The sequence below is a fragment of the Onychomys torridus genome, chromosome 3 (genome assembly GCF_903995425.1).
Source record: "Onychomys torridus chromosome 3, mOncTor1.1, whole genome shotgun sequence".
Taxonomy (NCBI): domain Eukaryota; kingdom Metazoa; phylum Chordata; class Mammalia; order Rodentia; family Cricetidae; genus Onychomys; species Onychomys torridus.
In genome coordinates, this window is record NC_050445.1 from 553,218 (window position 1) to 818,382 (window position 265,165).

Genomic DNA, 265,165 nt, shown 5'->3' on the forward strand with positions numbered 1-265,165 from the left:
AGTATCCAGCCACACAAAGGTCCCTTGCCAGATGACAATGAATGGGTCAAATGACTTTCCTTTCTCTTTTCATAATCTGTGTCTTCTTACGGGAGAGTCCATGGTGTCCCAGTAGAGAATGATTAGAAAACAAGACAGAGACCATGGAGACCTGAGCCTTTTCTCCTGTCATTGAACAACCTCAGTAGGACCAGAGGGAAAGTCACCAAGCTGGCGAGACAGGGGAAGCCTTATGTTATATAAGATTGAACTTTGCAATAGCTGAAGGGGAACTACTCAAGCACCCAAGCTCTGTTGGGATCCACCTGACACGTGTTCCAGTAGTTCCTGTCAACAAAGATGGCTGATAACTTGATCTATGCAAGAGGAAATGGCAGAAATGACATTGCATGAGATCTGGAGTCAAGGCTGCTCCCACTCTTTGATTGAGGCTATCTTGTTGGGAAACACAGACCACACTCTTGGAAGAAGAGAGAAGCCAACCCAAGAACCAACCACCAGACTGACCATGGGGACATCTCCGACCACCCAGGTCTGGAGTCCCAAGAACCCTAATGTGATTATAGCTGTATGATATATTCTAAATAAGGCAGCCAAAGCCACTCAGCAGAGCCCTCCCCTAATGGCTAGCCCATGTGCGGTAATCACTATTCATCGTTAACTTGGCTGGGTTTAGAATCACCTTGGAGACACATCTTTGGGTACCGCTGTATATTCAGAGTGATGTTTAACTGAGGAGGAAGGCCTAACTTGAATACAGGCATCCCAAGAATTGGAGTCCTGGATGAATTTTAAGAGGGACAGGAAGAAAGCTGGAGCATCAGCATTCAAGTCTCTGCTTCTTGACTGAAGATACAATGTCACCAGCTGCCTGGTGCTACCATTATTGTGACTTGCCCACCAAGATGGATTGTTATACTGGCTGGCTTTGTGTCAACTTGACACAAGCTAGAGTCATCCGAGAGGAAGGAGCCTCAGCTGAAGAAATGCCTCCATGAGATGCAGCTGTAAAGCATTTTCTCATTTAGTGATTAATGGAGGAGGGCCCTGCCCATGGTGGGTGGTGCCATTCCTGGGCTGGTGGTCATGGATTCTATAAGAAGATGGGCTGAGCAAGACACCGGGAGCAAACTAGTATGAAGCATTCCTCCATAGCCTCGGCATCAGCTCCCTCCTCCGGGTCCTGCCCTGTCTGAGTTCCTGTCCTGATTTCCTTCAATGATGAACAGCAATGCTGAAGTGTAAAGCAAATAAACCCTTTCCTCCCCAGCCTGGCTTTTTGCTCATGGTGTTTTCTCGCAGCAATAGAGACCCTGACTAAGACACAGTGTCTCCTTAAACCATGAGCCAAAGGAGCCTTTCCTTCCTTAAGTTGCTTTTGTCATAGTGAAGGGGATGCCCGCACAGTGGGGGCTCCCTTCCAGACCCCACCTTAGGCACAAATCACACCCATCACCTGTTTACACAGAGAGATCCTTTATTAAGTGGAGAAGAAAAAAAGTGGCCACTCTCTGACTCAGGCAGAAAAACAGCAGCAAATGACCTTAAGATGTCTTTTTTTGTGTGGGGGGGAGGGGAGGTCGAGACAGGGTTTCTCTGTGTAGTTTTGGTGCCTGTCCTGGATCTTGGATCTGTAGACCAGGCTAGCCTCAAACTCACAGAGATCCGCCTGCCTCTGCCTCCCGAGTAATGGGATTAAAGGCGTGTGTGTGTGTACCTGCCCCCCGGCTGAAGTGTCATTCTTAAGAAGAAAAAAGGGGAGGTCTGTGATAGAATGGACCAGGATGTGGTGGTAAAGGAGATGGAGGATGAGGGAGAAGGGAAAGGAGACAGGGGAGAGGGACAGGGATATTTGTCCCAGAGGGACAAAGGACCACCTCTGGATAGGGAGGAGACAGATGTGGCACATGGGCAAATGCTGGTTTATAAAGGTAAAGGGGAAACCCCATGTTAGGATGAGATGTATAATTTTAATTGGGCATGTTAATTAGGTGAGCCAAAGTGGGCTTCCGATTGCTAGGCTTTGGTAGTCAGTCTCAGTGGTCAAAAAAGGGAATAGACCTTGGTGGCTAGCCTTAGGAATGTAATCTAACAGTTTTTAGCCAGGCAGAGGGCCTGGTGAGAAGGGCAAGGGCTGCCATAGCCACATGTTCAAGTGGGCTAGTGTCCCTTGTAGAAAAGTAACTATATGTTATGAAATCAAAACAAATAAAGGCTTGTTGTTTCCCACTTGATTCGGGACTGGTTTGCCACCTGCTAAGTACAATTCATTTAACTAGCTATATGACCAAAAGGTAGATAATGTAGTGGTGCCACATAGAGTCTAGATGCACCCCTCCCCCATATTCTCTGATGCCCAAGTACCTACCTGGTTGTTCCCATGAGTATCCTTAGCAGTGCTTCCTTTGGGACATCACCTACAGAACCTGTACAGCTCCCAACTGTGACCTTGGCTAGGAATAGAAGTGGGAGTGAGGATGAGATCTCTGCTTTGCTTCCTTCCTGAAACAAGCCACACACAGCAGGAGAGGCACAAGGTGTGCCCAGGACACACTGTTGCAGCTGTTGGAGAGAAGGGTGCTGCATAGCTGTTTTGTTGTCTCTGGAAAGGAGGTTCATTGAGACTTAGGAAGTAAATAAAACTTAAAAGGCTCAGGAAGGACCTGAAACTTACAAGATTTACAAGCCTCCCTTCCCAAGGCTATATCAAAAGTAACAATCGCTGGGGAGAAGAGATGGAACTGCTGAATTGTCTGCTAGGAGTGTAGAGCTCATGGAGCGCACCTTTCCTAAGTTGTTACTCCTTGTGGGTAGGCTTTTCAGTGACACAGGGCCTTTGAGTCACGTGTGCGCCTTGTGAGTAGCCCCTCACACATTCTCTTGTCGTGGTGTCAGTGTGGAGATCAATGGACAACTCATGCTTCTCTCCTTCCAGCATGAGGGTTCCAGGGATCCAGTCATTGGGCTTGGCAGCAAACACCTTTACCCACCAAGCCATCTCCCTGGTTTGTAGCAGGCTTCTTCCTGTGAGCTCAGTTCAGCTCTGGCCCCTCAGCCTGTGTTTTGTACCCTACCCCACCCTGCCTCCTGAAGAGGAAGGGGGATGCAGAGGCCTGACTGTTCCTTGTGCATACCCACCTGTTGAAGAATTTCTTTTAGTCTCTGTTGTGGTAGGCACAGGCACAGGGCACAAGGAGCCAGAAACCTGCCAGCAAGACCTGCCCGACCATACCATGGGCTCATTACAACCTCCCTCCCACCTGCAGCCCTCTGGAATCATCTCTCCTTCTCTAGGCCCAAATTGTCTTGTATGTAGGATGAGAACAGAGAGTCTTTTGACAGCCCTGAGGGCCGGCCCATGGATAAGATTAAGAGTGGATCATAGACTCTGAATTTATATACAAACTTATTTAAACGCACATTCTTTGAGAGAGGCATCCATGTTTATCATGGCATGATTCACAATAGCCTAGGTGCCTTTTGACTGAATAATGGGGAAAAATACAGTCTATGTACACAGGAAGTATTATTCAGCCCTAAGGAGGAGTGGCATGCTCCCATTTGGGACTGGAAGGCTTTGAGTGAAATGAACAGACACAGAAGGGCAATGCATATTCTCTCTCATGTGAGGAAGCTGAGTGAGATGGACCTGAATGCAGAGCAGTGAACAAAAAAAAAACCTGGAGAGGGCATGGGTGTGTGTGGATCAAAGGTGCACACTGCGCTTGTGTGAAAATCTCACACCAACACCAACAATATGTACAATTAATATGTGTTAACAAAACATTTTAAAGTATTTAATGGTCCATAAAAGTTTACAGAGCCATGTTCGAGAATGTTCTGAGGCCTCTCCAACACAAGCCTGACTGAGGTGCCAGCATCAGGAGTACAAGTGTAGGTGGAGGAGAGGCCTTTGAATGGACCTGAAGATTGTTCTGTCTGGAGAAAAAAAGACGCCAGGGGTACCCAGGGTGGCGTTGGCTTCATCTGTCTAAAAATCCAGATCCTGTGGGGAGACCCTAAAGATCACAGGGAATGGCCCCTGAGTCCTGGGAGAAATCCTGGTAGAGAAAGAGGGCTCTGACCCCTGGGGGCTGTCTTGCAGGGTTGGAAGGGATCCCTGGTCTGGCTTCTGCAGAACCTCAAGTAGAATCCAATTTGTGATGATGCTTCTAATGATATTACATAACAATATTACGTAAGCCCATTACATAAATCGGTGTCCTGTTGTTGACGAGGAAGGTCTCCTGCCCCTAGGGCGGCCTAATCCCAAACCTGAAGGCTCTGTCTTCAGTTGGGCAGTTGGTTTAATCTGCTCCCCTTATCTCCCCTATGGTCTAGCACCCTGAATCTTTAGCACGTTGGGACCCCCAGCCTCCCGCAGCAGGCCACTCTTCAGCCTTTCTAGCTCTTGTCATCCATTCCCACCCCTCCCCAGGAGTGTCCCACCCCTCCCCAGAGCCTCCCTTTCAGCCCCTCCCACAATGGCTGCCCTGGAAGGCTGCTCCTTCCCAGAAGGGTGTGAGTGGTCTCCAAACCTGCTTTGTCTCCGTAAGTCCTAAGGATCAATAAGTAGACGAACTGTGAGTTCCCCTGAAGAACAGGGCAAGAATCTGTCTGAGGCCTTGGAGTTTATAAAAATGTGAGCAAAGGCTGGATACGGTGGCACTCACCTTTAATTCCATCCAACTCTTGGGAGGCAGAGGCCCGTGGTTCTTTCTGAGATGGAAGACAGCCTGACTACACAGTAAATTCCAGACCAGCCAGGCCTACATAATGAGAACCTTTCTCAAAGACAAAACAACCAATCGCCTGCATAAGCAAAACTATAGTTCTGTCTTGCACCTGTTTCGAGTGATACGCCCTCCAGAGCCGGCTCCCAGCCTCCAGGCACCTGGAGCCTTCATTTCAGGACCTCCCACAGCTCTGAGGCCATGTATCTGGAAATAGTGTCTTTACAAAGGTAATCAAATTAAGATGCAGTCATTAGATTGGGTCTAATCTGATAGGACCTGTGTCCTTAAGAAGAGAAGACACAGATGCCCACAGAATGATGGCTCGGGAAGTGTTGGAGGTCAGAAGGGGAGATGGAGAAGCATCCACCAGGAAGGGCAGATAGGGGAGAAGTGTAGAGAAGCAGAGGGCTGGAGTCCAGCCAGCACAGGGCCTCAGTCTTCCACTGCAGTGCAGTGACAGGGCGGGGGCTGTTTTTGTCATTTTGAGCCTCCCAGACCCTGGAAAAGGAATGTGACACCTAGGTGAGGGCACTAGGTGCAGGCCATCCCCCTCTGTGTGTGAAGGCAGCCATGGGTGGTAGGCAGTATTAGGAGACAGGGAAACTCCCAGGCCATTCTCAGACACCCAGGCTGGGTGTTGGGCCTGTGGTGTCACCTGTGTCTGATACAAAGTGTCTCTTCCTGGTGTCTCCACTACCTGTTCTGGGAGCACATTTCAAGATCCTGCAACCTTCCTGTCCCCTACCCTCACGTGCTCTCAGAATCTTGCCTGTGCACAGTTGGCCTTCCCTTTGCGTCACCTGCTGGGACACTTGTTTCCCATCTCAAGTGCCTTTATTCAGCATGCTGCAGTATGCATTTTCCATGAAAACTGGTCTTTACCCAGCCTGTTCATTTCTAATTCTTTAAATTGTGTCTGTCACTCACACCTTGTCACAGACTCCAGGCCTGTGTCTTAGCATGTCTCAGAAACTGACAGTCGCTCCTGGAAAGGGGGCGTTTGTAACTGAGAAATGCTTTATGCTTTACTTGCTACAGCAGTGTTTTCACGGTCACGGGCATGGTGGAGGATGCTCTCCTTTTCCAAGAGACGGACCGAATGCCCTGGGTGCATGGAACCATGCTGCCTGGATGGCCAGGAGCCCAGACCACAACATTAATATTCCTGCCAATTTGTTTCATCTCAGAGATGCCTCCTGACCATCCAGGCAGAATCCATCTATTGTATATACTTATTGGATATAGTTTTTCTTGTATTAGTTCTGAACTTTTTTTAATTTTAGACAAAAAAGGGGGAAATGTGGTGGTATTATGTTTTCCAAAATATTTTGCACCCTAATAAACTTATCTGGGGTCAGAGACAGAACAGCCACAATATTAAACATAGAGGACAGGCAGTGGTAGCACACGCCTTTAATCCTAGCATTCCAGAGGCAGAAATCCATCTGTTCAAGGATAGAGCCAGGCATTGGTGACTCACGCCTTTAATCCCAGGGAGTGATGGTAGAAAGCAGAAAGGTATATAAGGAGTGAGGACCAGAAACTAGAAGCATTTAGCTGCTTAAGCTTTTAGGCTTTGGAGCAGCAGTTCAGCTGAGATCCATTTGGATGAGGACTCAGAGGCTTCCAGTCTGAGGAAACAGGATCAGCTGAGGAACTGGCAAGGTGAGGAAGCTGTGGCTTGTTCTGCTTCTCTGATCTTCCAGCATTCACCCCAATACCTGGCTCCAGGTGTGATTTTGTTAATAAGACAATTTAAGATTCTTGCTACATCATCTCTTATTCTTCTCCTCAGACACCTTGAACATGCTTGTCTTACATGTGCACCTGCTAGGTCCATCTGTGAATCTGAGTTTAGAGTGCAGGAATGTGAGGGTGCCCTCTGCAAGGGGGTTCAACATCATTCACAACAGCCACGAGGCAAAAGCAACCTGTATCGTTGAGATGAGCAGAGAAACAACAACTGCAGACACACGGTGGGAAACCATTCCACCTTTGAAAGGAGGAAAACTGGGTCCAAACCCATACCCAAAACTACAATAAAAAACAAAGGAATGCTGTGTCTGAAAGATGGCCCAGTGGGTTAAGGCACTTGCTATATGATATGCAAGAGCCACATGGTGGAAGGAAAGAACAGTCTCCCTCAAATTGTCCTCTGACTTCCACGTGTGTATTGTGGGACACACACACACACACACACACACACACACACACACACACACTGCATTCATTTTTTTTTTTAAGAAAATGAATGAAAGGAAATTCTGGTGTGTGCTACCATGTGGATGGACCTTGAAGATTTTTTACTAAGTGAAATAAGCCCAAATATTATACAATCCAGCTTACAGGAGAGGGCTAATGGTCAAATAACTAGAAAAAGCAGAATGTAGGTTGGCAGAGACCGCAAGATGGGAAGACTAGAGAGTCATTGTTCCCTGGACAGTTTCTGTTTTCTGAATGGACACCAGTGACTGCATGTGTGTGGGGATGGTATGGTGTTTATATAGTGAGGAACTGTTAGTAGTTTCTACCATCTCTGTACTGTCTAGTTTGATCAACTTGATGCAAACTAGAGTCATCAGAGAGAAAATGCCTTATAGCCAGATCTTATGGAGACATTTTCTTAATTAGTGATCAATAGAGGAGAGTCCAGCCCACTGTGGGTCATCCCATCCCTAAGCAGGTGGTTCTGGGTTTTGTAAGAAAGCAGGCTGAGGGGCTTGGTGAAATGGCTCAGTGTTTAAGAGCACTGGCTGCTCTCCAAAGGTCCTGAGTTTAATTCCCAGCAACTACATGGAGACTCACAATCATCTATAATGGGATCTGATGCCCTCTTCTAGCATGCAGGTATACATGAAGACAGAGCACCCACATAAAAAAACAGATACTTTTGAGAGACGGGGGGAGAGCGAGCAGGCTGAGTAAGCTATGTATGAGGAGCAAAGTAGTAAGCAGCACTCTTCCATGGCCTCTGCATCAGCTCCTGCCTCGCCTGGAGGATCCTGCCTTATTTGAGTTCCTGTCCTGACTTCCTTTGATAATGAACAGTGCTGTGGAAGTGCAAGCCAAATAAACCCTTTCTTCCCCAACTTGCTTTGGTCACGGTGTTTCGTCATAGCAAAAGAAACCCTAACTAAGACAATACCCATTAGCTTGAACATCAATCATTGCAGAAGGAGGATTTCTCTGAACTGACCCTGAGAAGGATAACCAGTTCTCATCACTGCCTAGAGTTACATGAAGCTGGCCTCCTATGGCCCAAGGCCCTATACAATGGCCTTGGGGTTGATACCAAGTCCTCTGTCTCCTGCTTTGTAGTTCTAGCCATCTTCTTAACCCACCCAGGGCAGGGCACGCTTCCCTCCAGAAACACCCCAGACTGCTCCAGCCTACACCCTGCCCTTTTTCTGCCCTTTGGTCTTGAATAGGACGCGATACCCGTGCCTGCCCAGCCACAGATGATGGGCATGTTGTGAAGCTTTAGCTTTCTCTTTCTGCTCAGGTTCAGGTTTGTTGAGTCTGGGGCCATGACTCTTACTTCTTTACTGTTTCCCAGAGCACTCAGCATTAAGGGCCATCCACAGGACATAGCTTGTCTTACATCTGAAGAATCAATGCCACGAGATCAGGGGCTTGTGCTCCTATAATGTTTGCACAGGGCTGGGTGGATTTACAAGTTCAGAGGATTAAAATGCCAGCGGTGCTCTACCTGCTTGTCTGAGCTGGTCAGAGACACACCTAGACTCTCTCTCTCTGACTTGAGATTGGCAGGCATGTTTGGCAGATCCCTCTGACCAGCAGCTCTCTGTGTCTGTCCCTGCAGACAGAGGGAGGAGACAGCAGAGGCTTGGCTAAAGCTAGATTCCTGTGTCCTACGGGTCATATGATTGGCAGATTTCACTAGAACCTGGAGTAGGTGCTGCTAAAGTCCACTGGCTTTGCTCTGCCCCTGCCAATCGCGGTCACTGATTGGCTCCCCAAGCACGGAGACACGTGGGAAAGAACGAGAAAAGAAGAGAGCGAGCGGCAGGCAGCCTTCCGGGCAAGTGGACAGCTGCCAGGGCGAAGCGGTGCGAGGGCGGCATGTTTTGTGGAAAACAACTCCCTGGCTCTTCCCCTGGCTCCTCCTCCGGGGACGACGAAGAAAAGGCAACAGCCGAGCAGACAGAGCCTCTGCTTGTGGGATGCTGAGGTTTCCTCCCAGCCAGACTGTAAGTTCCTCACAGGCAGGTGGTATGAGCTATTCATGTCCGTAGTACATACTGGGACGACAGACTTCCTGCTTCACACCTCTTTACCACAGACAATCTTTCTGTGGAACAAGATTTGGAGGAGACTAGAAATTTCCAAAGAATCAATAAAGAATTATGTTTTGTTTCGTTAAAAAAAAAAAAAAAAAAAAGATTTGGAGGAGACTAAATGCATTTTGGCTAATTAATGTAATGTTCCATTATAGATGAAACATTCACACATAAATACATACATATAATTTGTGTTTTACTTCTTATTTTTGAATACCCAGTACCAAGGATGGCTCGCACCCAGGGTCCCACCTGGAGAAACGCAAGAGTGTGTATTGATTTTAGTAAGAACACCTCTGACTGAGTCTACAGCTTCTCCTTGCAGCAAAGCCAAAAACCCCCGCCTTTCACTCAGATCTTGGGCAGAGGAGGGATTGAGAGGGAATTGAACACAGAGCTTTGCAAACGTCAGATAAATGCTCCACCACCAAGCTCCAAACCCAGAACCCTTTCAAATTCTTTTTATTTATTTAGTATGCACACACACATACACACACCATAACACATGTGTGGAGGTCAGTGGATAACTTGCAGTTCACTCCTTACCCTGTGTGTCCCTGGGATCAAATGCAGGTGTGGCAGTAGGCATCTTTACCTGCTGAGTCTTCTTGCCAGTCCCCCATTTCCCCCCTCATGTCCTGCTAGGTTCTTCAGGCTGACCTTGAACTCCCTCTGCAGCCCAGGGAAGCTTTGCCCTTCGGATTTTCCTGCCGTAGCCTCCACAGTGGCTGGGATGGAAACCGCTCAGTTTCGAGCACATGTCCCTCGTTTTGATCGCCAGACTTGACACTAAATGACTTTCAACTATTTGCAAACAAGTTCAGAGGACAAAGATTTGATTTGCTGGATGGAGAATCTTGAAGAGAATGTGAAATCCCAGAAATGGCTGGCACATGGTAGTGCTCACCAAACACGCTGAAGGGTCAAAAGGCTGTTGTTACACAAGAACTCCAAATGTTTGGAGAAAGGGAAGCAGTGGTCTAACTGTGTGTGTGTGTGTGTGTGTGTGTGTGTGTGTGTGTGTGTGTGTGTGTCCCCAACAGTCTGTGCAGTCACCTTTCAGCAAATCCTACAGGCTTAGTACCCCAGAGGCCAGGTGGGCAGCTTCGGAGAGCAGCTGAGCTGGGTTTTGAATGGGGGAAGTGGCGGGGATCCCAACAGCTAGAAGTACTGTTTGATAGTCACGCCCACATGAATCAACAGCCACCCACCCATTCTTAGCCAGGAAACAAAAGCTTGCACATATTCTTGCCCTCGGCCTTATAGCAAAAGAGGCTGCCCATTGATACTCCTTCCTCACCCATGTCCAGGTCTCCTTCTCTTATGCCTGCTCTGGGACCTTCCTTCTGGAACTCACCTTTGCAACTGGAACTCACTCAACCACTGGGATGCTGCACACCACTGCCTAGGTGCAGGACCCTGGGTTCATGCACTCTGCTCCCCCAGCCTTTAGCTGCTTCCTCCTTCCTGCATTGTTGTCCATGCATCCCTGCTACCTCCTCTCAGGGTCCTCCTTTCCATGTTGGGTGCTCCCCGACCCAGTCTTTACAGGTTCTCAACGTCTTTCTCTCGTTGTTTGTGCTCCACACCAGCGTTTAGTCCAAGGTCTCTTTTTTTGAACCAGTCTCACTTCCTCAGGAGGTGAGCATCTAATACCTAAATGCTCTGAAACACTGATGGTTTCCAGACCACCTGCCTCCAGCTCACCTTATCCCAAGCTCTGTATCAATACGGCCTCCTTCCTACAAGCCACACTCAGCAGGTAGAAGACTGCTCTCCCAGCATAAATCTGCTTCCCTATCTGATGGACACTTCTCAGGGAAAGGCTGCTGTCAGCTAGGCGGCTAAGCAGAAGTCAGGCCCACTGGTTCCACTATCCCTCTTAGCAAGTATGTACCATCTGCCTAGTGTTTCTTGAATTCAACACATCTCCTGACATGTCCATGGTCCAAGGTCCCTGCCTTGTGACAGATGGGGATGACTGATATACAAATATCCAGCCATGCCCTCTCCAGCTAACATATTTCTACAGTGCAGGGATGTAAACATGGCCATGCCTAAAACCTGGTGTCCCCCTTCCCTTAGATACAGTGCAAACCCCTGTACAATGGATGGCCTTTCCAGTTCTCAGACCACCTCTAGCTCCTCTTCCCTCGTGCTGAGCTCTGCAGCTCTCTGGATCTTGGATTGGACCTAATCTGGCTCTTCCTAGTCCTACCCACACTTCCTGTGCTCTTTCCTCAGGCATGACTTTAGAAGTGCATCCTGCCAGCCTCCCTTGACTATTCTTGGACTTTTGGGTCCTTACTCTGCCTTCAAGCAGCCCACTGTGCTGGTTAGGTTTTGCCCCATCAGACTGGCCTGTGGGGCATCTTCTTGATTAATGATTGATGTGGGAGGACCTCCTGTGGGCAGTGCTACCTCCAGGCATGTAGTCCTGGGTTTTTTAAGAAAGCAAACTGAAGGGCTGGAGAGATGGCTCAGAGGTTAAGAGCACTGGCTGTCCTTCCAGAGGTCCTGAGTTCAATTCCCAGCGACCACATGGTGGCTCACAACCATTTGTAATGAGATCTGGCGCCCTCTTCTGGCCTGAAGGGATATATGCAAGCAGAACACTGTATACATAATAAATAAATCTTAGAAAAAAGAAAGAAAAGAAAGCAAACTGAACAAGTCAATAAGAACTGGCCAATAAGCAGCATTCCTCCTTGGTCTCTGCTTCAGTTCCTGCCTTGAGTTCCTGCCCTGACTTCCCTGAATGATGGACTGTGGCTTGAAAGTGTAAAACGAATAACCCTTTGCTGCCCAAGGTGCTTTTTGGTCAGTGTTTTATCACAGCAACAGTAATGCAGACCGGGAAGCCTGATTAAGCTGTGATGGAAGGATCCTTAGCGCCCAGGCCAGTTGCCTAGGGGATGTTCGTGATCTCTTAATAGGATAGGATGGGGTCTCAGCCTGTGTCAATACCAACTCTCATTTTAATGAGAAACTGAAGTTCTGGGAGAGTAATCGATTCATTCCAAGTCCCCCATGAGGCAGAGGAGAGGTCAAATCCAAAATAGTTCTCTCCAAACTTATGGCCCACCCCTCACTCCCCTCACTATCCCAGTGCTTCTGTCTGTCCTTCCCCGTTGGGTTTGTGCAGTGGCATTCCCTCCAGGCTCAGCAGTGCCTCCAGGCTCAGGCACTCCTCACCAGGAGAAAGGGTGGATGGAGAGTGTGATAGAGAAACAACCCTTATGATCTGTTTCAAGTGCTGCTTCCTTTTGTACCTCCTGGGCAGGTGCAGGAGAGGGTACTTCTGGGAAGCCTCTTGCAGAGCTGCAGACGGGTAGGTGGTACACGGTCCCAGCACCTACAGTGACAATGCTGGGTCCATAGGAGCAGGCAAAAGGCAGCCAGCGCCCTCTGCCTTCTCTAGTCCACACTCCCTCCTACCATGCCAAATTTCTGAAACACACACACACACACACACACACACGGACCAGGGTGGTTGTTTGGCATCTGGGCATATTACACATTGATTGGGAACAGCAAACCAGCTAGCTAAGTTTAACTTCCCTGGACTGACGGTCTTTTTCTGTGGCTGGAAGTGGCAGTAACTGGACTAATCAGGCATTCCACCCCTGCCTGGCTCAATTAGTCCCAGAACTTCAGATTTGAACTTTAATGAACTTCAAGTACATAAATAACTATTCCTTCCCTTTAGGTGGAGGTTTCCAGCTCAGTCTCCCCTTGACCTAGTTGATCCCCAGAAATGCCCGATTTCCAAAGCAAGGGTCCTCTCTGCATGTTCTTTGTCATGGCTGTCAAGAGCTAAGTATGCTTTTCAGACTTCTCAACTTTGTGGAAAGGACAATGACATGTGTCCTGGTACTTCAGCAGCAACCTAAGTCTGAGTGTTACAAGCCCACGAAGTCTCCAGGCATGCGTTTTCCAAATCTGTTAGGAAAGGAAGGATGCGGGTCAGAACTTCCGCTTAAAAGAAGATTGGAGGAGGCACAACCTCGGAGGAATTGGGCCAGGCTGGAGTCGAGAGGTTCGAGGCTGAGGCTGGGAGGGTCGCTTCACCGTGGATGCGTTGGTGCCGCACAAGGTGGGTCTTGCGGCTGAAGCTCTTGGCGCACTGCGGGCAGGAGAAGGGCCGGGAGCCGGTATGGATTGCCTGGTGGCGGACCAGGTTGGTTTTGGAGCTGAAGCAGCGGGCGCAGACCGCACAAGCGTGGGGGCGGCTGCCCGTGTGCACCGCCTGATGGCGGCCTAAGTGAGATTTACGACTGAAGCGGCGGCCACACTGCGCACAGGCAAAAGGTCTGGCGCCGCTGTGAGCCCGAGAGTGGGCGACCAGATTGGGCCTCGAGCCGAAGCGGCGGCCACACTGCGCGCAGGCGTAGGGTCTTTCGCCCGTGTGCACGCGCCGGTGCCGGGCCAGGTGCTGCCCGTGAGCGAAGCCGCGCCCGCAGTCGGGGCAGAAGAAAGAGCGCTCACCCGAGCTGGTGCGCGGGGGCGCCGCGGGCCCCGAACCCGGGCCACAGTCAGGAGCGTGGGGAGCGCAGGCTGAGGGCTCGGTGGCGGCGGGGTCTACGGTGGCGCCCAGTGCACACTCATCGCACCCAAAAGGGCGACCCTCGGTGAGATGCAGACTCTGGTGCGTAGCGAGGTTCTTTTTCCAGCCAAAGCTCAGGCCACAGTGGGAACAAGCGAAAGGCTTGGGCCCGGGAGGGGACGGGGCGGGAGAATGGGGAGAAGCAGGAGCGTCCGGAGAGGACCGGGTACGGCTAGCAGCATCGTGCACCCTCTGGTGCCTCACCAGGTGTTGCTTATGTGTGAAGCTGCGTGTGCACTGGGAACACTGGTAAGGCCTCTCGCCCGTATGGATGCGCTGGTGGCGGATCAGGTGTGTCTTCTTGCGGAAACGCTTCTCGCATTCAGTGCAGGGAAAGGGCCGCTCTCCGGTGTGGGTCTTCTGGTGCGAGCCCAGGTGGATCTTCTGGCTGAAGCGTTTGCCGCACTCGGCGCACGGGTAGGGCCGCTCGCCGGTGTGCGTGCGCAGGTGGCGGGTCAGGTGGGCCTTCTTGCTGAACCGCTTGTCGCACTCAGAGCACGGGAAGGGACGCTCTCCGCGGTGGCTGCGTTGGTGGAGCAGCATATGGGCGCGCTGCGTGAAACTGCGGCCACAATCTGGGCAGGCACAGGGACCCTCGCCCCGGTGCAACCTCTGGTGCAGCCGCAGAGTTAGCTGATCCCGGAAACGCCGCTCACACTCCTCGCAGCCATAAGGCTTCTCAGGGATCGGGGCCCAACCCGACAAAGAGAGCCCACCTAGAGCCCCCGGAGTCCCTGGCTCCAGTTTGTATGCAACAGCCAGGTGGCCCAAGTCAGGAGCGGGAAAAGGACTGGGAAGGAAAGAGAGATGCTGGGGCCATTCCACCTCCTCCTCCGCCTCCTGATCCTCATCCTCTACCTTCACCTTGCGAATCATCCACTCCTCCCCTGAACAGCCAAAAAGGAAAAAAAGAATGGTTTCAAAGCCCATCCATGGGCACACTCATTTCCCAACAGGCTCCCCACTTCAGTATCCCTGCAGTCTGGTCCTCTGCACCCCACACAAAGTTTCCTGGGAATCAGTAAACCCCGAAGTCCTCTTTCATCCACTCTGGGTTCCCTCTGCAGCCAAACTGCTGGCCAGCAGGGCCCCTCCTGGGGCCTTTCTCTCAGGCTCGCCAGCTCCTCCACTCAGGAACTTTCCCTTGAATCCTTAGTAGACACCCTTCCCCTCCCCCCTCCAGAAAAGGATTGCTGCCCATTTGTGTTCTCCAGCTTTCTCTGAGTTTCCATCATCCTGAGGCTGCCCCCAGCATCCCGGCCAGCAGGTTTTCTGGAAGCAGTTTCTCATCTCCAGCTCAGCAGCTCTTCTGGAGTGTCCTTCCCACAGGCTATAGTTTGGTGGTAACCAAACACCTGACCTTCACAGGCCTCCCCCCCAGCTAACCTTAACCTTAGGAGGCAGGACGGCCTTGGAACCTTGTGCCTCTCCCTGAGCACCAGGGCACCCCTGTGCTCCCGTCTGCCTCTCAAATGCTCCCTGAGGTTCCATTCCCTTTGGTGCCCACTACTCAGCTCCACTACCACTGCTCTGGGGGACCGGGAAGTCCCATTGTGAAAAAGGCTGGAGCTTACAGGATCAAGGCACTAGTTAAGGATGAGGACACAGACTGGCGCTTGATGGCTGGGGGGGACTGGTGAGTGTTCCTCTCCTGGGAGAAGTCCTCAAGGAGCGCTTCAGCCCAAAGGCAGATTTAAGTTCCTAGGGAACTCTCACAAAATGCATCCATGCATGCAGAGGAATCTGTCCTCTTCCTTTAAAGCCCCCCCCCCCCACTTCCCCTGTGAATCTTGCCTGAGAACTGTTGAGCCACATGATCTGAGCGCTGTCTGGCCCTGAAAGCCTGTCATAGGCTGAGCCTTGATCATATTACACACAGATTACATCCACTCCCAGTTTCTAACTCACTGGTTCCAAATCACTGCTTATCCTCTTATGTCTCCTCTCCTCTCCTCTCCTCTGCTCAGGATGCAGCAGTGGCGTCTAGTCTAGCTGCACCAAGCTCCCACACCTACCTACTCCAGCCTCCTTCATCCAGGCATGCAGCTTTGTCTTTCGCTCTGCAGCTCTTCAGCCTCTCACCTATCACCTTTCCGGTTGGAGCCTGGAAGTCCTTTCTCAACCAAGAAGGTCTTCCCCTCCCCCGCCCGACTTGCAACCCCAGAAATCTATGCTTCTCTCACAATGCAGTACACAAAGCAACACTTGGACACATCCAGCAGATAGGGTCCTTTACCATAATTCCTATAGCAATTACCGTTAATATTAGCTTCTGTGCTTAATTAAAAACCTGTGGCTATGTATTGTTGATTTAATTATTTGTTCTGTCTCATAGTAACAGCATCCCAGCTACATTTTAGCTTCTGGATGGCAGACATCTTGAATTCTAATGTTGTGTCCAATAACAAAGTGTCTTTATGCGTTGACAAAAAAAAAATCAGCTCCATGACCATTTATTTGAGGCCACCTATGGATGAGGCAGTGTGCATGCAGTGACATAAAGCTTCGTACCAGCAATGAAGTTACTGTCACCCTGATGATAGGTGAACAAATCACCCTGGAAGGAGCACAGTACCCCCCAACCCCCAAGAGCATTCAGCAGGTCAGCGCAGAACAAGGGTGCAACCCAGGTCTGTGCAGCTGGACGCCCTGTCTTTTCCTGCTACACTTTGTGCAGCAGGCACTAGATAATAAACCCTTGTTGGGTGAGTGATGCCATTCAAGCGAGTGGTGATGAATGGAAGAAGGGATGGGTGGGGCCATGGAGTGATTGCCTGGAGAATGGGAGAGATGAGCTAATGACTACAGATGGGGAGGGGGGGGGGGGTGAGGTGGGAGGGCTACAGACTGGGGACCCTTGGTACCGTAAAGATCAGCAGAGGTTAGAGAAAAGGAGAACACATGGTAGAGGCAGCGGACCAGCTAGCTGATGAACACCCTGTATCTTTGTGGTGATTGTAATTCAAGAGGGCAACAGCATGTATGAACTGGGGGAGATGATGAGGGAAGTTGGGGCTTCTAGAAGTGGATTAAAGTGGGTTACTTATCTTTGGGACCTTCCTCTCCCATTCTACCGTCCACAGATGTGAAACTCCTTTGGAGTTCTAAAGTTCTACAGAGTAAAGGAGACAGGACCTGGAACACAGCCATCTCAGAGAGAAGCCCTGGAACTTGCTCGGTCCTTGTTCCCTTTGCTTGATTCGAGAACATCAGAAGACTCACCTGGCCCAGAGCCCGCAGGCTCAGCCTTCTGTGGGGCACAGGCCTGGCTGCCCATGCACGGAGCTTCGGCTTGGTCTGTGTGGATGCCTTCTTTCTGGCCTGGGGTCTCATGCCCTGGAAAAGAAGAGGATGTCCCCAAGGACTCCCAAAACATCACAGACAGAAGACAGTCCCCACTGGTACTAGGAAGCAAGCCTGAACCGCTCCCCACCTCCCACCCACCCAAAGAACTCTATCCTATGCCATTCCTGCAAAGGCAAAGTCCCAGTGAAAAGCAGGTGCTGAGGGTGGATAAGAGCCACAACTGTGAGGAATTTCTGGACTATATGTTTATGAGGAGGTGGAAGTAAAGAATGACCTTCGATCCAAGCAGTCAGACCTCCCAGTTCCAAGGCAAAGCATGTGTGGAGGACAGAGTAAGAAGCCGGGTCAGATCTTGCAGTAGGAACTCCTCTCCCATCTGGAGCCATCTAGGCCCCCTCACTGCTTTATCCCTCCTACAGCACTTCCCATTCTCTAAACTGTTACTGTGTTTATATTTCTTGTTGGCTGACTGCTGGCCCCTCTAAGATTAAGCTCCTCAAAGGGAGGGACCTGGTCTGTTTGTGCCTAAGGTGTTCCAAATGTCCAGAATAGCATGCAACAGAGTGGGTGCTTAATGGATGGCGTGTGGAAGAAGGAATATTCTTCCCTGAGACCTCCATTGTCCCCACTTACCTGAGCATGAGTGCAGTGTGCTCTCTTCCCTAGATGACATCTTCCCCTGGGCATTATTGAACCCATCCCTGGGCTCACTTTGGGGAGCCATCTCTGGCTGTCCCACTGAGAATCCTGTTATAGGCAGAGGGATGAGTTCAAATGAAGCTTCTAGTATTGAACTGGTATCAGAGATGGGGCATTTCCCCAGGTGGCTTGTGGAAAGAGGGTATCTCCTGTCTGCATTGACAAAGGGCTGCCCAAACTCTCCAGCAGCCTGGCCAGTTACTAACCTCAGCCCCTTTCATTGAAGTGGGGGGAAGAAAGAAAGAAAAAAATAACATTTGAAATAGAAAAAAAAATTAACTTCCAGTGCTGGGCTGGGTAAAGGTAATTGCCACCAAGCCTAATGATCTGCATTTGGCTTCCAAAACCCACATGCAGGAGAAAACAGACTCAGAAAATTGGCCTCACCTCCATACATGTACATGTGCACGTAATAAAGATAATCATGATAAACAAACACATAAATGTAGTAAGTGTTTTGTTGTTTCTAGCTTCCAGTTCTTTGTGAATCCCATGCATACAGAAAGTCTAATATAACCATCCTGGTCTGGTCAGAGACACATGACAGTTACCTAAAAGGATGTCTGCCTCTCCAGGGCTCAGGGTTGTCAATTCCTGAGGATGGCATTTACACCATGTATGCCTAGCAACTCCCACCCTCCTGGTTCCTTTGTCCCCACTCACCCAAGGAGTTCAGGGCCTCCAGGGTCTCTCTCATGGCCACCAGGAGTGGCTCTCCTAGGTGATCAGGCCACAGACCCTAAAAAGACAGCCCTGCTCAGAATCCTCCTGTCAGCCTCCACCTAGGTCACAGCTGTCCCCAAGAGCACGAGTGATGTCTCAGGCACAGGTGAGGGAACTCAGGGGAAACTGCATTTGGAGCAGAGACTTCTGAGATGGGTACCCAGAGACATGGAGTCTTCTGCAGACTCTGGCTGGCTATAGACATCAGCCCTGCCCCCACCTGTCAAGTCTCTAGAACCAACCCAAGGCCATCAGCTGGCACTCACTTCTCTGGATAGAGGGTGGGAGACCAAGATGGGGAGTGGGAAACTTCTCGTGGAACCTCCAGCCATCACGGCAGGAGCTAGAGAAACAGAAGCCGGCCTTGGGGGAGTAGCGTCATTTTAGGGATACTGGGGTGGGGGTGGGGGCGTTGCAGTGGCAGTAACTGACTAACTTCTCCCTAAACCCCTACCTCAAAGCCACACAGCCCCCATAGGACTAACTAGGCTAGGACACCCCCACACCAGGCCAGGACACTCCCCGATTTTTGTACTTCCCTGCTCCTCCTCCAACCAGTTCTCTGCCCCTCCTTCAGCAGACTCCCCTCCCCCCTCCCTGGCAGCCTTCCCTCTGCCCCTCCCCTCACCCTCAGTCTTCCGCCCTCTCTCCCCACCAAATCTGGCAGCCTTTTGGGGCTCCTCCTACTGCCCCGCCCCCTTGGCCCCTCCCCTGCGCGCACCCGCCGGGTCAACCCCTTGGGGCCCCCTTGGAATCGGCCCTCGGCAGCTACCGCCTTCCCTGACCCTCGGCTCCCAGCAGTCTTGGGCAGCGCTCCCCTCCCCCTTCCTCCAGTGCCCGCCCGCCTAGTTCTCCGCGCGCCACCCCCTTCCCGGGCTGCGTACTCTCTCCCTTCCTTCCCCCTCCTCTTTTCCTTCCTCCCCCAGCTCCCGCCCTCCCCGTCTCAGCTGCTCTCCCCCACCCGCTTGCCCCTCCCCTCTCCTCCCCCACTCGGGTTTCTTTTCCTTCTTTCCTCTCCTCGGTTCCCTCCCCCTCCCCCACACCATCCTCCCCTCCGCTTCCCTCCCTCCTGCAGCTCTCCTTCCCCTCAGCGGCCCCCGCCTCCCTTCCCCCTCTGCCTACCCCGCAAGCTCCGGATCCGCTTCCCTCCCCTCCCGGTCCCCAGCCTTGTTCTTCCCCTCCCCCTCCCGGTCTGCTCCTTAGCCTCTAGGTCTCACGCCCCCCACTCCAGGGGAATCCAAGCTCACCTCTCGGTCCCGGAACCTACTCCCTGGCTCGGCCCATCCCCATCCCCCTTTCTTCCCAACACACCTCCCTCTCGCTGGCCCCGGTGCCCATATCTGCTCCCCATTGACTTCTCACCCTCTCTGGAGTTTCCCTCCTGACCAGACTCCCCCCCAACCCCCGCCCCCGTTAGACCTCCGGGAGTCACTCCGGGTCCCGGCCCCTGCCTGCTCTGGGCTCACCTGTCAGCGTCCTTCGCTCCCGAGCGGTCCCATCCCCTGGTTTCCTGCCCTTGTGCGCTGGACCCTCCTACACTCTATCCCAAGGAACCCTACTCCTTCTTCTCGGGATCCTCCTCGCAGGCCCCTCCCTCCCTCTTCCCACCTGCTCCCACCGGGCCTCTCCCCGAGTCCTCGCCCTCCCCGCCAGTTCTCTAGTCTCTCCCTCCGCTCCTGGACCCTCCCTCCTCCCTCCCCTCCCTCCCTCCTCGGACCCCCGCCCCTCCCCCACACTCTCGCCCGCGCGCCCCTTCCCTCGGGGCTGTCACCTGCCGCGAGCCGGCCGCGTCTGCCAAGCTCCTTGTGGGTGGCAGGCGGAGACGCCTGCTCAGGAACCTGCCCTGTCCTTACCTGGCGGTCTCCTGCGGCTATGTGCCGCGGCCCGCTTCGGGGACCCAGGCGCTCGGGCCTCCGGTCCCGGGCGGCGGTGTGCACAATGGCGCCCGCTGCCTGCAGCTTGGGTGCGGGCTGCCCGAAAGACTCCGGGACTGACAGCCTTGAAACTTCGCGGGGAGGGGAAGGAAAGACGCGGAGGGAGAGGGTGTGGGGCAGCGTTGCGGGTGGTGGGGGAGGGACCGGGGAAGCTGGAGTACTGCCCCGGGGCACCAGGCAAAGGAGGTAGGGGCCAGGGGTCTTCGAGAGACCGGTCACGGAAGGGCGCACTAATAGGCTCGAGTGCAGGTGACGGTCTGAAGGCAAGATGCCCGGAGGGGTGAGATGGAAAGTGGGAGCTTAGGACTGGGGAAGGGAAGAGGGGAGGGAAGGGGAAGAGGAGGTTAGGGAGGAAGGGCACTCGGGCTAGGAGGGAGGGTGCTCTCAGCCTAGGAGGGAGGAGCTGGGGAAAGGTGGAGCGCGGAACCGGGTGGTGGTGGTGAAGAGTTGGGGGGGAGCAGGGAGAGGAGGGGGCGTGTTTGGGGAGGAGAGCAGTGTGTGCTCTGCTGTCTTCAAAATCGCCCGTGCCAGCTGAGTATGTAGTATCGCCGCGGTCCCACGGGAGACTGTCTAGCCAGTGGAGATTGGGAGAATCGGTTAGGGAACTCTCCACCAGGATCCACCTAGACTCGAAGGACGGGATCCGACACCCGCTGCGGGGGTTGAGGAGTAGGGACCAGGCTGAGAGTGAGGGATCACAATGTTGAAAATGGGGAGAAGTTGAGCCAAGTCCCCTACAGAAAGGACTGGGCGGGCATGGAGGTTGCAGGGGGCTGAGGCTGGGCGGGGCTCGGCGGAGGCTCAGGAGGGGGTTCGGTCCGTGGGCAAGAAAACCTCCTGGCCTTATGTATGGACCTCTCTCTCCCAGACTTCTCCCACCCACGTCTGTCTTTGCTCATGGGTGCATGTACTCCTGGGCCTTACCCACCCACTCTGCTTCTGAGACCCCCTCCTCCTTCAGTCCTGAAGCTAAAATCCAGGAGGTTATTCCATGCCCGTGGGATCTTTCTGCAAACTCCCATGGGCTCCCACTTCCGCCTGCTTGCCCCTGTAGGGGAAAGGGCAGATCCAAGTTATATTTCTCTGCAGTCCAAGTTTTCTTTGTCAGCCAAGTTGCAGAACAGAGTTGAGAAGAGGAGGGCAATGAATGGCCCTTGTGGACAGGTCAAGGTCCCTGGCTATGACACCCTGTCACAAGGATGATACCTGTTGAATCAGGATACAGTGACCCCAGGCTGATCTTAACAGGATGCAGCAAGGGTGTCCTCAACTTTTGCAGATGCCTGGAGTGAGGTCTGGAGCAATGAAGACAGGAAGGATCAGGAGGTCTTGTGACTCAGGATGCAAAAGGTTTTTCTAATACCTGCATGCTCACTGACAGCAGGTGGCTTAGGAGCAGAGTGTGTGTCCCTCATGTGTGTTCAAGACTGGGCTTGGAGAACTGCAATCCACATGTATAGGATATGAAGGAGCAGTGGCAAGGTGAGCGTATGAGAGAAGTTATAGGGACATTTTGCCATGACTGACCCTGACCCTTTCCCAGGACTCAACTCAACTCCCAGGCACCAACACTAGCTATCTGGAAGCAACTGGAGGGACTGTACTGGGCCCTCTTTTGGTTCCAGGCCCAATAGAAGAAGGAATACCCAAGCCAGCTGTGAAGCATCAGGTGGGGTGACCATGCAGGATGCCCAATGGGACCTCATTTCATTATAAAATGAAAGGGTTCAGAGTTTCAGGTCCGCTGCATTCCAGCCCCAGTGGCCTTGGAGGACTACTGGTAACCAGGATGTAACCAGGATTTGCCTGTGGAGCCTGCAGTTGCCTCCTCTGAACCGGACACTGGGATTATTCCATCCGGCTCAGCTCAGCTCCAGCCTGGAGCAGGGGGAGCAGGTTCTCAGACTTATCCCACCCCTCCTCCCCATTTCCTAGATCCTTTCAGTCTTCTGGATGCCTTGGGACCCTTGGAAACCCCACAGGTGACCAAATAGCCCCAAACGCCTTGTACAAATACCCCAAAGACAAACAAACAAACAAAAAATCAAACAAATAAAAATCAGAAACCTGACCCCACTGAGGAAAGGCTTTGCTTTGTCAGGTTGTCGCCACACATTTGGGTGCTCCAGCCATTCAGCTCCTCTTCCTGTGCAGCTGCCCTGAGAGGGAACAGGGAAAGGAAAGAGCATTGAGAAGGACACAATAATAAAGACAATGCTTTATGTGTGTTTGCTGCATGTGTGCCTATTGATGCTGAGATCAGGAAGAGGCTTTGGGTCCCCTGGAACTAGAGCCGTGCATGGATGGTTGTGAGCCACTGTGTGGGTGCTGGGAACCAAACCTGGGTCCTCTGAAAGAATAGCAAGTGTTCTAAACCCCTGAGCCACCCCTCCTGCCCTGCCTGCAGTTTTTGAAGGCTGGGAAGACTATCCCTCAGAAAAATCTTCACACCTGTAAGTTCAAAGAGCTTATCGAGCCCCATCTCTGCATCCCTGGGAAGTCCCTGAAGTTTTCACTTGTAAGGACGCAGATGCCCAGAAAGGGAACATGTCTTGACCACACTCATACATTAATTTGTGGTAGTGCTTGAAAGTGTAGAGAACCAGGGCTTAAAATGTCTGGCTGTAGTCCCATCACATACACACTGGGAGGGGTGTGATGGGCCTGTTTCCAGGAAGAGTTGGCATTTGAAGGGATGCTCTAGGTAGGTCCAATCTGGTTCTGGGCAGCTGCTACCCAGGGGCAAGAAGCTGGGATAAAAATCTCCCCTTGTGAAGAGCCCTGGACAGACCAACCTCCAGGTTGCATCAAACCTCAGTGTGGGGCAAGGGACCAGTGCTGTTCTCTCTGGCCTCTCGCAGTAGCACTGCCCAAATCAAGCCTCAGGTCCTCCCAAAGGTGGCTTGGGGTGGGGCAGCATGCTGCTCCCTGCCCTTCTCTTCGGGATGCTATGGGTTCTGACTAACGGGTAAGCAGCTCATGGGGCTCTCCCAATACGATTCTCCTTTGTGCCTATGCCTAGGCACCCTCTGGGATGCCTCTTCTTTCAGCACTTCAATCCACTCTTAACTTCCTCCTTGCTTCAAGAACCTCTCCTAGCTGGTAGCTGTGCTCTCCTATCCCTGGACAGGCGGTGGTGTGAGCAGACAGAGACCATCCATGTGGAAGAGGAAGTAACTCCCCGTCAGGAGGACCTGGTACCCTGCACCAGTTTGTACCATTATATCCGCCTAGGCTGGCAGCTGGACCTGTCCTGGAGTGGCCATGTGGGGCTCACCAGGCCCCCAGCACTTGAGCTCTGTGCCATCTACAAGTGAGTGAGGGTCAGAACCTGGGCTGTCTGCCGGGCAGGAAAGGAAAAAGTGACAGCGGGATATCCTGAGAGTGGGGGAGGACCTGGGAGGACCTGGTGCAGCAGCCATTTGGGAAACAGGTTTTACTTTGGGTTCCAGAAAGGGTGGAGGGAGATGGTATGGGTGGAGGAGAGGGCACCATGGTGGGCACCATATGGCAGGGAGAGGTATGACACTTATTCCTTCTGCCCCAAGCTGCTTCCCAGCATTCATTCTTGCTTTACACTTGAAGAAGTTAAGGTGAGGAGGGGAGAGTTACTTGATAGGACCCCTTGGAGTAGTTGAGCAGACCTAAGGTCTTAGGTCTTGCCTTGTGGCGGGACTTTGCTAAATATTAACCTCTCTCCCCTGTATGGTGGGGGCAGACCCCCAGAAACCCGGCCTGCTACTTGGAACCGGACAGTGAGGGCTTGCTGTCCAGGATGGGGGGGTCCTCACTGTACTGACGGTAAGTACCCAAGCAGGATGGGTGAATGGTACCTTCTGGGGTAGTGGCTGTGCAGGGGAGCCCGTCTGTGATGTAGCAGAGCTGACAGACTGCCTGAGGACACAGCAGGTCTGGTTGGGCTCTCCAGGCCATCCATATAATGACAGGCTGGATGTGCCCCATTCTCCTCTGCCACAGCCCTTGCTGAAGCCAGCCCTGCAGGCCACTGCTTTGCCACATGGCAGTGCCAACCTCCAGCAGGCTCAGCTAATTCTTCGGCAGGAAGCCTGGAAGAATGCTGCGCCCAACCCTGGGGACACAGCTGGTGGGACAGCAGCTCCCAGATGTGCCTCCGCTGTTTGGGTCAGCACCGCCCAGGTGGGTCTGTAGCTTCCAATCTTAGAGACAGGCATATCCAGACCCTCACCCTTACCCTCACACTTAAGAGTTCTGGGCCTTTCCGCCAGGCCCTGGCTACTTCTACTGTCTCTCTGGAGGGACCATGCCCTGCTGTCATACCTCCTGCTGTGCCAGGAACTGTCCCTTCACCTCTGTCCCTGCATTTAGAGGCTCACAGCTGATGTATCTTGTTCAGGCAATGCTTCTTCCTCTGAAGCCCTCCGGCAGCCTCTGGCAGGAGCTGTAGGCCAGCTCTGGAGCTGGCGCCAGCGTCTCTCAGCTACCTGTTCCACCTGGTCCGGCTTCCACTACCAAACCTTTGACGGGCGTCACTACCACTTCCTGGGCCAATGTGCCTACTTGCTAGCTGGTGCTGTGGATTCCACCTGGGCTATCCACCTCAGGCCTAGGGTCCACTGTCCCCAGCCTGGGCACTGTTGGCTGGTGAGGAAGGGAGAGAGGTGAACCCCAGGGAAGGTCTGGACATGGTGGAGAGAAGAGTTACACATCTGATCCACTGCTGGCTCTCAGGTTCGAGTGATGATGGGCCCTGAGGAGGTGTTGATCCAAGATGGAGAGGTCTCTGTGAAGGGCCAGCCAGTGCCTGTTGGGGAGCCTCGGCTGCTCCATGGTGAGGACGCCTTCTCTCCTCTGGGATGGTCTACCCACTCCTAAGGGTAGGGTGGCAGGCTGGGGCAGAGCTGCTGCGTACCCCTGAGTACTGTTGGGAAGCTTTTGAAAATTAAGGATCAGGAAGGCATAAGCCTGGCTCACCCACTCCCTACTGCCTTTAACTACGACTTGGGCAAGTCACTCTGTTTAACTGTCTTGAGCCTCAGTTTCCCCACCTGCCTCAAGAGAATTTCATCATGGCTGAGATAGGAGGTTGGGGTTAAGTGTGAATGTATCTGTGTGGTGTGGGTGGGTGGGTGGAGTGTATGTGTACTGTCCATGTATTGTCTGTGTAGAAGTGTGGTATGTGTGTATGTATGCTGTGAGGTATGTGGTATATCTTGTATGTTGTGGTGCATGGACTGTGTGTAAGGCATGTGTACTGTATGTGTATATGTGCTGTGAGTGGAATGTGTATGTAGTATATGTGTGGTGTGGATAGTGTGTGTGTGTATGTGTATTTGTGTGTATGTGTATATGGTGTGTGTGTGTGTGTGTGTGTGTATATGTGTGTATGTGTATATGGTGTGTGTGTGTGTGTGTGTGTGTGTGTGTGTGTATTGTAGTTTACTCTCTCAAGATAGCAGCCACATCAGGAAAACCATGGCAGAACTTGTAAATTTGTGTGAATTCTTTCCCTAGGCAGTTTAGGGCATGCTGTGATGAGATGGGAGCGTGATCCTTAAGACTGAATTTCTTCTTCCCAGGGATGAGCCTGCAGTGGCAGGGGGACTGGCTGGTGCTCTCTGGGGGCCTAGGGGTTGTTGTGAGACTGGACAGGTCCAGTTCCATCTCCATTTCCGTGGACCATGAGTTTTGGGGACGGACACAGGGCCTCTGTGGGCTTTACAATGGCCGGCCAGAGGGTATGTGAGATGTGACTTGGTGTGGCTGGTGGACAGAGGGAGGGAGGGAGGGAGGGAGGGAAGGAGGGAGGGAGGGAGGGAAAAGACATAGGACTCCAGGTCTAGCACTGACCTCAAATGTCCTCAGATGACTTTGTGGAGCCAGAAGGGGCACTGGCCATGGTAGCAGCCACCTTTGGGAATTCATGGAGGCTCCCTGGCTATGAGGTGAGACTGCCTCCTGCCTGCCCACTATTTTCCTGGGGTCCTCAGAATGAGCACACAGGTTCCAGGTTCCATAGGGAGCCTGGCAACTGCTGTGTAATGACTACCCCAGGGTCCTCCTTGATGTGGCTACTGACCAGCTCTGTCTGCGCTGACTGACCCTGGCTCCTCTTTCTATGGGCTGGGCCTGTCACTTTGCCTCCATCTGCAGCCCAGAACGAGGTCTGGTGGGCATTGACAGTTGAGCATCTATGAGGGCAGGAGTCACGTTCTTGTTTTCCTGGCTAATGTCCCTTGTCACTCCTTCCTGGCCTGGTTCTGTCCTCAGCCTGGGTGTCTGGATGCCGTAGAGGTGGTCCAGGGCTGTGACGGTGTCCTGCAAGGCACCCAAGCAGGCTTGGAAGCTGGCAAGCTCCAAGCTCAAGCCCAGGATATATGCCACCAACTGCTGGAGGATCCATTCTGGCAATGTCATGCCCAGGTATGGGTGGGATGGAGCGCAGGGTTCTGTAGGGGGACAGTGGATGCTAGAGAGGTACCAATTGGGTGATCTGATCCCACCTTTAGGTTCATTGGGTCGAGACATCCTTTCCTTGTCTTTGGTTTTACCTCTGAGAACAAGATGGCTATTCTTGGAGTCCCCTTCCAGCACTTATTATTGGTTTCAAGTTGGGATGTAAAGGAAGAGGAGGCAGATGTTGGTGAGAAAGGACATTTGCTGGCTGAAGATTTCCCTTCCCTACAGGTTTCCCCAGATGAGTACCATGAGACCTGCCTCTTTGCCTACTGTGTTGGAGCCAGAACAGGCAGTGGCCCAGAGGGGCAGCAGGAAGCTGTGTGTGCCACCTTAGCCAACTATGCCCAGGCCTGTGCTAGACAGAACATCCACGTGCGCTGGAGAAAGCCTGGCTTCTGTGGTATGCTGGGTCTGCCCACCTCAAACTAACCAAGATCCTTGAGTGACCTGTTTCCTGAGGGCCCCTTGGCTGTCTCTTGTAGCCTCTTGGATTTCCAAGGCCAGCCCTTCACAGAACGTTTTTGTTCCCACAGAACGCCTGTGTCCAGGGGGGCAGCTCTACTCTGATTGTGTCTCATCCTGCCCACCCAGCTGCTCAGCAGTAGCCCAGGAAGAGGAGGGGTCTTGTGGGAAAGAGTGTCTGAGTGGCTGTGAGTGCCCGGCTGGCCTCTTTTGGGATGGTGCCCACTGTGTGCCTGCTGCCCATTGCCCCTGCTACCACCGGCGCCAGCGCTACGCCCCTGGTGACACTGTGAACCAGCAGTGCAACCCTTGGTGGGTCTTTGGGCTCTACTAGGCCATGTAGCTCTCTCTGCTGCTTTTCTTTATGCTGTCTCTGAGGTTTGATCCTCCAAATAACTAGTGCATTCTGGGGCTTCCCACCCAGTGACCTGTGACATTTTCTGGCATGATTAATGACTATGGTGATGGGTGTGCCAAGGGGAGAGAAAGAACCAATGGGCTGGGAGTGGGTCATGTCCAGCTCCTTGCTCTGGGATGGGTCTGGTGCCACAGCGCACTGTCCCACCCCCTCTGCCCTTAGTGTATGCCAGGATGGCCGCTGGCACTGTGCCCAGGCCCTGTGCCCTGCTGAATGTGCAGTGGGCGGTGACGGGCATTACTTCACTTTTGATGGGCGGAGCTTCTCCTTCAGGGGCAGTCCAGGCTGCCACTACAGCTTGGTGCAGGTGAGCAGAGAGCCTATTTCAGAAAGAGGATTTTTTTCAGAGTGGAGCTCTCCCAGGAGAGCTCTGAGGGGACATAACTGTAAGCAAGCCACTAAAGAAAGAGGTGGAACATACAGCCTCTTTTGAGGAAAGATGGACAGCAGTGGTGGCAGGAGAATGGCTGCCTGCATACTCCCACACATACAGTTGAGATGCATGCACACACATGTATACACACACACATGCACACACGCGTGCACACACGCACGGGCACATGCACATGCGCACGCACACATGCACACACAAGCACACACACACATACACATACACACACACACACTCATGCATGCGCACACACGCACATTGTCCTTTCTAGTCCCCATTTCTCTTAACTGGCTGTTCCAATCTAGGGTCACAGAACCAAACCCATCTTCATAGTTCCTTTTACAGATGTAAAACCCTGGGCTTGTCACAGGCAGGAGGGAGAAGGGACCCTCCCCAATAGAGCTGGGGCTTCTCCAGTTCGTCACACACCATGCTGTTTTTCAGTCCTTCCAAGGGCTGACCAGTGATCTCTCAATTTCAGTGTTCGATTACTGCAACCCTCGTACTTGTCCCTCCTTGACGGTGGGGTGGACATGGGGGAGGGCAGGGTCAACAAGCAGATCCAGGGAGCTGTTTCCCAGTCACCTGGCCAAACATGGATGATATATACACACAGAGATGGAGGCTGCGTGCCAGCACACGGACCACACACATACACACAGTCATGTATGTGTATGTAGTAGATTCAACAAATCTACACATATATGTATACAAATAAGGAACACCCATGGGGCGGAAAGATGGGGATCTTACCATTCCAAACTACACACACACACACACACACACACACACACGCACACACACACACGCACACACACACATGCACGCGCACACACATACAGACATGCAGTCACACAAAATCTCTTCCCCACATGCTCTCACATCCATTCACCCATATCAGTCCCTGGTGAGGTTAAGCCCCTTGCCTCACAGAATCTGTCTGGCTAGAAGCTGGTTAGCGCCTGTGTGGGGTGGGAGCTGAAGTCATCACTCTACTGAGGCTTCCTCATGGCTTCTCCACACACCCCTGCCACCTTGTCTACCCCAGGACTCTGTGAAAGGCCAGCCGCTGGTTGCATTGGAGCATGGGGCCTGTGACACGGGCAGCTGCCTCCATGCCCTCTCTGTCTTCCTGGGGAGCACCCACATTCAGCTCAGATACTCAGGTACTGTCAGCTCTGCCTCCTTGTCTAGTGTGGGGCCTTTGTTCTCAGGGGAGTCAACGGCTCTGCAGTCTACTTCTTCAGGGTGCCAACTGGGCCTGTTGTCCACTGCTCTTACCCTGCCAACTCAGGCCTACTCCATGCCTGCCCTCCACACGCCCTCTTTGGATTTCAATAACCATCCCTTCTAGATTCCTACAGATGAACCAAATGCCTACATTGCCTCATGCTCCCCTCCCAGGGGCAGACACACTATCCCAAGAATATTTCCCAAGACACCTTCTGCTGGTTTTCAGTGGTAAATACAAGTCACACCGTTATGTGAGTTGGACAGGCCTTGCGCATGAGCAGCTGAGGCTGGCCCCTCTCAGCCACTGTCCCTCTAACTCTGTCATGCCCAGGCCTGGTGCTGGCTCCCCCCCACACTGACCACACAAACAAAGGGATATGCAAACATGATGATGTGGGTTCTTGAGCTATGGAAGGGTGGTCTCTGGTAGGAGCAGTGGCCTCCAGGGATCACTCTAGCTGCTCCCACATCCCACCCTGACACATACACTCCCATCTTGCCAAGTATTTCCCGTCTTGCTGCCCCATCCTCCCACAGGTTCCCTATCACATGGTCAGGCCTCTCTTCCAGGAGCTGTGCTGGTAGATGGGCAGGATGTAGGCTTGCCCTGGATTGGTGCTGAGGACATCAATGTTTCCCGTGCCTCCTCCACTTTCTTGCTGTTGCGCTGGCCTGGGGCCTGGGTTCTCTGGGGTGTGGCTGACCCTGCAGCCTACATCACCCTGGACCCCCGTCATGCCTATCAGGTATGCTAGGGGGCTAGTGAGTGTCTGGGCTAGGCTAAGTAAGACTGGATTTCACTTTTATGTCTTCCATGGCTCAGGTGCAGGGTCTATGTGGTACCTTTACCTGGAAACAGCAGGATGACTTCCTGACACCAGCTGGGGACATAGAGACCAGTGTCACCGCCTTTGCTAGCAAGTTCCAAGTGTCAGGTGATGGACGATGCCCTTTGATGGATAGTACTCCACTGTCCTCCTGCAGCACTTACTCCCAGCGCCTCCCTTTTGCAGAGGAAGCCTGTGCCATCTTGCATGGCCCCATCTTTCAGGTACTAGGGTGTCCCCATCCTCTGCTCATGAGATCAAGGATACAAAATGCAAGCAAGAGTCAAGGGCACAGGGAGACATCAATGGGCTCTCAAGGAAAGGGACTCCATGAGGAATGAACTGCCCCTTTTCTTTTTTCCCAAAGGAGTGTCATGGGCTAGTAGACAGAGAACCATTCCGATTGCGCTGCTTGGAGGCTGTGTGTGGCTGTGCCCCTGGCAGGAACTGTCTGTGCCCCGTGCTCTCTGCCTATGCACGCCGCTGTGCCCAGGAGGGTGTCCTACTGCAATGGAGGAATGAGACGCTGTGCCGTGAGTATCCCCACCAAGCCAACCCTACCCTGGGCTCCTCACCTCCCTTTCCTCGTGCCCTCCACTTGGGGGATTTGGAGGGGCAGGAACTCGTTCCTTACCAGACTGTTTCTAGGCACTTTCTCCTGTAGAGGCACAGGAACTTGAAGTCCAGACAGGGTGGCTAGGCTTCTGATTTGCACGTATCCCTGTGTCCAGCTGTCCTGTGTCCTGGTGGCCAGGAATACCAGGAGTGTGCCCCAGTGTGTGGTCATCACTGTGGGGAGCCCGAAGAGTGTAAAGAGCTTGGCAGCTGTGTGGCCGGTTGTAATTGTCCTCCCGGACTGCTGTGGGGCCTTGAGGGCCAATGTGTGCCTTCCAGCATGTGCCCCTGTCAGCTTGAAGGCCATCTTTACACCTTTGGCACTATCACCACCACAAAAGACTGCAGCCACTGGTAAGAACTGCCACCCTCAGACAAAAAGAAGAAGGGCTTTCGAGAGAATGGCTGGTGGTGCTGCTGCATGGTCACCGTGGATTGCCAAGGAGGGATGGCAGGGTGCTGATACTTCCTCAGTGCCGGGGTGCTGTCAGCTTCAAGAGCTTCATGTCCAGTACCTATTGTATTGATTTGACTTCCTAACTATAGTCTAAGAAAGTGTGGGGGGGGGGTATGAAAAACCATTCCTGATGGTCCATGAGGAAATGAGACTCAGATACGCAGAGTTTGTTCAAGCAAAGGAAAGATGCGGTCTATACCACAGAGGAAAGATGCGGTCTATACCACAGAGGAAAGATGCGGTCTATACCACAGAGGAAAGATGAGGTCTATACCACAGAGGAAAGATGAGGTCTATACCACAGAGGAAAGATGCGGTCTATACCACAGAGGAAAGATGCGGTCTATACCACAGAGGAAAGATGAGGTCTATACCACAGAGGAAAGATGAGGTCTATACCACAGAGGAAAGATGAGGTCTATACCACAGAGGAAAGATGAGGTCTATACCACAGAGGAAAGATGAGGTCTATACCACAGAGGAAAGATGCGGTCTATACCACAGAGGAAAGATGAGGTCTATACCACAGAGGAAAGATGCGGTCTATACCACAGAGGAAAGATGAGGTCTATACCACAGAGGAAAGATGCGGTCTATACCACAGAGGAAAGATGCGGTCTATACCACAGAGGAAAGATGAGGTCTATACCACAGAGGAAAGATGCGGTCTATACCACAGAGGAAAGATGCGGTCTATACCACAGAGGAAAGATGCGGTCTATACCACAGAGGAAAGATGCGGTCTATACCACAGAGGAAAGATGAGGTCTATACCACAGAGGAAAGATGCGGTCTATACCACAGAGGAAAGATGAGGTCTATACCACAGAGGAAAGATGAGGTCTATACCACAGAGGAAAGATGAGGTCTATACCACAGAGGAAAGATGAGGTCTATACCACAGAGGAAAGATGCGGTCTATACCACAGAGGAAAGATGCGGTCTATACCACAGAGGAAAGATGAGGTCTATACCACAGAGGAAAGATGAGGTCTATACCACAGAGGAAAGATGCGGTCTATACCACAGAGGAAAGATGAGGTCTATACCACAGAGGAAAGATGAGGTCTATACCACAGAGGAAAGATGAGGTCTATACCACAGAGGAAAGATGAGGTCTATACCACAAAGGAAAGATGCGGTCTATACCACAGAGGAAAGATGAGGTCTATACCTGAGGATGCAGAGGTAGGCTCCAGGGCACTTCCATGGATCCCCTCTGCTGCTTGGACAAGTGGTAAATGTCTTAATTACTTTCCTTGTTTCTGTGACCAAACACCAGACAAGAAGCAGCTTAAGAGGGCACATGATAATCCCTGCTCACTGTGCAAAGAAATACAGTCCATCATGGTGGGCAAGTCATGGTGGCAGCAGGTAACTGGTCACATTGCATCCTTAGTCAGGAAGCAAGGAGAGAGATGGGTGCTGGGGCTTGGCTCGCTTTCTCCTTTTGATTTAGCCCAGAACCTCAGCCTGTGGAATGGTACTGCCCAGTCAGGGTGGGTCTTCACACTTCAATGAACCCAGTCTAGAAAATCATTCATGGACAGGCCCAGGGATCGTATCTGGGTGATTCTCAATCTCATCAAATTGACAGTCAAGATTAGTCATCACATTAGGCGAGTCAGTATCTCCGCCCCATTCATGAGTTCTAAGACTAGCCCCATGGGAGCCAGACAGAAGGCGGACTGTGAATCCCAGGCATGTGGGCTTCCTGAACAGCCTGTCTTCCTGTGCTGGAGGCTAGGGTGTTGGAAGTTGAGCTTTTCTGGTCTCTAGAATTGGGGCTGGGTTCCTACCAGGCATTAGGGGATCCAGATGCCTGCAGGGGTCTAGGTTCCTGAGATTCACTATGGCAGACTAGGGCCTAGGATAGCCAGATGAGCTCATGCTGGGCCTGGCTCTTCCATTTTCCCTCCTCCACAGCATCTGCCAGGAAAGGGGCCTCTGGAACTGCACAGCCCCCCACTGCCCCCCACAGCGGGCACTCTGCCCTCAGGAGCTCATCTATGCCCCTGGTGCCTGCCTTCTCACCTGTGACAGCCCCGGCACCAATCATTCCTGTCTGTCTGGAAGCTCTGATGGCTGTGTCTGTCCCCCTGGTACTGTGCTGCTGGTGAGACTGGGAAGGAGACCCATGGGGCTCCAAGATGCTCTCCCTATACAAGGATCCTGCCCTGCTCCCTAGCTGTCCAAACCAGTGTTTTCACCCTCCACCCAGGACAAGCGCTGTGTGACTCCTGATCTTTGTCCCTGTCGTCACAATGGGCGATGGTACCCACCCAATGCCACCATCCAGGAAGATTGCAACATTTGGTATGCACAGTCCCTGTCACCTGTTACCATGTGACCTTGTGACCCTTGAATCCCCAGCCATCATACCTCTTTTCACTAAAAGGGATTGGAATAGTAGATGGGACGGAATTTTTAGAGTGGTCTGAACACTGGGAACCTTCTAGAATTCTTCACACTCGGTCTGTCTGGGCTGTCACTGTTGTTAATGGCCCTGTCCTGTCTCTTGCCCACAGTGTGTGCCAGGGCCAGCGGTGGCACTGCACAGGGCAGCGGTGCAGTGGATGGTGCCAGGCATCTGGTGCTCCCCACTATGTGACATTTGATGGGCTGGTCCTTACCTTTCTTGGGGCCTGCGAGTACCTGCTTGTGAGAGAGGCTAGTGGCCGCTTCAGCATCTCCGTCCAGAACCTGCCTTGTGGGACCAGTGGCCTCACTTGTACCAAGGCACTGGCCGTGCGTCTGGACAGCACTGTTGTGCACATGCTTAGAGGTGGCTGTGATTCTATCAAGGATAGCTGGCATCTTGCCAGACGGTAGGGGGTATCACAGTGTAGCATCACAGCTCCTCAGCATTGCCAGGGCCCAGGTTCCCTCTCAGCTCCTCCTTGGGTTTGGTTGTCCTTATGGTGGGGTTTGTTGGAGCCAGAACTCTGGAAAATCAAGGCCCAAAGAAATCTTAGGACCCACCCAAGGTCACCTAGAGAAATAAGCAAAGGAAAGTTTGGAAGAGTGGCTGGGAGGATCTTTTGGGAGCCAGGCTACATTTAACACCCCCTTTCTTCTCCAGGCCAGGCAGTAACAGTGAATGGGGTGAGCATAAAGCTCCCCAAAGTCTATACAGGCCCTGGACTGAGCTTGCGCCATGCTGGCCTCTTCCTACTGTTGACAACACGCCTAGGTCTCACTCTGCTCTGGGATGGAGGTCAGGCTCTGCCCTCTTGCCCTTGCCCCACATGAGGCCTTCACAATGGTGGCTGGTTTCCCCCAAAACCTCTTCCCAGTGCCTGTCAAGCTCTGAGGTTGAGACTGACCCCTGACTGCCCACTTGGGGCAGATTTCCAGTATGACAGACAGGCCAAGATCTTTGCTGTGTCCTGCCCTCTGCCCAGTGCCCCCAGGCCAGTGGCCACCCCTAACTCACAGCCCTTGGAAGTGGTTGGAGTTTCAATATTGTACTTTCTTTTTTAAAAACAAACCACTATTTATTTTTATTTTATGTGCATTCGTGTTTTGCCTGTGTGAATGTCTGTGAGGGCACTGGATCCCCTGGAACTGGAGTTACAGACAGTTGTGAATTGCCGTGTGGGTGCTGGGAATTGAACCCTGGTCCTCTGGAAGAGCAGCCAGTGCTCTTACCTACTGACCCATCTCTCCAGTCCCCATATTATATTTTCATAACTGTGTTTTTCTTCATTTTTACAAACATGACAGCCCCAGCGAAGAAACATTTAGAAAACACCAAGTTTTAGGAAGAAATGAAACAGACCTGCTGACATCTCACTACCCAAACATAAGCAGCTGGTGTTTTAGAAATATAACTGTTAGTGAGGCCTTGAAGGAAACCAAAATAATCCTGTATGGACTTGGTCCTCTCAGCTGGGCTAGCCTGGAGCTTCTGGGCTAGCCTGGAGCTTCTCAGCCCACCCTGAAGCCACCCGAATCTGGCCTGGTTGGGGGGTTTTGCTGTCTCTCACCTAGCATTAGTTAGGAAGCTAGGTTCCTAGTTGACTCCCAGATGTTGATCTTTGCAGTTATCCGCAGAAGAGGGAATCAGCACCCCCTGTTGGGTACAGGCACCTGTGCAAGGAGGCTGTTGTACCCATGTGTCTTTCCGCCCCAGCCCAGCTGAGGGTCACTTTTTATAATGCCACCAGGTACCCGGGTGCTGGTACAGCTGTCCCCCCACTTCCAAGGTCGTGTGGCTGGACTGTGTGGAGACTTCGATGGTGATGCCAGTAATGATCTGCGGAGCCGCCAAGGAGTCCTGGAGCCCACAGCAGAGCTTGCTGCCCATTCCTGGCGTCTCAATCCCCTGTGCCCCGAGCCAGGAGACCTTCCACATCCCTGTGCAGTGAGCAGGGCATGGCAGCCAGAGGGAGGTAGGGGTGTGATAGCTGGGAGAGGGGGCGGGGAGGGTTGCTCACAGAAGCACCCTGTGTTGCAGGTGAACACCCATCGGGTGAACTGGGCCCAGGCCCGCTGTGGGGTGATATTGCAGTCCATCTTTGCCTCGTGCCACACAGAGGTGCCCCCGCAGCAGCACTATGAGTGGTGTGTGTACGATGCCTGCAGGTAAGGAGGGCTGGGGGGTGGGTGCAGTGGGCATGCTGAGGTGTGTTTAGGGAGTGGGGTGTATGATAGGGTGATGGCTCCACCCCACAGCTGTGACACAGGGGGAGACTGTGAGTGCCTCTGCTCAGCCATTGCCGCTTATGCTGATGAGTGTGCCCGGCACAGACACCATGTGCGTTGGCGCAGCCAGGAACTCTGCCGTGAGTGTGCCCTACTCTCTCAATCCTTGAAAGGTGCTTTTCCTGTCCCACCAGCTAGCCATTTAATTACTTAGGTTCAAATGTGAACTGGATGCTCATTTTGTTGCTAGATACTTTTCTTAATGGACCAAACATGAGAATGGCTGATGCACAGGGCTAGCTAGCATCCTTCATCTTGGTTTTGTTTTTGTTTTTGTTTTTGTTTTTGTTTGGGGGGGGGCGTCTTGGCAAAGGTCTACAGTGTGCATCCCGTGCTGTCCTTGGGTGTCAACTGAAGCTGTCTATCCTGCGCCATTGCTTCTTGGTGCCCTTGGACCTCAGTGAGCAGAGCCTCTTTTCCCTATCCAGCCCTACAGTGTGAAGGAGGTCAGGTGTATGAAGCCTGTGGCTCTACCTGTCCCCCCACCTGCCATGATCGCCATCCTGAGACCAGATGGCACTGCCAGACCATCAGTTGTGTGGAGGGCTGCTTCTGCCCTGAGGGGACACTGCTGCATGGTGTGTTCCTGGGGAGAGGACACTGAGGCTGGGTAGCAGCCACAAGTGTTGGCTGGGCATCCTTTGTTCTGAATCCCATGCTCTGTGCTCTCAGGAGGAGCCTGTGTGCAGCTGGCTGCCTGTCCCTGTGAGTGGGGTGGCAGTTTCTTCCCACCAGGGACTGTTTTGCAAAAGGACTGTGGAAACTGGTGAGTGGGAGACCCGGGAGAAACCTGTGCCCTTGGGCTGAACAAGCTGACGTGTGGCTAATGCCAGGCCTCCATTGTGCTCAGCACCTGTCAGGAAAGTCAGTGGAATTGTGGAGTTGATGGTGTCCCCTGTGAGGAGATGGAACCTGGCTGTGCAGAAGGAGAGGCTCCGTGCAGAGAGAGGGGGCACTGTGTGCCACTTGAGTGGCTTTGTGACAACCAGGATGACTGTGGTGATGGCTCAGATGAGGAGGGTGAGTGTGTTTACCTGTGTGTGGCACTCACAGGCACAGATAACTGGGTTTACCGAAGCTGCAGATTCTGACCCCAGGGTGGCTTCCTAAGCTGCTGCTTCTCCTGCCAGGAGCTATGACTTAGGTGATGGGTGAGGACTGAGGGACGGTGTGTGTGTGTGTGTGTGTGTGTGTGTGTGTGTGTGTGTGTGTGTGTGTGTGTGTGTTCTGATCCTTCTTAGGCCAGGATCTTTGGCAACACTGTATCCTGAACCTGCCTGCTTTCCCCATGCTAGGCTGTGCCACCTCAGGCTGTGGGGAGGGACAGATGTCTTGCCAGTCTGGCCACTGCCTGCCCCTGGCTCTGCTCTGTGATGGGCAGGATGACTGTGGAGATGGCACAGATGAGCAGGGGTGCCTGTGTCCCCACGGCTCGCTGGCCTGTGCTGACGGTCGCTGCCTGCCACCTGCCCTGCTGTGTAATGGCCATCCCGATTGTCTGGATGCTGCGGATGAAGAGTCCTGCCTGGGTGAGGAGTCTTTGCCCTGTCTCCAGCCCACTAGGCACCCCCTCTCAGGGTCCAGATCCTGGAAGGCCCCTGTGTATTCATCCCCTTCGATGCCAAGTCTCCACTCGGGAAGGTGGTACCCGTCAGTGACCGAATGGAGATATCCCAAAGAGATCGCATAAGTGTTAATCCTAGGGGCTGGATTGCTCAATGGTTAATATTATTTGTTGCTCTTCCAGAAGATCTGAAATCAATTTCCAGTACCCACATTGGGCCACTTACAACCACCTGTAACTCCAGCTCCAGGGGTTCTGACATCCTCTTCTGGCGTCCACAGGCACCTGCACACATGTGGCTTACATTTAGAGACACAGAGACACATACATTTTTATAAGTCTTAGAAGGGGCTAAGTCCCAGGATCACCTCCTCTCCTCTGGCTTCAGGACAGGTGAGCTGCACATCTGGAGAAGTATCTTGTGGCGACGGCACTTGCGTTAGGACCATGCAGCTGTGTGATGGAGTTTGGGACTGCCCAGATGGAGCTGATGAGGGGCCTGCTCACTGCTCTCTGCCTTCTCTGCCTACACCCCCTGCTGGCACCTGGCAGAGCCCTGCTACCAGCTCTCTGGTTACAGCATCAAGTCCTATGGGCAGTGCCAGCCCTGGTGAGTCTCTGGGAATAGATAGAGTGAGAAAACTTGAAGCCTGAGCTGCCCAGGAAGGGGATGGGCGAGTATCCCAGAGGAAGCATTTGGACCAAACTCTAGAGCTGGGGGCTCTGGAATGATGTGTTCAGTGTTTGGGAGGATGGAAAGTCCAGATTTATTTCCTGGTGTTCAGAGCCTCCCTCTGAACAGGGAAGGAGAAGCTAGAGGACATTTAGGGACTAGGGGAAAGCCTGCAGAAAACAAAACAGCAGCCAAACACGAGACGGGGTGGGCTAGACTGGGAAGGGGTGTGCTCAGGTAAGAGTCGGGGATGCTGAAATTAGAGGGCATTCCCAGAGATGTGAGGGCGAGGTGGACCTGGAGAGCCGAGAGTCCACTCCTGCTGGCCTAACCAACACACCCACTGCAGCGTCCTCCTGCAGCCTCTTCGAGTTCCGGTGCAGCAGTGGAGAATGCACTCCTCAGGGCTGGCGCTGTGACCAGGAGGAGGACTGTACAGATGGAAGTGACGAGCTTGGCTGTGGTGGGCCCTGCATGCTGTACCAGGTGCCCTGTGCCCACAGCCCGCACTGTGTGTTCCCGGGACAGCTGTGTGATGGTGTGCCACAGTGCCCGGATGGTTCAGATGAGGATCCCAGGGCCTGCGGTGAGAGTCACAAGCCTCACTCTATACATCTCCCTCCTGCTGGTGGCCTCTTCCACTGGGGCCTGGAGCTCCCAAGTGCCACCGTTGTCCCTGGCTGTGGCAGATTGGTGCACAGCTGGAGAGAGGCTGCGTGATTGTCTCCCTGTTTCTTTGATCTTTACCTTGAAACCTTCCATAAAAGTTTTTGCTTTTCCCTGTAGACCCGTGGGAGAGTAGAAAGGTGTCTTTTATCTGCTCACATTTGGGGAAGAAGGAACAAGAGTGGGTGATGGCTGAGGGCATGGGGGGATAGTTCTGTTTGGAGGCTCCCCTGTCCGCAGCTTCTCCCCTACTTCACCTGAGTGGAACTCTTTGTGCCCTTACAAATCAGCCCTTCATGCCCTGGATACCTCACCAGAGAGGGTGTCAGGCTATCCACAGTCCCTTACTTTTCTCCAAGACCATTCTTCAACGCCTTCTAAAGGTTCCTCTGATCCAGGACAGGACTCTGCCTCCCACCCGTGTCCTCTTCTAATGCCCTGGCTTTCCCTGCTGGTCTCTGTGCAGGCATAGGATGGGGCTGGGGGAGCAGCGGTGTGGTAGGTCACTTCTGATCCCTAGGGTCCACCCAGCTGTCCCCATGCCATGGCCTCTTATCCTCTGGTTTAGCTCCATGGCTGTGCCTGGACCCCAAGCAGCTCTGTGATGGCATCCATGACCGTCTACAGGGCGAGGATGAGCTAGACTGTGGTGTGGATACTGTTTTCTTGCTGGGGACACTCCTGTAGTCTACGAGATGATTTTCATTCCTAGTTAACTATTCTTTCCTCCCCAGAGGGGCTGTCAGTCCCAGGAGGCCCCAACAGGACAGAGGTTCCCTGCCCAGAATTCTCCTGCCCGAATGGCACCTGCATTGATTTCCTGCTGGTGAGAGTCTCAAGCAGGAATGGGTGGGCTCAGATTTTGCACGCCTAGACGGAAGCCTGAACCTGTTGCTTCCCCAGGTTTGTGATGGGAACTCAGACTGTGAGTCGGCAGATGAAGCAGAGCCCTCCCTGGAAGAGCAGGGTTGTGGGGCCTGGAGCTCCTGGGGTCCATGGGAGCCATGCAGTCAGACCTGCGGGCCTGGCATACAGGCTCGGAGTCGACACTGCTCCCCATCCAGTCTCCCGGTGCTACAGAACTGCCCAGGCCCGCAGCAGCAGTCACAGGCCTGCTTCACAGAGGCCTGCCCAGGTGAGGGAAGGGACATCTGTGAGGGGGAGGGAGGAGGGGAGGGGAGGAGGAGGGGAAGGGGAGGGGAGGGGGCAGTAGGTCCTGGAGACAGAGGGGTAAATAGAGGCTGTTGGTCCCTAGCTCTGCCTCACAGCCCTCTCCTCCCCAACACACACACCGTCCTGGCCCTCCCTTGCAGTGGATGGCGAATGGAGTTCTTGGTCTCCCTGGTCTCCGTGTTCTGAACCCTGTGGGGGCACCATGACACGCCACCGGCAGTGCCATCCACCCCAGAATGGGGGCCAGGACTGTGCCCTGCTGCCTGGGAGCCCCCGTAGTGCTCGCCAGGCCCGTGAGTAAAGGGGAAGAGAGGGCACAAGTAAGGGCGCAAGGAGGTTGGTGATGGGGTACTGAGGGGGCACTCGGGGAGGAGGTCCTCTATTTGGATACGGGGGATTGGGAGAACACAGCAGGAGTAGAGGGTTGCTGGGGGTACTGTGGGTATAGGAGTCACCAGTTGAGACACTGAGGACTGTGATGGACAGTGGTAGACACTGGTCTCTGCTGCAGATGCCTCTCTATAAGCTCTGACCCTGTCCTTGCCTACTTTCAGATCCCTGCCCTCAGGAGGGCTGCCCCAATGCCACTTGCTTCGGGGAATTGGTATTCCAGCTCTGTGCCCCCTGCCCTCTGACTTGTGATGATGTTTCTGGTCAGACCATGTGCTCGCCTGATAGGCCCTGCAGCAGCCCAGGTGAGGGGGTACTGAACCAGGTCCGTGGAGGCCTTGCTTTATATGATATCTAATGCTGGGCTTTACCTAGGTTGCTGGTGCCCAGAAGGGCAGGTGCTGGGCACCGAGGGGCGGTGTGTGGAGCCCGGGCAGTGCCCCTGCCTGGTGGATGGTACCCGTTACTGGCCTGGGCAACGCATCAAAATGGACTGCCAGCTCTGCTTCTGCCAGGATGGGCAACCACATCGCTGCCAGCCCAATCCAGAATGTTCTGGTAAGCCTCTACCAGGCCCATCCCTGGGGGGCCTTGTCCCTCCCCAGACCACCCAACCTTGACTCCAGTCTTCTCTCAGTGGACTGTGGCTGGTCCTCCTGGTCCCCCTGGGCGGAGTGCCTGGGGCCTTGCAGCAGCCAGAGCCTCCAGTGGTCCTTCCGGAGCCCCAACAACCCGCGCCTCTCTGGTAGGGGTCGCCAGTGCCGTGGCATCCACCGCAAGGCCCGCAGGTACAGGATAGGGGACCTGACCTACCCTCTACCTCTGCTTAGGAGGTCAACTCTGAGATAGGCATTTCACATCTGACAGAGACCCCACTAGCAAGCTGTTCTGTGAGGCCCAATTGACATCTCAGCTGCCTTTTCCTACTTCTGTTTTGTACCTGCTAGATCCAGGAGCCAGCAGACAGGACCTACAAGATAGAGCTTGACCATTCCAGTGGCAATAATGGGTCTCTGTCTCTGCCGGGGTGGAGGGGGTTTGCCTCTGGTGAGCCTTGTAGGGGCATAGTCATTCCAGCCCTTCTGGGGCCGGCTGTGTTAACCTGCAGTGTTGGCACAGATCACTTCCTTTCCCATTCTTGTGTGCCTGTTGTGGCTGCTCTCTTAGGAGCAAGTGTAGAGTGGGGTTATGGCGTGACCAGACATTTACACAGGACTCTCCCAGTTTTCTTATTGACAGTGTCAAGTCTAAGAACGCCCTTAGCCCGGCAAGTTGGGGATAGCTTTGAGTGAGCCCCCTCCTCCAGGAGGCCGTAACCATGTCTCCTTCCCAGGTGCCAGACAGAGCCTTGTGAGGGCTGTGAGCAGTGGGGCCTCCTGCACCATGTTGGGGAACGCTGGCGTGGAGGCCCCTGCACGGTGTGCGAGTGTCTGCACAGGGGAATCACACGCTGCTCCCCGTATTGCCCGCTGGGCAACTGCCCCCAGGTAAGGGGTCTGAGAACGTGGAGAGGGCTGAGCCTGGAGAGGTGATCTAGACCAGCCAGGCCTGGGGAAGCTGACGGGTTAGAGACGGACAAGCAGCTTGACTTCCATGTTCCCACAGGGCTGGGTCCTGGTGGAGGGAATGGGAGAATCGTGTTGCCGCTGCGCACTGCCTGGTGAGTGGGTCTGAGGAGCAGCGCAAGAGCCTCAGGAGGAGAAGAACCCAGTGCAAACCATGACAGGAAGCAATGGTTCAGCTTCCTTATCCTAAAAGCATGCCTACAAATCGGTGAAGTTAGAGCTCACCCAGCATGCACAGTTACCTAGGCTGTTCACGGCTCGAGTCTCCTTCTAATGCCCACAGAGGCTTAGAAACTGCACCTGTCCCACACTCATCCATTTGGGCCTGGCGGTTTTATTCTGTGTTCTAAATAGTCTGTGGGGGTGAAAATCCCCCCTTCACTCAAAGGGAAAGAGGGGCGCTTCCCAGCTGGAATTTATTCTTGAGAAGTTGTGAGGGGGACCGTGTTCCAGGAAGTGTGGAGGGCCTAAGTGCTGGGTTGGTGGCTGGTGGCAGCCTCTTCTACTCTCTCTCCTGACCACTGGGTCTCTACACAGGAAAGAACCAGACAGTGGTCCCCAGGACCACCCCTGCCCCTACCTCCAGCCCTCAGATGGGAGCCCCCCTGCTCACCTATGTTCTGCCTCCTCTGGGGGGTAAGTCGTGTGCTGTTTGGATGTTGAAAGGGACTGTCCTAGCACTTCCCAGACTGCTAGGGAAACAGGACCTGGGGTGCAGTTCCCAGCCTCCTACACACTGCAGGTGGTGAAGTCACCCATCCCAAGTTGCATTCCCCAGCTCTGCCCTCCTTGTTGCATTTCCTGTCTTCCATACCCCAGCTCCCCTTGTTGCCCCCTAATTGCCCCTGCCACCCTCTGTTCTGCCCTGCTCCAGCAACCTCTCTCTCCTGAATCCAGATGCCTGCTATTCTCCCCTGGGTCTGGCCCAACTGCCCATGTGGGCATCATCCCAGGACATGGAACACCCCACCTTTGCTGCTGCAGAGGCGCCCACCATAGGGCCTGGCCCTGGAGAGGGTGCTCATGCTGAGTGGCACACCCAGCCACTCTACCTGCAGCTTGACCTGCTGCAGCCTCGGAACCTAACTGGTCAGTGAGGAGGAGGGCATGGGATAGAGATGGGAGATGAGGTGGCTGCCTCAGTGCTGACCTTTGCCTTGCCCTGGTCCCTCCTCAGGTATCATGGTGCAGGGGGTTGGCTCTTCTCCTGCTTATGTTACCAGCTTGTCGCTCCAGTTCAGCAGTGATGGTCTACAGTGGTACGACTCTCTCAACTCCCTGCCGCCGCCCACGGTACTGAGCACTCCAATCCCCTGGGGCAGGTGGCCCAAGAAACCCATTTGTGGATACCACAGCCATTGTCCCCAAGGGACTTTCATCCCCCTGAGGGACAGTCCTTGCATTAGACATCTGTGAAACACCTGCTAACTAGCCAGGACTGTGCTCTGTGGAGCTAAGAGTCCAGGGATACTTGAAAACATGGAAGTGGCTTAGAAATCTGCACACATGACCTTCTAACAGCTTGTGAAGGAGCAGGATGGTAACACACCCAGTTCACAGAGGCCCTTGGAAGTGCAGGTCTCTATGGAGCAGCCCTGGGCACAGTGCATTTCCTTGAGGAATTGGCATCCTGTCCAAGGAGACAGACCCCTTGCAGCCATAGGACTCAGTTCACATAGGTGTTCAATGCTTACCTTCTTAAAGAGCACCTTCTCTGTGCAGGAGTAGCATCTACATTATGAGGGTTGGAGGAAGCAGGAGGAGAAACAGGGTTACAGTGGCAGCCTGAGCAAGAGGTGGGACTTGGGCAACAGATAATGTCTCCCACAGCTTTCCTCCGGGAGCCCAAGCCATACGGCCCCTGAGGTGTGGACATTCGACCAGATGGTACAGGCGCGATACGTCAGGGTGTGGCCACATGATGGGCACAACAACAACCTTCTGCGCAATATCTTCCTGTGGGTGGAGCTGCTGGGCTGTGAGCCAGGTACAGGCCAGCTTGAGAGCCAGAGGGACAAGAGTGGGCAGTGTGACGTCAGGAGTCCTTAGTAACATGTCCTCCACAGTGTCCCCATTGGCACCCCCATGTCCAGGGGCCAGGCACCGCTGTGCCAGTGGTGAATGTGTCCCAAAAGGAGGGTCATGTGATGGTGCTGTGGACTGCAAGGAGGGCTCTGATGAGGAGGGCTGTGGGCCCCTTCCTGCAGGCACCACGAGCAGGTATGGCCTGGCTTTGGGTGGAACCTGGATGGGAGGAGTCCTGCTTTGCCTTCACAAACCTTGCATGCTGAGGAGTCACAGCTGGGTGCTCCAGAGCCCTTACCACCCTGAGAGTCTTGGGTTCTGTGCATTCTCCTGGTATCCGGAGTTTAGCCCCTGAGCTAAGAGGACCACCACTACCCAGCATGATAGTTGGGAGACTCTCAGTTTCTATCTGATCCTATAGGATGGCCAACGGGAGAGCTTTACCTGCCCTCCTGTGATCATGACGTGATCAAGCTGAGAGCTCACCTTTGTCCACCCTCAGTGGACAGTACCCCTCCTGAATGCCCTGATCTGATCTCGTCAGGGTGGTTGGGCTCCAGGGCTGGGAGATTCCCTGGAACCCTCCTGGTGGTTTTTCTTCTCAGAGTTCATTCCACAGTCAGGACCCCAGCCCTCTCCTCCTCCACTCAGCCTGGAAAGTTTCCAGCCCAGCCCAGGGAGGTGAGTGAGAATCTGTGCTTCACTGCCTCCCTGATGCACGGTCTGCATCTGTATTGTCCTTCTCCTCACATTCAGTGGCCTTCCCCCAACTGTGTCTCCTGATGCTACCCTGCCAGGCCTTCAGTTCTGAGCTAAGTAAGATCCAGCTTAGGTGGGTACTGAGTGCTAGAGGGACAGGGCAGGGCACTGACATCGTGCAGTCAGGGTGGCAAGAGCTCTGTGTCATGGGTGAGGAGGCACCAAGGTACCTGCTTTGGGAATCTATGCCTGGGGTCCCCAAAGGCATCTGGGACAAAGCTTGAAGGATGGGGATATCTGTGACGTAAGAAGGGACAGGACACTTTCCATTGACAAGCAACCTGCTCAGGGTATTGAGGAGGCCTCGGACCTTGGGGGAAGAGCTGAAGTGATTGCACAGGTGGGCCAGTGAGGGTATGGGCCAGTGCCCGAGTATGCCCAGCTCATCCACCTTGCAGGGGAGGGTAGCTTGGTCATGAGTTCTGTGGGCCAGTCCCTTGGGATATCCAGCCTACTTACCTTTCGGGAGAGACACCTCTGTCCTCAGCTCTAAGTTTCTGTAAAGATATATAGGTGGGAAGGGGGCAGCTGTGGCTTGCTGGAAAAGGGATAGATGTGTAGCTGCCCTGGAGGCCTGAGTGGGGTCACTGAGCTCTCTCCCTCTGTAGGGTCTGGCAGACATGGAGAACCAGCAGCCCAAGCAGAAATCATCCATGCCTACTGGAGGTGTGTGCACAGACCCCAATCCCCTTCCACATCCCTGCCCTTGCCATTACCTGCCCTTCTAGAGCAAAGGGCAGTGGCATCCCAGAGGCTGAAACCCTGTGTCCTCTGACTTCCTCCAAGAGAGCTATGGGGTCAGGAGATACTGGTCACCAGGTGCATGGCCAGGTCCCAACCTTCTCAGCCTACTAGACTCAGGATATGAGGTCTAAGTGGACAAAGACAGTTCCTAGGGCCATGCAGTTGTCCTGCAAGGTGGCTGCAGCCCCCATACCCTGGATAAGTCTTCTTGAGGGAGTTGAGAAACCACCTGGCCCCATCTTTGTCTTTCTGCTCACCTAGATATGATGCTAGGCATTTTTCTAAAGTGTTTATTGGCAGCAGGTTCCCTAAGTGGACGTGAAAGTGGGCAGAGTGCCCAGCTTAGGGTGCTCCTAAGCAGGAAAAGGGACTCCCTGGTAGGCATGTACCAGTGTCCCCAAGATCAGCCACCTATACCACGGTTCCCAAGAGAGCTGACTCAGTGTAGGATGGGATGGGTGTGGACCACCGGAGCAGCAGACCTGTACTGACTCTAACATGGGAGATATTGGACACATCATGCTGGCCAGTGCCTCAGGTTCCTCACCTATGAACCTAGGAGGCTCTTCCCCTTGAACTCCAGTGGAAGCTGTTCAGCAGCCTGGCTGAACCATGTCTTTGTGTCTTTTGTAAAAAATAGTACATCTGCAACATGTGGGCTCATGGGATGAATCCTAGTCCTAGTCTAAATCTGGTTCCAAAAACAGCTGTCTTTGAAGATGAATGTTTTGGCAGAAAATGCGTGTCTGCTTCTCCTTTTCACAGCAGCTGTCAAGAAGCTCAGAAATCAGTGTCTTTCACATCGGTAGCAATGTCCTCATCCCAAGTCTCAGCTACACTTGCTCCTTCTGCTGTTATGTTTAAACGACTCCAGTTCTCTCCTCTAAACACCTTATTTTACAGTGGCCTTGTATTAGAAAGTTGCTATGTCTTTTTGCAACTAGAGAAGAGTGCTAGATCAAACTAGATTTTGTCTCCTTTCTCTTAACCCTTTTCTCAGGCTCCTTGGGGGTAGAGACCAACCCTTTTTAAAAAAAAAAAAAAAAATCTGAGGGTCCCTCCAAGGTGGGATGTTGTCTATGATAGCTGTCTATGGTTATCCTGTACCACATGGGACCTCTTCAGGGTCTGTCACCACCTCTCACAGGCCAGTGAGCTTAGCCAGTGCAGTGTCATCTCACTCCCTCCTCCATCCTCAGGGAAGACAGCAGGTCCCATTCGCATTCCTGAGACTCCTCTGCCTGCTTCAGGGCAATCCATGCAGACGGTGACCACCATCTCCACATTCCCTCCTGGCGCCAGGAGCCTGCACCCAGGATTGGCAGCTGTGACGGTGCTTCCCCCCCACTCAGTCACTCCTGCATCTCCTGTTGGTAAGACTCTTCTGCCTGAAAGGCCTGTGTGAGCCCAGCTTCTCTGGGAGGAGCAGCAGCCGCAGGAGGCTCATCACTTGGATCTTGGTCACATGGTTCCCTGTCATTTTTAGCAGAGTTGGCCTAGGCACCAAGCTTCCTAACCCCACTCACTCCTTTTTCATTACCTCAAGAGAGGCAAAAAGTGGGGTATCCTAGATGCTAAGTAGAGGGAAGTTGGGGTCTAAGTGACCAAGGAAGAAGGGTAAGGGTGATTGGTTTCCAAGTCAGCTGGCTGTGGTGGTGTCCTGCCTGCAGGCCAAAGTGTCACCCCCAGGCCCTTTCCACGCGCATGGTGTGGCCCTGGGCAGATGCCCTGTGATGTGCTGGGCTGTGTGGAGCAGAAGCAGCTGTGTGATGGAAGGGAGGACTGTCTTGATGGCTCCGATGAGCAGCACTGTGGTGAGCTGGGGGATTGCATCATCTGGAGATGGCAAGATGGTTGCGGGTCTGGATAGTTCATATGGTAGGGACATGGGAGGGGTTGGGACAGCAGGGAATAGAGAGGAATTGTAAAAGCCACTGGAAGCACCAGTGTCTGAAGGTGATGGAGAGAATGGGATAGACATTGGGTCCCAGGCTGTTTTATTAAACCTATCTGGCTGTTGAGGTAACTCATCTATCCACCAATCCATCTGCCCACTTATCTATTGATACATCCACTCATCCATCCATCCACTCACCCGTCCACATATCCAACGATCCATTCACCTCTTTATGTATCTGTCATCTACCTGCTCTTTTTAAAAATATTTATTTTTGTTGTTTTTATTTACATATGTGTGCATGAATGTATGCCACATGAGTGTGCTCACAGAGACCATTGAGGACATTGGATCTCTTCAAACTGGAATTAGAGATGGTTGTAAACCACCATGTGGTTGCTGGGAATCAAATCTGGGACTTCTGGTGCTCCAACTAGTGCTCTTAACCACTAAGGCATCTCTCTATCCCCCACCAACCTACTCTTAAATCTACCTATCCATACATACACCGTCTTTTCATCCATCTTTCCATCCACATACCCATGCATCTGATCATTTATTCAATCTGTCCATCACTCTCTCAATTTGTATATCCATTAGTCTATTGACCCATCTATCGATCCATATATCTGCATATCCATTTACTATCTATCCATCCATCCATCCATCCATCCATCCATCCATCCATCCATCTTTCCACTTACCTACCCACCTACCTGTCTGCCTGTTTACTCATCTATTTACCTATCCCATTCACACACTCACTTTTCTGTCTGTCCATCTGTCCATGTAGCCACATATCCATCTATCTATCCATATGGTCTCTACCTATCTGTCCATCCATCCATCTGGGGTAGATCATTTTGATCAAAGCTTGGTTTGCCAATCAGAAGAGAAAGTGTTAGCCAGTCACAGAAACGGGGACCCCAGGGAGAATGCATTCAGAAAGAGGGTAACCAAGGGGAAGGACTGTTCTACATGCACTGACTGCTCTCTGGACACTCACAAGTAGAGAAACTATGGGAACCGTGTAGAACAAAGGCCTTGTGTGGGCCTCATCCTGGAAGAAGCTGCCAGAGGCGCCGGGAGGGTGGAGAGGCCAGAGCTTCTGCTCAGCAAACTGTCCTTATCTTGGCCTAAAGTTCAAAGGACTCGGTTTCTCATCCAGCCGGAAATCATTTATGTAGCTCCCTTCTCTCTCCTCATATTATGGACTGGCAGCCAGTGCTGGTCCCTTCACTGTGCCTACCACTGCCCTCCCTGGGTTGCCAGCCCCAGTGGCCCTCTGCTCCCCAAGTCAGCTGAGCTGTGGCAGTGGGGAGTGTCTCCCTCGTGAGCAGCGCTGTGACCTTCAGCTGAACTGCCAGGATGGCTCTGATGAAGATGACTGTGGTAAGTGCTGGCTGGAAGTACAGTCCTGAGGGTCCTGTTCCTGCATGAGCCCCCTTCCAAGCTCTGATGTACTTCCCTGGCAGTGGACTGTGTGTTGGCACCATGGTCAGGCTGGAGTCACTGCAGCCACAGCTGTGGCCTGGGCCTCATCTTCCAGCGCCGGGAGCTGCTGAGACCTCCCCTGCCCGGAGGCAGCTGTCTGTTGGACCAGCTCCGCAGCCAGCCCTGTTTCGTGCAAGCCTGCCCAGGTAGCCTAGCACCCCAGAAAGACATAGAGATAGACCACTTGCTGTGGGAGACCTGGGTTGGTTCACATCAGAGACCCTCACCAAATGCCCTGCTCTCCTTGGAAACTCTTGTGTCCAGTCTTGTGGGGACTCTAGTATAATGATCTCCACGCCATTACAGCCTTCAAAGAGTGGACAGGACACTCACTGTCCTGGCCCTACCCCTCCTTGCCTACCTAGGTGGCTCGGGGATCCCTTTACGCAGGGTTCTCCTGCTGTAAACTGGCAGCAGTCATTCCTACCTCTTCCCACCCGTGTCTCTGTGGGTGAGGATGAAGGGGACAACAGAGGAGGGTATTTTAAGGGGCAGCTGACTGTACCACTTACTTGTCCCTGGCTCCATACCTGAAGGCCTTGTAGGCCTTTTGTTCAGTGACTCCAACACAGTGGCTTTCCAGCCTGCACTGTGTGCTGCTGAGAGGGTACCCCTACACACGCACACACACGCACACACGCACACGCACACACGCATGCGCGCACACACACACACACACACACACACACACACACACACGCGCGCGCGCGAACACACACACACACACGCACGCGCGCGCACACACACGCACGCGCGCGCACACACACGCACGCACACGCACACACACGCACACGTGCGAGCACATGCGCGCACACACACACACACACACACACACCCCAGGCTCCCCACGGTTCCTACATCAGATTCCCAACGCTGGCTTTGGTACTTCCTTGTCTCACTGCTGCCAGCTGTGCCCCACTTCAGGCTCCTGCCATTGTAACCTTGCCAGGGGCCCAAAGTCTGTCCTTGGGGTCACTGGGTGTCTTTCCCTGGTTCACTCACCTATGGGCAGTTTCCCAGAATCCAGGGAGTTGTAGAACCACTAGGGTGCTGCTCTTGCCTGCCAGACCACTGGCTCCCAAGGAGTGGGGAGAGGCTCCCTGGGTTGGCCTTCCCCTTTCTACACAGCCTGTCTCCTTGGAGTCTTTCTGGTGGACCCCCTTCTTCCTCTACAGTGGCTGGCGCATGGTCAGAGTGGGGGCCCTGGGAGCCCTGCAGTGTGTCCTGTGGAGGGGGCCACCAGAGTCGCCAGAGGAGCTGTGTGGATCCCCCACCCAAGAATGGTGGTGCCCCCTGCCCTGGACCTTCCCACGAGAGGACACCCTGCAGCTTGCAGCTCTGCCCGGGTGACACAGGTAAAGGGAAGCTGGCCGGGAGGGACCTCCACCCGTGGAGCCCCAGGTTTGTCTCTGGGCCTTCTGGCGTCCACACTACGTGTGCTCTTCTCTCCTGAGACTGTGAGCCAGGCCGTGTTCACGTGAGTGCTGAACTGTGCCGGAAGGGTCTGGTACCCCCATGTCCACCCTCCTGCCTGGACCCTGAAGCCAACAGAAGCTGCAGTGGGCATTGTATGGAAGGTGAGGCAGAGACAGAAAGTGCAAGTAAGAGTTGCCCACCCCAGCCCAGTGCTGCCCCTAAGTGACTTCCTCTGCTTGCACCCAGGATGCCGCTGCCCTCCTGGGCTTTTCCTCCAGGACTCTCACTGCCTGCCCCTCTCTGAATGCCCCTGCCTGGTGGGCCAAGACCTGAGACAGCCCGGGCTGGCCTTCTTGCTGGACAACTGCAGCCAATGGTGACCACGATGGGCTGAGGGGTGGTGCTAGTCCAGGGGCCAGTACTGGTGTGAGAGAAGGAGCTGGGTCATAGGAGGGGCCGGATGAAGGGCGGTATCGAAGGGAGGCCGATACTGGCCAGAGCCTCCTGGTGCTGATGGGTCCTCCACCCCTTCTGTCCTCTGCAGCGCGTGTGAGAAGGGGGTACTGCTGTGTAAGCCAGGAGGCTGCTCCCAGTCCTGTGGCTGGTCTGCCTGGTCCCCCTGGACACCTTGTGATCGCTCCTGTGGCTCTGGAGTAAAGGCCAGGTTCAGGTGTGGAGGTGGGCCAAAAATGGAAGAGATGTGGAGAAAGGATGAGAACAGGTCACCCTGGTGGGGGGAGGGCAGTGGACAGGGTGACAGAAGGACAAGGAAGGCAAGTCTCTCTTCAGGTCCCCCTCCAACCCTCCCGCGGCATTTGGAGGTGCCCCGTGTGAAGGTGACGGGCAGGAACTGCAGGCCTGCTACACAGAATGTGGGACAGGTACGGTATGGCAGGACACTGCCTTCCTCTTCCCAATTCCCTGTCCTGGCTGGTACCTGGGATGGATAGTGAATAAGCTGTGCCAGAGGATGCTGGTTTCCCCATGTCCCCTTTCCTGCCTGGACCCCAAATGCTAACAGAAACTGTGGTGGGCACCGTGGAAGGTGAGGCATCGCCAGAAAGTGGCAGTGAGAGTGTGAGAGTCATGCCCACCCATCTGGTTATGGTCTTGGAACCAGATTAGGTTAGTGGGCTTTGGGGTGGGAGAGACACTCTCATGAAGACATCCTGGGTCCCTGGGCAGGCTGGCTAGGGTGGGACAATTGCCTGCAGAGGCCAGAAGGAGGAGGCTGCTGGCCTGGCTGTGTGTGCTTCAGGTGACCAGGGCAGACAGAAACACTCAGAGGCAAGATAAAGGTTCCAATTTGTCCCTTTGCCTCAGGCTGTGTGGTGTCAAGGGAGGAGGTCACTGCAGGGCAAGCTAATCCCTGTTGGTGTGTGAGGTGGGATGAGGGATGGGTACAGGGAATGAGAGGAGGGGGCTGAGGAGTGGGTCCTGGGGGCAGTGGAGAGTGAATGGCGACCTCAGACAGGTGGTCTCAGATCACAGGAAACTGAGGCTGAGGGACATATATTATGGGCTGTTGGCTGAACCTCGGGGAAGCAGGGCATGAGCTTGGCCAGGTTCCATGGAGGGCTCTGCCTTAGGGAAGGGTGAGAAACAGCTGCAGAACAGGGTCCTAAGAACAGAGTGAGTCAGAGGAGCAACCCTTACCCTTTGTGGGCCCTCGGCTTTTCAGACGCACCCCGGCCCCCCAACCTTTGCCAGCACTGCCAGAGCCTCTATACGGCAGACCTGCACTGTCTTTTCCTTCCAGAGATGCCAGGCTGGACACACTGGACATCCTGGTCTTCCTGCTCCCAGAGCTGCCTTGTCCCTGGGGGGGACCCTGGCTGGCGGCAGCGTTCTCGGCTCTGCCCCAGCTCCAGGGACACATTCTGCCCTGGAGAGGCCACCCAGGAGGAGCCCTGCAGCCCCCCTGTGTGCCCAGGTATAGCCCCGCCTTCCTGGTGTGGCTGGGAACCTGAGTGGGAAAAGGAATAGAAGAGAATGACCTCTTGACCTGGTCCATCCCCCACGAAGGAGGGAAAGAGCAAACCTGGCGGTGTCCTTAAGCCACCCCCACCCAAAGTCTCCCTAAAAAACCAACACATGATTGACATTATTTGGGATCATCCTAAATCCCCCCTCCCTCTGCCCATGTCTTGCCACCAATGACCATAGCCTCTGTTCTTCCTGCCAGTGCCAAGTGCCTGGGGCTTCTGGGCTTCCTGGACCACCTGCACAGCCTCCTGTAACGGTGGCATCCAGACTCGTGGGCGCAGCTGCTCTAGCTTGGCTCCTGGGAATCCTGCGTGCCCAGGACCCCACACTCAGACCCGAGACTGCAACATGCATCCCTGCACAGGTGCCAGAGCCCTCCACACTCTCCAAGTGGCCTTGTCCACCCCGGGCTTTTGACCTTTCCAGCCTTCTCTTCTCGCTTAGCTGACCTCTGACTCCAGAACAGGGCACACTTAGGGAACATTAAGGATTTTCAGCATCTCCTCCTCCCATTTGCTGGGAACCAGATACTGGGCAGGCACTTTCCTTGTCCCTGGCAAGGGCACATGACTCTGAAGGCAGAGCCCACTCACAGGCAAAAGCAAGGGGAGCAGGGCCAGCCGAGGAGAGTCTAACTCCTTAGCGCCTTGATCTGTTGGGCATTCCTCCTGCCCAGACGCTGGTGTTCTGTTCTCAAGAGCATTCATATCCCAGGGAGCCAAGCTATGGGGCGAGGGGAGGGAATGGGAAAGGAATGGAGGGGAGGGGCTTCCTCATCTCTGCCTTGTCAATCACTACACCCAGGCTTTCCTCCTTGTCAGCATCCCTTCTCTCCTTTCCTGACTCAGACCTTTCTGTCTTCCCACCTAGCCCCGTGCCCAGGGAACATGGTGTTCCGCTCAGCAGAGCAGTGTCACGAGGAGGGGGGTCCGTGCCCTCAGCTGTGCCTGGCACAGGACCCTGGGGTAGAGTGCACTGGTTCCTGTGCCCCTAGCTGCACCTGCCCCCCTGGCCTCTTTCTGCATAATGCCAGCTGCCTGCCCCGCAGCCAGTGCCCCTGTCAGCTGCACGGGCAGCTCTATGCACCAGGAGCAGTAGCTCACCTGGACTGCAACAACTGGTAGGCTCCCAGTGGAGGCCAGGGCCGGGGCCGGGGCCGGGGGAGGGACTATGCTGCAGAGTCGCATCCGAGTGGACTCACAGGTATTCACTCATTGGTGTGGGGTTTGGGGGGGCAGAGGGTAGGGGGCCGAATATGCTGACAAACACACCGGGCACGGCTCCTGAGAAGACTGCAGGCGGTGATTCACTGCCTGGCTACAACACAGGTGTCTACAAGAAATATTCACCCCATCTGACGGTGGGAAGGCTGGGTTTCAAATAGGTGGGGGGGTGCCATGCAGAATAGCCTGGAGAGAGGCTTCTTTGTAAAAATATATTTTCATCCTTTCACCAATTCCTGCATGGATATAATATGTTTTGATCCTATTCATCCTCACTCCTCCCTCTAACTCCTTCCAGATCCACCCCAGCCCCTTCCAACTTAATGTGTTCTTGTTGTCTAGATGCTCATGGGTCCGCTGGAGAATGGTCCAGCCACCAGGGGCTGTGTCCTTAAAGAGAATGGTCTTTCCTTTTCCCAGAACCCATCAGTTGTCATAGCTCCTCAACTCTGGAAGGAGTTTTCTCCTTCCTGAACGTAATTCTCTACACGGGATCCCTTCGATTCTGCTCTTTGAAGTATCCAGGTCTCAAAACTAACACGAGGTTTTGCCAGCAGAGGGCGCTCTAACACATTCCTCACCGCCCCCCCCCCCACCCCGCCCCTCCCTTTCCTCAGATTTCTTCATTCTCCTCTTCCTTTTTATCTCCTGGTACCTCCCCCAGTCCCCTTATTTATTGTCCCCCCCCCTTTCTCTGCTAGATTATTTTTCTGGAATCTCCAGTGTTTAACCAATAAGCATGTACTAGAGAAAAATGGAAGGGCACAAAATATAACCACTTCTAGAATTCTAGCTTTTTCTAAATTGCCCCTACCTAGCCCGGTCACTTAAAGTCATGTACATTAAATAAGTGCACATGAAATAAAAAGTATAAAAAGGCACTCTTGATGAAACTGTGTGTCAAAGAGACAGCACCCTACCTGGGGACCAAGGGGCCCAGGGAAGGCAGATTTGGGAGGGAGTTAACGAGGGTGAAAGTCCAGGTCACATCCTGCATGCCACGTTGTGTATTTGGTGTCTTGGCTCCCTGTCCTTTGAGGCAGGAACCCAGTGCTTCAATGGCAAGGGCTGGGTGGGCTGATTGGGGCTCCCTGGACCCTCTCTTGGCAGCACCTGCGTCTCTGGAGAAATGGTGTGCACCTCAGAACTCTGTCCAGGTACTCCCTCCTTGTGGTGGTTGGCGCTCAGAGACTATGGGGGACCTTGGACCCTCCTGGGAGTGTTGGTGGTGTCCTAAGAAAGTCAGGGTCCAGGACAACTTGACATGGTTTCAGACATCTGCCCTCCCTCATCCTGGCAGTTGCCTGTGGCTGGAGCCCCTGGACTCCATGGGGTGCCTGCAGCCAAAGCTGTAATGTGGGCATTCGACGGCGCTTCAGAGCAGGCACAGCACCACCAGCTGCCTTTGGGGGTGCCAAGTGCCAAGGTCCCAATATAGATGCTGAATTCTGCAGTCTGAGGCCATGCCGAGGTAAGAGTGGGAACCTGGGCCAGAGAGCTCCTTAAAGAACCTTCTTTAAGAGAGAAGCCAAGATAACCCCCAGGACCCCATGAGAGACATAAGCAACTTCCCTAAGGGATGCCACTAAGAGATGGTTCCAGAGGCCTTGCTAGTCCATTCCCCAAGAGAGTCCCTCCCTAGAGGCCAGCCCACTTCCTCTCTGAAGGCGCCATGTCTCCTAAGGTGGAGATAAATCTGCAGGTGAAGAGAGACAGTATGAGAAGGAAGGGGCATCTTCGGGTATCTGGGTTGGGGAAAGAGGTGTGCTGGGTATGGAATGTGAGCTCTTTAGTGGCCTTGATGCTCCCCACAGGTCCTGGTGCAGAGTGGGGTTCCTGGACTGCATGCTCAGTGCCCTGTGGTGGTGGCTACAGAAACCGCTCTCAAGGCAGTGGCCCACACAGCCCCACTGAGTTCTCTACCTGCAGCCTGCAGCCTTGTGCAGGTGAGGGATGCCTTGGGGGCACTGTAATTCCATTTCCACCACACCAGGACTCTTGCAACACCCCACCCCTGCAGCCCTGTCCTTTACAACGGTATAGCCTCCATGGAAACCTCAGCCTCTCCCATGAGGGCGAAAGCTGAGTAGGTAGGCACTGTGCTGCCCCTTTGTCACGTGTGTCTACAGGACCAGTGCCAGGTGTGTGTCCCAAGGGCCAGCAATGGTTAGACTGTGCCCAGGGCCCAGCTTTCTGTGCCCATCTCAGCACCCCTAGAGAGACCAATCAGACTTGCCAACCTGGCTGCTACTGCCTTTCTGGAATGCTCCTGCTGGTAAGATCCTGCTGCCTGGCCACAGCTGGGACTGCCTCATGGCTTGGGACCCTGGTTTGGCAGGGAAGAGATAGCCAGGGGCCTGGGCAAGGGCAACGCCAAAGGTTTGGGGCTGGAGACAAACACTGCTGAGTGAAAGACACCGTAGATAGTTGTTCCCTTGTTTATGAAGGTGGAGGTGAGTCAAAGGGGTTTTACGCACGTCACGCCTTCAAATGCACGTCCTCCAATCTATCCATCAGCAGCTATGTGCTGAGTACCTACTGTGTGCTCAGTCTTAGACTGGGTAATCAGGAGAGTGGGATGAATAAGGAAAACACACCCAGGTTGCCTACTGGTTCTGGCTGGAGACACAGCTTCACTCCTTAAAGAAAATGGTTGCAAGGTGAAGGGTCGGGGGCTGGAGGGTGTCATGCTGTGAACCACATGGGTTCATATGAAAAATATGGATCACACACAGTTGATTTCATTGAACAATTCAGCCTTGCAATGGAAGCAGGTCTTTTTCTTCCTGAAGGAGAGCACCCATGTTCCCATGTGACCCTCAGCTAAGGGTCTGCTCTTGCCATTGAGAGAGGGACCTGGGTTAGGCCCCGTGGAAGGCTTCTGGGTGGCCCTTGAGATGGATTAGGAAATTGCGTGCTAGCTGTGACTGGAGTAGGCAGGAGCCAGGATGCCCAATGGTTTTCTATTTCAGAACAATGTGTGTGTGCCTGCCCAGGACTGCCCCTGTACCCACAGGGGGCGCCTTCATCCCCCGGGGAGTGCGCTGGTTCATCCCTGTGAGAATTGGTAAGCCCCACCCACCCCCAGTTCTGAGGACCCAACTGTACAGCAGTCTTCCCTCAGCAGTAGGAGAGATTGGCTCCAGTTAGTCAGAGATGCCTACCCCCTCCCCTCCCCCAGCCACAACCAACCAGCCCTGCCATCTAAACCTGCCTGCAGCCCCCTACCTCACCCCCACTGCCCATCCTTGTCTGTCTTCTCTCAGAGCCTGGGGACATACTCAGTGGCAGAGGGTTTGCCTGGCAAGACCCTGAATTAAGTTTCCAGTAATGGGGAAAAAAGGATCACCTGTCTTTTTCCCCCCAACTTGAGTTAATTTGTATGATTGTTGTAATAAAGAATATCATACCTGTACTCACACATACACACATCACACACACACACACACATGCATTCATACACATGCACACAAACACACACATGTTCTGGAGGTAGGGTCTTGAATAACAGCTGTCAGTGGCCACACATGTCCTAAATCAAGGTTGGCAGACCTGGTGCGTCTGAGGCACTGAGGGAGCATTTGTCCCAACTCTCCTTTTTGGCACCAATCTGACATTTTCTAGCTTGCCGACGGCTGTCTTCTCCCTCTTCCCATCATCCTCCCCTGTGTATGTCAGCATCCAAACACCCCTTTCTTACAAGAACACATGTCACACCAGATTGGCCTCGCCCCCTCCAACAGCCTTATTGACTTGGTTACCTCTGGAAGGATCCCATCTCCAACTAAGGTCACACTTGCAGGTCCTGGGGGCTAGAGTTGGAGCAAAGGCTCTGTGGGTACCCTGTAGCCTGGGGAGCACCCATGCCTCTGTTTCCCCTCCAGCTCCTGTATCTCTGGGCTCATCACCAACTGCAGCTCCTGGCCTTGTGAGGAAGGTAGGAAAGGCTTCTCACTCCTCTGTCCTTGCTTCTCATCCGGCAGCCTCGGGCCTGCACTGGGGCAGGAAACAGGCTTCGGGAGAGCTGAGGCGTAAGGTGATATGGTGCCTCACTGGTTCATTCTCTTCTCCCATTCTCGCTCCCCCACGCACCCCAAGGTCAGCCTGCATGGTCACCCTGGACCCCATGGAGTATGTGTTCAGCCTCCTGCGGTCCTGCCCGACGCCACCGGCACCGCTTCTGTACCAGGCCCTCCAGTATGGCACACTTCAGCCTAGCTCCCCTGCCCACAGTGGCCCCCACAACCCTCTGCCCAGGCTCCGAGGCTGAGGAAGAACCATGCCTCCTGCCAGGATGTGACCGTAAGTGGCTCTTCAGGCTGATGCTTGCCCTGAAGCCCTGGGTGGAGCCATCTTTGGAATACTTCATCCTTGTACCAGCTGGCTCCAGCACCCCCAAACCCTTTCACACTCCTTCCTCTGCTGTTCTCTCAGAAGCAGGGAGCTGGAGTCCTTGGGGACCCTGGTCTGGCTGTAGTCGGAGCTGTGGGGGAGGCCTGCGGAGCCGGACCCGAGCCTGTGACCAGCCACCACCCCAGGGCCTAGGGGATTTCTGTGAAGGACCTCAGGCCCAGGGGGAGGCCTGCCAGGCTCAACCATGCCCAGGTACCTGCTGAGGATGGGGTGGGCCCAGGAGCAAAGAGTAAGAAGCTAGGAAGCAGCCTTGGGAGGTAGGCCAAGGGCTCCAACCAACCTCAGCCCATCCTGTCCTCCAGTGAGCAACTGTAGCACCATTGAAGGGGCAGAGTACAGCCCCTGTGGCCCTCCCTGTCCCCGCTCCTGTGATGACCTTGTGGTGAGTCTGGACCCCCTTGGTACCCCTTATCTGACCTTTGGCTCTGACCAGAGAATCCTCTTGTGGGAAGCATGGGTATGGTTTTGGGCCCATGGCCTCTTGCCTGGTTCTGGGCAGAAAGCCTGATAGGGATGGGCGAGGTTCTGGATTTTAGTTTTCCACAATGCAGGCTTGCTCCCTCTTGGTGACAAGGGAGCCAGCCTTATCTAGGAGCACTTGGCATCAGTACAGCCAATGTTTCTAAATTAGAGTGCTATTGAAAACACAGTACACATGAGGGAGGGAAGTCAGCCCACTGAATCATCTTAAGTGTCATAAACATTTTGGTATACAGAGTGTGTGTGTGTGTGTGTGTGTGTGTGTGTGTGTGTATGTGTGTGTGTGTTCCAAACACCTACACAGACACTGTAGACACAGATGGAGGCAGACACAGACAAGGTTTCTGGATCCATGATTCCACATTCTGGGAAGACAGACATGAATTAAAGATGGACATGGTAAGGGCTCTGAAGATGAAGACGGTGCTTTGAGGCCTGAGTGAGGAGAGTCGGGTCTGGACAGGAGGCCAGGGATGGCTCCAGACATCTGAGGGAGGAGGATGAAGGAGCGCTAGAATGGGACGGTCACTGCAGGTCATCGTAGACAAGGCCTGTCCCCAGCTCTTGCCCACACAGCCTCTCCTCCCAGCCAGCTTCTCTCAGTACTAGGGAGGTCTGGGCATGCCTCAGTTCCCAGGCCATCTGTGCAAGCCCACACTGACTCTGCAATCCCCAAGACTTGGGGCTTCACATTTGCAGAGCCGCAGCTTCCAGATACATGCCTTAGGAGCTGAGGGGTTCCTCTATAAGCCTGTTTCCACCTTCCCTTCTCAGTGGCCTGCTGGTTCTCTTCCTGCCTTTCACCAGTTCTTTAAAGAGAAAGTAATTGTAAGGTCACAGTGTTCTCTCTCAGGGCACCCTTCCTTCTCACTGTGATCCTTACTCACTGCAGGGACAGAATTCCTGACAAATGTCCCTTAAGAAAGGAGGGGCTTTTTCAGGCTCATGGTTAGACGTCCATGGCTTTTAGGGGGAGGCATGGCAGCAAGGAGGCAGCTGGTCACATCACATCCACAGTCAGAAAGCAGAGTAATGAGGCTGTTCCTCCTTCACTCAGCCCAGGACCCCCAGCCATGGAATGCTACCACTCACATTTAGGGTGTGTCTTCTTGTTTCCATGGTGATTCTAAATCCCATCAAGTTAGCAATCAAGATTAACCCCCACACCTATGCACTACCCTTCCAACTTGGTCTGGGATTCTTCCTAACTCTCCACCTCAGGCCGTTTCCTAATGACTAAAACCCCTGCTTGCTCTGTGCCTCTCCCTCAGCACTGTGTGTGGCACTGCCAGCCGGGCTGTTACTGTCCCCTGGGCAAGGTACTGAGTGCTGATGGGGCCATCTGCGTGCAGCCCAGTCACTGCAGCTGCCTGGACCTACTGACAGGGAAGCGCCACCATCCGGGCACTCAGCTGCCTAGGCCTGATGGCTGTAACCACTGGTGAGAGGTTGTGCTGTATTGCTGGGGCAGGAGGCAGCAGGTTGACCAGAGTGGCTGGTGTCTGTACATCTGAGCTCTGGGGGCTCAGACCGTGTACACTAGATACCCCCCTGTCCTGGAGAAGATGCAGAGCAGGCCCCATGACACCTGTCTAGCAGGAAGGGAAACTGAGGCAGCTAACTCGATGTGTCAGCTGAGAGCTGAGTATGTGTTGCTGGGAGAAGAGAAGTTGGGCTGGACAAGGAACAGATAGAGTGTTTGTTCCTAGTGCCTGCCCTCACTTACCTATGGGTTACCTACAGTCATTTCCCAGTATAGCACACCAGTTGTGCCATCCCAGAAGAGCAGCTGACGGGGCAGGCGGGCTTCTGAAGCATATGAGAGTAGGTAGAAGGGTGTAGACTACACCACGAAAGTGTGAAGATGAGGAAGAAAAGAGGAAGGAAGAGGCAGGCAGATGAGTTGGGGGAGACGTAGACCATTCTGAACTGCCATCTTTTCCCCTGGCTCTGCTCTGACCCAGCACCTGCATGGAGGGGAGACTTAACTGCACAGACCTGCCCTGCCAAGGTATGTGCTAGCTTACAGGGCGGGGAGGAGAGTAGGGGTGCAAGGAGAGTGGCCTCAGGATTGCGTCAACGACATCCAGTGCCTACCCTCCTCTTCACAGTGCCTGGAGGCTGGTGCCCATGGTCAGAGTGGACAGCGTGCTCCCAGCCCTGCAGGGGCCAAGCAAGGACCCGCTCCAGGGCCTGTGTCTGCCCTTCTCCCCAGCATGGGGGTGCCCCATGCTCTGAGGAGGCAGGGCAGGCAGGGGTGCAGCATCAAAGGGAGGCCTGCCCTAACTCCACCGCATGCCCAGGTGTGACATTCCTATGAGGCCTGTGTCTCTGTTCCAGAACCCAAATACATGTTCTGACCCCATGACCTAGGGCCTCCCGGGTCTCCCGCGACCGATGATTCTGTCTCCTCGGTGCAGTGGATGGAGCTTGGAGCCCTTGGGGGCCATGGTCTCCCTGTGATGCATGCCTGGGGCGGTCCCTTCGGAGCCGAGTGTGCGGTCAGCCTCCCACCTCTGATGGAGGCAGGCCTTGTCCTGGGGGCCACCAGCAGAGTCGTCCTTGTCAAGACACTTCCACCCTGTGCACAGGTGAAGGCTTTGCGGGGTAGGGTGGGGGGAGTCCTCTGTAGGTCTAGAGAAATGCTGACACTGACTGCCCCATGTTTCCACACAGAGCTGCTCAAAGGGCAGCCTCAAGCTGCCCGCCCACGGTTCCGGGTGAGGTGTCGGGTCACAGCCAATGTCGGCACCACAAGAGGCTTTTCCCTGTGGGATAACGGCTGAACACTAACCCTCTCACTTTCTTCCCAGACTGTGGAGGGGGCCAGGATCTCTTACCCTGTGGGCATCCCTGTCCTCACTCCTGCCAGGATCTGTCCTTTGGCAGTACATGCCTGCCAGGCACAGCCGGATGCCAGTCTGGCTGCGGGTGTCCCCCAGGCCAGCTCTCCCAGGATGGGATCTGTGTGCTCCCAGCTGACTGTCCCTGCCACTTCCAGCCTAGAGCCATGGGTCAGTGGTGCCCCCCTTGCCCTGGTGCTTGCCCTCTTGCCCCTGGGAGAGCTGCAGTGCCACTCTGCCTGGTTCTGCATCTCTACCCGTGGGGCCCAGTCTCAGGCTACAGGTTGGGAGCTGGAAGCCCTGCATTTCCCACATCCTGGGCTAGTGCAGATTAGAGAGAGCTTCCAGCACCTTCCTCCAGGACATGGGTGCTGTTGGGCGGGGTGCTAGAATTCAGGAGTGTAGGATGTGGGGTGAGGTGAAGGCTGCTGTGCTGTCTAGAGTCCCCACCCTTACTCCTGTGGCCTTCAGGGGTCCCTGAGAACCAGAGCCGGTCAGTAGGGTCCACACTCAGCTCCTGGGAGAGCCTGGAACCTGGAGAGGTGGTGACTGGGCCCTGTGACAACTGGTAAGCGGATTGGGGGTGAGCTGTGGAACTGGGCATTGGCGCCTTCAGAGACATGGACCAGGCCCTGTCACTGAAACCCCTTTCCTTGTCCCCAGCACCTGTGTGGCAGGCATCCTGCAGTGCCATGAGGTGCCCAGCTGCCCTGGACCTGGCATGTGGAGCTCCTGGGGGCCCTGGGAGAAATGCAGTGTCTCCTGTGGGGGAGGGGAGCAGCTACGCTCTAGATACTGTGCCCGACCCCCCTGCCCTGGGCTGGCTCGACAGAGCCGAACTTGTCACATCCAGGTCTGCAGAGGTGAGCCCAGCCAGCTTCTACCTAATAATCCCTTAGCATTAAGTCCCGTCAGGTTCTTGACCCTGACTCTGAGTACCTGCAGACTCCTCCCTTCCTGTCCTCATCACACTCTTCCCTTGCTAGTGATGAGCAAGTAAAGTTGGAAATAGCCTGATTATGGGGGAGCCTTTGGGGACGGGACACTGCCGAGGGGTTGGACACTATGACTTCCAGGCCATAGACGAGGTGGGCACAGAGGTAGGCAGTGAGGGCAGTGACGGGGCACTGACTCCACTGCTGTCTCAGAGACAGGCTGCCCAGTGGGCCGACCCTACCGCGAATGCCAGCCCAGCGAGGGGTGCCCCTTCTCTTGTGCTCACATCATGGGACAGGTGGCCTGCTTCTCTGAGAGCTGTGAGGAGGGGTGCCACTGTCCTGAGGGTACCTTTCAGCATCGCTTGGCCTGTGTCCGGGTAAGAAGGCGCCTGAGGCAGTGCCCTCTGTCCCTGCGTCTGACAGCTCATTGCCCCCAAGGAGTCAGTGACCTCTTAGACTGTCCCCTTTGTCATGTGACTTTAAGTAGCTCTCAAACCTGAGAGGCCTTTGCTGCTGATATTCCAGGGTGGCAGATTAGGGGCCCAGAAAGGGAAGTGGAGGTGAGGCAGCTTCCCAGGGTGTCCCTAGTTTCCGAGGGGCCATCTGCTCCCTAGGGACAGTGCCTGGCTTTGTGTCCATTACCAGCTGATCTCCCAGCTCAAGGACACCTACAAGACTTTTGAGGCCACTGTAATGGCATGCTGCTCTGTGTCCCTCTGGCTGTGGCATTCAGTCTTCCCGGCAGGAAAGGGCCGTAACTGCCCATGGCATGTGGCCCAGCAGCCCCATCCTCCATCTCACGGGCTGTGAGTCTTCATTACCGCTCTCTTCCCTGCCTTGCCCTTGTGAGGAAAGGACCCCCACACCTGCACCCTACCTGGCCCCACATCCCTGTCTCCAGCTGTGGGGACAGATGGCAGGCAGGTACTCCCTCTGCTCTGTGGAGCCCAACAGATGCTCAGGATTCCATTCCTAATCCTGGTGGCTTCCGCCAGCCAGAACCTGAGATGTTTCCTAGCCCCATTTTCTCCACTAAGAGGTGAGGACACCAAGCCTGAGGGAGGAGGGGCTCCTCCAGGGTCAGGAGGACATTGAACGCCAGCCTGGACTAACCCCGAGGCTCCCAGACTCCTCTGATTCCCTACCAGGACTCTCTCTGCCTCCCCGAGCCCTGTCCTCTTGCAGCCTCTGCCAATGCCTGCTTGTGTTCCTCCAGCTCTTCTGTGCCAACATCTGGCTGACTCTCTGCCCAGGTTCACAGCCTACAGGCTCTCAGTCCTGTGTGTGCCGGGAAATGCCTCCTGAGGCCCAGGTCCTCCCTCCTGCTCCCATTCCCTCTCTTTCCCCAAGTCTCACCAGAGGCTCCACACAGGTGCCCAGTAGGAACTTCCTGGGAGAGTTCACTGTCTCCTTCTGTCCACCCAGGAATGCCCCTGTGTGCTAACAGCCTCGCTGCTGCAGGAGCTGGGGGTGGCCAGCACTGCCCCCAGAACCTACCTAGCCCTTCTGGGAGATGAGGGCCAGCCCCTTGGACTTGGAGATGAGCTGCACCCAGGCCAGATGCTTCAAACAGTCTGTGGAAATTGGTAAGGGACCCTCCAAGGTGGGGACTGGCCTAGAAGGTGGGGGAGAGGCCAAAGGAGGGACTATGAGGTGAGGGTGGGGACCTTGGGCTCTGTCCTCTCCCTTGGCCTGGCTGTGCCTCCTTGGCCACTTTGCCCCGCCCCTCATGCTTGTCATTTCTCCAGCTCCTGTGTTCATGGGAAGCTGTCTTGCTCAAGGGAGGAATGCTCCAGGGCCCATGGCAGCTTTGGTCCCTGGAGCGTGTGGAGTCCATGCTCCCGCTCCTGTGGTGGGCTGGGTACCCGCACCCGGACCCGCCAATGTGTGCAACCCACACTTGTTCCTGGTGGACTGAGTTGCCACGGGCCCCTTCAGGACCTAGAGTACTGCTTCAGCCCGGAATGCCCTGGTAAGGGAAATGGAAGGAAGCCAGGCCGACAACTGCCTGGCCAAGTACGGCTCAGCCTGCCTTTGTCCTCTTCTGTACCTGTTTATCCCTGCTGGTATTCCTGGATTCTCCTTCCTCTTAGCTCTAGACTCTTGTTTAGGCCTCCAACCAGCACTTTTGGAGATCTTGCAAGATGCTCTACACTGTGTGTGTGCTGCTGGTAGGGCACATTGCAGGCACCGAAACACTTGTGAACAGGGTCTCCTTTCACAGGGTCTGCAGGGTCCACGGTGGAGCCAGTGACAGGCCTTGCAGGTACCCCGAGACTCTCAGCACCTCTCCAGTATGGCCTTTCTGGGAAGGAGCAAGCCCTGTGCCTCTTTCCTCCCCACCCCTACTTCCTGGAGGGGCTGGAACCCTGGCTGACTCCTTGGGAAGTATGCCCACTCTTTCTTCTACTCCTCCTTCCCACAGGTGGCTGGGGCCCATGGTCGTTGTGGTCTCCATGTTCCCACAGCTGCACAGACCCTGTTCACCCAACATGGCGCAGCCGTACACGCCTGTGCGTGGGCAACTGTACAATGGGGGACTCCTCACAAGAGCGTCCATGTAACCTACCTTCGTGTACAAGTATGTTTCTGAGGCTCAACCAGCTCATCCAAACCCAAACCTGGACCTCAATATCCAGTTTCCCTAGAACAATCGAATAATCTAATCTAATCTCTGATCAGTGTCTAGGCTTTCTGTTCATTTTACTGAGCTCTGCCAAGCTCTATCGGGCTCCATGGTCCTTATGCATGTGTGTGGGGAAAACACTCTCTGTGGGGTTGTTCCCCAATCCCTCAACAGCCCCATGAGACAGGGATTTCTGTCCCCTATGGGAACAAGACACATAGGCTCAGTTGTCAAAACCATAACCCATCAGTATCAGATCTAGAACAGGAGCCCTGGGGTGTGGATGAGGTCACAGAGGCCCAGGTGAGGAAGTCTGAACTTGAGCTGGGTCAGGAAGGAGAGTCTGGGGCAGGTGCTGCTGGTTCCAGATCTTTTTCATCCTACAGCTCTGCCCCTGTGCCCTGGCCCTGGGTGTGGGTCAGAGAACTGTTCCTGGACATCTTGGGCCCCATGGGAGCCGTGCTCCCGCAGCTGTGGGGTGGGCCAACAGCGCCGCCTACGAGCATACCATCCCCCTGGGCCTGGTGGACATTGGTGCTCTGACATCCTGACCGCATACCAGGAGCGTCGCTTCTGCAACCTTCGAGCCTGTCCAGGTGAGGGGAGCTGGAGACAAAGGGTAGCTTCAGGCTCCTCCCTGACCCTGGCCCAGAGAAACTCTGCTGCCTTGCATTTCCTGATCATGCCACAGTCTCGCTGCTGGAGCCAAACCCTGACGGAGCTATTTTCTTAACAGTGCCTGGGGGCTGGTCCCGCTGGAGTCCCTGGTCCTGGTGTGATCGCAGCTGTGGAGGGGGCCGATCCCTGAGGAGCAGAAGCTGCTCAAGCCCACCACCCAAGAATGGGGGAGCACCCTGTGTCGGGGAGAGGCACCACATCCGGTCCTGCAATCCCATGGCGTGTGGTACTGCAGTGGTGACAACCACTTCCTGCCTACTGAGCTGAATTCTGCAAAGCTCCTCTCCAGCCCCATCTCTAACTTCATTCCCACTATACCCATGGGATGTAGGAGACTGGCTGCTACTCTGCTGGCTAGTTAGGGAAACCAAGATGTTCAGGGAAGGGATGGCTGGATCTGGGTACTAGGCTGGGACATCCTATGTGGATCTGGGTCCTTTGTGGCTGGAGCTGAACCCCAAGATTTGCCACCTACCTGGCTTATCCCTGGGACATCTTCCCAGCCTGTCTGCCCTCTTAATTTCTAGAGAACCATCTAGCCCAGGCCAAGTTTCTGGAGAGCTTGCAGTGTGACGTCAAGGGTGTGTGTAGGTGATTCTCCCAGATGTAAACTGAACCAGAGACTATAATTGAGCCCTTCCCCCTTCAGAGACTATAATTGAGCCCTTCCCCCTTCCTTTCTTAGCTTCAGCCCTTCCTCCAAATGCTCCCAGCCCTAAGGGTCTTGGCTACTCCAGGACTCATCTATCAGGAAATCCCCATTCACCTGCACACTGCCTCACACTTCAGACCAGGGCTGGAAGCCACTAAGTGAGAATGTTAGCTTCTGAGACGGACAGATTAATCTAGCTTCATGAACACTTACTGGATGAGCAGCTAGGTTCTGAGAACTTGCTGGAGAGGAGAGGAACTCCCTGTGCACTTAGACTAACCTAACCCCAGGGCTCTGCCAAACCCCTAATGTTTCAGTTCATACCAATATGGGGGAAAGGAGGGACCCTGGAGCCTCTAGGAGTCACTGATAAGAAAGAGAAGGATCTTGGGGTACCCAACGTTTCTTAACATTGGGCTTCCCCACTTTAGAGGAAGGCTGCCCAGCAGACATGGAGATAGTGAGCTGTGCCAACCGCTGCCCCCACAGCTGCTCAGACCTGCAGGAGGGAGTCATGTGTCAGGAGGACCAGACCTGCCAGCTGGGCTGTCGCTGCTCTGAAGGTACATGCTAGAGATCCTTCTGGCTCCTCGGGGTAGCTCAGTGGGAAGGCAGGTGTGGTCTAGATACCAGCACCGACCTGCTGACTGCCCACAGGGTTTCTGGAGCAGGATGGTGGCTGTGTGCCAGTTGAGCACTGTGAATGCACAGATGCCCAGGGCCGCAGCTGGGCCCCAGGGAGTCAGCATCAGGATGCCTGCAACAACTGCTCCTGTCAGGCTGGGCAACTCTCGTGCACTGCTCAGCCCTGCCCACCTCCTGCCCACTGTGCCTGGAGCCATTGGTCTGCCTGGAGTCCCTGCAGTCACTCATGTGGACCTCAAGGGCAGCAGAGTCGCTTCAGGTATGGGGCTGGGTGACTGGGGTCTCCTGCCTGGCGTGTCCCTCTCTCTGACAGAATTCCTGGGAACGTGCCGCTTTCATCAGTGACTGCTCCATCCTGTGTCCTGGCCCAGTGTGTGCTGGTCACCTAGGCCTTTCCTTCGCCACCTTCAGGCTTTCTCTGGACTTTCCCCTTGAAGCCAGAAGGATTATGTAGGGCATGACCTGTCTGTCCCTCCTCTGCCCCTGGCCCTGCCCAGGTCCTCCACATCAGGCTCATGGGCCCTGGAGTGTCAGAAGGAGCAGTCACAGAACCGGTCTTGCCCTGAGACCCCCTGCCCACCCCTGTGCCTACATGAAGCCCACCCTCGTGCCCTGGGGGACAGCTGGCTGCAGGGAGAGTGCCAGCAATGGTAAGTGCAGGCCAGGGAAGGGTGACCCACTGCCCTGCTGCAGAGCAGGACCCTGAATCCAGGCTCTTTTCCAGTTCCTGCACCCCAGAGGGAGTGATCTGCAAAGACACTGAGTGTGCAGGTTTGGGCTCCACCCTGCCCCTCACCTCAGCACCCCATTACTGGCCTGTGTCTTGCAGGCCATCTCTTCTATATCCTGTGTTCCCCATCTCTCTCTCTCTCTCTCTCTCTCACACACACACACACACACACACACACACACACACACACACACACACACACAATGCCACCCTCTGTGCCACAAGGATCCCGACCTCTGGGTCTTCACCACCCCCCACTAGTTACTCTAACCTCACCTGTGCCCTCCTACAGTGCCCGGGGGCTGGACGCTGTGGTCCTCCTGGTCCCACTGCTCTGTCTCCTGTGGAGGTGGAAGCCAGGTTCGTACTCGATCCTGCATCGTGTCAGCTCCTCAGCCTGGGAGCCTACTTTGCCAGGGCCCAGACACCCAGACCCAGCGTTGTGGGCAGCGGCTGTGCCTGCAGCTGCCAGAGACCTGCTCCTGGGGACCGTGGGGACCCTGTTCCCGCAGCTGTGGCACAGGCCTAGCCTCCCGCTCTGGATCCTGCCCCTGCCTACTGACCAAAGAGGACTCCACGTGTAATGACACATTCTCACACCTGGACACTCAGGCCTGCTACCCAGGGCCCTGCCAGGGTGAGTTGCAAATTCAGGGAATACGTGTGTGCCTATGCAAAGCTATCTCTATGAAATGTCTCTACATCTACCCCACAACACCTTGCTTTGTGCCCTTCAGAGCCTTTTCCATATGCTTTTTTTTACCTACTTTGAGGGAATCCACCCAGTAGGGTCTTTCGGAACCCATGGCTCCCTCTTGCCCTTTTCCGGCTAGGGTAAGGAGGGGTGTGGGCACAGGGGATGCTATGGGAGCCACCAGCCGACATCCCTGCCCGTCTCTAGAGGACTGCATATGGAGTGACTGGAGCAGTTGGACACGCTGCTCCTGTAAGGTCCTGGTGCAGCAGCGTTACCGACACCAGGGGCCAGCGCCTGGCCGGGCTGTGGGGGGCGCTCCTTGCACACGTCTGGATGGCCACTTCCGGCCATGCACCATTGGCAACTGCTCAGGTAAGGCCTAGGGATGAAAGGTCAAGGAGCAGAGTGTGGGTGGTACTAGGTACCCTCAGGTAGACCCACTGCCCACAAGATCATAGTGCAAGTGCCCAGGGTTTGCACTGACCCCTGCCCATTTTTATCCTCTTGTAGCTGCCTCTAAGGTGGGGTATCTAGCCTAGCTTCTGTTGAACGCTGTCCCCCATCTTGTACCTTTGTGCCCCACCTGCCAATCCCTAGAGCACCCTCCATGATTCTGACGCCCACAGTCCCTCCTCCATCCAGCTTCTTGGATCTTGAGGTCCAGCCATCCTAATCCTTCCTGGGGGCACATGAGCTGAGCAGGAGCCAGGTGGAAGGGTGGGGGAGTTAGTCCTCCTTGGCAGGCTGCAGAAGGGCAGTCTGGTACTATCACCAAGTGACCTCTTAAAGGCGTCACTGGGACTGTGTAGCATGCACTTCGTTTTGTGGTGAGATGGTGTCTTGGGCTGTTCCTCAACCAGCATTCTTCCTTCTCCCCCCAGAGGACAGCTGCCCACCCCCCTTTGAGTTCCAGTCTTGTGGCTCCCCCTGTGCGGGGCTCTGTGCCACACGTCTGAGCCATCAGCTCTGCCAGGACTTGCCGCCTTGCCAGCCTGGCTGCTACTGCCCCAAGGTGAGCTCTGGAAGTTGGGGAGACCCTCAAGAAGGGGATGCTCTGCCCAGCTCCCCCGGCTCCCCTCTCCAGGACGCCCAGAGGGACCACATCACTTCCGTGCTGGGAACCCTACTTTGTCACCACTCCACACACGGGCTCAGCCACACATGCGTACTGTTGGAAACCACCATGGTGCAAGGCGCACAGGTGAACATGGTCCCTCCACAGTCCCAAACTCTCCTCACTTTTCTTCTGTATAGGGCCTGCTGGAGCAGGCTGGGGACTGCATTCTCCCAGAGCAGTGTAGCTGCTGGCATACCTCAGAAGAGGGAGCTAGGGTGAGCCTGGCCCCTGGGGACCGCCTGCAGCTAGGTTGTAAAGCATGGTGAGTATTAGAAGTCAGAAGTGGAGTGGGCAAGGGCATCCTGACTCAGCAGAGGCCACACTGAGCCTGTTTGGACCATTCCAACCTGAGATCAAGTGACCCCAAGGTGCCTAACTTTACAACTCGCCCATCTTGCCCCAGAGCACCCAGCTCTCAGGCTGATGAGCCATACATGGCTCAGCAGATTCCTATTCCCCAAAGCCCACCCTGATGTGCTTCTCCCACAGCGAATGCCAGAGTGGAGAGCTGCAGTGTTCCAGCCAAGGGTGTGAAGGTAATCATGGCCTTGGGAGAACTGTCCTGTTAGCCCAAGGCTGGAATGCTTCAGGACACGGAGCTCGCATTATTAAAGCCAGGACAGTCCTAGACAAATAGTACCCTGACAACATCTTCCTTAGTCTTTCCTATTTACTCCCCCTTCTGGTCATGACCCTGAACTCTTCCAGCCTGCCCATTGGGTTCTCTGGGTTGAAAAGTCCCTGAGACCAGCACAAACCCTTTGCCCTTCTAGGTCTTCTGCCACTGACTGGATGGTCTGAGTGGTCACCTTGTGGGCCCTGCCTGCCCCCAAGTGCCCTGGCCCCTGCCTCCAAGACTGCTCTGGAGGGGCACTGGCCTCTGAACACATCAGGCCTACCTGCAAACTCAGTCACTCTGTTGGCTTCTGAGCAGTACCGGCACCGCCTCTGCTTGGACCCTGAGACAGGGAGGGCCTGGGCAGGAGACCCTGCACTTTGTACTGTGCCCCTCAGCCAGCAACGCCTCTGCCCTGACCCCGGAGCCTGCAACGGTAAAGGAGGGATACTGGCCAGCAGGCAGCACGTGTCTGGCATGCTAGCAGCAGGGAGCTGTCCAGGTGGGGCTATCCATAGGCTCATTTCTGTTGTCAGGAGTGAGGCAACCTGCTAAGCCTTCTGCTTGCCTCCGGATTTGAGACAGGGTAGAATCGCAGTAGCAGTTAGGAGAGAAAAAAGGAACTGGAAGGGTCTCAGGTCATGTTTCCAGGTGGGGAGGAGACAAGTCCTGGGGTGGATGCCTGAGGCAGGTGGTCTGAGTCACTGAGTTCTGTTTTTATTTTTCCTTCCTGAGACACGTGCCAATGGGGTCCTTGGGGACCTTGGAGCCCCTGCCAAGTGCCCTGCAGTGGAGGATTCAAGCTGCGCTGGAGAGAGGCAAGGCATACCTCTGGAAGAGACTGCCGTGGACCGTGGGCTCAAACACAAAGCTGCAATATGGGATCTTGCCCAGGTAACCAGTATCCCAGCATCCGAAGGGGGCCGAGACTGGGACACTGGAAATGGCCCCTGAAGGGGATTGGTGCCTCTGCCCAGGTGGTCAATAGTGGAAACGAGCGTCCGCTGGGGAGTGGGCTGGGCAAGAATGATTCCAACACAGACTTTTACTTCTGGACCCCAGGGGAGAGCTGTGAGACCCGGGACACCGTGTTTACCCTTGACTGTGCCAACCAATGCCCTCGAAGTTGTACTGACCTCTGGGATGGTGTTCAGTGTCTGCAGGGGCCCTGCAGCCCAGGTATCTGGCCACACCACAGCCTGACCTGGGGAATCTAGGTTGTCCAGGCGCTCTTCACCACAGGCGCAGGGGTAAAGTGGGGGAAGGGTCAGACCATTGATCATGACGGGGAAGAAAGGACATTGTCGGAGTCACTTTCAGCAACCACTTTGAGTCCCTCCTAGTGGCTCTATCAAAACCTGCTGGGCTACCAGCTGTGGTGGCATACATTGGTAAACCCCAGCATTTAAGAGCCTAAGGCATGAGATTGCCATGGGTTCAGGGCTAGCCTGGGATACACTACAAGTTCAAGGACAGCCTAGGTTACACAGCAAGACCCTATCTCAAAACAAACTGCTGTGTAGAAGAGCATAGAGGTGTCTCCCATGCATGGCCTGGGGGTGAGACCAGGCTTTGAACACAGTCTGGCTGCTGGAGGGACTCATTATGTAAACCTTGTCCTAAGCACTGAATTTTATAATCCTTTTGTTAGCAAGTATCAATTGTACAGATAATGGGTCACATGTTCATACATGTGTGTGTATATTATACTTTCACCCTTTCTCCCTCTTCCCTTCCTTCCTCCTCCTCCCTAACAGTAACCACCCTTCTACTTAAGTCTTTTTAAAGCACCGAATCTTGCTTGCCCCTCTCAGGCTGCCGATGCCCGCCTGGTCAGCTGGTGCAGGATGGACACTGTGTGCCCATCTCCTCTTGCCACTGTGGCCTGCCCAGTGCCAATGGTTCACGGGAGCTGGCCCCCACGCAGGTGGTCCAGCTGGACTGCCATAACTGGTATGCTGCCATTCTGCCAAACCAGGCCAAGGGCTTTGGGTGGGTGACATGAGGCAGGTCCAGGCTCTGGGCACTGCTGGGGGACGAAAGCTGTTTGTCATGACTTGGGGCCTGAGTTCTTGGTGTGCACCCTGTCCACAGCACATGCACCAATGGGTCCCTGGTGTGTCCATCCCTCGAGTGTCCGGTCCTAGGACCTTGGTCATCCTGGAGTGAGTGCTCAGCTGTTTGTGGTGGGGGCACCATGGTGCGCCACAGGAGTTGTGAGGAGCGTCCTGAGGGTGCACCATGCCAGGCCCTGGACACACAGCAGTGGCAAGAGTGTAACCTACAGACCTGCCCTGGTGAGTACCCTGGGCCTGGAGTTGTGCAGCCCTCCATCTTTGTTGGCCCATGCAGTGGGTAGCACAGGCTGTCTGTAACACAAGTGCCGCCTTACTGTGTATGTTTCCCAGAGTGTCCACCTGGGCAGGCGCTCAGTACCTGCGCCACTTTGTGCCCGAGCCTCTGCTCACACTTGCAGCCTGGCACCGTCTGTGTGCAGGAAGCCTGCCAGCTTGGCTGTAGCTGTCCTGGGGGACAGGTGAGGCAGGCAACTGGATTCTGGCTTCGAGGCGGGAGGGAGGGCAGGGAGAGGAGAGGCAGTTGGGGAGTCATGGGTTGGATCCAAGTGTAACTGCGCCTGTCCACCTCAGCTGCTACACAATGGCACGTGCATTTCCCCTGCTGCCTGCCCCTGCTCCCAGCGTTCCTTGCCCTGGGGCCTCACCCTACCCCTGGAAGAACAGGCCCGGGAGCTGCCCCCAGGGACTGTGCTCACCTGGAACTGTACACACTGGTAAGGGCCCAGAGCCTGACTGGAGAGCAGGGTTGTTGAGATTGGGGTGGGGAGGAGGGCTGGGGGGCCTCTGAGCAGTTGCTTCTGTCTTCCTAGCACCTGTCAAGGTGGAGCCTTCATGTGCACCCTCACCGACTGTCAGGGTGAGACATGGCTGTTCTTGTCCCTCCGAAGCCAGACTGCACTCAGGGGAAGAGGGCCCTGCCTACAACCCAGGCTAAGCTACTTGCTTCAGGAAATTATTCCTGCTTCTTGCCCACCTGGACCACTTCCCCACCCTGAGACCCAGCATTCCCCACTCTGCAATCCTCAAGCACCCTGTGTGTCTTTTCCACTCACAGCGGTATTCGCCAATATAGTATGTGTGCACTGAGCCAGGCTATAAGAGTGAGGCCAGGAAGTGAAAGGGTGCTTCCTGCTGATGAAGAAGTTGAGGTCCAGAGGGGTGAATGGAAAAGTGGAATCTGACTTGGGAAACCCAAGACCCTTAAGCTGCCCACCTTTGACACACTGGGATCTGTGGATCAGACACAGGCCTGGCACGTTCCAAAGCACCCGGCCTAGGTGCTGGATGAAGGTGGGCCAGCCCTCAGAACAAATAAAAGCAGAGCCTGTCTCTGAGTTTCTGGCAAGCAGGCAACACCCTTAGGATGTGATGGGGTACTGGAAATGCAGAGGTGAGGTGGACGGGATTGGTTATAGAGTAAGCTGTCTGGGCCAGTGTTTGAGGAATGGGTCAGAGGGAGAGGCGTAGCTGATGGGTGGCCACTGGAGCCAGGAGGCAGTGTAGGAAGGGGACAGGTAACATGCCTGAGGGGTGTCTAGCGGGGTGGGCAATCTAGGCTGGATCCAGAGCTGACAAAGACAACGGGTAGATGGTCTTCCTGCAGGGTGCCCTCCCGGGGAAATATGGCAGCATGTGGCCCCAGGGGAGCCAGGACCTTGCGAAAAGACATGCCCAGAAATGAACATGACACTGGCTTCGAACAACTGTCCCGAGGCACAGGCTCCAGGCTGTGTGTGTCAGCCGGGGCACTTCCGCAGCCGGGCAGGCGTCTGTGTTCCTGAAGAGCACTGTGAATGCTGGCACCATGGGAGTCTCCACTTGGTGAGACACCAGCTGCTTTTCCTGTCCACCCACTGACCTGTAGCTGTACTTCTTTTGGCTGCCTACCCTCAGCCCTGCAGTAGCACACAGGCTCTGAACTGTCAGGACCCAGCTGGCCCTGGGTTCAAAACCCCCTGGCTCTAGTGTATTGAGTTTTCCCAGCCAGACTCCAGTCCTGGGCCAGTGCACTGGCTGGAACTCCCTGGCTGGGTTTAGAATTGAGGTGTTACCATGGAAACACAGTGGGCCAGAGAGACCTCTCAAAGAATAAGGGCACGTAGTGCTCTTTCAGAGGACCTGAGTCTAGTTCCAGAACCCACATCTGGTGACTCACAACCACCTGTAACTCTGGCTCCAGGGGGTCCAATGCCCTCTTCTGGTCTCTACAAGCACACACACACACACACACACACACACACACACACACACACACACAGAGAGAGAGAGAGACAGAGACAGAGACAGAGACAGAGACAGAGAGACAGACAGAGAGAGACAGAGAGAGAGAGATTAACAATAAAAATAAAATCTTACAAAAGAAAAAAGAGCAAATCCAGGAGAGAGCAACCAGAGCTTTTCCCCGCCTGCAGCCTGGATCTGAATGGCAGGAGCCCTGTGAGAGCTGCCACTGCCTCCTCGGGAAGAGCGTCTGCACTCGACACTGCCCAGGCCTCACCTGTGCTCAGGTACCCTGTGGCCCTGTAGCCTTCTTGACAGCCCTCTAATGCCTTCCCTCCATGGCTGGTCTTCTGGACAGGCAGTGTGGGGTGATGGGATGTCCCCCAAGTGGATCATGGATGGCTCTCTGTAGGGTGAAGTGATGGTACAGGAGCCAGGGAGCTGTTGTCCCGTTTGTCGACAGGACACTCTGGGTATGCAGGGTATGGGTACCTGTATAATGCCCTTCTCTGTCTAGACCTTTCTGCCTTACACTCTCACACCCAGCCTGCTGTTCCCATCTTCTCCAGGCTTGCCTGCATGGGGATCAGAGTGGCTCCCTCATCCCAGGCTCTGCCCTACATGTCTTTGCCTAAAGTTCCCCCAGGCATAGCTTCTTCCTCTGTCTTGATGTTACCCTTTCACCCCCAGAGGAACCAGCCTCCTGCCGGCACCTCACAGAACTCAGAAACCTCACCAAGGGTCCCTGCCGCCTGGATCACGTAGAAGTGAGCTACTGCAGTGGGCATTGCAGGTCCAGTACCACTGTCATGACTGAGGTGAGCTGGGGCTGCCCTGCAGATCCATTGGGCAGGTCAGCCAGTGCCCTTGAGGGCTTGACACTAGCTGAGGACCTTGGAAGAACCCAGATGAACACAGTCCATTCTCACAGAGCAGAAAGAACTGGGACTGTGGGGTGTCAGAGCCCTTCTCCAAGGTGGTGATATTCACACATGCCCAGAGCATGCCTCTCAGACCACTGTGTCCCTCTGAGCCTCTAGCCGAGATGCCCATAGAGAAAGGCTTGGGGATGGAAAGTGGCTGAGGCTAGATTCATCATTCTCACATCAGGAGGGGGGGGGCGGAGTTGGCTTTTTACAGATAAGCCCTCCCAGGCTTTCCCTGTAAGGTCTACACCTGAGCAAGCCCAGAATCAAGTTCTCTCTGCTTGTTCTCCTTGGAGCCTGCTTCACCCCAACTCTCTTAGCTTCCAACCTGGAGAGTTGTAACTCAGACCACTGACATTCCCTTTGAATGGAGACCTGGCTCCTGGCCCCCAGCACCTCACATCTAATCTTGAGGCCATTCCCTTCTGCTCCCGCTCAACTGGGTTAGCTAATGCTGGGGGACAATAATGCTTTCTCTCTGGTTCCCAAAATGCTCCGTCTCAATCCTGTGTTGTGGTATTGCTGTCACGAGTGCTCCTGCCCCATCTAGGAATGTTTTCCCCAAACACATTTGGAACTTAAAAAACACAGAGTAAAGAAAATAAACAGGAACAGAGTTCAGAGATAACAACCTTTGCCATTTTTGAACTTGATACTGTGTGAATTTCTAAAAGACTTATAAACTATTCAAAGGTTACAGGTAAAATGAAGTCACTGTTCTGTGGGGCAGGAGGGTCTGGAAGGGCAGCCCACAGTGCTTAGGGCCCCAACTGTCCCTTAGAGTTGTTGGCTGTTTCATGTATGACTAGCCCATTTCCGTCTAGGCTTGCAGCCCCTCCGAGTGGAAGCCTCATCCTCACCCTGATGCATTCATTCATTGGATGTTCAGAAATGCTGGGGGTAGGGTGAAGAAAGTGGGCTTCTTGAGGAAGGGGGCTCGGTGCTGATGCTCCTCGCTGCCCAGGCTACCTTGGGAGTTCAGAACAATTGGAACTTGGCCCTTCCCCGCTCGGCTCCCATCCACTCAACCAGCCTCTCTCGCCCAGGAACCCTACCTGCAGAGCCAGTGTGACTGCTGTAGCTACCACCTGGATCCCGACAGCCCCGTGCGGCTCCTGAACCTTCGCTGCCCTGACGGCCACACAGAGCCAGTGGTGTTGCCGGTGATTCACAGCTGCCAGTGCAGTGCCTGCCAGGGTGGGTCTGGCTGAGGAGGGAGAGGGGCTCTGTGGGACCATCCTGGGCAAGGTCTGAATTCCCCTTCAGGAGGCCTTAGGAACATGCACGCAGGGCACACGTTCCCCTTCTTCCCTAGCTTCCCCAGTCTATTCTGATCCTCCCCCCTCCCCAGCATTCTGTTTATTTCCTTTCCAATTACACATAAACTTGGGTGTAGGCAGTAATTGTACCTGGTTCAAATCTCAGTCTTCTGCTGAGGTCAGTACTCACGACTCCGTCCCTTGAATGGGCCTGCCAGGTACACAGGCTTGCCGGGGGGACTCTGAAGGGCATGCGTGTGAAGTAGCAGGCAGGTTAAGTTACATACATGATGTGTGTAACTGAGGTCAAATGGTAAGTGTGGGGGAGGACAGGAAGGACAACACAACCTAGGTAGAGGGCATGGAGGGACTGGCTGCACCCTGCACATCTTCAGACACCTTCGTCCTCTAGCTCACCCTGTGCTTCCCCTGGCTCATCGTCCTCTGCCCTGCCCCATTTTGTCCCACCTGACCATGCTGCTTCTCACTAGCCCATCTCAAAATTCTGTCCGCAGATGGTGATTTCTCAAAGCACTGACAGGCTCCGCTGGATGCATCTGTCTCTCGTGACCACGGAGCTCTGCGGCACTCCCCACTTCCTTCAGTGCCCATTTGCCCGCCTCTGGCTCTAGACCTGTGGCATTAGCATATTCTGAATAAAGTCATGCTGGCAACTAATGCTGACAGACTACTGTGTGGTCTCTGTTCCTGGGCCCAACAGGGGGTTGGAGGGAGAGCTCAGCCTGGACCTGAGCAGCAGCTCTGGTGGGTGCACCATGCATCATCATGGCACTCTTGAATCAGTCACTCCCCATCACTGCCTGAGTTTCCTCAGCTGTTGTAGGACAGGGTTGAAGTCTGAAGAGCTCCTGTATTAGACATGAGTGTCCTATCCTTCAACCCAGTGTGATTCCATCACAGCACAGAGAATTCTGGAATTCTGGAGTATTCAGGCTGCTGTCCTATTGATCTGCATGTATGCCTTTGTTAGGGTCGGCATCCAAAACAGAGAGCTTCACTTGGATATCGGGTCACAAAAGAAGCTTTATTAGCACGAGCTCGTGGGCCACCAGTGCAAGAAGTAGCCGGTGACCCCGAGTCTAAGGCTCGCAGGCCTTTTATGAGGCGGTTCTATCAGGGCAGGGGAGCGGGGTCATCCAGAGTGCAGACATCTGGAGACCAGATGTCTCCGCGGTCTTTCTCAGAGTCTGGGTAGGTAAACGAATTCCAAGCTTATCTAGCAAGGGGTTATTCTGCAAGCATTCTTCTCAAGCAATTTATCTTGCAAGCACAACCGCAGGCGGTCATCCTGCAAGCATCCTGTTAGCACAGCATGATGGGCTAACTTTTCTGGTATGGGGCGTGGGGGCAGAGTGCAGTATTTTCCACTGAATCTACAATTAGCAGAGCTAGTGGGGGGAGGCCCTTGTTTCCCTTACAATGGCCTTTCACTTTTATTCCAGAAGAGGGTATCAGATCCCACTGTATATGGTTGTGAGCCACCATGTGGGTGCTGGGAATTGAATTCAGGACCTCTGGAAGAGCAGCCAGGGCTCTTGACTGCTGAGTCATCTCTCCAGCTTGTGTGTGTGTGTGTGGTTTTCAAGACATGGTCTCACTGAGTGAGACCTGGCTGGCCTGGAACTCACTATAGACCAGGATGGCCCTAAACTCAACAAAAATCCACCTCCTCTGCCTCCTGCATACTGAGATTACCCATGTGAGGTGCCACACTCAACCTGAAATTATTCTTTTTTACCTTTAAACTATAATGACTTGATTAGAAAATTAATAAAGTTGCACAAACATCATTGTCGTCCAGTTTTAGAACTTTTCCATGCTCCCTTCCCGCTGACAACTAACCTCCCCTGATTCTAGCCCCTGGCAAGCACTAAACTGATTTTCATCTCAATAGAATTGCCCTTTCTGGACATTTCATGCAAACGTCTGGCTTCTTTCAGTTAACCTGCCGATTCTGAGGCTCACTGATATTATAACATGTAACAGTAGTTCATTCCCTTTACTGATAAATAGTAGCTATTGCGTGGGTCTCCTACAAAATGCCCATTGCCTGCCAGCTGATGGACATTCCTTGTGGCCTGCCTATCTATCTACCAGTTGATAGAGATTCCTGTTGCTGCTGGATTTTCTATTATGTGAACATTTTTGTACAAGTCTTTGTGAGGGGATAATTTTATATCCCAGCACCCACATGGAAGGTAGGTTGGGCAGCGCTCACCTATAACTCTAGCACTGGGAGTGTGGAGGCTGGCCAATCAGTCTTACACACACACACACACACACACACACACACACACACACACACACACACACACACACACACACACACACACACACACACACACACACACACACACACACACACACACACCATAAATCCAGCATGATGGACCAGCCTGTAATCATGAGGCAAAGGCAGGAGAATGAGGCGTTTGAGGCCATCTTGGGCTATAAGGTGACATGCCATTTTGTTTTTGTTTTTATTTTTTAAGAAACAAAAATAGAAATGTAAAGGAAAAGTATTACCTTCTTGATTAATCTTGTTGACCTACGTGTGCTAGTAGGAGTTGCTCACACCAAGAGGAGCCGGTCCAGTCTGCACTCTCCAGGCTGGACTACACCTCCCGTGAGCCTCTCCGCCTGGGCGAGGTGGCAGCCGTAAAGCGTTGCGCTTGTACCGCACTGGTCCCAGCTCATCACTACCTCTGCCAGCGAGCGCTACCGCCTCCCGCTGTGGGAGAGCGAAGTTTGCTGCCTCTTGGATCCCCTGCCCCTGTGACTCGGCTTGGGGAGCCCAAGTCCCGAGCTGGTCTGGTCGCAGCAGCCTCGGAACAGGCCTGGAGGGAGGCGGTCTGCACGGCCGCTAAAACCTGGCCATGGAGCCCCAGGAGACCGGGAAGGTAGGGCTGGAAGGGCACCGGGCTGCTTTCTGTCGCTCATCCCAGTCTGGGCTAGCAGATGAGCTAGCCTTGCAGGAAAGTGTTCGCCCGCCTGCCTCATCTTCCTCAGGTGGGAGATACTTACTCATCCTGGCCCCAGCGTACCCTACTCCCTGACCCCCCTTCTGGTCTGCCATTCCTCTGCTTGTGGCCACTCTGCCTGTGGTCTTGGGGTGGGGGACTGGGCAAGCATAGTGATGCCAAAGTGCTTCTGGTCCCCTTTCCTCACTTTGGCTTTTGGAGGAGGCCTTGCTTTTAAGACATAGAGGCTGGATAGGACGCCAGGGGAGTCAAAGGGTGGGGAACTGAGAAGTGGAGAAAGAGCCTGGTTTTTCCTTGTTCCTCCTTCCCAAGAAAGAGGGAAAAGGCTCCTGGCATTTTCTTGCATACTTCAGCTTCTAGTTTATCTACTTCATGAAGAATGTGGGCATGGCTTAGAAACACACTCCACAATCTTACTTCAAGGCTTTGGGCAAGAAGAGGCTTTGGAGATGGGAGATGAGGTAGGGTAGAAAGTGGAGCAGAGGAGCGTTGACAGGATTGCTGTGTTGTGGGCACACTGCCTGAGAGACAGGCAACCTCTTAAGAGTAAGGTCTTTTCTGGCGTTCTTGGCATCCAGTTCTTTTGTGCAGGCTTTCAGTGCTGAGCATCAGATTCAGGACCTTGGACTGAGAAGACAAGGGTTCTAACCACTGTGCTACATCCTCAACTCTTGCAGCCCTTCTTGAGGATTTGCGGGTGGGGCAGGGAAGGAATTTTCTCAACAAAGGTTTTCAAATGCTTATATGACTTCTCTCCCCTCTTTCCCTCTCCATCTCCTTTGTATCCATTTAATAAACACGTGTTCTGTGAGGTTTGCATTGAATAAGATGTTGGAAGTACAACAATACATAGAAAGGAATCTTATTCCACCGAGAGCTCTTCTGTGGTTTCCACTTGAGTAACTTGGATGCGCCTGGGAAAGTTGGCCCATGAGAGAGGAAAGATGAGGAGGATATTTTGGTGCCATAATTTTATCTGGAAAGGCTCCTGTCTCAGAAAAGCAGTTGTTCTTTGTTTAGGTATCTCTTCCATACTCCCTTTCCCCAGTCCACTAGCTACAGAGATTTTCCAGATCTAGCAGTCTACAGAATATCTGGGTGAGGGCAAGGTCAACTGGATCTGTACGAATGAAAGCTGTTTGGCCAGTGAGTGTTAGAAACTATGGGAAACACACAGATGCACACACTAAAAGGAAGGGCCCTTTCTCTTGAGTAGTATCTTCAGATTGGTTTAGATTGAACTTGAATTCAGATGAGGAAATGGGGCTGTGGGTATTTAAAAAGGCATCAAGATTAGAGTTAGTGGCTTAAGGTCAATTTCCAAGCTCTTCTCTTAGCAGTAGCCTTCTTTAACCTTTAACAAAAGAAGAAAGGAATATAGATCTTTTGGAGGAAGCAAAGGAATTTGATTTTTTTTTTTTTCTTCAAATCCAACCACTAATTGGAAATCTCAGGTCTCAGAAATCTCCCCTTGATTCTAGTCTGGATTGCCGGGTGTCTTCAAAAGGCTTAGCCCTCCCCGAGTGCATATGTTTCCTTAGAGATGAAAACATTATCCAAACAGTGGGAGAAGCCTTGTGAAAGGAACTGACAGTGAAGCCACATTGCAAACCAGTGAAAAGCAAAGGCCTGGGTAGAGTGTGAACGCAGATTCTGAGCAGAAAGCTGTGAAATCGGGGAGTCCTTTTGGGATGGCTCCATCTCTGCCAGAATACCACTTAGTGGATATTTTGTGACAGTTATTAACTAAAAGCAATCTTGGGCTGTTGGATTGTAGGTAGGATACGTTGCCTGTCATTGATAGACTATGGAAAGGGGTCAAAGACTTGTCATCTTGCATCCAGTTTTCCTGTTTTGTGTTTGTCTCAGCCCTGGTCTCTATACATTCCTCTTACTGGTATATATATATATATATATATATATATACTGGCTTTACTTGTAGTATCCCCAGTTAGAACTGAGGAACAACCCCTGGTATGTAAGAGACTCTGAGCAAGTATTTTCTAAAAGGATGACTCATAAAGGAGGTTGGTCGCACAAGTCTAGCCCACCATGCTGTCCTGGGGGGTTGTGTGGTATGTGTAGGAGTCCGCACCTGTACTTTGTGGATGTGTCTGTTGCTTCCTGGCCATCTCTGTCTTTTCTTATGGAAATGATCAATCCTTTATCATTTTTGTCCCAATCCAGTTCTGTTATTGCACTTGGCGTATCTTTCCACATCTACAGATCCCTGTTTGGCAAGCACATAAGAGCACTTAATAAATGTATGTTGAGTGAAAAAAATGAAGTAATTGACTATGAAATTCCTTTTGTGTGATGTTGTGGTGGAGAGGGAATGGTGCCTGTGAGGCGTCTTATAAAATCAGCAGCCAAGCACAGGTTTCCTGCTCCAGTGTAGGGGAGAATTGAGGCATTCCTAGGTTGGGGTAGGAACCACACTGGGACTAGCAAGGAAGCCCCCCCCCCCCCTAAGAGACAGAATGTGGACAAGACCTTGATGGGGAGGCGGACTATAAGTAGTGGGAGAAAAGGGCAGTAGAGAGAGGGACCGTCAAGGCAGGATGAGTGACGGGAGGAAGAGAGGCTCCTGTGGGTGAGCCGCAGTGAGGACCGGCTTTGTGTTGGGGGTTGGGTGCCTGACAGAGGAATCGGCTAAAACAGAGTATTCAGATACACTTTGCATCCGACACGGGTCAGACATTTCTCGGGTTGGGGATTTAGCTCAGTGGTAGAGCACAAGTGCAAGGCCCTGGGTTCAAGCCTCAGCTCAAAAAAAAAAAAAAAAAAAAGAAAAAAGAAAGAAATTTCTCTTATTAAAGCAGATTTGAGGTTTTATACTATAGTCACCCAGGAGCAGAAAGGTGTTTGCCACAATGTAGCTTAAAAGAGGGATGTATTTGTGCATCTCCCTGGGTAAAAAGACACGTCTTCTTTCCATATTCAGTTTCTGCCTCATTGTGCTGCTCAAGATACGGGACCATCAGCCTTCACTATGGCGTCTTCTCAACCCGGGGAAGCAGCGTGAATAAGAAGCCGTGTGTCCCTGCTCACAAGAGTTTGAGTTTTTATTTGCCTAGTTGGTTTGTTTTTAGAGATAGGGTCCCATTATATATACCAGGCTGACCTTCAACTCTTGGTTGCTCTTTGGCAGCCTCCAACTGATGGGCAGGTGAGCTCTACCATATCCTGTGGGTGACAGATGTTTTTAAACCTGCATCTATAGGGATAGACTGCCCTCTGGTCCTGATGTCCAGCATTCATCCTGGGATCAGATACAGACACACACACACACACACACACACACACACACACACACACACACACTTCTCCACACTAATCCCCTTAGACTGTCTTTGCATGTGCCTCTTTCCTGTCTTCCTGTCTGGCTGCTTCCTTTTAGTGGAGTCCACTTTGCAGTAGCATTTGGAAGACTCTGTAAGCACAAATGCTTGTTATAAGTGAATGTTTTGCAATATCATTTCACCGTTGTTTTTTCTTTATCATGTTGTATGTGTGTATGTGTGTAAGTCAGGGGTCAGCACTTGCAGAAGTCAGTACTCTCCTTCTACCAAGTGGGTCCTGAAGACTTAACTCAGGTCATTAGGCTTGGCTGCAAGTGCCTTTTCCAGCTAAGTCATTTGCCTGGCCTCTACTACTACTTTTAAAAATGTTCCATTTTTGTATATTCGTAGATAAAACATTTGGAGGTCATATACCAATTAATAGTAATTCTGTTTCAATGATGGGAATGAACACAAAACATTTTTTTTTTAATTTCTGGGGCCTGGAGAGATGGCTCTGCTGTTAAGGACACTTGTTGCTCTTGAAGAGGATTCAAGTTCAGTTCCCAGCACCTATATGATGGATCACAACCATCTGTAACTTGAGTTCCAGGGGATCTGACTCCCTCTTTGGACTTTCCCAGGACCAGGCATGAGTGTGAGACACGTACATACATGCAAGCAAAACACTCATACACATAAATATTATAACATTTTTATTTTTTAAATGAGGAGAAGCAATTGAGAAAGACACCTGACATTGATCTCTACTCTACATATTCACACATGTACACACACACACACACACACACACACACACACACACACACACAATGTAAAAATAGAGGCTTCTTAGGTCGGCCTCATAAAGAAGGCTTTGATTGAGTTCAGTGGCTGCGACTTCCTAATTTTATTCCACTGTGATTTGCACTCACATAGCAAGAAAGATTGGTTGCAGGTTGTGTATGTACATCAATAATGCTTCCTACTCTGACCCACACACTGGTAAATTCGTAGAGTAGGAGCTCTGACTGCCAGTGTGGAAGATGTGTCTCAGGAACTTGATACATAAGCAGGGATCATTTTTTCCTCTCAGGTTCCTGTGACCTTTGATGACATCACACTGTACTTGCTACAGGAGGAATGGATGATGCTGAATCAGCCCCAGAAGGACTTGTTTGCTTCCAACAAGCTGACGACACCTCTAGGTAAGGATTCCTGCATCTACCACGGCCAGTCTAAATCCTCGTCCCCGGCCTCATGTGGGTCAGGACATACTGGGGAATTTTCTGCAATTCTTTGGTTTCTCTGGGTATCTTTACCCATCTGCTCAACCCCAGTCCTTTTCTCCTCTTTGTAAGTTGGCCAGGACAAATAGAGAATGCCAGGCGGTCTGATGCTTTGGGCAGCTGTTTCCACAGTGCAGAGTAGGAAACAGTCTGTGGGTCTGTGGAGCCCCCGGGATCCTGGAGGGAGTCTATAGTGGTGGCCAGAGCATTGGTTTTGCGGATCTCTTCTCTCCCCAGCTCTACACACCAATGCTCAGGTGCTTTTGACCTCATAGGACTTGATTTTCTTCTGAAGGCAGTTTCATGAAATGAACCGAGAAACTTTGTACAAATGTGGGTGGTTTTCATTGCTTCTGTTTAATTTTTAAATGCACTTTTCTCTGTTTTTGTCTTACCTTCCGAACAGAGGACAGAAGTGATTGTGTTCCACATGTTTGTGCATACACATGTTCTATTCTAGACTGAGTACCCATAATTCCAAAGTCTGCTGTCGGAAATCCCACAAACTCTGAGACTTTGAGAGTCATAGGTTCTTGGTTTTTGGAGTGCTTTAGACTAGGAGTACTCTACTAGTAAAGTGCAAATACTTGAAAGTCTGAAAAATCCCAAAATCTGATAGTCTCATGTAGCTCAGGCTGGCCCTCAAATTCCCTAAAAAGCCATGAACGACCTTGAATTTCTGATCTTCCTGCCTCCCCAAATGCTGGGATTAAACTCAGAGCCTTGAGCTTTCTAGGCGAGCACTGTGTCAGCTCAACTACATCCCTAGTCCCCATGGCCCTGAGCTTCTCGGATGAGGGGGATGAGGGCGTGGGAGCTGTGGCCTCAGTGTTCTGTGGGTGGTGGGGTTGTGGCAAGGCTGGGTCCTATCGCTGTGCCTGCTTATAAAGTTGAAAACCACCAAGACTCCGAAGCTTCAAGTTGCAAAGCTCACAGCCAGCTTTGACTCTCAGTGGGAGCTCTGTTCCATTTTGCTTTGCTGTTTCGGCTTTTGCTATTTTAGTTTGGGGCGTCTACAAAGTGTTTAAATTGCCAATGTTGAGCTACAGGGAGTTTCCATGTGCAAGTATAGCTCTCTGGCATCTCTTGGCAAGTGGGACTGTGTGCCAGGGCTGGATCTATGTCCAACGTGGTTGCCTTCGATTTACTTTTACTATTATGGGTATGAGTGTTTTGCCTGCATGTATGTCTGTATACCCTGTGTATGCCAGGTGCCCATGGAGGCCAGAAGAGGGTGTTAGATCCTCTGGAACTGGAGTTATGGATGGTTGTGAACTGCCACGTGGGTGCTAGGAACTGAACCAGGGTCCTCTGGCTCAGCCAGTGATCTTAAGCACTGAGCCTCCTCTCCATCCCTGTAGCCTGACAATTTAATGTCATTTTAGCTTTGCCCGAGCACGCCCTTGGTTTTGCTGGCTACCCCATTCTCTTAGCGGTCTAACAGATAGCAGAGTTTCTAAACCACTAAGCCAGACCACCTGCTTCTCACTCTCTTACACCACCCCACGGTCTTACTACATGAGGCTGTTCCAGGTAGAGTCCTCCCTTGGTGTTCGGACCTGGAGCCAGGCACCATGGCTTTTCCGTGTTCCCAACTCAGGACCAACTGCTGTCAATCCTGAGCTGTTCCATGAGTTTGGGCAAGGGGCTGAGCCATGGCTAGGCAACATCCAGGGCCAGAGGCGTCTCCTGAACCACCATCCTGGTGAGTGTGGTCTGTTCATGAAGGCGGTACTTACTGACAAGGAGCAGAGTGGGCACTAGGGGCCAACCGCACCCTGTCTGCCTGTTCCCACAGTGCACAAGAGGACCACTGTCCCCCCCACAGATGTCACCTTGTCTGAATGTGCACCCCTGCCCGCCCTTGAAGTACTTGGCCCTCTCAACCCCTCCTGTGATTCCTGCAGCCAGTGTTTATACTGAGAACTCCAGGCTGTGTGACTGTCTTACTTCCTGCCGTATTTTCAGTGTCCGCGGGGGCAGTGCCGGGCACACAGTAGGTCTAAAGTTGTTACTGAGTGAACGGAACAGTGAATGGACAGCTAAGTCCTAAGGGTGGCATCTCTGCTTTAGGAAGTAACAGAGTTAACCCAGTTCTCCTGCGGGAACACAGGAAGCGGGGCTTGCTCTCCCGCGTGAGTCAGACCCACAGCATTTGCTCTCTTGTGGTTTCCTCAGCTAGACCACAGGCATCTCTGGACTGCTGTGATTGCAACGAAACACAGAGGCCCGTTTGTTTTCTTTGGTCTCCCCTTGCGGGGCTCTTCATTTGTGGCCCACTGGCTGTTGGTAACTCCATGCTCAGTTCTTTAGACTGAATTCCAAAGAGCCCTTGGCCACTGAGCACTGAAACTTAGCTTGACGGTAAGAAGTGGTTCCAGGGAATTAGAGTTTCGTTTCTGTAAAGAAAGAAACTTCTGGTTTAGATTGAAGAAGAAAAGGCTTCATGAGGCCATGAGCATTTTGAACTCTGAACGGTTAGGGTGTAGTAGAGGGACACTGAGTCCTGAGGGCCTCATCTGCATCCCCAGCTAGAACTACAGTAGCCCCATTTGTCTGCGGTGTGCACTCCCTTTATCCGTGGTCTCCCTGTGGTGTTAGATAGCTGACTGTCAACCACAGTTAATGTAAGGCAGTAGGTGTAAGAAGAGAAACCTCCTTTCCATAACTTCAATATTATCATGTTCCATTGTTATTACTACTTGCTTACTATTTATAGTAACTTATATTTTAATATAATGCCTAATAAAATAATAAATATAAATATAAATGATAAAATAAATACCTAATTTATAAATGAAATGTTATCACTTTTATGTATAGATGGGAAAAAATATAGTACATAGCCTAGGACCCTCCATTGCCCAGGCGTCTGCCAGGGGCCTAGAGCACAGTCCCTGCAGATGAAGAGGACTGTTGTACACGGAGGTGGATTGCAGCTTACCTGCTGCTGTCTGTCTGGGAACTGCAGCTGTGCCCAGCACATAGGTGGCTGCCTTGCCTTAGGGACTTAAGGAGAACGCAGGGGCCTCTCTGCCAGGCCCACCCTGAAAGAAGTTCCTACCAGTGCGGGTTGCGGTCTGGCTCCTCATCTCCTCAAACCCTGTGTTGCCATGTGCTCAGTGTTTTACCCTAAGTAAGCTCTGAACCTGGCAGAAGGCCACTGTCTGAGGTGGTCAAAGTGCAGCCATGTCCATTTGATCCAATGTATCTATCTACCCTTTAATTTATTTGAAAGGAAACATTTGCTTAAAGCACACCTGTTTGATTTCCTCTGGAGAAGCAAGATGGGTATGAGGAGTCAGGCAAGTGAAAGTCGAGAATTCTATTATGATATTCTTTAGAGCAAGTAGAGAGGAAGGGGTGTCATTTTGGACTGAGTGTGCCTTACCATTTGTATATTGATGGCTCTTACACCATAGAATTTCAAATTTCAATGATCTCTTTCTTTGAAAGGAAAAACCCACATGAATTACATGGAAGAAATATATACGCAGGGGTCCACCAGAGAGCAAGGACCATACCTACCACCTCAGAAGAAAGCCTGCCTTGCCCACTTCAGCACAGAGAACAACACCATCGAGGGAGACTGGACAGGAAGAAACAGCCCCCAAGACAAGAACCCCCGTTCTATTCAGAAGTCGTGGTTCACACAGTTTCCATGGTTGATCATGAATGAAGAACAGACAGCTCTGTTTTGTGCTGTCTGCCGAGAATACCCATCTGGCAGGGATAGACGGTCAAGATTAATAGAAGGCTACACAGGACCATTCAAGGTGGAAACTCTCAAATACCACGCCAAGAGCAAGGCCCACATGTTCTGTGTCAACACCCTGGCCACCAAGGATCCTGTCTGGGCAGCCCACCTCCAGAGTCTCAGGGAGAGTTCTGCAGATATCCTGGCCAGCTCTGACCACCTCTTCACTGCAGACTATCCCACGTTCTACCCTCCGGGCCCGCTGGGAGACTTTAATGGCATGGCCGAGCTCCTGTCAAGCCCGAGAGCTGAACTAGAGGACCCTCCAGGGAGTGGAGCCATCCCTGCTTTGCAGCTAGACTGCATGTCAGATTTGAGGCAAAAAGAAATTGGCAGTGACATCCTCAACTCCTCAAGTAGCAATACTTTGTGTAAGGACACTACTGAATTCTGCAGCCAGGTAATGTGTTTATTGATGGCTGTGCCTTAGAGGGGACTCATATTGGAAGTGACATTAGAAAAAAAGAACAGTAGTGATATTCATCACTGACATCATAGGGTCACCAGAACACACATGCTTCTCTCTTTTTTGATGTTTCTTTTATTTATTTTTTTATCTGGATAAGTGTCTGTCTGCACAGGTGTTTGTGCATCACATGTGTGCGATACCTGTGGAAGCCAGAAGAGGGCATCAGATCTCCTGAAACTGGAGCCATAAATGTTGGGAGCTGCCATGTGGGTGCTGAGAATTGAACCCAGGTCCTCTGGAAGAGCAGCAAGTACTCTTAAGCACTGAGCCATCTCTCCAGCCCCAGCTCACATTATTTTAATGCACTAGATATTGCTTTAAATGCTTTATAGGTATTAACTCATTTAACAGGGACAACTGCTGGATTATCTTCTGTTTTATAGACAGCAAAGCCTAATTCATGGTACAGAGCATCTTGACTTTCCATAGAAGGAATGGCGATCTTTATCCAGCATTCAGAACAGCCACAGAACTCAAGAATTAGTCCATCACAAACTGAGCATAGACCATATTGTGATATTTAATATCTGTAATTTTTTTAAGATTTATTTACTTATTATGTATACAGAAGAGGGCACCAGATCTCATTACAGATGGTTGTGAGCCACCATGTGGGTGCTGGGAATTGAACTCAGGACCTCTGGAAGAGCAGTTGGTGCTCTTAACCTCTGAGCCATCTCTCCAGTCCCATCTTTAATGTTTTAACATCAGAGTTTTCACAGATGCTATGTGATGAGCTGTGTCTAAGGTTACTCTGAGGTGGTAGAGCAAGAGTTGCTAAATTCACCATATTGGGAGAAAACTGAGACTCAGGAAGAAGTGATCTCATGGAGTCCAGAGTCCACAAGCTGCTGTGGCCAGTGCTGGCCTTTGCCCAGAGCTCTGCTGGACCACACTAGATGATAATGATTAACTTGTGTTTATTTCATGGTTACCTAATTTCCTGGAGAGTTGGTAGCTAAGGAAACTGTTCACTGAGATCTTTGAGTGACTTGAATTTCCCCCAGCTCTCAACTAACAAGCAAGTAGAATTTAACAGTAAACCATTAGTGGTCAGGGTCAGTGGGTAACTCAGATGTTCCTCACAGATAACATCGTAGGAGCCTTCCACAGGGTGGTCAGGTTTCTCCAGAATCCAGAGAAAGAGCAAAGCTTCTCTTCATGTTTTTGTTATTTTTCAGTGTTAGGAGGTAATGACAGGCCTGCCCTCCGAGCCTCAGGATTCTGGCAGTGTGGTGTGCATAAGTCCCTCCCTAGTTCTAAGCCCCTTTAGTTCTTTTTAACTGCTGCTTCTTCCTTCACATCCTGTTGGTAGACCCTGGGGGCAGACAGTCCTCTCTACAGCCACAGTGGGTTTAGAGTGACCATGGGACTCGAGGTGACAGTGGACAGTCAGAGGTCCTGTTCTGTGAGTCTTTCTCTTTCGTGAAGACATTTGGATCTGACTGAGCCAGTTTGGTTTCTGTACTATCCGAGGCTCATGGATTTGATGACTTTCAGCAGGGAATTCATTCCTGGGCTGCTGGGTGGGATTCCAAGGAGAAAGGTGTCTTCAGAAGGCTGCAGTCATGCCTCGTGCCTCACTCTAACAGTGGGCTGAGTAGTGCTGCTGTGTGTTGCAGGGGCCTCCTGACAGTGAGCAGCTGAAGGATCCCAGGGTGTTCCGGGAGCTCCCTGCAACGTTTGAGGATGTGGCGGTGTACTTCACTCGGGAGGAGTGGGGCCTGCTGGACAAGAGGCAGAAGGAGCTCTACAGAGAGGTGATGCAGATGAACTACGAGCTGCTGGCTTCCCTGGGTAAAGCTTTTACACACCACTGTCGTTGGCTCAGGGACCTCAGAGCAGCTGTGGCCTTCTCCCAGTTTGCCCTTTCCTTTTGGGCAGAGAGTGAGCCTGTCTTCTGTCCCTCTGAACACTGCCTGCTTTGGGTCACTGTACTGTGTCGTCTCTTCAATCATCTTTCTGTCCATCCATGCACCCCTCCCCCACTCACACTCACTGAATACCTGATACTTGCTGGGTGCTACGGGGTGTTTAGGGACTCGTGGACTTGTGGCAGCAGCAGGCCTTTGAAGGAAACTGTGAGGCATCTGAGTTCATAAGAAGGTTCTGGAAGAGTATCCTGGGGTGACTGAAGTGGGGTAGGGAAGTCTGGGTGTGGGAGGGAGGAGTCAAGACATCTTCAGAGAAGTATTATGGGGGACACAAAACCAGGTCCCCCGGATGGAGGAAGGGTACCTAGACAAGACAGGGGATGGGAGCAGCATGAGCAGAGCCTGAAGACGAATGAATGGGTCTCTCAGGGTTCCCACTCCATCTGAACAGCCTGAGGCTCTTCCATCTTTTCCAGGTGCCAGCACAATGCCCTGGGCATCAATGTCACCAGGCCTGGGCCTTGGAGAGTTATAGGGTAGCAGAGGCTGGCCCCTCCTGCATTTGTTTCTCATTGCGTCTTTGTGGCAGACACCCCAGCGTGCCATGCTGCCTCAGATGGGGAGACAGCTATTGTGTTTGGAGCTGGTGTTTCCTAGTTTCACTAGTGTGCACTGTAGCAGGAGCTGGCAGAGCAGGCCACCGTGCACACACGGGAACTGTAGCAGCACCTGTCATAACTTCTGCTTAGGGAATGACTTCACTAGAATGAAAAGCACTGAGCCTCATGGCTCTGTTGATGGGCACGTCCCTTTGTTTACACTACAACCGCAGTCTGGATTGCATTCTAACAGGTCTTTTGTGTTTCTTTGTTTTTGAGTGTGCGTGAGTGTTTTGTCTGCGTTGTGTGTCTGTGCACCGTGTGTGTGCAGTGCTGGTGGAGACCAGAGGAGGGCATCAGATGCAGTGGAACTGGAGTAGCAGATGGTTGTGAGCTGCCATGTGAGTGCTGGGAACGAACCTGGGTTCTCTGAAGAGGAGACAGTGCTCCTAACCACTGAGCCATCTCTCTAGCTCTGCTTTCCAACATTCTTCTTCTGTATACTTGTTTTTGTCATTATTCGTAATTCCACAGTTATTCTTACGTGTGTGGTGCAGAAGTTTAAACCCGGCCTTGAATGTGCTGGGTAAACGCTCTGCCACTGCAACAGCTGTTTGCTGTCTTACATGGCTCTCCAGACATTTCAGAGGTTACTTAAGTAATCACTGTCTTGCAGTGACAGAGGACTTGTCTTTGTCCCCTAGATCTGGCGCCTATGATTGTGACGTGCTTCCAGAACATCCATGCCATTACTGTACAGCTAGGAAGCGAGTAACAGGGGAAATTCATTTGTAAAAATTGCATGCCAGCTGGGCAGGAAACTGAGGCAGGAGGCTCACTGTGAGTTTGAGGCCATGCTGGATACAGAGAATTCCAGATCAGCCAGGATTATAGAGTGAGACCTTATATCAGACTAACAAAGTAATTACACACTGACTTTAAAAAGTTGAGTTTTTTTTTTTTCAAAGTAGCCTTTTTCAAAGTAGCAAGGAAGTTTACTTCCAGATATTTTTACATTATCTTTTAATTTTTTAAACCTGTTCCTTGTATCTTAGCTCAAAATACTATGATCTGCATACATAGGAATGCTTCATGGTTTTCTTTTGGAAAGGTTGTTTTTGTTGTTGTTCGTTTTTATTCTTATGTCTGGAAATGGCAGCAGTGACTTTGCTGTGGCCTGAATGTCTGCCAAGGGCTGGTCCTGTGTTAAAAAGCCTTCTGTGTGTTTGATGTGATACTTAAACCAATTCTGAAAGTAGGCAGTGATATTTTCCATATGAGAGAACAGTACCCAGACCGCAGTCATTTATCTGGTAGATGTCCAAAGTGAATCCTACTGTCCTGTCTACTGAATGTGCAGTGGACTCAGATAAAATCCTTATCTTGTATGTCTGTTCCTAGCTGGACTCCCTTTCTTTGAGTTGAGACATTCATGTTCATCGTGTTGGTATTAAAATGATGGCGCCGTGCCTAAGATAAGGTCATTTAAAAGTTCACGCAGCAGCAGAAGATGCCAGTCTTTTGGTTTGTTGTACCGTCCCCTTTGCGGGTAGCTAACAGTTGGTCTTCCACACTGTCCCTGTGGATCACTGCTGGTTCTGTCACCCACTTCCCCACACACTTCCTTTTGTTCTTTCTTTAGTTTATCTACTCACTGCTTCTTCTCAGAGTTTATAGTGGGGAAGACAATTACAGAGTTCCAATGTTATTTCAGAGTTTGTTACCCCCCCTCACCCCCCCCCCCCGCCGCCCCCAGCTGAGGACCGAACCCAGGGCCTTGCGCTTGCTAGGCAAGCGCCCTACCACTGAGCTAGATCCCCAACCCCAGAGTTTGTTATTCTTGAGTCTGGCTTTTATTTTGGTTTGTAGCTCATGATGGAATAGAGGGCCTTGCTCGTTCTAGGCAGTTGCTTCGCCACGCTGGCGGTCTGAATGAAAATGGCCCCCATGGCTCACAGGGAGTGGCGCTGTTAGGAGGCGTGGGCCTTGTTGGAGGAAGCGTGTCACTGGGGGTGGGCTTTGAGGTTTCAAATGCTCAAGCCAGGCCCAGTGTCTCTCTCTGCCTGTTCCCTGCCTCTCTGGATGTAGAACTCCCAGCTGCCTCTCCAGCACCATGTCTGCCTGCATGCCACCATGCTTCCAGTCATGATGATAATGGACTAAGCCTCTGAACTGTAAGCCAGCCCTTTATAAGAGCTGCTGTGATCGTGGTTTCTCATCACAGTAATAGAAACCCACACTAAGACAACCACTGTCTTAGGGTTACTACTGCTGTAATGAAACACCGTGACCAAAGCAACTTGGGGAGGAAGAGGTTTATTCAGTGTATGCTTCCTCATCACAGTTCATCAGCAAAGGAAATGGAGACAGGAACTGAAGCAGCAGGCAGGAACCTTGAGGCAGGAGCTGATGCAGAGCCCATGGAGGGGTGCTGCTTAATGGCTTGCTCCTCATGCTTATTCTGCCTGCGTTCTTATAGAACCCTGGGACCACCTACCAGTCCACCCACAATCACTAATTAAGAAAATGCCCTACAGGCTTGCCTACAGCCCTATCCAATGGAGTCATCTTCTCAGTTGAAGCTCCCTCCTCTGATGGCTCTAGCCTGTGTCACGTTGACATAAAACCAGCCAGCACAACCACCGAGTTACATCCCCAGCCCTTGACCTGTTCTCAAACAGAAATTTTAGTTTGGTGCAATCAAGTTTAACATTAATTTCCATTCATTTAGCAGTTGGATGGCTCACGGCTTCTCAGCTCTGTAGACTTGTGGTTATAACCACTCAGCTTTCACGGGTACCTGGCTCTTCCAACAGTGCTGAACCTACAGAGGACCATCATCTTCTTGATGGGCTTGGTTCTGTTTGATTTTTTTTGTGGCTTTGGGGGCAGAATGCAGGGCCCCTGCACACTAGGCCAGTGCTCTCCTCCGGTTCTGTCTACAGCCTGTCTCTCTCTGAGTGTTTCCTGTTAGTCTCTGTTTGGGGTTCACTCATTTAGAACTATCTTGTCTGTCACTTCACAGATTGTCCAACTGTTCTTTTATTTCTGTGTTTTACATTTTCTGCTTTCTGTTTTCACACTCTGATCATGTTTGGTGAGGTCTCTTGCTTCCTGCCAAAAAACATCTAGGAATCTAGTTTACATTTAACCATTAAGAAACTAAAACTTGTCATTGGGCATGGTGGTACATGCCTGTAATCCCAGGACACAGGAGGCTGAGGCAGAAGAGTCAAGGGTTTGGAAGGCCAGCCCGAGACTCTGAGAGAAAAGAAAAGAGACAGAGAGAAGGAAGGGGGACAGGCATTGTCGGTATTAGAAACACCAGGCTGACCTGAGTCTTTGGTTTCGTTTGGTTTGGCTTGGTTCTTTTGGTTGTTTGGTTATTTTGGTTTGGTCTGGTTAGTTTGGTTGTTTGATACCTCAGGGGTCTGGTGTATTTCAGGCTGGCCTCAAACTCACTGTGTAGTTGAAGAGGACATTGAATGTCTAGTCCTCCTGCCTCACCTCCCAGGTGCTAAGACTATCGGCATGCACCCCACCAAGTTTATATTGTGCTGGGGATTGAGTCCAGTGCTTTGTGCATACAGGGCAAGCCCTCTACCAGCATCCACAGCCCCTAAACCTAGGATTTTTATTAGTAAAAAAGGCATCTTGCAGGTGGTGGTGGTGCACACCTTTAATCTCAGTGCTCAGGAGGCAGAGGCAGGGGGATCTCTGTGAGTTCAAGGCCAGCCTGGTCTAAAGAGTAAGATCCAGGATAAGCACCAAACTACTACACAGAGAAACCCCGTCTCAAAAAAAAAAAAAAAAAGAAGGCACCATGTGCTAAGCAGTTAGGTCATTTACTTCAGATGAGCAGTGCCTGCCTCTGAGAAAGATTCTTAACTATAGCCTGGCCCCGTGATGTTGGGGAGAAGTTGTATCACCTAATGGAAACCAAATCTTAGAGGGAAGATCTGCCCGGGAGACAAGCAGAAATGTTAGAATGACCAAGGGGAAGCCAGAGGGCCAACTTCTCCAGAGCTGCACACAGGACTGTGCCTCCAGGTTAGGGCAGCCTGGAGCAAGGGAGTGAAGAACAAGCCAGACCACAATAATACTTTTAGATCTGATTTTTGGGGTGACCCCTGTCACCCTGGGGATGAGAGTAGCCAAGACGGATCAGAAATCTTTATTGTCTTGAAGTTCTCCAGGTCAGAAGACCCAGTAAGCTCAGCTGGGCTCCCTACTTGGGTTCTCATAAACCCAGAATCAAAATACTGACCCAGAGACTCTGCCTGAGAGGACCTGGGGAGGAAGGCTGCAAGCTCATTCCTGCTAGTGCCTCATCCTTCATTTGGGTGTGGAACTGGGGCTTGGCTTTCTTGTAGTTCATTAACAAAGGAGCACCCTCAGCTGTTCCTATGACAACCCCCACAGCTGCAGGGAGAGGGGTGGTGCATCCCCACCTTCCCTGTGGTAGCCGCGGGGGGGTCACAATCCATTTGACAGCTTTCCCCCAAACATCTCCAGCATCTGCGTCCTGACCTCTTCAGGGTCCTCTCTTTGCCTCCTCACAGGTCAGGGGCAGCACTGTCTGCCTTCTGTGTTTGTGCCGTGACCCCACTTGAACGATAGATGGCAGGTGCCTCATTTTTAAAAATCCATTATTTGATGACTTTGTCTTTATTGTATTCACCCCTCTCCAACTCCTCCCAGATCCACACCCTCTTTCTTACTCACACAAATTTGTATCATTTAAAAGAAAAAACTCATTGAGTCCAATTTGTGCTTTTGAGCATGGTCAACCTACCAGGGACTACACCCTTACAGAGCTGATTCTCCCTTTCCTAGCAGCCATCAGTTGCCAAAAGGGGGAGAATTTCATGCCTGCCTCCCCTCCCAGTGCTTGGACTCAAGTCTGACTTGAGCTTGCAAAGGTCTTGTGCATGATGTCTCAACTGCTCTTAGTCCATGTATGCAGCTGCCCTGTCCAGAGAACACTGGCTCCTACACTCTTTCTGCCCCCTCTTCCGCAATGATCCCTGGGCTTGGGAAGGGGGAGTATAATATAGAGGTCCTACTTAAGGCTGAGCATCCCACCATCTCTTATTCTCTGCACCCTTACCAGTTGTGGGTCTCCAGTAATTGCCATCTCCTTAAGGGGGAAGCTTCTCTGAGGAGGGTCAAGAGGTGCTCTAATGTATGGGTGTGAAGATAAGTCATTAGCAGTTTGTTAAATACTGTGTGCATTTAGAATGATGGTAGGTTCTCCCCTCGGGCCTATGACCTGTCTAACCACAGGTTCTTGACCTCGGTGATGGAGTCAGGTATAGTTCCTATCTTACGAAACTAGTGTTAAATCTAGTCAAGGTGGTTGGTTACTCCCATGACATTTATCTTACTATTGTACCAGTGGGCATGTCTTGCAGGGTTCACAAGTGGGTAAGATTACTTTACTCCTTTGGTAGCATGCATAACACCTGCCAGCTCTGTGAGTGCTAACCAATAGGGCCAAAGCTTCTAGGTCAGTACCAGTTTGATTTCTCCAGGTTCTATCTAGGACTCAATTCAAGTAGTGTCTTCAGCTATAGGGTCTCACCATCAAGTTCTGGAGGGTAACCATTATTGGCAATGGCCTGTAATGTTGGGGGCGGGTCTATGGAACCTCACTGGCCAACTCCAAAAGAAGTAACCCATTTCTAGCACTGGGTTTTTTTTATTAGCCTGTGGTATCTTGTAGGTTTCCATTGAAACTCTTTTATAATTGTCTTTATTTTTTGCAGGTGTGTGCTTGTATGTGGGTGCGTGCCTGCCAGTCAGAGGACATCTTGTGGGAGGAGTTTGTCTCCCTCCGTCCACTCTATAGGTCCTGGGAATTGAGCCCAGGTGGCCATGCCTGGCGGCAGGTGCTCTTACCTGCCGAGCCATCTGCCTGGCCCTGGTGCCTCATATGTGACGCCCTCAGCCCAAACAGGCAGACAGAGTCATACCTTAGTACCATGTTGCATGTGTTTATTGCTCTTCCTGGTTTAATTTTAGATGTTACCTAGTGGTTCCTACTGTGGAGGATGAAGACATGGCCTCTTACGCCACGCAGGTCCACTTCTCTCCCCTCCATCCTCTCAGAACAGGTATAGCACACTTTTATGGTTCCATCAATGTGAGTTATTTGCCTAACTGTGTTTGTGTGTTATTTACTGCTGAGTGCTGTATTGTGCTGTTTCCTTCATTATAGAGTTTTTTTTCACCATGGAAGTGGAATTTTTTCATATTTTTTTATTTGGTTAATTTTTTTTGTACTCCCTCTGATTCTGTCTGAACTCTCCAGTGGAGTTAAGAAACACATCTGATGTCTTTCCTGTGGTCAAACATCCTGAGGTCTGTTGCCGTCATTCTTTTTCTGGGCGCTCTCCTCTTGGACCTTCCTCTCCCCTGCTCAGATTAGTTCCTAGGCCTGTCACACAGCTGAGGCTTGGAGTCCCCTTTGTCACTTTCCCACTTCCTGCGTCTTTCCCTTTTGTGGACGTTTTAGTGGACACGTCTTCTGGTAGCTTCCTAGCAAATGGTAGATCCCAGAGCTTCTTTTTAAGACACTGCAGGTGTCTTTAGGATTTGCAGGGGCCTTCATGGTACCCACATGATTGAGTGATGACTTGATGGACATGGAGTCCAGATGGAAACCACTTCCTCAGCATGGTCCGGAAGCATTGTTCTGTTGGGTGTTTACTGGTGCTGCTGAGAAATTGAATTACCCTTCTAATTCCTAAGTCTTTGAACACAAGGTATTATTTCTCCTCTGAGAACTTTTAGAATCCCAGTGGGGGCTGGAAAGATGGCTCAGCAGTTACCATGAACTGCTCTTGCAGAGAACTCATGTTTAGTTTCCGGCACCCACATCTTGCAGCTCACAATTGCCTGTAACTCCAGACTGGGGGCACCTGACACCTCTGGTCACTCATGTACACACACTCCTACATACAGACATGTGCATAGATAAAACTAATAATGACCTTTTGAAAATCTCTTCTAGTGTGCTTCACCATATATGTGCTCCAGTGCGTGTTACAGTAGCTCTGGGCCCCCTCCCCTCCCCTCCCCTCCCCTCCCCTCCCCTCCCCTCCCTTCCCCTCCCCAACTTCGTACCTAGGAAAAATGGCCTCCTGTGATGACCTCAATCTCTTCTTTTTCTTTTTTCTCAGAACTCTTGTGTTAGCAGATGCTTGCCAGACTTAGACTCTGTTTTATTTCTTTTTCTCTATTTTCTGCCTTTTATTTTTTTTTACAACTTTTAGATAGGTGTATTTATATTATTTCCCAGAAATTCAGGGTTTTTTAAATTCCCAGTTTGCTGTTGTTTCTGAGTGCTCTTTCTTCTTTCCTGCAGTCCCATCGTGACTTTTCTTATTGTTGATATTAATTCTTTTTCTTGAAGCCCCCCTCTTTTTTTTGTTTTTCGAGATAGGGTTTTTCTGTGTAGCTTTATGCCTGTCCTGGAACTTACTTTGTAGCCCAGGTTGGCCTCGAACTCACAGAGATCCGCTGGCTCTGCATCCTGAGTGCTGGGATTAAAGGTGTGCGTCACCACCACCCCACAAAGTCCTTTATTTTTAAAAATATTAATTTGGGGGCTGAAGAGAGGGCTCAGGGTTGAGAACACTGGCTGCTCTTCCAGAGGACATGGGTTTGATTCCCAGCATCCACATGGTGGCTCACACTTCTCTAACTCCAGCCCTAAGGCCTCTGAGGACACCAGGTACACACGTGGTGCACAGACATACATGCAGACCAAACAACCATACATAAAAATAAACTTTCTAAAAGGTTGTTTTTATTGATGTGTATGTTTGTGTGTGTCTGCCATGTGTGTGGCGGTGCTCACAGAGATCAGAAGAGAGTCATGTGTCCTGGAGCTGGACTTAGGGGCAGTTGTGGGCCACCAGTGTGGGTACTGGAAAATGAACTTGGTCCTCTGGAAGATCAGGGAGCTGAGCCTGTCACAACCCCTCAGCATTAATTCTTGGTTCCTGTCTTAAGGTTCCATGTTGCTCCCTGCAGTCCTGGGTCTAGTGCCTTCCCTGCTTGTTGTTAATCTCTCGTCTTCACATAGGAAGCGTTTCTGAAACTGTTATTTTCTAAGTTCATTCCTATTTAAAAACAAAACCTTGCTGGGTGTGGTGGCGCACGCCTTTAATCTGAGCACTCGGGAGGCAGAGGCAGGTGGGTCTCTGTGAGTGTGGGGCCAGCCTGGTCTACAGAGTGAGTTCCAGGACAACCAGGGCTACACACACACAGGAGACAGAAGATGCACAGCCTATACCACAGGGGAGGCTGGTGGTCTGCAGCATAGACATAATAATAATAATAATAATAATAATAATAATAATAATAATAATAAATAAAATAAGCTTTAAAAGCCAACAGGAAGCTCTGTACAGTCATTTAAGAATAGGTGACACTGTGAGGATCAGCTATAATTTGAGTGTGTCATAGAAGAGATTACAAAAGTTATTTGTTGGCATTTGGAGGGAAAGAGAGGACAGTTCCAGTTCTCTCTCTCACAGACACACAGACACGCACACGCACACTGCACACACACACCCTTTCTGTCACTGGTAAAGAAGGTACAGGCAGCAGCCAGAGTGCTTGTCATCCAGCAGTGTACCCCTGAGCCTATGAACTAAAACTTGTCTGTTTTAGATACCACTCTCCTTCCCTTTTCCGTGTCCTGGGTCTGGAGTGTGCTCAGCCTCTGTTCTCCTTTCCCTGCCTGGTGCTATTTCCTGGTTTCCCTGGATAGCTGTACGGGCCTCCTAGGTCTCTGAACAAGTGTTGGGCCTGTGTCAGCTCTGTTCATTCCTCACCCACTGGTGACTCCCAACACCCCACCCCAGTCCTGCCACCAGAGCCTACATCTGGATCGGTCTGTGCTGCAGACCACCACCAGCCTCCCCTGTGGTATAGGCTGTGCATCTTCTGTCTCCTGTGTGTGCAGCACAGTGTTTCTCTGGGCCTGCGCATCTTCTGTCTCCTGTGTGTGCAGCACAGTGTTTCTCTGGGCCTGCACATCTTCTGTCTCCTGGTGTATGGAGCACAGTGTTTCTCTGGGCCTGTGCATCTTCTGTCTCCTGGTGTATGGAGCACAGTGTTTCTCTGGGCCTGCGCATCTTCTGTCTCCTGGTGTATGGAGCACAGTGTTTCTCTGGGCCTGCACATCTTCTGTCTCCTGTGTGTGCAGCACAGTGTTTCTCTGGGCCTGCGCATCTTCTGTCTCCTGGTGTATGGAGCACAGTGTTTCTCTGGGCCTGCACATCTTCTGTCTCCTGTGTGTGCAGCACAGTGTTTCTCTGGGCCTGTGCTTCTGGTTATTCCTTCACTCTCTTTTAAAGCCATTTCAAGAAGGATAGCTATTCAGTCTGCCACACCATAGTCATTTACCTCCTTCATTTTTATTAAGAGTAGACATGTGGATACACGGATACCCATGTCATGTATGTGAATATCCAAGTGGTCCAAAGGATAAACACTCCTTCAGTTCCTCCCAGAAGCACTCAAGATGCTACTTCTACGTGTTTTAAATAGTGTGTGTGTGTGTGTGTGTGTGTGTGTGTGTGTGTGCACATGCGCGTGCGTGCGCCATGGCATCTATGTACAGGTCAGAGGACAACTTGTGGGAGTAATTTCTCTCTTATCACTATGTGATTCCTGGAGGATTTGAACTCAGGCCATCAGGCTTAGTGACCAGCACCTTTACCCACTGAGCCACCTTTCTGACCCTTTATTGCACACCTTTACAGACATACAAAAGCATGAAAGGAGACAGTAAAGATGTCACATTAAATAAGGCAGCAGTTTTTTGCATACCCTGAGCTAAGAGTAGTGTGTAACTCTCCTACTCCTCTTTCAGGTGGTAGGTATCTTTAAAGGTCCTTCACTCAAATATGTGCAGCTGGCTAATCACCCGCACAAAAGCCCACTGAGGTTACGTGGGGTGGGGCTCAAGCCCAGGCCATTGATGGCAACTTCAGCCTCTTGTATGGGCTTTGCACTGCATGCCTGCATGCCTGCGTCTTTCTCCTTCTCTTTTATTCTCTGTCTCTTTTCCCCGCTTCCCTTCTGGACGCATCTTACTGGCTCTTGGTTCTCATGGCTGGCCATTGAAGTCATCCATCCTGGCTAGGAATTAAGTCTTCCCTGGCCGCTACCTAGGCATTCAAGTGAGTATCTTCTAAGTCTGTCCCACGAGCTGGTCCTTATCCGGGACAGATCTCAGTCATCTCTGCATTACAGGGCCAGGTCTAGCGTGTGGTGGGCTATGTGCTCTGCCAGCCCAGTGATATTATGAATCTTCAATTCTGCAACAGAGCCACCTGCTGCCAAGCCAGACTTGATCACAAGATTGAGACGGAGAGCCACCCCCTGGATCAAGGATGGGCTAAAACCAGGGAAAAGCCATTCCGTAGGTGAGTCTAGCCTCATCAAGTTCTAAAAGGCACAAGTCTGGACACATATGGGAGGCCACACAACATGAGTTTAGCCATGGACTATCCTGGACTGATTATGTTACTAGGCCACAGGTCGGCAAAGATGAATGAGGAACTAGCCCTACCTGAGACTGTAGAACAGTCTCGGCTGCTGGGCTGTAGAGAAGAGCTAAGGTCCTCTGACAAGCAGAAGTGCTGATAGCTGTGGCTGAGCTGGCGGAAGGTAAACGAGAGACAGTGGACAGAGCAGTGGGTGGGGCCTGCCTCCGAGCGCTCTCCTCTCCTCCTGGGGAGCAGTGGCAGCTCTGTGGCCTGTGAGAACTATGTGTTTTACACTCCCCATCCATAACTCACGGGCCAGTAGCCGCTCTGTGTGGATCTTAACCTCCTTCCGAGATTCATGAGAAGATGAAGGCGCTCAGATTTAACCTCGCTTGCTCGTGGAGCCTCACAAGAAGATTAAAGTTGCCTGTTTAATAATGTGTATGGCCAAGGGTGGCTGATTAAGCTCATCAGCAGCTGGTGTCTCATAATCCTGGGGTATTGGGGGAGTAGATGGGGAGCCAACAGAAGAACAAACAACCTGTCAGGGAACCAGGTTGGCCTTCACTCGTAACGCTGGGAAGGCCTCGTAGAGGCTGGCATTGATCTCTAGAAGGAGGGACATGTTCGGCTTCTCTGCTTTAGTGTCTTACTCAGTGTCAGTGTCTTAGCTGGTAGATCCCTGAGCTCGGAACAGCAAAACCAAGCACAGTTTCATGTCTTCAAAGGGAAGGAGAAGACGATGGCAGTGAGAGAAGCCAACATCCAAACCCAGGCCTCAGCTGCAGCATCCTTCGCGCTTCCAGCCTCCATGGAGACGTGTACCTCTCACTGTCCTCCCAGCATGTGTGAAGGGGAAGTGGACGGACCTCAGAAAGTCAAGAGGACATACAGACCCCGTTCCATTCAGAGGTCGTGGTTTGGGCAGTTCCCCTGGTTAGTAATGGACTCCAAGGAGACCAAGCTGTTCTGCTCTGTTTGCAGAGAAAGACCGACTCTCCACGACAAGTCATCCCGCTTAGTCCAAGGTTACGCTGGGCCTTTTAAAGTGGAGACTTTAAAATACCATGAAGTCAGTAAGGCGCACACACTGTGTGTCAACACCGTGGAGTCCAGAGGTGGCAGCCCTCAGCCCACCCTCACTCCAGAGATCTCCAGCGACCTCATGGCCAACATGGAGCACTTCTTCAATGCTGCCTACTCCATTGCCTACCACTCCAAGCCCCTGAATGACTTTGAGAAGGTCCTGCAGCTCCTCCAGAACACGGGCACCTCGCTATTAGGCAAGTACCGGAATCGCACTGCGTGCACCCAGTTCATCAAGTATATCTCTGAGACTCTGCAGAAGGAGATCCTGAGAGACATTCAGAACTCCCCGTGTGTGAGCCTGATACTGGACAGCTGCACAGACTCCTCCAGCCAGGCCTGCGTGGGGGTATACATGCGCTACTTGAAGCAGATGGAGGTGAAGGAATCGTACATCACCCTGGCCCCTCTCTCCAGTGAGACAGTAGAGGGGTACTTTGAGACCGTCATTGCGGCCCTGGATGAGCTGGATATCCCTTTCCGGAAGCCTGGCTGGGTGGTGGGTCTGGGGACTGATGGGTCTGCCATGCTGAGCTGCAAGGGAGGCCTCGTGGAAAAGTTCCGGGAGATCATCCCTCAGCTCCTGCCTGTGCACAGTGTGGCCCACCAGCTGCATGTGGCTGTGATGGATGCCTGTGGGAGCATTGATCTGGTGAGGAAGTGCGATCGGCACATCCGGACTGTCTTCAAGTTTTATCAGTCCTCGAATAAGAGGCTCAGTGAGCTGCAGGGTGGTGCAGCTCTCCTGGAGCAAGAAATCATCCGTCTGAAGGACTTGAATGCGGTCAGGTGGGTGGCCAGCCAAAGGCGCACTCTGAACGCACTCATCATGAGCTGGCCTGCCCTGGCTAGGCACCTTCAGAGTGTGGTGGAGGCTGGAGGCCCGGTTGGTCAGAGAGCCAGGGGCATGCTGAAGCTGACGAAGGGCTTCCATTTCATCAAGTTCTGTTACTTCCTTTTGGATTTCCTGAACATCTACAGACCTCTGTCAGAGGTATGCCAGAAGGAGCTTGTGCTGGTCACAGAAGTGAATTCTACCCTGGGGCACGCCTATGTGGCACTGGAGAGTCTCCGCCAACAGGCAGGGCCTAAAGAAGAGGAGTTCAATGCCAGTTTCCAGGACGGGCAGCTCCATGGCATCTTCCTGGACAGAGCGGAGAATGCAGAGCAGTGGTTCCAGGCAGACAGGGAGAGAACAATCCTGACTGGGGTCAAGTACCTCCGAAAGAGGTTTGATGCAGACCGCCCCACACAGCTCAAGAGCATGGAGGTGTTAGACACCATGGCCTGGCCTAGCGGGATTGAACTGGCCTGCTTCGGGAACAGTGACCTTCTCAGCCTGGCCAGGTCTTTTGAGCTTTCCCTCCCCGTGGGGTACAGTGAGGAAGCGCTGCTGCAGGAGTGGCTGAGCTTGAAAGCAGTAAACCAGAACCTCCCCTTCTCCATGCTGTGCAAGAGCGCCCTGACTCAGCACGGCCGATTCCCTCTGCTGAGCAAGCTCCTGGCTGTGGTGGTCAGTGTGCCCCTCTCTACTTCCTGCTGTGAACGGGGATTCAAGGCCATGAACAGGATCAGGACTGATGAGAGGACCAAGCTCTCCAATGAGGTGCTCAACACACTCATGATGACAGCCCTGAACGGCGTGGCAGTCACGGAGTATGACCCCCAGCCAGCCATCCAGCACTGGTACCTGACCTCTTCAGGACGACGCTTCAGCCACATGCATGCCTGTGCCCAGGTGCCTACCCGCTCCCATGCCAGTAAGTACCCCAAATCATTAGAATGGGAACCAAAGGGAGCCCCTTATGTTCCCAGTCCCACACTGAGCCAGAGTCTGAGCAAGTAGTCCCTCACGAGGGACCCATGGAGTGCTGCAGGGGGGTGGGGCTGGAGCCAGGAGAGCTATCCTGGAGGAGTATGTGACCCAGTAGAGAGCCCTGGTGCTCCAGATCCTGACGGCGGGCATACTGTGGCATGCAGTTTGAGGTCACCTGCCCCGGCCGTAGGTCTCACCCCTCTGTAAGCCAGTGTCCTGGTGCTGGGGTTTTCATCCAGGAGTGAGTGAGCAGATGGCAGCCTGGCCACTTGAGCATCATGGCACTGAGATGAAGCTCACTGCTGGAAATTTAAGGGCTGGAGATGTCAGGCGGCGGCGCTATCCCGTTCTGAGCTGCGTTGGTTTGACTTTGGGCCTGGCAGTGGGGTTCTGGAGAGAAGAGAGCAGGGAGGGTCAGGGTGTCTGTGGAGGAAGTGGTGTGGAGAGGCATTCCATCTGGGGCTGTGGGAATCTCTGGAGCAGGGGAGCCTGAAAACAGATGAGGGGCCTCCGTTAGCCACCAGCCAAAGGGTGGGGTTGTAGTCTATCATACGGCAAAGTACTGGGAGCTGATTGGAAAGCACCCCTCTCCTCCAGTCCTGGAGACCAAAGCCCTCCACCAGTGAGGGTTCTTCACACTGATGCTCAGCAGGGAGAGAGGCATGTCTCTTGCCGCCTTTCCAGCCGCTCACCTTCTACTGCTCCCACAGTTTTTTGTTTTTTACCCCTGAGTCTGTGGTCATTGACAGTGGACTTGAATATCAGGGGTGACAGAGGCTTGGCGAGAAGACTGATGGCCCTGGCACCCCAAATGGGCAGGAAGTAGGAGGTGTGTCTCTTTCCATGTGATAGCAAAGAGTGACCTCATTGAGTCTGTCCCCTGCACCGCAATAAGGAGGAAAAGCTGTCCTCTCGATGGGATTAGTGAAAGAAGCAAATGGGACACTAGGAAGCTGTGTGTGATGTTGTCACCCCCCAGCAGGCCTTGTGAACATCCAGGGCCTGGTAACTCCTTACAGTGGATCCCAATGCACTGGGTAGGACCATTAATTCTCCTTTGGAATACCAGTATCTGCATCTCAGTTGTGACAACCAAAAGGACCTCCAGACATTTGCAGATGTCCCCTGAGGACAAAGCCCCAACCCAGTCCTTTGCCCCGGGAAGAAAAAGAACAAACAGAGCAGGCAGGTGAGTGGTGTGGGATGCAGTGCTGGCCTGTCTGGTCTGTACTGGATGCCGCCTTTACCACAGGCAGGTGAGTGGTGTGGGATGCAGTGCTGGCCTGTCTGGTCTGTACTGGATGCCGCCTTTACCACACTTAGACATAGGGAAGGGAAGGTGCCCACCCATTGCTCAGTGACCTTACCATTGTCTCCTCCACAGATACAGGACTCAGGAAGGAGGGGATGGAAGATCTCTGTAAGGAGGAATCCATGGTCCAGAAGACATCCATCTCATCATCTGGGAAGCCATGAGGTTCAGAAGGATCACCTGGTGAAGGTTCCTGGGCCCCATACTTTCTCAAAGGCCCTGTGGTTCTGAAGCGTGGAGAGAGGCTCTCTGAAGATTCTAGGCTGTCCTGGTAGGATACCTCATGGGCCCAGGATGTGGGCTTGACAAAGGGTTGAAGCAAACATCCTCAAGGGACAAGGTCCTCAAGGCACAGCAGTGCAAAAGCATACCAGAGAGACACTTAGCCCAAGTCTGTTTTCCCCAAGAAAGAATCCTGCCATGAGAGGTCATCCCCCACGCTAGGGTGGCAAAGGAATTTCCTGAGGTAGGAGTGTGGAGTAGCAGGTGAATACCCCAGCTCTCTGCATCCCTGGCACAGCTAGGAGGTGGCCTCTGAGGAAGACCACTTTGATGGTGGAGATGACCATGGTCCAGAGACCTTGGCCTGCTGCAGAAGCCCCCCAGGATTGGCCGTTCTGGACCACTGCAGAAACTCACGCAGTAGAATCAAGGAGAAGCTTCCCCTCAAGACCTGCCTTTAACACGAAACAGACCAGAATCCTTTGCACAGAGCACCTGAGGAAGGTGGCCTCACCACAGCTCCTACACAGTGAGACATGCTTCCTCTCAAGGGAGCCTGGTGTTCCCTCCCGACCCTGAACCCTGGGCTTGGCTGCTATGGTACCAGGCAGTTTCCTGAGGAGTGCAGGAGTTGGGGAGGTGTGGAATCCCGGCCAGCTCTTCTACAGACAGTGTGCCTATGATCGGTCTCTCCCTCTCTTCTGTGCCTCAGTTTCACTCCTCACGTGGTGGTTGCCACAGAGAACCCAAGTGCCTATTGGCTCCCTGTAGCTGTGGCAGTAATGGGAGTCTCAAAGTCCTGGAGAGAGGAGCCTGTCTAGAGCACTTAGCTGCTCCTACCCTGCCATGTCCTTAGTGGTAAAGGCATCAGCTTTGCCACTAGAGTCCTATTGGAGGTGGAAGTGATGCTGTCCACACATGCTGTCCACAGGACAGGTGCACCTGTCCTTCTGCAGAATGCACCAGGGCTTGTCAAACGTGCCCCACCCTGGACGAGTAGAATCTTGCTCCCCAACCCAGCTCAGCAGCTATAGTTTCTCACAAGCTTCCCCAGGACCGTCACTGGTATTCTCTGGCTTAAAAGCCACTTCCCCTCTCACAAAGGGCTGCAGGTAGAACTTTGCCCTTGGGCCCTTTCACTGTGAATCCCAGGGCAGACTGGCCTTGTGGGCTCAGTGGTTGTCTGTTTGGTTAGGATGATCTGTCTAGGTTCTGCCTTTAGCTCCAGTTTGGAGAATTGCCTACTGGAAGAGCTCCTGCTCATTTTAAGTGGGCAGGAGCCTTGCTTGCTGCCTGTCTGCCCCCTGTTCTGTGTCATAAGCACAGAGCCTCTGACCATGCCACCGCCCACTCCTTCCAGCAGGTGCTGAACACCCCAGCAGTGCTGCACCCAGGTGCCTTAGCGCTATGCAGACCCCTGGCTCTCAGCCTCAGCACTTAGCCTGAGTGTGCAGTGTACGGTTTTCCCACTCAGGAAAATCTCCCATCTAGCCTGGGGCTTGGGGAAAGGCGGCAGGCAGGCCTTTGGCCCCAGGTCTAGGAGATAGCCCAGGCAGTCTTTTTAGAGTCCAGGGATTTGCCAGGTCAGGGTTGAGGTGTAGGTCTCCATCCACGTGGCTCACCTTTTCCATTGCATCTTTTCTTTAAAAAATCCCCTCAGCACCGTGTGGAATTGGCTCAAACCTTTAATTCCAGCACTTGGGAAGCAGAGGTAGGCAGAGCTCAGTGAGTTCGAGGCCAGCTTGGTCTACAAAGCGCGTTCCAGGAACAGCCAGAACTGTTACACAGAGAAACGCTATCTTAAACAAACAAACAAAAAAATCCCCTCAGCAAGACACCAGTCCTGTGAGTAATGTAGGCATGGTTTCTGGAATGAAGTTTGGGGAGCTGAGGTGGTTACCAAGGGGAGAAGCACTCTGTCCTCTTCACACCAGCACCCTGAGGTCACCTCCTGGTATCTTCTTCAGATAGAAAAGGGGCTCCTTGGAGCAGGGTGTTTCTGGGCTGTCTCCCCAGAAGCACTGGGTGGCCGTCACGCATAGAGCAGGCTATTCGCCTAAGTGTTTGCCTTACTCAAGGTTTTGACCAGAGAAGGTCCTCCCCAGTGCCCCTTTGCCAGCTCAAGACAAAGAAGCAATATTCTTGTGCAGTCAGTCCCTCAAGGTGATGTGCTCACCTTGCAGCCTTTGTGCTCAGGCTGGTCCTGTGTTGCTCTTAGGGATGGCTGCATTGCCCTGGGAGCATCCTGGCTTTGCCTCAGGAGAAAACAAGTCAAAGGCATTGTGATGAAGAGGAGGCACTGCCCCTTTGGCCTCCCCCTCCTCTCTTGCCTTCTCACATGCTCAGCAACCCCCAGCCCACCCCAGCTGTCTGTCTCTATGTAGATGAGGCTGGCCTTGAACTCATAGAGATCTGTGCCTCTGGCTCCTGCCTGTTCTCTTGACAGCATCTCCTGTGTTTCCTGGCACCCCCTGTCCCCTGATATCTGGTGCCCACTGGGACTGCTGTTCCAAGTAACCAGCGTTGTACTCGGCACTTGGTATCAGTAGCCATGGAGACTCAGGGAGTAAGGAAGCTCAGCCCTGGCCGGCTGAACACAGTAGATTGTAACCACCTCCAGACCTTGTACCACCAAGGGCAAGTCCCTAGAGTGCTAAGTGTGGTCAGGACTGTGGTGGTCACAGGTTCCCTCGGACTGGCATCTGTGTAGCCAGGAACAAGGATGACCGGTCTGGGATGCTCTGGGCTCCTGCTTTCAAGGATGTGAAAATTAGGTTAAAAGAACCATGTTCAAGTCTTAACTTTTTTTATTTGAATAAAGCAGAATTTGACGTTTTTTGCGGGGGGGGGGGGGGTTTGAATTGACTTTATTATTCTGTAAACGTGAATTTTACAAAGTGCTTTACAATTAATGATGACATGCTTTTGTTTGTCATGGACTTCCACCTCTGAAACAGCTCTGAGCACAGGCTCACAGCTCTGGGCTTTCCCTGGTCAGCTTGCCCACATTGCGGTGGTTTTGGTTATTGATACAATGTTGTCAGCCATGGCTACAAAGTAACAGTCTTGTCACTGCGGGTCACAGCACAGAAAGAGCCAGGAGGGCGCTGGAGGGACAGAATAAAGGCCTCCTCCTCCCCCAAACAAAAGAAAGCCAAGGTGTGGCGTCTGCTCCAGCTCAGTGGTTCCGTGAAGCCCCTCTTAGAGGTAGGGGGCAACTGATTTTTATTAACTTAGTTTCTAACAGTCATGTGTTATGACACTACTTTAACCCCTAGACAGTGCCTTCAAAACAACCTTCTCTCTTGGGTCCTTCTCTAAACATCCCACCGAAGGGACAGATGTTCTCCTTGCACCCAGAGCCACCCAGAACGTTCAAGGCAAAAATATTTATACATTTTATACTTTTTCTTTTTGTCTGCTAAAAATAGTATTGCAAATTTTGGCTTCTTTTGACATAAAAATCACAATCGTGTGGAAAATGCTTGCAACAAGGCGACTGTTGGGACGCAAGCGGAGGCTACTCGATCAGAATGCTTTAGATGGCGCATCCTTTTCCATTTCTCGAAAAACAAAACAAACAAAAGCAAACACCTTTGCCATTCTTGAAACACTCTGTACCAAGACCCTCTTCCAGCAGCACAGGCTGGGCTGGCTGACATCATGCAGAACCACAGAGCAGCAGCGCCATTTGAAGCAGTGGTTAAAGCTGAGATGTCACATGCTCACCATTCCGATTCGGGGTCCATAGCAAGCAGATTCTAACAGGGGCTTTTCAGCTGGCTGGTGGGCCACCTGCTCTTTCCACTTGAGCTACAAATCACCACCTTGGGGGAACCCAAGTAGGGCACAATGGGGCAGGGCGGGTGGGGCATGACAGGGGTAGCACTGGGCTTGGGAGGTTCCTGCTGTTGGATCAGGTAGCGCCAGGCACCCCACAGTTCCCTGGAGGGGACAGGCCCTGCCAGCTTGCCAGTCCCTCAGAGGCCCTTCCTTCCACCTTCCCCTCGGTTCTAAACAAATGCCACACGGCCAGTGTTCCTGGAGGCCCAGACCTGCAGTCACACCGTGCAGGACCCTCACTCAGGGTCTCGCCTCGATTGCCTTTCACACACCGCTGCATCCACATTCAAGGGCAAAGTAAGACAGCAAATCAGACACTAGCTGAAGCAACTGGTATAGAAAACAAGGCAGAATTCAAGTACTGAGACAGACAGGCAGGCAGGCAGCCCCTCCAAGCTCACAGTATCAGCCCTGTCTCTGGTCCCTTGCCCTGGACCTATTGTACTCATCCGTCCGTCCGTCTGTCCGCCTCAGGGACGGTTGTTTGCTCTGAGAGGGCAGAAAAGCGGTAGTGGCTGGATCCAGCCCTGCCCCGGCAGCTCCAGCACAATCCAGTCCCAACTGTCCTCATGCAAAGATGCTGATGTAGCAATAGTTTCTACAGTAGACTCTACATAGTACATGCATATTGCTAGTAGTCGACCTAGGAACAGGGGTGCAGACATCGGACGAATACTGAGAGGGTCTCATCTACAGGGTCTGGACAAGTCAGGGTCACGTGGCAGGACGAGACAGCCCCAGTTCTGGAATCAGTCATTTTGTAAACAAAGGAGGGGGAGTCCGGTTTTTTAAATTGGTTTTCCTCGGAAAAAAATAATCAAAAGATGCTAAGGCACTCCAGAAGGCCCCTCGGAGCCCAGGCCTGCCACCCACCTGCCTAGCAGTACATTCAGATGCAGAGGGAGTGCCTCCCCCAAGCAAGTACAGTCATTGGCCGTGCATGTCTGCAAACGCTCCCCACCAAGTCCACCACGGGACACATTAGTGCAAAACGCTCTGCCTGGCCCACCTGGGGCGCAGGGAGAGCTCAGAATCCATTCTCATTTAATTAATATTATTGAAGTTTTACCTACAGCTCTTGCCTTCCTTACCCAGAACAAAGCAGGTGGCAATTATACACATTAAGGGACAGAGGTTGAGGACATTGTGCTAGCCCGAGCAGTGGTCAGGCATTCTGTGCGGCCACCGTCTCCTCCAGTGACCAGCGGCACACTCCCTATGCTGGCCCAGCGGGGGACCATGCCCATCTTGGAGTGGAGGGATGAGAGAGAGCCCTTTTGCCACCAGCCAAGACAGGTGGGTCTGTCTCCCAAAGGTCCCCAGAGATGGTCAAATTAAAGTGCAAATTTGGGTTGGGGAAGCAGATGAAGGAATATTCCAGAGGGGAAGGGCGCAGTGCCCCGCCCGCCAGTCCTGCCATACCCTCCACAGTTCTATGGTCTTCTCCCAGCACCAGGAGGGTTTGGTCCAAGTCACTGAACAGCTAGCTGGGGCTGTAACCTACCTAAGATGGGAATGGGAGAGGTGAGAGATCCATCTCTGGGTGGATATTAGCTAGCCTCTGTACTTACCCCAGGAATGCAGGCCTTGGGTTACCAAGGAGCAGGGAGAGGGGCTCAGGTCAGTTCCCACAGTGCCTGCCATGATGCCCCTTCCCCTTTCCCAAACCACAGGTCTTTCAGAAGAGGGGGAAGACACGAACTTAGAGTCACACAGTATGAGGGCTCCCGTGAGGCCACTCCAAGGCAAGGAAGTGCCAGCAAAAATAAAGGGGGGGGGGGCTAGGGGACAACACAGAAGGAGTCTAAATTGTACCTCAGGCTCTCCCTCCTACCATGGCCCTCCAGATGGGGAGAGACTACCCAGCCTGTTGGTACACAGGGGTGGGGTGGGGGTGGATCATAGGGCAGCAAAGATGTATAGAGGGATAGGGAACATTAGACCTTTCCAGTTTGGAATCCTGGGAGTCCTTGGGCACTTCAGGAGCTGCTAGGCTTTGCAGGTGAGCAGGCAGTCCCTGGACAGGAGTCCAAGAAGAGAGACTCAGGTAAGTGGTCTCAGGAGCATGCCCACACTTAAAACTGATTAAACACCAGCTGAAAGCCAGCCAGCTGTCCTCGAAGGCCCTCCTTCAGGCACCCCCTTCACGATGTTCTAACTTTCTGGTCCCCAATGAGATCTATACCTGCCTATTACCCCAGTCCAGGCCTGTGCTTGCGGCCAACTTCACAGGTCTTCAGAGTGAGTGATAAGGTGCTGAGCCTGACTGTACATGGTTAGCTGTTCTTTCCTGGGCCCCCTCTGCCTCCTGGGAGGCCAAGAGGGGGGGTCCATGGGCATGTATTCGCCCAAATCTGTAGTAGGCTAGGGACAGGGACATTAGTCCCTCACTGATTTTTTTGCTCTGTTGGGTCTGAAAGTTTCCAAACAACAAACAAAATAGATCTGAACTAAACAAAAACAGCAAAAAAGCAAAATCCCGGAGTGGCTGGGGAGGCAGAAGGTAGTGAGGCCAGCCATGGCCAGGGGCATGGAGACCCTGGGGCGGGGGGTGTCAGCAGGCCAGCCGCTGGGGGTCTGGGTGGAGCAGAGTGAGGACATGGGTATGGGGGGAGAACACTTCGTCCTTCCCCTAACCCTGGGTGACCAGCCACAGCCACTGCTGAGGGCCATCACTGGTCTCTGTGCACACACATGCATATGCATGCACACACTCTAATTCTCTCTCTTACACACACACACGCACACGCACATGGGTGGCTTCTTGGGAGGAAGGAATACAAGAGAAATCTGGCCTCCGGGGGCCCAGCACTGCCCCGCTGGGGTCCTTATGGGTAAGAAATGGAGTGTCATATCTGCCCTGCCACCCACGGGCCATTGCTGCCCCAGCTTCCACTTTCAGAGCAGGAGGAATAGAAGGATAGATGAGTCAGGGTCAGGGCCGGACAACAGGGACCTGGTGGCCTCTTCTACCTCCCCAAGAAGGGGAGGGGAGCACTACCATGGCAGACAGAGCTGAGGAATATCAAAAAGTTGCCCTGGAACCTTCCTCCCAGAGCGTGGCCGGTGGCCTAAATGTTTACAGTATAATGAATGTATTTGTTTCCTTCATCCATTTTAAATAAGGCAGAATAAAAATCACATTTCTGTCAGGCAGCGGTAGCGGTTCAGTAGGTAAGTGGCTTGATCACATTTGTTTGTATTAGTAACGCATGCAAGCAGCTTTAGTACTTGGTCCCTTGTGAGGCGGCCCTGCTGGCCCCTTACAAGGTCCCTGCATAGGTGTCCTCTGGCCTTCTTGCTGCTGTGGCCACTGGTGTCTGAGGCCTGCTGGAGCTGGTGTTGTGTAGTTAGAGTTTTCCTGCCTGGCCCAGTCAGGACAAATCTCTCTTACCTGCCAGTCCCACAGTCGCTCAGACCCAACCAAGAAAGCACACAAAAACTTACATTGTTTAGAAACTGTATGGCCGTGGCAGGCTTCTTGTTATCTACTTCTTTTATCTTAAATTAACCCATTTCTGTTAATCTATACTTTGCCACATGGCTTGTGGCTTACCAGTGTCTTTACATGTTGCTTTTCATGGCGGCGGCTGGCGGTGTCTCTCTTCAGCCTTCTACTTCCCAGAATCCTCTTCTCTCTTGTCCTGCCTATACCTCCTACCTAGCCACTGGCCAAACAGCATTTTATTTGTACAGAGCGATATCCACAGCAGGTGTTGCCCTGCTCAAAGGCCTGAGGGGGGCTCTGGCCATCAGCAGGCAGCGGCTCAGGAGCAGCCACCTCCTGGATAACCGAGCCTGCCCCATCCACCTCCTCACTAGCCTCGAAGGCAGGGTTGGCCGAGGTGCTCAGATCGACATTCACAGCATCAGTTCTCAGAGTCACAATGGTGGCCACGTCACTTCGCTGCTCAGCATAGATGCGCTGCTCGAACACCTGTGAAGCAGCAGGTGGGAACTCGGGGTCCAGGGGCAGGCTGGCAGCCCAGGTGCCCATGACGGTACGGGACATCTCCACACCCTCTGACAGCGTGGACTTGATCTTGGGCAGCCAGTGCTTGCGGACACCGGCAAGCATTGGTACACAAGTCTGCAGCAATCACGTTCATCTCACTCTCCTTGAAGCTGGGGGCGAAGTTCTGACAGTACAGTTTCACAGCATTCAGGACTCGGCTGTCCAGTGGCTTTTGGCTTGGGTCACTGGTAGATGAGCATATGCCAGTGCCACAGCTATTGGCCAGTGTGTTCCTGTCAAAGAAGGTGGCCAGGAGCCTCCGCAGCAGGACCTTGTGCTTTACCCCTGCACACAGGTGGCAGTTCATGAGCTGGCCACGTGTGATGTAGACCCCGGAGCCTGCTACAAGCTCCAGTTTCTCTCCAGGATCACCCTCCGAATAGAGCTTTGGGTGGCAGCGGTACCCAATCTGGCTGATGAGGCTGGCAGGCAGTGCCACCAGGTCTCGACGGATGAGAACACAGGAGCAGCTCTCCAGGGGCACCGGCTCTGGCTTCTCTTGCACTGCATAGTTTCCTGTGGCCTTAATGTACATCTGGCCATACTGCTCCTCCACCATGGTATCATAGGCCTCCTCATCTTCCTCATCCTCCTCGTTGTGGTAGGAGGTGGGGCTGTCTGTGGTGGGCAGGCTGCTGGCCCCAGACTGGTCTGCTCCCCCTGGCAATAGGGTACCTGCTGGATGCTGGGGATGAGAGTGGCCAGGCTTGGCACTCCATAGTAGGAGACTCGAGGCAGCTTCAGAGGGGCTGTGCCAGGTGTCCCCGCAATACCTGTAGCTACTGCCACACCATCTCGAGGGCCCGTCTCCAGGGGGGCGCTTAGAAGCCAGGCCTGGGCCAGTGGCAGGTGGCAACTCCATAGCTTCATGCTTTACATGGGTCAGAAGTGGGATGGGCACAAAAGGGGATGCGACATAGGCAGCAGTGGCCGGTTGCAACTGGTTGCAGGGACTTTGGGGCTCTGAGCTGGCATCCTCGATCATGGCGGTCTGTGAGTCACAGAAGGGTGAGCTCACCTTGAACGTGAGGTCTGTGCCCTGCTCAACGATGTGTTGGATCTGCAGGAAGCCTGCTGTGTACATGACCACGAGCTGCTCACTGGCCGCCATGGTGAGCATGCCTGTGTAGCAGAAGGACAGAATCTGCTGGAAGCAGGCAAGCAGCACAGAGCCCGGCAGCTCAAATGCACTCTTGCTATTACCACTAAAGAGGTCTCGGAAATACAGGCTGCTGGCAGCCAGGACTGCACGGGGGGCCTTGAAGGCCTGGCCCTTGACCACAATGGACACATCACCGTAGAGGCCCAGCAGGCGCTGTTCATTCAGACAGCCAAGCACTGTGTTCCCAAAGCTGGGGATCTCGATGTGCAGCATCTGAGACATGGCGGGTGCCATGGTGGGTGGGCTTCAGACTTAGCGTGGGACACACTGGAAGAGGCACATCTGCGGGCACCCGGCCCAGTCTGGCCTGGGCAGCTGCGGCGATGCCCGCGGACTTTCTGTAACACATCTTTTTTTTTTTTTTAGCTGAGGATCGAACCCAGGGCTTTGTGCTTGCTAGGCAAGCGCTCTACCACTGAGCTAAATCCCCAACCCGACTTTTTTTTTTTTTTTTTTTTCTGTCCTTGTATTTCCTTCCTCTGAATCCTGAGTGAGCTGAGAGCTTCTACCCGTGAGTATGAGAAGACAGAGATGAGAGTGAAGCACCCTGGGTTAGAATCAAGTGTTCACTGATGCTCAGCACATCAGAGCTATCAGAGGGCTTTCATCCGGAAGCTTGGCTTTCACGGGAAAATCACCCATTTCACAGCAGTGCCAAAGCCCTGACACCACCCAACAGAATTTCTAAAGAACCGTTTCAGGATGCCCTCTGCAGCTCTGCTCGGTGGTCAGATGTCCTCCGCTAGCCCTCCTGGCAGGACAGAGCAAAGTGGCACAGAGGCTAGATACTAGTGAATCCCTGGCCAGGAGACTCAGTCATATCGTGTCTGCGTGTGTGTGGTTTTCAGTGGTACTAGAGAGCCACGGGAAGCTACAGGCTGGGTGGTGGTTTCTGGTCTAGAGCTCTGCAGCTGCAAGTTAGGAGAGGTAGCCCACAGCGGTGCTGGCGACTCCTCCCTGGCCTTCCATGGAGGTGGGAGAGTGTAGCCTAGAAACAGGCTGCCATGGGCAGTCTCCGCTGGCATGAGCCTTGCGTTGTCTTTGCAGGAAAGCTCCCAAGGGAAGGCAGCACCCGCCAGCTAGCAAGGTGGCCTCTTAAGGAACATGCTGGAAGGTGAGGGGATGAGCTGAGACCTGGGGCCTGCTGTGCCTCGGCTTTCTCCAAGTGTGAGGGGAACCCATGGTGCAGCTACCTGCTACATGGTGCCTTCCGAGTTTCATAGCCCCTGTTTCTGGGGACTTCAGGGCAGAGCCTCTTCAGTGTAAGTCCTCAGACTCAGAAGGCTTTCCCGTGACAGTACCGTGGCTGGACCTTTCACTCAGCACTTTGGATGCTGTCTCTGTCCATAACTCTTACCACCCTCAGCACCCAAAGGTACGTTCACCTCTTCACCAAGAATGGATGCCTGACATGACTCTTATTTTATAGCTTTTTCCACAGACAAGACAGCTCCCAGAGGCCCCTGTGCAGTTGTGCATCTGACTGGAGCCCTTCATCTGCCCCTAGTATGGCAGAAAGAGCCAGGCATAACGACAGACCTGTAATTACAGATATGGAATACTGAGTGAGTCAAGAGAGAGAACTCAAGGCCAGCTTGGGCTGTGTAGACTCTCAAAACCAGGAGAAATACTACAGCAGAGGTGCTCTGTGGTTCGGAGCTCTGCATGGGGACTAGGCATCTGCCACTGGTAGAATGTGGGCCACATTTGGGGCACAAAGATCTCCCAGTAGCAGTTTGCTAGTGTTTCTTGTGGTCCTGGTCCACATGCAGGCTCCCTGGGGCTAGTTGGAGAGGAGCTACTGCCTGTGTTTTAGGTGTGCACACACTGCATTTATAGGGTCCTCCTGTGCTTTCAGAGGTCCCCTTGGATTAGGTGGAAGGTCTCTGCCACATGGAAACACATAAGATCCTCTCTCCTGGGATGTGTCACAGTGGCCATGTCTGTGTAGCTCTTGAAGTTCTTTTCACAGTGCCTCAGGCTGGCCAGCTTTTCTCATGACATAAAGAACCCAGGGTCAAGTTTGGCCTTGGGATTTTTCAACCCACAGAATCATTAGGGATACCAGATGCCTCTCTGATTATCTAGACTCTTCTCTGGTATGGCTATCAAGCTCTGTGAGAGGACAATGCATAGCCGGGCGGTGGTGGCGCACGCCTTTAATCCCAGTACTCGGGAGGCAGAGGCAGGCAGATCTCTGTGAGTTCGAGGCCAGCCTGGTCTCCAAAGCGAATTCCAGAAAAGGCGCGAAGCTACACAGAGAAACCCTGTCTCAGAAAAAAAAAAAAAAAAAGAGGACAATGCAGCTGTAATCTAATAACCATGGCAAAACAGAAACTCTCCCTCAGCATCTTCTTCATTTTATAGTCACAGCAAGACCTCTGGGCAGCAGTGACATCCTGAAGATGGCACACAGCTGGGCCTAAGTGTGACTCAGCATCCTAACTAACAGACCCATGGAGCTAAGAACACCAAAGTTAGGGCTGGAGAGATGGCCTAGAGATGAAAAGCACTGGATGTTCTCCGAGGTCCTGAGCTCAATTCCCAGCAACCACCTGGTGGCTCACAACCATCTGTAATGAGATCTGGTGCCCTCTTCTGGCGTGCAGGCAGACTACTGTATGTGTGATTAATACAAGTTTTTAAAAATTAAAACTGAGCAGAAACTGAGCTACTACCCACTGAGGAGTTAGTGAAAATAAGCTCCTAATCAAGAGCTTAGAACAGGGACGTCTTTAATCCCAGCACCTGGGGAAGGAGCCATTTCTGTGGGACGAGACCAGAATGGATCTGAACACTCTGTCTGAGGCCAACCCAGGGCCCAGCTGCCGATGCAGCGAAACCCAACAACTTGGAGGTGTTAGTGAGACTACCCTGCTCAGCTGAAATCCATCCGAGAGAAGATTCAGAATCCTACAGTCTGCAGTCTGAGGAAACAAGATCAGCTGAGGAGTTCACGAATGAGCAAAACGTGACCTGAGAACACAATGACTGCTGCCCAGTCATTGAACCAGATCACCAGAATCGTAAGTATACACTTCACTGACTGAGAACAGAGCTGCCAGCTTAAGTCATGCTGGGATCAAGAAAAATGGGCCTTGGCGGTTTGTGTTCCTGGAGTTGTGTCCATGCCAGTGGATGCCCACACGCTCCAGAAGAAAATTTGACATTGCTGCTGCCATTGTTGCTGTTATAACAGTGACAACCACCACTACTACTATTTCTGGGATTGCCATTTCATAATTGGTTACTACAGCTAGCACAGTGGAGACCCTGGCAGCAAAAGTAGCTACCACTGTTAATTAATCTTTCATTCTATTGGGCATGACAAATTTAAATCAGTAGTTATATACATTTCGATTGGCTTTGAAAGTTATAAATTTACAAACTCAAGTTCCATTTGCTCTTGGGATACCATCTTACAAGGACTCCAATTTGCAGTAAGGCTCGTTAAGGAAGGGAATAGCTCAGTTGCCTTTAGCCTACCATCTATGGGTGGGTTAAGACTCCTGTTGGTCTTTTCTGTGTCGAACACACAGATTGCAAGCCCAGTGCCACTTAGAGATCTTGGCAACAGTTAATTTTGCAGCTCACACATGATTGAGCCTTTATGAGAATGAGTATTCAGAGACAGGTAATATCTAGGGGGCACTCACCAACCTAAGACAGAATGCCTGTGTGGCCTGGGCAGGCATCTCTATGACAGGTAAGGTGACTTGCTGACACCCACTCAACCTAAGTCAGAAGCTCATTTTTTAGTAAATGTGTGTGGGGGGGAACCTGTAGGGCCCTGGCCCCCATTTTGGGTAACTTGTTGCCTTGCTTGCTGACCTTGACCTTGATCCCCTCCCTATGCTAATTCCCTTTGAGATTCCACCCTCCTGAATGCTTAAGGGAAGTTCCTTGTCTGTGTATCCTGCATATTGGGCGTTAACAGCTTAGTTTCAAGATTGTAAAACATTGGAAGTGAACTTCTGCCCTCCAGGGTTCTGTAAGCCTGTATTTAAGACCTCCTCCCTCCTTCAATAAATGGCATTCGGCATTCAAAAAAAATTAAAATTGAAAAACAAAACAAACCACCAAAGTCCTGGGGGCAGTGGGCTAATGCTTCCTGCTGTCATTGCACCATCTTGCAGAGTGTGATACATAATTCTGTCCACTTGGTCTAGAGTCACCTAGGAAACAAAGCTCTATATTTGGGCACGTCTATATTGGGTTAACTGAGGTGGAAGACCCATCTTTAATATGGGTAGCACCATCCATGGGCTGGGATCCCAAAATGAATTAAACAAAAAGCAAGCTGAACACCAGCGTTCATTTCTCTGCTTCCTGCCTATGGATGCAGTGACCAGCTGCCAGTGGATGCAGTGACCAGCTGCCTATGGATGCAGTGACCAGCTGCCAGGGGATGCAATGACCAGCTGCCCATGCTCCTGCCGCTGTCTTCCCCACTATGGTGAGATGTGAGCCAAAATGAACCCTTCCTTCCTCAAGTTTCTTTTGTCACAGTGATGAGAAAATGAACTGCTCTGTAGGAGGTGACTTGCTCAGGGAGTCTGTGTTCCTGCCGCCACTTTAATTTCTCCCTGCTGCAACCACTACTAGACCACAGCTTGGGGACTTGCTACAGAAAATTCAGGAAGCATATCTGTGAAAAATGTCACAGAGTCTCTTGTGAAGATGGATGGACAGAGTAGCAACAGAGTGTTGGCTCTTGGCTGCCTAGTTCTATGAGCAAGACTAAACACCTGCCTAGGCCACCCTGTCCTGGAATATTCCTGAAAGGCCTTCCACACTCTATTTCCTATCTGAACTTACAGTAAGATAAGCCTTCCTCTTCCTTCTTCATACAGATAACCAGAAAGGCAGCAGTGAACTTTGCAGAAGACAGGCTGCATGTTCAGGGGCTTGGCTATGGCTCCCACTGAAATGAGAGCTCTGTCCCTAGCTGCTGCATACCTGCTCCATACAATGATTGCTGTGATGACTTGGCTCTCCCTCCTGTCCACCCAGATGGTGGCCCTTCAGGAGTGGCTGGCCTTGAGAGTCCAGAGTCTTGCTGTGTTCCACAGATCCCCTGAACTACCACATAGAGGGAGAATAGTCTGTCAGTGGCCTGATCAGAGGCTGGGCATCCACAGGCTTCAGTGGAGCAGTGAGCTCTACACAGGAGTTCTGGGGGTGCAAGGTTCATGACACTGAGGGCAGGCTCCAGCTCAGTCTGAGTCCTTTGCTCAGAGCTTATCTTCTGTATCAAATCTGTAGACCACCTCTGCTTTGCAGTAGCATGCACCACTGAGGAAACAGCCAAGCTTGATTCAAACTCATGTGTGCACACGATCTGCATCAATCCTGAAGCCTGACTCATGGCCCCAATTGAAAGGTATGGGGCTCACATCAATCAGTAGGGAAAGTTAAGAGGGCTCCAGGGATGCTCAAGGTCTTTGCAACAAGGGATGAGGTTTATTTTAGGGCAACATCAGGCATGCCAGAAGCTGAATAAAACAGTGTCACACTTCTCCATTTCCAGAGACTTCTGCACATTCGGGGTTGTGGTAGGTGTGTGTGTTGGGGTGGGGGGCTCGGTTTGTGAAAAAGACACTTGCTCTGATCCAGGCCTTCATATCCCTGCTGGGGAGCAAGAACGAGAACAAAAAAGCAGCAGACCACTGCCCTCGCCCTCTTCCTCTCAGTCACTAAGTTTCCCAGCTCCTAAGCCTTGGCTGAGGAGCACACGGCCATATGTTTGAGTACCACAAGGCCTTACTGAAAACATAGACACTCAAAATTGTTGCTCACCCCCACTACCACCACCTATATCTACAAAGAGGTGTTGCGACAAGTCTATGGCACTGAGGCTTGGTTTCCTATCTCTTCCCAGGGAGGATTTGGAAACATTAAAAAATCGTTATTTTTGTGTGTATGATGTCTGTGTTTGTATGAGGCACACATTCCATGGTGCATGTAGGGAGGTCAGAGGACAACTCGATGGGAATCAAAGCCAGATACCCAGTATAGCCAATGTCAACCAAAACCCTCCATGGGAGATGGTAGACAAGATAGTGGCTTCACTTTGCTGCGGTTACAGGCATGTGCCATCACCCTGGGCAAGTAAGGCTTTTAAACAAATCTGAGCTGTAGTATTTTTGTTTTGTTTTGCTTTGTTTTGTTTTTCGAGACAGGGTTTCTCTGTGTAGCTTTGCACCTGTCCTGGAACTCACTTGGTAGCCCAGGCTGGCCTCGAACTCACAGAGATCCGCCTGACTCTGCCTCCTGAGTGCTGGGATTAAAGGCGTGCACCAACCACCGCCCCTGGCTGAAGTATTTTATCATGTGACTCCTCAACTAGCTTATTTGTGCCCGAGATCTTTGAATACCACCCTCTCTTCACCTCCAACTTGCATGAAGTTTGACAGACGAATAAAACAGTCTTAATTAGGGGGAAGTGGATGTGACCTGTCCCTGTTCTAGATAGCTAGGAGCACATCACTGGTAGAGGCAAGTGCGAGGACAGGCACTTCCCGTCTGCATCCAACGTGTGTGTGTGTGTATGGGTGCCCCGTTTCCCATGCTGTGCAACCACTAGCTTCCGGGGTGTATGCAGCCCTCCTGCAAGGGGCAGGACCTACTGCCAAGGACGTTTCCTGGAGCCACTGTTCTCTATAGAAAGGATCTCTACAGAGGGTGGAGATCAACAGATCCCACGGCTCTCCACAAAAGAGGGAGATATGGGACCAAAGAGCCCAAGGAAGACCCTTCCTGTCCTGCTGGAGAAACTGTTGAGTTTTAAGCTGCTAGATGCTTCCCGCGAACTTGGGACCGCCAAGTCTGTGGACTCCCAGCTACCTGAACTCCCATAATCGAAGTCCCTGTGGCCCCCTCGAAGTCCCCCGCTCGGGTTCGGGTCTCCTCCTATCCTGTCCCCCTGTCCTGGGCAGCCCAGACACCTGCACAGCTAGAGCACAACGTCCTGGTGGGAATAAGAAAGGAAAGTGCAAACCCGAGGCTGGAATCATTTGCGATGGAGCAAACCCTACTCAGCCAATCAAGGAAAGGATTCCTAAGAAGCCCCGCCCTTGGCCCCGAGTGACTGCTGGTGTTGAGGCTGCGTTCCCAGCGGGCGGGGTTCAGAGATGCGCGCGAGCGCAGAATCGCTTGGTCCAGGGCCTGAGCCACTTGGATCCCGTTGCGCATGCTCACCGCCCTCTTCCAGGACGTGCACCTGCTTGGAGAGTCCGCCGTTCGACCTAGCATCCCACCTGAGCATCGCGCACCCAGCCATGACAGCACACTCCTTTGCCCTCCCAGTCATCATCTTCACCACGTTCTGGGGCCTCATCGGCATCGCTGGGCCCTGGTTCGTGCCCAAAGGACCCAATCGCGGGTAAGAAAGCCAAGCAGGCCTCGATTCCCTGCGGACCCCACCCCCACCCCCGTCCCCTGGCTAGGCTCACCTCTTCACCTTGGGGCTCCCGCTTGCTACCCTTCAGCTCCTGACCACACCGGAACGCCTCTCCGTGACTTTCAGATCTGCACCTGGGCCACGGCTGCCAGGAGACAGGCAGGAGGGCCTGGTGAAATTCAGAAGTCAGGGACGTTTGAATGTGGTTAAATGCAACACCACCACTACCGACACACCCGTGCAGTCGGTAAAGGCCACCCATGGGCACTGATGGGCCATCCTTGCCAGCTGTGTGACTTTGGGCACATGCCAGGCCTCATTTTCCTTACCTAGCAAAAGAGGGACGATGGCAGTACCTGCTTTGTAAGGCTGTTGTGAGGGTTGTCCTAAGCAACGTCCTGGGCACGTTGTGTGTGCGGGATGATTTTAGCTCCCTTCATGTTTGGAAGGTTCCTAGCAGATTTCTGCACCGTTTACCAGTCCCTCCTCCTGTTGGCCTCTCAGTCATGAAGCCCTCACACTTGGCCACCTGTGCATTGTCTCAGCACTGACTGTCCCATGCAGAACCAGGATTGGTCACTAATGTTAAAGGAAGATGGAGTACTAATCTCTTCTTCAGCACCGCCTTGAAGTTCTTGGGCTCTCTGCCTGGGATTAGGTTTAGCCTAAGGTTTAGCTGGAGCTGTAGATGAGCGTTGCCTTTATTCCTGCACATATGAAGGCAGCTGGAGAGACCCTCCTCTTCTAGGGGACCAAAGTTTGGCGCTCACACAGGGCAACTCACAACTGTTTTACCTACAGCTCCAGGAGACCTGAGGTCCTCTCTGGCCTTTGGGCACACAAGTTCACGTGTGTGTGTGTGTGTGTGTGTGTGTGTGTGTGTGTGTAAAAATAAAAATAAGTCTTTAAAAAAAGATTTTAACTGGGCTCTTTCCTCTGTAGCCACTCCAGGGTCTTCTCTCCTGAAAGTCTTGGTGAGCTCCTTCTCATCTAACACATCTCCAGCTATGTTGGAAGCCTCTATTTTTGGTCTTCCCTGAGTGGGCACAAAGCCCCTGTTTTCTTTACAACACCCCCTGTTAACATTGGCTCTGCCTCCTTGCTTCCTACCCCATCTTGTGTGTGTGTGTGTGTGTGTGTGTGTGTGTGTGTGTGTGTGTGTGATGAATTTTGAGGCCATCCTATGATAGGCTGCCACAAATGGAGCTTGGGCAAAGCCTTCTCCAGCGTTAAGATAGGGAAGTGTTTGCTGATGGAGAGGAGAAAGGGAGAGATTTACAACATACCTTGGATGTAGATGCCCTTTGATGTTCTTATGCTTTGTCTTGTAATTCTTACTCGGAAGGGACCTCGGCCTCCTGCCCAGGTGACACCAGCAGACACAGGGAGCTCTTTCTCTGGCCCTGTGTGCCAAAGCTGCCTTTCCCTTTCTGCTGTTGCAGGGTGATCATCACCATGCTGGTGGCCACTGCTGTCTGCTGTTACCTCTTGTGAGTACCACCTTCCCCCGGAGCTGGGGCTGTGGTCATCACCACTGCTGGGTCTGGTTCTGCCTCCCAGGTGACAGTTGCATGAGCTTTGTGTTGCCCCCAGCTGTGAGATACACGAGTTGGGCCAGCTCAGTAGTGTCCACTCCCATCTGGGCATCAGAATCTTTCAGATTGGATTGGCTGTTTAAACACAACTTTGGTGCTCCACTCTAGACTCATCTAATCACGTAGAAATCAGGGCATCATCATATTGCTAAGGAACACCGGGGTGATTGGACTAAAGCCAGTGTAGAACCACTAGGGGGCAGCAGAGGTGTGTGTGTGGCAGTGCAGGTTGGCTCCCTAAGGCCCCTAAGGAACCCTCACCCTGGGTCCAGCCCGAGCTCAGGGACCTTATATACTAACAGAAAATCACATCAAAACCCACAAATCCTAAATCCAATCCCTGTGCCATCCAGGCACAGAGCCTGCCACCTGCTAGATTAGCTGCATGCTCTTTGGAAGAAAGAGTAGCCGAGTTCTCCCTTGATATGTGGGATGGGTCCCATCTGTGCCCAGTCCCCTCATTCCACTGTTCTTGGCAGCTGGCTCATCGCCATCTTGGCTCAGCTGAACCCCCTGTTTGGTCCACAACTGAAGAATGAGACCATCTGGTATGTGCGCTTCCTATGGGAGTGACCACTGAGAGTGATCAGCCTGCTTCTGGCCCCAGGTACTGAGGGGAGACTCACTTGAGGATGACCTGAGGGGCCTGTGGTGGGGAGGGAGGGGATCAGGACCATCACAGGGTTTCCTCTGGACTCAGGAATTAGTTTGTTTAGCAAGAGAAATAAAGACCATGTTCGCTGCTAAGATGGATGGAGACTAGGGTCCCGAGTCCCTGTCTTCAGTAAGCTTCTTCTTGAGGCTCAAACACATAGCCTCAGCTGTAGACTGCCAGACCACAGGTGGGGACAGGGGTGTGGGTGAGACCCATCTGTAAGCTGGTCATGGTAAGGTGAGGCTGGCCATAGGTAGTAAGAGACAAGCTTGGACAGAGGTGGGTGAGGGTCAACTGGTCCAGGTAGGGAAAGGAGGCTGGGAGAGCTTTCCAAGCAGAGGGGAGGTGAAGGGATGTCTAGATGGTGACCCTTAATGTGATGTGCTTTTCAGGTACCCTGCTGTGGACGGCCCAGCCTTGACGTCCCTGGAGACCCTGCATTCACACTGGCCCCACCCATCAGTCCATCCTCCTTTGGCTCCGTGCCGGCGCTGTGGGACCCACACCCTCGGAACCAACCTGGTTCCCAGCCATTAGGAGGACTCCATTTGGGAAAGCCCTGTGCTCAGTCTGGCCCCAGCCGGAGCAACCCATGCTTAAATCCCTTAAAGTCAGTTTTCACTCTCTTCCCAGTAGATCCTGGGTAAGGCTCTGAACTTGCTGGGGTCTGTTTTCATCCTGAGAGCAGATGCCAGGACTCAACCCAGTCCCAGAAAGGACATGGGTCTTGGTGGAGAAGGGACATATGGCCCAGGATACTTCAAGCTTTTCTGCCTCCACCTTGTGAAATAGTGGGTCAGGGTCACAGCTTGGTGTGGATTATTCTTTAAGTTTCAAACACTTGTGGATGTGACAACACTTGAGATGTTGATGTCCTTAAGAAACAGTCACACCAGTCCCCCACCCCACCCCACGCCACCCCACACTGTCCTTTGGGTCAAGATAGAAACTTTCATGTCTGGTCTTCTGCAGCAGTGAAGTCACTCAGCAAGGGAGGGAGGCAGTGTGTGTATCTTTGGAATGTTCTAGTCACATTGCTCTCCCTCTGTAGATAAGCTTACCCACTTCCCAGAACCTGTTAGTTGAGGTGCAGCTATTCCTGCCAGGAGGCTACACTCTTCCTTGGGTTGTGGTGGCATGGACCCCACAGCTGACCTCAGCATTGAGAAGATCTGGAGTTGGGATTGGGGACAGACAAAGGTAACAGTTATGAGGTACTACTGGCACTACGCCTCCCTGGCTTCTGAGACCCTCTGTTCTCAAGCTCATGTGGCCCTGTGCCAGGCCCAATAGAAGACAGAGAATGCAGACCACAGGGGTCAGCCTAGGGGACCCCTCCAGCCCATGCCCTCACCCCTCTGAGAGGGCGAGTACACTCTTGTCTGAGTTGCCAGAGCTAGCTAGGACAGAGCCCTGCACAATCCCTGGTTCTCAGCCAGTGGCTGAGTTCCCAGGGGAAGAAAAACTGGCCTTGATTATTTATTGACTATTTATTTGGTCTTCCTCCCCCTTCCGGGGTCATTTGGGAGGGCAGTGGAACACACTGTAACTCAGATTGCTGGTTGCTCAGAGCTTAGACGGGGGCCTCCATGGGCAACCTCTCCCTTCCTACCCTAACCCCCGAAGCCTCCCTGTGGGGTGGGGTGGTGAGCATGACTCGTGATGAAAAGCTGATTCCTGTCTAATAAATAGTGGTGATGCAAAGTTGTGATTTAGGAGCCAGATTCTGGCCTCTGCTCGGTTTGCCAGCTGCCACATGTCTTCTGTTTGTCTCTCTCTGTCCCCTCTACTCAGATGTCTTCTGTTTGTGTACTGGTGGCTCTGGGGACAGGGACTGTACTTCTGGAACTTGGGTGCAGGGGACCCTCCCAGGTTTTTGAGATCTGGAGGAGAGGCTGGATCTACCAACTGTCCTGCACTTGGCCCAGTACCTGCCCAGTAGGAGAAAGATCAAGACCCATTCAAGTGGCTCTTCAACCTCTGGCCTTTACCCCTGAAGACAGAGGACACAGCGCCTGTGTATAAAGCAGGCTCCATTTCTGAGCATGACCTTCCTTGTTGCTGGGTGTCTGAGCTTGGGGTCCATTTGTTGGGTTGCTGGCCTTGGGTGAGGAGGGCAGCAGAGGGATCGGGTACTCCAGGGCCAGGGCCTGTAGCTTCAGGGAGGCTAAAATCTCGATTCTGTGGAGGTCAGGGGAGGCAAAGAACTGGGGCATATTAAGGTGGACTCACCTTTGGCATCCTGGAGCCAGTGGAGGGGTTTGGATTGATCCTCAGGGCAACGAGGAGTGAGCTTGGCAGGGTTTTCTGGAGGTACAGAACCAACGGAATTGTGTGTGCGTGTGTGTGTGTGTGTGTGTGTGTGTGTGTGTGTGTGTGTGTGTGTGTGAAGGGAGTTTATTAGACTGCCTTACACAGTGGGCTGGCTCATCACAACAGCTGTCTACATGCTGAAGTGACAGAGAGGCCATAGCTGCTCAATCCACAAAGCTGGATGGGTGGGTGAGTGCTTGGAGGGTCCAGAGGAAAGAGGAGAAGCAAATAATCCAGAGGCAGAGGGCTGAAGGGGCGAGAATGGCCCAGGGTATCACATGCCCCCAGTGCCCTCCACCCTGAAAATTCAAAGCCAGCTGGGAGCTTTGCTGGCAGGCAACATCAGGCTGCTGGGAGCTGAGAGTGGGTAGGTAGGTGAGAAACTCAAGAGACAGCTGGCAGGGAAGGGCCTGTGGGCCTTCTGGAGCTGGGAGTAGAGTGATAAAAGGGAGCTACAGATGGAAGGAACCTCTGGGTAACACGCCAGGCCCTTGTTGTGAGCCCTGGGTGTAGGGGACCATTCCTTCATCTCCTCATACTGGATCCCACCGGGCCCAGCCTGCTGCATTCCCGCTGCCAGGGATTCCAGTCTAGGGTACCTGGGATCCTCTTTGGCCTGGGGGGGGGGGGGAAGGAGGGCTTCTCTGCAAATAACTGCTCCCTCTCCAAGCTGTTGTCTAGACTCTGGGCTTCTTGGTGCTGGTTTGATGGCATTCCTTTGGATGCTGCCAGATATGTGTGTCTGGGACTGGAAGTCACTGAGCTCCATGGCTGCAGCCTCTGTTCCTGGAGGATGGAGATATGGAGAGATGCTCCGTAGGCATCCTTTGGCCTGCCCTGGGCCTAGCAGCTCCTTGAGCCTGTGGCTTTATCCTGTCTAGTTTCCTTTGCAGCCATTGGTTTCATTCAGAACTGTGGAGATGGAGAATGCCCTGCTGTGGGTCCCCATGGTGTACAACACACCCAAACCATGTGCACAAAGGTCAGTGGGCTGTGGAGATGGAGGTCTGGACCCAGGCGCTTGCTTTTACAGAGGTCTAGGATAAAGAACTTAAGTGTCAGGCACAGGACAACCCGTTTAAAGCAAGTAGTTATGGAAAGACCTTCTCAAAGCCATTTCCCCAGAGCATGGGTGATCATGGTATCCCTCTGGCCTCTAGCTGTGTATGAGCTTAGAGAGAGCCATGAGGCTTCAAGCAGAGAATATATCTAAGCTAGATAGCTACACACTAGAGGGAATCCAGGCCCCATATTAGCCAGAGACTCTTTTACAGTAGGGCAAGGAGAGGGGAGGGCTGAGAGTACTTGTCTCCTCACCCTTTGGTAAGATTAGGTCTCCCACCCCTTTGCCAAGAATTATGTGCTATCAAGGGGCTTTCCCCCCATGCTCAAGGTGGGAATATGCAGGGATAGTGGGGCTTCATCAAAACCACACAGAACTCGCCCTGTGAGATGACTTAGTGAGTAAAGGTGCTCATTGTCAAGTCTGATGACTGGAATTTGATCCCCAGAACTACACAGTGGAAGGAGAACCAAGTCCTGCAAGTTGTCCTCTGATGCTCCACATGTTCACTATGGCATGCATGTGTGCATGTGCACACACATACGCACACAATTAAAAAAGATATACAAAACTGGGCATTAAAGCTACAAAATGTATTTCACTTAACAACTTCTCTAGAGAAGGCTCTGAACTCTAATCAGATCTTGCAGTGGGGACAGAACATGAGAGAGAGAGAGAGAGAGAGAGAGAGAGAATAAGGGAGTCAAGAGGGGTGTGATCAGGGGCTCAAGTTAAATTAGGAAAAGGGAAGTTCAGGACTATAAGATAGAGTTGGTTAAGCCAGATGTGGTGGTACATGCCTATAACTCCAGCACTCAGGAGACAGAGTCAGAAAGGTAGAGACTGCACCAGCTTGGACTACGCACTGACACCCTGTCTCACAAAACAGGGCCTGGGGATGCGTTCAGTGGCAGAGTGTTTGCCAAGTGTGCACAAGAAGCCTGGGTTTTATGCCCAGCACCACGCACACAAATGGTCAGTGTGAATGAAATGAGGCTGACTGTTTTGTTAGTGGTCCATGATGAGAGTTAGGTCTTTGCTCTCCCAGAGGTTGAGAGAGGTCATGTCCTCCCTGATGAGTGCATTTCAGATGAAAGGTATTCAGGTCCTTGTAGGTGACATTTCTGGGTTGCTGGAGAAGCACTCATGGGGATAATGGGTGTGTCAGGGACACTGACACAGAAGCCCAGCAGGAGAATAAAGATTATGGCTTCCTCACATGGACTTTGGCTACCTTACTTATGTCCTAAAATACAAATCACACATCTCCTGATTTGTGAAGAAAAGCAGGCTCCATGTCTGGAATATAACCCTCCTCATACTGAAGCCCTGAGGCTGAGATCTGCCTATCCAGCACCTGCCTGAGGGTGGAGGGGATCAGAGGGAGCCAGGTCATCCCAGGCCTGAGGACAGGACATTTCAAAGGAGTGGTCCACGGGATTTGGCCTTGGTCTTTGAGGTAGGGTTGCTCCTGTTTCTGGGAGCATTCTGTACCAAGGCAACTTTTATAGTTCTGTTTCAAACAGGACTCCCCCCACCCCTTAAGAGGCAAATCAGTGTCAGTCAGCACAGAGGCTCACAGAATGTCCCTGGAACAGAGATATTTACAAAAGAGCAGTGGTGTAGGATACGGTACTCCTGAGCCATGGCAAGGGCCAAAATGGGAAGCTGGAGCAGAGACCATCCCACCCAGTAACAAGTCCATTGAGAAAAGAAAAGACAGCCAGCACAAATTTAAGCCACATGGGGCCCACACATGACCAACAGTGGGCAGAGTATGCAGGGTGCAAGGCTCCAGAAAGACAGTCCAGTTTATGCAATACTTGGTGGGGATGCTGATATCAAGATCATGGCCTTAGCAATGGCTTTGAGCAGGAGCAGTGATGGTTCCTTAGCCTATGTTACACCAGTATGAAATATCCTTCCAGGGTGTATAATAACAATGATGGCTAGTGAGTCTTGAGAAGTCCCTGTGGTCACTACTGCTTGGGAGACCAAAAGACAGAAAGCTAAGAGGCTGCAGCATTATTGCCCTGGTTCCAGGCCTCCTTACACTGTGAAATTGTCGTACCTCAGCATCACAGAGAGACCTGGTACAGTCCAACTGATGTCAGGGACACCCATGGGCCCAGATTCTCACTAGAAATAGGTAGGGGCTATTTTTGTCCCCACAGAAACTGTAACATGTGACCTGCAAGTGATTTTGTTTTCTTCACCCAAAAGGAATTGCGAAGGGATGACTGTAAGCCCATGTGGAGTTGGCTGCCTCTGAAAGCCCTGTGCCTGAGTGATTTGATTGGATAAAACTCTGGGTTTCTGGGAACATAGTCAGTTGGCCGCCATTCCAGCTCTGTTCATCTTTTAACATCTTGTAAGTGAGAGCAGATGACCATAGTCCTGTGTGAATCCAGGCCACACTCCTGTTAACAAGTCTGTCCCTGGGGAGATGTTGGGCACCAGATGCAACACTCCAGCAAGACAAAAGAAACGCAGTCAAGAGGTCTGTGTACAATATGGCAACTGTAGTCATTAACAATCTGGGTTACTAGAAAATTGGTGGTTGTAGATCTGAAGCATTCTCACCTCAAGAAAATGTTTGAGTGATTGAACCAGCCTTTTTCTTTTAGGCCACCAGCCAGCTTCCAAACCACGACACAGAGACTTACTATTAGTTATAAATGCTCAGCCTAGCTTAGGCACGTTTCTGGCTAGTTCTTGTAACTTAAATTAACCCATTTCTCTTTACCTTTCGCCTCAGAGCTTATTACTTCTCTCACTTCTGTATATCTTACTTTAACTGCTTTTCTATGTCTGGCTGGGTGGTGTTTGTCTGGTTTCTTGCCCCAGGCATGTCCCCCATTCTCTCCTCCTTCTTCTCTCTCATTCTTCCTTCCTCTTTTCTCTAGCCTAGATTTCTCCTCCTATTTATTCTCTTTGCCTGCCAGCCTCTCCTATCCCTCCCTGCCTAGCTATTGACCATTCAGCTTTTTATTAGATCAGTCAGGTACCTTAGGCAGGCAAGGTGAAATAAATACAACATATCTTTACATAATTAAAATGCACCTCATTGGCCAGGCAGTGGTGGCGCACGCCTTTAATCCCAGCACTCAGGAGGCAGAGTCAGGCGGATCTCTGTGAGGACAAGGCCAGCCTGGTCTACAGAGCGAGATCCAGGACAGGCTCCAAAACTACACAGAGAAATCTTGTCTGGAAAAAAAATGCACATCCTTACATCATTAAACAAAAGCAGCATAAACAAAAGTAACACACTTTTACATATATCACATTTTAGTGTATGTGTTTGCATGCACATGCATGCATGTTTGCCCTTGAATGCAATGGTGTTCATGTGGAGGTCAGCAGGTAAGTTTCAGGAAAGGACTCCTTTATATCATGCAGGTCCTGAGACTCATGCTCAGGTCATAAGGCTTGGCAGCAAGTGTCTTTACCCACTAAGTTATCTTGCTATCCCAGACTCTGAATTTTAAACTACAACAAATCCTAAGATTTCTGGTGCCAAATGAGGCCCTCAAGGACCTCAGCTGGGTTTCCTAGAATTGAAGAAATGGCAGTTTATACTAGGTAATTAAATGGACATTAAGGGCTTAGGGGGTGAGTAGCCCGTGAATTCTAGATATTTAACAGCACCCCTGACTCTACCCACCAGATGCCATCAGACTACTTTTCCCTGCTTCCAATTAGGACAGCTATAAATGTCTCTAGTCATTCTGAAATATTCCTGAGGAAGTCTTCTCCTGCCTCACCTCTGCTTCTCACACACACAGTGAGAAGCAGAACTCTAGAATGTTGGTTCATCAGCAGTCTCTAAATTGGGCCATTTCTCTAGAGTTCTGTCAAAGGAGGCTGTGAAACCTGAGGGAAGCAGACACCCTGGGGTGCCCATCACCTTTCATCTGGCCATTCTGGGGGAAAGGAAACAATCAAGCTTTGGGGGACTACAGGTCAGTGGGCCCCAATGCCAGTGCAAAGTACCTCCACATTGACCCCTAAATTCAAAATAAAAGGCCACAGAAGCAGCACCGGTCTTCTTATCTGGAAAGTGCTGTGGGATAATGCTCTTGTACACTGGTTTAATAGAATGCTCGTTGGCCAGTAGCCAGGCAGGAAGTATAGGCAGGGTGAGCAGACTAAAAGAATTCTGGGAAGAGGAAGGGCAGATTCAGGGATCACCAGCCACACACAGAGGAAGCAAGATGACAAGACAGACTGAGAAAAGGTACCAAGCCACATGGCTAAATATAGATAAGAATTATGAGTTAATTTAAGTGTAAGAGCTAGTCAGTAATAATCCTGAGCTAATGGCCCAGCAGTTATAAATAATATTAAGCCTCTGAGTGATTATTTTATAAGCAGCTACGGGTCTGAGGTGGGGTGGGGTGGGGTGGGTGGGAAGGTGGGACCCGAGAAAACTTCTCTCTACAGGAAAGCTTGGCATTCTGCTCCCAACAAAGGTGTGGTGCACTTTGGGATGCAAACTCTTCACTTCCCCATCTGTGTCTCCTCAACCAGGAACTCAGGTCACTGTACATTCTCAGATGTAGCTCCACCCAATCTACTCAGAACCCTGGAGCTCCAGCTCCAGGACTCTTTCTGCCCTCAAGCCTCAATGATGAATCAATATAGTAACAGTAGCTCATGCTTCACAGAAGTGTGACCAGGAACTGGGAAAGTGGATCAAAGTGCCTGGCCAGTCAAACATTGGCAGCTACCCATCACATTATTTTAGCATTTCAGCTCTTTAAGTTCTGCTCTAGGTGGAGTTTTCTGTGTCTCAGCAGCTGGTCAAACACACACACACACACACACACACACACACACACACACACACACAAAGAGGCTTAATATTAATTATAAATGTTCTGCCAATAGCTCAGGCTTGTTACTAGCTAACTCTTACGTTTTAAATTAACCCATTTTTCTTATCTAAGTTCTGTCACATGGCTCAATACCTTTTCTCAGTATGACAAGTTCATCTCCTCCTTTATCTCTTCCCAATTCTGCAAGATTCCTCTTCTTCTTTGCCCTCTCCTTTTTCTGCAAGTCCCACCTAACCTCTACCTGTCCAGCTATTGGAGAGTCAGTTTCTTCATTGATCAAATCACAGTGACACATATTCACTGTGGGGGAATATTCCACATTTCCCCATTTTTGTCTTTGGTGTCAAAAGTGGGATTATTTCAGTCCTGAAAAAAAAAAAAAAAAAAAACTCTGCCTATATATGGATCAGGTTTGATCAGGGAAGATCCCCTGAAATCCTGGCTACAGACATAAAGAAATAAACCTATAAAAACTACAAAACACATAACATATATTTTACCTGCTCAAACATAAAACAAAAATCATCTTTAACTGACTTGTATACACCACATATTCCATAATTGTAATGTATGTTACCTTTAAAGTTTATGTATTTTCAGAACAAGGGGACCAGACACCAATGAAAATGGATGGCTCAGATGACCCAGCCTTTCAAAATGCCTCTGTTGCAGTTTCCTCAGAATTCTGCATCCAGAACAGCTTAAAGTCTGCTGGCTAAGATAATCCAGCCTCACAGAACACTCCAGCCAGACTTAACAATTACCCTGATTTTCTCAAAGTTCCCTCAAAGACACCAGTGCGCCCAGACAACAGGAAGCAGTCTAGAAAAAACAATGCCCACATCCCAAAAAGATGGGTTATGGAGGTTATAAACATTTAAGGGGGGTTAGTTACAAGTTGTTATTGGTCATAGTCAGAAAAAAAGCTGGACAAAAGAGTTAAATTCAAAGATCTTTTTCTAAAGGAAAAAAGGGAGATGTGATATAGAAATAATGAGATAAAAGGGTAGATTACTTAATCTACTTTAATCTAAAAATAACTATTAATCTCAAAATACTTTACATTGGTATAAATTTTGGTTTGTTGATACAAATTTATAGTTAATTTTGTTATACTGTATGTATGTTTCTACTCTTGTTTGGGGTATTGTGTTTATGTAGCTCATTAAAAATATAATGTATAATTAAGAAATACAGATTAATAGTCATCTATAATAGTCAAACTTATAGTCATGTTAGGTATGTTTTCAAGGTCATATACAGATATATTTAGATAGATAGACGGTCTTCACACACTTCAGACATCTACAGAATATGGTATTTAATATGTTTAATAATCTAAGGCTTTTCATGACAGTGAGACATGTCTTCTCCTGGCAGCACCAATGTACTTCAGAGAAGATTATGGGCATCGAAGAAACTCTGTATGGAGTTTGTTTTCCTTATGACAAAAGCTAGCCATTTAGACAAAAAACTGCCCTTTCTCAATTGCTGACAGTATATTGTCCAAACTGGACTAGCAGGATGTAAAATAAAGTGACTGCCAAACTTTTCCGAGACAAGATAGGACAGTCCTTCAAGATTCCCTGCTTCTCAAAAATGTCTATCAGATATACTAGGCCCGTATGTCAAAGTTGGATATCCCAATGTTACAGAAGAACTTTGGGTGACTGTCCAGGCAGCCAGATATCCCTGTCATTGGGTAACATTGCAACCTTCTGGGGTCTGTGATGGAGTTAAAGACTAAATAATCAGACTTAAAGTTTTCCTTAGTTACAATGAGAGGTAAATTAGGTATAAAACTTTAGACTCACAAAGATAATAGAGTATTTTGTCTAATTTTGCCAAATACAAATGAACTGGATATTGATTTTAGCTGTAATTCTTACTTGACAACTGTTTTGTGGTAAATAGTTTTACTATGTTAAACTTAAAACCTTCCTTTTAGTTAGACAAAAAGGAGGAAATGCTGTGGAACAATCTTTGTACACTGTAAATATGTATTGTTCTCATTATTAATAAAAAGCTGATTAGCCGATGGCTAGACAGGACTTTCAGAGCAGAGAGATGCTGGGAAGGAGGATGGAATCAGAGGATTCTCAAGCCAAATACAAAAGAAGCAACATGGGAAGTTCATAGATGAGGTAAATGACCTTGGGGCAGCACACAGATTAATAGAAATGGGTTAATTTAAGTTGTAAGAACTGGCTGGAGACAAGCCTAAGGTAGCAGCCAAGCATTTATAATTAATAATAAGTCTCTGAGTGGTTATTTGGGAGCCACTGCTGAGACACAGAGAAACTCTGCCTACACTGTGCCATACTAGATTCTGCCAGGGTCTCAGCCCATTGCACTTGCTGATGCACCTAACACAGGAAACACCAACAGCTCAAGTGCTTTCCAAAGTGTGACCTAAGAGCCTGTTCATAGTCTGTATTTCTGTGTCTGTGGTAAGTGTCTTTAATTTCTAAATGTGTAGATATATTACTTTTCTGTTGCTATGATAAAATACCAACACCAAAAGTAGCTTAGGGGAGAAAAAAGTTTATTTTGGCTTATAGTTCCAGAGGGATGAGTCCATCATGGTGGGGAAGCCATGGGGGCAGGAGCAGAAAGCTGGTTGATCACATTTGTCATCTACACACAGGAAGCGGGGGGGGGGGGGGGAGAGGGAAGGAGGGAGGGAGACAGAGACAGAGAACAGGAAGTGGGACCAGGCTATAAAATCTTCAAGCCCACCTCCAGTGATGTATTTCCTCCAGCAAGTCTCCACCTCCTTTAAGGCTTAGGGAACAGCATGGAAGGGGGGATAAAACATGGAAGAGCTGAAGGATGGGTAGGAACAATGCATAACACTGACTTCTAGAGACATGACATAGCTGATGTGTCCATGAAATCAAAGCACCTATGGTTACCTACAGAAGACCTGAACGCGCTGTCAGTACCCATCAACATTGCATCATGCATGGGGGAGGGGGTCGTGAAGGTCCATGAGTATTGATGCAGAAACCCTAGAGAATATGAGAAGAGGTAAACACAACTCCTGTAGGGCAAAGTACCCCTGATATTTGGAGCAAGGAACAACTCCAAGATTCTATAGGAATGAATGCAAGAGAAACAGAAAAGGATGGGACAGGCACCCAGGCCCCGTGGCTACAATGTGAGGTGAGAAAGACAAAACAGATCTCACAGACATGAGCAGACTGGTTCTCATTGCAAGAAGGATGGATGCCACCGCCTGAACCAAAGGCAGGGTCTAGGAGTGTGAGGGAAGGAGAAGAGCACAGCAGAGGGAGGAGCTGGCCTTGTTCAGATGGTGAGTGAAGAGGCCCAAGAACTCCCTGACCTTGTAGTGCCAATTACAACTTTCCCACAGAAGCTCTGGGAAACTGACAGTCAGAATCATATTGTGGCATTCCTCTTAGATACAGTCCTGTTAGTTTTGTTCACAACACTCACATCACCAAAACCAAAACCAAACAACAAACCCTTTCCCTTAGGGCAGTGGAGGAGGACTAGTGATTAAGAGTATCTGTTGCTCTTACAGAGGACCAGGGTTTGATTCCAAGCACCCACATGATGGCTCATGACTGTCTGTAACTCTGGCTCCAAGAGGTCTGACACTCTCTTCTGACATTGCAGGCACCAGGTATGTATATAGTGTACAGACATATATGCAGGCAAAGCCATCATACACATAAATAAACTTAAAAATAGTCTTTTAAAAACTTCTCTTCCAGCCTCAGTCTCCTCAGAGGTGAGGGTGGATCTAGGAGTTGGGGGAGAAGGGATGGATATGATCAAAATACATCATATGAAATTCTCAAAGAATTAATAAAAATTTTTAAAAAGAGAAGGCAGTCTCTGTGGAGAGGGAGCGAAGGCTCAGTGCTTCAGCGAGCATATGGTTCTTCATATGCAAGAGGACACAAGTTTTCAACTCTAACACTTAGGTCAGGTGGCTTACAACAACCCATGACACCCATGACTCCAGCTCCAGGGGATCTGACGTCTCTGGCCTCTGCAGACACAGCACCCACATGCATAGACCCACCCACATACATATAACTAAAACTTTAAGAAGTTCATTGAACAAAACAATGTGCCAACATGGTGAGTTTTATTATCAGAACAAGATTTGTTATGCAACCCGATTGCTCAAATAACATGACCTCCAAAGGACAGCAGCTTTATGTAACAAATCCGGCAAGAACAAGCCTTGAGGTCACAAGGGCTGACTCCTCCCCAAGAGGACACAGTCCAAGAATCCCCACCCTTATCCCTAATCCAAGATGTATAAGACAGCAAAAGCATTTGGGTGGGTGGTACTCTGGGTTAACCACTAAATGTTCAACCTGTGAAGTTAAATTAAAAGGCAGATATTATGGGATAAGTTTTTGTCAACATAATGTAAACTAGAGTAATGTGGCAAGAGGAACCTCAACTGAGAAAATGCCCCCATCAGACTGGCCTGTAGACGAGTCTATGGGCATTTTCTTGATTAATAATTGATGTGGGAGAGCCTAGTCTACTGGGGAAAGTGCCATTAATGGGCTGGTGGGCCTGAGTTGTATAAAAAAGCAAGCTGAGTAAGCCATGAGGAACAAGCCAACAAGCAGAATCCCTCCATGGCCCCTGCATCAGTTCCTGCCTCCAGGTTCCTGCCCTGACTTCCTTCATGATGGACAATAAACTGTAAGATGAAATAAACCTTCCTCCCTAACTGCTTTTGGTCACGATGTTTATCACCGCTGCAGAAAGCAAGCTAGCACCATGGAGCTGGAGAGCTGGCTCAACAGTTAAGAGCACAGGCTGCTCTTCCAGAGGACACAAGTCTAGTTCTAAGCACCCAGATGGCAGCTCACTACCGTCTGTGACTCCAGTTCCAATACATTGGACACCCTCCTGTGACCTCTGCAGGCTATCAGGCCCATGCTCACACACATAAAATTTAAAAATCTTTTAAGGGGGAGGACTAGCATTGTATCTCAGAAGAAATAGCATTTCCTCAAGAAAAAGGCTTTAGAAAGAATTCAGCCAGTGTTAAGGGAGCTGCTGAAATGTGGACTTATTTGGCCTGGTTAACTTTTGCCAATTCTGCCTGTTAAGAAACTCATACAAGGGGATATGGATTTGTTCTGGAATATTTGGTCTTCTGTGCCAAACTTTATTGAGTATTCCCAGCTAAGGATATGGTGTTCAGCACTGGTCCTCAAAGGCACTTTCTGTTTGTACCCAACTTGAAGACAATGCTCAATTATTATTTGGTTTTGAATGAAATGAGGCCATGACAGCTCCTAGGTGCGGTTGAGGAGAAGGTTTTTATTGTAGATATGTGTAGCTGGAGTTTTCCTGTGTCCACCCAGCTCCTGCAGCCGCTCAGACCCAAGCAGCATAGAGAGCAATATCCACAGCAGATATGGGGAGAGAACAGGCAGAGGTATCTGCAGGGGAGAGAAAATGACAGACTGAACACGGCCAGCAGACTGAACCGGGACATGAGAGGAGAGGTTGGGGGAGCCAAGGGAGAGCAAAGAGAGAGCCAAGCAGGCAAAAAGAACCGGGAGAGCAAAAAGTACATCACTAGATGGCAGGTTTTTACAGGAATCAGAAGCTGGGGGGGGGGGGGGACGGAATAAAAGCCCTTGGGCGATTTGGTTTGCCAATAGGCACCACAGTCAGCCATTCGTCCTGGGACCTGTCAAAGACACCTAAGCTCACCTTCCAATACTGCAGGGCTGTGGAGAAATCTCACTAGAGATTTTCTGAGAGTTCAGCTGATGACTTAAGAACCCTGTAATTAGAAGGGGCTGCAATCCACTGATAATTTTACTCACAGCAACTCCTGGTGATGAGAAGTGTCTCACACCAGTTGTGAGTGTTAAATCAGGTGGTTTTCTGGATACAGTCATCCCACAAATACAGATTTGCAAGCAGAGAGTATCCACCTTTGGTTTCAATTAGGAAAAAGAAAATAGAGCTTACTGAAAGAGATAATCACCAACATGCAAGGCCTTGTAAAGGAGGCAACTGGAGGCAACTCCAGCTCCAGGCAGAGTCCTGGAAAGGCAAGACTCAGTTATACTGAACTGCAGAATGGGAGTGGTTAGTTGACTGATTAAACTTAAATTAACATTATGCTGGATGTGGTGGTCCACCCTTTAATCCTAACACTGGGGAGGCAGAAGCAAGTGGATCTCTGTAAGTTCCAGACAGGACTGGTTCGTAGAGAGCCCAGCAAGGGGATAGTAACAGCCTATCTCAAAATAAATATAAACAAATAAAATAATAAAAAATTAACATTGGCAACAGCCTTGGGGCCACTTAGCTCCTGAAATCCTTTCATAATGTGTCCCCTTGAGAAATAGGACATAGGTTTAGGGGTTTGTTAAGATGCTTGGAGAGTCTCCTCAACATTCAGAGCCACTAAACCAAGATGGCAAGTAGGAGCATCTGCAGAGCTTGGGTACCTGACTTGCACTGAGTTCAAAGCTGGTCACACAGAGTAGGATGGGGCAGGAGCTCAAGAGTGTCACCAATATGAACTCTGTATGGAAACTTAACACTCTGGGACAGTTAGACGTCCTAAAGCCTGGGACACGATCTCAGCAATAATGCTCTCATGGATGACCCTACATGAAAAAGATACACTTTTAAAATACTGTCCAAATGACTACACAGTGATTCATGAGTGTGCTAAAAATAAAACTAAATGAACTACAAGCCACCTTAGAAAAGAATGTAGTCTCAGAGGATGCAACAACTGCGACCCTTTGAAGACTGGGAAATAATCCAGGGGATTCAACACCCTATTCTAAGCTTCAAGAGCACCAGGTAGGAATGTGGTACATATACATACATACACATAGGAAAAACACTCATACACATAAATAAATCTAAAAATATACTGGGCTGAGCAACATAAACCAGATACACTTTCAAGCACACACTTCTCTTAGTCCATTTTGACTGCTGTCTTAGTTTGGGTTTCTATTGCTATAATGAAGCACCATGACCGAAGGCAAGTCAGGGAGGAAAGGGTTTATCTGGCTTACACTTCCACATCATAGTCCATCAGTGAAGGAAGTCAGGACAGGAATTCAAACAGGGCAGCTGGAGGCAGGAGCTGATGCAGAGCCCATGGAGGACTGCTGCTTACTGGTTTGCTCAGCCTGCTTTCTTACAGCAGCCCAGGGGGAGCACTGCTCACAATGGGCTCACATCAGTAACCAGTTAAGAAAATGCTGTGGTGGGGGCTGGGGTGGGGTAGCACACGCCTTTAATCCCAGCACTTGGGAGGCAGAGGCAAGAGGATCTCTGTGAGTGCGAGGCCAGCTGGTCTACAGAGCAAGTTCCAGGACAGGCTCCAAAGCCACAGAGAGACCCTGTTGTTGTGGATATCGCTCTGTATAAATAAAATGCTATTTGGCCGGTGGCCAGGCAGGAAGTATAGGCGGGACAAGAGAGAAGAGAATTCGGGGAAGTGGAAGGCTGGGGGAGAGAGACGCGGCCAGCCACCCCCATGACAGAAAGAGACATAAGGTACTGGTAAACCACGAGCCACGTGGCAAAGTATAGATTAATAGAAATGGGTTAATTTAAGATAGAAGAAGTAGATAACAAGAAGCCTGCCACAGCCATACAGTTTGTAAGCAATATAAGTCTCTGTATGCTTACTTGGTTGGGTCTGAGCGACTGTGGGACTGGCGGGTGAGAGAAATTTGTCCTGACTATGGGCCAGGCAGGAAAACTCCAACTACACCCTGTCTTGAAAAACAAACAAACAAACAAAACAAAAACACACACACACACAAAAAAGAGAAGAAATGCTCTACAGCTGGATCTTATGGAGGCATTTTCTCACTTGAAGCTCCCTCCTCTCAGATGACTTCAGCTAGTGTCAGGTTGACATAAAGTGATCCAGCACAGCTGCTTTAATAAAATACTGTGGCTTATAAACAAAAGATGTTTATTTCTCACAGTTTCAGAATCTAGAAAGTGCCGGGGATAGCATGTAAAATGGCTGACATGCTGTCAGAAGATTGGAGAAAAGGGGACCCGAGATTGTGGACCATCAACTCTCCATGTGTTCCACTCCGGATCTTCTGCTTAGCATGCCTCTAGAAGGCCAAGGCAAAAATGCCAACGTGTCCCAAGGTCATGCTTTATGGTGTGCACATGTCATGCCCTCCTCCATATAAATATTTCTTATAATACTAGTCTTTTTCTTCTATCTGATCCTCATGTTCTATGTTCCTAGACCAGTGGTGATTTCTGGGATACAGGAAAGGAATGAAGTACATTTCACAGGAAACTATACAGAGATGATCACCCAGGCTGGGGCTGAGGCAGTTATGTAGTTCATGGAAAAGAACATGCAGCCCGGGGAAGCTTTTTAGGCTTGGATAAAATGTACCGAATGTGTAGTCAGCTATAGCACATGGTATGATGTGTATCAACACACTGGACTTAAATTGGCCATGATGAATAATTCAGTTTCTGGGGATATTCCAAGGACATTGTGTAAAACTTGAGACCCTAAGGGGTGTTGGCTGAAGACTGTGGATGGAGTAACGCATAGATGGGATGACAAACTAAAAGTGTGGGAACCTAGAACAGGAGGAAAAGAGTGGCCTCCACCAAGAAAGGGAGATGGCAACTTTAATTCAGATACTTTTTATTCCTCCTGAAGGAGTGTGGAGACAATGTGACAATTGATGGAGTGATTGCTACAAGCTTTACTGGGTTCCTAGATTGAAAAGAGCTGAGAAAGGTGAGCTTCCTTTCACAGAAGCTCTATAAATTAGGTTAGGTCCTCCATGGAATTGTTGGATATAGAAGGACAGAAGTTGCTGACTTGCAGGGACAGATTTCTTGTCTGAGGTCATTGTAGCCTACCAGTCATGGGGCTTGGTGTTTGCAGAGGGCTGAGGAGGAACTTACAGGGGTCTTGAGGTTGGAGCAGGCTGTGTGAGAAGGAAATGACTGTCTGGTACATTGACCACTGTTCTTATTTTTACCTTTTTTGCGAAATTGCATGTTGCTAGCCTTTAGGTTAAGTGCTCAAAAGATTGTATAATCATTAATAAAAAAAAATAGATTATGCTTGCTTTGGTGTTAAGTCTGGGATAGTTCCTGTGTTTAGTAAAAAATGATGAAGAATATATTGGTGATTTTCTAAGAATAATTTTTGGAATCATGAGAATACTTTGTATTGGGTGATTTCCCCTTTCCTTTCTGTTCCCACTTTACTTATGATAATAAAAGACTGAGGTCACCAGGGCAAAAGCAGAAGCCAAAGTGAGAGAAGTTAGAGAAGCTATGAGAAATTAAGAGATGCTAAGAGAAGCTAAGAGAAGCTAAGAGAAGCCAGGGAAGCAAAAGAAACTTAGCTACTACAGAAGCCCAAAGTGACCTGTCAGCTTGCACGAACATTGTCTCTGAGTCATTATTGTGCCTTCCAGGTATCCCATCCTTCAGACCCCCGAAACTGCTGAGGCTGGTCCCTGGCAAGAAAGTCCAAGACCAAAGAGCTAGCAGATTTGGTGTCCAAGGACAGGCTGTTTTCTCCTTCATAAACAGTGATTTCTAACATGTTTTCACATGATGAAGAACAAGTTAGCTCTCCAGATCTCTTTAATTAGGGCACTAAATCCATTCAAAGGTTTCACTTTCAAGACAATCACCTTCCAAAGGCCTCATCATATAATGGTAACAATTTCAAAATAAGAATGGGGGTTTCAGGGAGGCACAAGCATCTAGGCCTGCAATACCATATCGTTCCGGCTCCATAAGAGACTAGAAGCTGGGCATAATGGTACACATCTCTAATCTCAGCACACTGGAGGCAGAGGCAGGTGGAGCTCTGTGAATTCCAGGACAGCCAGGGCTACATAGAGAGACTCTGTCTCAAAACAAAACAAACAAACAAACAAAAATTAAAGAAACCCATGGGGGGGGGGAGATTAGAAAATTTTAGTCTAGTCCTTAGTAGCAAGATTACCAGTTACTCGGGGGGCTAGGGTGGGAGGGAGGGTGGGGGTTAGCTGGGAAATGGCAAAGTCCATATCTTGACTGTAGTGGTTATACAGATAGTATTGTCAAAGCCTGCTGACATGCACACTTGAGAAGTTGAAGCATTTCTCAGATCTAGATCTTGCTGTAAAAAGAAGTATGGTAGGTATTCCTGTGGGGACAGCCAACTAGAACAGAACGGAACAGAACAGAAAGTTGTAAGAACAGACCATAGAAATCAGGAATAGATCCGATATGCTACACAGAAGGGGCCAGAACAAACCAGCAGGGAAAGAGAGACTTCGGAAGAATTGGGCTTCTAAATGGAAAAAGGACAAACCACAAACAAAAGTAGTTTGTTTAGGGGGGCAGGGCTAGAATTAACTCCCAAAAGCAAAATGTCAAAATGTTCAAAGTAAAGCATGAGAGAATGGGTTGGTGTTGCCAGGAAACAAAAATGTCTAAGTATGTTTGAGAGCGTATTTTTGTACTTGGTTATTTTCTACGCACAGACTCCACTCCTTCTTCTGGGCTATAACTCTCCCATTGTCCTAGCTGTGTTAGGAGCCGAGTATGGCCACCCAGTCTCCCCTACTGCAATACCAACTGTCATAGTGGTGTGAGGCTGGAAGCCAGGGACTCACACATAAGTACTTCACCGGTGAAATCTTTATTTTCAACAGTAATTTCTTCTTGAATAGTTTTCTTCATGTCATAAGGGGTTTTGTGTGTGTGTGTGTGTGTGTGTGTGTGTGTGTGTGTGTGTCTGTCTGTCGGGGGTGGTGGTGGTGGTGGTGGTGGTGGTGGTGGTGGTAGTGGTGGTGGTGGTGGTATTATTTCTCTGTGTAACCACCCTGCCTATTCTGGAACTTGCTCTGTAGTCCAGGCCAGCCTTGAACTCACAGAGATCCTCCTGTCTCTACCTCCCGAGTGCTGGGATTAAAGGTGTGCCACCACCACCCAGCTTAAGAGGTATTTTTGACAATTTTTCCTTAGCACCCTTAACGTTTCTTACTCTAACATGCCATGTGATGTATAATGGAGAAATAAGCACTCCCATTTCTGAAGCATGTGTTACTCCCACTGAACAAGACTATAAAGACCCAAATTTTCTGGTCGAATTATGCAAGCTTTATTTCTGTCGGACAGGGCTAGCTCCCAAAGCAGGGTTTGAGAGAACAGCCCTGAACACAGGAAAAACGAGTTTTTTCTATAGCCCCCAAACTGCAAAGCTAGTGGGTTTCCGAGGATTTTGGTTCCGCAGGAACTTGGCAGAACATCTCCAGAAAATAGGTCAAGACACTGTCAAACTTGAGTTTTACAGAAAACAAGAGCGAACTTATTTTGACCTTTTAACAAGATGGCTTCTAATCTTAAAATGGAATTAGGCTGGTCTATCACACATAGAGGTTCAAATGGGATCAAAACAAAAATGTCTATTCTTTGCCAGTCGAGGCTCGAGGGGTGACCTGGAATTGCTTTGTCTGAGGGCGGGGGTGGGGGGAGGGAGCATCAAGAGATGGAAAATCCTAGCTCCCGACCAATGTAGAAATCTCCAAGTGGCCTGTGAATCAAAAAGTGAAAGATTCTCCCCTGCATCCAGTTAGGGTGAGTTCTTTATCCCTTGGACAATGTAATTTGCGAAGGTGGCAGTTTGCGCTGGTGACGTCCCCGGGTGCAAGGCCTCTGGGAGCATCACCAGGCAGTGCACATTTGTCTCAGGAAACATTCTGCGGTAGGCTTCTGAAAGTATGGGTAAGGCTTCCAGGAGGGGGTCTTTCTCGTCGTCATTGTGGCGCCTTTTGTCTGCAGTGCAGAGCGGTGAGCGCGACCGCACCACCAGGGGCGGGCTGGGGAGCACACGCCGGGCACCACTTAACGGATTAGAAAATCTAGGTCACCACCGGCCTGAGTTGGGGACACTGAACGTCACCGAACACGTATCCGTTAAGGAACTGGAATTTTCTCTGGCCGACTGCGTAACCAGTACCCTAAGCCAGACACAGCCCTTCGCTCGGACGGACGCAGCCCCGTCTGCCCATCACGGATCCCCGCCCCTTCCGGTCACTCGCAGGTTCCGGAGTAGGCTGGGCCTGCGCCGGAAGTGCAGTAGCGCCGCGCTCTGTGTGCCCCGGGAGGCCGGAGCCTTCCGGAACCGCCGGCTATAAGTGGTCACTCCCTCCACGCCCGGAACTGCTCTGAGTAGTTACAGACAGAACCGCCTTAACCGGTAACGGTCCCGTGAGGTGGGTGCAGCCGTGGTCGCCCTAGCCCACGATCACAGCATCTGGGTATACACAGCCACAAGGGTTCTGCTAGTGTCATAGATTATTTAACAAGAGCAGCTGTAGAGAGAGCAAGGCGGAAAGGCTTGGTCTGACTTTACGGGGGCCACGTTTATTCACGGCGAGGGAGCATTTTGTCACCCACATATGCAGATAGCAAAAATGCCTGCAGAGGAACATGGGATGCAGCCTCTTAGAGGGACAGAAATGGGTGGAAATGACTTTGGTAGCCCACTAGGGAAGCTGGGAAGTGTAGTCTTCCAGCAGGAAACTATCCATGGTTTTTTGGGTTTTTTTTTTGTTGTTGTTGTTTGTTTGGTTTTGGTTTTGTTTGTTTGTTTGTTTTTTGTTTGTTTGTTTTGCTAATATGAGCTCAAAGGATGGTTGAGTGTTATTTAAAACATCTCTCAGCAAATGCTTAAAACCTCGGTTGGGGTGAGAAACCATAGCACACCCTTCTTCTAGTAGAAAGGTGAGAGAGAGGAGGCTGGCAAGTTTGTATGTAGTGGAACTCTGGAATGCCCAGGCTGAGTTGACCTGAACACTGCTGATGGGATGCAATGGGGTAGAATTAGGAGGCAAGGTCCTTTCCGAGCATGCTCCTGGGAGCGATTGGCAAAATAATAAAGAGGATGTCATAATCTAATCAGACAATACATGGTATGAGCAGAGGCATCTCCTAGTCCAGGTGAACAGATACCAGAAGATTGTTCATCTGTAGGTTGCAGGTTTTACAATTATGTGGCTTCGCTGGGGAATTGATAGGCTTTGGACAATACACTGTTTCAGTTCCTCATCCGCCATCCCCTCATTGATTTGCCTGCCTGCAGACCCATCCTGCTTCCTTGACTGTCAGAAATAAGAGTCCTTGCTGTTTCCATGCACCCCAAACCTTTCCCAAGTGACTCACCTTTGATTTCACCTCTTTCTGGTATATTTGACTTCAGTTTTCCCAGGTACCTGTTTTCCACGTGAGAAACACGGCCAAGCCTTCCGCCTCCTGCTGCCTCTCCAGCATTCTGAGTACACTCAGCACTCAGAGGACCTGCCAAAGGTTTTTCATCCATAAGTTCTGTAACCATTGGGGCTGAATTGTTCAGAAACAACAACAGCAGACTAGAAACAAGTATGCCAAACATATACAGACTTTTTTCTTGTTCTGAGTCCCGAAGCAATACAACTTCTCAACTTCGTCGGTGATACAGAGATGGTTTAAAGTGTAGAGGAGGATGTGTGGGTTCTGTACAGTGTCCTTTGACTTTGGTGTCTGAGGAGGTCCTGGAGTAGCCCCCCCCCCTAAAACGGCAGACGGCTGTCCTTGCCTCCCCCACACTTCTCACTGCAGTGCCCAGGCTCCGTCATCAGTTCCCGAGGCTGTCTCTCTGGAAATTCTCTCCCCTTGTCCCCCTAGAATTGCTTTTTAAAGCTTTCTCAAGTTTCCCGCTTTGTGTTTCAGTCACCGTTGGTGTCTGTTCATCCTCCTCCATCCCCCATATTGTCAGTCCTATCCAGGCAGCGCCCCCACTCCTGGGACTTCTCATCTTCTGTGAAAGTATGCCTGAAGGTTTGTTCAAAAGATCCTCAAGCTCAGTTGGTCTGGACAGACCTTTGTGAGTAAATAGGATTTCTATGGGGTCTCTTTGTCCCATCTCCTCTGCTTCCCAGCCCTGGATAATCTACCCCGAATGACTTTTCAATGGTCCTCACTCCCAGATCTACTGTGGTGAATCTAAGTTGTTTTTTTTTTTTTTTTCTTTCTTTCTTTTCTCTTTCCTTTCTTTCTTTCTTTTTTCTCTTCTTTTTCTTTCTTTCTTTCTTTGTGTGTGTGTGTGTGTGTGTGTGTGTGTGTGTGTGTGTGTGTGTGTGTGTGTGTGTGTGTATGTATGTATGTGTGTGTGTGTGTGTGTGTGTGTGTGTGTGTGTTGCTGATGATTGAACCCAAGGCCTTGTACGTGCTAGGTGAGTGAGGTTTGCTGTTAATATCTCCAGGTCATCATTTCTAAGTTTTCTTGAGCTTGTCAGCCAGACAGTCAGTCACTCTTCTACTTATATTTTTGGTGCTGGAGATTGACCTCAGGGCATTGCATATACCAGGGAAGCACTCTGCCCTGAGGTGTACCATCTCCCCCTTCCATTACTTAAAAAGAAATACTTAGTCCAGGCTAGCCTATAACTGAGCTCCTTCTGCCTCTGCCTCACAAGCGTTCCAGTTACAGGCATGTTGTGATTTCAAGCATGAAAAAGTGAAGCAAGGCACTGAGGCAAGGAGGCTTCCCAGGAGGTGCTTCAGACTAAAGATATGGTATGGAGTCTCTCACTCAGACAGCAGGGGTTCTGTCTTGTAAAGTTGTCAACTTTGAATCATTGTATCAGGAGCTTTAATCCTTAACAGCTACAGTTACAGGCATGTGTTACCATTCCTGCTGCCCATATGTGTGTCTTGAGGGTCATATTGGGTCATGGTATTTCATGCATATTTTGTTAAACAAGTGAATGGATCCAAGAGCACCTACATAGGACCAGGAATTAGAAGCAGAACAGGGTTTGTGCCCAGTGGCTCCTAGGCCTGTGCTTAGTGGTTTTGTGATGAGCCCTATGCTGCAGCTCCGATAGGCAGATTTCCCCTTTCTAGACTACTGTTGCCTAGCTTTAGTGCCTGTGCTGTCTTCAGTGACAGTTTTTAGAGGCTTGGACTAGTGGTCTTGGTCTCAGGTTCTTCGGTCATAAAGTGAGATCTGAGGTAAATTTCCTCACTTCTGGCATTTCAGAATAGTTCTGGGCCAAGGACGGTCTTTCGCACTCACTCACTCACAGCTCTGCAAGTGTCACCTTTCATGGACCTTCATTCATTGTGGTGGCTGGTTGAGTCCTGTGAGACAGGCTCAAAGCCAGTGACTCTTAATCCTCTGCCTTCTCCCAGGAGTGTGCAAGAGCTGTCTCAGTTGGCTTATCTGTTTCCTCTTCGAGACTGTCCTGCCATCTCCAATCATCTGCCGTGTTTGACACCCCTGTCAGTGTGCAGGCTTTGGATTTTTATCTTCCTGTGCAGTACCGTCTTCTGCCATGAAGAGCAAGCTCACCAGCTGCCGGGTGCTCACCGTGTGTTGTCTTCCTCTGAGTCTTTTCTCTTCCGGGCTAACATATCCAGGCTCACTAGCTTCTTTCTGTCCTTTTCTTCCATCCTGTGCCCTGACTTCTTGACCTGAGGTCCAGGGAAGTGATCGAAGGTGGTGGAGTTGAAGACCACACCCAGGTGTTAGGCTTGAGCATCGGGGAGGCAGGGTATCCCTGTACCAAGATGGAGCTGACACAGAAGGAGTGACAGCCACTGCAGAGAGAGTTGTGAACCCCGGTCTGATGGTGGGGATGAGCGGAGCAGCCTGGAGACTGTCCAGCAATAGGCCCATGGAGGCACCCTAAGGAATGGCACTTAAGGGGCCTTAGAGGGAGAGGAGACCAGATAGGGACTGAGGGGTCAGAATTGGGAGGAAGTGGAAGCCGGCCAGCACTCCTGGTGGGTGTTGCAGAAAAGCCCATGAAGTTGGGGCCAAGGTGGTCACTGCAGGCCTGGGCAAGAGCCATGGAGGAGGGTTGACGGGTGTGGGAAATAAAGGATAAGCAGCCCGCGGGAAATGTGTGACACAGAAAGCAACACGAGAAAGGATACCTGTAGCACAAATTTTAATTGGTCTTAGTAATAAAAATCTGGAGACAGATATCAGGGTGAAAGCTGAAAGATCAGAGAAGCAGAGCAGCCAGCCACTAGAAAGACTTCTTACCTCTATCAAATCTGTACACTGAAAAGGGGGCCAGCTCCCGACTCCACCCCGCCTTATCACTTCCTGTTTCCTCCTCCCAAATGCTAGGATTAAAGGCCTGTGCTTCCCGAGTACTATGATCAAAGGCATGAGATCCCAAGAGCTGGGATTAAAGGTGTGTGCCACCGCTGCCTGGCCTCTAGTGGCTAGCTCCATGATCTCCAGGCAAGCTTAATTGATTAGAGCACAAACAATCACCACAGATACCTCTGGTCCAGCTGCTGGAGAACATACCTGTCCTGTGACTTTTCACAGCTGGCTTCCAGAGAAGGAACTGCAGAGTACATGAGCAAAGCTTCTAGCCTAGGACTCTGTGTGCTAGCTGCTAATTTAACAGGTAGTGAGTCGCGTAGCACATTGTCTCTGGTCTCTTGGTACCAAGAGCAGCCCAGGTGCTCAGGATCCAGAGATCTGGAGCTCTGCGGCCCCAGAAGCATTGCTCACTCCCAAGGTCAGTCCGCATCAGCATGGCTCTGTCAGCTAGTGAGTGACCACAGGACCTTTGCATGCTTTGTCCACAGAACAAAAACGGTCAAGTGCCTCTGACTTCAGACACTGAAGGAAAAAGAAGCACACTTAGTTGGCAAAAATGATGAACACAGGTCCAGTGTGCAGGGGACCATGAGACCCAGCTGGAAGAATAGAGTCACACTTCGCCAAGGAGTTGTGTCCTGAGGTTGCGTCTCACAGTCGTTTGTGTATTTCACTGCCTCATGCTCTTTGGTTCTCTCTTGTCTGGCCTCTGGCCTTGAAGTCCCCAGAATTACAGAGGGTGACTGAGAGGCAGTGTTTTCATATTGCCTTGCTGCCTGGGCTCATCTTCTCATTCCCCCAGTTCCCAAGCATATTGAAAATGGGAAAAGATAAATCACCCTAGAGAAGACACTCCCAGGACCAGTGCGACAGGAAGACCCTGCTGCGAGCACCAACTCTCCTGTGACCAGGCTCAAGAACCCAGCTGCCACCCTAGCTTATCCCAGGCCTGACTTCAACACCAGAGCTACCAAGGCCCCCCCTTAGACTTAGCTGGGCTGAGGGAGGACCTGTCAAAGACAGGGTAAATTGATTTCTGGGCATACAGATGACCTTGTGAATACAAGGGGGGAAAATCAGGACCTCTGGCTCCTGGAAAAAAGCATGAGAAAGGCTTGTCCTTATAAAAAAGCAGCCCTTGCTCCCTACCAAGTGGCACATTGGTCCTGTAGCTGACCAAGTTTTCCTGGAGAAGCAGGGAGAAGGTTCCTTTGACCCAACTGCCTATGTTGGGAAGAGAAAAACATGTTCTTGGGAGAAATCTGGTCTTTGCCCCACTGCTTCCCAGGTGAAGTGCTGGCCATCTGGGCAGAGTAAGCCAGAAGGAGGCTCAGAACCCATGGCTGCCAACTTGTGCCTGTGCACCTGAGAAGAAGGGGTCCAGGCAGAGGTGAGAATGGAGAGAGGGAGGGGGGAGGGCAGTGAAGAAGACAAGCCTTGGCTGCTCACTGTTGGCCAGGCCTCCTCTAACCTAACTGTCCAGCCCTTCAGCTTTCCCAAGTGACTAGTCATGACTGGTTGAAGGTAAACCATTCTAAGAAAGATGCGGAGACAGGGCAAGCTGACATCCTCATGGTCCCTGTCTTAGTCGTGGTTATTATTGCTGAGAGACTCCAGGACCATCACAACTCTTACAGTGGAAAGCATTTCACTGGGGCTGGCTTACAGGTGCAGAGGTCTAGTCCATTATCATCGTGGTGGGAATCGTAGTGTTGTGCAGGCAGACATGGGGCTGGAAAAGGAGCTGGGAGTCCTACATCTGGATCCATAGACCGCAGGAAGAGAGAGAGGGACACTGGGCCTGGCTTAAGCATCTCAAACCTCAAAGCCCACCCCCAGTGACACACTTCCCCTCAACAAGGCCACGCCTCCTGATAGTGCCACTCCCCATAAGCCTATGGGGGCCATTTTCATTCAAACCACCACAGTCCATCTGGCACCTTAAGAAGTATATGAAAGTCTGGGTGGTGGTGATAATGCACGCCTTTCATCCCAGCACTCAGGAGACAGAGGCAGACAGATCTCTGTGAGTTTCAGGCCACCCTGATCTACAAAGTGAGTTCCAAGACAACCAGGGCTGTTACACAGAGAAACCCTGTCTCAAAAAAAAAAAAAAAAAAAAGTGTGTATGAAAAAGCTCTTGTGTCCTGGCATGAGGAAGAAGTCAGGGCCTGGGCCAAGCCTTTAGGAGCTCCCTGGCTTAAAATGTCTTTTCAGAAAGGAAGGAACTCAAAGAGGTTGCTTATTCCCCCATTCCCCAGACTGAGCCCATTCCGGACATCAGAGAGGTTTTGTTTGTTTCATTGACTTAATACCAGCTGCATCTCCTGTGTTGGGTGTCAGACTGTTGTCAGGCAGTGTAAATCTCAGGGTGGTCGCACATCCTAGTCCTGGCCTGTCAGTAAGCAAGGGCTTGAGTGGGAAAGGGGTCCAGCTGTGGGCAGCCCAGGTGCTGGCGGGGGTGGGGGAGTAGGGGGGTTGACAGGAACAGTACATGCAGCAGGAGGGCTTGTCTACCAGTGCTGCTGGCCCTGCTGTGGTGGGTTACCTAATACCCAGATGCCCCACCCCTGGAGGGGACAGGAGACACTGACAGTTGGTACTGGGTACAGCTGAGCAGATTTCTCCTGGCTTTGACCCTGCCTTCCCCCACGGCAGCCAGGGACAGCAGGATGGCATATGTAGCCCTAGTTAGCTGCATGCACAGTCCTGGGCATACAGCAGGATGGCATATGTAGCCCTAGTTAGCTGCATGCACAGTCCTGGACATACAGCAGGATGGCATATGTAGCCCTAGTTAGCTGCATGCACAGTCCTGCCTGGACATACAGCAGGATGGCATATGTAGCCCTAGTTAGCTGCATGCACAGTCCTGGGCATACAGCAGCATCACAGAACTGCCGTGTAGCCCCGTCTTGAACTCTTTGTCTCCTCCAAGTTCTTCAGAGTCCAGGGCCCAGAGGACTGGAATGTTACAGGCTAATGAGCTGACAGAGGAATGAATATCATCAAGACAAGAATACCCTCCTCAGATGCACTGTTGAGAGAGTGTGCAAGATCCATGCCTAGCCCCGTCAAATCATTGGTGGGGAGCTCTTTGAAGTGCCAATGAGTGGCCATCACTGATGGATGGTGCTCTGAGCCTGCTTTCCTTGGAGGAGAGGACACTAAGTGGTATTGCTCGTGTGAACTTAGTCTTGGGAGTCCCCAGAACCTCACCCCTACGGGCTCTGAGCAGCATTGGCATTGGCAGTGTCCTAATGGTCTTTGTAGGTGTAACTACCCATCTAGCTCAGACTCCTGAGTCTGGGCCCGGCCAAAGTCTGCAGTTTGGGAATGGTATTTGGAATGAAGCCTGCTTTTGTTTTTCTATCTGAGTGAACTTTTATCCTCTGTGGGCAGCATCAACATTGCCCCTCCCCCACAGGCAGACTCCTCACAGTGATGTCACACACACACATGGGCTCACTGTCCCACAGCCACCGATGACATGCTTGCCCTCCCCACATTTCAGAACTGTATTAGGCACTCCTGCTCCTTGCTCCAAAATGGCTTCCTGGACTTCTTCACCTCCCCTAGCCTGCCCTTTTGTGATGCCATACCTTCAGCTGCACTATGCTATCCAGCAGATCATTGCCTTCATGCTGACCCGAGAAGTGATGCGGAAGCAGAGGAGCCGGTTGGGGAGCTAGGGGAGTGGGACAGTGGTTGCCTGGAGTTGGAGCAACAGTGTGAGACCAGCTCACCGCACCGTCCTACCTCCCTTGACCTCAGTTTCCTCTGTGCCTAGGACTAAATGCCTACCTACCCCTCAGGCCTTACAGCTCCAGCCAGAGGTATAAGTTGCTCTGCATACTCCTGATACCATTTTAAGTTTAGTGATAACGTTGGGAAGATGGAAATAACATTTTTGAGTGAATGAAAGAAGTTACAGCACGTTCTCATTGGGTCTGCATGCCTGGAAGGTGGTAATTACCTGTTGTCTATTTAAAAATAAATCTAAGCCAGGAGTGGTGGTATAAGCCTGTAATCTTGGTTCTCAGGGGTAGGGTACCATGGAGGAGAGCAGGGGGATTAAGAAATTCAAAGCCAGTTTAGGTTACACGAGATCCTGTCTCAAAAATATCAATAAAGCAGCCAGTCAATAAAAAATAGAACTTTTCCAAAAGGAACCTCTTAGGGTTAATAAAAGTGTATCATAATAGTTACTAGAAAAGTCAAGTATCAATGTTGTTTGAAGTCCAGATTCGAGCCAAACTTTTAATACTAAGCTTCTAAGTCCTAAGCTTCATATAGTTTGGATGTGACCATTGGAGTGAGCCAGAGCCACTTCCCTTAGGCGGGGGCTGTGTCCTGCCCTGTTGCTTAGATGGTCCCAGGCCTTGCCTGGCTCTTGGCCATTCGCTCCGAGAATCAAGGCTGGTGGGTCTGCCATTGTGGGGCCTCTGCAAACACCATGGCCAGAAAGTAACCATGTGAGGCAAGAAGAAAGTCCAGTTTAACATGAGTCAGTACCGCTGTTGGTTCAGACCTCTAGAGTCCAGCACCAGGCAGTTTATTTTAGGCATTTTAAAATACAGTATAATTTGGAAAGTAGTTTTCTGGTGTAACAATCCCATTTGCACAATAAAGTTTAGGGCATAATTACATTGAAACTCCTTTCAAAGTATGTGTCACCTCTTCCCTAAAGATGGGTTCTGTAGATAGAATACATGCGTCATCTTAAGGTCCTAAGGGAGGATCTGGTGTGATCTTGGTCATACAGATAGCGCAGAGGTCGCCTAGGCTGTTAACCACTTCCATTCCCAGCCCTCTGAGCAGAAAACAGGCATACATATCTCTCTCTCTCTCTCTCTCTCTCTCTCTCTCTCTCTCTCTCTCTCTCTCTCTCTCTCTCTCAGTGTTTAACATTTTCTGGTTTCTGTGAGCACAAGGATTTCATGCTCTCTGCATGGCATCCTGCTGTTCCCTGTAGCACAGGACACAGATGCTCAGGAGAGGCTGGCCTGACTGTCTCTCTCTTTTTAGGGCCCCAGCAGAGATGAGGAAGAGCAGCTGGCTGATCCCCAGAGATACCACATCCCTGTGACTCTAAGCACTGCCAGGGCCAGGCCATCTGACTAGTCAGTATCATGGAGCCCCCTGGAGAGAAGCCAGGAGAGACCGAGGTGCCGAGCATCACACCCCAGCTGCTGAAGTCCCGCTCTGGAGAGTTTGCCCTTGATTCCATCCTGTTGCTGAAACTTCAGGGTCTAGGGCTGATGGACCTGGGCTGTTTGGGGGAGTGCCTGAGCCTTGAGTGGCTTGACCTATCAGGCAATGCACTTACCCACCTGGGCCCACTGGCATCCCTGCGCCAGCTGGCTGTGCTCAATGTCTCCAATAATCGACTCACAGGGCTGGAGCCACTGGCAGCCTGTGAAAACCTGCAGAGCCTCAATGTTGCTGGTAACCTGCTGGCTACTCCTGGCCAGCTGCAGTGCCTGGCTGGGCTGCAGGGCTTGGAGCACCTGAGGCTCCGGGACCCTTTGGCCCGGCTCAGCAACCCGCTGTGTGCCAGTCCCTCCTACTGGCCTGCGGTTCGAGAGCTGTTACCTGGTCTCAAAGTTATAGATGGGGAACGTGTGAGTGGGCAGGGCAGTGAGCTGTACCAGTTATGCCGAGACCTGGACAGTTCCTTGCGCCCCAGCTCCAGCCCTGGCCCCAGAGCAATCGAGGCCCAGCCATGGGTGGATCCTGACTACTGGGAATCCTGGCCAGTGCAGAACAGCTCCATTTTGGAAGAGGCCTGCAGGCAGTTCCAGGACATACTGCAGGAATGCCTTGACCTGGACCGCCAGGCCGGTGACTGCTTGGCCCAGGCCCAGCAGGCCCTGAGCCCTGCAGAAAGCACCTCTTCCTTCGTCTTCTGAGTGTGCCTCACAGCCCGAGTGTTCTCGTCGTAGTGAGGTTGCTTACATTGCTTCCCCACCCCGTGCCCTTGCCTCTCTGGTCACTGACCTTGCAAGTAGGCTGTTCATTTATCCCTTTCTTGAGAGCATCCTAACTCCTGCATCTCCCCAAGGACACTTCCTGCCCTCCTTCCACACCAGCAGGGGCATGCTTTCTGGGTGGCCTCTAGCGGGTAGAGGAGCTTCCCCTCACTATCTGGCAAATGCTGCAGCCAGGCCCAGGGGCATGCTGAGCCCAGGTTCTCCCAAGTGCCAAGCCTGAGGCTTTGTGGGTAAGGTGACTTGCCACCTGCTAACTCTTATTAAATAGTTCTCTGCTGGTTTGTATCATTTCTTGTCTCTTCCTCAGCAGAAGTACAGGCTTCCATACCTCTGTTTTGGTCCTGTAGGAGATTCTACGCTCACCGTACGTGCTCCCTCCAGTACTAGGCAGGAAGCGTGGGGACTCACATACATACCCAACCTTTGAACTTTTATATGTGCAGGTCGAGCTGCAGGAAGAACAACACAAGGTTGGAAATGAACAGGCTCGGCAATTTTATTAGCTTGGAGTATGTCATCTTTGGGAGCCGGGGTGCTTCCACTGGGCACTGCCACCACTATACAGGAAGATGGAGTTCTAGAGAAGAAGGGAACACCAGATTGAGTATGAGCAGGGTTGTTTTGGTCTAATCTTAGCTTTCAGCCAAGTTTTGCACACCCCTTCACTGCCTCCCTCAGTCCAGTTTTCATGCCAAGGGCTCGCTCTCCCCTCCAATAACCTACCTGTGCAGGGCTTACTTGGGGTGCAGGGACCTGGAGAAGGCAAACTGTCCAGGGAAGAAGTAGCTTCGGGGGTCCTCGCCAGCCTGTGCTACCTTACTGCACTGGGCCTCCTGAGGCTCCTGCCAGAACCAGTGTGTTGCAGCAGTGCCTGGGAGGAGAGGCATCACCACAGCCCCCAGGGGAGTGTCTCAGCCTCCCCCACTCCCCCCGTCCCACTCTCCTTCCAGCTTCCGTCACTTACCCCACAGACCCAGGTGTGGTCTATCTCCCGCCCCCTCCCTAACCTCTGTTCCTCCTTACCTGAGGCCCTTGCCTCAATATCGGGCAGTGGACCATCCGGGCCAGAACTTTACCCTTAGGGTCCAATTTGATGCAGGCCAGGCATTTCCGCTTTCTCTGGGGTGGAGAGTATGAGAAAAGGAAAAAGGAGTGAGGGAACCATGAGGGTCAGGTGGGGACTGGCCTTGGCCTTCTCTAGAGTGGAGGGAGACCGTGGTTGGGGTAAGGATGTACCCCTAGGTTCTGATATTTGAACACTTGGTCTCTGGTTGGTGGCTGTTTCGGGACTTTGACTTTGATGGAGGAAATGTGTCACTGGGGTAGGCTTTGAGAGTTTAAAGCCTTATACCACTCCCAATCCACTCTTTCTGCTTCCTGCTTGCTTTTGAGGATGCGAGCTCTCAGGTTCTTGCTCTGGCTGCCATGCCTGCTGGTAGACACATCTCCCTGCCTCCCTGCCATGATGGACTTTTATCCCTCTGGAACTGTAAGGCAAAATAAAGCTTTCCTACTAGTTGGTTGTGTCAATGTGTTTTATCACAGCAACAGAAACGTAACTAATCCAGGGGTAAGGGAACAGGCAAGCCGGACGGACATGCAGTCCGCCCTGGGGTAGGAGAGTTTTAGAAGTTCTCTTCTTTGGACATGGTCCTAAGAAGCAGCCCGGGCTGATCTAGAACCTGTGGTTCACCACTTTAACTTCCCCAATGCTGGAATTTCCAGTGTATACTATCCTGCCTGGCCTGCAGACTGTAGTACTTGTGTAGGAATCATTCCTGTGTGAGCATGTGTATGTTTACTGCTCATATGCCATATTCTGCATGGGTGTATTCACAAGTGACTGTGTGAATGTGCAAACATGTATAAAGGCAAGAATCCTCCCCAGATGGTGTCTGTCTCTGTTTTTCTCTGGTGTGTGTGTGTGTGTGTGTGTGTGTGTGTGTGTGTGTGTGTGTGTGTGTGTGTGTGCACATGTCAGACAAGGACATCTGGGTGTCTGCTATATCACTCTTTTTCATTCCCTTGAGACAAAATCTCTCACCGAACCCGGAATTAGGCTGGCAGCCAGCAAGCCTTGAGTATCCTCTGCACACTACTGGGCAGGAGTACTGGGCATGTGCAGCCACGCCCAGCTGTTTTCATAAGGGTACTGGGGATTCAAACTTAGGTCCTCATGCTAGCAAATCAAGGACCCTTACCTCCTTGTCCTAATATTTACATTCCCCCTAAGATTTAATTTGGACAAAAGGTCCTGGAACCAAGATCTTGTAAATCACCAGTATAACCCAGTCCCTTCCCTTCCCTAATGGAGGGAACCAAGACCTTCAGTGAACCACAAAGCTGTTAGAGAGAAAGGACCTTAACCCAAAGTGCTGAACCTTCAGCCCAGAGGTCACACCATAGCAGCAGTATCCCTTAGGGAGGCTGGTTACTGTGAAACCCTGCAGTGAACCGGCCACAGTCTGGTACAGGATAAACTCCCTGGAGAAGCTCTTTAGGAGGAGCTTAGACAGTGGGCCCACTCTGATGGAGAAATTTCCCTCTTCCTTGCAGACAGCCCCCAGTGATGAGGGCTTCTCTGGGCTCCAGTTCATACCCAGGCGGCCGCCGCTCTCATCAAAAGAGCCCTTCACTCACCCCGTTTGGTTTGATTTTGCACTCGGGTTTTTTCCAGTCCTTCTTGAGGCAGCTCGTCTGCTGGAGCCTAAATTCCAACTTCACAAAGGTGCCGGCTGAGTAGAGCTACAGATAGATAGACAGACAAGAAGGCCAGCAGGAAATTCCTCTCCTCCCCCAAACACCGTAACTTAGAGTTGGCACAGCCTGCGAGGATGGCTGCCTGGAGGCCTCTCCCAGGAAAGCTTTCTGGGAATTCCCTGGTCTTCAGGGCTGCAGCCCTCCGGCCCCTACCCAGTCACAGCACTAACCATGTCGTCAGCGCTGTCCACCCCGATCTCCTGGAAGGCCCACTGCACGGGTGGGTGTTTGTGGAACTCCTCCAGGGCCACCTGTAAGCCCCTGCGCTGGGTCTCGCTGAGCTCCAGCTCTGTCCCATGGGTGCCCACCATGGCCAGCCATAGGGCCAGGGAGATCAGCAGGCACTTCATGGCTTCACCGCAGTCCTTCTGGTCCTGCAAAGATGGTGTCTGGTCTTCAGCTCTTAGAGCTGTCATGGGAGTGAGGGCCACCTTCTCCCCTGACCTACTCCTGGGGCCAGGAGAAGTGGCCCTTTCTGGATCTCCACTGGGACTCCAACTAGCCCTTCCCACTCTGCAAGGCCTTGTTTCCTGGTGCCAGCAAAGTTTCAGAGTTCCCTGCCAACAGCCCCAGGAAGTAGTCCGGCTGGCTATGGCCACTATAGCCCCTTTCTGAACCATTTTTCTCTTCCCTCTGTGTCTTCCCTTCATCTCCCAAATCCCCAGCCCCTCTCTGGTACCTTGAAAAATACCAGGTTTGTTGCTCTACCAAGGCCTTTCCCTGTGTGGTCCCTGGAGCAGCTCCCTGGAAACTGTTCGCTCTCTACTTCTCATCTCCCTTTTCTCTCTCTTGGTCCCCACAGCCCCGCCTTTCCCACTGACCCTTCTCCCAGAGTCCGGAGTTTTGGAGTTTCCCGTTTCCCAAAGTCCCCTGACCTTCCTCTTGGATTGGGCCAAAGGAGGGGGAGGGGAGGGCCTGGAGCACCAAATGAGACAGGCTACAGGCTGAATACTTTTCAGAAGACGTAAATGTGGGAGGACATGCCAGCCCAGGGCAGATGGGAACTGCAAAATGCTTAACCCTCCCTGCACCAGGGCTGCAGTTGCCATCAAGACAACTGTCCCCGGGGTGGGTGTTCCTCCACTCCTGCCCCAACCTGGCTCTGGGTTCTCTAATATCAGACAGATCTTACCCCCATTGCCTCCTTCTCCAGCCTCTGTCTCTGTCATCTTTTGGCACATGACTAAGGTCACTTGAGGGAATGACTTTTGGAAGAACCCGGTTTGAACAGGTGATCTTCCACTAGAAAGCCACAGATGGGAAACTGAGGCTCCTTCACTACCAAGGTAGCAGGCTTGTTGCTTCGGCTTGTCTTGTGTGTCCAGTGAGAGAACTCCTGTGTCGTTGGCTAGCTGCCTTCATCTGCCTTCTAGGCATCCATCTTCTCCTGTCACCTGATGTCTCTCACTCACATGGGCCTAACTTGGGCTGGCGTTAGTTTCTTCCTTGCAGAGGCTCTAAGCACACCCTCCTTCCTGCAGTCCTGCCTCCAGCTCCACTCTTCAGATCTACCACCCCCACCTCCTGGGTCTCCTCCACATGTAGACCTGCTAGGCTGGATGTGTTTCCCTACCTACTGCCTCGCCCTGGATTGGCACCTGTTCCTTGACCCTGACTCATTTCTCCAGCTAGACGGCCAAAGACTTGAACATGTGCAGATATCTTATGTTACTGCTTCCTGTCTGAGGATCTGACAGGTCTCTGCTTTCTGGGTCTCTGCTGGCCAGGTAGATCATTCCCCTGAGGGTTGAAGGACTGATGTGCTCTCCGAAGAACTTTCTTTTACAGTCACAGTTACCCAGGGCTGCCCTTTCTTTCCAGGGTGATGGAAATCCCTAGTTGAGACTTTACTGTCAGTAAACTCCTTCCAGGAATGCACCCTGAGAAGGGAGGGTGCTCCTGCAGGGTTGCCATCCTTGTTGGCTCCACATGCTGCTTTTCCTGCGGTCCCATCCTAAATGAAATGACTTAAGGTCTTAAATGAGCGTACGGGTGTTAGGGGCCTCCAGGTAGGACAGAATCTCTTCTGAAACTCATAAGGGAAGGAGAGACAGGTGTCCAAATACTGGTTCAGCTTCTGGGTTCTTTGAGCAAATGGGAAAAGCCTGGGACGGTGTATCATTAATAGTCTCCATCTTTCCCTAAGGTTTGTTATCTGAGACCTTAGGGCCCGAGTGTGGTCCCTGACAGGCCCGTTAAGCTGGGCTCTGCTGTCAGTCCCCAATTGCACAGACAAATAATAGTGAACACAGAAAAAGATTTATTAATGTGGCCATATTGGGAAGATGACAAAGAGCTGCAGTGACCCCAGAGTCTGTCTTCCAGGCATGGACATAAAGTTTGGATTAAACTTTAGGAAAGTATTTTGTAATTTTTGCGTATGAATTTTTTGCTTGTGTGTATGTCTCTATACTACATGTACATGCCTATTGTCCACAGAGTCCAGAGAAGGGCATCAGATCACCTGGAACTAGAGTTACAGAAGATTGGCCACCATGTGGATGCTGGGAACCAATCCTTGGTCCTCTGGAAGAGTATCCAATATGTTTAACCACTGAGCATCTCTCCAGCCCCCGAAATTCAGTTTTAAAAGGACTGCAAGGGGTGTGCATGTTTAGCAGTCTTGGTCAGATGTTGTGGTCCCACTCAGGCCACACTGGTCACCGTGCCATCAATGCCTCTTCTAGTCACACTTGTAAGGTGGTTGACAAGTTACCAGTGCGGTATTGAGATCTCTCTGAGAGAGAAGCTCCTCCTGGCTGGCACCAGGTTCCAGCCTTTTCATTATTTCAACGTCAGATTCTTTAGCACTGCAGTCTTCTCTCTTCCCAAGACTGTTACAGTCCTAAGTCCTAACAAAGCCAGGCCCCTGAAACGGTCTCACACAAGCTTCCCAGTGTGGCAGACTGTCCCTGTGTCTGAAAGGTGGGGCTTGCTCCCTTTGCTCCAGTTGTTGAGCAGGGAATGGGAAACAGGGAAAGTGGCTGGCTGGTAGAGCTGGGCATAAAGTTCTCTCCATGTGCTGTTCACACCCTGCCAGATTCTTCATATAGAGCTAAGGGATTCTTTACCATGTGCCCTGAGGGTCCCAGCAAGATCTTCAGCCCCAAGAACCCCTCACTGGCATTTCAGTCCACAGCTATCACTGAGCAGAGATAAGAGATGGTGGTCCAGTTCTGCTTCCGTTGCTGTGAAAAAATACCTTGAGAAAAGCAACTTTGAGGGAGAGAGGGCTTAGCCTGTTCGCAGGTTATAGTCCATCATTATGGGGTAGTGGGGGGGGGGGGGACTCAAGCGGCGAGTCCCAGCCATAGTCAAGAACACAAGGGGGACGGATGGATGCATGCCCACTGCTCAACAGCTCTCTCTGCCCATCCTTATGTAATCCAGGGCCTAAACCCAGCTGATGCCCACTTTCAGGCTGTGTTGTCTCACATCAATTCCTAATCAAGACAATCCCTCAGATAATGCCCACAGGCCCACCTGATATATTCAATCCCCACTGAGACTCTTCCCAGGTGACTGCAGATTCTGTCATATTGACAACTAAAACTAACCACCACCAATGGCAACTATGGTTCCCAAGAGCTTTCTGATCCAGGGTCAATAGGCACACGTGTGGCAAGTGTTTCCCAGCCCAAGGCCCCATGCTGGGAATATCCTGGGAAGAAGACTTCCGGTATGGAAGACTTGAGCTGAGAAAAATGGCAGCCGTGTCCTGCATGTGGAGGACACGAGAAGAAGGGACACCAATCCTAGGAAGAGAGAGGGAGGCTGGGAGCAGGTGGTGGGAGCGGCTGCTGGGAAAGCTCTTGTGACTGTAGGTAATGGCCACACAAATTCCCTTTAGTGATTCTTGTGCTTCTATTCCTGTGGTCTCTGTTCTTCCAGCCAGAAGGGATTTGAGTCGATGCGAAGGTGACTGGTTTGAAAATTACCTGTCCATGTCAAGTCACTGATTTTTAAAAATCTCAACTCAATATAACATACATTCAAAACATTACAGTTTTGGCACTGGAGAGAGGGTTCAGTGGGTAAGAGTGCCAGGAGGTCTTCCAGAGGACCTATGTTTAGCTCTCAAGCACCCATTTCAGGCAGCTCATAACCACTTGTAACACTGGCTCCAGGTTCTGGGGCTTCTGACCTTCAAGGGCACTTCCACTCACAAACCCAGACACACAATTGTAATCGTTAGAAGGTAAACTATTAACATCTTGGTCACATTAGCCACATGTCAAGCTGGCCAACTCATATGTGCATTCTGGCTGCCTTACTGGATGGTAGATAATACAGGAAGAGTTATCAATCATGTGTGTTAAAACTAAGAATGAATCCTATGTCTACTGTACATATAAATACATGGGATCTTTCTCTAAAGAAAAGAAACTTATAATAGTGGTTGCCTGTGAGGGGAGGAAACTGTACCTTATTTTTAAAACTTTCTCAGCCTGTGGATAATTTGTCTATTAAACTTCAACAGTGATTCTAAAAGCTTTAAAAAGTTTCACATAGGTGCTGGCACACACATGTGCATGCACACACACTCACAAGTGCATGTGCAAACACAGTGCCATTGGGGCGGTTGTCTGTTGAATAGCGTGGAGGAGGATATTTCTTTATAGGACTCAATTGCAGTTGTCTGCATGAGAGAGGAGTGTAATATGGCCAGGATAAACATGAAGGCTAAGACGAAGGAAAAAATAGACACTGGACATCCCCTGTGAATAGAGAGAGCATCAGGGTTGGGAAAAGATAAATCATATCTCTGCACACCTAGGACTCCACTGTAACCCACCATGGTTGAACGGATTGTTGGAACAAGTCCAAGGACTCTGTGGCTGGAGCTGGTGGCTGTGGCTTCTCTGAAATGCTTTATATGCAGTGGCAATTGCTATTCTAGCGCTGTGTATGGAGTGGCTGCCCCTTTTCAGGACTGAGACCCAAACCCTATTGGAATCATTCACTCAGCTTGCTATTGCTATTGTCCCCAGCTATAGCCCACTGAGCTTCTAGTGACTTCTAACACAGTGGTTCTCACCCTCCCTAATGCTGCGCCATTAATACAGTTCCTCATGTTGTGGTGACCCTCAACCACCAACCACAGCATTATTTAGTTGCTACTTCATAACTTCAGTTTTGCTGCTGCTATGAATTGTAATATATGCAGGATATCTGATATGGGATCCCCAAAGGGGTTGCGACCCACAGGTTGAGAGCAATGTGAAAGGGACACAGCCATTTAGCCCATCCTGCGGGGGTACCTCAGCCTGTTCAAAAGCTTCTTGAGCCTTTCTATCCCAGCCCCACATGGTCTCCTTCTTTATCAAGTGTTTCCTAAACCTGTAAAGTGCTCAGAGGTTAGTATTAGGTCATAGGTTATAGGGTGTGTGTTAGATTTCTGAGACAGCTCACAGGGACAGGAGGCAGAAAAAAGGCAGGAGTCTGACAGACAGACAGGACTACGTGTGTTAGCACGTACGGTGAAGAGGAGCTTTTCTCCTGCTGAGGTGATCTGCCTGGGGGAAAAGCTGGTGCAGCCCTTTATAGGACAGGGTGAAGGGCTTGAGAGTGGGGAGATTGTTGCAGCCATGGGAGCTACGTGCAGTTCTGCAGTCTGTCTTTCCTGAATTGTATGGCTCTCTGTAAACATTATCTCTGTAAACATTCTTTCTGGGCTGACTGAGCAAGATCATCTCTAAGGTTGTAGGAATCCTGTTTCACCATCAAGACATTCTATTATTCTAAACTCATAAAAGGTATAAAACCTGGGTAGGGGTAGGGGTAGGGGTAGGGGTGTTGATCCTTTTTTAGCTGCTTCCTGCTGAGGAGGGTCATCTTCAGGAGGAGATAGTTTAGTGTCCATTGAAGAGGGGTCCTCTGGTCACTTAGCAGGAGGAGCATTTTAAGTTGAATTGACTTTGAAGGATCATACAGTTGCCATCATGCATTCCTGGGGAAACTTTGGAAAAATAAATAGAAAGGGCTGTAAATAGATGGTTTGGTTATAGAGCAAAACTGAGTGATTTCCCAGAAGGTGAATAGAGTGTGTGTGTGTGTGTGTGTGTGTGTGTGTGTGTGTGTGTGTGTGTGTGTGTGTTGGGGGGATAGGGGTGGGAGACAGTGAGCTGGTGAGAGGAAGTGAGTGTAAGTCCATTCAGGGTGACAGTGACAAGTCCCTCTGTCAGGAATGCTGCCCCCTAGTGAGCTAGCAGAAGCAGCAAGGAGCCACAGAGCGCTGGGGGAAGGACCCCGAGAAAATGGGGGACTGATGCAAGGAGCTGACCTGGGGTGAATGGGGTGGAAGTCCCTTCCAGCCAGAGTCGCTCTGCAGCATTTAGAGGTCTTTTTGCAGATGTAGCAGCAAACAGTGTTGTAGGGTGAGAGCCATTGGGAGAGCTGACGTGGAACATTTTGTTCAGGTGTAATGGGGAAGGAGAGATCCGAGGGAGGAGCCAAAGTTGGAGGGGACCAGAAGTCAGGCGTGTCTTTAGCCCCATCTCAGACCGGTTAGAATTTGTAGGTGCAGAAGTAGCAGCATTTGTGGAGGAGGGCACAAATCCCATTCTTACCAACTGTCAGATCTAGTCTTGGAGTACCGCAGCAGCCAAAGGATTGAGTTGGTGCTCAAGGATGTTAAACTGATCTGAAATGTAAGGGTTTTTAGTTGTGAGCTGGTGAGTCAGAAAGGTTAATTGATGTGAAGAAGGCTTCAGTCCAGCTGTTTTAGTTCCGAGTCCTGAAAAGAAGGGCAAGAAGAGGCGTGAGTTGGATGGCCCATGGCCCATGAGTCCTCCTTTTAGGGGTCACTGGAACTGCTTTCATGGGTTTGGGGGTACTGCTCTGTCTTTAACTGCTTCACACTGACAGAATGGGTGATGTAGAAGGGGCAGAAGTTAGAGCATCTTAGAGGAGGGTCCATCCATGGGGCCACAATAAAACTCAACAGATGACCAAGATCCATAATGTCCAATATATATTGAGGAAAGTTTTGGACCAAAAACTGAACAAGTGTGGCTGGTCTGAGGTTTCCCAAATGGAGCTCTTTTAAATTGGCCTACAGACAGGCTAAGGAAGTATCTTTTGGTGCGGACAATTTAGAACCCATGGTGGGTGCAAAACTGAGGTAAAATGGGTCAAATCAGGCCACCTGGAGGTGGCCCTCAAGTTTCAAATTGACCAAACAGATCTGAAATGTAGGAGGGACATCCCATTCTTGTATGTTTCCAGGAGTTGAGAGGCTGTGGCCAGTGGAGGAGAGTCCCGGAACTCTCATCCAAACAATTCTCAAAGCCAGTGGAAGCTCCAGAACCTTTGACTAAAAGAGTCTCAAGACAGACAGAGTGGATTCCTGGAGCCCCTGAGACCTAACTAGAGCCACTCTGAGTTAGGACCCATGAGTTAGTTACCTTGTCCTGACATTTTGCTGGGTTGGATTCCTAGTCTGATCAAATGGAGAATTAGCCTTCCCCCTGGAGGTCGGACTAAGTCAGAGCAAGACAGAGAAGTGAGAGAAGGGTGGAGACTGAGAGGGGAGGGAATGGCTGCCTGCGGGAGATGAGTGGGCCCTGGGACAATCAGATGAGAGCAAGGGAGATCCCTGGGGAGGGTCCGGTTGCTAGTGAACCTTGGATACCCTTCCCAGGTTTTGGCACCAAATGTTAGATTATTCGGCAGTGTAAAGAGACAGAAGGCAGAAAAGAGGTAGAGTCTGACTTTCAACGGATGAGACTGTCTTTGTTAGCACACAGTGAGGGCAGCCTCTCTCCTGCAGGAAACTGAGGGTCTGCCAAGGAAAAAAGCTGACTGTGACCCTGTGAAGGGCTTGAGAATTGGGAAGTGGTTGCATCCAGGGAGACTGCTGCGTGCAGTTCTACAGTCTGTCTTTCCTGAAATTGTCTGCTTCAAGCAAGTCTTGGGAGATGGGTTATCTCTGCAAACGTTCTTTTCTGGGCTGACTGAGCAAGATCATTGGTAACCTTGTAGGAATCCTGTTTTAGTAACAAGGCAGTCAGTGGGCAAGATACGAAGCTAGCCATGGGCCACTGCTTCATGACAAATAGTGGGCTTGTGACAGCAAACTTGGGAAAGTACCCAAAGATCTGTTGTTGCCCTTTCCAAGTGAATTCAAGTTGGTCTTAAAATCCAACAATGACTTTATTTACCCTTCAAGGGTGTGAGGCAGGGTATCCCCTGAATGTCCTCTGGAGGTGGGGAAATGCACCCTTTACATATATCTTCCATAGTGCTGGTCTGCTCCTGCATTTGTATATATGGACTTGTCCTATGCTCTGTCTCACAGAGGTGGTCCCTAGTCCTGAGGTTTTTTAGTCTTTCTCTCTGCCAACAGACTCATTCCATATGCTATTCTCATAGCTCTCATGTGCCAATTTTTCTGCCCTATGTGCCTTCTTCAATGAGAAATAAATTTTAATGTAAGTGGGTCCATTTTGACAATGCAATATATGTATATATAACAGCATTAAAAACTTTGTAGTTACTCTTTTAGGAAAGTTTAACAACTAAGAAAAAGAACTTGCATCATTATAAAATAGGTATTTCATGCTCGCTTCATGAGTGAGAAATGTTTTAAAAGTCGAAGTAGTCAGAATGCAAATACTAATCTGGATAGTGAAGATACCCAATTCGGAGACCATGAAATGCACTCAAGGACCTACCACTAGATGGAGCTGCTGAGCAGGAACGATGCCTATTATTCTTCAGTTGGGGCTGGTCCAAAGGTTTTCAAATCATAGGGCTGTAGAATTTCTTCCAAACTTACCAGCCTTCCTCACCTATTGGTTGTGACTTAACCCTAAGAATGCCTTCCAACTCCACTCTGACCCAAACTCATGTCGGTTTATGGTATTGGTTTTCTATCCCACACGTGTTTGCTTAGAACTGCTGTCCAGCATGGCATAGACAAGGGGTCGGAGATCTGGGCGAGACGCTTTGGTGATTTATTTTTGTCAGTCTGTATGTGTTCACACACAGAGGGAGGGGTACACATGTACCTGTGTGCATGTGTGTGGAAGCCAGAGGAGAAACTTGGTATTTTGGGTATTGTTCTTCAGAAGCTACACACCTTGTTTTTGAGGCAGGGTCTCTCACTGGCCTAGAGCTCACAAGTAGGCTAGCTAGGCTGGCCTTTTTTTTTTTTTCCCAAGAAAAACCTTTAAAATATTTTATTATGTTATTAAATATACTACATATTATGATACAACATACCATTCATAAACTATAAATGTGATATGTTAAAATTCTAGTATTGTGTCAGGTTGTCATGATAATGGGATGTTATTATGTAGTGGTTAAATACATCATATTGTTGAAGTATTTTCTAATTTCAAATAACATTAAAAAAAGCTTTCTTAACTGGTGCTGAGATGTGTCTTCTGGTGTCCTAAGAAAGCCAAGGCAGAGGCCGGGCAGTGGTGGTGCATGCCTTTAATCCCAGCACTCGGGAGGCAGAGGCAGGTGGATCTCTGTGGGTTCGAGGCCAGCCTAGTCTACAGAGCGAGGTCCAGGACAGGCTCCAAAACTACACAGAGAAACCCTGTCTTGGAAAAAAGAAGAAGGAAGAGGAGGAGGAGGAGGAAAGCAAGCCAAGGCAGACTGCTGATGTGACACCCGAGATTTCTGGCTAACTGAAGATGCATGCAGGTTTGGTCTTGGGAGCATACCAGAGGGTATGGACTGAGGTCAGGCGACTGTATTAGTCTCCTTTCTGTTGCCATTGTGACACACCACATCGTATAGAAGGATGAGTTTATTTGGGTAAGTAAGAGTCCATAATGGTGGGGCGGGGAGACATGGTAGCAGGTGGCCCTGTCAGGAAGCTGGGAGCTCACATCATAAACCAGAAACACAAAGTAGAGAGAGTGAATTGGAAGTGAGGCAAGGCTATAAACTCTCAAATCTTGCCTCAAGAGGCATACTTCCTTCAGCAAGGCTGCACCTCCCCATAACTTCCCTAAACAGTGCCACCAATGAGAGACCAAGTGTTCAAATACTTAGTCCTATGGGGGACGTTCATTGAAACCACCACACTGATGCTGACAATTCTTTCAAGTCGCCTGAGTGGTTGTACTGAAAGGGAGTTTGGGCAGGCAGGAGCCACAGCTGACGGTTTTGGTTGTTTGGTAAGCAAGTACAGATGGCCTGCAAACAGCAGCACCTGCCACCACAGAAAACAAAATACCCGTGATGCATCTGTTCTGCTGAACCACAAAGCCTTTGCAGTGACGGGATAGAGTTTCCGTGCATTTCCAGGCCAGACCTGGCTTTTAGGAGACATTAAAGCAAGGGCAGGTAGATACACACTGGCTTCTAAATCTATTTTCTGAATTAAATTGAAGGTGTTGCTGAATCCCAGCTAGGCGTTAACAGGGGTGTGATGTTGCAAAAATAGACAGGGTCTGTCCTTGAAAGACTAACAAGGACTTTTCAACCAAGCGAAGCACTTTCTGTCTACTGAAGCACATGATGACTATAGTGTTTTCCGACAACATCCAAGACTGTCACAAAAAGGTATGAAAGCAAATTGTAGAGTATCTTCTTCCACCAAGTGTGTCTCTGGGTCATGTCAAGTCCTCTTCAGAATAAGGCTCCCCAGAGAGTCTTGCACCCAGTTAAAGGCCTGCTGCAGAGTCTGTCTGGGTGACCTATAGACCTAAGATTTCTGTTTCTGGTTGTGGCTGCTCCTGTGTACTGACTGAATCTTTCTCCATGAAGAGGTGGTACTTTTTCTTCACTGCCCATGCTCTCAGGCTTCCATGTCCTGCTTAACAAGAGCAGCCAAGGGAGAAGCTTGGACACGTCTGTGTGGCTTCATTAGACTGCCTCAGCCATGCGATGGAGCTGACACTGACGCATTCCTTTGTCCACAGCACTTAGTGAGTAGGTACCTTGGGCCAGACACCTTCCAAGATGCTGGCTGTACATTGGTAAAAACAATAAACCAAATATCTGTCTTCCTGTGGATTATTTTGTGGTGGGGAGCAAGAAAAGAGCCATGTAAACGTCTGACTACATCAACAGGTGCTATGAAGAACAATAAAACTGAGCACTGGGCTAGAGCACATGGGAATGGTGTGATGGGCCAAATAACAGACCCCAAAGGTGAGCTGTCTCTAATCCCTTCAATGTGGGAGTGTTCCCTTACATGACAAAAATCACTTGGCAGATGCAAACTATGAATTGTGATGTTGGAGAGGACCTGAGTTTAGTTCCCAGCATCCACATTGGGCAACTCATATCTGACCTCTTCTGGTCTCATCAGGCACCTGAATGCATATGTGCACGCAAACACACACACACACACACACACACACACACACACACACACACACACCAAAGCATAAATATTAAAATACTTTTGAAGTGAAGAGATTAGATTGGTGAAATAGTTAAAAACAAAATATGATAACCCAGAAAACTTCAGGATAAAGACAGAAGAGAAAGAAAACAGCTTCAATTTTTAATGTGAAACCAGAGAGTCACAACACATGTGATCTGCTGAGAGTGCAGACATGAAAAAAAAAAACCACCTTTTTACACAGCCTGGGAGATGCACCTGCTACAGTGCTGTTGCACACTGCTGCATGCTGCTGCATACTGCTGCACGCTGCTACATACTGCTGCACACTACTGCACACTGCTACATACTGCTGCATACTGCTACATACTACTGCATGCTGCTGCATGCTGCTGCATACTGCTACATACTGCTGCATGCTGCTGCATACTGCTGCACACTGCTACATACTGCCGCACGCTGCTGCATGCTGCTGCACACTGCTACATACTGCTGCATGCTGCTGCATACTGCTACATACTGCTGCATATTGCTGCATGCTGTTGCATACTGCTGCACTCTGCTGCATGCTGCTACATACTGCTGCATGCTGCTGTATACTGCTACCGTGCTGCTGCACACTGCTGCATTATGCTGCATACTGCTGAATACTGCTGCACACTGCTGGATGCTGCTACACGCTGCTGCATACTGCTGAATACTGCTGCACACTACTGAATACTGCTGGATGCTGCTGCACACAGCTGCATGCTGCTTCACACTGCTGCATACTGCTGCATGCTGCTTCACACTGCTGCTACAGTGCTGCTGCACACTGCTGTATACTGCTGCATATTGCTGCACACTGCTGCACACTGCTGCATACTGCTGCATGCTGCTACATACTGCTACAGTTCTGCTGAATACTGCTGTACACTGCTGCATACTGCTGCATGTTGCTGCATACTGCTACATACTGCTGTATACTGCTGCATACTGCCACTGTGAAGGTTTATCTTCACTGTCACCTTGACAGGACTTGGAACTGCCTAGAAGACACAGCTCTGGGCATGCCTCTAAGAGAGTCTCCAGAGATGTTTAGCTGAGGAAAACCCACTCTGAATGTGAGCAGCATCACGGTGAGGGTCTTAGACTGGATAAAAGGAGAAAACAAGTTGCGCACCAGCAATAATCTCTCTGCTTCCTGACTGCAGAGGCAACGTGATCAGCTGCCTCAGGTTCCTGCTGCCACAGCTAGCTCTGCTGCCCGCCATGATGGGCCATTTCCTCAAACCATGAGGCAAGATAAACTCTCAAGGAGCAGTTGTTGGGTGTTCCATCACAGTAAGAGAACAGTGCCTCCTACACCCCAAAGTACACACCAGAAACTTAGTTGGCAATGCACAGTGTTAGAGGTGGGGCCCTTAGAAGGTGATTGGGCAGACTGAGAGCACAGATTGCTGCTGTTACTGAATGCATGGGCCATCATCATGGGAGTGGGTTCCTGAGAAGAGGCTGTGAGGGCCCCGCTTGCTTCCTCTCTCCCTCTCATTGCCTTTGTTATGTCGTGTTCGCTCTTCCACTATTCATCATGAAGATTCTCATCAGCTCTGAGCCCTTGGACTCCGACTTCTCAGCTTCCAGAACTGTAAGAAGTAAATCTCTGTTCTAAGTTCCCAGATCCATGCTGGGCATGGCAGTGCCAGCCTGTAATCCCAGGAGTGGTGGAGCCGCGCTAACAAAGTCCAAGTCAGCCATGACCGCACAGCAAGGCCCTGTCTCAAAACCAAACCAAATCCAAACCAACGCCAAATAAAGAATGACTCACTCTCAGGAGAGCTGTTCTAACAGTACAACACAGGGGACGGTACAAACTGTCCCACGGCTGAAAGTGGTCCCCAGGCAGAGGACTCGATCACACCGTCTGTCAGTGGTGGTTCATCCTAAATTTCACCTCGTGATTAGAGAAAGCCACCTTCATTTCTGTTGTGTACATCCAAAGGGAACCATGTGTGTATCTTTGTTTTGAGACAAGTCTGGAATTCGCTATATAGTCAAGGGTGGCCTTGAACTCCTGATCCTCCTGTGTCTATTTCCTCAGTGCTGAGATCACAGGCATTCACCACCCGTCTTTATGACGGGCAGTAGGCCTGCCATTTGGAAACTTTAGAAGTTTCCCACCACCTGGAGTCTGGATGATCAGTTCAACTTCCTTTGATGATTACAATTCCACGATGTGACTCCTGTCCTGGTGTTAGACAGTGAACTTGGAAAAAGGTACTGGAGCTTTAAGAAAGAATTAAACAAGCCTCAAATAGACAGAAGTTCTTAATTACAAGTTTTCTGGGGTGAATGCCTTCACCAAGGGGGAACCTGGGATAGGGAGTCTTTTCCTTTTTTCCCCAGAAATAATCAAAACAGTGTTTCTGATTTTTAGCTTGTATTTGCTGGCACAGTGATCCTGGATTATCTATCTGGGCACACTCACCTGTGCCTTTGTATGTTGATTCAGGGAAAGTCTACACAGTGAAGTGACACCAAGGCTGGACACTGCTTTGCAGATGTTGGAAGGGGCTATGAGCCAAGGACCCGAGGCTACAGCTCCAGATGGGACAAGGTAGGGAAACAGGATCTCCCTGGAGGAAGACGGCCGGCCCATCAGACACCCTGATTTCATCTCTTTGAAGTTTTGGACTTTTGAAAGGGTAAGTGGAGTTGGTAAGCCTGCAAGCTGGTGATACTTTGTTACAACAGCTCTGGGAAATGTGGTGTGAGGATGGGAGAGGCGAATCAAAATTTGAACCCAGGCAAAGAGGGAGGCTGAGAGGAACCTCAGGGCATCATCTGGGCAGATAGGACAGCAACTCCAAAGGCCTGTTTGGAAGCAATTTGTGACTGGCCAGACTGAGTCCAGCAGGTGGGTATTCATGATGCCTGAAAGTGGCCGGTGAAGTCAGTTCATGCTGTGGCATTGATTTGGATGCTACTAAAAATTGCAAGGGAGGGATGGGAATAGGGTGAATATTCACAGAGTCTCCAGCATCCTATAAACTGGGTGTGGTAGCATATACCTGAAATCCTATCATTAGGAGGTAAGGCAGAAGGATCAGAAGTTCAAGGCCATCCTTGGCTCCATAATGAATTTGCGGCCAGTTTAGGTGATATGGAACCTCATTTGCCATCAGAAACACACACACACACACACACACACACACACACACACACACACACAGAGAGAGAGAGAGAGAGAGAGAGAGAGAGAGAGAGAGAGAGAGAGAGAGAGAGAGACAAGGGTGCCATTTGCTGCCCTGCCCCCAGGCAGGGGTGCAATCTGGCCTGATTGACCTTTAAAAATGTCACACTGACTAAGGGCTGGGGCTGGGGAGTCAGACAGCTGCTGCTCTGGGTGGGCAGCAGCTCCTCATGGCTTCGAGGCGCCAACACAGACTCTTCCTCTGCAGGAAACTTGAGGTACCTGCTGGCTTCCTTCCGATCAACTGTATTCTGCTTCTTTTAGCAAAAATTAGACTCTGGGAACTGGGTATGCAATAGAAAGTGTCTCCTGTAGCAGAGCTGACACCCAATCCCCACCCAAGGCTGGAGGCCTCTGGGAGCCGTGCCCTTCCTATGCAGTATTCATGTCTTTGTGCAGCTACAGCTATTTTTAGAACACCATAGCTGAAGCACTCTGATCTCTTCCACAGAAGCCATTAAGATCCTTTTCACCTAAGATGCTCACCCCAGGAATGACTTCGAAATGCTTTTGTTCCTTGTTTGTTAGTGCTGGGGATGGAACTTAGGGCCTGTGTGTGCTCAGAAAGCACCCTGCCACCGAGCTAGATCCTCAGCCTTTCTTTTTCTTCCTTCCTTCCTTCCTTCCTTCCTTCCTTCCTTCCTTCCTCTCTCCTTTCTTTCTCTCTCTCTCCTTTCTCTCTCTCTGTCTCTCTCTGTCTCTCTCTCTGTCTCTCTGTCTCTCTCTCTCTCTCTCTGTCTCTCTCTCTCTCTCTCTCTGTCTCTCTCTCTCTCTCTCTCTCTCTCTCTCTCTCTCTCTCTCTCTCTTTTGGACAGCTGACTTCAAATCTAAGGTCCTCCTGCCTCAGACTCTTGAGTGCCACCATCCCTAGGCTCTCCGTCTGGTTTCTATTGTAATGAGATACCTGAGATTGAGAAACTTATAAGGGGAGAGCTTGATTTGGGCTCACCATCCTGGAGGCTGGGGAGTTCAAAACATCACTTCTGGTGAGGGCCTTATAGTATTTCATAGTGTGGTGGGCTTCAAGAGGAAGTGCAGGCGTGTATGGGAGAGCAAACGAGAGAGGCATCCTTCCTCCACCTGCTTTCATGAGAACCAGCCCTTCCTGTAAGAAAGGCCTTAGCCTTTCTCTTAACACCCCATCGCCCTTAGAGCCTCCCATCACAAGGCTTCTGCATCTCCCTCCCTCCACGGCTCTCCACGTAGGAATTGGAACTGGCGGTCAATGTGTCCTTTGGAGGGATAAGCCATCGTCACTGACACCTGCTGTGGGGTGGTTCTGTCAGGGCTTCTGTGGAGGAATTCCTTTCCTCAGCCTCAACAGATTCTTAGTTGGGTCCGACTCCTGTAACAAAAGCTGGATTAACCAGAGGAAAACAGATAGCTTTTATTTTTACTTTCTATTTCACATACAGGTGGGAGATACCCAGGGATAAGTAGTTTTCAACAAGGTAGCTTTGAATTCCAGCCCATTCAGTATCTTCAATAAACAACAGTGATTTTTTAGGTTTTTTTTTTTTATCATTAGTTTTCCACTGTGTTGGAGACCTAACCCAGGACTCCCTGGGCAATCACACTACCGCGAGCCATACCCTCAGCACAAAGGGACAAGGCCAGGGGAAGGACTTTGAGCCTCTAGGGGTGGCACCTTGTAAAGGGCAGCTAGTGACGCTTGTTGATGGTTTAATTTGCTGCTATCTCCAGGCCTCCCAGGGCCTCAAGCTGTCCTCAGTGCCTTTGCTCTCCCTGGTGGTGGGTGGGCATCTTCTGTCTTGTAAATACTTCTCCTGCTTGGAGGTCAAGCAGGACAGAGGGCCTTTCTGCACCTACTCCTTAATTGTCCTCAGCCAAGCAACCCTTTGTATTTGAAAGTGACCTATTCAGTGGGTCTCTCCCACTGCTTTCTCTTGTTCAGCAGCTGGGAGAGCCCAGGAGACAGGGTTGTGTAGGGTGTTACACCCAGTGGCTGTCCTTTATCCAGGTCTGGGTGGGATGTGCCTTCTGTGTGCTCTCCTGGAACAGTTCTGGGGGTCTTGTAATCTGCCTCAGACATACTGTTAGAATTACTATGGAATAGTTACAGGAAATCCACCAAGGTGAATTCTCCCTTCTCCTCTCCCATTCCTCCATCTCCAGCTTTTCAACAGCCAGTCATTCAGACATCATTAACAAGGACTTTAAAATTTTGTGTTAACTAACCCAAGAGGTATTTCCAATGGCACACACCGTTAAAAGCCTCTTGTCATCCTTTCTCATTCTGGAAAACCAGCATGGACCACTTCTGCTGGGTCATGAAGAGACTCAGTGCCTGCACAATGGAAGATTTTTCACACTGATTAAATAGTTGTGAGATTTATGGACTGCCGGGGCAGTCTTGGGGCTGCTGCTAAGCAGTATGTGGGCATCTTCAGAAGACCGGCTCTCTAGAGACATGGTTCCATCCTCCAGCTGCTTGCTCATTTAACCATGTAACTCAAAACAAAGAGCCGGCTCTTCAGGAAGAGAAAAGGAATCTCCCAGGGCTCTCCAGGGGGCCCTTGGCCCAGTCTGGCTCTATACTGCTCCAGTAACGATGTCAAAAGCTGGAGCATTCTACATTAGGCTAGATCACTTGGCCATTTGGCTGGTTGCTGGACCATGTCTTCCTACCTCTGACACGGTACAGGTTGAAGCCCCCAATTCTAAGGCTTTACATTTCTGACCAGTACAAAGGCTCAGGAATCTTTGCCCAAGTCCCTGACATTTTTTCCCCTTGCAGAGTCAAGGCTGGGCACTCTGTTTCTTTCATTGAGAAAAAAAGCACAGGTAGCATCTACTGAATGGGGATGGGAGGGGGAACAAGTACTTCCTTCCGGGGTCAGGAGAAAAGGAATGCTTTGGAGCTGTGGTTCTTTCTAGTGCTCCATCCTTCAGTACACTTCCTCATGTGTGGTGACCCCCAGTTATACAATTATTTCATTGCTACTTCATAACTTTAATTTTGCTACTGGTACGAGCCATAATGTAAATATCTGATATGTAGGATATCTGATATGTGATCCTCAAAGGGGTTGAGATCCACAGGTTGAGAGCTGATAAAGGGCCTTGTTTAAGAAAGGAGAGGGGCTGATCACAGATGTGATGAAGGGGTCTCTTTGAGTGTATGAAATCTGCTTGCGGGGCTCTTGGGAAATGCAGTAATCAACTCTAGTGATCTCGAGGCATCAGATCTGCACACTCGTTAACCACAAGCATTTTACATTTCACATTTACTCTGCTGGGCCCAGCATATAGTGCTCCCCCCAACCCCCTCTTCCCTGCCCCCCTCCACCTCTGCACACAACTGCAGTGGGTAAGGGTGAGGCTGGGTAGTGCTGCCCCTGTTTCCATCACCAACCATGCAGCAGTCTGGCCTCCCAGTTAGCCCTCTAACATCTCCAAGGCCCAGCTGTGTCATTTGTAAAGTGAAGACCAGAGAGTCTGTTTCACAGGGCTGTTGAGGGGATGAAATGAGATGTGTAGGAGAGGGTCTTTGTTTTGTTTTTAGAGACAGGGTTTCTCTGTGTATCCCTGGTCTTGGAACTCACTATGTAGATCAGGCTGGCCTAGAACTCACAGAGATCTGCCTGCCTCTGTCTTCAGAGTGCTGGAATTAAAGGTGTGCACCATCACTGCCCAGCAGTGAGAGGGGTTTATCACCACACCCCACACAAAATTAAGTCCCCCTGAGAGGTTACACATTCCTATAAAACATGCAGGTGGAACTGGAGGGTCTTGCTGCATTTTCTTTTGCAACCACTGTGCTTGCTGGACATGTGCTCCACAGATGCTCCATCCATGCTTGCTGAACGGGAAGCTCTACGATCTGAGGTGTACTCTACAGGAAGAGGGAAAGGTCTGCATGCAGCCCACATGTCAGCGACTCCACAGTGAGAGGCAAAATGTGACCCCAACAGTGCATCTATTCCATGAGTGCACACATCTCTGTTCTCTCCCTAGAACATAAACAGGGTCCAAATATTGACAAGTTCTAAAGTTCACGTTGAAAGACAGAGGAGTGATTCTAGACACGTTTTGAAAATCAAATTAAAACACGACAGACTCGCTGTAGGGAATGCTGAAACTGAAGTGTTAAAACTCACTTTCTGCAACGAAACTGTAAACAAAGAGTAACTGGGGATGGAGGAGGTAATGTTCTAAACACAAATCTAAAGGCAAACACCAGAAAGAAAAGGATGGGCAAGTTTCAGCACATAAAACCAAAATTTTCTCACTTCAAAAATTAAAGTTGCTGAGTGTGGTAGACATGCCTGTAATCCCAGGTTTGGGTTCGAGGCCAGTGTGGGCTATATAGTGAGACCTTGCTTCCCATATCCCCACAAAAGTACAGTCCAAGGGAAAACATTTTCCACATACACGACAGATTAGCACCTTCAAACATGAACCCCAAACAACAAAACCAACTTCCCAACCTTGAAACTGGACAAACAAAGGATAAATTCTCAAAAGTCATAGCATAAACTGGTTAAAAAAAAAATCACGTAAAAGTAACAGTTCAGCAAACCAGCAATCCAAGAAACAAAAACCCAAACAAGCGGAGCGGTGGTGGCGCATGCCTGTAATCCCAGCACTCTGGAGGCAGAGGCAGGCGGATCTCTGTGAGTTTGAGGTCAGCCTGGTCTACAAAGCAAGTTCCAGGAAAGGCGCAAAGCTGCACAGAGAAACTCTGTCTCGAAAAAACAAAACAAAACAAAACCCAAAAAACAAACAAAAAACCAAAAACAAACCCCAAAACAAAAACAAACAAACAAAAAACAAAAACAAACAAACAAACAAAAACAAAGCCATTTTAATTAATTTTGGGAAAATAGCCCATGTTGTCAAGGAAATGGGAAAATGGTAATTTCTCAGGGATAACTAATACGTTTTGGATGATCATTTAAAAATACATACCTCGTCTTTGACCATCTGTTTCCACCTCCAAAAGTCTGATACTGGGCATGTACAATGAAACATTAATCTATAAGGATACTGGGCATGTACAATGAAACATTAATCTATAAGGATACTGGGCATGTACAATGTCTGATACTGGGCATGTACAATGAAACATTAATCTATAAGGATATAGAAATTTGTAATCTATTTGTATATTCATGCAGCCATTTAAATACATGAAAAAATATAAAAGAACAATTAAATGGGAGAAAATTTACAATATCTTAAGTAACGAGCCAGCATATACAGTTGCAAGGGATTACCTCAGGCAACCCCAGCATAAAATGCTATTCAGAGCATCAGAGTATGTCAAAACCCCGAATGTAATTGACTCCAGGAGGCTAATATATGAAAGGGCTAGATGGCCCTCTATTTCCTACGCATAGGAGAGATTTTAAAAGTGTTTTTAAAATAATCGTACAATTCAAAACTTGTCTTTGTTGAAAGCATGAAAGGACACGAAATTGCACTGGTCTGGAAGCTCCAAGATGGGGTTCCTTTGGAAAGCCAAGGCCACCTGCTAGTGGGTGAGTCATCACCACAGGCTTGCACCTGCCCCCGCAGACGCCACACTGGCTGCTGTGCGTTTCCAAGCATAAATGACCCACTTGTGCCAAGAGCCACCTGGGCCTGGCCTGCGGCTCCAGAGAGCGGGCAACTCGGGATCTTAGTTGTGGGAATACAGGGCCCTGCAGAGTTCACAGTCGCGGGCCATTCATTCTCCGTCCGGGTGCGTGCAGGGTGCACTGGGTTGCCATGGGATCTGTGGCCCTGGTGAGCGGCTGCCCCGCAGCAGCCCCAACCTGGAGCGGCCTGGGCAAAGCCCCGGGCTCGACGCCAGGGGAACCGTGGGTGGTGCCGTCCAGTTCTCTCGGCCTGAGTCTTTAAAAAGGCAGAGCAGGTGGACCAGACGCAGTGACCACAGCCTGGCCACGGGATGGCCCAGGGGCGAGCGTCCTTCGCAGGGACAGAGGGGTGAGAAACTTGGAGTTCCGGCCAGTGGCCAAAACTCGAGCTGGTGGCTGCCATGGTAACGGAGCCGGGCCCTCCCCCGGCCGTGCGCTTAGGCGGGCGAGAAGCGGGGGTGACCTGGCCCGCCCCGCCCCCAGGCCGCGGCCGCCTAGCCGAGACTGACCCTCTGCAGCTCCTGTAGTCACGTGGCGCTGGGAACCCGGAGGGGGGAGGTTGGGGACGGGCCTGGCAGTTGTGAACTCGAACCTGCCGCTGTCGCGGCGGCGGGGTGGGGAGCGGGCCGCAGAGGCCGGCCTGGGGCTTCATGGATGGGCGCCGCGTCCTCGCAGGGCACGCGGGAGAGGTATGGCCCGAGCAGGGGCGCAGGGGCCACCGAGGGCGCGCGGGGGCAGCTCCACCTGCGGGGCGCGTGACCGTGAGTGTGTGCGGCCGGAGGGGGGGGGGCGCGCGCGGCGGGGAGGGGGGGGCACCGAGTGCTGCGGCGCAGGGCGAGCGCACCTGCGCACAGGCTCCGCTGGGCATGGGACCCAAGATGGCCCGCTCCCTTGTAGGAGCCGGTCCAGCGTGCCGGCGAACGTGGACAGAGGACACTCACCAATACAAAAGGGGGGTGTGGGCCTGCAGCCACCCGGGGCTGTCCTAGATACCGAAGGGGATCCCGGCTGAGTCCTGGGCACACTGGCGCGCCCTGCGCAGACCCTCGGGAAACAGGCCTGGAATTTCTGTTGCGAGGAGAGTGGGGGAAGGGGAGCCAGCAGGGATTCCTGAGTTACTGCTTAGGTCGGCCTTTGGCCACAGAGAAAGATCTTTGCCACAGATCAAGAATTCTTCTGTGACCCTACCAGGCTAGGAGGTGGCCCCCAAAGGCAGCACTGTGCTTCCTGGTGAAGGGCCATGTTCATGCTTCAGTCCAGTGGCCGTTAGATCATTCTGCCAAACTGGGCTGTAGGACTCAAGGCAGAAGCTTGTGGCTTTGCATGGGGGAGGGACTAGGTGAGGACACAAAGCTGCCTGGCAGGGCGCGGAGCCTCACATAGGTTTTCTCTCCCTTCCCCAGGTAAGGCTGACCTCTCTGCAGTTAGAGGTCTGAGCTCTGCCATGGGGATAGGGATGTCTTTATTGCTACAGTTTTCTCTGACATCCGGGAGCCGAAGCAGGCGCTGCAGCAGAAGTTTCCCCAGGAACATCCTCACAAGGAGCTGGAAAAAGCCTCATCCCCAGCTCTGCACTCTCCAGGGTAGAGTCTGGCCTTTCCCGTGTCCTCAAACAAACCCAAGCTCCAGTGTTCAGGTCTCTCTTACCAGCAGGACAGTGGGGGCAGGGGTGAGTCATGTTGGTAGTCCCCCAGAAGAGAGCTGGTTGTAAAGGAGTTGGGGAGGTTGTGCCTGGACTGAGCTCCCGAGCAGACATGAAAGGTCTCGGGGGGAGTCTCCCTGCCACCCCAGAATTCACTCTGTGTAGGAGACTCTCCGGAATCTGGGCTCCACTGCTGCCGTATAGCTGAATATGGGACAGTCCTTGGCCAGGTTTGGGCAGCACCAGGCAAGGAAAACGGAGATGACAGTCTCTTCTCCCCTCCCCTTCCTTACCCCAACAGTCCCTCGTACCCATGAGAGATGCTGAACCAGGGATTGTCCCCTCCCTCCCACAGCAGAGTGTGGGTGTTTCTTGGATTGGGAAGCACTTTCCTTCCTCAATGTCCTAATCGCAATCACTTGGGTGTGGGTGACATGGGCTGGTAGGCAGAATGTGGGCAGTCTGGGCAGGTGGTGGCTTGGCATTAGTCTGTGCTGGGAGAGGCACCTTGCTCCCCCTCCTGAAGAAAGGTGGTTCCCACTTCCCTCCAGGCTTAGAGCTGAGGTCGGGGAGGCTGAAAGTACTGTCCGCAAGGCTTTAGCCAGATGGTTTTCAAGATCTCTGCACACCTCAGTGTTAAGAGGAACACATACTGGCCTGGGGGTTCACAAGACCTGTCCCCCCAGCTTTGGTCTGCTGGGGGTTCACAGTGTCACCCCAGGCAAGTACTGCCACCATTTGAAGCCCCACACTTGCTTCCTGTGTCAAGTGGAGAGCTCTCATGTGGTAGAAAAAGGTGGTTGCCACGGGGAAAGGCATCAAGCGGGTTTGCAATAGGTCAGGCATGGTAGGGAGATGCCAGAGTATTTTCTGTAAGCCCTCCTGACACTAGGGTAAATGCCCTGTGAGAATCTCAAGGAGTGACAGCATGTCTCCCTTCTGGAAGTTTCCAGGGCAGTAAAGATCTAAAGATCCTTGAAATGTTATTTAGAAACTCAAGACCAGCGTGTAGAATAGAACGGTGCTAGCGGTTCCAGAGGGCAGCCTCCTTTGGGGTGGGAGGGAGAACCCGGGGTTAGCTGCGCAGTGACTGTGCCTTTCCACCCTCAGCAGAGGAAGACCCCATGCTGGACCGGCGCTGCAGGGGCACCGTGGCCATGGGCCCAGCCCAGCCCAGGCTCCTTTCCGGGCCCTCCCAGGAGTCCCCCCAGCCTGAAAGAGGGTTGAGGCACCAACAGTCAGTAGCTCAGCCAGGAGACCAAGCACCAGGCAAGGCCCATCGCTGTGCCCACTGTCGGAGGCGCTTCCCGGGCTGGGTGGCCCTGTGGCTTCACACTCGTCGGTGCCAGGCCAGGCTGCCACTGCCCTGCCACCAGTGCAGCCAGCGTTTTCGCCACGCCCCCTTCCTAGCGCTGCACCTTCAGGTTCATGCCTCTGCCATCCCTGATCTGGGTTTCACCTGCCACCTCTGTGGGCATAGCTTCCGAGGCTGGGTAGCCCTGGTACTACACCTCCGGGCTCACTCAGCTGCAAAGCGGCCCATCACGTGTCCCGAATGTGACAGGCGCTTCTGGCGACAAAAGCAGCTTCGAGCTCACCTGCAGAGGTGCCATCCCCCTGTCCCTGAGGCTAGGCCCTTCATATGTGGCAACTGTGGGCGGAGCTTTGCCCAGTGGGACCAGCTGGTTGTTCACAAGCGGGTGCACGTCACTGAGGCCCTGGAGGAGGCAGCAGCCAAGGCCCTAGGTCCCCGACCCCGAGGCCGGCCGGCAGTGGCTGCCCCCAGGCCGGGCGGAGATGCCGTGGACCGCCCCTTCCAGTGTGCCTGCTGCGGCAAGCGCTTCCGTCACAAGCCCAACCTGATCGCCCACCGCCGCGTGCACACTGGCGAGCGACCACACCAGTGCCCAGAGTGCGGGAAACGCTTCACCAACAAGCCCTACCTAACTTCGCACCGGCGCATACACACCGGCGAGAAACCCTACCCGTGCACCGAGTGTGGCCGCCGCTTCCGCCACAAACCCAACCTGTTGTCGCACAGCAAAATCCACAAGCGCTCAGAGGTCTCCGCGCAGGCCGCCCTGGGCACCGGGAGTCCCCAGATGGCAACGGAGCCCGTGGTGCAGCCCGCACTTGGGGCTCCCCTGGGGTCCCCGCGGACCCCGGCAGAGGCATCAGTGCCTTTGCACAACTGCGCCGACTGTGGCCGCAGCTTCCGGCTCGAGCGCTTCCTGAGGCTGCACCAGCGACAGCACACAGGCGAGCGGCCCTTCTCCTGCCCCGAGTGCGGCAAGAACTTCGGCAAGAAGACACACTTGGTTGCTCACTCGCGAGTGCACTCGGGTGAGCGGCCTTTCGCCTGCGAGGAGTGTGGGCGCCGCTTCTCACAGGGCAGCCACCTGGCAGCCCACCGGCGCGACCACGCACCCGAGAGGCCCTTCGTGTGCCCCGACTGTGGCAAGGCTTTCCGCCACAAGCCCTACCTGGCAGCACACCGGCGCATCCACACCGGCGAGAAGCCCTACGTGTGTCCAGACTGTGGCAAAGCCTTCAGTCAGAAGTCCAACCTGGTGTCCCACAGGCGCATCCACACAGGCGAGCGGCCCTACGCCTGCCCCGACTGTGACCGCAGCTTCAGCCAGAAGTCCAACCTTATCACACACCGGAAAAGCCACATCCGGGATGGTGCCTTCTGCTGTGCTATCTGCGGTCAGACCTTTGACGACGAGGAGCGACTCTTGATGCACCAGAAGCAGCACGATGCCTAAGAGGGGCCACAGGCCTGGATGTCCTTGGCAACAGCGTGGCAGAGGGCCGTGTGGGGTGCCTACACTGGCACGGCTGGAGAGGATCCCAGGGGATAGAAGAGGCGGAGTGATCTGGGCGCTGTTCAGGATTAAAGTTGCCCCAGGTGGTCAGGGAACCCATTTTAGAATGCAGGGACCTGGCTTTGAGCTAGCCGGCCCCCACCTGGTTTTTGTAAGGTCAACTCAGACCGCTCTGTACCCTGGAAAAGTAGCAATAGCAACTCCATCTACCCTTTGAATCCTCAGCTAGAGGAACCACCAGTGGGAAGGGAGCCACTCCATCCTCTGGTGTTAACGCCTTAATGTCCCAGTCTTTACTATGAGTTACTTCAGGTCATTTTTTGGAAGTAGGTGTGGTATAGTCATAGTAAATGAATCCTGGGGCAGGGAAAGTGGGCCAGTTGGATACACCTTGGTGAGCCTGCTGCTGGCTTTGTCAAGCAGTAGGAGAGGTGAAGCTGAGCTGTTATTTTTCTTTTTCTTCTTTTTTAAACCAGTACCCTTCCGCAGTGACTCCTGCATAGGTACCCAGATGTGTAGAGGCCCGCCCATCCTCGGTTGGCAATTCTATCCACATCCAGGTTACCCTGGCAGGACATTTATTTACCCTTCACCTGCCTGGCTTTATCTGCCCTTTCTCCCCAAGTAGGGGGCTTCCCTGGTGGTTTTGTTTGAACCCCTGGCTCTCCCAACTCTTTCCAGAGCTTCAGGAGTTCTGGGAAAGCCTATCCCTCTGATGCTGGGGCTTTGACTGCAGGGAAGGTCCTGGGTAGATTTCCTTTGTAAGGTTTCCAGGGTGTGGATGCCAGCCTCCACCGTGCACCTCGGTGTTGGGGCGCTCTTACCTCCAGAGGCACTGGTTCTATGTAGGGTGATTCTAATTGTTAGAAAATCCTTACCTGTAATGATTGGAGTCTGCTTTCCTATGATTTCTGCCTACTGGGTCTTATTTTGTTCTCTACACCGAAAAAGAACAACCATTTACCCTCCTTTTCAAACTAGAGAATAAAGATTTGGTTTTAGAACTAGTGGCTGGCTGTGTTCCTTTCTGTGGGAGCTATGATGATGGGGGAAAGAACATCACTCTGTTTCCAGAAAAGAAGTCAGGCTCTGGGAGCTTTGACAGCAGCTGAGTGCCTTATACTCTCCTCCCAGTCCTTGCTGAAGGCAGAGCTAGACATACCTGAGCTTGAGCAAATTCAGGTGTGTGCAAAAGTACCAGAGAACAAACCTGCTTATTTTGGAATCAAGGTCTTGGAATGTTGGACCCAGGACTCTGATTGTGTTCTTCCCACTTCAGCCTTCACGTGGAGTCACTGAGGGCTTCATCGGAGGGACGGCGAACCTTACATACTGCGGTCACACCTGCAGCTTTGTCAGGCTGTTGTCATGAAAAAAGGGGTCTCTTGGGAAAGAGGTACTCTGAGCAGCAAAGACAGCTTTCAGCTAACACCCCCAATACTGATTACAGATCCACACATGAACTCAGCCTCCTCTGGGGTCAGCTCAAAGTCAGCAGGTTCCCTAAGGGGGAAAGGGGTTTCTGGTAGGTTTGCTGCAGGCCCATCCTTGATAGTTTCACACAGCTGAGTGCTGCTCTTGCTGAGCATCCATAGGCCCTCTTGCCTGCCGTCGGCATCGATTCCTACACAGAACGGTGCATAAGAATAACTAACCTTTTGGGAATGCTAAGAAGTACAGAACGGTGCATAAGAATAACTAACCTTTTGGGAATGCTAAGAAGTTCTACCTGATCCTACTGATGGGCTGCTCTGGATGCTCTTCTCCCTTTAAATTCATGCAAACACTTGCACATGATCCTGTAATGCTGATTACTAGAGGCTGACTGAGACCTGTCTGTCTACCCCTGCCCCCTTTTCTCTTAGTGCTGTATATGTGTATCTACTTGCCTTCACGTATGTCTGTGTACATGTGTGTACCTGGTACCTGTGGAGGCTAGACCAGAAGAGGGTATTAGACCTCTAGAACCGGAGTTAAGAAACAGTTGTGAGCCACTATGTGAGCTCTAGGACCAAACCCAAGTCTTCTCCAAGAGCAGCAGGTGCTCTGATGAGTCAACCATCTCCCCAGCTCCCCTCTCACTCTTGACTTTCACTACATAGCAAAAAATAATAAATTTGTGTGCTGCTTTTGGTTACATAATATTGAGGTTGGGGAGATGGCTCGGTTTGTAGAACATATTCCTCTCAAGCATGAGGACCGGAGTTTGGCTCCCAGAGGCCATGTGAAAAGCTGAGTATGGTGGCTCACAATTGTAATCCCACAGGCAGTGCAACCCCAGTATCTTGCTGGTCACCTTAGCCTAGGCTACTTGATGAAGTTCCAGGCCAATTAGAGACCCTGTCTTAAGAAGATAACAGGTGCCTGAAGATACATGCTGTGACCCTCTGGCTTTCACATGCATTCCCCATACACATACACACAAATTTTATAATGCAGACTCTCCCTGTATGTGTATATATGCATGTGTATCAACACATATGTAGTTTGTTTTGAGACAGGATCTAACATAGCTCCAGGCTGGCCTTGAACTAACTATGTAAGGTAGGCTGGCTTTCAACTACTGATCCTTTGGACTTTACCTCCCAAGTACTGGGATTCCAAGCAAGCACCGCCACATGCAACTTCTCTTTATGTGCTTTAAATATCTATCTTGGCCCCTCATTCTCTCATACCTGAAGTTTAAAGGATTGTCTCCCAGCCATTTCTTTTTGTGCATTTTCAGCTGCCCTGTTTTGGCTTGGTGGGAAATACTTCTAGATGTGCTTCAATCTTTCAACAGCCTTGGTTCTGGAGTGTCAGTCTGAAGAAATCTGCCACTCTAGAGTGGAATTGCTTGCTGTTCCAGGGCCACGCTAGCTGGTGGAAGATCTGGAACTAGAATGCTGCTCAGAGAGGAATGAAAATCAAGAAAGATATATAAGCAGGTGGAAAATTATTCATCTGATCCACAGACAAATATGCCAAAGTCCAGAAACAGAAAAGTCTCTTGTGATTACTGCACGTGAAGTTAGTGGGAAAATGGGTAGAAATTCCACCCCAGTTTCCATTATGCTTAAGAGCTGGATAGCAGCTGGGCTTAGAGCAAGCCCCTATTGTTCAGCTGCATTGGTCCCATGGTAGGGGTCGTGGGAAGTCATCCATCTTGGTTCCAAATGCACCTTCAAAGTAGCTCTGGAGAGAAAATGCAGTTTCTCTCCAGTTGACCCTACCGTGGTTCCTAAGCCTGGAGTGAGAGAATTTACCCAACTTTGACCCAACTAAAGGCAGGAGTGGCAGGAATTCTTTCAGATGGATGGAAGTGGTTGGAGATGAAAACACTTCCCTGGAGGTGTTTGGAAACAGTTACCTTCCTTGGCGGTCTGGACCAGGTTACCAGCTTGAAGATATTTCATTCAACTGAACCCTAGAGTGCAGTGAAACTAGCTGTAACCTCTTCAGACCTGTTTCCTCAGCTAGAAAAAGCTCTCGAGTGCAACGATTTCCAAGGCTACTCCCAGACAGCACCAAACATCATTTATCACGACTGTGGTCTGCTGAGGTGCGCATTGCATACTCATGCAATGATGGCTCATTGCATACTCATGAGGTACAAGAGTCCTGCAATGTTTAACAGGCGGGCGTGTGCAGTGTCACCTGAACACAGCGTTCAGGGACTAAAGAAAAAGGGCCACACTAAAATGGGCATACTCTCGAGAGGGCTCCTAACTGTGGTCCGCGAAGGCTTCCCAGCACGGACACCAGTAGCACCTCGAGTATACTAGCTACTGCCGGACCCCGCACCTACGTTAGGAGTTCAGATGTCAACACGCGCATGTGCGGGAGGCAGAGCGCGCAAAGGCGGGCAGATCCGAGGCACCTGGTGGACAGGGGAGAACGACGTAATGTCGCCCAGCACAGGACGCCGCCGGAGACCACCGTTCTCAGGCCAGCAGAGCTCAGCGCACAGATTCACCGCTCAGGGACGCTCGTCCGCGGGCGAGGTCAGACCCTGGCTATTGGCTCCGGAGAACAAAGGGGCCGCCCCGCGGGCTGCTCCGATAGGGCCGGGAGTGTCATCTGAGCCGCACAGCCAATCCGCAGACAGAGCTATGCAGGGCGGCCAGCCAATCACGGGCGCCTACCCGCCCCGCCTGCCCCGGGACTGGCCGTGGCCGGGAGCCGGGTGCCCAAGTCGCCCCTTGCGTAGCAGTTCCCGTTAACCTTAGCTACAAAGTCAAAGGTATTTATTTCCCAGGCCCCCACCCCACCCCGAGTCCCTGTGCATTCCGGCAGGAGGGGCGGTGCAGGGATGGACCAGCGCCCGGCCGCTGCTCCGTTGCTGCTCCGGAGCTGCTCCGCTGTCCCGGGCTGAAGAGGAAGGATGGGTCCGGGGCCTTGAGGTGCCCCGAGTCCCGCGCGCACCTCAGTCCCAGGTCCCAACTTTCTGCACCACCAGCACCCAGCCTGGCAGCGGGGAGAGACCTGAGGCTGGCTGGGAGGGCGGCAGGCCAGGGCAGCGAGGTCAAGGGGTAGGACGGTTGGAGAGCGGAGAGTCTCCGCGCCGCCCCTCTGGTGGTTCTGAGTTCTCTGTCTGCCCACCCCACCCCCACCCCCGCGTAGACGCGCTTCTGGAGACAGGAACCCCAGTGTTGGTTACAGAAAGGCTTAGAGTAGGTGATCCCCAAGTGAGCGATTCCGTGACCTGGGATGAGGATGGAGGTGGAGAACAAGCGAGAGAAGTTACAGCTGTGTGCGCGTTTTCGGGGGGAGGGGGTTCCCGAGACTATTCAAGTAAAATGGTTGCAGCAGCTTCAGTGGGTGTGATGTCCGGCGACCTAGATCCAGAATGGTCTCCAGCTGCAGCGGAGGCTGGGTGTGGTCACCTGAGGTTGGAGGCAAGTGACAATCCAGGCTCCGCATTTTTGTTTGTCCCGTTTTGTTTCTTACCTGTGTAAAGCGATTGCATGAAAACGGTCCATAGCATTTGTGTCCTGCCAGTTCCACGGCTCCATGGTTCTGTGCTTCTCCCAGTCAGTTGTGGCTGAGGAACTGACATTTATTTAAATAAGCCCTCATAACCGTGTTTTGCAGTGGTCTACAAGGCTGGGCCCGGATTGTTGTGCTGCGGTAGAGGCATTCTGTATCAGGGAGTGTTTGATCTTCGGTGATAACAGAAAACACTGATGAGGACAGTTACCCTAAGTACTTGTTTGGATGACATAGAAACATTAGCTTTGTCTGTCTCTGGGAAGGGGTATGGGCAAGGTCACTGCCAGACAGGTCAGAGGCGTGCAGGTGGGTGAGGAGACAAGAAACCTGGGTATTGGGTGATAACATATATGGGGCAATGGGGAAAGGTAACCAGAGACTAAATTTTGAATGACCTTGCCAAGATGTTTTGGCTAAATCTCCAAGTGTCTGGGAGCCCTTGAAGTATGTTAAGGGAGTAAAATGTTCAAATTTCAGTTTTAGAAAAATATTTGGGTTCTAGGTGGCAGATGGATTGGAGGGACCAAGAAAATCAGTAAAACTTTCAGGTTATATTTATTGTGTGTGGGGGGGGGGGGGGGAGGGAGGAAAGGAGAGAGAGAGAGAGAGAGAGAGAGAGAGAGAGAGAGAAGAAGAAGAAGAAGAAGAAGAAGAAGAAGAAGAAGAAGAAGAAGAAGAAGAAAGGAGAGGAGAGAAGAGAACACAGTTTTGGGAGTTGGCTCTCACACTCTACCACGTGGATCACATGGGTTCTGGGTATCAGACTTAGGTCAACAGGTTTACATGTCAAGCACTTTTACCCACTAAGCCAGTGGTTCTCAACCTTCCTAAGGCTTCAACCCTTTAATACAGTTCCTTGTGTTGTGACCCCCAACCATAAAATGTTTTGAAGTTACTACTTCATAACTGTAATTTTGCTACTGTTAGAATTGGTCTATAAGTATCTGTTTTCTGATGGTCTTAGGCGACCCATAGGTTGAGAACTAATGCACTAAGTGATCTCACTGACTTTTTAAAGTAATTTAAGTGAGAAACAGTGAGAACTGAACTTAGAATTGACAGGTGGGGTTCCTGATTCCCGTTCTAGGTGTGATGTGGAAGCCTGGAAGGACTTTGCCATACTTGGGTGTGGGCTCAAGGGAGAAACTTGGGTTGATGATTTAGACTTGGGTTAACTCAGCTCACCCAAAGTGGGTAGAGGGGAAAGGATCTGCTGCTTTCATGTGGGCTAGGCCCTGGAGGAGCTCACACTGCACAGACTGCTGGGCACAATCTAGTCATCATATCCCATAAAGCAACTCAGGGCTTCCTCCCTCCCTAAGTTCTATTTCTTAGAGTAAATGTGTTAATATGGCTCTGGATATTCAAAGACTTTAAAAAATTTTTCAAAGATAGGGTTTTATGTAACCCAGGCTACTGTTGAACCTGAAATGTAGCTTAGGCTGGCCTTGAACTCCTGGGGTTCCTGTTTACTGAAAGCTTGGATTACATGAAGTTCCTACTATATTCAACTTTGAGAAGACTTTATCAAGATTGCTTCTGTTTCTGTTGTCACAAGTGGATGTGTAGTGATTTGTGTTGATGTGCCTCACATCGGCATGCCTGTATGATGCTGGAAATGCATCATTTTAAAGAGACTTATTTTTGCTTTATGTGTCCGGGTGCTTTGCCTGTGTGTATCTCTATGCACCACATACATGCAGGCAGACCAGAGAGGGAGTAAGATGTTCTAGAACTGGAGTTACACACTGGTGTCACGTGGTTGCTGGGAACAGAACCCCATCCTCTGCAAGAGTGGCAAGTGCTCTTAACTACCAGGTCACCTCTCCAGCCTCCGTGCCTGTTTTAGACACTTTCCTGTGTTTACAAGTCCAGTCCTCCAGCCCTCCACGTGTCTGGGGGACACGCTGCAGTGTTGCCCGGCTCCCAGTGCGTGTTTGAAACTGCAGCTAATACAGGACTGTACTCAGTCTTTTCTGGCACATACATCTGACAGTCTACTTTATACATGAGACACAGAGAGGGGGTAAGATCAATAAATGTTACAATATAACAGTTATGACAGTGTGCTATAATAAATGTCATGGGGTTCTTGGGTCTCTCAAAAGGTCTTTTCTATTCTACCAGGTGAGGTTGGCCATGGCTAACTGGATCTGGAAAGCACACTGTGGGTGAAGGGGTTACTGTGCAGTATGGCAGGTATCCATTCTGTGTCTTTGAACTTGTGTTTCTCAGCTTCCTGTTGGCCGTTGGTCATGTTTGACTGAAATCCATTCCCAGGCAGAGTAGATGTGTTGGTGGTGACAAAGGACTGGAGCCAGAGGAGAGTCTGCTTTAAGTCTTCACCCTAACTACCCAGTTCAGTGTGTGTGGGCCCTTTTGTGTCAGGGCTCCAGCCAGGCAAGGCTGTGCCCTCCTATATCTCACCCCCAGGAAGACAGCAGTGGCCTTGGCTGTCAGTCACAGTGGGACAACCACATGTGGCCTTTGAGCACTTCCATGTGACCAGCATGCTTGAGAAACTGAATTTTAAAAGTAAATTTATTTGAATTTAAGGATGCTTGTTGTTGTATCTATTAATGGTTTGTGTATTTTTATTTTAAGGGCATTGGTGTTTCACCTGCATGTATGTCTGTGTGAGGGTGTCAGATCCCCTGGAGCTGAAGTTACAGGCAGTATGAACTGCCATGTGTGCTGGGAGTTGAACCCTGGTCCTCTGGAAGTACAGCCAGTGCTCTTAACCTAGGAACCATCTTTCCAGCTCCTCTGAATTTAAATAACCACATTTGGGCATAGAAGGCAAACTCCTGAAACTGAGGGACTAGGGTTTTAGGTTTGTCTTGGCTGCTGGTGCCCTCCAGGTAAGTCTCGTACTTTCCCTTGGAGGCTACATAGTTTTGGAGAGTGCTCCATCTGTCCCCCCCAATCTATCCTGATGCCACCATTTACATGACCCCTGGCAGGATTTCCTTAGCTAAAGGACAATGTGGGCTTTGCTTGCTGAGTGCTTGATACTTGTCCGTTTTTTAGCAGCTAGTGATATTCTCCTTGTTCGAGCTGACACTTCCTCTCTCTTTCCCCAGGTCACTGTCAAGGAAGCCCGTGACCCCATCCTCAGATCCCTGTGGGCTTGGGTGATGCACATCCTCTTCCCCAGGGGAGAGCTAAGAACCTCCTTGGCACAGAGGTACAATTGTTCCCCTCACCCGTCCCTCTGCCGATGCCCTGGGGAGGCTGGCAGGCAGGGAAAGCAGGCAGAAGGATGATGTCACTGGTGGGTGCCCTGAGGACAGGCAGGGTCAGGGAGCGCTGGGAAAGATGTGTTTGCAAGAAAGGAAAGTGGGGGTCGGGGGGAGGACAGTGGCCATGTGGGGAGGGCCCTGAGGCAGGCTGTCTCCTGCCTGGGTCTCCGGGAAGGTAAAGAGGAGTAGATGAGAGCTCAATGGGATTGGGACCTCGTGGGACCTCTGGGCTGAGAAAAGCCAGTGGCCCGGCTTTTGTCATCGTAAGACCTGCTCTGCTGGTGATGAGATACGAAGTCCAGAAGTACTGTCCACTTCTCACTTCCATTCCCGGGCAGGAGGAGGAGGGGTGAGTGGGGAGACCTGGACAGGTCCCTGAGTTGCTTGTCTCTGTCACTGGGCCTCACTTCATTTCTTCTTCTTCACCCCGTGTCTATGCTGACACCAGCGTCCCTTGTTACCCCCGTGTCCCAGCCCTCACGGCCTGCTGCAGGCCACAGTCTCCTCTGTTTCTGCAGTTGGCAGAGCAGCTGATGGCCTGGGGACTTCCCATCAGCGGAGTTCACAGCCAAACCATAACCTGACCCAGTGTGGGTCTCCAGGCTCCAGCAGGCCACAGGAAGATGGAGGTGGTCAGAGACCTTATCTTGTGTATGTCCTGTGCTCGTAGTTCTCATGGTGATGGAAAGAAGAGAGGGTCAAGACTGGGGTTCAGGCCCCCTGTGGTAGGCCAGCCTGTCTTCCTGTCTCTTGAGGCTGTGGGGGTACCACTTAGCTCCTATGTCTGGCTAGGGTGTTCAGGTGGAAAGCCTGCTCACTTGCTTCCTGGGTGTCTCTCCTGTCAGCTGACTGGTGTGTCAGGTGGGTTATGGGGAGGGACAGTGTCAGTGGCATGGCAGATGATGGAATGAGAGACACACTGGGAGGGTGTGCCATGGGGACATGGAGGACTTGAGGAGTCCCTGAGCCGGGCCCACCCTGGACTTGGCTTTCCTAGCCTGTGTTCTGCAGACATGTAACACTTGAGCATACAGGAAGTAGGTCTCAAAAGACATGGCCTGCCTCCACATATCTCTGTCTTTTCTGTATCCCCCCATTTCTCTCCTCATCCCTTCAGGCCTGTGTGGGTCTCCTTCCTTCTTTTCCCACGTCTGTTCCTGCTGAGACCCCAGAAGAGTTGCCCTTCCTGCCTGATGTGGCCTGGCTGTGCACAGGCTGGGTCACCGGGAACCAAACCCTTATGGTTCCACTTTTGAAACAGTTCTTAGAAGCCAGGGTGGATGAAGTGGTGCTCTGGCTGGGCGGTTTAGGGATGCTCTGACTGGGTGGTTTAGGGGTGCTCTGGCTGGGTGGTTTAGGGTCTCAGGTGTGGTGTAGGTCGAATCCTGACCCTCTAGCTCTGTTCTGCCTGCCAGGCCTGCCCTCTCTCAGTCTGGCCAGGTGACCTGCGTTTATGGTCCTCTAGGCCTCTTGAGGTGGTCTCCAAGGTGTGGGATGCAGAAACTCACATACATAAATAGAGGGAGCTCCAGTCCCCAGATGTCCCTCTGGGGCTTGCCTTCAGCTTCCTGCTGCTCCCTCCTCTCTGCCACCAGGGGGTCTCAGCATCTCTGAGAAAATGCAGTGAGAGTGCTTCCCAGACCCCCATGCAGAAACAGAACCACAAACAAAGCCTGCTGCCTCCACAGAAGAGCCCCACTGGGGTAGAGGAGAAAGAAAGGTTGGGCCCCCGCCCCCCCTTGGGTAAATGTTAGTGTGAATGATAACTTGGCTAGACAGTGGAACTCAAGCTCCAGATGTAGCCCAGGCAGATGCCTCCCACTGCACAAGCATGTTCTCACAACAAATCATGGCTGGCCGTCAGACAGGAGGATGTCACATGTCACATGAGTCTACCTGGTCATTGGGGTGACCATCCGTTAGGTAATTGCCCTTATCCAAATTAAAAATAAATACCATGTTTTTCCTCAGTATCAGAGCTTTATTGGGGGGACGGACAGAAGAGTGACCAGGCCTGTGAAAGACACGTGTGGGAGAGAGAGGGGCGGGGAGGAGAAGAGAGCAGAAGGCAAACGTCATATTTTTATGAAAGAAAGGAAAAGTTTGCTGCCCAGGTGCTAGCCTGCCAGAGGGAGGCATCCAACTTTCTTGAGAAGAGAGGCCTCTGGCTTCCTGCCTGCTTTATCTCCAATGGATGGCTCCCGGCCCTTGAAGAAGACAGTGGGTTGTTAAGCTTATGTAGAGGCTTATTTAGTTTTGAAAAGATTTACATTTGTTTAGAGAGGACAGAGCCAGAGCTTAACAACTAGAAATTTCTAAAGAAGATGCTCCCAGAAAAGGAAATATTTCCTCCCCGCCTTGCATCCGGGGTTTGCATTTCTAGTCAGGGCTCTGATTTCTAGTCTGGGGAAGCACTCCCAGAACAAACTCAGGAATGTGGCCTGGGGGACGTCTTATTGAGGGCTGGTCTCTAGGGCCCAGAGTTGGTTTTCTAGTGCAGATAACGCAAACAAAGGTACCCAGAAGTCCCTGTCTGGGGCTACGTGAAACCAGCTTTGGATTTCTATAGGGCAACCAGCCACAAAGTCCTGGTTGTGCTAAGGGGGAATTGTTGGGTGAAGCTGGACCCCAACCTTAGGAGAGACAGTCACACCAACGTGGTGGATAGCATGAGCCCACCTGTGAGCGCTCAAAGCCATGTTTGGGAATACACAGACCAGAAAAGAGCCTGTCAGGTGGTAAAACCTGTTGGAGGTGAGCTGGGGAGTGTAGCTCAGTTGGTAGAGTGGATGCAGAGCATGCTGGGAGCCTTGAGTTCTATCTATCCCTAGATGGCATAGAAAGCCAGGCCTGGTGGCACAGGTCTGTAACGGTGGCTCTAGGGAGATGGAGTTGGAGGCTGTGAACTGAAGGCCATCCTTGAGTGCACAGCAAACAAGGCCAGCCTGGTCTACACAAGACAGTGCCTCACACTCTCCTCAACTTGGGGGATGGAAAGGAAAAGTGAGGGGTCCCAGGGCAAGCCAGCTGCTCTGGTAAGGTGATGTTCAAGCAGAAGGAAGGAAGAGTGAGGCGGGCCGAGATTATAGGGAGGGACAGAGCAGAGGGATCAAAGCCTGGGGCATCCAAGCAGCCATGTGGTCTGTCTCAGGCCGTACCCCAGCTATAAAGGGAAGCAGTTAGAGATTTTCAAAAGATGATTGTAAAATAAGGTTGATGAATGCTGGATCATGAACTAGGGAGTGGTGAGCCAGCATGTTCTTGGTGGTGGTGGCGGAGGCGGCTGTGAGATGTCATGAAGGGGTTTGTTCTAGGATATTGGAAGACTTTCCCACTGACGTAGGAAATGTGGGAGATGGTCTGCTTTCCCGGTTGTTTTAGTTTTGTTGATAGTGTTGGGATGGAATTCCAGGCCTTGCACATGCTAGGCAAGCACTCTGCCGCAGTCACATCCCCAGCCCCTCCAGGTGTCTTCTTGAACAGGTCCCCCATATCTAACCTCACCTGAGGTACCTGGCTCTCAGGTGCCATGCCCTTCATATGACCTCTACCCATGCCGAGGGTATGGATTCTGAGGCTTTGGCGTGGGAGTTATGGAATTTGCACACATTCAGCTGTTTAGCCATCTCTGTATCTCTGGGCACATCAAGGCCTCTCTCAGGCCCAGTTTCTTCTTTGTCCATGAGAATTGTGCCCACTTACCTTCCCATCTGCACATTTCACCCAGGAGTGAATAGAACTCTGAACAAAAGCATGGGCTGTGAGATGGGAGAGCGCTGGGAAAATGGGTTTTCACTGTGCCGCTGACCATTCTTTCTCTTTTCTTCCATCTTACCCCAGGGGGCAGGGCTGAGACCTCATCAGCACTGATGCAGGGGGAGGTCTGCAGGGATGGAGAGCATCCTCGTTGCCAATGGCTCAGGTAAGAGAAGTCAGCCTCCCCCTCCCAAACCCTTACCCTCCTCGGAGCCAAATGTAAGTTGCCTCCCTCAACCAGTATCTTCTAGAATGTAGGATTTCGGTGTGGGGACCAGGACTTTGGAGGTCATCCAAAGAATAAACAAAGACAGTAATGTTGGGAGCATAAAGAAGGCAAAGCCAGCCCTGTGAGACACAGAAGGCCGGGTAAAAAGCGGGGTGCCGTTTTCAGTGCTGGGACTGGGATTTGACGACGCCTTGCCAGTTAGACTTGGGGAATGAGCTCTCTGGGTAGGGCGGTTGGCTAAGAGAAGCTGTTGTTTATGACCATCAAGCCAGACTACTAGAGATCCCAGGGTCACGCAGAGTTCAGGGTCCTCATCATTCTGCAGGCTGCTGTGATGTCAAGCAGCAGGCAGTCTGGGGGTTTCCCAGGCCAATGCTTCCTGGAGTGGAAAAATTTCCTGCCTGGCATTCTGTTATGAGAATGGGGAGCAGTGCCTGTAGGCCTGAGACTTTCATCACACTTGTGCGCCATGGGGCAGGCAGAAGTTCAAGCACACTCCCTTCCTCAGCCGTGGACCTATGGGGTCTGTGCTGGGTCCAGATCCCTCTATGCTCTGAAGCAGGCGGCTGGAGAAGAGCTCTGTCCAGGGTCATCTTTCCGGTTGGATGTCAAGGCTAAGCTTAACTAGATAAGGCATTAAACATGGGGGCCTCTGGGTTATTTCAATAGACACTGTGTCAATCAGGGACAGTGATCTCTTTTCATTGAATAAACCTCAGACTCACTGGCAGGTTAGATACTTGGCACCAAATACTTCCTTTGCCCGGATTTCAGTGCAGGTCAGGGGACAGTCCTATAATCAGTTTAACTCATTACACTTGGATATTCAATTCCTGCCAATATAGAATTGAAGCCACTGCCTGCCTTCTTAAGCATGGCTTACTGGAATGAATTCTCATGACCAGGCACAGAGAAGACCAAAATTTATTTAGAACTGATTTTTATTAATGCTATGCACCAGGAATCTATTGTATTTTCCCTAAAAGAAAATGTCTTAGTTATTCTTCTGTTTCTGTGATGAAACACCATGACCAAGGCAACCTGTAAGAAAAATAGTTTGGCTTATGGTTTCAGAGGGTTAGAGTCCATAATGGTGGAGCGAGAGAACAGCTGAGGGTTCATGATCCACAACCATCAGACAGAGAGACAGACAGACAGACAGACAGAGAGGAGAGCACACTGGGAATGGCTCCAGTCTTTGGAAACCTCAAAGCCTCCCCCCAGTGACACATCTCTTCCAATAAGATCTCATTTCCTTGTACTAACTGGGGACCAAGATTTCAACTGTATGGTTCCCTTTGGTGGGCATTCTCATTCAAACTACCAAAGAAAGCGTTGGCACTCAGACCTTTGTCTCTTCAGTAAAGTTTAGTGGTTTTCTTTACAAACATTTTCTATGCTTTTTAAGACACTCACAATTTATAATGACTGTTGTCTGTTTTTAAAAGTGATTAATTTTGTATGCTTTTGTGTGTGACAGTCTTGCTGAACCATAGTATCACCATTTTGTTAGTGGGTTTTCTGGTATACCCAAGTTAATAATCATACGCACCTGAGAGTTTTTTTTTTTCTCTTTCAAGTATCTTTGTGTTTTTCTCTTCTATCTTTGGCTGATTCCTCAGGGTTAAAAAGTATCAATGAGAATACGTGTCCTTATTGTGTTCTGAATACTGTCTTCTATCCCTTGCTGCTGACTAGAAAGCTTGCTGTAGTGTTAGTATACATTTTTTGTCATCTTGAATTTCCTTATATCCCTAGTTTGCTAATGTCCTCCCTCCTGAAATGCCTGAAATTTTTTCTTTTTTTTTTTTTCTTTTTTTGAGACAGGGTTTCTTTGCATAGCTTTGGAAACCAGGCTGGCCTCGAACTCACAGAGATCCGCCTGCCTCTGCCTCTCGAGTGCTGGGATTAAAGGCGTGCACCACCACCACCGCCTGGCAAATAAATGTATGAAGTATAATTTTTTTTTTAGATTTATTTATTTATTATGTATACAGAAGAGGGCACTAGATCTCATTGCAGATGGTTGTGAGCCACCATGTGGTTGCTGGGAATTGAACTCAGGACCTCTGGAAGAGCAGTCGGTGCTTTTAACCTCTGAGCCATCTCTCCAGCTCCGATGACTGAAATTTTTCATGTGACTTTTTCTGCATCTGTTGGAAATGCTGTAAGGTAGACTTTTTTTTTTTTTTTAATATGCCAGGGAATCAATTACAGGCCTTGTGCTGCTAGCAAGCACTCTACAACCTCAGTTGATACTTCACCTTTAATAAGATAATATCGAGAGTTATATCAAGCCATCTTTACCTTTTCTGGGGAAAAATCCCAGCAAGGCTGTAATATTTCTAATTCTGCTGAACTTCTTTGCAAATGTGTGTGTTTGAGGGGCAGTGAAGCTGCAATTCCTGCCTATTCCCATTCTTCTGTGCCTGTCTTGTCGATGCTCCCTGCCCTCATCCTCTCCTCTCCCCTTCCTCCTTCCCTCCTAGTTACTGACTAGTTCTTATCAATTAAAACACATTTTTGTTTTTGAGTGCTGAGTGTGTGTCTGTGAGTGTGCACCTGTGAGTGTGCACCGCACATGTGCAGGCTCCCACAGACTCCAGGAGAGAACGGCAGATCCCGAGAGCTAGAGTTACAGCGGGTTTGAGTCACCCCACCTGAATGCTGAAGCCGAATTCAGAGCAGGACATGCTCTTCAATGCTGAGCCATCTCTCGTACTTCCTTTGAACTTTTTATAGTGTGTTGATACAGCTATGTAGTTTATAACCCAGTTTGGGCTAGAATTCAGCTTTCACGTTAATCTCTTGTAAACATTTATATAATCAATTTTTTTAACCTGCTCTTATTTAAAATCATTTTAAAATGTGTTTTTATTTTTAAATTATTTATTTTTGTTCTTTTAAAATGGTCTCTTTAGGGAGCTTATGTAGCCCTGGTTGTCCTGGAACTTACTATGTAGGTGAGGCTAGCCTCAAACTCACAGAGCTCTGCCTCCTTCTGCTTCCCAAGTGTTGGGATTAAAGGATTACACTGCTATGCTAGGCCATTTTTATTATTTATTTATTTATTTATTTATTTATTTTATTTTTTGGGTTTTCAAGACAGGATTTCCCTGTGTAGCTTTGCACCTTTCCTGGAGCCCACTTGGTAACCCAGGCTGGCCTCAAACTCACAGAGATCCTCCTGCCTCTGCCTCCCTAGTGCTGGAATTAAAGGCATGTGCCACCACTGCCTGGCCATTTTTATTTTTATATGTATGCATATTTTGCCTGCATGTGTCTGTGCACCACATGCATGCAGTGCCCATAGAGGCCAGAAGACAACATCATTACAGTTGATTTATGAGCCGCCTTCTGGGCACTGGGAACTGAACCCTGGTCCTCTGGAAGAGCAACTGGTGCTCTTAACCACTGAGCCATCTCTTCAGTACTTTTAACCTGCTTTTGAATTCATTTTAATTTATATTTTCTTGTAATATTATTTACTTTATATTTATGAATTTAGTGATATAAAGGCTATATATGATATTTTAGTATTTTTTGAATCCTTTAGTACTTTGTGAGACTTTGCTTTTAACTCTATTAATCTTTTTTTTCTACTTCTTTGAATGTGTTGCTTTGCTGATGCTGAAGCTGAAATCTGTTGCTTGCAAATCTTCTTGGCTCATGACTATTTCATACTGCCTCCTTTTTATCAGCTGTGAGCTTCTTACTGGCAATAACACACAAAGGAAGGTGCACACGTTACATTCTTACAGAGCAGCCCACCTATGTAACCAGGACCTACATTAAAGAAGAACACAGATAGGACCTCAGAGCTGTTCCTCTGTGATGGGCCACGATCTAACTCACAATCGTTTTATCAGATTTGGTGTTTATATAAGTGAATTGCATCTATATGCTGTCCTTTCTAAAGCAGTCTTCACTAGCTTCTTACCACCGGGAGCCTGGGTGTAAGCTGTGGGCTGGTCGCTGTTGCCCTGAGCTCTAGTGCAGTGGTTCTCAACCCATGAGTTGTGATTCCTTTTCGGGTAAATGACCCTTTCATAGGGCCTGCATATCAGATATTTACATTATGATTCATAGTAGTAGCAAAATTACAGGTATGAAGTAACATTGAAATAATTGTATGGTTGGGGGTCACCACAGCATGAGGAACTGTATTAAAGGGTGGCAGCATTAGGAAGGTTGAGAACCGCAGCTCTAATGGATTACACTTTCACTAAAAGGGCATGGAATACCTTTTTCCATGCTGAGCCTTTGGGGCCTACCTCCTCATTCTTGGTTTTGTGAGAGAAAGATGGAGGCCCTTCCAGTGGTGTGTTCCTGCTCCATAGCTACTGCATTGGAGCAGGGGCCCTGCCAGTGGAGACAAAGGGTCGGTGACTCAGGGTGTGGTAGCCTTAACCACTGAGGGCCTGGGCATGCCTTTGCCTAGAAAGCTCCCAGTGTCCATTCTCCTAGAAAAAGAACAGCAAGTTTTAGTTTGGTGAGATGGGTCAGCAGGTGATATTCTTACAGGGCAGGAGATGGTCTTACAGGGCAGGAGATGGTCTAACAGGGCAGGAGATGGTCTAACAGGGCAAGCCTGACAGCCCAAGTTCAACACCCAAAACCTACATGAAAGTGGACCTCCACATATCGACTTTGCATCTGCCTACCCACACAAACACACACGTGCACACACATGTATACACACAGAGTTGCTTTTAAAAACAATGGTAATTTTGAACATTGGCCATTGTCTTTCTCTCTGGGTCAGGCAGCATCACTGCCTGGGTTCTTTAACATCTCTGCATCCGCTGGACCTTGGTTGGAGAAGGCAGGACAGCTTGTGCATGAGGGACCCCATGGCCTTGGCAAGCCAGCCGTGCACTTGTTTTTACTCTTCTGTGGGCTGTCACCTTCTGCCTGCCCATCTAGGTCCTTCAAGTCTTCCCTACCCTCATCTTTCTTATCCATGTTTTTCCCTCCATTGAAAACTGTTTTGCCTTCACTCTTTCAGCTGGCCCCACCCTTCCCCGCACCTCTTCCTCGCTAAGCTCTTTGCATCCCACGAAGATGTCTTCTGACTTCTCCCTTTGCCTCCGTAGGAGATGGGCTGCCGGGGATCAAGCAGGAGAAGCCAGAGTGGCTGCTGCAGACTGCCGTGTCTCAGGCCGCGCTTCCGGAGAAGGACAAGGAAAACATATTTCAGCAGCAGGGCGTCCTCCCACCGTGCCAGACCGTGGGGCGGCCCTGGGCTCTGGGGTCACAGGAGGAGATTGGAGGTGCATGGTGGGTCCCACCTCCTGAGCAGACTACTCGAGTTCCGGGGACAGCTCCAGGCCCTCTGAGCCCGGCACTTCCTGCGGGTGGGGGTCACTTCGTGTGTGTGGATTGTGGGAAAAGGTTCAGCTGGTGGTCATCCCTGAAGATCCACCAGCGCACACACACGGGCGAGAAGCCTTACCTCTGCAGCAAGTGTGGCAAGAGCTTCAGCCAGAAGCCTAACCTGGAGCGCCATCAGCGCCACCACACCGGCGAGAGGCCCTTCTGCTGCCCAGAGTGCACAAGACGCTTCAGTCAGAAGCAACACCTACTCAAGCACCAGAAGACGCACTCTCGCCCCGCCACCCACGCGTGTCCAGAATGCGAGCGCTGCTTCCGGCACCAAGTGGGCCTTCGCATCCATCAGCGAGCGCATGCCCGGGACCGCCTGGGTGCCCGTGTCAGCTTGCAGGAGATGCTCCGGTATGCTGCTGTGCGCCGCCGGGCCTACCGCCTGCGCCCTGGATCCCCACGCGGGCGCTCCGAGTGGGTCTGGCTGGGGCTCTGCCAGGGATGGTGGGGCCAGCACGGGGTACGGATAGCAGCCCATGGCCGCTTAGGTCCCAGTGAGCAGCGCCAGTTCATCTGTAATGAGTGCGGTAAGAGCTTCACGTGGTGGTCATCGCTGAATATCCATCAGCGCATCCATACAGGCGAGCGGCCCTACGCGTGCCCTGAATGCGGCCGCCGCTTCAGCCAGAAGCCCAACCTCACAAGGCACCTGCGCAACCACACGGGCGAGCGGCCGCACCCATGCTCGCACTGTGGCCGCAGCTTCCGCCAAAAGCAGCACCTGCTCAAGCACTTGCGCACACACCAGCCTGGCGCCCAGTCCGCAAGGTGCACCAGCTGTGGACAGAACTACCCCAGCCGTGCGGCACTGCGGGCCCACCAGCGAGTACATGCCACAGCAGAGCTGCTGCGTTCGCGGTCTGCAGTCCAGGGGGGTGTGCCTGGTTCAGAGCCACAAGCTGAGACTGCCCGGAGTGTGGCTGTGAAGCCCCACGGTCCCCAGGGTGTCAAGGAAGTGCTGTGTGGTCAGAGGTGCGAGACCCTGGCTGCACCCAGTGAGCAGCGCCAGTTCATCTGTAACGAGTGCGGCAAGAGCTTCTCATGGTGGTCAGCGCTCACCATCCACCAGCGCATCCACACTGGTGAGCGGCCCTATGCCTGCCCAGACTGCGGCCGCTGTTTCAGCCAAAAGCCCAACCTCACACGACACCGGCGCAACCACACCGGCGAGAGACCCTACCTGTGCACTGCCTGTGGCCGTGGATTCCGTCAAAAGCAGCATCTGCTCAAGCACCAGCGTGTGCATCGCGGAGCTCAGGCGCCACACCGCCACCCAGAGGAGGAGGAAGAGCTGTAGTGTGTGCAACTCCCCCCCCACCCCCAGGCTACCCTCCCGCCCCGTGCAGCTAATGGTGGTGGGTGGTAGAATGAGTGCCTGCAGGGTGTTATTTGGGGAACAGGAGGGCCAGGAATGCTGACTCTTGATGCTCCCCAAGTTAGAGCCCATTGCAAGGCTCCTCAAGGTTCCGAGGCCCGAGGATGGTATTCCAGAAGCCTGAAAAGTGGCTAGTGGGGGAGGTGAGATCAAAGTTCTGAGTGTCCGTGATGGGAATGTGTTCATTAGTACACCATTCAGAATTGGCCCTCAGCTGTAGGCACCTTGTGAAAGGCTGTTGGGATCCCTAGGAAAGCCTCCTTGTGTGAAATGGCCTGGAACTGATCAATGGTAACACTGCCCTGTCACATAGGCTACAAGATGGTTAGCGGGGTCATCCACATGGGAAGATGGTCACAGGCTCCAGGATACCAGCAATAGAGCAAAGGTTTTGGCTAGGAGGGGGTAATTATTTCCCCAGCACCAAGGACAGTGCCACCTGTGCGGTGTTGGATAATTTGATGGTCTCTCTCCAACTGAGTGTCATGGTGCTAGGTGTGGCAGACCCGGCCATAGAACTGATTGTGTGTATGGTGACTAAGGGTTGCGCCACAGTCACATGGTTTCAGCTGTAGCTTGGCTGCTTTGGAAAGTGGATGTGCAAGGGTGGGCCATCTGTTCCATGTGTGTGGGTTTCTATGGCTGACTTGGGTCCGTCCGTCCCCATACTGGTGTTGGAGGAAAATGAAGGACTGAATATTCCACGTGGTGTCACTGTCCTTTCTGAATCATCCTTACCTATGTATGTGTGCTCCCTATGAGTCCGAGGGTGTTTGTGAGGGTTGCCTTTCATGTGTCCTGTTCCTACCTGCTGCCCAGGCTGGAGAGTGGTTTTCTGTCATCTACTCTCCTTCAGGTCAGTTCCATGTGCCTTCCCACATACTGCCCCCTGCTCATCCCTCTGAGGTCACCTCTCCTCCCTGTGTAGAGCAGGGTAGCTGATGTCCTGGTGCTGCCAGAAGCCAAGGTCAAACCTCCCAGAGGGCTAAATTACTGATTTATGAGTATATCGACCAGATTGGGACTGCAAAGCATTGGCTCCGTAAGGGATCTGTGTACTAAGCCTTGTGCTAGATGAGCAGAACATGGCCTCTGCCCTTGCTGAAGGACTTCCTGGGGAATCCTTTTGATATGCTGTACACTGTCACGGCCTGCATGCTCCACTCTTGAACAGATGGTTTTCAGCCCTGGCCCTGTTAACAAGACTTTCTTATTCATGACCTCATCTAATCCCATGTGGTCTGTGGTGCAGGCTAGGCGGTGACATTACCATTTGACATGAGGGAGAGGGGGTTGGTAACTCGACTTGTCCACCAGGTCATGTTCTACACTGCTGGCAGGTCCAGACCTTCTGTCAGACTGAGGTCTCTTGTCACAACTATTGGCTTCTCTGAGGATCGCTCAGCGCTGGCAACTTTGGTTCTGATTTTCTTCCTTTGTAAAGTGGGTCAGAGAATATCAAAGAGGTGACATCAGATCAAAGACAAGGTCACACTTGTCCTAGTGGTTTACGATGCGGGGTACTCAGCAGCATTGCAGAGAATAAGGGGGTTCATGGGAGCCAGTCCATGAGAAAGGAAACAAGATCCGAAGCGTTCCTATCCTGTCCTCCGCCAGGTAAGTGAGTGCAAGCCTGCAGTGGCCCTGTAGCCAAGTTGCAAAAGGCTGCATCAGCTGGGTGGGGCTGGATCCTGGACCTGTTCTTGTCTTCTGTGAGGAGCAGGCTGAAGACTAAGACAGATAACCCAAGGTACATGAAGAACAGCTGGCAAACAAACAAGCAAAAAACCCAAGTTCGACAGCAAAGGGGTCAGGATCCTTCGGAGAGTTTGGTGTACACTGCTCATGTTCATGTGTCAATCTGCCATGGGAAGCTGATTGAGGGAAGGTGAGGGGCAGCTTTCCAGCAGGTGCACCAACCTGGAGAGAGACAGATCCTTGCTGGGGCCGGGTGGAAAAGCTGACAGAGTGGAGGGTACCTCTGAAACATTCTAACATGGTCTGAGTTTCATAAATGTCTTTGACCTTTTGGTAGGAGGAGTATTGGAACCCAAAATAATATGTCACCATCCATCCTGGATGAGACAAGGACAGTGAAGAGAGGGAAATTAGTAGAGTCTTAGGTTGTCCCTTTGGGGAAAGGGGATGGAATCTTCTGCGTCTCCAGGTTTGGGGAAGTGTCCTAGGTCATCTCTGTGTTACAGCACTTTCTGCAGTGATGAAATGTGTGTTGTCCAATATCATAGTCACTGGCCACATGTGGCTCTAAACACTTAAGCCTGGAGGCTGGGGATGTAGCTCATCGATTAGATGTTAGTGCTTGTCTAGCATGTACAAAGCCCTGGGTTCTCAGAACCCCATAGAATTAGCCACCAAGGTGCACTTGGGAGGTGGAGGCAGGAGGATCAGAAGCTCAAGGTCATCCTTGTCTACATGGAAAGTTTGAGGCTAGCTTGGGCTACAGGAGACCCTTCTCAAAAACAAAAAACAAACATCCACACATGTATAATGGATTCCTGAATTTTAACTTGAATTTTATATAACAGCTGCATGGGGCAATAATGTACCCTAGTAATGATGCTTCTATAGGCAAAAGGCCTTTTTCCACCCTTCCTCCACTCTTCCTTACCCATGGCTCAAATCTAGAAAAAGATGGGGTTTTGCTGTTGTTAATCAAGAATGGAGTTACAGCTGTGGGGCTGAAGCTTTGGGCCTTAGTGGGCGAAGAACAAGGCAAAGCACTCCTAGGAGGTCGCCTTTATTACGATTCTAATAAGCTCCGTGTGTGGCAACTGGAAGAGCGTGTGGTGTGCACTGTGGAGAGGGAAGGAAAGGATTTTCCCTGTTGAGCTCAGTTTCTATGGGGAACTGTGTTCCTCAGTTTTTCTGTCTCTGTGAAAATACCTGAGGACAACAAAGGCTGCAGTGCTTTCCTGAGGGTGTGCATGGCTGGGCTTCAGTCCATGCAGTCTGTTGCGGTAGCACCCGCGTACCACCACCCATTCACCATGTCCCAGCAAGGGGCTGTGGATCGAGAAACAGAGACAAGAGACAGCGAGTCATTCTTGCCAGACATTGCCAAATGCTGTTCATTGAAGAAGGGAAGAAACCTTAAATACAGGCTTACAGCACAATGGAAGAACCCCTGGAGGGCAGAAGTTCCCTACTGAATGTTCTACATTCTTGCATCTAAGCTGCTTACACCAAATGCAGGATACACAAACAAAGAACCTCTGGTGAGCTTTCAGGAGGGTGGAGGCAGGCAGGGAATCAGCATAGGGAGGATATTAAGGTCAAGGTCAGCAAGCAAGGCGGCAGTTACCCAACTTGGGAGTTTTAGGGCACTACAGCAGTCCTCTCCTGAGGGTGTGTGTGGCTGGGTTCCAGTCCATGCAGTCCTCTCCTGAGGGTGTGTGTGGCTGGGTTTCAGTCCATGCTTTGCTGGCTTCATCTCTTTAGGCCTGAGGTGAGATAGAATATCATGGTGGTGGCAGTGTCTAGCAAAGGAGGCTGCTCACCAAAAGGCAGCTGAGAAGCACAGACAGGAGGGTCTGGGACACAGTATATCATTCCTGGGCATCCCTCCCACCCAAAGAAGAGCCTACTTCCTCCAACATGCCAAAATCTTCCCAATACTGCCATCGCTGTCCTATGAATCCATCAGTAGATTAATCTTTGAGCTCTGGAAGGGAGGGTCACATTGTATCTAAATGGTAGCCAGAATGAACCAGTTCATCACACTTAGCAGATCTGCCATGTGTTTGTTTGGCTGAACCAATGTTATTGACCCTGTCTTAGATTTTAGTTGTGAAGAAAGATCTTTGGAGCAGATGACACCTCACAGCTACAGCCCTAGGTCTACATTCAGGCCTCTGTAGCCCTCACACCCCTCGGACGTGTAGCCCGATGGGTAGTTCTCCTCATTTTCACCTTGTCCCCGTGTTTGCTCATGGAGACATGAGATGTACCATGTAGACATGCATTATTCAGTGAATAGACATTGAAAAAGACTCACTATATGCTGGACTCTTTAGGAAACAGGGATGGTGAAAACACAGTCCCTGTTCTTGGAAATTCACAACCTGATGGGGCCAACACAAGTGTGTTAAATTCCAAATTGAAATCAGCACTAAGCATTTGAGTGAGATAGAGACCATGGCCTGATATCTGGGGACAGAAAGTATATGAAATGGGAGAGACAGTAGTGACTCTGCCCAAGTTCAGCCTTTGTCCCTGTCATTCCCTTCCTAGGGTTTTAAATGGCACCCCTGTCCCCCATTCCTGCCCACAGCTGTGCTTTCTTTCTCTGTACTGACACAGCTTACCCAGAAAATGCCACTGAGAGCATGGCACTGTCCTGCCATATGGCATTGTATTTGCTTTTGAAAACCTTGGTCTTCCCTAAGTCCCCATTTCTCCCGTGGCCTGCTGAAGAGATGCAACTCAGTTGACAGCTCCCCTTGGCTGTCGAACTTGATGTTTTCTTTATTTGCCTAAGACCAGCTGCTCTTCATGAACCTTAGGTTATCTGTCTTAGTCTTTAGCCTGCTCCTCACAGAAGACAAGAACAGGTCCAGGATCCAGCCCCACCCAGCTGATGCAGCCTTTTGCAAACTTGGTTACAGGGCCACTGCAGGCTTGCACTCACCTGGCAGAAGACAGGATAGGAACACTTGGGGTCTTGTTTCCTTTCTCAGGGACTGGCTCCCATGTGTAACAGGCTTTCTTTTGGACCATCAGCCAGCTCCCAAATCATGACCCAGAGACTTACTATTAGTTATGAATGGTTGGCCTTATCTTATGCTTGTCCCACTAGCTCTTAGAACTTAATTTAACCTGTTTCTCTTCATCTACATTTTTGCCTATGTGCTTTTTACCTTTCATTCTGTATGTTCTACTCAATGTCTGGCTAGCTGGTGGCTGCCTGGCTGGCTGTCCCCAGGCTCCCATGAACCCCCTTATTCTCTGCAATGCTGCTGAGTACCCCGCACCGTAAACCACTAGGACAAGTGTGACCTTGTCTTTGATCTGATGTCACCTCTTTGATATTCTCTGACCCACTTTACAAAGGAAGAGAATCAGAACCGAAGTTGCCAGTGCTGAGCGATCCTCAGAGAAGCCAATAGTTGTGACAAGAGACCTCAGTCTGACAGAAGGTCTGGACCTGCCAGCAGTGTAGAACATGACCTGGTGGACAAGTCGAGTTACCAGCCCCCTCTCCCTCATGTCAAATGGTAATGTCACCGCCTAGCCTGCACCACTGACGACAGGAATGGGGAGTGGGGCTGGCTGTGGTGAGGTGGGTCTTCCAGAATGAGTCAAGCTGACACATTGGTCCTAAGTAAACTGAAAGGTTGGCATGACTTGCAGTTTTAGCGTCCCAAACAAGAGGGTGTTTTTAGTGTCTCACAGCCCTCTGGAGGAATTTTGCAAATGCACTGGACACTTGTAGAGATGAAGCAGGGAGGACCCTCACAGGATCCAAGTTTCCAACACCCATGATGCACGGTTTTCCTATTTAACAGCCAGCCCTGGAAGCGGCTAGAATAAGCTCTACCTTCTTCTGGGAAGCCCACTTTCTCTGGCAACTACTGAGGGGCCACAGAGAAAGTCTATCAGTTATTTCTCTAGTGACTGTAACCTTGAAATCACTCTCCCTACAGGCTTGTTTCCTCATCAATTGTGAACTCTAAGGCCCTTTCTTGTGTGATCTTGGTTACTTTAAAAGTTGAGGGTGCTGGAGGAAGCTACCTTGTGTTTTGTTTTAAATCTTTCCCTATCTATAAATAATAACAATAACTTACCATCCCGTTTCATAGATGCAAATTGTTATTGGAAGTTCCCATGAGATAATTCATGGGAAACAGTGGTATAGAAAGCCAAGGCTATGGACAGGCAAGCTGTATTATTAAAGGACAGTGAGAAACTGGAATTTAGTGCTGCCTCTCGAACCTGCTGCTTCTCTGGGTGCATTCATTCATTCATTCATTCGAGACAGAGCCTAACTATATACCATTGGCTGGTATGGAACTCAGTATATAGACAAAACTGGCCTGGAACTCCAGAGATCCACTTGTCTCTAGTGCTGGGATTAAAGGCGTGCACCATGCCTGACTTCTCTGGGGGTTAGAAGCAGCGCTTTTGGGAGACAGCTCTGGCTAGATCACAGTAGACTCAACAGAGAGTTTTCAACACTGCCCACACCCACACCCACCGGGCATCTCTCCCTTTTCACTCCTTGGGAATGTCTTGCTGCTCCCAGAGACTCAGCTTGCTTCTCAGGAGCTGGGGCAGGTCAGGCGCCTGGCTAGGCTGCTTCTGCCTAGGGATGATGAATATCAAGACCTCGCTCCTCCGGACGGTGGGCTGCTTGGGGGGCGGGTGCTGGGCCACTAGGGTGACCCCTCCTCTCGGCAAAGCTGGCCCCAGAATCTGGACTCTCTTCTTTCCCGGGTTGGCGTAGCGTTTGTTGCCTCTTCACCCCTCCCACCCCCACCCCAGCCAGGTTGTTGGCGAGTTAGACCTCCCAGCCTCACGGGGCTGCTGTGCGGCTGCGGCGACGCTGGCGACTGCGGCGCTGCAGCAGAGACGAGGGCTCCAGAGGCGGCGCCACGTGAGTCTCTGGCTAGGGCCCCAGACTGGGAGGGAGATTACCGTATTTATCGAGTCCCAGTGCGGGACCCTTGGGGGCGGGTCACTGCGGGCCTGCTACCGTATTTGCCCGGAGCCATGCAGCCCTTTCTGGGAGTGGCAGTGTCAAGACTTAATGATTTGTTTACTCGGGGTCGCGCAGCCCCGCGGGGGGCGCTGCGGGCACCGGGGGGTGGGTGGATTGCACGCGTTCCTCCAGGACCTTGGGGCTGGCAGCCCGGCAGGGTGGGCTGCGGCAGCTGGGTGGTAGCCTATGTATATTCCTAGGGGTGGGGTTGATACGCAGCTTACCACATTTCTCCAGGGTCGCTCGGACCCCTGGAATTAGCAAGGCTGTGAGAGAGAGTCGTGCCGGGTGGGGTGAGCTGTTGAGATTAATGCAGCAGTTTGACTGCGGGAGGCTTTTCGGCTGTATGGGGGCGGGGAAGAAGGGGCGCAGCGCTGCGGGAGACTTAACTGTGTTTTCCTTGGGCTGCCCAGACAGAGGAAAAAGCTGCTGCAGACTGCAGGTTGGGCTGTGAGTGTGGCACCTGATGGAGGAACTTGGGGGAGGGAGGCAAAACCATGGCCTTGGACCCTCTGGGCCTGGTCAGAGGTCTAGTAGAGAAAGTGGGGAGGTTGCCCAGCGACCAGGCTCAGACTGGCCGAGGAGACTTTGAGGGTCTATCTTTGAAAATGGCAGCACAGCTATCTGGGGAGGGATTGTGGGTGGAGGCATGACAATGGGTCCTAGTTCCTTTCTCCAGGGTGAGTGCCAGTTCCACCCAGGCTTGGAGGTAGGGGGAGGCAGAGGGTGTCTCTGAGACCCCACCCTGCAGGTAGATTGACTGAGGCTGGAAGTGTGAAGACCTTCAGGGAGGTTTGAGGGAAACCCTCAACAAGCTTCTCTGATGGAGGGGGTGAGTGAAGTGGGTCCCAGTGCCCTACATGGCATGGGAGTGGTGGCAAGACCCCGTGCCCTATAGGAGCAGTGACCCTTTGAGAATGGATGGGTTTGTGGTGGCTGAGGAAGGTGTGCATGCGTGTGCATGCGTGTGTTCGTGCCTGCGTGCATGCCTGCGTGTATATGTATGTGTGTGAAGGGGTGTTTTGCTGCTGAGCAGCTAATACATCCAAATGTTTTTAACAGTGAGTCAGGAGACTTAGGGCCTAGGCCTGGCTCACCTTGCTGTATGACCTTGGACAAGTATGTTTGTTGGTTTCACACAGCTTCAATGATTCCATTTACAAACCTGGGCTCAGCAACACTGCTCTGCCCCTTATTCAAGGATGTTGTGAGAGCAGTGGGAAACTATTTCAGAAGGACCTAGTGAGTGGCCTGGGAAGACAATCTTTAAAATAGGCCTGAAGGGAGCCCAGTGCTGGGGATGTTTGTTGATTGAGTGTGGTTGGTGCTCAGCCTTTGGACCAGACCTGGCTCCTGGGAGCTCTTGCTTTGGTTCAGCAACCTGCAACTTTTCAAGTGTATGATTCATCTTGTTAGATAGAGGGACTACCTTTAATGTTTAACCCAGGGAGGTCACTTTCAGGTTTATGGGGGTTTATTTTGCTTCCTGCTTTAAGCCACTGGTGACCTTCCTTTCTGCAGGTTTTAGGTCACCTTCTATCCTTGGGCATCTGAATGGAGAAGCTGCTCCTGAGAATTGCCAGACAGTATTTAGCCCATGCGTTGTGTGTTGCAGGCATAGGGCTTGATGTGTCTTTTAACAGAAGGTAGCTCTCTGTTCTTGAGGTGCTGGGTTGGAGTTAGAGGTAACATGACCACCCTATTCCCAGGTGATGATGAAAGGCACAGGGCTGGGCAGCAGACTGTAAAGGGAAGTCTTCTAGGAGGTAATGGGTCTTGAGAAAAGCCCAGGACGACAGGCTGTGAGGAAAGGAAACAAAACTGTAGATGGGCAAACGCGGGGGGTTGTTGGAAGTGAGTGATACGAAATGCTGGAGAATGGCTGATCGTGGGGTCTTCCGTGATCCCTTTCTCCGCTTCTGCTTCTCCAGGGGCTGGTGACTGCATCTGGAAGTGCCCATGACAGAGCTGGTGTCCTCCAGGGAAGGGTCTCCTACGGGGGACGGGGAGGAGGGTCTGGGGGACGACCAAGGCCTGGTTATCCACCACCCGGCGGCGGAGGAACAGCCCCACCGCTGCCCACTGTGCGGCCAGACCTTCTCCCAGCAGCCCAGCCTGGTGCGGCACCAGAAGGCGCACGTAGGGGCGGGTCGCACCGCCGCCTTCGTGTGTCCCGAGTGCGGCAAGGCCTTCAGCGTCAAACACAACCTGGAGGTGCACCAGCGCACACACACAGGAGAGCGGCCCTTCCCTTGCCCCGAGTGCGGTCGCTGCTTCAGCCTCAAGCAGAACCTGCTCACGCACCAGCGCATCCACAGCGGCGAGAAGCCGCACCAGTGCACACAGTGCGGACGCTGCTTCCGCGAGCCGCGCTTCCTGCTCAACCACCAGCGCACACACGCGCGCATGCCCACACCACACCCGCGACGTCCCGGTGTCTTCGGGGAGCGGCGACCCTACTTCTGCCCACGCTGCGGCAAGAGCTTCGCGCGTGAGGGCTCGCTCAAGACCCACCAGCGCAGCCATGGCCATGGGCCTGAGGGCCAGGCAGCCCATTTAGGACGTGTGCTATGACCCGTGGGGGCCTGCCACCATCAGCTGCCTCCGATCTGGGAGCCACATCCAGGGGTGCTGAGTTGCCCCCTCTCTGGATAGGCTCATGGGAGAAGGGCAGGGCCAGCTTGGGGTGTTGGAAGGGATTGAGCCATCCCCTTTCCTTCCTGCCCCTGGACCCTTTGGCTGGCTGCATGCATCTGCTATGGGTTCTGCGTTAGTTTTTCTCCCCAGTCTCCTGTGGCCTAAAGCAGGTGGGTCCCTTAGAGTTGGCCAGAGGCCCCTGGGGCATGGAGGTGGTGGGAGTGGGGGGTGGGTGGGTGTACAGTGTTGGCTATCTAGGTCAGAAGTGGGTGGGCAGGCCTGTGTTGGTCTCCATGACTGTTGCTTACCTGATCTTCATTCTCAGCACGTCAGACTTGAAAGCGACTTGCTTGGAGAGGGCCACTTTCCACGGTCCCTGGGCCCCAAGCTCCGTCCCCAAAGCCTCAGCCTCCTGCACCCTCGGTCTGGTGGCCTTGAGAAGCCATTTCACTCCATGCCTCAGTTTGCTTATCTGTAAGTTGGGGATGAAGATGAGAGACTTTTCCTTTTCCCTGGGGTGTTTCCAGGCTTGGCTGTTAGCAGAGGGTGGAGTCGTTTGTCCAGAGAATTTTACTCAGTAGCTCTGGGTTGTGCTCTGCTTCACTCCTGGAAGGACCCCCAGGCCCAGGCACTTGGAAGCCCACACTCATGCCTGTGACAGGTGTCAGGGTGTCTGCACAGACATGTGGGCTACAGTAGGGCCATCCCTGGGTCAGGAAAATGACTGGCTTCACCTAAGGGGGTTCGAAGGCCTTGCACTGCATCCTAGAGACAGAGACTCATTGTAGGAAGGGCAGGTGTGCAGAAGGGTGACTTCCAGATGGCAAGGGCTAGGATTTGTTCCACAAAGGACTTTGTGTTCAGGGGGAGGGGGACACTAGACATTGTAATGAGTGCAGTGACTCAGACCTGTGATTTAGGATGAGAGCAGATGCCCCAGAAGCACAGATGGACAAGACACGAGGGTCATTCGGGGAAGAGCGTGGAGGCCTCAGCCAGAGGCCTGAGCAAGGTCACCTCGTAAGAAGGATAAGTAAGGCTTGCTTCCAGGACCCTTGTTTACAAGTTGTCACTCCGAGGCTCTGGCCTTTTCTGCCATTTGACAAACCAAGCCTGTTCCAAATCACAGTTAATAATTAGTGCTACGGTGGGTCAAGTATGGGCTTTGTTTTGGATTTTGGACCCGACAATCTTTCAACTTTGTTACTGAGTTATTGAAAATGCAGTGAGGAGAACTTGGGCATGTGGGCAGGGCATCAGTGGGTTTGACAGGTGCTGGGGACATGAAGTTAGGATGTTGGGGGCTCTGGGAGGGCCCCTATTCCCTGAGCTCTTACTTCCTGCTAGGCCCATGCTGGGTGCTGGAGACCTGTCCACTCCCTTTGCTCTCTGTCCCACCTCATTGCTGTGTGGCTCCTCTGGAATCACCGGTCTCAGCCTGAGAGCCTTGGAGGTTTGCAATGTATTTCATGGTAGAAAGTCAACAAGGTCCTAGGGTAGCAGGAGCTAGTCAGTCACTCAAGTACTAAGACCCCAAATAGCTCATGTGTAAATAGGTTAATAATCTTGGCAGTATTTGTTTGGGGGATGGTGGCAAGAGGGTTGTCGTGAAGTCCCAGATAGAATCAGAGTGGGTCATGTGAATGTGTCCATGTAGTCCAGATGGATGTGTAGGCAGGGCTTTTGTTGCTACAATGTACTGACCATGACCTCTCTTTCTGTGAACAGATACAAAGTGGACAGGACCTTGTGACCCAGGACATATCTGGGCATGGAGACTAAGAATGGAGTCCCATGGGGTCCTGGCATCCTGGCATGAGGATGTGTCTCCTCAGAAGACCTACCTCTGGAGGTGCCCTGTGTTGGTAGAGATGGGAATTAGAGGCTAGGTCCATGCCTTTGGTGGGAGAACCCCCCAGGTCTGACTTGAGTCACAGCTGGGCAAGCCTCCTTTTGGCTTCCTGACCCTAGATCTCAACTCACATGTGGAGACAGACAGCACCTGTGTGGAGAGCTGGTTTCTCTCTTCCAGCCCTGCCCACCACTTGGTTGAAGGGCAGAGACAAGAAGCGACTGGTCTGCATTATCGCGTCACGTTGACGGCAGTCCTGGCTTGAGAGGCGAAACTTCCCTCAAGGTGTGAGCAGTGCCTGAATGCTTCCGCGCCCTCTCTGAACTAGAAAGGTTAAGACTTCAGGGACACGTGGCCCTTTAAATTCTGATGGAGGCTGTGGACCTTCTAGAAGTCACAGACTTGTGTACCAAGCAGTTTCAGGAGCCTCAGGACTCCAGACTAAAGACCTCAGCCCTGGGGGTTTCATCTGCCATCCCTTTCTTACTCCGTCCAAGTGTGTCTCCCTCCTCCTGGTAGCCTCTTGTTTGGGAATAAAGAATTCTGAGGCTGAGCCCCTTTCAGTCCATCCATCCCTTCTCCCCAATCTAACAATACACCTGATTTGTAGGACCTGGTCTCCCTCCCTCAGCATTGCCCAAGGATCCCTGGGCTTGGTTCCTTTTCCCCTTTTTGTGTCTGACAGGCTGTGAGATTTTACAGTGAAGCCCTCTGCTTGGCCTTGACTCTGATTTCACTGTGGAGTTTCAAGGGAAGGCTGGACTGCTGAAGGGATAGTGGATCATTTTCTCTGTGTCTGCCCCAGGGAGAAGGAACCCTGTTTCCTTTAGCCCCATGCAACCAATCAGGCCTCTTGGTTGGCCAAGATGCTCACCTGGGAAGGTGTGGATAGAAAGGCACCAGAACCCAGCATGGACATGTGCCCATGGGTCTAGTCAGAGGGAGAAGCCAGTGGAGTTGTGTGTGTCCCCTAAGCAAGCAGGTGTACAAGTAGGGAGTGTGGATCTTGGGCTACTGTTGATCAAGGACTCCTGTCTTCAAGTGTGAGCAGGTCAGTTAGGAGGCTGTGGATATTTCTCCTTTTCCCTAGAATGAACCACTCATTAGGAAAGGGGAGACCTCCCTTTTCTGCTAGGGCTTGGTAGGAACCTGTGGATTCCTAACCTGGGGTCTTACTGCCTGTATCCCCCATGCAGTTTGGGTTACAGGTTCTTACTGAACCCCTATGCCTTATTCTGGGGTCACTGAGTACTCAAAGCAATCTGAGAAAGGAGAATACTCCCCATACCCCAGGAGCTCCCATGAAGTTCTTTTCCTTGGCTAGTCTAGGGGAGCCCTCGCCGTGCCCCTCAGCTAACTGCCCGGCTTGTCTCTTCCCTGCTGTAGCTGTGCTATGCCTTCCCCTGCACTGCCCCGAAATGTTCTTTTCCCCACCCCCAAAACCCTCCTTATTCACCAGGGCTGAGCCTCCCAGCACCCCACCCCCATGCTCCCTCTGGACAGTACTCACGTTAACACATGGTGTCTCCCTTAAGTACTATGTACTGTTTAGTCTTGTGCACGCTTCTGTGTCTGTGTATACGTATACGTGCTGTGTGTGTGCACATGTGCACCTCAAGTCCCCAGCTAGACTGTGAGCTCCCTGAGGGCAAGGGGCTGTCATTTCTTCTTCAACCCCAAGTGGGTCTATCACAGCGCTGGGCTCCTAACTCTCAGGAAAACACTTGTCAACTGGCTGATGGAATAAATGTTGGAGGTTGGTGGTGGTGTGGGAGCTGTGCAAGGGGAGAGTGCATGGGAGTTAACTATGGATGCATTGGGTTGGGTTGTGGTCTGGCTCCTTGGATCAATAATGGATGCTCGAGGCCGCAGGTCCTTGCATTTTGGGGGTGGTAGAAGCAGAAGGGACACCCCTCCCAACACACACTATGGCTACACAGGAGTGCACTTGAATGGATGTCCAGGTTGGGTATTCCTGGAAGTCCCTGACATCTGTCGGAGCTGACTCAAATAAATGTTCTCTACAACAGTTGGTGTGTGGAGCATTCTTTGGGGGACATAGCCAGGAGAGGGGTAGTGGCTTCTACCTCAACCTGTATCTTAGCCCCCATCACTTGTGGGGGAATTTCCTCCACGGCAACATGTTCTTGTGTTCAAAGCAGAATAGTAACCAAAGACTACAGGAAGCAGATCACCAGCTATAGCAGTTAGCACAGACCTCCTTGTCCAAGTAGTGACTACTGTTGGGGTCTGAGTCACCCTCAGCCCACAGTGGAACAACACCTGCTCAGAAGCTTTGAGGTGATGCCCGCTGGCTCCCAAGCATTGGGCCACCAAGAAGATTTGCGTCAGGAGATTGGACTCCAGGGTGGGCCATCGGGCCAGTCACATCTCTTCTGATTGTAGTCCTAACAGCCTGCTCTCTGAATTCATAGAGCTGGGGGGAGACCAAACAAGTCAGACAGAATTGATGCAAATTCAAAGCATGGCTACACCCATGCTCCTGGCCCAAGGTGGAGCCTGTCACAGACCTCATTTTCTCTAGTGCAGGACAGCACCTTAATGTCAGGCCTCCATCAGGTCTCCTTAGTGTGTAGGGTCTGGGCCCAACCATGGCTGAGGAGTACTCTAGATTCTGTCATTAGCCAAGGAGGGTCATGAGTGGGAAGTCACTCCGGGCCGGTGCCTGTGAAGCCTGGCTCTAGGGTGAGGGATGGGAGTAGAGTGGTCAGGGTTGTGTTCCGTTCACATTGCCTAAGCTGAAGGTGACAGCAGAGCCCACACCTCTCTTGCTCTGCCCCCAATCCCATGGCAGAAGCAGCAGGTTTGGCCCAGCCTCTGTTGGCCCAGTTCAGTTCCTCACTATGAGCTTCAGACAGGGTTGCAGGCCTGGCTCAGTCTGAGCTATGGCCTGGCGAGGACTTTAGGAATGGCTGGATCACAACCCTTCACAGAGTCCTACCTGTCACTCAGGGTGAGAACAGGGGAAGAAAACCGGAGCTGAGTGGATGGTGGGTAAATCCCAGGGACCAAGCAATGTGTGTTTGCACCCAGATGTGTGTGTGTGTGTGTGTGTGTGTGTGTGTTTCTGTGTATGTTCCTGTGTGTTTGCACCCAGGGGTGTGTGTGTGTGTGTGTGTGTGTGTGTGTGTGTGTGTGTGTTCTTGTGTGTGTGTGTGTGTGTGTGTGTGTGTGTGTGTGTGTGTGTTCTTGTGTGTTTGCACCCATAGGTGTGTGCTCTCTGGGCATTACTGTCTCCTGGAAGCTTGTTATGTGAAGCCATGGGTCCAACCCCATACTCGGCTTAGAAGCTTCATTTTAAAAAGATGTCATCCACACTGGGGAACTGTGCACCCTCTGAGGAGGATGACCTTCTGGCTCAGGTATTCCATTGGCCCTCTTCCCTTGAGGTGGGGAGGAGGAGATGGAGATGGGTTTTTTCCTCTTGGGTCTGCTTGTGGGAGGTAGAGGCAAGAGAGAGTTCAGTACCTTCACGGGGTCTGTCTGCCAGTACTGTTTGTTACCACTTTCTGGTCCTGGGAACTGGCTATATCAGCAGGGCCCATCCTCACCTGGCTTGCACAGCCCAACTTAATGGGAATGGGTGGGGATACAGGACACAGGAGAGAGTGAAAGGCTAAGAAATAACAAGTCTTGGACCAAAATGTCACATCTTTCCTGGAGCAGGCTCCATCCCTTGTCCATACATCCTGCCTCAGCTGCTGTGTTCAGACACACCAGAGCCCAACCCCAAGTGAGAGAATGTCTCTGTGTGTGCTCTTGGTATCCCTTGTCCCTTTTATAGCTTTGGTGAGTGTTGGCCATTGTGATAGTTAATCTTGTCATCTTGATAGAACCTAGGCTCACCCAGGAGACGCCTCTGGCCATGCCTGTGAAAAATTATCTAGATTAGGTTAATTGAGATGAAAAGACTCACTTTAACTGTGGTTGGTATTATTCCACCAGCTGGATCAAAAGAAGAAGGTGAGCTGAGCACCAGCATTCACCTCTCTGCCTCTTGACTGCAGATGCCATGTGACCAGCTGCCTCCTACCTCTGCCCCCCACCCCACCCCCCACCCCCGCCATGCTCCTTCCCACTGCTACCATTCTGCCCCTGCCATGATGGAATGACTCCTTTGAACTATAAGCCAGAACAAACCCTTCCTCTTTTAGACTGCTTCTTGTCAGGCATTCGGTCTGAGAAGTGAGAATTAATGCAGACACCAGGGCTTACAGCTGCCCAGCCTGGGTGTCGCCTCACCCCTGCCCTAGCTGAACTGGAAGCTGAGAATGGGAGGCAAGGAGCTTTGTTGCAGCTGATGCTCAGGGTTACCAGGAGAGCTGAACAGAGGGGGTCTCCCGAGGAGACATAGCTGTGGCATCCTGGCTCTGCCCTCTGCCATTTGCACCCACTCTCTTTCTCTGGAACCTTCCTAAGAATTCTCATCCTGCCAAATGAAAGCCCCTGTTTCAGGCTCTGCTTCCTGGATGCCCATTGAATGGACAAGGTCTTTGAAGAGTAAGAGCCAAGCGCTTGCCCACACAAGACGGTTCTGTGCCATACTGGTCACCTGTGGGTCTTCAGTAAAGGACGGTCACTGGGTTCATGGGAGGTAGATGACAACTGACAAAAGGACCCAAATGCTGGCTGGGTGGTCCCCCAGTGGACTCTGGGAACAAGAGCTGAGAGCAGAGTTTAGAGGTACAGGCTGGGGTCCCATCTGACTGTGTGGCTTTGAACAAGGTCTTTACCAATTTGAACCTTATAGAAATGATAAGATAAAAGGTAGACTCTTGAATCTACTCAGAAAAGAAAAAAGGGAGAATACGGATACTATAAGATAAAAGGTAGATTATTGAATCTACTTTTAAAAAGGAACTGCTTGTTTTACATAAGATAAGTAATGAAAATTTTTTGTCTGAGTTTATCCAGTGTTACTGGACTGACATTGTTAATATATATAATGGAGTTTTTTGTCTGAATCTGTCAAATGTTAATGACTAGACATTTTTAGAAAAGAAACTCACTAAAGAGGTGTAAGTATATAAATTTGAAAGACATTATATGATAGTTCTGTTAGTAATATGTTAGGATAGAAAGAGAATCAGGTACATTTTGGATTTACCAAATAGGATAGATAATGGAATTATTTTCTCTGAGTTTGTCAAATACAAATGGACTAGACATTGTTTAAGTATTTATTGCTTGTATATATTGTATATGGCTATTGTACTTATTGGATATAGTTTTCTTGTATTAGTTATAAGCTTTCTTAATTTTAGATAAAAAAGGGGAAATGTGGAGATACTGTGTTTCCCAAAAATATTGTTCACCCTTATAAACGTATCTGGGGTCAGAGAACAGAACAGCCACTAGATATAGAAGCCAGAAAAACGGTGGCACACACACCTTTAATCCTAGCATTCCAGAGGCAGAGATCTGCCCGAATCTCTGTGAGTTCAAGGCCACACTGGAAATAGACAAGCATGGTGACTCAGGCCTTTAATCCCAGGAAGTAATGGCAGGAGGCAGAAAGGTATTTAAGGCATGAGGATGAGGAACTATAGCCTGGTTAAGCTTCAGACTTTCGACAACCAGTTCAGCTGAGATCCATTTAGATGAGGACTCAGAAGCTTCCAGTCTGAGGAAAGAGCATCAGCTGAGGAATTGGCTAGGTGAGGTAGCTGTGGCTTGTTCTGCTTCTCTGATCTTCCAGCGTTGACCCCAGTACCTAGCTCCAGGTTTGTTTTTATTAATAAGACCTTTTAAGATTCTGCTACAGAACCTCTCTTTCTGATCTCTGACCAGAGCTGGGCAGGGGAGCCAACTGTCTCCAGGGTGTGTCCTGGACTGCTGGCCCGAGGGTACAGACCCACATGGGCTCTTGATAGGCTGTGTCCAAGGCCCTTGGGAATGTGAAGCATTCCTCCTGTCCAACTGTGCAGCTGGGTCTCCAGGAACAGGCAGCAGGGGTCCCAAGATGGCGGGAGAGGCAGGCTACATGAGTCCCAGGACTGTGAGAGGCTACCTCATGTTTTGATCACAAGAGAACTGTAGTTTATGCTGTCAGGGGAATACTCTGACCATGGCTTCCTGCAGCTCCTATCATGTGCTTCCCTTGGTAGCTGCAGCTCCGTGGCTCAGGCTTGCTTTTCTCCTTTATACCACAGCTCTTAGCTTTGGTGGGGTCTGGGAAATGTTACCCCCTCTTATGGCATTTGAACATGGAAAAATGGCAGGCAGCCATTAGATAGTCACTTTCACCATCCCCCTTTCTACTCCCTTGAAGAGGCCACAAAAGAATCTCTGACCTCTAAAGTAGGCCATAGCCTTCATTCCAGAGGAGTCTTCTCTATGTGAGGGTTATGGAAAGCTGTGGAGACTGGGAAGAACTGGATCCAACTGGTCTTACTGACTTTGTGTTACTGTCGGATAAGAACAACCCTTAGTTCTCCAGTCACATTCTAGCACAGCTGTCTGAATGGACAGCTCAGCCAGGTTTTCCTGCCTCTGTGAGTTTATTTCAGCTCCAGCACCACACAAAGCTGACATGAAATAGGTCTGTGCGCTTTTATTGCCTCAGCTTGCCTTTTGTTGTAGGTTTCCATCACAGGCCTGTGGTGGGGGCAAGGGGGAGAGCCTTCTTTCCTATACTCTGCTCCACTGTTCCTGACGTCTTTCTTGTGGATGTCCCAGGCGGATGCTGGTATGCTTGTCACTGTCCTCATTAGGATGTCTCTCCACTAGACTCCTTTCTTCCCACACCATCTGTGTTGCCATGAGCTCTGGTCCTCTGGCTGTGCCAGGTGACAGAGTCCTAAAGTGTAAATCTCAGGCAGTTTCAAATTGTCATGATCTCTCATCTATTGCAAATAAAAGCTTCTATATATTAAAAGATTTAAAAAAATATGCAAGAATTCAGGTAAAAGAAAAGAATTGCAATGGAATAAATATTTGTGAACATGTAACTCTGAGAACATTACATTTAAAAACTTGCACGGAATAACTGAAATAGTAATTACAGGAAAACATTGCTGTAAATACATTCATGAGAGAAAATGTGGGGATCTAAAAGTGAAAAGCTCAGCTTTAAGTCCAGGCAGGGTGACGTATTCCCATATTGCAGAACTCCTGGAGGCTGAGGATGGCAGAGGATGGAAAGTTCCAGGCTAGCCTGGGCTAGTAGTTAGACCTTGCTTCAACACAATGATAACAACAAACAACAAAAGAAATCCAATTTAAGTTAGCAAAAGTGGGCAGCGGTGTAGCTCAGAGGCAGAATGCTAATGCTTGCCCTGGTTTGATCCCCAGCACTGAAAAAAAAAAGTAAAATGTCAAGTTATACTCACAAAAGTGGAAAAGTTGCAATAAAAATAAAAATGAATGGGTTACGGAATAAAATAATATCAAAGAGAGTAAATACAAACAAAATGACTTCTTTGAAAAGACAAAACAGGGGAACCCCCACCCAACTGTGCCCCAGTTGCTGGCCAGCAGGAAAAACTCCTGAAACCAAGCTTCCCCACCAAAACCCCCCATCAGACCCTGCAATCTACAAGATCCACACCCTACCCCAATACCCATTTGCCTGTGACCCCAGTAACTTCCCAAGACAAGGAATCCACCAGCTCTCATTGGACCAAGAGGTGAGTGACTTCTCTCCCACCCAGAGAGTCTTGCCTCTAGGACCCAGACCCTGGGACACAGACAGTCCCCAGGAACCCCACCCAACTCTGCCCCCAGTTGCTGGCCAGCAGGGAAACTCCCATGGCCAGGCTCCCTCACCAAAACCCCCCATTGGTCGCTGCCATCTACAAGATTCATGCCCTACCCCAATACCCATCTGCCTGTGACCCCAGTAACTTCCTGAAACAAGGTATCTGCCAGCTCTCATTGGGCCAAGAGTGGCTTCCTGAGACACAGAATCTGCCAGCTCTCACTGGACTAAGAGAGGCCTCCTGAGATACAAAATCCACCAGCTCTGACTGGACCAAGAGCCCTGATAAGACCGAGAGCAGCTCCCTGAGTCACAGAATCAGCTAGCTTGGATTGGGCCAAGAGAAGCTCCCTGAGATACAGAATCTGCCAGCTCCAGTTAGACCAAGAGCTAAGATTGGACCCAGAGGGATCCTCTGAGACTCAACAAGCACAGAGTGGACCAATAGCATCTCGCTCAGACATAAGCACCTCTTGTACCTATTAGAGGAAGAGGGGGGCAAATGTCAGTGCAAAAATATACACAACAACATAAAGAGCAACATGGCATCACCAGAACCTAGCCTTCCCACAACAGCAAGACCTGAACATCACAATGTAGAAGAAGCAGAAGAAAGTGACCTTAAAAATAGCTTCATGAAGATGCTAGAGGCCTTTAAAGAAAAAATGAAAAATTCCCTTAAAGAAATTGAGGAAAAGACAAACAAAAAATTGGAAGAATTCAATAAAGAAATTGAAGGAAAGACAAACAAAAAATTAGAAGAAATTAATAAATCCCTTAAAGAAAGCCAAGAAAACCATGAAAAAGCAGTTAAACATGTGAAAGAAACAGTTCAAGATCTGAAAATTGAAATAAAAACAATGATGAAGACACAGACAGAGGAAATGCTGAAAATAGAAAATCTGAGTAAACGAACAGGAAGCACAGATGCAAGCATAACCAACAGAATACAAGAGATGGAAGACAGACTCTCTAGTGTAGAGGATACAATAGAGCAAATAGATTCATCAGTCAAAGAAAACACCAAAGCCAAAAAAGTCATAACACAAAATGTTCAGGAAATCTGGGACACATGAAAAGGCCAAACCTAAGAATAATAGGGATAGAAGAAGGAGAAGTATACCAAATAAAAGTCACAGAAAATATATTCAACAAAATCATGGAAGAAACTTTCCCAACTTAAAGAAGGAAATAGCTGGGCAGTGGTGGCGCATGCCTGTAATCCCAGCACTCGGGAGATCTCTATGAGTTTGGGGCCAGCCTGGTCTACAGAGGTAGTCCAGGACAGGTTCCCAAGCTACAGAGAAACCCTGTCTTGAAAAACCAAAAAAAAAAAAAAAAAAAAAAAAAAAAGAAGGAAATATCTATGAAGATACATGAAGCTTATAGAACACCAGACAGACTAGACCCCAAAAATAGTTCCCTTGCTACTGAAAGACCCCAGACCCCTGGGATACTTTCATCTGTGGGAGGGCCCCCCAGAAACCAAGATTCCAAACCAGCAGATGCAACAAGCAAGAGGAATTTATTCAGCGCTGGTGTAAGCGGGCTCTCTGCCCTGGTAAGTCAGAGAGCCCCAGCAGCGGTTACAAGCATTTTTAAAGGCAGAAACTACAAAATTAGCAAAAGATACCAGGTGCCCCAGGTTTGGCCCAATTTAAAAATCATCATATATTTTAGCAATCATTTTGTTATGCGGGAATTTTTGTAACATTCATCGTAAACTGGTTGGCTCAGGGGAGATCTAGGGGGAGCGGCTACTCTGGAAGGGAGTTCACATAGTTACAGGCTTGTGATTGGCTGACATTTGACCTAGTTTGCTGGACTCGCCAGATGATCCTTATCTTGGGTCCCATTTGGGGAATTTTTAAACAGAGACTTATTATTATTATTATTATTATTATTATCTATAATTACAGACCTTGTCCCAAGGCTGACGTCTGGACTCTGAAACTTTTTATTTATTTCCAGGGAGGGGATGGGTCAGTGTCTAACGCAAGCAAGTTTACAGAAGCAAAGTCAGCAATTTGCAATTGTAAAATGTATCTCTAATTTTTTCTCAGCTACATAATAATTAAAACCATTAAACATACAGAATAAAGAAAGAATATTAAGAGCAGCAAAGGAAAAAGGCCAAGTGACTTATAAAGGCAGACCCATCAGAATAACACTCGACTTCTCAATGGAGTCTTTGAAAGCCAGAAGGACCTGGACAGATGTAATGCAGACACTAAGAGTCCATGGATGCCAGACTAGACTAATATATCCAGCATAACTTTCAATCACCATAGACCGAGTTAACAAGACATTCCAAGACAAAACCAGATTTAAACAATACCTATCCACAAATCTAGCCCTACATAAAGCACTAGAAGGAAAATTCCAACCTAAGGAAGTCAGATACATTCTAGAAAACACAGGCAATAGATAACCCCACAGCAGTAAATCCCAAAGAAGAGAAATACACACACACACACACTACCACCAAAACCAATCACTGGTCATTAATATCAATGGACTTAATTCACCTATAAAAAGACACAGGCTAACAGAATGGAAATGAAAGCAGGACCCATATTTCTGCCGCATACAAGAAACGTACCTCAACTTCAAAGACAGACACTATCGCAAAGTAAAAGGCTGGGAAAAGTCCTTCCAATCAAGTGGTCTTAAGAAGCAAGCTGGTGTAGCTATCCTAATATCTAACAAAATAGACTTCAAACTAAAATCAATCAAGAGAGATTGAGGACATTACATGTTTATCACAGAAAAGATCCACCAAGATGGTTTCAATTCTGAACATTTATGCTCCAAATACAAAGGCACCCACCTATGTAAAAGAAACATTACTTTGTTTTACATCTAGTATCCTCCTATGAGTGAGTACATACCATGTTTGTCCTTCTGAGTCTGGGTTACCTCACTCAGGATGATTTTTTCTAGATCCATCCATTTGCCTGCAAACCTCATGATGTCATTGTTTTTCTCTGCTGAGTAGTACTCCATTGTGTATTTGTACCATATTTTCTTTATCCATTCTTCAGTTGAAGGGCATCTAGGTTGTTTCCAGGTTCTGGCTATTACAAACAATACTGATATGAACATAGATGAGCAAATGCCCTTGTGGTATGATTGAGCATTCCTTGAGTATATCTGCCCAAGAGTGCTACAGCTGGGTCTTGGAGGAGATGGATTCCCAATTTTCTAAGGAAGTGCCATATTGATTTCCAAAGTGGCTGAACAAGCTTGCATTCCCACCAGCAGTGGAGGAGAGTTCCCCTTGCTCCACATCCTCTCCAGCATAAGCTGTCTTCTGTGTTTTTGATCTTAGCCATTCTGACAGGTGTAAGGTGGTATCTCAGAGCCATTTTGATGTTCATTTCCTGGATAATTAGGGATGTTGAGCAATTCCTTAAATGTCTTTCAGCCATTTGAACTTCCTCTGTTGAGAATTCTCTGTTTAGTTCTATAGCCCATTTCTTAATTGGACTGTTGGGCATTTTGATGTCTAATTTCTTGAGTTCTTTATATGTTCTGTATATCAGCCCTCTGTCAGAGGTGCGCTTGGTGAAGACCTTTTCCCATTCTGTAGGCTGTCACTTTGTCTTGTTGACCGTGTCCTTTGCTCTACAAAAGCTTCTCAGTTTCAACAGGTCCCATTGATTGATTGTTTCTCTCAGTGTCTGTGCTACTGCTGTTATATTTAGAAAGTGATCTCTGGTGCCAATGCATTCAAGAGTATTTCCTACTTTCTCTTCTATCAGGTTCAGAGTAACTGGATTTATGTTGAGGTCTTTGATCCACTTGGACTTAAGTTTTGTGCATGGTGACAGATATGGATCTATTTGCAGCCTTCTACACATTGACATCCAGTTATGCCAGCACCACTTGTTGAAGATGCCTTCTTTTTTCCATTGTACATTTTTGGCTTCTTTGTCAAAAATTATATGTTCATAGGTGTGTGGGTTAATGTCAGGGTCTTCAATTCGATTCCATTGGTCCACATGTTGGTTTTTATGTAAAACAAAGATGACTAGACTGCTACACAACTCCAGGGAGGCTACCTAGAAAATGGGACCCTAAGAAAGACCCAAGGATCACCCAATGACAGAGAAATGGATGAGATCTACATGAACAACCTGGACAACAGTGGGAGTAATGAAGGACAAGATTTGAAGGAAAGAAAGCTTAGGGGAGCAGGAGATCCCAGCTGGATCAATAACAGAAAGGGAGAATGAGGAATAACAGATGATGATAAATGAAGACCACATGAGAACAGGAATAGGCAGAGTGCTCAAGAGGTCCCCAGAAATCCACAATGACACATCCTCTGTAGACTGCTGGCAATGGTTGAGAGAAAGCCTGATCTGACCTAGTCTGGTGATCAGATGACTAAACACCCTAACAGTCATCTTGGAACTCTCATCCAATAACTGATGGAAGTGGATGCAGAGATCCTCAGCCAGGCCCCAGGTGGAGCTCCAGGTGTCCAACTGTCAAGAAAGAGGAGGGACTGCAAGAGTGTGAATTGTTGAATCCAAGATTGCAAAAAGCACAGGGACAAATAGCCAATCGAATGGAAGCACATGAATTATGAACCAACGGCTGTGGAGCCCCCAGCTAGATCAGGCCCTCTGGATAAGTGAGACAATTGAATAGCTTGATCTGTTTGGGAGGCACCTAGTCTGTGGGACCAGGACCTGTCCTTAGTGCATGAGCTGGCTGTTTGGAATCTTGGGCTTACACAGGGACACATGCTCAGCCTGGAAGGAGTGGACAGGACCTACCTGTACTGAATCCACCAGGTTTAAATGAATCCCCAGGGGAGTCTTGGCCCTGGAGGAGATGGGAATAGAGGGGAGGGGCTGGGGAGAAGGTGGGGGTGGGGGCGGGAGGGGGGAGGACAGGGGAACCCATGGCTGATATATAAAATTAAAACACATAATAATAATAATAATAATAATAATAATAATAATAATAATATATTTTAAGTTGAAAAAAACATGGTATAACTATTTTTCCAGTACAAATAATATAAATAGAACAAATATCATTTAAAAAATAAATTATAAAGTATGACATAAAAAAAAGAAACATTACTAAAGCTTAAATCACACATCAAAGCTCACACATCAAACCCCACACATTAATAGTGGGAGACTTCAACACCCCACTCTCACCACTGGAAAGATCTGCCATTTTGAAAGTTAACAGAGAAATAAGGGACCCAACTGATGTTACGACTTAAATTGACTTAATTGATATCCACAGAACATTCCACCCTAACAAAAAAGAATATACCTTCCTTTCAGCACCCCATGGAACTTTCTCTAAAATTGACCACATACTTGGTCACAAAGCAAATCTCAACAGATTTTAAAAGATTGGAATAACCTCCTGTATTCTATCAGAGCACCATGGCTTTAAGTTAGATTTTAATAACAACAAAAATTACAGAAAGCCTATAATCGCATGGAAACTGAATAATGCTCAACTGAAATACCAATGGGTCAAGGAAGAAATAAAGAAAGAAATTAAAGACTTCCTAGAGATCAATGAAAATGAATACACCACATACCCAAACTTATGGGACACTATGAAAGCAGTGCTAAGAGGAAAATTTATAGCACTAAATGCCCACATAAAGAAGATGGAGAAATCTCACACTAGTGGCTTAACAGCATACCTGAAAGCTCTAGAACAAGAAGAAGCAAAGTCACCCAGGAGGAATAGACACCAGGAAATAATCAAGTTGAGAGCTGAAATCAATAAAATAGAAACAAAGAGAACAATACAAAGAATCCATGAAACAAAGAGTTGGTTCTTTGAGAAAATCAACAAGATAGACAAGCCCTTATCCATACTAACCAAAAGGCAGAGAGAGCATCCAAATGAACAAAAATCAGAAATGAAAAGTGAGATATAAAAATGGACAATGAGGAAATCCAGAGAATCATCAGGTCATACTTTAGAAAACTGTACTCCACAAAATTGGAAAATCAAAAAGAAATGGACAATTCTTTGGATAGGTATCACATATCAAAGTTAAATCAAGACCAGATAAACATTTTAAATAGACCTATAACCCCCAAGGAAATATAAACAGTCATTAATACAGAATTTCAACACAGAATTCTACCAGATATTCAAGGAAGAGTTAATATCAATATTTTTCAAATTGTTCCATACAATAGAAACAGAAGGAATGTTGCCAAACTCCTTTTATGAAGCTACAGTTACTCTGATTCACAAACCACACAAAGATGCAACAAAGAAAGAGAACTACAGACCAATCTCCCTCATGAACATTGATGCAAAAATACTCAATAAAATATTGGCAAACCAACTCCAAGAACACACCAAAAACATTATCCACCACAATCAAGTAGGCTTCATCCCAAAGACGCAAGTATGGTTCAACATACAAAAAAGTCTGTCAGTGTAATACACCATATAAACAAACTGAAAGAAAAAAAAAACCACATGATCATTTCATTAGATGCTGAAAAGGCTTTGACAAAATCCAACACCCCTTCATGATAAAGATCTTAGGGAGATCAGGAATATAGGGAACATATCTAAACATAATAAAGGCAATTTTCAGCAAGCCAACAGCCAACATCAAATTAAGTGGAGAGAAACTCAAAACTTTTCCACTAAAATTAGGAACAAGACAAGGCTGTCCACTTTCCCCATATTTATTCAAGCTAGAGCAATAAGACAGCAAAAGGAGATCAAGGGGATACAAATTGGAAAGGAAGAAGTCAAACTTTCACTATTTGCAGATGATATGATAGTATATATAAGTGACCCCAAAAATCCTACCAGGGAACTCCTACAACTGATAAACACCTTCAGTAACATGGCAGGATACAAGATTAACTCAAAAGAAATCAGTAGCCCTCCTATATATAAATGATAAACAGACTGAGAAAGAAATCAGAGAGATATCACCCTTTACAATAGCCACAAATAACATAAAATACCTTGGGGTAACTCTAACTAAGCAAGTGAAAGACCTGTATGACAAGAACTTAAGTATCTGAAGAAAGAAATTGAAGAAGATATCAGAAAATGGAAAGATCTCCCATGCTCATGGACAGGAAGGAATAACATAGTAAAAATGGCAATCTTACCAAAAGCAATCTACAGATTCAATGCAATCCCCATCAAAATCCCAACACAATTCTTCACATACCTGGAAAGAACAACACTCTACATCATATGGAAAAACAAAAAAACCCAGGATAGCTGAAAGAATCCTATACAACAAAGCCACCTCTGGAGGCATCACCATCCTTGACATCAAGCTCTACTATAGAGCTATATTAATAAAAACAGCTTGATATTGGCATAAAATTCTGACATGTGAACCAATGGAATCTAATTGAAGATCCTGACATCAACCCACACACCTATGAACACCTGATTTTTGACAAAAAAAAGCCAAAACTGTACAATGGAAAAAAGAAAGCACCTTCAACAAATGGTGCTGATACAACTGGATGTCAACATGTAGAAGATTGCAAATAGATCCATATCTATCTCCATGCACAAAACTCAAGTCCAAGTGGATCAAAGACTTCAATATAAAACCAATTACAATGAACCTTATAGAGAAAGTAGGAAATAGTCTTGAACACATTAGCACAGGAGACTACTTCCTAAATATAACACCAGGAGCACAGACACTGAGACAATAATTAATAAATGGGATCTCCTGAAACTGAGAAGGTTCTATAAGACAAAGGACACAGTAAATAAGACAAACCAACAGCTTACAGTGGAAAAATATTTTCACCAACCCCACATCTGACAGAGGGCTGATCTCCAAAATATGTAAAGAACTCAAGAAACTAGACAACAAAATAACTAACAATTCAATTAAAAAATGGGCTATAGAGCTAAACAGAGAATTCTCAAAGGAAGAATTTCAAATGGCCAAAAGACATTTAAGGATTTGCTCACCATCCTTAATTATCAGGGAAATGCAAATCAAAACAATTCTGAGATATCATCTTACACCTGTTAGAATGGCTAAGATCAAAAGCACTGCAGACAGCTTATGTTGGAGAGGATGTGGAACAAGGGGAACACTCCTCCACTGTTAGTGGGAGTGCAAACTTGTACAGCCACTTTGGAAATCAGTATGGTGGTTTCTCAGAAAATTGGGAATCGATCTACTTCAAGACCCAGCTATACCACTCTTGGGCATACACCCAAGGAATGCTCAAACATACTACAAGAACACATGCTCAACTATGTTCATAGCAGCATTATTCATAATAGCCAGAACCTGGAAACAACCTAGATGCCCCTCAACTGAAGACTGGATTAAGAAAATGTGGTACATATACACAATGGAGTACTACTCAGCAGAGAAAAACAATGACATCATGAAATTTGTAGTCAAATGGATAGAACTAGAAAATATCACCCTGAGTGAGGTAACCCAGACTCAAAGGACAAACATGGTATGTACTCACTCATAAGTGCTTACTAGATATAAAGCAAAGGCTAATCAGCAACAAGCCACAACTCCAGAGAAGTTAACTAACAGGGAAGACCCAAAGAGAGACACATGGGCTGCCCTAGGAAGGGGAAATAGATGAGATCTCCATGAGTAAATTGGGAATGAGGGGTGGGCAATGGAGGGTAGGGGACAGTGGACGAGAACATAAGGGAATGGGATTGTTGAGCTGGAACAGGGAGGGAGGGGGAAAGCAATGAAAGAGATACCATGATAGAGGGAGATATCAAAGAGATAGAGAGAAGTTCAGTGCTAGGGAAGTTGCCAGGAATCCCTAAGAATGACCCCAGCCTGGACTACTAGCAATAGTGGAGAGGGTGCCTGAACTGAACTGGCTTGCCCCAGAGATCAAACTGGTGAATGCCCTAACTGTCATCACAGAACTTTTCTCCAGTGACTGATGGAAGCAGATGCAGAGGTCCACAGCCAAACACCAGACAGAGCTCCAGGAGTCTAGTAGGAGAGAAGAGGGATTCAATGAGCAAGTGCATCAGGATCATGACGGGTAAACATGCAGGGATGACCAAACCAAACTAGAGGGAACTCATGAAAGTTGGATCAATGGCTGTGGAGCCTACATGGGACTGGACTAGGCCCTCTGCACGGCAAGACAATTGTGTAGCTTGATTTGCTTTGGGGGGCCCCATGGCTGTAGGATCAGAATCCATCCCTGGTGTGTGAGGGGGCTTTGTGGAGCCCACTACCTATGATGGGACACCTCGTGCAGCCTTGAGGCAGGGGGAAGGGCTTGGAATTGCCTTACTAGATGTACCTCCCCATGGGAGGCCTTGCCTTCTTGTTGAGGGGAGGGGCTGGGAGAGGAGGGAAGAGGGGGATCTCTGATTGATGTGTAAAATGAATGAAAAAAATTTTTAATTAAAAAAAGACAAAACAGAAAACCTTGATGGGGTGGGGAGGGAGAGAGAAGGGAGGGCACTCACATGGTGTCAGGAAGAAAACTGAGCACAACTATGGAGACAATGATGTTTCCATAGATGTCTATGAACAAATCATCAAACAAGTTTACATTTACATGAAATAGACACTGTCTAGAAATTTGAATTTTTAATAGAAAATAAGATAAGATCTGTATTCCTACAGCCTCATTAAGATGGTCCTTCCTTTACAGTCCCAGCTAGTGTGGCAAATGCTTCCAAAGTCAGGCAACAAGACTCCTGGGGGAAAACCAGGCCAATCTCACTTAGGACTGTAATTACAAACTCTCCGATAAAATATCACCAAATTTGATCCAGAAATATATTTATAGGTAGGCCATGTCCAAGGTGCTATCTCAGTCCTATGGCTCAACCTCAAAAGACTGCGGGAGGTCTGGGGAGATGCCTCAGTCATTAAGGGGTTTCAGTTTGCTCACTAGAGACAGTGTAAAAATACCAGGCCAGACACAGTCCCCAGGGCTCCCTACTGAGCCTGCCTAGCCTAGCAGCTGAGCTCCAGGCCAATGAGATCTTGTCTCCATACAGGGTGGTGAGTGTTCTGAGGAACAACGTCCGAGGTTGTCCTCTGGCTTTCTTAAAAGAATAAAAAACAGACCAAACAGAACTGGAGAAGTCTTTCCTGGCTACCTCTGTTGCCTGCTTTTATCTGTTCCCCAGCCTCTTGGCACAACACAAAGCCCCTTCTCCTCTATGAGGTATGGCTCTGTCCTGGTTGCAGGTCTAATGTGTTTAACACACCTAAGCGATGGTCCCTGTGGAGCGGCAGGACTAACTGGGGCTGTGGCTTGATGCTGCTGCCCAGCATGACAGAGAATCCGCCATGTGTACCTCACTCCAGAAAAGCCTCAAACTCAGACAGTAATGTTGAAACTTAAGCCCAGAACCACCAAAGTCAGGGGCTATTTGCATGTTTTCTCTGCCCTTCATTATAGTTTAAAAACCCATACTCCGTCATTGAAAGTACCTCTTGTCTTTTCCCTCTGCATGGTTATTCTGAAATATTTTGTTCTCACAGCCCAGAATTCCTTCTTGTCACTTATGTTCCAGGGCAGCTGTCACCATCTCAGAAGGTGTTGACTAAAGACACTATTAAAATCATCACACATCCATTCTCTTTGTATTGTCTACTTTGATTTTCCCTTTAGCATTCTCCACTAATGTCCTCCATGTTGGTCAGCTTCCTGCTATTACAACAAAGTGCTTGAGAAAATCAGCTGGCAAAGAGAAGAAGGATATTTGGCCACAGTTGGGAGGTTTTGGCTCATGGCCATTTGGCTATTTTGCTTTGGGTCTGTGGTGAGGAGAATATTTTTTTCAAAGATTTATTATGTATACAGAGTTCTGCCTACATGCCAGAAGAGGGGGCCAGATCTCATTACAGATGGTTGGGAGAGGGCTAGGAACTGAAAATTGCTTACCTCATGAACAGGGGCAAAACAGAGAGGATGAAGAAGGGACTGAGGTCTCACTGTCCCCTTTTAGGACTCACCCAGTCTCAGAGACTGGAAGCCTTCTTTCTCATACTTGCCACCTCCCACTAACGCCATCAGCTGGGGACCAAGCCTCCAACACATGTCCTTTGGACCAGACTATAGCACTTGCCTATTTGCTTGCTGTGTGCCTGTCCATCAACTCCCTTTGAAGTGTGGGTCCAAAAGTCTAGGGCCACACCCCCACTGCCCATAGCAGCATCCAGCACACTTTAGGTGCCAAGGAGATATATGCTGTTTGAACTCTGCTTTCTCGGCCATTTCTATTTAGGCTGGCACATTGAAATTTTTTGAGACAGTATTTTAACAATTGGTTAAATTGGTTGTACTATAAACATGGAATTAAAGACATTAATTTTATTCTTGCTGTTTTCTTTCAATATTTTGGAGTGGAAAGCCTTTAGCTTTCATAATTTTATAGGACCCCAAAATCTGTAAACTGTCTGTATTGTGTGTTTTTTTTTTTTTTTTTTTTTTTTTTTTTTTTTTTTTTAAGAAAGCAGACCTGTTCGGGAGCAATGCATTACATTCATATGATGGAATTTATTTAACTTTTGTTTTTCAGTGCTGTGGATTGACCCAGTGCCTCACACATGCTAGGCAAGTAGTCTTTCAACCACCAAGCTACACCCCATCCTTTGTTTCCCATTTAAAGTGCAGGTTGTCTGGGATTGTTCATTGAGTGGGCTAAGAAGGATACAGAAATCTCACTGGTTGAATAGTACATGGAAGCTGGTATTTAAAGAGCATAGTTCCCTCTAGTGCACATTTTGAGACCAGACCTTGGAGAAAAAAAGGTTGCCTTGGAGTCCCGAGGGACCAAATTATATTGCTAAGAAGGAGTCAATAAGTTAGAGGGTGCATATTTGCTGAATTAGTTAATATGTAGAACCATAAGGTTCTTGGTGTGCCCTAGAGAGGGAATCATCAAAATACATAGCTCAGTTGGTCAAATTTGCCCAGTGTGTGCAAAACCCTAGGTTCTGTCCCCACCCCTGCAATCTCAACACTTGAGCGAAGGACACAGAAGGACCAGAAGCTCAAGGTCAACTTAAATGCATTGTCCCCAAAGAGAGGAAGTGGAAGTTGATGGTCACTATGGTGGAGATAAGAGGCTACAATTAGAACTTAGCTTCTTTTCTACTTTCAAAGGATTTCAGAAAAAAAGAAGGAAATAATCACTCTGGGAATTGAACAACAGAAAACCCAGTCACTAATGTTAATCATAGAAGTCCCAAATATTTAGGAGCAAAGGATATAGCTCAGAGGGAGAGCACTTGCCCAGCATATGTGAGGCACCAGGTTCAAGTCTCAGTATCTCAAAACCAACCAACCAACCAACCAACCAACCAACCAACCAAACAAACAAACAAACATCCCACCTACAGAAATAACCAAAGCCCAAAAGGAACACTTTAAATATTTAGGTGGCTTTGAGATGGGGTGATGCATCAACTCCCCTGGCTGCCTCAGCTGCCTGCAGGAGAATCAGGGGGACCCAAGAACAAGTAGACAAATTGTAGTGGGCTGCTTTCATGTGTAGAAAGTATTGAAAGTAGAGAAGTTATTGAAGAAATTTGGACACACTCTGGACTTTTTTATGCTACGGGATTATTAACTTTTCTTAGCTATGATTCTGTTGTCCTTACGCTGTCGTTCAGAATGCATAGAGAGATACTTTGGAATCATGTGTGTGTAGGTAAGGCTGGGACAGCACTGATGATGTTTTGATAGTTTGGGAGTCAAGTGACAGGTAACTGGGGGCTCATTAGATTCTCTTTGATCCCATCCCATGTTAGAAAATCTCCATTATAAACTTACATATGTTTGCATGATCCTCTTTTCCCTTTGGGGGGAAAAAAACCTTCCCTCTAATAGTCCTGGAAAACCTACAGAGAGGAAGTGTTTGTTGATTTGAAGTTCTGATTTTAGAGCATTTTCTTTGGTCTAAAAGATCAAGATGACTAGGGGTAGGGGATAGGAGAAAAGGGTCCCTTTCTTATTTATAAATGGATGATTACAAAATAGTCTTTCTAAATCATTGCTCCACATGATTGTCATGGCTGACCTGATTGAAGGGTAAGTCCATGTTTCTATGTTTACTGGAAAATATAAGAAGTATCTGTGATCTGCCCTGGAACTCCCATCTGGACCAGAGGTGAGTGCCTGGGGTTATAGTCAGAGAGGCAACCGCCCCTGGGTCCCACCCCTGGGCACCATCCTGAGGGGACCTGCTCAACTTGGCCCCAGTTTCCAGCCAATTGGCGGGCCCTGTGGCAAGGCTCCCCTTTTCCAAGACTACAGGCAGACACTGCAGTCTCCACACCCTGCCCCCACACCCATTTGCCCCAGCCACTTCCTGAGACTCAGAGACCAGCCCCCAGCTCCCATCCGCCCTGGAACTCCCATCAGGACCAGAGACCAAAGAGACCCTCTGGTGGACACTACAACCTCAACGCCTTGCCCCCACACCCATCTGCTAGAGACCCCAGCCACTTCCGGAGACTTAGAGACCAGTGTCCAGTATTCCATCCTGTCCCAGATCTCCCATCTCGACCAGAAAGCCCCCAGCTCCCATCTGCCCCAGAACTCCCATCTGGACAAGAGGAGCTCCCATCTGGACAAGATAAGGAGATCCCAGGGACTTCCTGAGACTCAGAGTCCAGCCCCCCAGCTCCTATCCGGCCAGTATTTTCATCTGGACCAGAGCTCCCATCCCACCCAGAGCTTCCATCTGGACCAGAGAGAGGCTTCCTAAATCTGTCAGCTCTGTCTGGACCAAGTACACTGGTAAGACCAAGAATGAACCCACGAGGAGATGGGCAGACGTCAAGGCAGAAAGAAGTACATACAACAAAATAAAGAGCAATACAGCATCACCAGAACCTAGCCCTTCTCCAACAGCTAGACCTGAACATCACGGAATGGAAGAAGAAGAAGAAAACAACCTTATAAGTAACATCATGAAGAGGCTAGAGCCTTACATAGAAGAAATCAAAAATAAAGTGGAGGAACAGACAAATAAAAAATGGGAAGAACGTTATAAAAAACTAGAGGAAAGGACAATTAAAGCAGAAGAAAACAGTAAGTCCCTGAAAGAAAATCAGGAAAAAACAAGGAAGACAGTCCAAGACCTGAAGAGGGAAATAGAAAAAATGAAAAAGACACAAGCAGAAGGGATGCTGGAAATACAAAATATGAGTAAACAAACAAGAACTTCAGATGCAAGTATAACCAACAGAATGCAAGAGATGGAAGAGAGGATCTCTGGTGTTGAAGATACGGTAGAAGAAATAGATTCATCAGTCAAAGAAAACACTAAAACCAACAAAGTCATGATCCAAAATGTCCAAGAAATTTGGGACACCATGAAAAGACCAAACCTACGAATAATAGGGATAGAGGAAGGAGAAGAATACCAACTCAAAGGCACAGAAAATATATTTAACAAGATCATAGAAGAAAACTTTCCCACCTTAAAGAACAAAATGCCTATGAAGACACAAGAAGCCTATAGAACACCAAACAGACAAGACCCCCCAAAAAGTCCCCTCACCACATAATAATTAAACAACTAAACGTACAGAATAAAGAAAGAATATTAAGGGTAGCAAAGGAAAAAGGCCAAGTGACTTATAAAGGCAAACCCATCAGAATAACACCTGATTTCTCAATGGAGACTTTGAAAGCCAGAAGGACCTGGACAGATATAATGCAGACACTAAGAGTCCATAGATGCCAGCCTAGACTAATATACCCAGCAAAACTCTCAATCATCATAGATAGAGTGAACAAGACCTTCCAAGACAAAACCAGATTTAAACAATACTTATCCACAAACCCAGCCCTACAGAAAGCATTAGAAGGAAAATTCCGACCTAAGGAAGGCAGCTACACCCATGAAAACACAGGCAATAGATAACACCACAACAGTAAACCCCAAAGAAGAGAAGTACACACACACTACCACCAAATAATAAAAATAATAACAGGAACAAACAGTCACTGGTCAGTAATATCCCTTAATATCAATGGACTTAGTTCACCTATAAGAAGACACAGACTAACAGAATGGATATGAAAACAGGATCCATCTTTCTGCTGCATAAAAGAAACACACCTCAAATTCAAAGACAGACACATCCTAAGAATAAAAGTCTGGGAAAAGACTTTCCAATCAAATGGTCTTAAGAAACAAGTTGGTGTAGCCATCTTAATATCCAGCAAAATAGACTTCAAACTAAAAGAGATGATGAAGGACATTACATACCCATTGCAGGAAAGATCCACCAAGATGAAGTCTCAATTCTGAACATTTATGGCCCAAACACAAGGGCACCCACATATGTAAAAGAAACATTACTAAAGCTTAAATCACATATAAACCCCCACACATTAATAGTGGGAGACTTCAACACCCCACTTTCACCTCTGGACAGATCGGCCAAAGTGAAACTTAACAGAGACATAATGGTCTTAACTGATGCTATGGCTCAAATGGACTTAATCGATATCTGCAGAACATTCCACCCGAACAAAAAAGAATATACCTTCTTCTCAGCACCCCATGGAACCTTCTCTAAAATCAACCACATACTTGGCCACAAAGCAAATCTCAACAGATACAAAACAATTGGAATAACCACCTGTGTTCTGTCGGACCACCATGGTTTAAAGTTAGATTTCAACAACAGAAAAAACTACAGAAATCCTACAATATCATGGAAACTGAATAATGCTCAACTGAATCACCAATGGGTTAAGGAAGAAATAAAGAAAGAAATTAAAGACTTCCTAGAGATCAATGAAAATGAATATACCACATACCTAAACTTATGGGACACTATGAAAGCAGTGCTAAGAGGGAAATTCATAGCACTGAATGTCCACATAAAGAAGCTGGAGAAATCTCACCCTAGTGACTTGACAGCACACCTGAAAGCCCTTGAACAGGAAGAAGCAAAGTCTCCCAGGAGGAACAGACATCAGGAAATTATCAAATTGAGAGCTGAAATCAATAAAATAGAAATAAAGAAAACAATACAAAGGATTAATGAAAGAAAGAGTTGGTTCTTTGAGAAGATCAACAAGATAGACAAGCCCTTATCCAAACTAACCAAAAGACAGAGAGAGAGCATCCAAATTAACAAAATCAGAACTGAAAAGGGGGACATAACAACAGACAATGAGGAAATCCAGAGAATCATCAGGTCATACTTCAAAAACCTCTACTCCACAAAACTGGAAAATCTAAAAGAAATGGATAATTTTCTGGATAGGTACCACATATCTTAGTTAAATCAAGACCAGATAAACCATTTAAATAATCCAATAACCCCTAAGGAAATAAAATCAGTCATTAAAATTCTCCCAAACAAAAAAGCCCAGGACCAGATGGTTTCATTGCAGAATTCTACCAGATCTTCAAAGAAGACTTAATACCAATACTTTTTAAATTGTTCCACACAATAGAAGCAGAAGGCATATTACCAAACTCCTTCTATGAGGCTACAATTACCCTGATTCCTAAACCAAACAAAGATGCAACAAAGAAAGAGAACTACAGACCAATCTCCCTCATGAACATTGATGCAAAAATACTCAATAAAATACTGGCAAACAGGCTCCAAGAACACATCAAAACAATTATCCACCATGATCAAGTAGGCTTCATCCCAGGGATGCAAGGGTGGTTCAACATACGAAAGTCCGTCAATGTAATACACCATATAAACAAACTCAAAGAAAAAAAACACATGATCATCTCACTAGACGCAGAAAAGGCATTTGACAAAATCCAACACCCCTTCATGATAAAGGTCTTGGAGCGATCAGGAATACAGGGAACATACCTAAACATAATAAAGGCAATCTACAGCAAGCCAACAGCTAACATCAAATTAAATGGAGAGAAACTCAAAGCAATACCACTAAAATCAGGAACAAGGCAAGGCTGACCCCTCTTCCCATAATTATTCAATATAGTACTTGAAGTTCTAGCCAAAGCTATAAGACAACATAAGGAGATTAAGGGGATACAAATTGGAAAGGAAGAAGTCAAGCTTTCCCTATTTCCAGATGACATGATAGTATATATGAGTGACCCCAAAAATTCAACCAAGGAACTGATACAGCTAATAAAAACCTTCAGCAACATAGCAGGATACAAGATCAACTAAAAAAATCAGTAGCCCTCCTATATACAGTAGACAAACAGGCTAAGAAGGAAATTAGAGATAATCACCCTTTACAATAGCCACCAATGATATAAAATACCTTGGGGTTACTCTAACTAAGCATGTGAAGGACCTATATGACAAGAACTTTAAGTCCCTGAAAAAAGAAATTGAAGAAGATGTCAGAAAATGGAAAGACCTCCCATGCTCATGGATAGGCAGGATTAACATAGTAAAAATGGCAATCTTACCAAAAGCAATCTACAGATTCAATGCAATCCCCATCAAATTACCAACACAATTCTTCACAGATCTGGAAAGAATAATACTCAACTTCATATGGAAAAACAAAAAACCCAGGATAGCCAAAAGAATCCTGTACAATAAAACAACCTCTGGAGGCATCACAATTCCTGACCTCAAGCTCTACTATAGAGCTACCGTAATAAAAACAGCTTGGTACTGGCATAAAAACCGACATGTGGACCAATGGAATTGAATTGAAGACCCTGACATTAACCCGCATACCTATGAACATATAATTTTTGACAAAGAAGCCAAAAATGTACAATGGAAAAAAGAAAGCATCTTCAACAAATGGTGCTGGCATAACTGGATGTCATTGTGTAGAAGGCTGCAAATAGATCCATATCTGTCACCATGCACAAAACTTAAGTCCAAGTGGATCAAAGACCTCAACATAAATCTAGTTCCTCTGAACCTGATAGAAGAGACAGTAGGAAGTACTCTTGAATGCATTGGCACCAGAGATCACTTTCTAAATATAACAGCAGTAGCACAGACACTGAGAGAAACAATCAGTCAATGGACCTGTTGAAACTGAGAAGCTTTTGTAGAGCAAAGGACACGGTCAACAAGACAAAGTGACAGCCTACAGAATGGGAAAAGGTCTTCACCAAGCGCACCTCTGACAGAGGGCTGATATACAGAACATATAAAGAACTCAAGAAATTAGACATCAAAATGCCCAACAGTTCAATGAAGAAATGGGCTATAGAACTAAACAGAGAATTCTCAACAGAGGAAGTTCAAATGGCTGAAAGACATTTAAGGAATTGCTCAACATCCCTAATCATCCAGGAAATGAAAATCAAAACAACTCTGAGATACCACCTTACACCTGTCAGAATGGCTAAGATCAAAAACACAGAAGACAGCTTATGCTGGAAAGGATGTGGAGCAAGGGGAACTCTCCTCCACTGCTGGTGGGAATGCAAGCTTGTTCAGCCACTTTGGAAATCAATATGGCACTTCCTTAGAAAATTGGGAATCCATCTCCTCCAAGACCCAGCTGTAGCACTCTTGGGCAGATATACTCAAGGAATGCTCAATCATACCACAAGGGCATTTGCTCATCTATGTTCATATCAGTATTGTTTGTAATAGCCAGAACCTGGAAACAACCTAGATGCCCTTCAACTGAAGAATGGATAAAGAAAATATGGTACAAATACACAATGGAGTACTACTCAGCAGAGAAAAACAATGACATCATGAGGTTTGCAGGCAAATGGATGGATCTAGAAAAAAATCATCCTGAGTGAGGTAACCCAGATTCAGAAGGACAAACATGGTATGTACTCACTCATAGGAGGATACTAGATGTAAAACAAAGATGACTAGACTCCTACACAACTCCAGGGAGGCTACCTAGAAAATGGGACCCTCGGAAAGACACAGGGATCACCCAATGACAGAGAAATGGATGAGATCTACATGAACAACCTGGACGAGAGTGGGAGAAATGAAGGGCAAGGTTTGAGGGAAGGGAGGCTTGAGGGAGCGGGAGATCCCAGCTGGATCAGGAACAGAAAGGGAGAACAAGGAATGGTAGACCATGATGGAAGAGAACCACATGAGAACAGGAGTGGGCAGAGTGCTGGAGAGGTCCCCTGTGGTCCACAGTGATGCATCCTCTGTAGACTGCTGGCAGTGGTCGAGAGAAAGCCTGATCTGACCTAGTCTGGTGATCAGATGGCCACACACCCTGACGGTCAGGCTGGAACTCTCATCCAGTGACTGATGGAAGTGGATGCAGAGATCTTCAGCCAGGCCCCAGGTGGAGCTCCATGTGTCCAGTTGTCGAGAAGGAGGAGGGACTGTGGGAGTGTGAATTGTTGAGCCCAGGATTGGAGAAAGCATAGGGACAAAAGGCCAGATGAACAGAAGCACATGAATTGTGAACCAAAGGCTGTGGAGCCCCCAGCTGGAGCAGGCCCTCTGGATAAGTGAGACAGTTGAGTGGCTTGGACTGTTTGGGAGGCATCCAGGCTGTAGAACCTGGACCTGTCCTTAGTGCATGAGCTGGCTGTTTGGAACCTGGGGCTTACACAGGGACACTTTGCTCAGCCTGAAAGGAGGGGGCTGGACCTGCCTGTACTGAATCCACCAAGTTTAAATGAATCCCCAGGGGAGTCTTGGCCCTGGAGGAGATGGGAATGGAGGGGAGGGGATGGGAGAAGGTGGAGGTGAGAGCGGGAGGGGGGAGGACAGGGGAACCATGGCTGATATGTAAAATTAAAATACAAATATAATAAAAAGGGGGAAAACAAAATAAAAACAAACAAACAAACAAACAAACAAATAAATAAGAAGTATCTGTCAGTTCAGGAATACCCCCTCTCATTATTATGATTGCTTGCAATAACCAAGTTGAGAGCATTTAGATTGGCATCCACAACGCATTGCCAAACAGATTTGCACTTCCTCTCTCCTGCTCTCCTTGGTCTATAACAAGAATGCCCCCTACTCAACAGTAGGTGCACTCTGCCGCCATGGGTCAAGATTCCTTGCTTCATGGGCAAACCTTATTCCCACCCCTGATTTGGACCATATAACCCTTCCACTCTTTGCCCAGAATGTCAACAGCTACTTCTGTGGCTATTTTCTTCTCACAGAAAGCACGAAGCTTGTATTCATTGTCCACTTCAGTGGAGTTGTGACAGCTAAGGGGAAAGGAGACATTCACTTTCACCTGCACATCCCAACCATATAGGAGAGGCCACGAAGAGAGCTGAAGCAACTTTTGACTAGTGAACCACATCAGGAACCTAGAGGCAGGAGCTAAAACAGAAACGTGGAGGAGCACATGGAGGTTTGCTTCCTTTAGCTTGCTCAGCTAGCTTTTTTTTATATAGTTTTGGGGATGTATCACCCACAGTGGTCTGGGCCTTTCTACATCAATTGAAAGTCAAGAAAATGTCCCACAGACATGCCCACAGACCAGCCTGATAGAGGTAAGTCTTCCGTTGAGTGCCCCCCCACCCACCCAGGATACTTTAGGTTTGTGCCAAGCTGACTGCTGAAGCTAACTATGATAGCTATGCATCACATTTTATGCATGGGAGGCCCATATGTTATTTAATAAAATAGTATTTATTGTTCTCCACTGCAAAGAAGATGCCGTCTAGGATCTCCTATTCAGGAGGCTGATAGTAGGCAGGACAGAAATCTTCAGGAGAGAGGAAGAGCTCCTAAAGCCATTAGAGAAGAAACTTCTGGATCCTATAAAATCTATTAGCCATCATGATCTGGGTCTGACTTTTTTCCATCTTCTGAATATGACTAGTACATGTGACATCAAATAGGATTATTATACTTGAAATTAAAACCTAGAACACAATCTTGCATACTGAAGCGAAGGAACTGGACTAGGGAAGTGAGCATGCTTACCGACCAGACAACCCCTGTATGCGCCATCGTGCTCCTTGACTAGACTGTTTTTCCCTTGTGACTTCTACAGCCATTTGTTCTTTGTGAGACATTTTACTTGCTGCAAGGACTTGAAATAATTTATTATTCCCTGTTGTGGTTTGAGTGAGAAATATCCCCCATAGGCTCACATGTTTGAATACTTTGTCCTCAGTTGGTGGTGCTATTTGGAAGGATTATGAGGCCTTTAGTGGGTAAATGTCACTGGAGGAATTATATCACTGGGGAAGGCTTTAAGGTTTTATAGCCTGGTCCCATTTTTCATTCTCTCGTTCATCTTCCTCTTTGAAAACAAAGTACAAGCAGCTGGCTCCTTGACTGCCAGGCTGGCTTCACACTCATGATGCCATGTCTTCCCTACAATGATGGATGGTAGCCCCAATGGAACCTTAAACCCAAATAATCCCTTCTCCTCAAAGTAGCTTTTTGCCAGGATATTCTATCACAGGCAGAAGAAAGGTAAATCATGAAGAAATTGATATCAGGAGTGGGGTTGTTAGTATAATGAACTTAACCATGTTTTCTGGAGGAATGTGGAAAGTTTTGGAATTTGGGGCTATAAAAGACAGTGGATACTGTTGGCAAATGGTCCACTGCTCTTTGTTATTATAAGACAGAAGAACTGAGAGTAGAATGGACAATGGAGACCTGGCTATGAGGCTTCAGAAGGAAACAACAACTCTATTAAGGAATTGGCTATTGGCCATTTGTGTGCTGTTTTGGGAAAGGATCTGGTTGCACTTTACTTATGTCACAAGAATTTGCATGAGGCTGAATTGGAAAGTAGCGGACTAGTTGTTCCTCTAGTGGAGGAAATTTCAGAAAAGTATAACATTGAATTCGTGGCATAGTTACTACTGATGACTCCATACAGGTCTCAATGAAAAAGGACAAGCGGGACAGAAAAAAAAAATGCAATTTGGAGAAGTTACAGTTAGGGTGGGTCATGTACTGAAAAAGAATTGAATAAGTTAGAGAGGCTGGTGCCATTAAGTGAGTGCTCCTGCCCTGCACTGGAGCAATAAGAAAGGTGCCTCAGGGCAGGACCCCCTCAGAAAAGACTCCAGCTTACAGATCAAACCCCCATGGAAATTGCTCACCAGCTTCAGCATACAGAATCTGCTGCAGCTGAGGTCCAGGGAGTGGGGGGCGGGCAGACTCCATCCTAAGCTGTAAGGAAAGCATGGTAGTGTCATCTAGGTGGTGCTAGTTTTAGAAGCATGAGAAATGCAAAACTGTAGGGGTCGTGGGTGTTTCCTTTGTGCTCTCAGAGAGTCACTGGGCCAGGCACCACGCAGTCTCTGAGAGAAAACCGTGAGTGCCAGCGAGTGAAGCTGGGAAGGTGGAGCCTGAAGACTCCAAGATGTTGGAAATGCCAGAGCTGTGGGTGCAGCACGAATCTTAAATGGTCTTTTTAATAGAAACAAACCTGGAACCAGGTACTGGGGTGAATTCTGGAAGATTAGAGAAGCAGAACAAGCCACAGCTACCTCACCTCACCGGTTCCTCAGCTGATCCTGTTTCCTCAAACTGGAAGCCTCTGTGTCCTCATCCGAATGGATCTCAGCTGAATGAACTGTGTTGCTCAAAGTCTAAAAGCTTAACCAGGCTATATAGTTCCTCGTCTTCATGCCTTAAATACCTTCCTGCCTCCTGCCGTTACTTCCTGGGATTAAAGGTGTAAGTCACCAAGCTTGGCTGTTTCCAGTGTGGCCTTGAACTCACAGAGATCCAGGCAGCTCTCTGCCTCTGGAATGCTAAGATTAAAGGTATGTGCTACCACTGTCTAACCTCTATGTTTAATATTGCAGCTGTTCTGTTCTCTGACCCCAGATGAGTTTATTAGATGGCACAATATTTTGGGGAACACAATACCACCACATGTGGGGGCATCTTCCAAGGAGCGCTGCATATAAGGGCGGCAGGCAGCAACACTGGATGGGTGAGGTCACCTAAGCCCTTTGAAACTCAAGCCCAAGATACTAGACATGGAGCTAGCTGATTTGGCACTTGCCTTGCTGGGTTTCAGTCTTTCTTTGGTCCAATCTTTTTTCACTATTCCCCATCCCTCCCCTTTGGGATGTGTACTCTGTGATATTGTATGTTGGAAATATATAATTATGGTTTTTTTATTTTATAGGGGGGTCACAATTTAAGAGGTTAGTCTGAGAAGATACTTTGGGCCTTTGAACAGCATTGGTACTTTTAAAGACAATGGAGACAAGGTTGACTAAATGCATTTTTCATCACGAGATGACCGTGAGTCTGGGGGCCAGAGGCAGAAGGCTGTGGTTTGAATGAGAGACATCTTCCATATGCTCAGCATTTGAACACTTGGTTTGCAGTTGCTGGGGCTATTTGGGAAGATCATGGATCCTTTAGTAGGTGGAGTCTTGATGGAGGAAGTACACCCAGGAGGTGGGGGTGAACTTGAGGTTTCATGGCCTTGCCCCATGATGACATCCTGTCTTACTTATTTTTCTATTGCTGTGATAGAACACAATGACCAAGGCAACTTATAAAAGAACATGTTTAATTGGGCTTGTGGCCCCAGAGGATTAGTATCCATGATGGCCAGGGAAGGCATGGCAGCAGGAACAGCTGAGTGCTCACATCTTGAGTGAGCATGAGTCAGAGAACACAGTGGGATGGCATGTGTCTTTTGAAGCCTCAGGGCCCACCCTCAGTCACATATCTCCTCTAAATAGGCCGTACCTCCTAACCCTTCCCAAACAGTTCCACCAACTCTTTGAATCAAGTATTCAAACACAAGCAAATAGCAGCCATTCTCATCCAAGCCACCATATATCCTCTCTGCAGTTTTAAGCCAAATAACCCCTCTTTCCTGTGTTGCCTTTTCTCGGGGTATTTTGTCACACCAACAGAAAATTAAATATTATATTCTTTAATTCTGTTTTTTTTCTTCTGGCTGTTTAATTCCATAGCTATGATCTCATATGGAGTGTCTAGCTATAATTCTAGAAGAGGTTAATCCTCTGTAGCTAAACTATTATACCTTTTATTTGAGGATAATAACTTGATCTGTCATTTTATTTTGGTATTTCACCAGATTCTAGCTTGGGGGAGTAAATGAACAATCACACTATAGAAGAATTGGAAAACAATACAGTATCTCTTCGAATTCCATTCCAGAAAATTCTTTACCCATGTACCAATTATTATGTATGACAAGGATAAAAACAAGAGACCAGTCCTGTGAGAAGTCAAGATCCCATAGGTTAAAATATTATTTCATTTTTCAGAGAGTGAACAGAGACTCTAATAGGAAGCATTGTGTAATACTGTCTGCTATGGGATGCTATTCCTGGGAGTCTACTCATCCCTTATAGGGAACTGACTAACTGACCAAGATAAGGACACCATTAAAGTCCAGCTTCGTGGACCAGTGAGTTTTATTGGGTTGTTTATAGACGTCTGGATGAGGAGTACTTACAGGGGCAGAAGTTACTCAAAGCCAGCTGTACCATGAAAGCCTACCCCAGCATGGGTGACAGTTCATGAAAGCTGGGAACCTGGAGCTCACTGCTCAGCCCGCAGGGAGCCCGGCAGGTTGGGGATTGTCTTTCAGTATGTTTTCAGACCAAAACAACTGTCTTCCAGGTGTTCGGAGCCTCTTCTAGTTGGCTTGTCTAATTGGGGCCTCTTCTAGGCAGCTCAGCCTGTCTGAAAATCACCATATACTCTTGTGTATTTGCAGGCCTCTTTAAATAAATTCATTTTGAGGGTGGAAAAACTTTATCATGTAATTGTATCACTTAACATATACTTTACTATGACATACAGGACATACACACTGATAACAAGCATATCCAATTATGGCTGATGAAATGGCTCATCGGGTAAAGGCATTTGTTGCCAACCTTGGTGACTTGAGTTCAATTCCCAGGACCCTCATGGCAGGAGAGAACCAAATCCTGCAAGCTGCCTTCTGACCTCCATATCCATGTGTATGTCCCACATACTAAGTACATAGATAATTAAAACCCAAGTCATAGATACAGGCTAACCACCGCACCTGCACACAAAATGACACATCAGCAAGTACATGGGGTGAACAATAGTGAACATTCTAAGAAGAAACTCAAAGAACACACAAGTTGACTACATTCAATAAGAGTGCATGATCAGTAGAACCAAGATAGAAAATTGGTACCTTGACAACACAGAGCTTAACCTAAGTATTGAGTGAAGGGAAAGAGTTCAAAGTAAAGCTGGTTATTTACACTTATAAAGAAGTGAACTGGTCAGTAAGAAACAACCAGGCAGAAATCTAGGAATGGGGCTGACTTATATGATAGGGAGAGGCTTGATGGGATTTTAATGCCAGGTCTGGAGATCAAACATAGACCAGGCGTGAGTCACAGGGAATAAAAGAACACAGATTATCTTGTGGGTTCTACCGGAGGCCAGCGTTTACCCTGAAGGCTAGCTCTTGGCGGCAAAAAAGAGCCAGCTGTACCTCACTAACTCAAATTGTGCCTCTTTTCCCTGGGTGTCCCCAAGGAAAGAAAGCTTTCCTTCCTGTGTGTGGAGGCGCAACTGGTCTCAGCCTGCAGTTAAACCCATCTAACGGTTGCTCAGGCCAAACTGACCTGGAAGGGATACTTACAAACTGGCCGCAGATCCGCTGTGAGAGGAAGGGGCTCTCCATTCCGGAGCAAGGGAAGCCTGACTTCTGGGAGGCCCCTTGCGTAAGTGAGCCTGGTGGGAAGGAGACTGGTAGGGGGCAGACACTAGAACTGCATGCTCTGCTCCTGCCCCTTCTGAAAAGTGAGTGCAGGCCAGGAGGGGAAAGAAAAGGGAATCTTCACAGTATGCTGGAAACTTTCCCTCGATACGTTGTCTTCACACCATATATCAAATGCAAGAGCCCTGGCAGAGGAAAAGGTAGTGCCCTACCTTTCCAGATTACAGTGGGCTAGCCTCCTCCCTCTTGCACACAGTCCCACCAAGTGTAGCCTTGGCTAGTGTCTGTCACCTGCAGAAGGGAAGTGGGGTTTTCCACAAGGAGCAGATGGGAACTTCTTAGCTCCTACCCTAATGTGCAATGGTGGCCTGGAATTACAGCTCAGATGCCCTTGAATCTCACCAGAGAGCTGCCCCGGCCAGAGATTTGCCATCACTCCCAGGCTGCTCCAACAAGCGCCACGAGCACCGGAGTAGAGGTTATTTTGTACTTCACGGTTGTGGGGTTTGTTCTGTATCCATGAGTGTATTTCTCCCCATTTTATATCTTAATAAATCCTTGATACCCTTTAACAAACTCTCATGGATTTGCTTAACACCTCACGGGATGTATAACACACATTCTTCCTTGCTCGCAGGGCTCACCCAACGCACCCCTAGGCCCCACATTCTAAGTGCAGTTTCGTTGTGGCAGGCTTGGTGGCTTCCCTGTCCTGAGACGGTGGGCTCCTGGGAAATCCTTCTTCTTCTTTTTTGTTTGTGGTTTTGTTCGTTTGTTCGTTTTTGGAGACAGGGTCTCATTATGTAGCTCTTGCCTTGCCTGCCTGGACCTTACAGAGGTCCACCTGCCTCTGCCTTCCAAGTGCCGAGATTGAAAGTGTGTGCCACTGTGCCCAGGTTCCTTGCTAATCTTTGACTCTGGTCTCACACAGTTCCTTGTCATGGTGGAACCCTCCTTGCATGACCATGTCTTTCTCCTTATTCAATTTCCGTCAGTTTACAGTCCCTCTTTATCCTGTCCTTGCTGAGAGCTAGGGGAGTCCCCAGGGATCTTGCAGGTCCACATTTGCTCCATGTGCCATTATACACGGCCACTAGAGGGCAGGAGACCCCCATCCTTAGCGCCAAGCCAGAAACACTGTGGCTCAACTCTTGCATTTGGCAAATCGTCACCCTGCTAGATCACGAAGGAGTTATGTGAAGCTTTATTTTCACTTTAAGTGCTCCCCCAAAGCTTACTAGTTCATTCAAGATCTCTGCTCCTCCTCAGTCTATGGCTTTCTCTGTTCTGGAGCAGCCTGAGCTCTCTAGCCTTTAGCCCCTCCCTCACCAGCTCCTGCACAGGCTGTCTAAAGTTTTCACCTCATCGGTTTAATGAGATGGGTTTTTGTGCATTGACCTGGTGCCCAGGGGAGGTTGGGGGCTGTTCTTAGGGTGGGCCTTCTTTATTAAGAAGGTGAGGGGAGTGGGTGGGTGGTTTTCCTCACCAAGGTATATCCTGTATGTTGCCCCCCCCCCCCAAGATCATTATAGCACAAGCGCAGTTCACTTTAGATTTCTAACAAGGACACTGTGTCCTGCTCAGTGTGGCTCTTGCTTAGGCAGTATAGACCAGATTAGGCTGCTGGGATTTCGGGGACACAGTGAGCTCTGTGAGTCACTTAAAAACACGAACATTTCTGTGTTTTGCCAACTGGGGGAAAGCTTCTACTTATCTACGAGGGAGCACTGAATTCTGGGAGAAAGTAAATGACTTCTTTATGGTTTTACCTCCATCTTTGGAGCAGTCCATGCTGAGTGAGGTGGTGGTGATGATGAACCAGGAGGAAAACCTACTGGGATTTACCCCCAAATTGGCTTTGTTCAAAACTTCTGCTTTTGGTATTTGCAGAGAATAGACCTCTCTAGTTAGCCATCACTGTGATGAACACCATGACCAAAGCAACTCGAGAAGGAAAAGGTTGGTTGCAGTTTACAAGCTCTAATTCATTAGAGAGAAGGCAGGGCAGGAGCTCAAGGCAGGAACCTGGATGCAGGAACTAACACAGAGAAGGAAGCTGCTTTCTGCTTCCTCTGGCTTGCTTGGGTACCTTTCTTCCAAAGCCCATGCCCGCCTCCCTAGGGATGGCACAGGCCCCCGTGAACTCGGCCTTCTGGTATCAATTAGCAATTAAGAAAATGCCTCTCAGACATGGCCACAGGCCAGTCTGTTAGGAGCAGTCATTTAGTTGAGGTTTCTTCCTCCCAGATGACTCTAGATTTGGGTCATGTTCACATCAGTAGTTCACCATGACAAGACCCAAGCTGGCCTTTCTGTTACATCTTCTGTCTGCAGCTCCCACAGCCTTCTGCCACACGGTGGCCCCCGAGGGCATCTCCAGAAAATCTGTGCCTGTGTGCTCATACGGCCCCTCCCTAAGCTTCCGTGTTCATCCTGTGAAGGGTGTTCTGGGCTCCCTCTTAGACTCTCCTGATGTGATACATGCTTCTAGAAACTTCTTTCTTCCCAGAAAATCAGGAAATCCTCCTACCAGGAAGATTGGGGGCCTAGTGAATCCTTGAATCTCCTTGTGTGGCTCCTGGCCCTCTTTAGGATTCACGTCCACTGGCCTGAGGCTAGAGATGGCCACTTCATCCCACAGAGGAGCAGCTGGAGGAAGCCAGGTGGAACGCAGAAGCTGTGAGACATCGACAGGACAGGGGGAAGGACCAAGGTATGTTTCGTGTGTGTGTGTGTGTGTGTGTATGTGTGTGTGTGTGTGTGTGTGTGTGTGTGTGTGTGTGCATTATCAAACTTTTGGGAGAATGTTTGGCCCACGGAAGGCAGCCTGCCCTGTGTCAGGTTTGATTTCAAGAGCACTGGAGCATTTTTTCCCAACCAAATCCAGACGGGGTGTAGCGTATACTTTCTAAGAAAGTATGTGGGGCAACTTCCTGCCAGGGGTCTGTCAGGGAGGGGTTCCTCCCCAAGGAGGAAGAAGAGGGCAGACTGGGAGGTTCAAGAGGCTGGCAGAGGGTGTCTCAGGAGTTGGTCTCCCAGGAGGAGGTCAGCACGTGCTACCGGGACTGTGGGTCTCCTGGAGAAGCAGATGCAGAATCCGTGTCCTAAATATTTTCTCTTCTAACACTTCCCAATCCTTGCACAGCAGACCCAGTTAGACGTGTAGAAGGAAGTCCAATTTAATCCAAAGTGGCCCTCACCTGCTAATCCTTTCTTACGTTGACTAACCTGCTGGTTAGGACTAAATTTCTTCTCCTACTGGGCTCCGGGGGGCCTCTCCGACCTCCTTTTTCTGTGACCACTTACCCTTTGATGTGGGATGAACCCCTGTGTCACAGAAGCTCCTCCCAATGGCTGAGCTCATGGTACCCTCAGGCTGCATCCTGGAAAGACTGAGAGGATTTATGTCCAACCTTAACTGCCGGTCCAGGGTGATGGTTGTGTCCTGGTGGAAACATTCTGCTCTCTGTAGCCAAGACCTCTGTGCCACTAGAGTGTAAGGTTTTGAGGACTGGAAGCAAATGTTTTGCTGATGCTGAGTGGTACCATTCTCACTTGACCTGTGCATTCCTGAACCATGAATCGTGGCTATGGCGAGATATGGCACTGTGTGCTTCCATATTACCAGGCCCATGTATAAAACGGTGGCCACTTTGTGCCTGAGCCCATTGGCTGATGATTGGGTGACTGGGGGAAGAGGATGACGGGCACCAACAGAATGGGTCATCCTATCAACTTGATGGCCAAGATCTTCCTTTGCTGAGGTCAGTTTTTGATGAACATTCAGTTCTTCTGGTTTTCTTCCATTCAGAGCCTTCCAGATACTTCTTCCAGACTAGCTTAGCACTGATTTCCCAGCCACGCTGTTTCCAAATCTACACCACCCAGCCACATTGGTGGCTGGAGCCCACATGTTGGTAATAGTTGCACATCTGACCATTTCTTCTTCTAGTGAAATGAATAAGGTGCACTGCTCAAAGCTCTGCCCATGGAGGGAATACCTTCCAACACTGTCCTCAAGAGACACCAAGCCTGGGACACAGTGCTTGAGCTGTCCTCTGCTGCTGGTGCCTACATGTTGTACAGAGTCGTCTGTCAAAGCCCAAGTCTCCCTTTGCTCTGTCAACTGATTGCAGGGGACTCAGCATGAGGTCACAGATTCTGGTCTTGAGAGAGAAGGCGGTGTAGTTGTATTAGGGGCATTGGGGCTACTGCTTCATGAAACCAGATCGTCCTTCTGATCACATAAGTTACACCTCCACAAGGATGGCATGCTGGTTGTCCAACTACCTGATGGCCTACTGGAGTCTTAGTGCATTATTTACTGGTATCATAAGATATCTGAGGTGGGTAAATCCAAGATCCGGGGGCCCATGCCTGGCAAAGGCCTTCATATTATGTTATACTATGAAGAAAAAGAGAAGGGTAGAGGGAGTGCATACGAGGCAGCGGGGGGGGGGGGGAAGTGGTGGTGCAAATTCACTTAAAATGATTTATTTGCTTTTGAAAAAACGTGTAGGGGTGCTCTGCCTGAATGCATGTTCGTGCACCTCATAATGCAGTGCCTGCAGAGGCCAAAAGAGGGAATCAGATCCTCTAGTACTGAGTTGCAGATGGTTGTGAGCCACCATATGGGTGCTTGGAACTGGACGCAGGTCCTCTGCAAGAGCAGCAAGTGCTCTTAACCACTGAGCCATCTCTCTCGCCCTACAAACTCACTTTTGTAAGGACTCACTCTCCTCATACGCTAACACACTCCCACCAGACTAGCATCTTCTGCTTGTGAGTACAGAGCTCTCGTGTCCTATCTTCTCTTCCTAGGTTCATCTCCCAACATCGCTGAATGTGGGATGAAGTGGCCAGCTTTGGCAGATGTGTTCAAACCCTAAAACCCTACCCCCAGAACTGTGAACCTGGGAAATCAAAACAAATGCTTCCAATGTGCATCAGCGAGACAGTACAAGAAAGACTTTCCTGTCTCAAAAGGGAGACACGGGTCAGAGTAGATAGAGACTCCGGTAGTCTAAGACCAACAGGACAGGCAACATTAAACCTAAAGGTTCTAGAACAGTCTACTCACATGCTGCCTCCAGGCCGAGCTCTGGGTTTGGCCTCAGAGACTCCAGTAGCCCCATCAAACAGCTTCTCCGAGATTAGCCTCGGCAGCAGCTCGCATGGGGAGTCAGACACACAGCCTCCCAAGCAGAGCTGTGCACTGTTACCTCACATCTGAGTCTCTGAGGTGGCCTTTCCTCCACAGCTGGTATTCTAAAGTGAGATATTTGACCATCACTTTTTTAAAAAAGAATAATTTATTTTTTAAGTGTTTTGGTGTGAAGATGTCAGATCCTCTGGAACTAGAGTCACAGATGGGTGTGAGCTGCCATATGGGTGCTGGAAAATTGAACCTGGGTCCATCTGGAGGAGCAGCCAGTGATTTTAACCGATGAGCCATCTCTCCGGCTCCCTGACCATTGCTTCTTTAGTGTTGTTATCTGGAGCCACTTTCAGGGAAAACTTAGCCTCAAACTGAAGGGGGCTCATGGTCATCAGAGAGGAATTGACTCCCGAGGAGTGTGCATGTACCTGTGGGTGTGGTGAAACTGCAGGTGCCAACACACACACACACACACACACACACACACACACACACACACACACACACACACACGCAGTAAAAGCACTACAAACAGGTGATTCTTCATTGATTGCCTTAAAATTTTTTTGTTCATGTTTTTCTTCATTTTTGAGATACGTTTGAGAAACATGTTATTGTTAGTGGATAAGAACTCCTCTGTGGAGACAAGTCATAGTGGAATTACATGAAGGAAGCACACATTTAGCAATGGCCACTTCGGAGAAGAGTTCACGGGGATTTCATGTTCCTCCTTAACATTTTCAGAGCACTCTGAGTCCTCTAGAATAAATATCACACCTTATAATTAGGACCATGTGGACCAGAGATGAGGCTTAGTTTGCAGAGTACTTGCCTGGGAGGCATGAAGCCCTTGGTTCAATCCTAACCCTAGGTAGGCTAGGCTAGAGGGTGAGAGAACTCAGGGTCTCTGCGTCTCCCAATCATGTGATTACAAGCACGTGCTTCCATTGAGCTCCGAGGCCTCACACTAGCAAGCGACCTTACAGCTGAGCTGCCTCCCAACCTAGTAGTTTAAATTCGCAGGGAACAGGAGGAAAGTTTTCCTGCTGTCCCTCTCCATTTTCCGGGAGGAGCACTGATGGGCTGCCCTTGTCTCAACAGCACCAGCTGGGACCAGAAGGATAAATTCAAGTGGAGCCAGGGAACATCCACACTGCGGCTCCTGATGTTAGGGAAACACGGTGCAGGCAAAAGCGCCACAGCAAACACCATTCTGGGTAAGGCCGTGTTCAAGTCCAAGTTCAGTGATCACGTGGTCACCAACCAGTGCCAGAGTGAAAGTGTGTCCCTGAAAGGGGAGCAGCGGGTCATTGTCATCGACACCCCGGATCTTTTCTCCTCCCTGGCCTGTGAGGAGGTCAGGCAGCGGAGTCTGAAGCAATGCTTGGAGCTCTCGGCTGATGGACTCCAAGTGCTGCTCCTGGTCACTCCCATTGGCCACTATACAGAGGAGGACAGAGAGACCATTGAGGGCATCCAGGGTGTGTTTGGCCCTAACGCCTACAGTCACATGATTGTGGTCTTCACCCGGGAAGATGAGCTGGGTGAAGACTCACTGAAGGACTACATTGTAAGCAAGAACTCTCTTAAGGCATTGCTTGAAAACATTGGAGGTCGATACTGTGCTTTCAACAACAAGGCAGACAAGGAGCAGCGGGAACAGCAGGTGTTCCGGCTCCTTGATATGATTAAGCAGTTAATGGTGGAGAGCCCGGGGCATCTTGTGCCCTTGAAAATGGAAGGCAATGGAGTCCAGGTAGGATTGGTGGGAGGAACATAACCCCAAATTAATGGACTGTCTTGTGTTTTACAGACATGATTTGTTTAGGGAGATGTATTTATATGCTCTAGGCCAGCATTTCTCAACCTGTGGGTCACGTTTGTGGGTTGAATGGCCCTTTCACAGGGGTCACATATTGATATTACATTACAATCCATAACAGTAGCAAAATTACAATTATGAAGTAGTGATGAAACTAATTTTATGGTCGGAGGTCACCACAACATGAGGAACTATAGTAAAGGGTCGCAGCGTTAGGAAGGTTGAGAACGGCTCTAGAGAATAGGTGGGGACATCAAACTGCTGAGTGTCAGCCTGGGGACTTTGGACTTAACTGGAAAGTTGATGGGAAACAGAATCCTTGTGTCATGTAACCCCCATGTTATTGAACACACTGGACTCTGTATAGTCTTTCTTCTGACTTCTCGAAAACCAAACAACAAAACACCTAGTCTTGGTTTTTCCCCACCTCTCTTTCTGGCTGTTCCAAAGACATTGGAGTCTTCTTCTAGTCTCTGGCTTCTGAGGTTGGTGTTCTCAGATCTCACTGGGCCCTTCTCGATTTCCTCACATTCACACCAGGAGACCCCCTACTTTGATGCCCTGGAGGACCATCTGCGGTCTTCGGTTCCCAAAGCAGCAGTCTTAGCTCAGCTTGGTTCTGCCGGGTCCGGCTCTGGAGGACTTTCACACTAATTCATCCTTGACCTGCTCACACTTGTCACCACCCCTTCAGTCTTCCTCCTCTCCACTCAGCCAGAGGTTGTATTGCTCCCCCAGAGTCTTAGCTCTCTGGTCAGGTCCAAGGAATCACCGAAGGTCTCGTGACATCAGCACTTCTGGAGTCCACCAACTTCTGTCTCTGCTACCATTGTCTGGTCCAGGGCTGCAGTCTTTCTTCTCTGTACTGTTTTAACCTAGCAACAATTTTCACTTCATTCACTTAGAGGCCCTATCTTCCACCCCATGTTACGTACAATCGCCAGCTGTTAACCACATTTAATTCTTTAACACGGAAGGGAAAGTGTGTTTGCAACCAAGGCGGTTACAGAAATGAAGACTTCCTGTGAAGAGCTGATACCCAACTGAGTAATTTATGCATAGACTCCAGGTCCTCATCAGTGGGGTGAGCAGGTGCATATCAGTACAGAAGATTCTGCAGGCAAGGGTCAAGCAGCAGGTGAGCCCTGGAACGATCTGCTCAGAGAGATGCCACCCAACTGATGACTAATGAGTCTTAGCAGGATGGGGGCAAGAGAGAAGTCAGCATTCACTGAGCATCTACTAAATGCCAGACTTACACACCACCAAGTATTTGTGTGAACTCCATGTAAAGGTGTTCTACAGATGAGGAAATGGGCTCATGACATCTTGTCTCCTGTGCTGATGTCTGTCTTGTGTTAGGATGGTCTTCTGTTCCCTGAGTGAGATGTGGTACAGGGATGTTAGCAAAGAGAAGGGGCTCAGAATGAGCTCCCATAAGAAAATCTTGCTTTAAATGCTCAGCAGCTTCTCACTGATCTTAAGATGAATCATAGTTCTTGACTCACCTTGGTCGCTTGCCCTGTGTCCTGCTTCCTATGGCTGGTCTCACTGGCTTTCCCTCTGCTCTCCAGTTAGGCTCATGGCCACTCTGGCACTGCCTTTGCCCCCCACCCTGCACCAGCTGTGCTCCGTGGCTGCATCCACTCAGTGTCAGCTCACTTCCTCTGTTCTCTTTGGCCTCCTGACTCTCTCAACCCTGCTTGGATCCTCAACTTCTCCACCCTCATAATGCCCCTTACATCAGTCACTACCAGCTCAAGGGGTTCCTGTAGATATATTTACAATGGCTACATCCCTACAAAGCCCATGAGGATAGAAAACATCTGTTAATCTGTCATAAAACAGATGTCATAAGATGCCCCTGGGATTTGCTGTGGAGATAAATGAGATGCTTAAAAAGTTGTTAATAAATAGATTTATTAGCTGTTATTATTAAGATGTATGAGGATTAGAGGAATTATGAATTTTAAGGATTTCAGGGAGCTGTAGAGATGGCTCAGTGGTTAAGAGCATTTGCTGCTCTTGCAGGAGAACCTGAGTTCAGTTTCTAACATCCATACAGTGCTTACAACCATCTGTAACTCCAGTTCCAGATCTACCACCTCTTCTGACTTCCACAGTCATTGTACACATGTGGTTTGCATACATACATGTAGGCAAAACACTTACACATGTCAAATAAAAATGGTAAATAAATCTTTTAAAAATATTAAGGATTTCAGCAATCCAAAGGGAAGGATATATAAAGATCCCTACCTCAGCCAGCATCTTTTAAAATAGCAAAACCAGAGATAACCCAAAAGATCCACCACTGAGAGGATGGCTACACCATTTGTGTATGTTCATAGTATAGGGTAGATTGTACCAACTAAAAGGCGTCAGGTAGCTCCATCTTTATTAACTTGTACAGGTGTGAAGTTTATGATACCAAGCAGAGTGCTGAGCAGGAAGCTCTGTGAGTCTCTCCTATGTGTGTGAATACTTGCGCATGTTTCTATAAAGACAGAGAAATACAGAAGGATATGTAAGCACTGACAGCTGTCACTTTTCCTAGGGGTTGGAAGATTATTAATTTTTATATCATGCATAGCATATTTACAATAAAGCAATGAGAAAGAGATAGATGAGAGATAGGAAGGGAAGGAAGGGGAGGGAGGGAGGGAGAGAGAGAGAGAGAGAGAGAGAGATATATCAAATGCATTAAAGATGTTGGTGAGAACAGGTAGGGAAGCAGAGGCAGGCTCTTCCAGTTGGCATGAGCTTTAAGAGGTAAGGTTAGAATGTAGCTCAGGAAGTTTCTAAGGATAGCCCAAGACTGAAAGGATTGTTTTCATGTTAATTATGTGTTTGATTTTCCACACCTGGTGAAATATTATCAATTTAACTTCATGTCAGAGGCTCCTTCACAATCCTGGGGAGCAGCAAGGGTACTGGAAAAGCTTCCATCTCTGGGAACCTGCTCAACAGCATCAGTGAGTTTGGAAAGCTGGACAGGTGCACAGAGGAAATCCAGGACAGTGACCTTACTGTGACCACTTCCTAATCAGCAGATATTCTGTCTCCAATTGTATCTCCATTTGCTATTGTGCAGAAAATGATCTTCTTTGGCCATGTGTATGTCATTTCCCCCTTTATTCTCTAGGTTTGTGGGAATAGAGCTCCATATGAAGAAGGAGACAATCTGTGTGGTAAGTAGATCACTTAAACACTTAGACTCATGTCTATATTCTCCAAATGCACTGCCCAGCCAAAGGAAAGTGGAAAACTAATGAATCAGAAACAAAAGGTACATAGAGACCCAGTATGAATGGGTGTCCATACCTTTTCCCAGAGGACGTGTTGGCTCAGCACAGCAGCAGCAGGCAAAGTGCTGGACACTGTGGTGTCCCCCGCCTCCTCTGTATGGGTGGAGCCAGCCTTGCTTTCCACAGCTTTCCCCCAACTCTGTTTCTTCTTCCTGATCATGGCTCTAGCATTCCTGATTGGAGACCAGGAAACACTCCTCACGGATGACACTAGCTCGTAGCATCTTTGTACAGACTTCTGTTAGTTGTGTGTCCTATGCAGCAACACAGGTCAGTACACAATAATAAACAGAATGTCTACAGTGAGGGCACACAAGGCTTATGAAGTCACAGATGCATTTTTGGCTTATTTCTGGGTCAGTCCTGTGTAAGAACTGAAAAATCTCACAGTGAATCTCACTGACAACATCCTTTCCTCATGAAGTACTGCAAAAAAAAAAAAAAAAAAAAAAAAAAAAAAAAAAAAAAGAGTCAGTTATGAAGTTTAGTAATAATAATAATTGAAGCTAACATTGTGGGCTAGGAACTAATATACATGTACTTCAGTCCTCAAAGTCTATAAAATTATATGTATAGCATATGTACAGTTTATAATATCTTGGCAAGCATTCTTTTTCATAAGAACCATGGAGTGAAGATGTCTTATCAATGTACTGATTTGACAGGCCTTGGGATTAAAAATTCAGTGAATGCCGGTTAGTACAAACCCTCAGGAACATGTATGTGCCGACAACTGATCTAACACAGTGAAGACACCACATCCTGGGGGCGGGAGAGAACTTTCAGTGGCATGTGACTTGCACTAGGTGGTTCTGAGGAAGTCAGGCAGGCTTTGGACTGGGTGCTAGAAAGCAATGGGGCACAGCTAGAAACTTTAGAGTGTTTTTTTTAAATCCTCAGGATAGTGAGGTTAGAGAGAAGCCACAGCTGTCCTTGCAGTCAATAGAGGGATAGTTTGGAACTGTTGGCATGCTGCATGTGGTCATGCAGTGCTGGCACTGCCCTGGGACTGATAGCAGGCCGCTGTCTTCTTTCCCAGCACCCACTTCTATTCACTGCACTATATGGGCTCTCTGTATTGAAGGAGCCCTCATTGGAAAGGAAATAACAAATGGAATGATACACTTTTGTTTGCTTTGTTTTCTTGGGGAGGAAGTTTGCAAGACAGTGGGTTTCTGTGAGGGTTTTTTCATAGGCCCTTTGTTATTGGCTAATCCTCCTCCTAACCCATTGTCCCCCCAATATGCACACCCCTTCCTTCTTAAACTCCTCTACTCTTGTCTACTTTCCTTCTGCCTATGTTCTATCACTCCTGCCTCCGCAAGGAAACCTGCCCTCATACCCTCCCCGTCAAACAAGCAGGGCTGTGAAGTTCAGGTTGGATCCGCATACAGAAGAGAACACGAGGCATCTGTCTGGCCCTGGGTTGCACCACTCAGTATAATTATTCTTATCTATTCTTCTGTAAACTTCAGGTTTCTTTGTAGCTGAATAATATTCCACTGTGTATGTGTAGCACATTTTCATTATCAATTCAATAGCTCAGCTTCACCCATTTCTTAGCTATTGTGAATGGAGCATCAATAATCACAGATGAGCAGAGATCTCTGCAGTGTGGTATAAAGTCTACCGGGTTTATGTCAGGAGTGGACTAGATGGGGCAGAGGGTAGTTTTCTTTCTCTCTCTTTCTTTCTTTCTTTTTTTTTATTTTTTTTTGTTTTTTGTTTTGTGCCTTTCCTGGAACTCGCTTTGGAGAACAGAATGGCCTCGAACTCACAGAGATCCACCTGCCTCTGCCTCCCGAGTGCTGGGATTAAAGGCATGCGCCACCACCACCTGGCTCTTTCTTTCTTTTTTAAAGGAATTTCTAGATTGAATTCCAAGGTGTCTATACCACTTTTTACCCCCAAAGTAAATGAAGGTTCATTCCCTTTCCCTCATATCCACACCAGCATTTGATGTCATTTGTATTCTTGATATCCATTCTGACTAGGATTACAATCCTCTTTAAGTAAAGGCAAATGCATGGTACTTGGCTTGTGTGGTTGTGGGAGCAGTCTGGGGGAACTCTTGAGAAGCAGTCCTATTTGTATGGAAACCTGAATAAGCAGCGTGTGTGAACACTAGATTGAGGAGCTCTGTCCTGTGTGCAGAGCATGAGGGCAAGGAGGAAGTGTGTGGGAGTAGGATTCAAAGTCTGCCTCAAGTTTTCCTCTGCCAGGAACCCTCCGTAGCTGCTCTTTGCCTGTCAAGTTGGCAGAGACTGCCTGGGTGGTATCTTCTCTCACCCTTTCAACAGCTTGGGCATTCTACCCTTGTGTGCCCTGAGAGTCAGAAGGGAACATGTCCAAAGGGATATAGCAAGGACTCATTATTTTGTTTTCTAGTTCTATCCAGACATAATTTTATTCTTCTTTATAGCCAAATATATTATACACACACACACACACACACACACACACACACACACACACACACATATTAGACTGAGATAATGAAAATGTGGTACATATACACAATGGACTATTATTCAGCTACAAAGAAAACTGAAGTTCACAAATTAAATAGATAAATTATATTAAATTGATAAAATATACACATATATAATATATGTCATATTTGTGAGTGAGTGTTCTCATTTGTATATGTGTACATGGGTATGTGCATGTAAGTGTGTGAACATGTTTGTGTATTGTGTAAATATGCAAGCCAGAGGACAACACTGTGTATCACTTTAGACACCATGCACTTTTTTATTGAGACAAGATCTAGTCCTGGCCTGGCACTCACCCTATGGACAAGACTACCCAGCCAAAGTGCTCTAGGGATCTACCTATCTCTTCCCCCACAGGGCTGGGATTCCAAGTGTGCACCACCATGCTTGGATTTTTAATTTTTTACATGGGTTCTAGACATTGAACTAGACTCCTCACTATTACAAGGGCAAGTTGTTTGGTAACTGAGCTGTCTCCCTAGACCCCATATCACATTTTCTTCATTTAACTGTTGATTGTTTTTAGGCTAATTATTATATTGTAAATAATGCAACAATAAATACAAATGGTCAAGCATTTATTTTGTGTGTTAATTAGAAAGTTAGTACAAAAATAATATCCTCTCCTATAGGAGTCTGTTGGAATCCAGTTCTGACCTGTTGAAGGGTTCTTGGGTGGAGGAGAGAGGAATGAGAAAATGTTATGTAGAAAGATAGTGACAAGGAGATAGAGAGAGCCATGGGATAGCTTTGGGAGGGCCCTAGGTCAATATCCAGTCACCCTTTGGTTTATTCAAAAGGGCTTTTTTTCTCATGCCAAGGGGAGAGGCAAAAGACCTCTTGCAAGACCAAAGCACAATGTATAGCCAACTGTAGACCCTTCAAAACACCTGGTAAACATGCCTGTGGTCAAATAATCTCATTATGCAGCCCTGCTGGGTAAGGCAAGCCCAGATTCTCTGACCCTAAGTACTGTCTCACTAGATAGTTTCTGTGCCCCCCCTCTGGATAACAGCAGTTCTCACAGCCTCCTCCCATAGATAGCCACTCCCAAGACTCCTATAAACATAGATTAATTTGCCCTGTTCTGAACTTCAGATAATGGTGTCATACAGAACATCAGTTGTGTGTCTGGCTTCTTCCACTTAGCATGCTTCTACATTTCATAGATGTTTAAAAGAAAATAAACAACAACTGAGTGTTTTATTGTGTGGGTTTAAGGCTAAGGGGCATTTTATAATCAGATTGTCACAGCCCTTGCCTTAGTCCATGACCTCATGTTATAATAACTTACTTTAGAAGACTGAGGGTCAGTGGAAGCTCAGTTTGGCACAGTAATTCTCCTGGAAAATCTTGGGTTTCCCGTATTCCTTTTTGTTCATTCCTCCTTCCCATGCTTTCTACCTGGGTAACTGGTTCTCCCTGAGATTAGAGTCCTGCTCAATGAAGCTTTCTAGAACAGGTCACATCTGTACTCAACTACAGGAGGAGACACTGGATCTATTTTTATTTTTCTTGTCTCACAGGTCCAGAGAAGAAACAGCCTCATATTATAGGACCTGATCAGGATGTAGAGATGGCAGAACTGAGGGTCCTCCTCATGGGGAAGCGTGGTGTTGGGAAAAGTGCAGCAGGAAACAGCATTCTGGGGAAGCGGCCCTTTAAGACTGAACTCAGTAAGCAGGGAGTCACCAAGGACTTTACATGCCACAGCAGGGTCTGGAACGGGAAGAAAGTTCTGGTCATTGATTCTCCAGAGATCTCATCGTGGAGTCCTGATGCAGCTGATATCAAGAAGCACACTTTTCTAGGTCCCCACGCCTTCTTGCTGGTGACACCACTCAACTCTTTGATAAAGAGTGATGACAAAATGTTCAACCAGGTCAAACACATTTTTGGAGAAAAATTCACCAAGTTCACAATTATTCTCTTCACCAGAAAAGAAGATTTGGAGGGTCAGGATCTAGAAGAATTTATAGAGAAAAATAGTGATCTCCACAATCTCACCATGAAATTTGAAAAAAGATACATGGCTTTCAACTACCGGGCGACTGGGGAGGAGGAGCAGAGGCAGGTGGACAAACTCCTGGGCCAAGTCGAGAGCATGGTGAAGTACAACAGCAACAGGCCCTGCATCTTCCGAGAGAAAGGTATGGCCGAGCGTAAGAGATGGCTGTGCAGCTGGTGCTCGGGTATGAGGCATGACCTAGAGCTATTACTTTCTGAAGGAAGTGGAGAGGGTGAGAAAAGGTCCAGGCTGGGAGTGTAGCTCAGTGCTTACCCAGAATGCACTAGGGTTGATCCAACTAGCCATGGTGGTCTATGACTGTAGTCCCAACCCTTGGGAAGTAGAGTCAGGAGGACCAGAAGTTCAAGCTCATTGGCTGAATGGTGAGTTCAAGGGCAGTCTGGCTTAAATAAGACCCTGTCTCAAAAACCAACTAGCAGGTGCGTACTTTTGTCTCTTCTTCAAATTATCCTAAAGTTATGAGGGTTTTTTTTTTGTTTTGGTTTTGTTTTGTTTTGGTTTGGTTTTTCAAGACAGGGTTTCTCTGTGTAGTTTTGGTGTTCTGGATCTCGCTCTGTAGACCTGGCTGGCCTAGAACTCACAGAGATCTGCCTGGCTCTGCCTCCCAAGTGCTGGGATTAAAGGTGTGAGCCACCGCCGTCCGGCAAGTTATGAGTTTTTTATGTCCACTCTCACAGCTGGTTTTTAATTCCTTTCCTGACCCCTATCCCACCTCTCCAGCATGGAGACCTCTCCCAGTCTGCTGCTGCTAGGACTCAGCACTCAGCTCAGTGATGACAGTTTCAGGTCACTGGCTTGCTTTTCTGTTCTCTTAACCCAGAGCTCTCTCTGGGTTATTTATTCTCCACTGCTTTGGAGATGGGAAACTATAAGAAAGTGTAAATAGGGCTTAGAAGATGACTCACTTGCCTAACAAGCATGAAAACCTTAGTTTGATCCCCAGAACCCTTGTGAAAAAAGCCAGGCAGGGTGGTGAATGCTGCACTCCTGGTGCTGGATCAGATGGATCTCTGAGATTTGCTGGCCAGCCATCCTTACCTACCAATCAAGTTCCAGGCTAGTGAGAGACTCTGTCTCCAAAACCAAGGTAGACTGTGGCTGAGGGATGACGGCTGTGGCTGTCCTCTGGCCTCTCCACGCATACCGTAATGCGTATGTATACCTGCATAGACACGTGCATCTAAACACACGAACACCCTTATATACATGCACTGGGAAAGTGAAAAAACAGAGCCAGAGAGTTAGGAGCTAAGGTATGACAAGGACAGGGAGCCTGAATGCTTGTGGCATATGGGTAGCATGTGGCATTAGATGAGGTGATTCCAACTCTTACCTGTTGAGAAAGGACTGCCCACTCTGTCGGTACTGCCTGCTCTACTGACCTCATCTGAGATCTTCCCCATTTCCACTTGTCTGTTCTCTTCGGACTCAGATGTTCTTACCCAGGAAGATCAATACCACAAATGGGTGTCCCTGTTTATTGACCCTTCACATTCCCCTGGAGGGCCAGGTTCCGGGAGCCACCTAAATAAGTACAGGGGAATGGGAAGGCCAGGAGGGAGTGTGTAGAAAAACTTGAAACAGGTTTTAGAGAACAGGTAGGGTTTGGATGGCTGGGAAGAAAGGAAAGACATCACAGAGAGTATACTGGCAGCTTCAAGAAAAGAAATAGGGCTGGGCGGTGGTGGCGCTTGCCTTTAATCCCAGCACTTGGGAGGCAGAGCCAGGCAAGATCTCTGTGAGTTTGAGGCCAGCCTGGTCTAGAGAGAGAGATCCAGGACAGGCACCCAAACTAGAGAAATCTTGTCTCAAAAAAACCAAATAAAAAAAAGAAGAAGAAAAACAAAAGAAAAAGGACCCACTAGGCATGCATGCCTCTTAGGAGGAGATGAGGGTGGTTTTGATGGCAACAGGGTTTCCAACTGCAAGAAGGTTGGATCAAATCTCAGAGACTTGGCAACTGAGTCTTTTCTAAGTACAGAAGTAGGGATTGGATGCAGAGCTATGGGACTGGGTTCAGCATGAGTAGCTCAGCAGTTGTTCCTGGAAGGAAGACCAAGGTGGGCTTTCCTCCCTCTGGTTTGAGGTAGTCATGGTGACTTGACAAGGAGTTCATGATGGAGGACCACTGAGAAGAGATGGTGAAGTGCAAGGGCACCAGGAGCATCCAAAAGAGTAAACATAATGAGCTCTCCGCACCTGCAAATACTATTCATAGGGACCTTCTCTCCCATCACCAACACCATTAAAGAACAGTCTTGTTGGACATTTATTTTACCTAGGAAGTTCCTTTGGCTCATCATTGAAAGACATAGTAAGGTTCATCATGCTTTTAATGAATTTTAGTATGAGATAACCAACACAACTGGTAATCATTGATAGAATATGTGATTGTTTTTTTTCCCTGAAAATCCAATTGTATAGACTAGATTTTCAAATACTGCAAAGACATTTTGCTATGGTTATTAGGAGCTGGCAACAGGGAGTCTTAGTCACCGTAGGAACACGGAAGATAGAAATGAAATGTGTGGACTAGACCCAGCAAAGATAAGAGGCAAAGATAAGGCCACTGTCTCTTATAGGTACCAGGGATTAAGAAGAGGTCCTGGAGAAGGGAGCAGGGTAGACTCAGAGATAGGAGATATGCTATGTTCATAGGTGAGCAGTGAGCAGAGCATTGTCCAAGTCCCTCTGTTGTGTTCATAGACCACATGAACCGGGCAAGCCAGTCTCATGTGTGTGTGTGTGTGGGTGGACCTGTGGGTGAGGGCTGGTGAGCTCAACAATGAAACTAGTGCTGTGAATAACTCGGGAAGATGAGTTCTGCATCATTCCACTGTCATGAGTCTTTCCCCATTTCCTCTGCAACAGAACTCTTAAACATCATCCTCTTAGGAAGGAGTGGGACCGGAAAGAGTGCAACTGGGAACACTATCTTGGGGAGACCTGCCTTCCTGTCTCAACTCGGAGCTCAGCCTGTCACCAGAAGAAGCCAGAGTGGGAGGAGGACAGTGGACTGGCAGGATATTGTGGTTGTGGACACTCCATCATTCAGCCAGTTGCCCGAGATTCAAAAGGACCCTTCCAGGATAGAGGAGGAGGTCAACTACTGTTTGTCTCTCTGTGAAGAAGGAATGAAGGTTTTCGTCCTGGTAGTCCAGCTGGGTCGGTTCACCCACGAAGATGAGGCAGCAGTGGAGCAACTGGAGGCCATTTTTAAGGAAAAAATTATGATTGTGCTGTTTACACGGAAGGAGGACCTAGGGGATGGGGACCTTCATGACTATGCTAGTAATACAAAGAACAAAGCCCTTAAAAGAATACTTAGAAAGTGTAAGGGGCAAGTTTGTGCCTTTAACAACAAAGAAACTGGTCAAGGCAGGGAGACCCAGGTGAAAGATCTGTTGACAATAGCCAATAATCTCAGACAGAACTATGGTGAGCAATCATATTCAAGGGTGGTTTTGGACCAGTTTAAAACAGTAGGCCAACAAATTTCTAGTTTTTTTTTTAAATGATGAGCTCAAGCGAGCAATTAAAAGGTCTGGGGACACAGGGATGCCATCAGACAGAGGTGGGTGGGATGAGGGATGGCATGACTGGAGGGGTGGTTCCCCTCAAAGGAAGTTCATGACTTTGAAGGTTGAGGGATAAACGCATCTCATGTTGGATGTAGGTGTTTGGATGAATAAATGGTCAAGTTAGGCCAGGCAGTAGAGCATTAGAGGATGAAGAGAATACAGGAGAGAATATGGGAAATGTTTTGAAAATCAAGATGATATGATGGGAAGGTTTTAACTTTTACATAGTACAATTACATATAACAAAACAATTATCAAGCAAGAATTACAGTTACAATATTAAAGAAGATATCCTATCTATCTTATATTTGTGAGTCTAAGGTTTTATATCTAACTTACCTTTTATCATAACTGAGAAAATTATAACTATCTAGTCTTCAACCACATCAAAGACCTCAGAAGGATATAATATTACCTGAGAACCGGGAGAAGGATGTAAGCATTTTTCAGGAGTCTTGCAAGAGTAGACAGAGACAGCTGGCAGCCTGGACAGTCACCTAATGTTCCTTTGTAAAGTTGGGGCATCTGTCGTCAGCCCACAGGGCTAGAGTCTCTTGGTCACTTCTCTCAGTGTCCTGTAGAATGTCTGGCAGTTTCCTCTGCAAAGCAGGAACCTGAAGGACCATTTTGTCAAGCAAAGTTCAGTGGTCACCTTTCTATGGGTCCTGCATGTCCAGTTGATCGAGCAGTCCAGGCAAGAACAGTTTCTTGTCCAAATGGCTATTTTTGCCAAGGTGAAGATAAACTCCATATGAAGTGTCTTCAATGCCCATCCTCCTCTCTGAAGTAAATCAGTGCTGCCAGGAGCAGACATGTCTCACTGTCCAGAAAGTCTAAATTTTAAAAGTATTTTAAATGCCATATTCTGTAGGTCTTTGAAGTATTTGAAGATTACCTATCTGTCTGAAATATCTCTATGTACATCTAGAAGACTTAACTAACATGTCTACGAGTATGATTATCATAGATGACTAATTATTAATCTATTTTTAATTATCCATTTCAATTTAAAATGAGCTATACAAACATAATACCTTAAACACAATTAGAAATATACACACAGTATAACAAAATTAACTTTAAGTTTGTATCAATAGACTAAAATCTATACCAATGTAAAACATTTTAAACAAGTTGTTGCTCTTTAGAAGTAAGTTCCTTAATCTACCCTTTCATCCTATTATATCTGTATCATATCCCCTTTTCTTTTTTAGAAAGAGATCTCATTTATAATCAAACTGCTTTAAATAAAAATATTGTTTTTTCTCTGTCCCACACCAGAGGGCTCTTCTGATTTAGGACACAAGAATCTCTTAACCTTTTCTT

General features: G+C 49.9%; 11 protein-coding genes across 39 annotated transcripts; 8 read left to right on the forward strand and 3 right to left on the reverse strand.

The window, feature by feature from the left end:
- Positions 1-12,672: 12,672 nt before the first annotated feature.
- On the reverse strand, positions 12,673-20,705 carry Znf467 (zinc finger protein 467). Of its 7 annotated transcripts, none has more exons than XM_036182316.1 (5): positions 20,225-20,705; positions 18,312-18,387; positions 17,583-17,696; positions 16,866-16,979; positions 12,673-14,530 (listed from the first exon to the last, which is right to left on the reverse strand). In XM_036182316.1, the coding sequence occupies exons 2-5, from the start codon at positions 18,343-18,345 to the stop codon at positions 13,017-13,019; spliced, it is 1,776 nt and encodes a 591-aa protein (XP_036038209.1). In that variant the 5' UTR covers positions 18,346-18,387; positions 20,225-20,705; the 3' UTR covers positions 12,673-13,016. The 7 variants fall into 7 exon arrangements, with proteins under 7 accessions (XP_036038209.1, XP_036038211.1, XP_036038212.1 ...); XM_036182318.1 differs by lacking the exon at positions 20,225-20,705 and adding an exon at positions 19,838-19,952; XM_036182319.1 differs by lacking the exon at positions 20,225-20,705 and adding an exon at positions 19,619-19,640.
- A 434-nt stretch (positions 20,706-21,139) lies between these two features.
- Positions 21,140-77,032, forward strand: LOC118579538 (SCO-spondin). Its single transcript, XM_036180856.1, has 102 exons — positions 21,140-23,618; positions 24,024-24,106; positions 24,284-24,463; positions 24,681-24,928; positions 25,016-25,115; positions 25,864-26,022; positions 26,150-26,229; positions 26,555-26,707; positions 26,972-27,143; positions 27,277-27,517; positions 27,786-27,930; positions 29,063-29,180; positions 29,818-29,993; positions 30,071-30,298; positions 30,442-30,607; positions 30,806-31,043; positions 33,073-33,262; positions 33,368-33,462; positions 33,675-33,931; positions 34,229-34,363; positions 35,316-35,512; positions 35,606-35,733; positions 35,824-35,933; positions 36,282-36,431; positions 36,526-36,619; positions 36,704-36,873; positions 37,149-37,382; positions 37,806-38,027; positions 38,440-38,676; positions 39,491-39,582; positions 39,660-39,891; positions 40,070-40,222; positions 40,484-40,624; positions 40,695-40,877; positions 40,957-41,107; positions 41,653-41,806; positions 41,925-41,979; positions 42,422-42,520; positions 42,782-42,973; positions 43,062-43,177; positions 43,715-43,871; positions 43,951-44,104; positions 44,515-44,590; positions 45,277-45,334; positions 46,612-46,785; positions 47,083-47,226; positions 48,531-48,701; positions 48,785-48,949; positions 49,979-50,158; positions 50,258-50,380; positions 50,466-50,595; positions 50,764-50,889; positions 51,009-51,100; positions 51,979-52,152; positions 52,405-52,569; positions 53,076-53,325; positions 54,539-54,585; positions 54,729-54,899; positions 55,243-55,374; positions 55,558-55,703; positions 56,401-56,495; positions 57,313-57,365; positions 57,527-57,730; positions 57,863-58,033; positions 58,144-58,223; positions 59,593-59,762; positions 60,286-60,332; positions 60,433-60,624; positions 60,742-60,912; positions 61,135-61,335; positions 61,636-61,732; positions 61,828-62,027; positions 62,313-62,479; positions 63,528-63,688; positions 63,851-64,074; positions 64,327-64,368; positions 64,528-64,683; positions 65,115-65,324; positions 65,465-65,632; positions 66,490-66,621; positions 66,716-66,962; positions 67,201-67,353; positions 67,428-67,474; positions 67,726-68,070; positions 68,335-68,502; positions 69,012-69,142; positions 69,385-69,509; positions 69,737-69,783; positions 70,021-70,299; positions 70,599-70,757; positions 70,926-71,042; positions 71,678-71,816; positions 71,958-72,160; positions 72,272-72,399; positions 72,512-72,654; positions 72,751-72,797; positions 73,545-73,762; positions 74,353-74,448; positions 74,574-74,643; positions 74,852-74,979; positions 76,134-76,284; positions 76,862-77,032. Exons 1-102 carry the CDS (start codon positions 23,320-23,322, stop codon positions 76,882-76,884), a joined length of 15,513 nt encoding a protein of 5,170 aa, XP_036036749.1. The 5' UTR covers positions 21,140-23,319; the 3' UTR covers positions 76,885-77,032.
- Positions 77,033-79,067: 2,035 nt separating this feature from the next.
- Positions 79,068-107,286, forward strand: Znf862 (zinc finger protein 862). The gene is made up of 7 exons (XM_036182841.1): positions 79,068-79,267; positions 83,726-83,837; positions 87,375-88,075; positions 89,767-89,941; positions 100,964-101,062; positions 101,854-103,971; positions 105,412-107,286. The coding sequence occupies exons 1-7, from the start codon at positions 79,244-79,246 to the stop codon at positions 105,501-105,503; spliced, it is 3,321 nt and encodes a 1,106-aa protein (XP_036038734.1). The 5' UTR covers positions 79,068-79,243; the 3' UTR covers positions 105,504-107,286.
- Positions 107,287-112,558: 5,272 nt separating this feature from the next.
- LOC118580421 (nucleus accumbens-associated protein 2-like) lies at positions 112,559-114,887 on the reverse strand. Its single transcript, XM_036182128.1, is given in 5 exon segments — positions 112,559-112,743; positions 113,109-113,470; positions 113,472-114,064; positions 114,067-114,235; positions 114,237-114,887. Coding segments are annotated over 5 exon segments (1,779 nt in total). The 5' UTR covers positions 114,816-114,887; the 3' UTR covers positions 112,559-112,667.
- A 6,829-nt stretch (positions 114,888-121,716) lies between these two features.
- On the forward strand, positions 121,717-125,951 carry Atp6v0e2 (ATPase H+ transporting V0 subunit e2). The gene is made up of 4 exons (XM_036182931.1): positions 121,717-121,965; positions 123,426-123,473; positions 124,058-124,185; positions 124,626-125,951. The coding sequence occupies exons 1-3, from the start codon at positions 121,862-121,864 to the stop codon at positions 124,149-124,151; spliced, it is 246 nt and encodes an 81-aa protein (XP_036038824.1). The 5' UTR covers positions 121,717-121,861; the 3' UTR covers positions 124,152-124,185; positions 124,626-125,951.
- An 18,601-nt stretch (positions 125,952-144,552) lies between these two features.
- Positions 144,553-156,108, forward strand: Lrrc61 (leucine rich repeat containing 61). The gene is made up of 2 exons (XM_036182226.1): positions 144,553-144,707; positions 153,626-156,108. The coding sequence occupies exon 2, from the start codon at positions 153,730-153,732 to the stop codon at positions 154,507-154,509; it is 780 nt and encodes a 259-aa protein (XP_036038119.1). The 5' UTR covers positions 144,553-144,707; positions 153,626-153,729; the 3' UTR covers positions 154,510-156,108.
- Positions 155,062-158,268, reverse strand: Rarres2 (retinoic acid receptor responder 2). Of its 3 annotated transcripts, none has more exons than XM_036182228.1 (6): positions 158,172-158,268; positions 157,521-157,724; positions 157,231-157,335; positions 155,614-155,709; positions 155,314-155,432; positions 155,062-155,167 (listed from the first exon to the last, which is right to left on the reverse strand). In XM_036182228.1, exons 2-5 carry the CDS (start codon positions 157,698-157,700, stop codon positions 155,325-155,327), a joined length of 489 nt encoding a protein of 162 aa, XP_036038121.1. In that variant the 5' UTR covers positions 157,701-157,724; positions 158,172-158,268; the 3' UTR covers positions 155,062-155,167; positions 155,314-155,324. The 3 variants fall into 3 exon arrangements, with proteins under 3 accessions (XP_036038121.1, XP_036038120.1, XP_036038123.1); XM_036182227.1 differs by having other exon boundaries at positions 158,030-158,267; XM_036182230.1 differs by lacking the exons at positions 155,062-155,167; positions 155,314-155,432; positions 158,172-158,268 and adding an exon at positions 158,030-158,150 and having other exon boundaries at positions 155,537-155,709.
- A 19,393-nt stretch (positions 158,269-177,661) lies between these two features.
- Positions 177,662-182,977, forward strand: Repin1 (replication initiator 1). Of its 8 annotated transcripts, none has more exons than XM_036182359.1 (3): positions 177,662-177,848; positions 178,903-179,082; positions 180,252-182,977. In XM_036182359.1, exons 2-3 carry the CDS (start codon positions 178,944-178,946, stop codon positions 181,907-181,909), a joined length of 1,797 nt encoding a protein of 598 aa, XP_036038252.1. In that variant the 5' UTR covers positions 177,662-177,848; positions 178,903-178,943; the 3' UTR covers positions 181,910-182,977. The 8 variants fall into 8 exon arrangements, with proteins under 8 accessions (XP_036038252.1, XP_036038248.1, XP_036038247.1 ...); XM_036182355.1 differs by lacking the exon at positions 177,662-177,848 and adding an exon at positions 177,905-178,188 and having other exon boundaries at positions 178,974-179,082; positions 180,255-182,977; XM_036182354.1 differs by lacking the exon at positions 177,662-177,848 and adding an exon at positions 177,906-178,188 and having other exon boundaries at positions 178,974-179,082.
- Positions 182,978-186,105: 3,128 nt separating this feature from the next.
- Positions 186,106-201,631, forward strand: Znf775 (zinc finger protein 775). 9 transcript variants are annotated; one of them, XM_036182453.1, is made up of 6 exons: positions 186,106-186,191; positions 190,024-190,127; positions 190,701-190,833; positions 191,300-191,458; positions 194,023-194,104; positions 199,264-201,631. In XM_036182453.1, the coding sequence occupies exons 5-6, from the start codon at positions 194,074-194,076 to the stop codon at positions 200,847-200,849; spliced, it is 1,617 nt and encodes a 538-aa protein (XP_036038346.1). In that variant the 5' UTR covers positions 186,106-186,191; positions 190,024-190,127; positions 190,701-190,833; positions 191,300-191,458; positions 194,023-194,073; the 3' UTR covers positions 200,850-201,631. The 9 variants fall into 9 exon arrangements, with proteins under 9 accessions (XP_036038346.1, XP_036038341.1, XP_036038345.1 ...); XM_036182448.1 differs by lacking the exons at positions 190,701-190,833; positions 191,300-191,458 and adding an exon at positions 189,068-189,139; XM_036182452.1 differs by lacking the exon at positions 191,300-191,458.
- A 4,642-nt stretch (positions 201,632-206,273) lies between these two features.
- On the forward strand, positions 206,274-214,163 carry LOC118580391 (zinc finger and SCAN domain-containing protein 2-like). 6 transcript variants are annotated; one of them, XM_036182081.1, is made up of 4 exons: positions 206,274-207,540; positions 209,577-210,452; positions 210,608-210,756; positions 212,011-214,163. In XM_036182081.1, the coding sequence occupies exon 2, from the start codon at positions 209,605-209,607 to the stop codon at positions 210,217-210,219; it is 615 nt and encodes a 204-aa protein (XP_036037974.1). In that variant the 5' UTR covers positions 206,274-207,540; positions 209,577-209,604; the 3' UTR covers positions 210,220-210,452; positions 210,608-210,756; positions 212,011-214,163. The 6 variants fall into 6 exon arrangements, with proteins under 6 accessions (XP_036037974.1, XP_036037970.1, XP_036037971.1 ...); XM_036182077.1 differs by lacking the exon at positions 206,274-207,540 and adding an exon at positions 211,203-211,315 and having other exon boundaries at positions 207,551-210,452; XM_036182078.1 differs by lacking the exon at positions 206,274-207,540 and adding an exon at positions 207,551-208,477.
- Positions 214,164-247,894: 33,731 nt separating this feature from the next.
- On the forward strand, positions 247,895-264,040 carry Gimap8 (GTPase, IMAP family member 8). The gene is made up of 5 exons (XM_036180290.1): positions 247,895-248,159; positions 251,706-252,360; positions 255,572-255,617; positions 259,756-260,379; positions 263,130-264,040. Exons 1-5 carry the CDS (start codon positions 248,068-248,070, stop codon positions 263,774-263,776), a joined length of 2,064 nt encoding a protein of 687 aa, XP_036036183.1. The 5' UTR covers positions 247,895-248,067; the 3' UTR covers positions 263,777-264,040.
- Positions 264,041-265,165: the final 1,125 nt, after the last annotated feature.

Bases quoted from the DNA above. Each gene is read 5' to 3' on its own strand.
- Atp6v0e2 (XM_036182931.1), top strand. From the start codon at position 121,862: ATGACAGCACACTCCTTTGCCCTCCCAGTCATCATCTTCACCACGTTC. The intron at 121,966-123,425 runs GTAAGAAAGCCA...CTGCTGTTGCAG, and splicing joins CCCAAAGGACCCAATCGCGG to GGTGATCATCACCATGCTGG. The intron at 123,474-124,057 runs GTGAGTACCACC...TGTTCTTGGCAG, and splicing joins GCTGTCTGCTGTTACCTCTT to CTGGCTCATCGCCATCTTGG.
- LOC118579538 (XM_036180856.1), top strand. From the start codon at position 23,320: ATGCCTAGGCACCCTCTGGGATGCCTCTTCTTTCAGCACTTCAATCCA. The intron at 33,463-33,674 runs GTATGCACAGTC...TCTTGCCCACAG, and splicing joins CAGGAAGATTGCAACATTTG to TGTGTGCCAGGGCCAGCGGT. The intron at 33,932-34,228 runs GTGGCTGTGATT...TTTCTTCTCCAG, and splicing joins TGTTGTGCACATGCTTAGAG to GCCAGGCAGTAACAGTGAAT.
- Gimap8 (XM_036180290.1), top strand. From the start codon at position 248,068: ATGGCCACTTCATCCCACAGAGGAGCAGCTGGAGGAAGCCAGGTGGAA. The intron at 255,618-259,755 runs GTAAGTAGATCA...CTTGTCTCACAG, and splicing joins AGAAGGAGACAATCTGTGTG to GTCCAGAGAAGAAACAGCCT. The intron at 260,380-263,129 runs GTATGGCCGAGC...CCTCTGCAACAG, and splicing joins CTGCATCTTCCGAGAGAAAG to AACTCTTAAACATCATCCTC.
- Znf775 (XM_036182448.1), top strand. From the start codon at position 194,074: ATGGAGAGCATCCTCGTTGCCAATGGCTCAG. The intron at 194,105-199,263 runs GTAAGAGAAGTC...TTGCCTCCGTAG, and splicing joins CCTCGTTGCCAATGGCTCAG to GAGATGGGCTGCCGGGGATC.
- Rarres2 (XM_036182228.1), bottom strand. From the start codon at position 157,700: ATGAAGTGCCTGCTGATCTCCCTGGCCCTATGGCTGGCCATGGTGGGC. The intron at 155,710-157,230 runs GTGAGTGAAGGG...TCTCCACCCCAG, and splicing joins GCAAAATCAAACCAAACGGG to AGAAAGCGGAAATGCCTGGC. The intron at 155,433-155,613 runs GTAAGGAGGAAC...TGGTTCTGGCAG, and splicing joins TATTGAGGCAAGGGCCTCAG to GAGCCTCAGGAGGCCCAGTG.
- LOC118580391 (XM_036182081.1), top strand. From the start codon at position 209,605: ATGACAGAGCTGGTGTCCTCCAGGGAAGGGTCTCCTACGGGGGACGGG.
- Lrrc61 (XM_036182226.1), top strand. From the start codon at position 153,730: ATGGAGCCCCCTGGAGAGAAGCCAGGAGAGACCGAGGTGCCGAGCATC.
- Znf467 (XM_036182315.1), bottom strand. From the start codon at position 18,703: ATGGCTGGAGGTTCCACGAGAAGTTTCCCACTCCCCATCTTGGTCTCC. The intron at 16,980-17,582 runs GTAAGTGGGGAC...CTTCTTTTCCAG, and splicing joins CACACTGCACTCATGCTCAG to GGCATGAGACCCCAGGCCAG. The intron at 14,531-16,865 runs GTGAGTCTTCTG...TTGGCTGTTCAG, and splicing joins GCCTGCGGGCTCTGGGCCAG to GGGAGGAGTGGATGATTCGC.
- Repin1 (XM_036182354.1), top strand. From the start codon at position 178,150: ATGGATGGGCGCCGCGTCCTCGCAGGGCACGCGGGAGAG. The intron at 178,189-178,973 runs GTATGGCCCGAG...TTATTGCTACAG, and splicing joins TCGCAGGGCACGCGGGAGAG to TTTTCTCTGACATCCGGGAG. The intron at 179,083-180,251 runs GTAGAGTCTGGC...TTCCACCCTCAG, and splicing joins CCAGCTCTGCACTCTCCAGG to CAGAGGAAGACCCCATGCTG.
- Znf862 (XM_036182841.1), top strand. From the start codon at position 79,244: ATGGAGCCCCAGGAGACCGGGAAG. The intron at 88,076-89,766 runs GTAATGTGTTTA...TGTGTGTTGCAG, and splicing joins CTACTGAATTCTGCAGCCAG to GGGCCTCCTGACAGTGAGCA. The intron at 89,942-100,963 runs GTAAAGCTTTTA...ATTCTGCAACAG, and splicing joins CGAGCTGCTGGCTTCCCTGG to AGCCACCTGCTGCCAAGCCA.